Below are 280,401 nucleotides of genomic sequence, written 5' to 3'. Positions count from 1 at the left end.
GCACCTGAAGCACCTGCAGCAAACAGGCCAAGTGTGAGGACAAGGTGTAAACTGCTCTAGATCCTGCTGAGGCCGAGCCGGGTGTTCTCCCTCTCTGAGCAGCCTTCAAAGCCCACCAGCCCCTGCTCTCTTCCCAGGCACAAGGCAGCCAGCCTCTGCTTTTCCAGCCGAACAGCTCCTGAGTGCTTCCTCGCTGTTCCCAGGTGACTGGCAGCAGGGCTGGGCCAGCAATAATCTGTCCCTGCTACTCTCATTTCTCCCTCCTGTGCTGTCTGTAGGAGCTGCTGGCTCCCAGCAGTCTGGAGGATGCAGAGCAGCGGCGCCAGGCCCTTCCCACAGCAGCCACAAAACCTGGAGACCGGCTGGATTCTCCCCAGATCCCTCTGACAAGGTATTGTTCCCAGCGAGTCACCACGCCACAGGTCAAATAAAGCAGTTTATTTGGCATAGACTGAACTGCCACAGAAATTCCCGTGGAACGAAGCCTGGTTACACAAACTGAACGAGTGCAGTTATGAGTCTCAGTTACACCTAACGACTAAACAAGGTAAAAAAAGCACATTTCAGTCTCCCAGTCTGGTCCTTTCCATGCAGAGACACCGTGGCTCCCTGATGCGTTGCACCTTTCTTCTTGACAGAGATGTCAGCACAATTCCAGCTGTATTTTTCGCTTGCAAGGAATTTGGTTAGGAAATCCAAAGAGATTAATCCACAGACTGCCCTTCCCATGCTGTTTGTCCTTCCAGGAGCTCTGGGAGTCTGCTTTAAGGCTTTCAAGTCAGGTACATGACCTCGTGCATCCAATAGTTAAAATTCTGATAAATGTTGAGCGAGGAAGGAGGGGCTGAGCAAGCTTTTGCTGCATCACCCCCGAGCTCCCCCTGTGAGGCTTGCTCAAGCCTGGTTTAAATTCCACAAAAACAAAGATACAGACAATACCAGACTAAATTAAACAAACACAAATTATACTGATCAGAGTCACCGAGGCTGGCTGGGTTGACTAAGGAACACACAAATCTGCTCTGTAGTACGGAACAAAAGTGAGGTTTTACACTAGGAAACAGCATCTTGCAGATCATGCCAAAAAATGCCACTGTCTATGAAACCAGCAGAAAGCATTTCACAACATGCCATTAGAAATGCTTCAACAGCTAAAAAAGGTTTGATGAAACGAGGACTCTCCTAAGTTTATTCTTTATGATCCAGCAAAACACCAGCCATTTGTGTCAAAGAAAAATACTTTCAGCTCATTATTTCTGCATGACAGTGTCATGACCTAAGAGTTATTTACTCCAGTTATTCCCCATAAATATTCTGATTTTATTTACAGGTTTCTCTAGTCTTTTAGAGATCTCCTTGAAGTGTTTGCAAAGATGAAGCTGAAATTACCTTCTGTAGTGAATGAGGTAAATTAAAAAGTGTTTGCTCTACAATATCTACACCTGGTGCTTCACTTCACCTTGGTTTTTGTTTTAAAGACCAGGAGTGGCACCATTTGAGGTTAATCACCAGTCACTGTTACCTGTGGAGAAGTCATTTCAATACTAGAGAACTCCATTAAAAGACAAAAATCACACGTCCTGCTTCCAATACTGCTGATCCAATTGCAGCTGCCCACCCCTAAAGCACATTTTTCATGCTCTGTGGGATGTTCTGTACATTTTATCCATACACTGACTACTTCTTAAGCTTTGACACGGTGTCAGAACTGAAAAGCTTGACTTGATGTGGATGTCAAGTCAGGAGGAATTCAGTTTGGAATGACAGTGGCTGAAATGCTGAATGTGTGCAGGGCTGTTCTCCCCTCTGGCCCTTCCCAACTTGCGGCTGTCCTGAGTAAGGAGATGTCCCTGAGCCATCACGTGGGCCCACACAATTCCCTCTGTTAAATTATGGATCAGGGAGCCCGATGCCAACACAGCACCGAGCCACTCCCAGCTGTCACACACCTTTCCTGCTCTGCTCAAATGTCCTGGGAATTGCAGCCTCTCCTTCCTAGGCAGCAGATCTGGGCAGCTGAAGAGGCATTTCAGGAACAACCCCTTCCATTCCAACGTTTCTGAGCTGCTACTGCACCTGCCCGAGGAGTGCTCACATCAAAGCCAGCAGGGTCATGTGAGGTAGTAAAACCAGATGCTCTCCTGGAGTCAGTCTATTCTTAATGGTACCTCAAGAATTTGAATTAATGAGGAAGACAAAAGGAACCCACGCAACTCTTCAGTGGAGAAACGGAAAAAAATGCAGGTGACCGAGAAGTGATCAAAGCTTGGCTATGGAATATTGGTTTTTATCATTTTATTTTATCTTATCGTTTATTTCTGCTCCCAGCTGGGGCAGCAGCCATCCCCAAAGCACAGCAGCAGGAATGCTGCCCAGGCTCAGCTGTGGCTCCAGCTCCCCTCTGGAACAGCACAAATAAACCACACGTCATGCACAGTAGGATACGTGATGCTTTCATTCATTAAGGATGATGACCTGCCACAATTTCCACTTCGTGTCACAAGGCTTATCCCTAATTTATGAAAATAAAGCATATATGTTTTGTACATTTTTATATATATATGTATAAATATATATATAAAAAATACACACTGCCAGGCAACGTCACACACAGGCACACACACACACATGGATATTGTACACAGCCACCCAGGAGCAACAGGTCTGATATCAATATTCTACTTTGTGTACACACACCCTACGTCTAGGAAGTAAGAAAATCCCTTTTATGGCAATTCTGCAGGCAGAAAAATCAGTACAAAATACTTTGTTGTACAAAACTGCATTTTTTTTTACATCATCACCCAACACGGTAACACACTCCTCAGTAATGCACTACATCCCTATTGGGAAAAAGAATAATCAAATTTATACAATTGTAAAAAAAAAAAAAAAGCTGCTCTGCAACCTTCCTTTGCTAAAAGTTAGACATTACCCCATCCTAGCAGCAGATTAATAAATAAGGATTAAATAGTCTATTATACAAAGCCATACCCAATGGCAGATTTAAAACCAAACAGCTTTGCAGATACTTTCACTTCCTACACAAATCTTTGTTTTATTAAGAATAAGACTCAGTATAAAACAGGGCAACTGCCAGCACTAGATCTGTATCTACAGAATAAAAGGAAAATCCAAGGGAAGGGAAATATTTAACAGTTTATGGCACCTTTACTGCAGAACATTTTTCAAGGCTCTGTTTCCCTAGAACTAACGAGTAAAGGGCTCTTTATCTCAGCTTTTATTAAGCAAACTCGATATAACCAACCACACAGTGGCAAGAGACAGAACCAGCTGTTCCCAGCTGCAAAAATGGATTGATTCCCACCCTAAAAACCAACACAATTCCGGTGGCAAGACAAGAAAGGGCAAGTCGTGGTTGCTGGCTCTCCTGGGTCCCAGCGTGGCCAGTCCTCTGTTCTTTGGTGGGAGTGCTGCTCAGTAGCTGTTCTCGTGTCCAGCCAGGATGTAGAGGTTGCTGTGAGCTGTGGGGTTCTCTGTGGGCCTGCTCTCCAGCACCACCACCCTGCAAACAAACACAAACGGCAGCCACAGTCAGGGGCAGAAAACAGCTCCTGGTGCACCTCCTGAGGAGGAAGTCAGTGGTTCCAACGGATTGGAGATAGAGGTTCCCCCAAATATCTTGGGTGTTTCATCCTTTTACCAGTTCCCTCATTTTCCAGCATCATTTCTGATAAAAACACTGAAGGACAAGATACAATGGCAGGGTTGGAACTGGGTGATTTTTAAGGTCCCTTCCAACCCAATCCATTCTGTAACTCTCTGATCCCATCATCTGCAGCCCAAATATTTATCCCTCCTCCATCTTCTGATAAGCAACTTCAACAATCCCCTCCCTCCTAAATATTTATCACCTTGTGGGCTCAGAGGGATCACTCAACCCCATTTCTGCCTTTGTCCTGCTGCATCACGTTCCTGTGGGCCACTCTGGAAAATTATTCCCTCCCTGTCTTGGCACACTGATCAGTGCTGGACCTTGGCCATCAGCTGGTGTGGTTTGGCCCTTGACCTTCCCTCTCCCTCCCAAGTGCTGAGCATTTCTTTGCACCAGTTCCTGTTTTTAGGATTAAACTTGTTTCTGCTTTTTGTTTTTCCTCAAAGATTTTTCAAATGAACAACCTCTGTCCCTGATCCTCACCTCTGCACCTGAACAGTTCTAGAGTGATCCAAGGTAAAAAGGTGATTCCACATCTCACTGGAATGGCAGGAAAAAACTCCTGCTCTGTTTGTCCAGAGATGGAAAATACAAACCAAGGGTTTGGCAGTTCCAAGGGCAGATGAGGGAGCAGAGGATGGGGGATTGGAGAGCAGGAGGTGCTCAAGGCTCTGAGCCACCTGGTCTAGGAAGGTGGCCCTGCCCAGGGGTGGAACAAGATGAGCCTTAGGGTCCCTTCCAACCCAAACCACAGGGATCTGTGGCTGGAAGTGACTGCTGGGCTCATCCCTGGCTATTCCTGCATTTATCCCTCTGGCTGGCTCACACTCCACCAGTGAACGTGTCCAGCCTGGAGCAGCTTCTGCTCAGGCTGCAAACCTGGGGACAGGAAGGGATCAGCTGGATATTATGGATAATAATCCAAATAATTGGATCACCGTGACTGAAACCTGAGTGAGTTCTAGTTTGCTATTTCCAGACCAGCCAAGGCTGTTTTTAACTGAGTGCTGCCAAGATAATTCCCAGCTCACCAGGACAATCCAAGACCAGGAGCAAGCTTTTCCAAAGTGCACTGGGCACCCTGCAAGCCAAGGGCACCTCTCCTCTCCCCCTGGCACTCGGTGCCCACAGACAGAGCTGGGCTGGGCTGGAAGCCAGGCCCAGCTGGGAACTAGAAAAGCTGGTTTAAATAAAACAAAAGGTTTCTGTTTCTGCAGGGAGATTACCTGTCTGAGCCCAGCAGGCGGAAAACCCTGGTCTCATCCGATATCTCCTGGGTCACCTGCAGAAAAATGCAGATGTTCAGATCCATTTCAGCAGCAAAAGGGAATTTATTGGTCTGAGTTGGAAGGAAGGAAACATTCAGATGCAATTTAATGCAAAATACAGGATTGAAATGTATAAATTGATGTTGAGCATTGTGGAATGTGAGCATTTCCACTTGGGAAGCAGAGAGAGAAGCCGAAGGATCCAGTGGTAAATAAGGAACGGGAGGAATTAAACAGGAGAGGCTGGAGATCACTTACCTCATCTGATTTGAAGCTCTTGCCCTGCATGCCGTGTTTCCAGAAGGCCAGCACGCTGTCCTGAAGGCACACTGCAAAGGAGGGACACATCACAGCCCATTCCCTGCATCCTTGTGTTCCCAGTGCCTCTGGAGAACCCTCAGAAAGTGTAAAAACAAACACTGCCAACCAAAGCACTGCTGGAAATGACACATCACCTGAATTATTACTCCAAAACAGATGAAGGATGGAAAACGGGAGTTTTCCATTCAGGGACAGAGACAGCACAGAGCTGCCAGCTCTGAGTGATTTAATTCTGTGATTCTGAGAGTTTATTCCAGCAGAAATTCTTCTTTGACAGCTCCAATTCAAGTTTTAAAAAACTTCCTGTCCTAGTCTCAAGACAGCAGCTTGAGAATGACATTCAAATATTATTACCCTATTAAAAAAAGGGATGTGCTGTTACTTGAAATAAAACCTGAACTTTTAGAAGGCTAACACAGATTTATGTATTACTAAACTACTTTTTCCTACCCAAATTTTGTTCTCATTGCTATGGAAATGACCAGAAACCAGTCAGGCTTTCAACAGTGAGTTCTTAAACCCCCGAGAGACAGCAGAGCAGCAAATCACTCACCCACTGACTCGATGCAGAAATCAAAGCTCAGCTCAGAAGCCAACTTCTTGCTTGACTTCAGTTTCCCTTGTAAATTCACTATTTTCACAAATCCTCAAGAGAAAAGAGAAAAATCAGCATTAAAACCCACTGCTGAAAGGGATTTAAGTGTAAAACACAAATTTAATCTTTCAGACACAAAGAAATACCCAAATCTAACATGTACAGGTGAACCCAAGAGCATCCTTCTCTCAAAATAAATACAGGAAGCTTTTTACCACTTGGTGTGGTTTTAGACTGACAGGGGGATGCACTCATGAGGAGGGAAAGTGGAATCACAAAAGCCAGAATGAAATCCCACTTATCCAAATGATCTTCTTGGAAATATTACTACACAAATTAATAATGTAGGGAGGGGAAAAAAAATCGTGGTGGAAGTTTAAATCAACAACTGTGGCAACCCAAGTTTTGCACGAGGTGTAGGGAGTTATCCAAGAGAGTTTTGTGTTACTCACTGTCCAGGCAGACCAGGACAGTGTCTCTCTCCAGCTGTGTCACGTGAATGGCATCCAACTGCTGATTGCCTGGGGGAAAAACCAGATTATTTCATATTTATATCACATCAAGAGACTCTGCCCCTTCCTCAAGCTCTTTTCTCTGTGCTCTTTGTTACTCTGATTTTTTTGTTGTTGTTGTTATTATGATTTTTAAAGGCTCTAAGATCCCAGAATGTTCTGGGAGAAGCCCAAACCTCTCTGTTCAAAGCAGTTATTTAATAGGAAAACACAACTTTTACCGGATAAAACACATTTTATGCTATGGTTGAGCACAGCTTCCTCCACAGAGAGGCACCACAATAAACAAAAGGACTTTTAATTCCTAAAACCCCACTCTTTTCCCATAGATCCACATCTGGACAAATTATTGTAATGATAATAAACTTAATAGATTTAGTAGATTTTTCCCTAGTTTTTATTAATGAAGTTATTCCTACAGCTGGTAAAAAAATATTTAAAGGTAAAAATGTACATCCAACAAAGGAGAAAAGCAGCTGCAAAATATCAACCAGGTCTTAAAAATAACCCAAATCTGCTTTTTAAGAGCCAGCTGAAGATAAGAACCCTCCCCCAAGGGCTGGAGGATAGACAAGAATCCATTTCTGGGAGTTTTTATGCAGGAAAGGGGGGAAAGAGCAGGATCCCAGGAAACAGCAAGGAACCACAAAGGAGAACCCAACCAGCAGGCTCTGATTGGTGTTTAAGGAAATTTAGAAAATAAGAGGTGTCTTGTAAGGACAGTTTGTACTGATGTGGGCAGGTCAGCACAACAATCAGGGAATCAGGGAATAGCTGGGATTGGAAATTACCTTAAATCCCATCCCCTGCCATGGCAGGGACACCTCCCACTGTCCCAGGCTGCTCCAAGCCCCATCCAACTGGCTTTGGACACTGCCAGGGATGCAGGGGCAGCCACAGCTGCTCTGGGAATTCTATTCCAGCATTCTCCCACCCTCCCAGCCAGGAATTCCCAATTCCCAGTCTCCCACCCATCCCAATTCCCAATCTCCCACCCAGCCCTGCCCTCTGGCAGTGGGAGCCATTCCCTGTGTCCTGTCCCTCTGTCCCTTGTCCCCAATCCCTCTCCATCATTTCCAGGTCCTGACAATCTGGGATCAGCTCCATCTGCCTGGGGCAGAGGAGCTGCCAGGCCTGAAGGGCTCCCAGGGGGCTCCAAGGAAAGCACATCCAACATTCCCAGCCCAGGGCAGCGGGAAGGGCCTCACCTGCCCCGATCTCGGTGAACCACGAGGACGCCGAGTTGAGGTTGATTGTCTCAAAGTGCACGACCTGGCCGGGCTGGGCTCCCCTGGAGATGGCCACGCACACCATGGGGTACTCCTGCTCTGGGATCACCAGCATCTCAAACACGTGCAGGGGGCTGGGCAGGGGGAAGTCAAAGTGCTGCAGGAACAAAACAAAACAAAACCAAACCTCAGCAGGGCGCTGGGAACCCGCTTCGACCTCGAAATGGCTCTGCCACAACACGAGGTGAAGGAGTATCTGGGAGATGGTAGAATCGGTGACAAAGTTTCTCTATAAGCAAAGTAACAGGGGTAGCACCTGGTTTATTGTGAGGGCCTTGCTTGGAGCTGCTGGGCACAGCTAAAGCAGGCCAGGAGAGCAGGAACAGAGGGGGAAAGGAGAAGAGGAGAAAAAGAGAGGAGGGCAAAAGAGAAGAGGGGATAAGAGCAGGGAAAAGGGAAGAGGGGATAAGAGCAGGGAAAAGGGAAGAGGGGATAAGAGCAGGGAAAAGGGAAGAGGGAATAAGAGAAGGAGGTTCTGAATACTGTACAATAAATATCTTTCCAAGTTGAATAGTATGAGTTGGACCAACCAATCTAATACAAGATAACAACATTTACATACAGCCAATAGAACTGTCCCATTAGCTAAGGCAAGCAGAAGGGGATTGTTTAATCAAGGGAGCTGGCCCTCAGCTTGGCACATCATTATTCACTAGCTGATGGCCCTGTACCCCACACCCTAAATCTCAAAGTTGCTTTCATTTCTATCTCGCTTGTTGAACTCATAATCCCAGAATCTAAACCACCATATTTACAAGGCCTTTCTACTTCATCCTTCCCAACAACAAGGTATAAATATATATAAACATACAGAATTTGCACTGCTTTTGAGGCTGGGCAGAGGTGGATCACAGTCTGTTATTGCCAGTGCTGGCCTTGATCCAGCACTTTTATATTACTTCAATTACTTCAGTCACAAGATTTTCTGAGTCAAAATGTGTCCAGCCAGATTTTCAAGTGCTCACAAGCCACAAATGGCACCAGCCCGAGGTGGACTTTCCATCACAACCTCTGGAAAGGTTATTTCAACAACTGTACAATTATTGAACTAAACCAAAAGTAAATGCTTACCTTTATTAACATGAATTTCTGCATTGGCTCATACCACTGAAGCAGAACAATTCCAGACTGCAATGCACCACACAGGTACTTGTGGCCTGTGTATGGATTTCGTACTATATAAAATAAAAAACCCAGAAAACAGTAATTTTAAAGCTACTTGGAAAAAAAAAAAACAAACCAACCCTATCAGCTTGGAAAAAAACAAACAACCCAACAGCTATCTTTACAAATGAGTTAAGAAATAGCATTATAAAATTGTATCGTGGCATTATTAAGAAGGGACCTCAAAGCCCATCTTGTTCCATTGGTTTTCCACTTGTTGCCTTCTGGCTTCCCATTCCAACATCCACAGTGATTAGCATTGTGCCCCATTCCAGATAAATTCAATTACAGCTTTAATTAAGAACCAGTTGCATTCCTGGAGTCCCAGTTCAGAGGCTGAGGGGGGAGAAAAGCTGCAAGGCCTCTCCCTGGGGCTGTGGGAGCCAGGAGGGAGAGCTCAGGGTCAGGCTGGGACTGGAATAAAACAATTCCCAGGCAGGGAAGGTGGGATGCTCCTGGGGAGCTCTGATAGCTCCTGAAATCCATGAGGCAGGGTCTGGGGGTGGCTTTTGAAGCTCTGCTGGACACAGGAGCAGCCTGATTTCAGGGATTATTTGTAAATGTGGCTGTTGTGGGCACTTCAGGTGAGATAAACAGGATCTCTGAGTGTGCAGCTTTCTGCTCATTTTCAGGGGTGGAAAGGAACAATCTGCAGATGTGGCACTTGGGGATGTGGGTTAGTGCTGGGGGAACGGATGGATGATCTTAGAGGGCTTTTCCAGCCTTGGTAATTCCATGATTCTGATTTCACACAGCACCAGGGCCAGCACTGGAAAGGACAAACGTTGTGGAGGCAGCCCAAGCTGCAGATAAATCCACAACTTCCCAAGCTTTAACTCTTCCTGTGCCCTTCAAACTGCATTTTTGGCTCTGCCCTCCCCAGGCTGCCAGAGTTTTTATTCCTACTGATCCTCTCTTGGTGGAAAATATTCACGTTTTCCTCACTACAAGTTGGAAGTGGGTCACACCTTGAGCCAGGGTGACAAAGCAGAAAGGCTGTGTGGATGTGCCAGGGGTCTGGCAAGGGTTTAATCCAAATAAATCAATTAAGGTTTTAATCCAAATATCCCACCCATCCCTGCCCTCTGGCAGTGGGGAGCCATTCCCCCTTGTCCTGGCACTCCATCCCTTGTAAATAGTTTCTCTTTATCTTTCCTGTAGCTCCTTCAGGCACTGAAATGCCCCAATTAGGTCACTCTGGGACACCTCCAGGCTGAACTACCCCAATTCCCTCAGCCTTTTTTTACTGAACAAAGAACTCTTAAGTTTATTAAAAAGAAATGAGTTTCAGACATGCCACGTGCAGGGACAAAGGGCAAGGGAATAAATGGCAAAGCTGGATTTGTCTGCTCACCTATACAGCATTTGTGGCATCCTTTTGTGTCAGGGATCTTGGTTGTTAAGGCAAATTTCCTGGAATGACAATCACCAAAAAAAAGCATCAGCAACAGATGTCAGGGCCCTTCATGCACCAACTCAACAGCACCAACACAATTTATGGCTACTTTCACTTTAATAATTGTCTATAAGTGAAAGGTTTGTACCTTGGTAATATTTTGTCAGGAAATCTGTGGGTTTGAATGTGAGCAGCTAATCCTGTTTTTTTGGCTTGTTCAAACAACGCTATTAAATTATGGGAGTAGAGCTGGAATGTTTTCCCTGAAAGAGAGAAAGGCACAGTTGACATCTCAGCCACTCCTCCAGCACAGAACTGCAACGTTCAGCAAAATGCAAGAACAGAAAAATTACCTTCTACAAACAGGTGTCAGGTAGGTCAAGTCCAGATATGAAGAAAAATAAAACAAGATTAAAATAATAATGAGTATAGAGAAGATCAGAGCTCATTTCATTACAGTTCATTTCATGCAAACGTTTTTTAAAGGCTGTAATGATAAAACAACAATAAATTATATTTTCTTATTTTCTTACAGATATTTTTCTATAGATATTTTCTTAACTATAAACTAAGACAAGTGTTAGATAAATCCTGCATATGGAAAGGCACAGTCCCACCATCAGCCTCCATGGCACAGTGCCTCTGGAATGTTCTGTTCCAGGACAACTGATTGCTCAGGAATCAGTAAATCCAAGCAGAGGAACTGCTGGATCTGCAGTTGTTGAAAGCCACCTCGTTCTCCTTCAGAGGGACACTGGTTTTGTTTGAGGACCCCAGAAACTCAGAGTGGTCTGGGCTGGAAGGGACAGGAAATCCCACCCAGAGCCACCCCTGCCATGGCAGGGACACCTCCCACTGTCCCAGGGTGCTCCAAGCCCTGTCCAACCTGGCCCTGGGCACTGGCAGGGATCCAGGGGCAGCCACAGCTGCTCCAGGAATTCCAGCCCAGCCAGGAATTCCCAATTCCCAGTCTCCCATCCATCCCTGCCCTCTGGCAGTGGGAGCCATTCCCTGTGTCCTGTCCCTCCAGCCCTTGTCCCCAGTCCCTCTCCAGCTCTCCTGGAGCCCCTTCCGACCCTGCCAGGGGCTCTGAGCTCTCCCTGGAGCCTTCTCTTGTCCAGACCAACCAAATACATTGCATTCAAGGATAATTTAAAATGTTCCTGTTTATTTATAATTGTCATCATTTCCCTCCTTTACACCCACCTGACAGGGACATGAGGGTGTTGTTGATGACGTACAGCCAGGTGCACTTCCGAGGAAATAACTGGAAAAAAAAGGAAATAATTCCATTAACAGAAACATACAGAAATTTTAAACTGTGATTTTCTCTGCCTGTTCCACCTCCACCCCCATTCCTGCAGGGATCCACACTGGAGAAAATCCCATCTTCCTGTTTATTCCCTGTTTTGGACCCTTACTTAGCCCTGCACAGACAGACCAGGGAATATTGGAATAAGCCAGGCTGGATGAGGCTTGGAGCAGCCTGGGATAGTGGGAAGTGTCCCTGCCCATGGCAGGGGTGGAAATGGTGGATTTAAGCTCCCTTCCATCCCAAACCATTCCATGATTCTAGAACACTTTGTCCAGTGTGCCACTCCCACGTGCAAAGTAAGAAAATAGGTGTAGGAGAAAGTGTAGAAAGAAAAGATCCAACTGGTTGGACACAAACTCTGAGTATCTCCCAGCAATTTTCTGTTCAACAGAATAGCTTTGGGTTTATTCAGTGTTTCCACTGAAAAAGTACAAATGGAATAAAAATACCCTCCTGGAACTGGGAGATGTTAACCTTGGACAGACAGGAAGCACTCTGGAAGATGCAACCAGAATGAAAAGTTGGAGAAACAGTTCAGAATGTGCATTTGGAGGGGAGAAATCATCAAATGGCTCAAAGGAAATGTGGGAACAAGTGGTGTGGCAGAAGCCTGTGGGGTTTGGGGTGGTCACCCCTGACCTCTGCCAGCTGGGAATGCTCTCATGGAAAAGGAAACTCTGTTTGAAGTGCACTGAATGTTCTCCCTACCCACCACTGGCATTGCCAACCTTTCACTGGGACATAAAAAAGCCCAGAGAAGATTATTAGATGAAATAATTTAGGAAAACACAAAAGGAATGAGATTCCAAAAACATCCTGACTCTGGAACACCAGATTTAAGACCATGATTGCATGGAATGGCTTTGGAAAGGGTTAGAGAGCCCAGGAAAAGCTTTTTGGGGCTAACAACAGCAGCTGAATTAAATATTGAGGGTTTTGCATGCAAGGAGCTGCAATGTGCCATCTAGTGGGGATGAAATGGAGGGAGAGGGGGCAGGGAATTTTCTCCAAGGAAAATTGTCTTACACAAGCAGCAACTAAAAAACACAGGTAGGTCAGGGAAGAAATCATTTTCAGGTTTTCACTATTGGCTTTGATGGGAATCATTTAAGCCCCAGAGCCTGGTATCCACCTTCTCCCTCCAGTGCCAAACTTCACTGCTCCAATAATATCATCCCCAAATCTGTTGTGTGTGTTCAGCCCAGCAGAACTCACCTGCTCCATGGTGGCTTCGTGAAGTTCATTCAAATTCAGAGTGTAGATCCCCTCTTCTGTGCCAAAGATGATGTACTGATCTGAAAAATCAATGCAATGGGGTTATTCCCCTCCCACTTTGGGAGGTTTCAAATGCAAACCTAAAATAACTTCACAGATTTTCTTTCCCGAGCCCATCACCAAACCTAACACAATTTTACCTTTAGTATCTGGATGTATCCATGAAGTTGCACAATTAATCTTCAAAGGACAACCATCAAAGACTTTGGAGAAACAGGCTCCCATCTGAAAGACACCAAAACTGAAACCTGAACCAATTTTAGAGTGTGAGGAGTTGATTCCCTGGCCACTCACACACAGCTGAACACACACAGCCTTTCACACCTTTTCATTTCAATTTATGGACATTCAAAAATGCAGAGAGGGCTCAAAATGATATCAACAACTTCAGGTACCTACTGGGTAAGAACAATACACCCTGGAGGGATTTAAAATCCATGTGGATGTGGTACCTGGGGACATGGCTCAGTGGTGGCCTTTGCACTGCTGGGGGAATGGTTGGACTCAGTTACCTCAGAGGGCTTTTCCAATCTAAATTATTCTATCTCATATGAATATTGACTATTATTTATTGAATGTAAAAAACATATAGTATTGACTGCTTATAAAATGGCACATGAAGGAAAAACAGGCAAAACCCAAATCACTGTAACCTTTTCCCATTTCTCTTCCTAAGCAGGGGCTGCCACTGGAGATCACAACTCACAGAGCCATGGGAGCCTCCAACCCTTCACATCCAGACTGAACAGTGGTGGGAAGGTTTTAAAAAATAGAAACAAATATTGTGGATTCAGCACTGGAAAAGCAACTGGCTGTGAGATGCAGAAAATCCCACCCAAGTGAGTTGGTGCCTTATTCCAGCATAAACTTCCCACACCAGAGAGGTTTCCATAATTCCCAGTGCACATGGATTTCTTACCAGCACCTTCGGAGTGGGAGGCAAACCATTGATTGCTGGTTTCTGTGGGAAGAAACAAAGATTTTAAAGATTTTAAAACCCCTCCTGTGCATTGATCAGCTCAAGGACATGACAGTGACAGCAGCCCCAGAGTCCCCAAACCTACAGGGAAATCTCTCTTCTCCTTTTTCCGTGGCAGCTGAGGGATTTGTCCAGGTCCTTCTGCATTCTCCTCGATGTGTTTCAGCATCCCATTCCCATTGCCTGAAAAGGAGCCCAAACATGGTTTGCAGCTTATTTGCCACAGTGAAATAGAAAATTTCTTCTCCCCTGTGCTGAGCTGGAGTGGAGGAGTGAGCTCTGACATTCCACAGCCACATCTCAGGGAGCTGAACCCTTCCCAGCAGAGCTGCATGCTTCCCATTATCCAAACAATCCCTGGACAAATCCCACTGGGAATAAAGCTGTGGCAAGGTCCTCCCCACACACTCATTGTTTTTCTCCTGTTCCTGCAGGCAGGAACAGCAATGGGACTGACTGGCTGAGTGTCCTTGTTTTGGGAAGAACATTCCCAACATGAGGCAATGGCTCTAACAAGAACCACTCATGGAAAAGGGAACACTTCACCTCGTGATCAGCCTGTTTTAAAGTATAATCTACTGGGAGCAGGTGGCTCTGGAAGCAATTCCTTTTCCAAGGTGCAGGCAGCTTTAGGGCACTTACCCAGGTCGCTGTAGCGGGCTGTGAGCAGCCCAGGGCTGCTGATGCTGCTGGTCATGCCCATGGGGCAGGAATCTGCCTGGGGCCCACACACTGGGATGCTCTGTCTCCTGTGGGCTGCTGGGGCTCTGCTCTGGGGCTCTGGGAAGTGTTTTATTGTCTGGCATCTGTTGTCATCTGGGAGGTTTTCCTCGGGGTAACTGTTCATCCTGGGCTGCAAGGAACCAAAGAGGGGAATGGTTACTTGGGAACTGGGAGGAACTGGGAATGGCACCTGGGAAGAACAAGCTGAATTTAAGTCAGAGTGCTGCTACATTAAAATGGATCAGCCTTTGAAATGTGTGTGTGGTTTTGGGCACCACAATGTAAGACAAACAGCCTCTGGTGAGCAGGGACAGGACTGAAGGAATGGCTGGAGCTGTGTCAGGGAGGGTGAGCTGAAATCAGGAAAAGGTTTCTTCCCCCAGAGGGTGCTGGCACTGCCCAGGCTCCCCAGGGAATGGTGACATTCCCGAGGCTGCCAGAGCTCCAGGAGGGTTTGGACAGCGCTGCCAGGGATGCCCAGGGTGGGATTGTTGGGGTACAGAGACATGAGCTGGACTGGGTGATCCCTGTGGGTCGCTTCCAGCTCAGGAGATCTGTGGTTCTATGAAAATAAAACATCTGGCAGCAGAATAATTTCAGAGGTTCCTCTCTGATGGGGTATCACAGGCAGAATGCAGAACAAGAGGCCACCCCAGTCTGGCTACATCCCTTAAATCCCACATTTCTCACCTTGGGAGGCAGCGGGGGCGGCCCAGCTCGCTTTAGTGTCGATCTGCAATGAAAAGAGCAGCAGTCAAACAAACCCAGAACTCCCTGAGGACTGGAAATAAGATGAACCAGAGACACAGAAAGGCAGAGCAGAGCTTTGCACACACAGGGTTAAACCAGAAATGCAAGAGCAGGGGAGAAGCTCATTAATCTCGTTAGAAGTGTTGGTTTTTAATGAACTCCTGTTCTTTCATAAATACCAGTGTTACAGAGCAATCTGCAGGGAAGGATATTTGAATTTTGTAAAGCAGTATACATTCAGGGACTGGATCTCAGGCTGGAGGGACTTTAGACAAGGGCCTGGAGTGACAGAACAAGGGGGGATGGCTTTAAGCTGGAAAAGGGCAGATTTAGGTGGGATATTGGGAAGGAATTCTTGGCTGGGAGGGAGGTGAGGCCCTGGCACAGGGTGCCCAGAGCAGCTGTGGCTGCCCCTGGATCCCTGGCAGTGCCCAAGGCCAGGCTGGACAGGGCTTGGAGCAGCCTGGGACAGTGGAAGGTGTCTCTGCCCATGGCAGGGGTGGAACAAGACGATTTTTAATGTCCCTTCCAACCAAACCATTCTGTGATTCCAGTTGGCAGCCTTGCTTTTGGATCAGACAAACCCTCGGCCACCCGAGCTGGGCAGGATCATCTGCACCTCCTGTCACAGCCAGGCCTCGCTCACTGCCCATGGATCCATCACAAAAATCCGCTTTTCTGTCCTAGGCACTTGCACAGGGACTGAAAGGTAACTCAGGAAGGGGAGCAGGGGAGAAAGCAGAGCTTTGGGATTTCTCCTGAGGATCAGGAAGGAGCCAAGTGAGCGTCACGCTGGGAGAGCAGCCAGCCCTCAGTGAGTGGCAAAGCCTCCTGCAGCCTTTTGAGGGAAGAGATTTTGGAGCAGAGCAAGTGTACAGGAAGGAGATCCACTCACTCTTCAACATCTTCACTCCCATCGCCAAACTTTGTGAGCAGTCCCCTAAGGCAGAATGTTTATAAAATTAAGAGCTCAGCTCTGAGGTCGACACGTGCAACTCAACCCAGCCCTGATGTCACTGAGTTTCACAACAAGCAGCTCCCAGCCCTTTCCAAAACAAGTGATTCTCTGCTCTGAGCCCTTTCCCACTCTGTAAGGTCCTTTCCTTCTCCTTACCCCCTAAAAATCACTGGATCTCTCTTTCACACCATCAGCATTCATTTCCCTACCTGCCATTTTAAATATTGTTGAAATGTCTGACAAGAGTACAATATAAAAAGAGAAAAAAAAGAACAGAGGAAGTAACTGGGAGACAAATGGAGAAAAGCCTTTAAAGGGAAGCTTCCTTATTTATACATATAGACAAAAGACCCAGACTGTTTCCCACTACAGTGAGCATTTTTGTTTCAAAGCTACTCCAGGGATAAAAAAAGAAAAGAAAGAAATTGTGACTAGAGGATCAAAGCAGCACTGGAAATATAACCTTGGAGAAAAAAAAAACTGATAAAATTTTGCAAAATGCCAATTTTCAAGCTGTGTCTTTAAAGGGCAATGACCAGGAAAACCCAGCCAAAATTGGAATTATGTGAAATATCCCTGCAAGTCACTTCTGAGGGAAAGCAGCAGACAGTTGCCAACAGGAACTATTAAAAAATTTACAGGAGAAAAAAAATCTTTCTTTTTGAAAGGTTCTTGCTGCCCAGAGAAGTTGTGGCTGCCCCTGGATCCCTGCAAGTGTCCAAGACCAGGCTGGATGGGGCTTGGAACAACCTGGGATAGTGGAAGGTGTCCCTGCCCATGGCAGGGGGTGGAACTGGAAGGGCTTTAAGGCCCCTTCCAACCCAAATCTTTGTGGGATTCTATGAAAACCACCAATAAAAACCACCTCTATAATACAGGACATTTATACAAAAGTAATTTTAAAATGCTGCAGTGAGAAAACCAAGGGATCACTCCAATCACCAGGGACACATTCTGGTATTCCCCTTTCCAATAACTCCTAAATCAAAGATATCCCCCAGCATCCACTCTGCTAAAAGCCAAAGGGCTTGAAAAGCAAGGACCCCCAGCACACATCCTCTGTGCACATCCCAGGGATTACTCAGAACTGCTGGGACAGAGCAGTTATGCATTTCCTGTTTATCTTTCCAACTGGAAGTGGTTTCCAAGTGAGCAGCACGGATCCACCACCCAGGACTGCTGTCCCTGCCCTCCTTCCAAATGAATCCGTACCTATTTATTGATTTATAGCCCTGGGAATGTTTGCTGCAGCTTTAGCACAGCCTGCTACAGACAGAGCCAGGGGAACAGGATGGAATCCCTGAGTGCCTGTGCCAGGAGGAGCTCCCCTCCCTGCTCCTGGAGCCCACAGATTCCAGCTGTGTGCACAAAATCCAGCACTCCCAGCAAGGCTCCAATCCACAGCTCAGCCCAAACAAACCCAGGCCACAGGGAGGGCAGGGGAGAGCCAGAGCCCCCCAAAATTCACACCCAGAGCCCCTCAAAGTTCAGGCCCAGAGCTTCCCAAACTCCTGCTCCAACGAGACTGGGAGCAGGAAAACCAGGATGCTTAAAAAGGCTCAAATGCTGGCAATCTCCAGCAGCTTTCCAGGGGGCTGTAATGTCAGCTGACAGCTTATGCAAGACTTTTATCTGCAGAAAAAAAAGCCAGAGAAATTCACTGTCTGCTGCTGAGTTCCAAATAAAGATGGGAAACAGGCTCTTTGAGCTGAGCAATGATCTGAGCCCAGATATCAACTTCCCCTACATCTGAACCTCCACACTCCTGACTGCAAATCCAGGGATTGCCTTTAAAGGCACAATCCACTTTTTAGCAGCAAAAGGAAGGTACAGACCTAAAAATATGCAATCCTAACTTGGAGAGAGTTGTGCTCCTGTACTTCAGGCCTGCTTTATCCCAGAGAAACCAGCTATAAACACATCTTCCCCTAAAACATTTCACCCCAAAGCACTCCATGGCTGAGTTATAACCTACCCCCACAGCAGGAGGAGTGGTGCAGCATTACTGAGCTGGTAAAACTCAACATTCAGAACTGGTTTCTCCTTCCCTTTCTCGAGTTCAGGGCCGTGCACAGGCCTTGTCACAGGATGTCACAACCACAGGCACGGCTCAGAAGAGAAGTGTGAGGCCAGAGCAGGACCCTGAACTCAGCTCTGCTGCAGGAAATTCACTGTGGCTGTGTTATGTCACTGTTGTGGTCGTGTATTTACACTTCACTTACCACCTACAAACTTAAAACAAGCTACTGGTGGTGGTTAAAAGAGATTAAAAGTCACTCTCTGAGAGAACTGACCAAGGACTTGCAGAAGGAGGGCTGCACACTGGGTAACATCTCCTGAATTTATCAATATTAAAGTGGATCAGGGCTTATGGTTTGATTTTTTTAACATAACTCGTTTTTCTTTCGGTTTCATAGTAAGTCACAGAAATAAAAGCTGGTTTTATCTGTACTTACTTGTTGCTTCCATCAACAAAAGGATTCCAATGTGAAGCAAAGTCACTGCCAGCTGCCACAACCTGAAGATGCAGAAATTGTAATTTTATTTCCCTCCCATCAAACTAAAGTACCTTAAAGTACCCTATCCACCACACACAAAGAGGCCTGAGGGATTCCCCAGCCCTGCAGAACAATCCACAAGCAGCAAAATTAAATTCCAAAGAGAAAAACATCCTACAATCTATACAGCAATTATTGATAACCTATTTCCTTCTTCTTAAGAGTTAAAAGCAGCACCTGGAAATGGTGTAATGCCCAAATCAAGCAGCAGTAAGTAACAGGAAAACAAAAATTTATGGTGAAAAATCCAGTAAGGATCATTTAGGGAACTTTAAAAACAGTTTTCCAGCAAGTTCCTGAGTGTTGAACCACAAAATATTGAAGATACTGTGATTTTAATAAATAAAGGAAATCCCAAACTTGTCCTTACCATTTCATCCCGAGCTTCTGTTTCTTTCCGTAGAGGGGGCTCAAACTGCAGCTTATCAACTACAAAATACAATAATTCCCTAATTAATCACACAATCTGGCACTGGCATCCTTTCAGTGCTCACCACAGTGAAATGCAGGTAGGAGCAGATCTAAGATTGTGTGCACAACTCTGAATTTGCCTCTCAAATGAGCAGCACTTCACTATCGGCCTCATTGTGTGAGGGCTTGAATTTGCAAATATGGAACCCACAAGAAAGGCCAAAAGCAAATACCAAGTCACAAAAAGGTAACTATTTAACCACTTGTCACTTTGAAATGTGTGTGTAGAGAAAGGCTCCTCAAGAGTAAATTCCCCAGCGTGTGATGGTGCAAAGGAGCTGCCAGTGCTGGGGCTACCAAAGGCTTTTGATCAAACCTGGAGATAAAACCCCAAAACACAAATAATAAACCCCCAATACCCTCAGCACTCCAGCTTAGATCCACCTGAGCAGTTTATTAATGTTAATTTTAGTTTTGCGTGATTATTACGGAAGATTCACATGCTGATTCTCCAGGGTTTGCTTCCCAAATGGAAAGAGATTTTTGGGCAACGACGACACCAGAGGCAAATCCCTGCCAAAAAAACCTCCCAAAAAAAAGGGGACAGCAGGAGGGACTCACAGTTGATCTCGGATGCTGTCCTCTCTGCCCGGACATTCCTGTTGGTGGAGCGGATCGTGTGGCGGATGACGGAGTGAGGCTGCAGGGCGGGAGCAGAGGTGAGGCAGGAGCATCCAGAAACCAAACCAACAACTACAGGAGCATTTCAACTGCCAGCCTGAACAAAAAGCAGGGAGTAAAAGATGTTCTCACCTCAAAATCGTCATCGTCAACCTCGCCGTAGTGGGTGTGGTTCTCAGGGTTGTTGACCTTGTCCAGCAGCTCCACTGCTAAAGACCTCGAGAGCCCAGGCTGCCCCACAAAGCTGTGCTGTAAGCACAGGAAAAAACACAAAAAAAGAAGTTTTAACATGCAATTCCAGTAATAAACATCCAGTAGAACTCCTGATTTTCTTTTTGTGCTTTCTGGAGGTTGGGCTGTTATTTTAATGACTCCTTAATGCTGGGCTTTCTAACAACATAAATATGGAAACAACACGCTCTGGGCCATTTGTAAATTAAATTCGATTCAAACAAATAATTACAACTTGAACTTCATTTTTTACATCAGTAGTTCAGAGCTTGGGAAAGCAGAGATACAGCAAGAATTTCATGCTGAAATCTTTGGGAGTCATGAAATTCCAATTTCTACACAGCTCCAAGGCCGCCACTTGCAGGAAGGCCAAGGTTGAGAACATGAAGCCAATTTCTACAATTGGCCAAAAATGGTATAAAACTGTGGAAAATACTGAACAAAATCCACTTGCTAACAGCTGATCATTATGTTTTCCTTCAGATTTCACCACCTGAGCTATAAGGTTAAAGAAAATTGGTTTCCCTTTGGTTTCCTACTGCTCTGTTCCTCATTTTGAGGCAAAATATCCCTTGCAGAGGTCACCAAATGTCCCAAATCACTTACAGAGAGAAGTCTGTCTGCTGTCGGTCTCTTCTTTGGATTTTTTGTAAGTGCTATTTTGACAAAATTATGGAATGTTGCTGACCTTAAAGAAAAGGAGGGTTTATGTTGAATTTTTCAAGGCATTATTGATTTAAACACAGTTGCTAAGCATATTACAAGAGAATATTGTGCAGGTATCTCACCTCAGGTTTGAATAATTACATTTCCAAGTTAACAAAATAGTTAACAAACCCATTTGATTGATGGAAAACATTTTGGTACAGAAAATAAACCCAGAACAGCATCAGGAATTTCTTACAGGCTAAAGAAACCAGGAAAGGATGAAACCATTGCCTGTCCCAGTGACAGGGCAAGTGCCCCAGGACAGGAATTAAGGGGAAAGGATAAAGATTTTTTTTCTAGGACATACAAAGAGCACCAAAGAAGGGTCTCTTCTTCAATAATAATGAATTTTTTTCCCCTTTATCTATAAAATCATAGAATGGTTTGGGTTGGAGGAGACCTTAAGGATTGTGTAATTCCAATAAAATATGGATCAAAGGAAGGAGCTCCACCTACCATTTTGCTTTTTCCTTTAGCTTTGGCGGCTGAAAATTACTTTTTGACATTAAAAACAGAGCCCTAAAGGGAAAGAAAGAATAATGATATAATGTGGTAAAAAAAAAAAATTCATTCTAAAATCTAAATACTTTAACACTTTATGGTGAGACTCATACTGGTGAAACTGGATTGGAGTTTGCACTGAGTTAAAGGAGAGATATGGGGAATCTGTTGATTTTATCTTTAAATTAAATATTTTTAGTGCCATAATCCTGTTAAATATTAGAATATGGCTTTTCTAGTGGTTTCCAATCACTAGTAAATCTGCTCCTCATCAGATTCTTGATTCTGGAATCCCAGAATGGTTTGGGTTGGAAGGGACCTTAAATCCCAGCTGGTTCCAACCCCCTGCAATGGGCAGGGACACTTTCCACAAGCCAGGTGTCACCAAAAACGTAACAATTTCAAGATTCTGCTTACAATTCCCATTCCAAATGGAAATTTGGAAAACAAGATTACAGCACACTGATGCCTTAAAGCCAGACATGAAAACATTCAGTGCAGGAATCTTGATGTGAAGTTTCTCGTTCTGAGCTCCAGAGAAGCTTCCATGGAATCCTGCCAATTCCTGCTGGGATTTGGGATTTGGGGAGGGATTTGGGGAGGTGCTGGAGGCAGAGCAGGCCCCAGGGCACAAACCTCATGGGGTGCAGGTCGAACATGGGCGGCTGCAGCTCTGCCAGCTCGATGGCAGTGATGCCCACGGCCCAGATGTCGCACAGCTGGTTGTACCCCCCGTTCTTCTCCACCGCCGCCACCTCGGGGGCCATCCTGCCAAAACAACACCTCCCTTCAGTTCCTGCTCTCAAGGACAGTTACAGAACTGTGCACATACAAGAAGAATTAAAATAATTTAAAGAATTTAAAAGAATTAAATGAAATGTATAATTATTGGATGTCTGCGACAGCGATTTATAATTTAAAATAGCTCATATCTCCCCCAAGAAAGAAAGAAGCAGAGTGGAGGGAAATGAACAGGAGGAATACAAATATTTTTATGTCTAATGGAGTAAGTTAAGGATTTTATGTTCAGATTGGGTTTTGATCATTACAAAAATACCTTAGAAGTTTTTATTCATGTATACATAAAGCATTACACACTAATTTAAGCTATAAACTTACGAAGATTCAATTTGTTTCAATATCATTCTACAAAGTATGTATTTCAGGGATTTGTGGGTTTTTTTCACTAAAGCTCTGGAAATATCTTGGATCTAAGGAGAATTAATGTGAACTTTGTACGTTTTACACAGTGGCTATGATCTTTTAAAATGTCTGAACACAAACTAAAGGACACACAATAAATGTGCTGAATACAACATGAAAACAAGCAAAAAACACGACAAAAATGTCACATTAAAGAGCAAGGTAGGGACACAAAGTACTCCAAAGCTCCTTCTGGATCTAAATAAGCATCTTAGGAGAGGGGATGCATCTGGATCCCCTCTGGACACAAACCCCATTCCCAACAGGGCATCCCCTCTGAGACATCCTCAGGGAGCTCCCAGAGGTGTTTTGGGGGCTCTTGGGAACAACAGCAGGCTCAGCATTCCCAGGAAATGTGGGACAATCTCCCTGCCCTCAGCCCTCCCTCTCCAGGGCAGCAACAAATCCAAGCCTCTGTCTGGATGAAGCTGTTTGCCCAAAACCACCATCCCAGGCAGCTCCTCTGCATCCCAGTGATGCTTAAACCCAGCTGAATTTGCATATTAATCCAGCTCAAGATTTACAATGATTGTTTGCATATTAAATGCTGCCTCGTGCAGACATTAATCAGGAGGGATGATTAAAAGATAGTTTGAAAATCCTGTTTCCTTTTGGCACAGAAATCAGAACGGTGCTATTTTAGTCACTAAAAATATAAAACTGAGAAACTAAATAACCACTGGTATCCCCCCCAAAAAGGGAGAATATTCTGCAAAAGTAAATTTGGGAGAAACAATAACCCTGTCTCAAATATCAAGTGGTTTTTGTTACAGTAACAGATCAGCTCCAATCAGTGCTTCCCAGATTTTTACCCTCTGGGCATTTTACTTGGAAGAAGGGGAATTTATGCCATTTCTACAGACATATGTGTGTATTTGAGGATTTTTGGCATTAATATAGGCTCAGCTTTGCAGCACAGCAATCAAAAGTGGTTTCTTACCAGTAAGGGGTGCCAATAAAGGATTTCCTCTTTGCAATAGTGGCTGTTATTTTTGCTGCTACCCCAAAGTCAGCTGGAAAATAAAATCAAACCATCAGAACCTTAGAAATCACAGTTGAAGACCCCAATCTTCCTTTGTTATGAAAGAACCATCACGTGTCTCATCCAAATTAAAAATTCATTAAGGGAAACAGTTGCAGATTAATAATAGGATCACTACTATCTTCACTGACATGACTTCAAATCAAAGAGTTTTCTTTCTACACACAGCTCCTCTCTTAGATCATTTTTCCACCTCACAGAAACCAGAATTTGTGGATATTCACTTTAAGAGGAAAAACAGCATCCTGCCTTGGAAAAGGCACCTTCTGTGTGTTATCTATGGAGGAAAGAAAATCTGGGAGGCTTAAAGGCTGGGTGGCTGAATAATGAAATTATTTATCATTTCTTGACAGAATACAAAACTTCTCATATAACCTAGCCATGGATATATGCTTTGTCATCACCTTCTATCATCATCTATTGCCCCAAATAATAACAGAATAATTTGGGTTGGAAAAGACCTTTAAATCATGGATACACACTTTGTCATCACCTTCTGTCATCATCTATTGCCCCCAATAATCATGGAGTAATTTAGGTTGGAAAAAACCTTTAAATTATGGAGTTCACCACTGCCCCATGTCCCCAAGTGCCACATCCACAGGGCTCTTAAATCCATATTAAAAAATTCAGGAAACTCACCCAATTTAACATCTCCATGGTCTGTTAGTAGAATGTTTGCACCCTAAAACGAAATGAATTAAAAATCTGTGTCAGGAATCTTTCTCCTGCACTTGGAACTGTAAGATAAATTTCTCAAGGTTCCAAGTTACCTTTATATCTCTGTGCATTTTGCCCTTCATGTGTAAATAAGCGAGGCCCTGGAAATAAAAGACACAGTGAATTATTCTGCCATTTGTTCACATCCTACAAAGCTCAGTTCCATTTAATAAATTTAATTTTCTCAATGTATTTTATTTGGAAGTGGAGACATTTGAGATTTGCAGATAAGGGATGCTTCATCTTGTATTTCTTTGCTATCAGCAGCCACAAAACGAAAGAGAATTTTATTTATCTGGTTGCAGTATTTCACCCCCACACACCATTAAATTTCCCACCACAGGGTGGGCAGGCAGTTCAAAATTTAAGCAAATATTTGCACTATATCACACTAGAATTTCTTGTTCATTTTTATTTACAGTATGGAAAAGAACAAGTTACCCTGGTTAATTGCTTTCTGCTTGATTCCCAACAGAAATGCTGGAACTGAACTGATTTTCTGTATCTGCTTTATTTACATGGAATAAACACTTTGTTGTGCACCTGCAGAAGTACAGTACCTGTAGAGTTTCTCTGCACACATAAGCAATTTGCAGCTCTGACAGAGGTCCTGTTACTGGAAACAAAGATTCAAAAATTCAGTTTACAACATACAGCACATAAATAACATTGTGAAGCAGCCAGAAAGGGGCTTGTCCACGCCAAAGTTAAAGGCTGGTTTTACATGATCTGTATTGTGCACTGAGCTGAAAAGAGGGGTTTGTTTGCTTGTTTTACAGAAAGGCTTTCTGTAAAATAAAACCCAAACAGCAGCATCACAGAGGACAATACCCACAGTGAGAAGAAAACCTGTTTTCACAGAATCTAATTAATATTTTACGAGTGATCTTGTAGTGTTCTGTATTGTCAGGAAACTAAAAGTGACTTCTCCCAATATTTTAATATTAGAAATGGGAATGTTTCATAGCTGGGACTATCTAAGGGGCTTGGAATTGTTTTAAAGGATTTGTACTAAGTAGCTGAAAAATAAAGCAGAAAGAGCTCAGGCATCCAAAAACTCAGTGTTATCATTTAAAGGCAGAACAAGTCCCCAGCTGTTTTTCCAACAACTCCACAAAATTATTCTACAGCATCAACAACTCCAGATGAAACTTCAGGAAGGAAAATAATCCAAGAGTGAGATGCAATTCCACAGGGGCAGGAATAAGAGTAATTTTTCCCCTTTCAAGATCAAGCTTTGAGATTTCCCAATGACAACTGCTTCCTCACCCCATGCACAGTGTCCACATCCAAGTGTTCTGCCATAAAATGTCAAACATTAAATGTCAAATATTATGTCAATATTAAAATGTCAGTATTATAAATATTAAAAATGCTGCTCACCATATCTGGAAAGTGCTCTCCAAATCTACTGACTGCAGCTAAAAAACACTGTGTGTGCCCCCAAAATCCCCACAGGCAGTGCCAACTGTTCCCTGCAGGTTTATTATTTATTTCTCTTTTTGCAAAAAGCTTCCCAAAATTAAAAATGTGAAAATAAGTGCCCGAGTACCGTGGTAAATGTCCTGCAGGGATCCTCCACCACAGTATTCCATGCATATCCACAGCTTCTCACGGCTACCAAAACAAAATTAAAACACAGGCATCAGAACTCGATTGATCTGCATGCAGAGCAGAGTTAATCATCATTATTTAAATTATTTCATATTAGTCCTGATCACTCTCTGTTAAAAATACACATTCTGATACACGACCAGCAGTTATACTGTTATTAATACAAATTATCATGTTATTAATATAAATTCTCATGTTATCAATATAAATTTTCACCAATCAAAACAAAAGTTTTATGCCAAAGTCCCTGAGAAATATTTAAAGGTTATCACACAGAAAAGGTGGTGCTTTAACCCTCCAGTAAAACACCTGAGGTTTATCTCCTATCAGCAAAATTACATTAAATATCACACTAAACTCAGTGTTTAAATTCTTTAACTGAAATAACCTCATTATATCTAAAAAACTCTTCATGCCCTCCAAAATGGGGAATTAGAAATTCAACCATGTAATTCCAGTTGAGTCCATTTGGGCTGCAGGGATTATTTAAATACAGCCCTCCAAGAAACCTAAAGATGAAATCTCGTAGAGAAAAGGCCAAGCAGGCAAAGGGCAGATTTATATTTCCACAGAGCCAATTGATAACTGGCAGAGTTCCACAGAAATGGAGAATATTCCCTGATTTCCTGTGGAATATTTAATGGAAGGAGCAGTGAGCTGACACCACCTCGGTTCTGCCTGTGTTACACCAGAACTGTGAAAAATGTAATTACCAGCAGCTCCAATTTTTAACTCCCCAGCCATACCTTCATAGCCCAGACAACTATGATTAAATAAAATATCCATAGGCAATTCTGCTCTAGAGAAATAATGAGCTGCTTTTATATTAGAACTGATAAATGTGTGAGTAGGATTGGATATGTTGCAAGAGTCTCCAAGGGAAAAGTTTCTTTCTGTTCCTAGTGATAAAAATATTCCAGCCTTTTGGCCAGCAGAGAAAACAAAATATTAGTCACTTTTCTTTCTTAAAGCCAGTTGGGTTGGCTTGAAAAAAAAAACCAACCAAAAAACCAAGGGCAATTCAACGTCTGGAAGAAGATTTAGTGAGGACAGAAGGGCTAAACCAGACTGGGATTGTTTTAGGAAAGAACCAGCAGGAATGTTGATAGAAAAAGTGGGATTTACCTGAGATAACTCCCAAAATAGGCGACTATGTTGCAATGTTTGCATTCTTTAACCATATATATCTCTTGCTGTATCAGTGAGAAGTCATCTCCTGAAAAACAGGAAGCAGCCAGGGTTAATCAGGAACTGCTGAGCGTTCAGAGGGATGCTCAGAATTTGGGAGAACAAGCCAAGAGCTCTGGATCCCGGCCAGGCCCTTCCCAGCACACCAGCCCATCACCCTCAGCTGAATTCCTCCCTCTGTGCTTGTGTGAGGCACAAATATTTCTTGAACAGCAACAGAGCAGGACTGGCCTGGTGGCCTGAGAGAGATCCACGAGTTCAGAGGAATCCGGGAAAGCAGCACAGGGATCCAGGGAGGGACGGGAGGAAACTCAAAATTAACTTTGAATCTCCATCTCCATCCAGCTGCTCCCAGCAGCAGGCTCCCGACAGGAGTGAGGATTGCTGGCAGGCAATTGCAGAGCCCACATTCCAGAGGCTGGTTATTAGGAATATTTCATTCCCAAGGGAGCTGCATGGAGCATATGGGCCTGCACGCCCACGTGGCTGACTCAGAGCTGCCTCGTCACGAGGGGTTTGGGTGGTTGTGAACATTGGCACATCCTATATATCTTTTTTTTGGGGGGGAAAAAAGGATCTACTGAAAAATCCATAGTGAGCAGGGCATGTTTCTGCCACTTTAAGATTAAAAGGTTAATTTTTTATATAGTAAAAAAGCAATCATTTCAGAGATGCAATTTCTGTTTGTGTTTATACAGATAATAAATCTCCTTGAGAGAATTTCCAAGCAGAGAATGCTCTCCCCAGAATCCTGAACTCAAACCCTGCAGCTCTGGTTTCGTTATTTTCTATATTATTAACTTTTTTCATCCTTTGGCATGGAAGGACAAAAGGGAATGGCTTTAAGCTGAAGAAAGGGACATTTAGTGGGGATATAAGGAAGAAATTCTCAGCTCTGAGGGTGGGGATGCCCTGGAATAGAATTCCCAGAGAAGCTGTGGCTGCCCCTGGATCCCTGGCAGTGTCCAGGGCCAGGCTGGACGGGGCTTGGAGCAGCCTGGGACAGTGGAAAGTGTCCCTGCCATGGCAGGGGGAGGATTGCGAAGATCTTTAATGTCTCTTGCAGCCCAAATTATTCCGGGATGTTTATTTTTGTTTCAAGTCTCCCCAGTAAAATTCCCTCCTATATTAAAGTCAGGGATGTCCAGCCCAGAAAACATGAAGTGCTTTATCCTGCTCCCTTTAATTTAGATGATTTTGACAAGTCCAAGAGGACTCAAGCACTGCTGTAAATTGAATTCTTCATGTGTTTATTTAAGCAGCAGCACAGTTAATATTTTTTAATAACCTCTTTTATAATAGATGTTTATATTTGCTGAGCTTTGAGGCAGCTTCCCTGAGAACAGTGGTGCTGGCAAAAGAAGTACCAGTGTGTTATAAAAGAAATTATCACAACTTTTATGTCTCAGTGACTGCCAGGCTTTTATTTAAGAAAATAACTACGAAATCCAAAGGTAAAAAGGAACCCACTCACAAGAATCCACCCTGACTGATTTCAGTAAATCCTCAAGATCTTCTTGATGTTGAATTATATGGAGAAACACTTCACTGGGGCAGGAAAATAGTAGTAGAGAAGTTTCAAATGTCAAGAGGCTTTTTATAAACATCAGTAGTATTTTTTTAACCAATGAAAAAGAGAAAAGGCAACACAACTTCCATAAATTTAGCACAGATTTCACACTGGGCTTGGTTTAGGGGTTACCTTGCAGCTACAACTTTGCTTGGTTTCACACATCCTGCTCATAAATGATCACTGTGAGTGAAGGGTTCCTGAGTTTAGGGAAGCATGGAATGGTTTGGGCTGGAAGGGAACTTAAATCCCACCCAGTGCCACTCCTGCCATGGCAGGGACACCTCCCACTGTCCCAGGCTGCTCCAAGTCCCTCCAGCCTGGCCTTGGGCACTGCCAGGGATCCAGGGGCAGCCACAGCTGCTCTGGGAATTCTATTCCAGGGTCTCCCCACCCTCCCAGCCAGGAATTCCTTCCCAATATCCAACTTCAATCTACCCTCTCCCATTTTAAAGCCATTCCCCCTTGTCCTGTCCCTCCAGGCCCCTGTTCAAAGACCCTCTCATTCATTTTTGTAAGATTCTTTAATTCGAGCTTAAATCTCACAGATTCATTCCCCCCATTTCTCCAAGAAGGGAAATTGTTGAATTCTCACAGACAACTGCATCATTTTCAAAGTACTCAATTATTTTCAAGAAAGTCACACCTAAAGAAGGTGGAAAACAAAACCCTCCCACACCCCACACTGAAGAAATTCCACCTTTCTCCCACACCCGTTGTCCATGAGCTCAGAGGATCCAACGCCAAATCCCAGTGCCAGGGCAGCTCTAGGAACTGTGACTGATGGGGGAGAGGGGAAGGAATGCAGAGATTTGGGTAGAAAAGGACTGACAGTGAAAAGATAACAGCCTTAATGCACATGAAAGATGGCAGGGAAGCAGGGAAAAGGGATAATCTGTCTCCAGTTTTATAACAGGACAATTAGCAATGGGCTTAAATTGCCTTAACCTACATTCCTTGGACAGATGAAAAGGTTTTCCTACTGGAGGAACATCAGGGGGGAATCTGTGAGATTCCCAACAAGTTAAAAAAAAAAAAAAAAAGAAGAAAACACTCAACAAAAACCCACCAGGAATGACTTGAAATGATCCTGCCTGTAGTAGAGGGAGGCAGCAAAGATGATCTTGTGATTTGCCATTCATAAATGAAGAATTCATGCAGGAAATGAGGATTACTTATAGAGAAAGGAGGGAAAAAGGATTTGGAAGAGAACGAAGAAAGAAGACAGGGAGCTGATAGAGAAGTAGCAAACAGATGGAAAGAAGTAATCCATGAGAAAAGTTTGGCTAAAATATGGAGGGAATTATTCTGAAAGATGAGACATAGAGATAGGAGAGAAGATGTATAGTTGCTCAAGGATGACAAGAATGAATACAAAACAAATGAATTCAGAGTTTCCAGGCAGCTGGAGTATTGATCTTGGCAAGAGATGCTGGACTAGGGCAAAAATTAAATATCCTTGGATAGCAGGGAAAAAAACAGACAGAATTTGTAGAAAATACTTCACTGAGAGGGAGACAGCAAGATAAAAAGAATTAGACCAAATGTGACAAAATATCCACACAAAGAGATCTGTTTTATCTGTCAGGGATTTGATGGTGTGTAACAGGGAATTGGGAAAATGGGGGTTTGCCTGCTGACATGTTGGCAGTTTTGGGAACATCCATCAGGGAATGCTGCAATGCCCAGAGCAGGGACTGAGTCACTGCAGCCTCCTGTGCTGTGGAATTCCACCTCTGCAGGGAGGGACACGCAGGACACACCACGGCCCACAATGGAATATCCTCCTTGGATGGCACAAGGGGCTGCTTGTCCCCAGCTGGAGGGAGGGGACTGCAGGAACCCACAGCCCTGTGCTGGAGGGTGGCACCTCAGCCCACCCCAGAGGCTGAGCAAGGTAAGGGCCGGTAAATTCATGAGAAATCTGTGTTTAAATGGGAGATTATGGAGCAAACTGGTGGCACATCAACAGCTGTGAATTATTCCACTGGCACAGCTCACCTGAGTGGGAGCTGGGGGTGCTCACCTGGAGAGGAGAAGGCTCCAGGGAGAGCTCAGAGCCCCTGGCAGGGCCTGAAGAGGCTCCAGGAGAGCTGGAGAGGGACTGGGGACAAGGGCTGGAGGGACAGGACACAGGGAATGGCTCCCACTGCCAGAGGGCAGGGATGGATGGGAGACTGGGAACTGGGAATTCCTGGCTGTGAGGGTGGGGAGGCCCTGGCACAAGGTGCCCAGAGAAGCTGTGGCTGCCCCTGGATCCCTGGCAGTGCCCAAGACCAGGCTGGACAGGGCTTGGAGCCACGTGGACAAGTGGAAGATGTCCCTGCCCATGGCAGGGAATGGGATGAGCTTTAAGGTCCCTTCCAACCCAAACCACTCCATGATTCTGTGATTCTGTGCAGAGCTGGAATGCAGAGAGACCCTGCCCAGTTCTCCTGCATGGAGAGCACATTTAGCCTGGGTCCTACAGCATGGCAAGGCTCTGCTGGCTGCAGTGCCTCTCCCACAGCCCTGCTGGGTCTCTGGGCACTCCTGAGCCTGATGGGTTTCAGTCAAGTTTATTCCTGCACATATTTTCACGTGCTCCACTGCTCTGAGTGGTCCCATCCTGCAGGATGTCACTTGTCACTATCCCTGGGGAGAGCTGTGAATCCTTTTGCTGCCCAAAAGGCGACTTCCAGGGGGAGAAATTCCTCGGTTTTGTTTTAAATTGGTTTATTCTGCATCACTTCAGAGCTGCATCACGGGGCTGGTGCTGTGTGGGAGGAGAGGGAGGGACAGAGGGAGAAGTGATGGCCCTCAGAGACATCCCAGTGTCACCACAGGGTGGGACAGAGACACGTCTGAGGACCTTCAAGGTGCAGCACCCCTGTCCACTCCCTCACAGTCCCCACCACACTGATGGACATGGAGATGTGACTCCCAAACCTCTCGAGACAGCTTGACCTGGGATTTTTATTACTGTGACAAAGATTTGGGATTTTTAATAGTATAATTCACATTTGTAATTTAAAAATGAGATGCCATTTAACAACAAGATTGGAGGGCCACTTGTGAGGGACACTGAAGGACCAAGAGCAGGGTCACACCACTGCAGCCTCTGCTGGGACCATTCCTCAAACATTTATTTCAACAACCTGAGTTCCCAGACAAGGAGAGGAATCCCTATGGGAATGACAGCTGTCTGCCCCAGTCCACAAACTGCACAGCCAAGCAACATCCACAGCTCCCCTGCAGCTCTCCTGGAGCCCCTTCAGGCCCTGCCAGGGGCTCTGAGCTCTCCCTGGAGCCTTCTCCTCTCCAGGTGAGCACCCCCAGCTCTCCCAGCCTCTCATGTAGCTGAAGGTCTCTGCTGAGTTCCCAACATCCCTGTGCTCAACAGATCCCAGCCAGTCACTCCAAACCACTCTCCTGAACCTCAGGAAGGTGCAGGCTGTGCTGCTGAAAGGGATGGCTTTCCCAAAATGCAGGATCTTTCATCCTGTTTTATTCATATCTTCTGTGTAAGTTTTTTATACGCTGTTTTATCCAGACTGCTTTTCACAGGACTCATGGAAACCTGCAGTCTGACAGAAAGAATTTCAATTCCCCAAACTTGAAACTCCAGAAACCTGATTCCAAGCAGGAAGCAGCTATTTGGAAACAGTGATGTTTCCACCAGCAGATTTTCCTGCTGGGCATGGAGCTGCCAACTGCTAACCACTGATGGTCCTCATTATCTCTCTGCTGATACAAAATATTTCTGATGGTGATGTGCAGCCACCAGCTCCACAGCAAGGAGCCCACCAGAGTTTGGAGTGAGTGTTCCAACACCAGAACAATTTCCCTGAGGATTTTCTCTTCTTTATGAGTAGCCTCTCAGCATATAATTGATATTGCCCAGAGAAGCTGTGACTGCCCCTGGATCCCTGGAAGTGTCCAAGGCCAGGCTGGACAGGGCTTGGAGCATCCTGGGAGAGTGGGAGGTGTCCTTGCCCATGGCAGGGGGTGGATTCGGATCATCCTCAAAGTCTCTTCCAACCCCAACCATTCAGGGATTCTGGGATTCCTCTCTCTTAGCAGTTTCTTTTCTTCTCTCCTTGCCTAACCTACTCACTGTAGTACAGCTCAGTCTTTAATTTCCACTCTCCCTCTTCACTATTGCTATTTTTCCTTGATGTATTTTGGCAAGTGATGTGGTCTCCTAATTCACCCCAAATGTCACACTTTGCATTACTTTCCAACTCAAATGTGTGACTTTCCAGCTTCTTCCCTACTTGTAGCACTTCCTGCCCCCACCACAACCCCTTCTGTCGACTTTCCCCATCCCAGAAACTCTTCTAAGTGAAAACCTGAACTACCCGGATCCTGCTCTGGATCCACACATTTCTTAGGAAGAACAGTGGATTATAATTCATTATAAGGATGCAAAATAAAATCTGACCCCATTTCAACAAGTTGAATTAATTAAAATGCTGAGGACTCTGGATTCGAGTCCACGCTGCCTCTGCTTTGCTCTGTGTGGGCTTGAGCAGCTTTGGGGCTGTGGCAGCACCACGTGGGACTTGGAATGGGACACACAGACCACGTCCAGGCTTTGATGGCTCTGGAACCTCAGGCATTCATGATCCCAAACCCAACCAGGCTTCACAGCACAAGGCATGGAAGGTCTGTGTGGTAATGTGGAGTTATTTTCATATTTCTTCAACCCTGGGTGCTGCCAACAATGGTTTGAGCCCAGCAGGCTTAGTTTAAATCAGCCTCAGGCTTAGTTTGAATCAGCCTCAGGCTGGTTCTTCTCCATAGCTCATGTCATTCTTGGGGAATTTACTGTATGGAAAATGAGGCTGCCTTGCCTGAGTGCCCTGGGCTGACAGTGCAGCTCTGCAGAGGGGCCAGACCCTCCTGTGACCCTGACTCAGCCCTTGTGGAAAATCACCTTTGTGAGCTGAGCCACTCAGCACACACCTCGAGAAGCACATCTGGCTTGGAGTGCACCGAGCACAGCACTCACACCTCTGGGCGACTCTGCCTCCTACAGCTCCGTGTGCAATTTAAGATCCAACTTGAAATAGGTACCTGGCTATTTCTGGAATCTCCAGTGGAAAATGCAATCATTGGACCAAAAAAACCCCCAAAACCCAGTGAGATTCTTCTGTAACCTTGAAGAAAGTTCTGAATGCTACAGACAGCATTATTTATCATGACAGCAGTATTTAAAACAGACATTAGCATATTTAAAAATAATTTTTATGATATTCTCCTAGGGAGAAAGTTCTGTGGCTGAAAACTCCACTGGCAAATAGTTCCCTCTTTGTGTTGAGTCCCCTCTCGATTCATCTGCTAAACCCATAGAAGGAAGAGGCTTTAGTGTTTCAGACAGTTTTGGCTGCTATGCTGCTGAGTACAGTTGGATTAGTTTCTGAAATAGAATTGGCTCCCAAGTTATTTGAAGCATTTGTACTCAGGGAATGCTGGGAAATGTCATTAGCGTGCCATAATACTTTTGCCTAATGCTCTCCAAAGTCTATGCCAAAAAAAAAAAAAAAAAAAGGGAAAAACATTATTTTGACTCCAAGTGACTGTGGGAGCAAACCTAGAGAACTGCCCCAAATTCAGATAAATTAGTGACAGCAACCTCCGAAGCTGAGTTTGTTTTCATTGTCTGGAGAAGAGACAAAGGAGCTGCTGAAATAAAAGACAGATCCATGCTGGGATCTGTTTTCAGCTGGAGTCTCTTTGGGTACTCACTCACTACCTGCAGGAGATGAGGGAGGAACAGGAACAAAGCAGGAGTCACCCCTGCCATGCCAGCAATATCCTGAATTTCCTCCAATCCTGCCATTTCACTGAGTGCAGTTCCTTCAGCTTTCATTCAACACATTCCTCACCCCCTCCAGAGCACTCTCTGCTTCAGAGCCTTTTTTGCTTTTTGCTCCCAATTCCCATCTATGTATTAATCAAGTGTTGAGTTTGGAGCTCTTCTTTTTCCATCAGCTAATTAATTGCCATCGATGAGACACCTCCTCCTCCTCTCCAGAAGATGCTGTATGTAACTCCCAAACCTATTTCTCCACTGATTAACTTAGGGAATTTATTATTAATTTTGTTCCAGCTGTGCCCTATTGTGTGAGAGGAACTTGTGCTGGTGTTTGGAGGGGCTGCCCTTCCCAGGAAACCACCACAGGTAATTCCAACAGCTCCTGATCTGGTCCAGGAATTGACAGTGCCCTGCAATTTACAGTCTTCAACAACTACTCAAGCCCCTTAAAATTAGTCAGAAAATTGAGGAGTGTAGCAGCCAATCATTAATTTCTTTAAAAATCTGGAGTATTTCAAACATGAGAACTAAAAAGGAGTAAGTAAATAAATAAACACTGTGAATCCTCCTTAAAAACCAAACATCCTAAAAGATTCCAGCCAAGAGGCTGTGGGTGTACATGTGATGGATGGAGATCAGGTTGGCAACATTTAAAAGAAGATGGATTAAAAAACCAAAACAAACTAGAAAAAATTGCTTCCCTGTGGTGATCAGACCAATATAATTAAACACAAGACATGGTCATCAGTGCTAATTAAAATGGGGTTCTCAGAGGCCAGAGTCTTGCATTTATCACTGCAGTGTTTAAGCAGCACCAAGGAAAGGCAGAATCCTGCTCCTCCCTCAGTTAGAGCGACAGAGGATTCGGCCTCTGATTCACCTCAGCTTTCAAAACAGTTCTTCAAATTCAGAGTAAAACCACATTCACCTCATCTGGATTAGCTGCAGTGGCACAATGCTGGAGGAAGCCTCTCACCAAGGCAGCAGTGGGTTATTATTGTCCTTTTTCTGTCACTAAAGCATTGCTGTGCCTCAGCACAGACCTGCTGGGGTGAGTGGTTTGCTCTCCACAACCCCACTGCCCCAAACTCTGGCCACAGCATTTCAAACAGGGTTTGAGAAATTCCCACTGTGTTCCCACTGCCTAATTAACCTTATCACCTAACAAACCCAGGCCTGCTCTGCCTGAGCGGGCTGAGCAGTCACAGTCACCCAAGGGCAGTGGTTTTCACTTCTCCCTGAGTCTCTCCATGCTTTTTCTACGCTCACCCTTCAGATCTGTTTCTTTTTCTGCACAGAGCCAACCAGAAATAAAAATTAACCCTCTCCTCAGGACCTTCAGTCCTGGATGGTCTTTAAGTTCTCTTCCAACTCAAATACTCTGGGATTCTGTGACCCTTCCAGCATAAACCATTCTATGATTTCCACTCAGGACACAATTTCAGATTTCAATTCTCTGTGCAGGACTCAGATTAAACTCCAGCTCAGCAAATCTCCTGGGCAGCAAGGGAGATCCCCTGGGTCTCCTGCTTTTAGGAGGAGTGGCAGTAACTCCATGTGGAAGTGACAGTAGGAGCCATCCTCCCCCCTCAGCACAGCTTAAAGGAAAGATGACACATTGGAAAACTCTGATTTTCTCAGTGCACCTCTGGTGGGAGTTAGGATCATTGCCTGATCCCTTCCAGCTCCCACAGCCCACCAGCTCCTCACTGCCTCAGAGCTCCCAATTCACCATCTGTCCCTGATCTCCTCTTTGTACTAACAACAAGTCGTAATTGCAACATCTCTGCATGCAGCAATTGATCAGGCAGATAAGAACGAACACGGAAACAGTGAGCCTCACACAGCCAAGAGCAGTGGTACATCCTGCAGGGCTTCCTGTCATCTAACCATTGAAACTACAGAAAAAGAACCAAAAAACAACCCCAAACACTTCTTTTGTCTAGAACTTCACAGCGGGTGAAAATAAACACATGGAAAAAAATGAAAATATAATTCAAAAATACAGGAAAGAATGTAAAACTTACCAGGCTCTAATTTGATTATTTTTACAGCAGCCAGTTCTCCTGTGTGAAGATTTCTAGCCTGAAACAAGAGAGTTAAGATACATTTAATTGCAATTCAAAGACACCTCACAGTCTTACAGATTGTGCAAAAAATGTGATGTCGTCTGATATAAATACAATGCAAAGCTGAGACCAACATGAGTGAGGATAATCTGGGTTTGGAATCAGCACAGCACCAGCCTGGTTGGAATTGTGAAGTGTTCCTGGCAGTTCTTTTCCAGACTTTAAAACGTCTACCAGCAAATCACAGAATCAATGATGTTGGAAAAGCTCTCCAAGCTCATCCAGCCTGTGACTGTCACCACCTTGTCCCCAGCCCAGAGCACTGAGAGCCACATCCAGTTATTCCCTGGACACCTCCAGGATGGAGACTCCAAACCTCCCTGGGCAGCTCCTGCCAATACCTGACAACCCTTTCGAGGAAGAAATTCCTCCTCACGTCCAACCTGAACCTGGAAATGAGAGTTCATACCTCTCAAACACCATTTTTAAGGGAAGTTTCAGGCACTCAAGGATGCATGAAGGGCTCACCCATTTCATGGTGCTAAACCTCAGAGTGCTCCAAAAGTGGAACTGACAGGGGCAGGAGAGGCATTGCAGCCGCAGCAGGGCTGAGTCACAGCTCCCTGCAACAACTTCACTCTGAAACTCCTTCCCTGCTCCCCAAAATCCTCCTCCCCAGAAGAAGAGGCTCCAATTAAGCCTTTACAGAACTGTCCCCTCTGGATATGCTCCAAATTTCAACTGAGAATTCAGTGCTGGAAGAAGGCTTTATAGGAAGCTCAGATATAGAAAGTTTTAAGAGGGGTTTTCATGAACATTTTCTAGTAACTAAATCACTCAGGCACCATCATCAGAGCTAAACTATTATTGAGGACACACAACCTGATTTAATCAGGCATGGTGACTGATCATCCAAGAGTGACAGGAGTTTAATCCCAATTGTTTCATTCTTACCCTAACAAATACGCAGAGTCTTCTGAACAGCTGAAATCTGGTGAAGAGGTGGATCACAGAAAACAGAGGGAAAACTGGGTTAAGTTAAATCAATTTGGACTCAAATGAGGATGTAAAGGAAATTTGACCCTGTGAAGGGACTCATTGCAGAAAACTCTTCTCCTGTGCATGGACAAGTCTTAAAAACTGGAAAATCAAGAGCCTGAAGGATTAACCCTCAGTTTTATCAACACTTAGTCAAGCTTCAAAATAGGGAAAAGCTTTCCAACCAGGAAAACAAAACAAACCCAACCCAACCCAATGATTGTTGGCCCTGCAAAGTCCTGCAGTGCTAAGACATGAGATGGGTGTCACAACGCAGGCCAAGGACACAAATATGACTCAACTTCACCTCAGAGAGAACCTGAACAACTCTACAAAGCACCTAGACATCAGCAGACCAAATCACTGAGAGTCATCTGCAAACCACAAAGGAAACATTCACCACTTCTGAAAGCACCGTCCCACCCAGGTGTCTTTAGACCACAGCAAAATCTGTGGTGTCCTTCAAAATCTTGAAGGAGCAGGTGGAGCCCAGCAGGATACAGGATTAGGACTGCTCCTGTTACTCCAGTGTGACACAGGGGTGCTCCCAGCAGGGACACAAACTCTGCCTCAGTGAAGCCAGGGATGCTCCACTAGCCACACTTTTATCCAGGAGCAGCTCAGCTCTTCAGATAAAGTCGCCTGCACCGTTTCCAGAGTATCAGCTTCACTTCTGGAGCAAGAAAAGGATCATACTCCTCCCAAATATTCCTTTTCCATACAAGCAGTAAGTGCCACTGTCAAGCTGAAGCCTGAAGGAATGGATGGAGTCTGCCAAAGGTCTGCTTGGCTGGGATCTGAAGGTTCAGGCTGGGGATCACTGCAGTTCCTGGCTCTCAGCTCTGCCACACGACACAATTGCACTAAATCGTGTCCTGCTGCTTTCCAATATCACATTAAGCTCATATATACATGGACATGGCCTATTTTGGGTTTCAACCACCACATTTTGCCTGCTGGAACACACAAGTCCCCACTGGGTTGATATTTATGACCTGAACATATCAAGTTGTCTGAGCCACTGCGTTTTCTGGTCCCACAGCTTTCATCTTCCACCAGACACATTCTTGAGTTGATGACACCAAGACCACACGTGATCATTAACTCGTGTCATGCCAGAACCAGAGGCAAAATCCCAAGTATTCCCTGACCTTTAAAAATCCTTGTGTGGATGCTCACAGACAAGGAATGGGTTCAGATCTCCAGTCTAGACATTGGCATTGTGAGCAAATCACCCAAAACGCTTCCCAAGGGACGTCACCCGCCCGCAAATGTCACCAGAGGCTTTTGTTCCCTCCTGGTGGCTTGCAGCAGCTGTGCACAGGTACACACAGCTCCACCTTCCCCTCTGCCACCTGCCAGCTGCACACTCCATCAATAATGAATTACTGCTCTCATTAAAAATGCACCAAGGCGAGCGCTAAAAACTGGTTCTCCTTGTACACACCTAGATATGAAAACTGTCAGATCAGGATTCCTCAGATCACTTTGGGATGTGTTCGTTAAATAAATCCTCATTTCCCACGAGTCACTGCAGTCTGCAGCATTCTAATGTTTTTTAAAGAAAAGAACTGTGCAGTTACCAAGGAAGTCTCAGACAGGAAGGCACCACATCAATGTCGCTGGCTTTGTGAATCAAACCTGAAATTTGACTAGAAATAATATTTGACAAAAATATCAGTCCCTGATGTGAAAAATTAGTTAATGATCTATCAGTCTGTCTTATTCATGTACTTCTGCAGAGGGGGAACTACAGGCTAAGAAATTACAGTTCTTCAACTCATGTTATTTATGTTTTCTGAGCCCAACAGCAAAGTATCTGCCTCCTCCTCCTCCCTTGAAATTTCCTCTGTATTTCAAGACAATTTAAAATTAGCTGAGACCAGCCAGAGGCCAGGGAAGCTGCTACTTCATGCCAAGTAATCCAGACCTGTTCAATATCTCGTGAGCTATTACTGACAAAGAAAACAGTAATTTATATACATTTATCCCATTAGGATGACATAAAAATCATGAACCTTGATGATCTCTTCTGAAATCTAATACTTCAGTTTTAAGGAAGATAAAACTTATTAGATGTTTTATTGTCTTTAATTCTTCTGGCCTTGATCCTACAATATATAAGAAAGTCTCCTAAGAATTCATTTGACACTAAAGGCTGACAGACTCAGTGTTGGTGTCCACAGCTCCATCAGCAACGTGGTCCAGTCCCAATGACAGAAGTAGATCCCAAATTCCCAAGACATTTGCTGTAAGACTTTCTCCAAGAGGAAGACACAGCTCTTGCCCTTTTATTAGCATTGATCCTAATTTTATTTCATGAGACTCAAAACATGAAAATCACGTTCCCTACAGAATGAAAACTAAAACTACAGGATTTTGGCAGAAGGATTGCAAAGCTCCAACATGAGCCACGCAAGAACGGGATCAGAACAGGAATGTATTTGAATGACTTGAACCACAGCCAAATTTTATTTTGCTCAATGTCATTTACAGAGTTTATTTACTGAGAAAAGAAGAGTTTGGCAGCAGCCTTTTGGTCACCTCTTCAGCTGTCCCACATCCTGACAGAGGATGAATGACAGCATCCCACTGAGCACAGCTCTTCCAGAATATTTTAGCAGCTGAATACTAACACTGCAGAACATCACATGGAATCTGTGTTCAAAATAACACAAAACACAAAGTACAAACACAAGTACTCTTCCTTTTTTTTTTTTTTTTTTTGGATATCCCATTATGTCGTGACTGAGCACATCCCACCCAGCACTGTTAGTAGGACTATTTTGAGGAGCTGGGCGAGTTTTGTAATATTACACACAAAAAATCATTGGGTTTTCCCACTGAGACTTGACTTTCTTCCCAAAGAGCTGCTGTGGGACAATGGAAGCCGAGGTGAGCCCTGTGGCAATCCCCGTGTGCGACGCTTCCCACCGCACACCCAACACCACACCTGACAAAACACACTCTGGGGAGGACATTTTCTGTAGCCAACAACCAGAAATAACACAGAGAACTGGTTTCAGAACCAGTTATGCACTCTGCACTTGTGTTTTATTTGTTTTCAAGAGTACAAGCCAAACAGTTCCAGCCCAGGGGGTCCACAGTGCTGAGCCACGTGAGATGTCAGAAATGGGGGAGTCTTGGACATTTGAATCTGAGCTCAGTGTCCTCTTCCTGCCACTTTCTCCTAACCACCGAGGAAGAGAAAGGGAAAATTCATGCAGCAATATCCCTCTCACAGGCTCCAAATTAGTCTTTTCAATTTCCATGGTGAAATCCTCTCCTCTCCCCAGCGTCACTGTCTCATCTCCAGCCTTGGATCAACAGCCCCATTCAGCAGAGGAGCTGTTTGCTGGAGCGTGCCTTCATTTAATCGAATCATAATTGCAGCTCCCGTGGCAGCCCTCCCGTCCCTCCCCAGCTTATTCACCCCTTGCCAAGCTTCACTCACCACTGACCACGATCTGCTGCTGCCTCAAGTGCTGCCTGCTTGTCCCCAGACACTGAATATCCCTTCAAAAGGTACCTGACCTCCTGCCCTGGCAGTGAAAGGAGCTCCTCTGCTTTCCTGTTTCTGACCTCTTCCACTTTGTAACTCGTAACCTGCTCTGTGTGGTTTGGAAATTCCCATTGTGCTGCGTTTTTCTTTCCAGATCTCACAGCATCATCAAACAGACCCTTGAATTCACCTTCCTGCATCTGTGAAATCACATCTACCATGCCAAGAGCTCTCACCCAGCTGAAGTGACCCAAAGAAATGTCTCTCATTTTATGGGCTGCCCTAAAATCATGAAAACAGGGAATTCTTGGTGCATGGTGATCTGCTGTTCTAGAATTAGAATTATGTCCTAATACAGAAGTTTAAATAAATGTTCCCTAGTGGTTATTACAATTACTTCTACAATTTTGCTTACACTTGTGATTTGCATAAATCTGACAGATTTTAAAAATGTTTTGTAACTAGAGCTGGGAAAAACAAGTGTCTGCAACATACTCTTAATGACTCAAAAGGAGATTTTTGCTTTTCTCAAACATAATCCCTTTACCAGGTCAGTTTAACACCCCAAGTGTAGACCTGAGGATTCCTAAAATGTAAGTTGAAGCCAGAAAACAACTCAGAAAGCCCAGATTAACAGCAACAAGAGTTCACCTGCACTGTGTGAACTTCAAGTTGCCATCCTTCACAAGAGGACACCGCAGCTTTTGGCAGTGCTGTACATTAAGAAAGTACTTTTGTAAAAGAAACCAAACTCTCTGAAAGCTCTAAAAAACCACCCTTGAAAATCTGCAGGTTAATCCAAGCAGAGAGGCCAGAGCCAAGCTAGATCTGCTCAGAGCAGAGCCAAACCTTGGTGTTAGGATGGTGCCAAGGGGAAGAATCCCCTGTCCTGGCTCCAGCCAAAACCAGCAGCTTCCACAACTGCTCCCCAGTTCTGGAGTGAGTAGAATGTGTTGGTTCCTCTCCCAGGACCAGCAAACCCCACAAACACCCTCAGAAGACTCCCAATAATGGCATTCAATCCATGGATTCTACTCCCTATATGGTGCCAACCCCACACAGCTGCAGCTCTTGGTTTGGGGGTTTAACTCCTCATTTATAGGAAGACAAAATAAGCAAAATCAAACCAAAATTCCCCATAGCCCCATGCCAAGAAAACCTAAAGAGAGTATGAGATTGGGTAAGTCCCTCCTGCTTGGTGCTGAGAGTGTCTCTGTAAGAGATGCTGAACATTCTTTCACCTCTGAAGGTCTGTACAGGGATTAAAAATGTAAAAGGAACAAAGGAGGAAAGCTTAGAAAAACCCCCCAAACTGAACAACTCTGGCAAATGTTAATGCCAGTCTTACTGGACAGGCTGATTTATGCCAGAGAGAAATAAATATCACAAAATCACAAAACCCCAGAACGGTTTCAGTTGGAAGGAACCTTAAAGATTGTCCAGTTCCAGCCCCTGCCATGGGCAGGGACACCTTCCACCATCCCAGGTTACTCCAAGCCCCGTCCAACCTGGCCTTGGACACTTCCAGGGATCCAGGGGCAGCCACAGCTGCTCTGGGAGAACTGTCCCAGAGCCTCACAGGAACAATTCCTTCCCAATATCCCATCTAACCCTCCCTCTGGCAGTGGGAAGCCATTCCCTTTGTCCTGTCACTCCGGGCCCTTGCTCTACGTCTCTCCATCCTTTTTGTTGGCTCCTCCAGGTCCTGACAGGCCACAATTCAATCACCCCAATCCTCTCTTCTCCAGGCTGAACAACCCCAAATCTCTCTCAGATTTGGTGCTCCAGCTGTCCCTCCCCATGGGGACACTCCACTCCTCACTGCGGGTTTGCTCACACCTCTGGCAGAAGTCTGGCTCCTCTCTGCTGCTGGGAAAAGACACCCGAACACCAGGCCTCATTTTCAGGGCTGTTTTTCTTTTAGGAAGCAGAAAGATCCAGAGAAATTGTCCCCCCTGTAATCTTCCAGCTGTATTTTTGGAGATGGAGAGCAGTACCAGACTCCTTTATAGTGGAAGGCACAAAGGCTTTCAGAAACTATTTCCCAAACAGAGACTTTATAGATTCAAGACACTAAAAGAGAATTACAACCAGCAGTCACTGCTTTTTGGGACAAACCCAAAATGAAGATTGCCACGCTAATTTTACTAGTTTATTTATTTACTAGTTTATTCTGTAGCTATAACAGAGCCATCGCTTTGGATCTCTGAGCTGAATATTGCACAAGGACAAATATTGATTTTGTGGGCGCTCTCCAGATGGATACTGCCAGTCCTCAGAACACGCAGCAGCACGAGGCTGCCTGAAAAATTCCCAGCTGTCACTCCCTATTTCCACATTTACAGTTTCCCCTGCTGAGAGGACAGAACTCAGAATATGCACAAGTCCCAGCTTTTAAATAAATTCCACATTAAAACCTGAACCCCAGATCCACCACTGGCACTCCTGACCACAGCTATAATGCAAATAAGGCTTAAATGTATTTACTTTTGCTGGCAATGGGTGAAATTTATATTGTTTATCTCTGGCAGGGAAAATTGGGAGGAGGAGAACCTACCTTTCACTCAGAGACTTCTGACACTTTCTTACTCAAGGCCAATTAACTCAAGCAATAAGGGATTAACAGCTCATTAATGACGTGAGGCCAACTCCCTTTATTCTCCAAAAAACCACACCGGGGATTTGGATAAGCAGAGGGGTTTTACAGGTCTCAGTAGCCACTAAAACCATTTAATTCTCATCCCTGGTGATAATTATTGAAGGATAAAGACCTGGGGCAATAAAGATAACAATAATAAAGTAAAGATCAATGCACATCTTAACATTTATTTAGGGGGAGAAAAATAACAAAAGTCAGCTATGTGCTTCCAAGCAGAGGTTGGTTATTCTCCTATGAAATTTTCTTGGCAGACCATTCTTTGCAAAATATTTGGCATCATCTTTCTAAAACTGAAAAGCTAAAGCTAGAAACAGACCCTGACCACAAAGTACTATTTAGCAACTAATGCAGCACAAAAGATACAAACAAGAGGAAAAAAAACATTTAAAAAGGCCTCAGTTTTGACTAAGCTGGGGAAAAAAACCAAACCAGAAAAGAACCTTTTCAAATTACAACTGTGTGCATTACAGTGGTTTGAAAAGCTACTAGAAATAACTCGCTTTCCTGGGGAATAATAAACATTTTTGAACATAAGATCATGAAAATCAAAGAATGCCCATGGAGCTGCTGATATACTTAAAAATGAACAGATGCCCAACAGCTTTACAGGCCAGGATACAAAATAGGTAAAATATTTTAAAAAATACTTTCAAATGCATTAAACTACAAACCAAGATGGATTTTTAAAGGACTTAGTCTCTAGAAGGTAAGGAGAATAAATGTAAAAAACAGTTTTATTGTATTTCTATGTTGAATGCATAGACCATGACAGCAAAAAAAACCCCTCACAGTATGATGGAGTACAAGGCCAAGTAACATTAAAAGATTAAACATTTCATCAGCTGCAGGGGAATTTATTTATTCCTTAGAGATGAAAGAACTTAGAGATGTGACAACCAAAATATTTGAAAGAAAGTATCTGTGTCTTCTTTTCACTGACAAAAAAAAATTGGCTTTCTAGGCAGGGAGAAAACAAATTTCTGAAGGAAAAGATGGGTTGCTTTTTTACAATTAAAAACAGAAGAATTTAAGACCATCATTTTCTTCTTTACCAAAGAAAAAGGGTTTTTTACTGCTTTGTAAATATGAGGTAACACACAGTGAGGTGTGTCTCCTCAGAAAGGCAAAACAGAGGAGCCTCCACTGGCATTTTAAAAGGAAAAAAATAGAATTTTGAGATTGCAACTGTTATATCAAGCCCTCCAAACCAAAGGTAGAAATCTATATCAACTCCTTTTTCTCATCCTAATTTATCCAATAGAATCTGGAGAGATTCAGGTGGAAAATGTAGATTTAAGTAGAAAAATCTACCTCCAACAAAGCTGTTCAGTAATCACCACCTGAAAATTCCAGCTCCTCAGAGATGAACTCACAAGTACAAATTAAAAGGAACAAGCCATAAATTGCCTTGATGAAGAAAACAGGTTTTTTGCTCTTTATTGTTAAATAAACCAGTGACAAGAATAGAACTAATAAAGAAGTTGTGTAATTGAAGAAGTTAAAGGAAAATTAGCTGAAAATAGAAGATTCTTTTTTCTGTTCTACAATCAAGCTTTGGTTTGCATCTGGAGTGTATCAATTGTCACCTTTTTGGGGTGGGAGATGGGTAAGATCTGATGCTTTTTTCTGATACTGGGACAGCTGTTTCTACTAAAATAAACCCCAGCATTTATTTACAGTCTTCATTTTACAGTGAGGAAATAGTGATCAGCAGTATTTCTAATTGAGGAGAAAACTCCAAATCAGAACCTGGAATTCTGTTGGAATAAACAGAAATGACATTTCGGTAGGTTTTTAGTGAGGAAAATCTGAAGTTCTGAATGTGCTGGTACATGAGAAAGGTTACAGATAAAATATGTTTTGCACTTCTGCTGATGAAGTAAAGAGGAAATATGCTGCCATTTCATTACAGATGATCACTGAAAATCGTGCAAGTTATTTCATCCTCTCACACTTTATTTTTAGCCAGAACAGAGCAAAAAGTTGGTCTGATTTTTTTAAATTATTGTTTTCTTCATTTTAACCAATTAACCCATGTAAATGATGTCACCTTTTCAAGATGTCACACAAAAATAAGAATATTTTTCTACAATTTCATCTACAGTGATGAAGCACCAGTTTCACTTCAGTCACCTGATTTCAAGCACTTGGCCAGTGACTTCCTCACTTTACTTTGAAAGATGAACCAAAACTGTGCTGCTCAAGTAATACGTGTTATTACATAATTAGAATATTCTGGTAAATTGGGCTTGACGATTTAAGTGGAATTTTAAAAGAAGTATTTTGAAATGCTAACACGCTTGAGAACATTTTCCATTTTGCCTCATTGCTGTTGTCTGTATAGGTTTTATTTTCTTTACTGTGTTTCTATAGGGTTTTAAATTGGAGCCCATCCCTCCATCCCAGGCCGGACACTCGCACTGCTCCCATCTCCAAGGAATGCAATCCTGTCCCTGCAGCAGCTGTGTGCATTTTCCATGGAGCAGCCTCCGAGCCAGACACCGCTCAGGAATGTGCTCCAGAGAGCCAGAGGAAACCGTGGTACAGGCTCTGCACAGCCTGCCTGCTTCCCTGCTCCCACAACTCCCCCTCTGCTCCAAAAGCACAAAGCACACGGGGAAAGTTACTCCAAAAGTCCTGGAATGCTGTGGGAACACCCAAAGCCCACCTCGCTGCACCCCCCTGCTGTCACCTCCGCTGCAAGGGTGCTCCAAGCTCCATCCAGCCTGGCCCTGAACAGCTCCAGGGATGGGGAATTTCACAGAATGCTTCCATGGAGCCAAGCCACAGCCTGTCCTCCTCCTCCATCCCTTCTGGAGCTGCCTGCAGCCAGCACACTCAGTCCCTGCTCCAGACATCCCACTGCAGGATTTACACAAACCTCAACACCCACGGAATGAGGAAAAGGAAAAATCCACCTTCGTGTGCCCTTGATGGATCACGAAACCAAAAATCGAGATGTCTTCATCCATGCTCAGAAATCCCTTTGTCCTGTTTGATACTGTGAGCCAAATTTAAAAACTAGACTCTCAGGGACTGTTTGGCAAAGTTTGGAAGGCTCTGTGTTAAGCCAGAAGTTATTCCTACCTCTTCACAATTAACCAAGAAGCAGAGGATCAGAGCTCAACCAGGGCTTTAAATTTAATCACACACATGCCTGAGAAAACGAAATGGTTTTATCAGAAACTGCTCATGCTGGGGACTGTCTGGGGTCTGGGCTGTGAATATTTTCAAGGAACACATCAAATACTCTCCCCTTTACTCACTGTAGACCAAAATGATTCAAAATTTCAGCTGCTGTTGTTTCCCAACCCCTCATCAATAAAACAAAAATACTTGAAGCTGTTTCATCACTGAGAGCAATGAGCAATAACCCTAACCCTGCTTCCTGTCAAATTTTAATTCTTTTAGTTTTATCAAGGGAAAATACATCCAGAAAAGATGGTATGGCCCCACCTTGATTCTTTTTACCTACTGTGTTTACATCTCTGTGCCTGTACAAGAGACTTTACCACTTATCATCCCTTGGGATTAATGACTAAATCCCCCAAACATCTTTGGGAGCCTGATGTTTTAATTCAGCTCTGATCTTGCATGTCTGTACGTTAAACAGCAAGTTAAGGCAAACAGAACTCAATTCTTTATTGCCTCAACAGCAATGATCAGCAAAGAATAACACACACAGCTGAGAACAGGACAAAAATACAGCTTTTTGGGGTGAATTGTCACAAATACAACTTTTGGGGTGGACCACTCCATCAAATGTGAGAAGTTATGCCTTTAATGCTGCACAAGACAAAGCTACTCAAAAAAATCCCCAACCTTAGGAATTATTTCTTATCAATAAGACAACAGAGTCTCCCTGCAATGACCTCTTCACTCAGAACAAAAACAGCACTTGCCCTTCTGGAATGTCTCAAAATTCACATTTCAAACATGCTACAAATCCAGCTCTTTCACACTGAGCTGAAAATATGGTTCATTCAGCTTTCTTTTTTCAGACATTCCTTCTCCAGCCAAATCTTCCTCATCTCCATGAAAACATGAACCTCCTAGACGCTATATTCATGCAGAAGACACAAAAATACACTTGGGGGAGGAGTAATTCCAACGTGCCAAGATATTAAATCTGGCATTGAAGATGCCATTTTGGAGGATCAGTAAATGCAGCAGTTTTTGGACACTCAGGGTGTTCTGAGGGTATCCATGACTGTATTTGTATAATCTTTTTATTATCTTTAGGGGAATAGAAGTCAGTGGAAACACATAGAGCACACTTAGGATAAGGGATTAGGGAAAAATACTGGAAGAGGAAAATCCTGGAAGCAATTCTGTGCTCACCCTCTCATGTGCTCTTTCACTCAAAAGCTTCAAGGACATGGTCAAGCTGCAGCTTCTCTACACGGTGTTTTCCATCCATCACAGAAAAAGGTAAGTTTTGGCTTGCAGACACTATCTACTGTGCTGGATGAAAGTCATCACTCCAGCACTTGGGTGAAAGAATTTCGAAAGTTAAAGAGCAGGACAGAAACCTCTCTGTGGCAAACTCACAAATTTTTGTCCATCTGGGAAAGAAGAGTTTATCTAGCCTCCATATGTGATTTTTATTGGAAATCCAGAATGGATCTGGGACCAGCATAATTCTGCAAATCAAAGGTGGCTGTGTCCACCAAGTCTTGCTGAGTGCTCTTACTGCTAGAAATCCTTCAGAAGATGGCAAAGAACTCTTCTAGCTTCTCTGGAAAATTTAAAATTCAAAACTCTAATGAAATGGCAAGGTGGGAGAGAGTCACAGAATTCCAGAATGGTTTGGGTTGGAAGGGAATTTAACAATCAACTCATTTCACTCCCTGCCATGGGCAGGGACACCTTCCACTGTCCCAGGCTGCTCCAAACCTGTCCAACCTGGCCTTGGACACTTCCAGGGATCCAGGGACAGCCACAGCTTCTCTGGGCACCCTGTGCCAGGGCCTCCCCACCTCCCTAGCCAAGAATTTAATCCTAATATCCCATCTAACCCTGCCCTCTGTCAGTGTGAAGCCATTCCCTTTTATCTTATCACTCCATGTCCTTGTGAAAAGCCTTGGCAATCTCAACCACAGGGCATTGAGATTGCCTTGAGCTGAAGAACAACTTCATGAATATGGAGATGTCCCCGTTCTGCTGGGATCACCTTGGGCTGGTGCTGCCTCTCCTCTGCACTCCCCTGCAGGCAGGCAGGTGCCAAACACGGCTGAAGGTGGCAGGGAAGGTTGTTTTTCCAGCTGGAATGAGCACGGGCAGTTGCTGGTGTCAGCGGAACGCGCTGCCAAACCCCGTCACGGCCGTGCTGACAGGAAGAGCTGCTCCCTGTGACAGGGATGATCTGTGAGCTCCTACCACGCACCTCTCTGACAGAACTGGGGCTCAGCCACTCATCCCAGAAATCCTGGATGCTTCCCAGGTTTTCCAAATGCTGGCAATGAAAATGACTGTCGCATCTTCTGGCGGCAGAGAGGAAGGAGGTCCTGGCAGGGAAATGTTCTGATCTTTGATCTGCTCTTCCCTCTCGGGTCTCTGCTGTTGGAGGGGTGGCTGGCGTGTGACCTGCACTGTTTGCTTCCTCTTAATGGATATCTCACACTGAGAAGAAATTAGACTTTATTTTTAAGATTTTGGAGACTGCCTGCTCCTCAAAGTAAGAGACAGGGAGAAATATCATAGGGGAAACACTACTCCCACCACATAACTTTCCATTAACAGAAAACACAGAATTCCAGAATGGTTTGGGTTGGAAGGGACATTAAAGATCATCCAGTTCCATCCCTGCCATGGCAGGGACACCTTCCACTGTCCCAGGATGCTCCAAACTCCATCCAACCTGGCCTGGGACACTTCCAGGGATCCAGGGGCAGCCACAGCTTCTCTGGGCACCCTGTGCCAGGGCCTGCCCACCCTCACAGCCAGGAATTCCTTCTGTATATCCAACCCAAATTTTTCCTTCTTTCTTTGAACTCACTACTCCTTGTCCTGTTACTACAGTTCCTGATAAACAGAAACATGAGTGACAGGATGTAATATTTAAAGGCAAGCATCTTGGAACATCCCACATCAAAGACCAAATCCTTCATAAGAAAAACTATTGCAAATATTTCAAATGGAAACCCAAAGGTTTCACCTTCCACTGCTGAATAGCGTCACAGAAGGTGTCAATAAGCCATGAAGCATCTTAGTTCTCGAAACAGAAATCCTACTGACTGCATCCTAAAAGAAAGGCGTGCCATCCCCCAGAAGAGAAACTCTACAGCAATAAGAAAAAACTCAAGAGCTCTGGTTTGATGTCATTCCAAACACCATTCCCATGGAAAAAAAGAGCCCACAGAGTTCAGGCATGGCTACAGCAAACACTGCTGACCAGAGGGCTTTGATCTGCAGAGGAAGAGTGGAATCCCCCACATGACAGATGTTTTATGGTCATCTATATGTGGAAGCAATGTATATTCACCAGGGACAGAAGTGCTGAGTCAGGGATGGCCAAATCCAATTGGTCTGCAGCTGCCAAAACATATTTGTATCAAGTTGAGAATATGTGGTTAAAAGCTGTCACAGCCATAACTGTTCTCTGGTATCAAAAAAAAAGCTTTAAAACTCTGTTCCTAACCTGTTGACTTCAGCAGTAAAACACTTCAACTGATAAATTTTCATTATCTGAGAGATTAGACATTGAGAATTATTTTCTAAACATCAAATCCAGGTTCTCAACAACCTTTGGCTGCACTACGAATTAGAACCCAGAGCTCTGAGAACACGGCCATGACCACACAAGCAGGGTTGAAGCCTGATTCAAATGGGACAGTGTCACACATTTGTGGCAACCTTTAAAAGAAGAAAACACAAAGAAAGTAAAACAAATCTTTTTGTTGTTTGTTTTAAATTGCATTTGTGCAAAGAGTCTGTGTGCGCCACAATCCAATTTCATTCCTCGCTATTTTCCAGTAGCAAACAGTGGCAAAACACTGCAGGTTTCTCCTTCTAAGTTGATGCCTTTATTTGATGCAGGAGATTAAAAAGTAATGTTAATAATCTCAAGAGAAGAGAGACTGAGCAGGTGACTCCAGAAAGAATGAAATTTTCATGACATTCAATAAAAATGCGCCTCTTGTTTACAGGCAGCTTCTGCCATGAATTCGGTGCATTCCTTGTCCCTTGTGCTTACTTTTCAAGAAAGCCACTGTGGCACTGCTCACAATCCTGCTTGGAAAAGCCCAAACAAGCCAGCTTTAGAATTGCTGCACAAGGTCATGTTTGATCATCGGGGAGCACAGACATCCCGCTATTCATCACGGCCGGCCGAGGCTGCCGGGCCCGGCACATCCACGGGCTCCCAGCTCAGCTGCCAAACAACAGCCTTCAACAAGGATGGATTTACATCCATTTCCATCAACCACGCTTTTGTTCCCCTCTGCAGAAGCAAGGGTCAGCTCAAACTCTGTTTGGGGCACTTGGCATAGAAACACAAAACGCCGAGCTCTGGGAACGGTTTGGGTTGGGAGAGAACTTAAAGCTCGTCCCATTCCAGCCATGGCAGGAACACCTTCCACTATCCCAGACTGCTGCAAGCCTTGTCCAACCTGGCCTTGGACACTTGAATATTTCCCCTAAATCTCTCCACCAAACCTCTTCAGAGCCATTAACAAACACTCCACTAAAAAATTCCCTCAGGAAATCTCCAGGAGCAAACGATCCCCCGAATACAACTCCTGTTTTCCAAAGCCCCTTGAGGACACCGAGACCCACAATCACACACAAGTGATGACTGGATGTTCTGATGCAACCAAATTCCACAAGTTAAGCAAAACAGGCCAGTCTTGTGCCATTCCAAGTACTTCCAGAAAATACCACGGACTGCAGGAACGCGTGGTTATACAGCTGATGGTGGGACCTTGTTATCAAAGCAGCCTTAAACAAATCAGGACTACAAAGCCCTTCTGAAAAGCTGCAGGTTCACTCCCAGGTCATGCTGGTGTGAAAACCCATCCTGGGAAACATCTGACCACACTGGGAATTTACCTGGGATGGGATCTGACCAGCCACTTCCTACTGCTGGAGGTTCAGTTCCATTTACAGCCTCCAGCAGCTTTTTTTAATTTTCTGCGCCCAGACCCCAGTCAAATGTGTGTTTCTTCATTAACCACACACACCCCCCATCTATTTCAGCATGAAACAGATGCATTTCAGAATTTCTGAATGCAAACAGAACAAATTTATGTCATTTTTAGACACTGCTTCGAAATTTTCATTTTTATGACCACAGTGAGACCTTTCCAGGAAAGCCAGACTGGATTTGAGAGACACTGGGGACATAAAAATACTATTTTTAAAATACCATATTATTAAGTTCCAGTTCTCCTCTTTGTTATTACAACCTCTTTCACAAGTCAGTAATTCAAGATATCTTGGTGCAATGCTGTGAGGGATAAATTATTCTAATGGATCAGAACTGGTTTAATATTTATATCCTCTATTAAAAAGAAAAAAGCTTTCCCAGCACGGATGAGACAACTAACAAGTCATGATTGTAATGGAAATTACTTCCAAGACTGCTAGACCCAAACTTGGATCTATTTACACAGGCTGTGAATAGACAAGAGTTTATTTACAGATGATTTCTCCCCAGCCCTGAAATGCATTTTGGGGGAAAAAAAAGATATTAAAACAACATCAACAATCCAGCACTTAGGAGCAATCCTACAATCAACCATTGTGTGCCATGTGACAGACCAGAGAAATAAACCCCACAAACACTAAGAAAACACATCTCTGTTTAAAGTCACAAAAAGCAAAGTGGGCAGAGAATTTTGGAAAAGCCTTAAATATTCTTCTGTAACCTAATAGTGAAGGGAAATATTTGCTTAACCTCCACCTTCACCATCCAAAAAAGAGCCAATTACTCTAAAAGCTACCAAATGCCCCAAGAAGAATGTAAAGCATTAACCACCAGCACCAAAAAGCATCTGAGGAAGAGGCAGATGTCCCACAATCAGAGAGGCTGCCTGGCTCAGACATCCCAAAAACAACTGTGCTGGCGACGCTGGTGACTCATTATTGGTGAAGGAGCAGAGAAACCACTTGAAGAGGTGAGGGGAAAATTCCATTTTAATTTAAGAGCACTCTCTAGCAAACCCTTCCTGAGCTCTGCAACATAAAAACACTTGGATATTCACTAATAAATGCATTTTATAAACACTTATGACAGCCCTCAGCGAGCACAAGATGTGCCATCTGCACTGAGACTTACCAGGGACTAAGAAAAATAAAAGTACAATGTTTATACGTTAAGTCCTTTCAAGAAAAAAAAGGTTTACCTTACTTTTCAAATTATCATAACATCAATGACTTTAAAAAATAAGTTTGCTGTGCCTATTTGTCATAAGAGGCAGTGCCATCTGATTCAGTATTCCCTCGATACAGTTCCTGTTGCAGGCCTTTACAAAAACAAAGAGCAAACCAATGACCTAGAAACAAATGCAGCCTCTCCAACTACTTTAAACTCATTAACTTTATACTTGTTTCGGACTCATAACAACGCCTGAAACGGCTGCCAAAAACTTTGATTTCAATTTGCCAGGCTGCGCGAGGAGACAGTTTGGGTTTAATCCTTATCTGAAAGGGTTTCAGGAGCAGCAGGCGCATTTTTGCTAACCCAGAGAGCGGAGGAGGGGGCAGAGGGCTGTGGGTTTTTTGTTTAAAGGGGATGGATGTGTTTACACAGAGCCATGCATCCAACCCAGCTCCGGAAGCGGAAGCTGGATGACATGTCAGCACAGCTCTGCACTAATTACCAGGGTAATGAGAAGCAGAATAGTTCTTTTTCCACAAAGAGATGACACAAAAACACTTCCCTGCAACGCAACTAGTTATTTCTTGTCGTGCTGCCTGGTTATTTCTTGTCGTGCTGCCCTGCACTGGGCAGGCACACACAAACAAAGCAGCTCAAGGTATGCTCAGTTCCAGATTTATGACAGCTGAAATGTTCTTTTAAAGGATTTAGTGCTAGAATCCCTAGGAAAGGAGTTGACTGATCTGTGCACAGCACTGTAGGAGAAAAAAAAAAAAAAAAGAGGAAGGTAAATATGCACCACGAAAACTTTTAAAAATAACTCCCTCAGGTCATAAGTAACCATTTCAAAGGGGTGGTGGGAACAGGATCCATCTATAAAACTTCAATTTGAACATTAGCAAAGAGCCCTCCCCCAGCAGGAGCAATTACTGCTGCCTTTCATGTGGCACAGTAACACACCTTCCCTTGCACGCCTGGCTGTGTCAGGTCTATTTTAAACACACTCAACAGCACTACAGAGGAAAACATCCCACAGCCTCCTCCCCGTGCAGCTGAACACGCACATCGCCGAGCACAGGTTGAAAACTTCAGGGCTTTCTTTATAATTCACCCAGCCCTAAAAGCTGCTGGGCCTCCCTGAGGTATAAAGAACATCCCTGATGTATGAGGAACCTCCCTGATGTTTGAGGACAGGGCTCATAGGAGAACACACCACTGCCTGCATCTCCAGCCCCCCATGCCTGTGGTTGTGGTGATGCAAGCACCAATACGGAATTACAGAATCCCAGAATGGTTTGGAATGGCTTGGAGTGGACCTAAAAGATCACCCGGTTCCAACTCCCTGCCATGGACAGGGTCCCTCTTTGTGTGCACCATTCCAAGAGCATCTACTGGATGTGCTGCTCTAACTCTACCTCGTGCTGCAGCTCCGTTCCAGCTTCTGAAGAGCTTTAATCTGCTTCTGCCTTTCACGGGCTATTATTAACCTCGGGGATAAAGTGGCACCCTTTTAATCAGGTGCTTTAACTGGATGCGTTCTGCAAACAGGTACAGCCAAGAGATATCCTCTGCTTCCTCGGGCACTAACGGGGGAAGTACCGCCTCGATATTCACCAATTCAAACCTCCGAGAAGGCAGCGGTGAGAGAGAGCCTTCTCTGCTGCTGCAAGCACAGATCCCAGAATTGTTTGGGTTGGAAAGAACCTTAAAGATCTCATTCAGTCAAACCCCCTGCCATGGGCAGGGACACCTTCCACCAGCCCAGGTAGCTCCAAGCCCCGTCCAGCCTGGCCTTGGACACTTCCAGGGATCCAGGGGCAGCCAGAGCTCCTCTGGGCACCCTGTGCCAGGGCCTCCCCTCCCTCACGGTCAATCCCGTTCCACACAAGCGGGAACCCTCCGGCTCCGCCAGAGGCGCCCCCCCGCCGCTCACCTTGTACACGTCGCCGTAGGTGCCGCTCCCCACCCGCTGGATCAGCTCGTAGTCCTGCTGCGGGTTCCGCCTCAGGATATCCCCGCTGGCCCGCGCCGCGGGCTCCATGTCCAGCGCCGCGTCCCCGCCGGCCCGGGATGCTGCTAACGCGGCGGCCCCCGGCCCATGGCTCCTGCGGCGGCAACGGCGGCTCAGGGGGCTCCGGGCGGCCCAGACAAAGGCGGGCGGGCGGGCGGCCGCGCCCTCCGCGGCTCCCCGGGGCAACCAGGAAGCGCCGGGGCGGGCAGGGAGAGGAGCCGGGCGGGGAGGGAGCTCCGGTGCCGCCGGCGCTGCGGCCCGTCCGCCGGGGCGGCCAGGCCGGGCCGGCTCCTACCTGCGCGCCGCAGCCCTTTGTCCCGCCGGGGAGGGAGGGAGGGAGGGGGAGCGCCGCCGCCGCTGCCGCCTCCTCCTTTTCCTCCTCCTCCTCCTTCTCCTCCTCCTCTTTCTCCTTCCGCGGCCGAGCCGGGCCGGGTTCGCTCGGATCGGGACGGGACGGGCCGGCAGCGCCGCCGCAGCGCCCCGGCGCGGCCAACGCCGGCCCCGCTCCGAGCCCGGCCCCGAGCCCGGCCCAGCCCCGCTCCGGGCTCGGCCCCGCTCCGGGCTCGGCCTCGCTCCGGGAACCGCTGCCCTGGGGCTGTTACGGGGCGCTGCCCTGCCCGCGGCGCTGCGGCTGCCGCGTCCGGGGTTTACGGGATGCCAGAGTGGTTTGGGTTGGAAGGGAGCTTAAATCCCATCCTATTCCACCCCTGCCATGGCAGGGACACCTTCCACTATTCCAGGTCGCTCCAAGCCCCATCCAGCCTGGCGTGGGACATGTCCAGGGATCCAGGGGCAGCCACAGCTGCTCTGTGCCAGGGCCTCACACTCACCGCCAAGAGTTTCTTCCCAATATCCAGCTTAAATCTTCCTTTTCCCAGCTTAAAGCCATTCCCTGTGTCCTGTCCCTCCACCCCTTGTCCCCAGTCCATCTCCAGCTCTCCTGGAGCTCCTTCAGGCCCTGCCAGGGGCTCTGAGCTCTCCCTGGAGCCTTCTTCTCTCCAGGTGAGCACTCCCAGCTCTCCCAGCCTGGAGCAGAGGAGTTGCAGCCCTCGGAGCATCTTTGTGCCTCTTCTGACCCTGTTCCAATAAATCTTCATTGTGGAGGAGTAAATGCAGGGACAGGCAGGGCTTTGATCCTGTACTCTTGGTCTGAGGCAGGAAGAAAGCCCCAGTTTGGCTACACCACCTATATTCTGTATGTATTTATATCCATATATGTGCTTATACCAAACACCAGGCTGAGCTTTCCATCTTTCACACCACAGGCTGAGATACTTGCAGAGAGGCTCGAGAGGAGAAGGAAAAGGAGGAGGAGGAAGATGCAGGACTGATCTGGATTGCAGCCTTGCAGCCACATCATGTAATCCTTCTCATGGGCTAATCAGGTACTGTGACATTTTAGCTTTGTGGGCAGGCAGTGCAATGAAAGTCACACCAGAATTACCTCGGACTTGTTGGGACTCGTCTCCCTTGGCTCACTAAGTCAAAAAAAGCTGCTGTGAAACTGCAAAGTGGAAAGCATTTATAGCTGCCTTTCCCAATTATTTCCAGCAAAGCAGCTGAAATTCTAGGCAAAGCTCACGCATGGTCTCTGAAATTAACGCTGAACAATTTAAGAAGCCCAAAGGTGGGGATAGGGAGTAGAGGAATGCTGGAATTTGCAGTAGCACTCGCTGCCCGGAGAATCATTAGGGCCTGAAAGGAGGTGTGATTTTTCTAGGCGTAAAAACTACCACATACTCAGTGCAGGAAATACATCTGCAGAAGTTAGGTAGAAAAAATTCAAATGGATGCCAGATGTAGGAGCCTCTGGTGTCCAGCATTGGCTATTTCAGAACAGATTCTGCTGCTTTGGCAGCCACACAGCCCAAGCAGGTCCAAAATAGTCTAATGACAATGTAGCCAGGCACTGATCCTCGGTTTAAAATGGAGCCTGGGCTTTGAACTTGCTCTTACATTTAGAAATCCCACACGTAGTACCTGACAGAGTGCTGGGGATTGCACAAGATTTTCCTTCAAACCACAGGCTCCCTAGCAGAATTCATTAGGGTCTGTGGTGCTTCAGGTTAAACTCAAAGGCAATGCGTGCAGACTCCTGGGAATTGCATAGTGGCCTTTGGGTTTATTGGGATTTATTTATGGGCTCGTTTGGGCTGCAAAATGTAACCTGCCCCACCTCCCAGAAACAGGAGAGCTCAGGGCTGCTCACTTAAAGAGATTCCCATTTAATTTCCCCTTGTACTGTCCAAGCCTTCTGCATCCTGTACGTCCTTTCCAACATAAATACCCAAGTTTTCCTGAACCCCCAACAAATAAGAAACTATTTACCCTTCAGAGAGCTGTATTTCCTCAAGTGGTTTTTAACAAAGCAATTACCTCTCCCCTCATAAATCAGCTTCCTGTGCTCCCGATAGGGAGCTGTTTGTGTCCTTTTTCTTTCCCCTTCCTCAGCTGAAGGGTTCAGATGCTGCTTTTCACTCTGCTGACTTGCTGCTCCTGACGAGCCATTAGGTGACAGACAGAAAAAAGGACATCTAATTTTCCAGTGGCAGATGGTGCATTAAGGCTTGGCCTCCTAGAACATCTCTCAGATCCGAGGGGCTGCAATTCACTGCAAATCTGCTGTGTTTAGTCCTGGCTGGGTTAAGTTTCACTTCCCACCTGGAGGTGCAGTTTCTCATTCTGAGCTTTAATCCACCTTTCCCAGCCAGGTCTCAATCCCTGCTGGAAGCACATCTGGGATGTGTCCATAGATAAAGTAGCACTGGGACTGTTTTGTTACCATTTCATGATTAGGAGAATGGAGGAAACTGCCTGCAATTTTGCCAGGACAGGTTGAGGTTGGGTATTAGGGAAAAATTCTTCAGGGGAAGGGTGGTCAGGCATTGTTTGCCCAGGGCAGTGGTGGAGTCACCATCCCTGGACAGTTTTAAGACAGTGTGGATGTGGCACTTGGGGACAGTGATGACCAGTGCTGGGGTAAGGGTTGGGCACAATGGTCTTGGAGGGCTTTTCCAACCTTAATGATTTAATTAATGATTCTAATGAGTTGTGCAGAGTTTTCAGTGCAAGACATGCACCCTGGGCCCTGCCAGGCCCATGCCCCTGAGCACACACTGCGTTTTCCACCCCAGACCACGCTGCTTTTCTGGTCAAGCGTGTTCAGGAATGTGCTTTTATGCAGCATCTTCCATCTGAATGGGTCCCAGCCTCAAAAGGAATGTTAAGTGGTTTTACATAAGGCATTAGTGGGTTTGGAGAATGTGATCTGTTTGTGCTGTAGTCTGAGGAGGAAGAACAGCCATGGTTATTTTAATGAGGCACCAAGGTTCAGCAGGTAACGAGGGATGCAGAGCTGGAGAAATTTCTAACTGAACGGGATAATAAAGGTGGTTTTAAAAGCAGTGAAAATACTTCAGCCCTAGTTTTTTATCTGACATCTAAAATATCTTTAATTTTACACACTCTAACAAACTCACATGGAAGGCATTCATAACTGCTGCAGCACCTTCCTTATGATTTTTTAAAAGTTTTTTTAAGTAGTTTGTGTTTTTCGAGCTGGTTTCCTCCTCAGGGGAACACACACTTGCTTCACCCATGGCCACAAGTGAAGGGCCTGCAGTGGAGCCATTCCCAGGCTTTCTGTGGGCAGCTTTCCACCCCTGAGCCCAGCTCAGGATACAGAACCTCCTAAAGCTTCTTTAGGCATCACTTTGGCAGCTTTCAGTGCTGCTCATGCTGCTTCACCTGCTCTGCTATCAGAATCCAGAATAAGAGGGATAGGGAAGATTCTGTGGGATCCTGAATGGTTCCTCACTGCTGGAATGGCCCTTTGGGGGACAGTTGGGATGGCAGCAGATGTGGGCATGTGATGACAAGTACAAAAAATGCCTGGGAAAAAATAAAGAGCAGAAAGAGAAGTCCTGGCAGGATGGATGGAGGGAACACAGCCGAGGGCAGGAGAAGGAGGAGACAGCCAGGCCTTTTGGATGTTTCTTATGTCCAGCTTGGGAATTCACTTGCTCAAGAAAGCATCAGTCTGCTGTAGACTGAGAATCTCTCCAGGGGCTGTGCTGAGATGCTCTGGGAAGAGAGAAAAGAACTAAAGGGAGAGAAAAGCCTTTTGTCCCTTGCAGGAGCAGGAGGATTGAGCAAGCCACAGCTCAGCCCTGTGTGCAAGGATTTGTTTTTCACGGAAGGAAGAGGGGCACTGTGGCTATACATTTTGTTTGTGTCACCCCATTTACGTAGATGCATCTCAGGAGACTTTGCAGCTGATTGTGCTCTTTGCATTCAAAGGAAGGAAACCAGCTGGATGCCCTTCCCTCCCACCAGCACGCACTGGAGGGCAGAGGTGAGAGCAGACAGCAACTGCTCAGCACAAGGATGCAGGAAAATGTGGCCATTTCCATGAAAAACAGCATTAAAAAGGGAAATTCAGAGCACTGCCTGGAAACCCGCTGCTTCCCCCATTTCCAGGTGCACAAACCTGGCTGGAAGATTTTGCAAGTATCCTGCTGAATCACCCAGGCAGGTGGATTGGGCTGGTTCTGCCAAGAGGAGCTGGAAGCCTTTTCCTGGCTGAGGTGTATCTTCAGGGGGAAATCCTAGAAACAAACTTGGCACAAACAGATTTTGGCTCGGGCTCACTGAAGCCACGTTGCAAACAAAAAAAGAGGCTGGTGAGGAAGGATGTTTTCAATAGTGTCCATCTGCCTGTCAGTGCAGGAGAGAGGGGCAAATTAAAAACAGTATCAGAAATAGATGGGAAGTTTGGATGAGGAGAGCTCCTCTGCCTTGCTGACCTGTAAATTGTAGAATCATGGAATTACCCTGAGGATCATCAACTCCTGGCCCTGCACAGACAGCCCAACAACCCCACTCTGTGCTGAGAGCTCTCCTGGCAGCCTTGGGAACATGGCCATTCCCTGGGGAGCCCCACCACACTCCGGGAAAAGAACCTTTTCCTAATAAAGAGAAATAAGAGGATCACAGTCAGATGGTGCAAAGGCAGCCACCGAGGTAAAACCAGGCCTGGACTGATGATTCTTTATCTCCATGGGTTTTTTATTCTTAAGTAGCTCCTTTAGTTTAGGGAGCATCTTCCAGAAGGAAAAACCTCCACATTGATTGATTAAACAAGTCATTCAATTAACTGCTGAAATTCTGTCTCCTCCACAGTGAAATACCTCTGTGCAGCCCTGGTGTGCAGTCGTGTTTACAGAAGCAGCAAAGATAATTCCTTTGGCTGCAAAGCTCATGTAAATGTAGGCGGTCATAGCACAATTCGGGGTGAGAAATGGGAGCTGCAGGAATAGCAGGATTTCCTAAGCAACAAAGATCTGCTTCACTTAAAATATTCCAGGAAGGAAAAAAGCCAACAAAACAACAGAAAGATGTTAGGAAGGTTTGAGCTTCAGGACCGGGGAAAAAGCTGATTCCGTTTTATCCCTTTTTGGTATTTCCAAGGAATTGAGGCCTCCTAACCCTAGAATAAGGGTACAGAAATGAAACCTGGGATGAGGAATCCCTGCCAGGCAGTGTAACCACCAGGAAGACACCCCCTTGCAATACTCTTCAGACACATTTGACATCTAGATCCCTTTGACTTTCCCATGCAATTCAGCAGAAGCAGTGAAAGAGCAAAGCCTGAGACAGGCAGAAGTGATAATAAAAACTGCGAGGAGGAAACCAACACATCCCAGAACCTCGGATAACCACTGCAAGAACAGATCTGTCACCTGGGGGCTCAGGCAGCGCCTTCTCCAAGGAAAACTCGTGTGGATGGCAGCATTTCCCTCAGCAGCAAGTCCCAGCGAGCCCGTGGTGGCACCTGAGCAAGAGCAGAGCCTTGGCAGCGTCCCTTTGGCACCTCTTACATAAGCGTTGCACAACGCGCCCGATTTCTGTTTGCAAAGGGCCAGGGATATGAAAAGCAACTGGAAATGCTGCCTGGGTAAGTGGGACACTCGAATCAAGGTAAATTATGAAACAGCTCCTGCCAGTGGAATGCAGGATGGATTTAAATCCCGGGTTTCTCCGAGTTCTGGGACCTTTTCTGCACTGTAGCTTGTGGTGTTGAACACCAGCTGTGCTCTCCCTCTGTGGGGTATTTTCTCTTTTTGCCTTTCCTCCATTTAGCATTGTTTTTCTTCAAGAATCTTTCCAGTCCATGACCATTCAGCACATCAGCTCTTGGTGATCTGGCAACTTGGGCAGCAAGAATGTAAAGATGCTTCCTAAGAAGGGCTGTGTGCAGCTGGGAAAGTAAAGGAAGGATGAACTGGTGGACAGAAGGGATGGATGAAAATTAACAAATGCTGAGTCACTCTCTGGGAAAAACAATCACGCCCCTGACTTGGGATCATAGGAAATAATGCAGGAAAAGGCCTTGGGAGTTCATGCAGAGAATCCCCATGCACAGGATCAAACCTCTCCACTCCTCTTGCACCAGGAGACCACGTGCCATAATGGCAATAGAGAAGGAGAAAATGCCAGTAAATGGGGCAGTACAAGCTTGACCTTAGCAGCAATTCTCAAAGGGAATGAGGAAAACAGGACCTGAGCCCATCTCAGTTTAATTAGACTTTCAAATTAACAAATTTCCTTTTCCATCCTCTTTTTTTTTTCCTCTCCCCTGTCCATTTCCCAGCTGCTTTTCTTTTAATCTCCTCTTTCAACCTGAACCCCTCTGAGAGTGTCCAGTGTAAGAAACCCCTCCTAATAACACCTGTCTCTTCTCTGGAGCATTGAAGCAGCAACAGGCACATGCAATCTCAGGGATTATTTACAAAGAATCCTAAAGCAGCTTCTGCAGAGCCGAGGGAGCTCCTCGTGGTCACAGTGCCCGGCAGGGGTGGGCAGGATTCAGCTGTCTGCCACGTGAGAGAGCCAGCACTTCAGAGAGCCAAAATTATATGTTTCCTTCTGATGCTGTAAACACAGGGAAGAGGCCAACGGGAGGCAGTCACAGAGTGTTGGAGGAGGCACTCAGGAATTAAGTATCAGCATATCAATGGGAGCACAACAACACATGGCTTCGGTAGACATCAGATGCCTGGAACTGAAATTTGGTTCGTTTTTGAGTGTTCTTCCCGCTGTCAGGAATGAAGAGCAGATCCTGCTGGCTGCTGTGAATCCAACAAAGCTGCATGGCCACTGGCTTTCCCTGACTGCTCTGGGCCAGAGTGCAGAAATGATCAGCACTCCCCCAGAACCTCCTCTTGCAGATACAATCTGGGGCTCAGTTCCCTCCCCATCCTGCCCGGTTTTGTCCCTCTGGTGACCATCACGTTTGCAGTTTCATCAGCTGATCTCTGAGTGCTGTGCCACGTGTCTGCCCGAGAGCAGCACTGGGCTGTGCCTTCAGAGTCAGGTTGATTCCAGCAGCTTGTTGGCATCACAAGTGTGGGCAAACAGGACAAGTGTGTTCACTCCCATGCTGGTCCCCATGGAGTGGCTGGGAGTGGGGAAGCTCCCTGTGGAGCCCAGGAAAGCCAAACACAGCATGGGCTGCATGCCCAGCAGGGTGGGCAGGAGGTTCAGGGAGGGAATTATTTCCTTCTGTTTTTGTGACAGACCCCACCTGCAGAGCTGCCTTCAGCTCTGGGGCCCCCAACATGAGAAGGTTGTGGAGCTGCTGGAGAAGTCCTGACAAGGCCATGGAGATGCTCTGAGGGCTGGAGCTCCTCTGCTCCACTCTGGGTCTTCAGCTGGGGAAGAAAAGCATCCAGGGAGAGCTCAGAGCCCCTGCCAGGGCCTGAAGGGGCTCCAGGAGAGCTGGAGAGGGACTGGGGGCAAGGGATGGAGGGACAGGACACAGGGAATGGCTTCCACTGCCAGAGGGCAGGGATGGATGGGAGATTGGGAATTGGGAATTCTTGGCTATGAGGATGATGAGGCCCTGGCACAGGGTACCCAGAGAAGCTGTGGCTGCCCCTGGATCCCTGCAAGTGTTCCAGGCCAGGTTGGACAGAGCTTGGAGCAGCCTGGAATAGCGGAAGGTGTTCCTGCCCATGGCAGAGGGTGAAATTAAACGACCTTTAAGGTTCCTTCCAACCCAGAACCATTCTGGGATTCTATGTCATCAACTGTGCTGCACTTAAATCCTCTCCAGAGGTGTCCAAGCCCAGCCCTTACGCTGTACCTTTTGTGCCACGTCTGCTTGTGCACGCTGAGTGTCTCCTGCTGCCTGTGGATGCTGCCGGCACAGGCAGAACTGGGGGAGCAGGGCCTGGCTGCCCCCACCCCAGGGCAGGATCCGGGTGGTGATTTCTCACCCAAGTGTTCCCATGCACTCACACACGTCCTGCTTGTGCTTGGTCCCCTGGCCATGGCCCCTTTGTGGGTGGGTGCCCACAGGGGTGCTGGGTGCCCTGGACGAGCCAGGTGCCCTGCCCTGGGGTGGACATCCCCAGGGTGTGGGTGCCTACAAGTGTATCCAGTGCCCTCAGGTTTGGATACTCCAGGTGTGAGTGCCCCAATGATCCCAGTGCTCTGGCAGGAATAACCTGGATGTCGGAGCATCCTGTCTGCTGAGCCCCCATCCATACCCCCATGAATGCCCACCGTCGGTGGTGCCCCCGGGTTTGGATGCCCCGCACGATCCCAGTGCCCTGGCAGGGCTAACCTGGATGTTGGATCCTCCTCTCTGTGCGAACCCCCACCAATACCCCGCGGGTGGGTACTCAGCACCCACCGGGGTGTCGCTGGCCCGCCCGGCCGCGCTCACCCCGCGCAGCGCTGCCCGGGGCCGGCCCCGCGGGTGCCGTGGGCGGGTGCCCGGCGGGCCGGGCCGTGCCGGGCCGTGCCGCGGTGCCGCGCCGAGCGGCGGGCGGGGATGCTGCTGCTGCTGCCGCCGCCGGCTCCCCCGCCCGCCCCGCGCCGCCGCCGCAGCCCCGCCAGACGCAGCGCGGCTCGGAGCGCGCACAGAGCCTCCCGCACCGCCGCCATGGCCCGGAACCGCCGGGACAGGAGCAGCTGGGGTAGGGCGGCGGCGGCAGAACCGGGGGGGAGCGGGGGGAACGCGGACAATGCCGGGCCTGAGGCGGCCGCGGGCCGCGCCGGGGCGGGGCTGCGGCGGGAGGACGCGGGCGGGGGGCTCGGCCGGCCCGGGCGGGGCGGGCGCTGCCCGGTGCCGAGGGGACACACGGGTGTCTGGGACCCCTCCGCGCTATCCCTGAGGGGCCGGGGGTCCGCCCGTTCCCCGCCAGAGGGAGGGGAATCGGGGGTGCGGGATGGGGCGCCCCTCGTTCCGGGGCCTCCTGAGGGGAGGTGTCCCCGGCTCGGGCTGGTCACCGCCCTCACCTTGGCTGCAGCGAGACCCCCTGATTCACCTGGGGCCAGACAGCCCCGGCAGCTCCCTGGGGAGCCTTGGGGCTGCCCCGGCTCTCCTCCGGCTTGCCCTGACACCCCTTACGCTGGCCCTGCTGTCCCCTCAGCCCCTGAGAGGGGGACGTCACCTCAGCCACCGCCCCACCTCGGAGCAGGGATCCCGCTCACGCCACCTCACCGGGAGCGGGGATCCCGCTCACCCCACCCTCCACAAGGCCGCCCCTGGCTTGTCACCCCTCCAGAGGGTTTTCCCCGTTCGGGGAAGCTGTAGGGTTTAGTTGTCGAGTCACCCTCCAGCCAGGGCCCGTTTTAACCCCATCCCCTCACGGCCCCCGGTCCCGGAGGAGCCCTGCGGGGAGCGGAGCGGGGTGACGGGGAGGAAGTTCTGTGGTGTCTTCCTGCAAGGCTTCGCTTCCCTCCAGAGGATCCTCCGGCAGCGGCCGCTTCCCACTGGAGCCCAGGCTGCTCCCACAGGTGGGCTGCACCCAGCGAGGGGCTCCTCCAGCTCCAGCCTGCCTGTGATCTATCGCTTCACCCACTGCCACTGGGAACAGTTTCCCGCTGTTCCGTAGGAAATCAGGTTTTATCCAGCCATTTCCCGTTATTTGAGCAGAGTAATTTGCCGTTTCCTCGGGAGTCGTAATTCCGTGTGAGCTCACTCGCGGGTGCCGGCGGTATCCCGGCTCTTCAGGCAGAGCGGGTGAGCTGAGCTGCGATGTTTAGATACACAAATTACATTGTAATTTGTGTAGATGAGCGTAGGATTTCCCATGGCAATGATTAACAGGAGGCATGCCGGAGGAAGCGCTGGGATAACGGAGTGTCTGAGCCGGTGATGGGCTTTTTGGGATAGAGCAGGGAGAATATGGGCAAAGCTCATTTGATCGGTGCCGTGTGTGGCTGTGACTTAATGAAGGTCCTCGGGTAAACCGGAGGGAAAACTTGCCAGGGAATGTGGTGCCATTCTCAGCTTTGTCTGGCGGAGCGTGTGACAGACGTGTCAGCCCTGACTCCGTGCGTGTTGGGAATTGCACACACGTCCACACGTCGGGGCCTTCCCTGCACATCCTGAGAGCAGGAGGAGGGAATGCAAATGATGCCGGGTGGAAGAGGAGAAAGCCTCGTCCTGGGAAACACAGCCTGGGTCCAGCAGGGGAGTTGGGCACATCCCTCAGCCTGTGCTGCTCAGCCCTGTTCCTGGGAAATGTGATGTGTCACTGATGGGATGAACTCTTCCTCAGCTTCTCTGCGAGAATCTGGAAGCGTCCATGGATCCAAGTGGATCTCTGTGGGATCAGCTGCCTTCTGCTGCCACCCATCCACAGCTCAGAATCACTCCCTGTGTCCCATAGATGTTCACCTATTCCTAGAGGATTTCCTGGCTCTTTGCCAGGCTGGTTGGTGATGCGAGTAAGAAATTAAGAGAGTGAAATGCTTTCGTTTTTTATTAGGAAAGAAAAAGAAAGAGCTGCCTTTAATAAATTTATTTACTCTATTTATACAACAAAACCTCATTGCCTTGAAAGCTGTGTTTACATCCAGTGACTGCAGCATTGTGTGGTGACATCAGTCCGTGGGGTGACTATTCCACTGCTACATTTTTCAGCTGGCAAAGGAGGAGGCTCGGGCTTTTCCTGAAACTAAGGCAGAAAGGAGAAAGTCCTTGCTTTGTTCTAAAAATGGGCTTATGGGTCATTAAAAATATTAACGCTATTTTGAAACAGATCAAACTTTGCCCTAGTTACTCAGGCCTGGAAACAGGCAGCTGCTTACCGTAACCCTCCTTTGTTTCACAAAAATAATTTGCTTTTTGAAAGCTCACAGAGCAAATTAGGGTGAGTATATGGGATTGCCCCTGGTCATAGCTGGGTGGCTGTCACATCCCCGGGAGCTCATGTAGGGGTGTGTGATGCATCCAGAGCAGGATTTAGCCTTGGGCTAAAGGTCAGCATAAGGTTATGCCTCATTTAAGGCTCTTCCTGAATGTGCCAAGCGGTGCATAGACCTCACAACTGCTGCCAGTTGAATGGTTGAGGCAGCTGCAGGTGAAAAAAAAAAATCACAAATAATTTCTTGCTGTGAGTAGTGGACCCTGCTTTTCCCAAAATAAGGATTGTTAGTCCAAGTGCTGCTTAGCATGGTGAAGTCCACCCAGCTTATGGAGGTTTGTAATAGATTACACTGATTTTTGTCTGAAATTCTTTGTGCTTGGCACTTGCAGATGTTCAGGAGCCTGGTCCCTCTGATCCAGAGTGAGATCCCTGCTCCCAGTCTGTCCTTTTAACAGCACAGACTGGAACAAATCGTGTGAAGTCTCATGTTTCCCATCATGGCCAATTTTGTGTTGTAATTGGAATGACCCACCTATCAAGAACTCAGTTTTAAAGCCATAAAAGGGATTACAGAGGTTATAGATGCTTCTTGGTGAGGGTTTTCAAGCTGGACAGGGGATTTAGGAGAGCTCCTAAAGGGAGCCAGGAAAAGCCAAGAACTATTTTGAGAAGGGACTCCTCTCCAGTACAGGCCAGGGATCATCACTGCCACATCTTAGGCTGCACACAATGGGTTAAACTGAGAAGAAAACTGTGATTTGGGTAGGTTGTTTTTCATTTTAACCATGTTAACATCCTTTCTGTTTGTTGTTTGATTTCTGCCCTTTTATGATGGATTTTCAGTTCCCACTTCCTGGCATTTCTTTGTGACTCTGAATGCTGGGAACCTGACAAGTGAAAGCTGAGATGTTTCAGACAGAGGGGCCTTTACACAAAAAGCAAGAAATATTCACAATCAAATGACTGGCTTGTAAAAGAGAAAAGAAAATAAACTGCTGGGACTTGAAAGAAGAGACAAGTCAACATTGCAAGCTGAATGTGATTATAGAATCATGGAATGGACAGGGACACTTTCCAGTAGATCAGGTTGCTCCAAGTCCCATCCAACCTGGCCTGGAACACTTCCAGGGATCCAGGGGCAGCCACAGCTTCTCTGGGCACCCTGTGCCAGGGCCTGCCCACCCTCCCAGCCAGGAATTCCCAATTCCCAATCTCCCATCCGTCCCTGCCCTCTGGCAGTGGGAGCCATTCCCTGTGTCTGTCACTTCATGTCCTTATCCAAAGTCACTCTCCCGTGGTTGTTGTGCAGGCAGCAGCATTGTACAGGGAATTGGAAGAGCTGGGATCCACCAGATGAGCAGGAGCAAGAGCAGCCTGACTTTTTGGGGAAAAACCAGGATGGCCTGAGCCTGCCTTGGAGTGTTGCCCTTGTCCTGCCTCGTGTCGTGTCCGTGCCATGAGTGTCCCTGGCCTTGGCTGCCTCCCTGATTAATGGAGGTGGGAAGCAGCATGTGGCGTTGCTTGTGTCTTGCTGCATTTTCCCTGCTGAGCCCATGGGTGACAAACAGCACACTTAAATATTGTTTAGGGCCTGGGTGATGTTCAGAGGCAGCAGGCTTTATATCAGCTCCCCTGGACCACTGACTGGAACCTTCCCCAGCGGGGGAAGGAGGCTGGGGCAGGTATTGTCATGCTCTGCGAGGCACACGGCGTCCCACGGATCACTTCTGAAAGTTGCTTCACTCTAGAGAGCCCCCAGCTCCTCTGCTCCTGCCAGAAACGCTCCCATTTGCCATCAGTTCAGGAAAAATGAAGTGTTACAGCAGGAAAATAACTGAACACAGATCTCCCGAATTGGGGGGAGGCTCTGGAGAAGGGGCTGAGTTCTGCCAAGCCCATAAAGGATATTTAAAGCACTTTATATACATAAGCATTTTATGCAGAGTGTAATTGCCTTTCATGTTACATCCTAAAATTTCATGGCATGTTTACCAAACTTTATTTTCAGACAATTTTAGCAGCAAAAGGGTAAAAATAATTTCATGTCAGAAGAAACTGAATCCAGTACTGGTGGTGGAGATGAAGGAAAGCTATTGCTGACAGAACAGATGAAAGACCATGCAGAAAATGTGTGTGGGAAGGAAGTGGGAGTTGGGGAGATGTATCCCTGGAAGTGTCCAAGGCCAGGCTGGATGGGGCTTGGAGCAACCTGGGATAGAGGGAGGTGTCCCTGTCCTGGACAGGGTGGGGAATGAGATGTTCTTTAAGTTCCCTTCCAACCCAAACCATTCTGGGATTCTGTGTTGCCCTGGAGCGTGGCTTGGCTTAAATGTGGGAAAGGGAGCAGGCTCAGGGGTTGCACCTGACAGACAGACAATGGCTTTTTGCTGGTGCTTTTCCAGCAGTGGTCTCACTGTGGGAGGTGTCCACCTTGCCTCTGACTCAGCCATTCCTGCTGTGTGAGCTGTCATGGGCACAGACACGTAACTTTGACCTCAAACTTTGTGAAAAAATTCTACAAAACCCCCTCTGATTTGCTTCGTTCCCAAGGTAGTTGCCTGCCTGTGTCTCCAAAGCTCAGCCTGGGAATCTGACAGCAGTAGGAGCTGCTCTTGCTTCAGAGCCAGCTAAGCACTGGAGCTTCATGTAGTAGGTGTTGTAATTAAGAATTTCACATTGTACTTTGCCATTTGAGATGTTGTAAGAGGCAAGTTTGGGGGCCAGTTATCATCCAGTCTCTTGCTCCTGTCAGCAGTGGGAAGGTCCCAAACCACTCCTGCTATCAGCAGAATCATTCATCCCCTTTTTCCCTCTGCCAAAGGGAGAAGGGGCTGAGCTGGCCATGCTGGAGCTGAAGCTGCAGCCAGCTGGGTGACTCAGGGCTGGCAGGAAGAAGATGCACGCCACATCTCCACTGCTCCAAAAAAAGCAAAGGGTGAGGATGAAGCCTGGCAGCAGCAGCCACCCTGCTCAGCTCCCTGCTCCAGCCATCCCGGGGTGCAGAGTGGGGTCCCTGCCAGAATGTGGGAGTGCAGATTGGGTTGGCAGAGGTGTTAACACAGCTCTGAGCTGAGCTCCAGGAGTTTGCCCTGGCTTTGGAGAGGACAGCTTGGGATCCCAAAGGGAGTCTGCCACGTGTGGCCTTTTGCAGAATCACAGAGTCATTTAGGCTGGAAAGGACCTCTGAGATCATCAAGTCCCAAATACCACCTTGTTAACCACACCGTGGCTCTGAGTGCCACATCCAGACTTTCCTCAAGCACCTCCAGAGGTGGTCCCTCCACCACGTCCCTGAACAGTCCATTTCTATTTATCTGCCATTCTTGATTGTTGAATGACAGGGCTCCTTTTTCTTGACCTGTTTCTGATGCCCTGCAGCTCCAGGGTTGTCACTGATCCGTCATTTCCACAGATTCGTGGCAGTTGTGATTACATCCAGTCTGAGGAGGTGCAGATGATTTCCTAGTTGGGCACTGTAAGTTCTGGCTCTGCCTTCCCCTTCCTTGCTGCATTTCCCAGATCAGCAGCCCCAGGTGTCAGGGATAGCAGAGCAAGAGAGCCTGGCAGAGGTACACGTGTCACTTAGCAGGTCCCAGTGGTTCTGGTTAGTGGATGGGCAGCATTTGGTGCTTCCCCTGCTTGGATCTGGAGTCCTCTGGTTCTGTGGAGATGTCAAAAATCCCAGCAGAGGTGTGAGGAGAGTAGAGGGAAGGTTGTGTCTGTGAGACCAGCTGTGCCCTGGGTGCAGGAGATGCATGGAGAGACACTTATTTACAAGACCAGGTAGTACCAGGATAAGGGGAATGGCTTCCCACTGCTACAGGGCAGGGTTAGATGGGATATTGGGAAAAAAACCTTCCCTGTGAGGGTGGGGAGGCGCTGGCACAGGGTGCCCAGAGAAGCTGTGGTTGCCCCTGCATGCCTGGAAATATCCAAGGCCAGGTTGGAGCAGGCTTGGGACAGCCTGGGGTAGTGGAAGGTGTTATTTATGTAAGGGTTGAAACTGGATGAGCATTAAGATCCCTTCCAACCCGGTCTGGGATTCTGTGACACAGCAAGAGGTGGTGAATGTGTGTGTGTGGTTAAACCCAGCTTGGGAGGGTGCAGTGCAGGCAGGACTGCAGAGCAGGGGTGGCTGTAAGAAAGGGCTCTGCCCATCCAGGCTTCCCTGCCCACCCTCTGGAAGGCCCTGTCTCCCAGGAGCACCTCTGTCTAGACACCTTCTGGCAGCCCCTGCTGAGGGAATTTGCCAGCTCTCAGCTGGAAAGGGCAGGTTCAGCTCTCCGGGGTGCATCCTTTGTGCAAAACCAGGGCGGGTCATTGCTGGACAACGCCCTGCTCTGACTCTCAGTGCACATGCATCGCTTCCACGCTTCATTCCCCATTTTCCCCTTGGCTGGCTGGATCAGGTGCTGAGCTCTGTCTGGAGAGGAGGAGAGGATTCCTGCCCCTCCCAGCCTCCTCAGAGCCCTGCTGATCATCGCTGGCAGAGGGAGTTCAGCACAGCCACAGAGGGCAGGACTCGTGTGCCAGCAGCAGCCAGGCTGAACGTGCCCGGTGCACGGGAGATGCCTGGGGAGGGATGGCTGTGTTCCCCAGAGCTGCTGTGGAGGGCAGATAAGCTCCCTGCAAGCTGCAGCTCTCTGGACAGCGTCCAGAGGGATGGGGGCTGACTGCAAGCTCTGTTCAGGGCTTGGCTCATGCTGCTGTTGGTGGCAGTGTGATCTGTTTGGGATGGAAACTCCAGACAGGACCCACACAGATATCACTGCTGCTCCAACTGATCCCCTGGGAGCTGCTGATAAGCAGCCTGACACAGTGATACAGGCTACTCTGTTCCAAGGAAATAACGGCAAGTTCAAGCTTCCCATCAGACCTCGATTTTCTCTCGCTGGTTTGTTTTCCATGCAGTAACTTGGTGTGAATGCCCTCGGAATGGCAGCGCTGCCTGGCATTGGTGTTTTTGTGTGTGTGACATCTGAGCTGGGGTTGTTTTGCTTGGAGAAGAGAAAGCTCCAGAGGGACCTCACTGTGGCCTTCCAGTACTTGGAAGTGGTTTATAAAAAAAGAAAGTTACTTTGTACATGGACAGATAGTGATAGGGGAAATGAACTTAAACTAAAAAAGAAGAAATTAGATTAAATATGAAAAAAAATTCTTCCCTGTGAGAGTGGTGAGACCCTGGCAAAGGTTGCTCAGAGAAGCCCCTGGATCCCTGGAAGTGTCCAAGGCCAGGTTGGACAGGGTTTGGAGTACCCTGGGTGGAAGGTGTCCCTGCCCATGGCAGGGGGGTGGAACAAGATGGTTTTTGAGGTCCTTTCTAACCCAAACTATTTTGGGATTGTGATTTCAGTGGGGGAATTGGAGCCCAGGCTGTAGCCCCTGCTTTCCACAGGCAGTGCTTGGATAGCTGAGACTCCTGGGATCTGAGAGAGCCTGAGAGCAGGGCTGGCAAATTGGCTTCCTCAGGCTCTGGTCAGGCAGTGTTTGCACAGATGATGGGACGTGGCTGTGTTTCCTTCTCTGCAATGAAATGCATTTATTATTGTGCAGGCTCACTTGAGGACGAGGCCGATTCCTTAGTGGGACTCTGGGATGCAGTCAGCATTTCTGTGACCTGTTCTTCCATGGCGAAGGGAGAACAGGCTTCAGCAAGCACTCACCAAACATTGCATAATTAGTGGCGTGTAATTAACTCCTACAGAAGAATAAATTAAGTAAATTACATTAGCCATGTCTGTCAGTCTACACATAGGCACAATGTGAAATATGCTGTCTCAATTTAATTAATTTAGTCCAAAGCAAGTCTTAGACCAGTTAAAGAATTCTTTTCTTTTTTTATGCTGTCTGACAGTCCAGTAAGTACAAACGCAAATCCCGCTCTCCTTCCCCTTCCCACTTGGAATCGCCATATGGAAAAGAGACGTGGCTTCCACCCCGCTCCAGAGCCATGGAAATGAGCTGTTATGAAATGGGGAAAAGGAGCTGGAGCCTGACAATTTCTGAATGAGCAGCTGGAGAATTGACGTAATTGCAGGGCGCCGGAGAGAGCTGAGAGAAAGGAGGAGTCAGCTCAGAAAAGGAGTGAAAACAAGAGTGTGTTTAGGAGAGCTGAGCTCTCCTTCCTTTCCTTTTTGGCTGCGTGAGTTTTTGCCACTGCCAGGTACAGCTTCCTTCAAGGCAAATAATTCATTTATGGCCAGAAAGACCAGTTTAAATCAGTGATTTCTAGTAGTGTGCAGCCATTTTATAAAATAATCCCTGGCTCTGCAGTGTGGCAGATAATCTAATAAACAGAACCTGGAAGTTTCATCACATGGAAATATGAATATAAATATGAAAAAGATAGTTTTGCCTGCAGATGGCCTATGTGAAAGAAGCAGATAGGGATGACATTAGTTCAGAGACCTGCTTAATATAATCCCTCTTTCCTGCTGTCTCCAAGGAACTGGGGAATCAATGCATCCTGCTCGTAGTGCTTTGTGTTGTGCAGTCAGCCTGGTTTTCCTGGCGTTCAGGTGATGGAAACAAGGATGTCCCCTAGGAGAGCATGGCCACTTCTGTGTCTGGAGACATTCTCCCAAAATCTGTTAAAAGAATTACTCTCCTTCAGACTATGATGGTTTGAAGGGACAAAACAATCCCTCCTCCTCTGCACTGGTTGTTGGTTCAGCTGCTGGAAAGAGCACAGGCAGAGGAAGATGTGGAAGATCCCATCCAAGACCAGGAGAGGGGATCTGGTACCAGGGGTCCCATGGCAGGGGACTCTCCTCAGCCCCTGTCCCAGGGCTTGGATCTTGGCCAGGACTGGGAGGTCCATTCAGTTCTCTGATCCAGGGGCATCCGAGGATTTGTGCCCATCTTGGTACCCATTGCTAGTGCAGGATAGGTAAAACATAAATCATGGAATCCCAGAGCAGTTTGGGTTGGAAGGGACCTCAAAGTTCATCCAGTCCCACCCCTGCTGTGGGCAGGGACACCTTCCACCATCCCAGGGTGCTCCAAGCCTTGTCCATTGTGGCCTTGGGCACTTCCAGGGATCCAGGGGCAGCCACAGCTCCTCTGGGCACCCTGGGACAGGGCCTGCCCACCCTCCCAGCCAGGAATTCCCAATTCCCAATCTCCCATCCAGCCCTGCCCTCTGGCAGTGGGAGCCATTCCCTGTGTCCTGTCCCTCCAGCCCTTGTCCCCAGTCCCTCTCCAGCTCTCCTGGAGCCCCTCCAGGCCCTGCCAGGGGCTCTGAGCTCTCCCTGGAGCCTTCTCCTCTCCAGGGGAACATTCCCAGCTCTACCAGTCTGGCTCCAGAGCAGAGGGGCTCCAGCCAAAGTGCTGGTCCCACTTCCCTCTGTCTCTGTGCCTGGAGGTGGGATTTGTCTGGTCTGGGAAGGTGGCACAGCTGTTGCACCCTAATGGCTGAGTTAGAGTCATAAATATTTGAATTTAATTTGATTTACAAATCTTTTCCTGCCCCCGCCGTGACTCACATCCTATCCAAGGATCTCTCCACTGTCCTTTCTGTGCAGCTGGAAGAAGAAAATAGAAATAGGACTTGGATTAGCTGAGCAAGGCTTTGGGAAACACCACAAGACTGGAGGCATTTCCTATCCTTTATATGGCCCTTGCAGCTTGGCAGAGCTTACAAAGAGCTCTGTGGGCCTTTGGCACCTGGCTGTCCTTACCTGCTGGGGGTGCCTCAGTGCTGGAAAAGGTGTTTGGTGTGTGCCTGCTCTCAGACACCCTCATCTGGCAATGTGTGCCTGGATCCTGACTCTGTGGATTTGAAATGGGAAGGATTTTTCCTTTCCTGGAGGCCCCTAAGCAGTGACAGAGGGCAGGGGCTGGTGCTCGGAGGGGTTTTAGTGCTGCAGTCTGGTGGAGAATCTCGTTTTTCACAGCATTTGGGACTTTTGTTTAGCTAGAAAACCTCCAAGCAATGGAAAGAAAAGATCTTTGTCTTTCAGCTGTGAGCAAAGAAAGCTCATAGTATATGTCCAAGAGCCACCAGAAATCCCCTGGCAACCAGGCTTAATGATCCTGGTACTTCCTTACGGGATCTTAGGAAATCACAAAAGTGCTGCTGTTATTTAAAATATGGAGTTACTGCTGGAGGCTTCTTTATAGAGAGGCCCGGAATGGGCAAATCCTATTCTTCTTGATATTTATAACTTCACTTTTTAGCATGTGCACACACAGTCCTTGTGCTTTGAAACAGCTCAAAACTGGGTCCCCAAGGTCAGGGGCTGAAACAGAGACTGAGGAGGTTTAGCCTGAGGCAGAACTTGGGGAAGTTACAGCCCGAGCCAGCAAACTGGGAAGTTTTTGTTGGAATGTGGGGGGAACTTTCCATCTCACGCTCCTTTCCCTGCTGGCAAGGAGGTTTCGCGTGGCTGGAGGTGAGCTGGCTGGCACATTAATCACCTTCTGCATCTTTTCCCTCTGCTGGAAAGTTTGGAAAGACCAGGAAAGGAAAATTACTGGAGCCGGCCTGTTCTTCCCAAATCCCAGGGCTGCTGGTCTTAAAATGCATCCAGGCCCTGTGAGACTCTCCTGTGGGATCCCTCCAGAGCAGCAGCTCCACAGGGAACTTTGCCATTTCCAAGTGGGAAAGGGGGCAGTGCTTGTGCTTTGTGTGTGCTTTCCACCTGGGAGCAGAGAAGTGGCTTTTATCAGGATGGGCTTGTGTCTGCATGGCCTGATTCCTGCTGGGAGTGTCCTGGGGGATGCTGATGATGAGGCTTGATGGCAGGAACAGCAGATTACACTTGCAGCATCAGCTCAGGCTGCAGCTGGAGCAGGAATTTATTGCTACAGGAACAGCAGTGGCACAGGATACACAAAGGCAGCATCTTTTGATAGAGATATGAGATCCTTGGACACCTCAGCTGGAGAGCTGCTTCTGGTTTTGAGCCAGCCTTCAGGAAGGACCTGGTGGGCAGTGTCCAGAGGAGAGCAGATCCCAGTTAATGTGGTAGAGGGGACGATGAGAAGGCTTGGGCTTCACTTTTCCAGCTGAGAAAGGGCCAAGGGAGGTGGTATGGCAGGCAGTGTTCATGCAGGAATTTGCAGGGATCTCCTTTCCGCGTAGGATAAAATCTAACTGATGCATTTTGCCAAGGGTGACTGCAGCAGGGAATGCTCTGCCTGTGTGGAGCACAGATGACCCCAAAGAAGCAAGGAGTCTCCTTTGGGGTGTCTGAGGGCAGGTGCAGCAGATCTGCTCTGGGTGATGCCGTTTTGGGGTGGATATTTGAGGTTTTGGATCTCTCACTGCCCTGTCCAGCCCCGCTGTCTCTGACTCCTCTCTGTGCAGGGAAAGGCACCAAACCCCTCTGGTTTTCCCTGTTCTCACAGGTAGTTTTGCAGACAGGACGTACGAGTGGAGCTCCGAGGAGGAGGAGTCCGTGAGGAAGGCGGGGCCAGTGCAGGTCCTCATTGTCAAAGATGATCACTCCTTCGAGCTGGACGAAGCCGCCCTGAACCGCATCCTCCTCTCCGAGGCTGTCAGAGACAAGGAGGTCGTGGCTGTGTCCGTGGCTGGAGCTTTTAGGAAAGGAAAGTCATTCCTGATGGACTTCATGCTGCGCTACATGTACAACAAGGTAAGGCTGCAGCTCAGGGGGCCCCTCCCAGGGCGTGGTGTCCTCCTTGCTCCCGTGTGCTGCTCCGGGGTGAGCTGGGCAGGACTTGGTGCTTTAGGAATGCTCAAGCCTCTCCTGAGTGCAGGCTTCACAAAATAAAACAGAGCAGATGCTTCCCCAGGCAGAAGCTTCTGGTGGACTCTTGACTTTGGAGCAGGAATGTTCACATCTGCTGCCCTGAATCACAGAATTATTTAGGCTGGAAAATCCCTCTAAGGTCATTGAATCCAGCTGCTAACCCAGCATCACCTTATTCACCACAAAACCATATCCTCAGATGTCATATCCGTGTCTTTTGAACACTTCCATGGATGGGGACTCCACCACTGCCCAGGGCAGCCTGTTCCAATGTATCACCACCCTTCCAGTGAAAACAATTTCCTAATATCCAACCCAAACCTGCCCTGGTGTAACTTCAGATTGTTTCCTCTTTTCCTGCTGCTTGTTCTCCGGGAGCAGAGCCCGATTCCCACCTGGCTGTCCCCTCCTGTCAGGAGCTGTGCAGAGCCTCAAGGTTCCCCCTGAGCCTCCTTTTCTCCAGGCTGAGCCCCTTCCCAGCTCCCTCAGCCTCTCCTGGTGCTCCAGACCCTTCCCCAGCTGTTCCCTTCTCTGGACACGCTTCAGTCCCTCCATGTCTTTGTTGTGAGGAGCCCAAAACTGATCCCAGGATTGGAGGTGCCTGGACAGTAAAAGGAAGGAAAGACCTCCCTTATGGGGTTCTTAACCTCTTGCTCTTTTTGACACCTCCAGCAACTCCTTCTGTTCCTCCCTGCAGGAAGCAGTGGACTGGGTTGGGGATTACAACGAGCCTCTGACTGGTTTCTCCTGGAGGGGCGGCTCCGAGCGGGAGACGACCGGGATTCAGATATGGAGCGAGGTTTTCCTGGTGGACAAGCCCGATGGCACCAAGGTGTGTGTGTGTCCCTGTTCCTCTTCCAGCTTTTGAGACTCTCCTGCCTTGTCTTGGGTGGCTGTGCAAGTTTGGGGGAGGTTTTTAATACCGTGTCTCTATTTTAGAACGGATGGATTTAACAAAGTGAGATGATGTGATGTCCAAGTGTCCCTGATGTGTTCTCTAAGTGTCCTTCAACTCTGGGCATCCCAGAGTTTATTTCTGTACTATTCCTAGAAATCTTGAATCTCATATCTTTACAAACTACTTCTCTTCCCTAGAGCAGAAGTTTCAAAGTGGAGTTTCTTCATTCAGAGTTGTCACAGTGGATTTGGAGCATCCTGCAAATTCAGCTGATAGCCAGGAATATTTGTATTTATCTGCACTTCAATGCAGAGCCTGGCACCCAAGTGACACTGAGTCATTCAGGCTGTGATTCCTAACACTGCCTGAGTGTGTTTGGGTTGGAGAGGTGCAATTTGTGTTTGGTTTCTGGTGGCAGAGCCTCCTCTGCACTGCCAGCAGATGTCTGAGGAACAGAGCAGGTCCCTCACTGCCTTGCAGAGCGTTAATTTTGCTGCCTGCTGGAGCCACCCTGCTGTCAGGAGTGGCTGGGGATGAGCTTTTCCTTGTCCCCCACCAGTGCAGAGGCTGAGGCAGAGGCAGTGAGACCCCAGCACGGTGCCTGAGCTGCCATCCCCCGTGGCACACGAGGGTGGCAGTGGTGACAGGAGCTCTGTGCCCCGCAGGTCGCGGTGCTGCTGATGGACACGCAAGGCACCTTCGACAGCCAGTCCACCCTGAGGGACTCTGCCACCGTGTTTGCCCTCAGCACCATGATCAGCTCCATCCAGGTAAGAAACCTCTGGGCTGGAGGAGGTCAGTCCCCAGGAATTACAGAGCCTGTCAGGGCTTCCCTTCCTACCACTTGAATGTGGGACCTTGCCCGTGTCCCCATGGGGATGTTGTAAGCTTTAGCCACACCAATCATGTGTTAACCCCAAGGACAGGCTGTTCTCAGTGATCTGAAGTTGATTTTTTGTTTAAATGCAGGTTTATAACTTGTCCCAGAATGTGCAGGAGGATGATCTGCAGCACTTGCAGGTAAGAGGAGCTTTGGGGTAACCTAACTGTGGCTGTTTACAAGGGCCTGGAGTGACAGGACCACAGGAATGGCTCCCACTCCTGGAGGGCAGGGTTAGATGGAATATTAAGAAGGAATTTCTGCCTGTAAGGCCCTGGCATAGGTTTCCCAGAGAGGCTGTGGCTGCCTCATCCCTGGAAGTGTCCAAGGCCAGCTTGGATGAGGGTTGAAGCAACCTTGGATAGGGAAAGGTGTCCCTGTCCATGGCAGGGGTGGGATTTCAGGTCCCTCCCAACCCAAACCATCCTGGGATTTGATTCTGTGACTGAATTGTCAGCCTGGATGTTGCCATCTGCTGCTGGCTCAGTACAGGTGACCCTCTAAGGGTGATTCCAGCCCTAACTGTTGGAGACAAGCAGCTAATGGGATTTTTTGTGGCACAGGTGTCCTGCCCATTTCCTGGAATTACCTCCTGCTTTCTCTTCTGTTCAGCTCATTGATTGATTGATTAATTAGGTAGGTTTTTCCAGGAGCTTAAGGAAAGGAAAGAAAAGCAAAAGTCCAGCTGAAAAAAATCAGCATTTGAAGACTTCTGAATTATCTCAGTCCATACATATTATTAACAATAACACTTCTTTAACACTGAATTTATTCAGTGTAGCTCTGATCTTTCCGTTTGGATTTCAAGCCATGACTGTTTAACAAGTTGACCCATTTTTAGGCATCTGTGAAACACATTATTGTGCCTTCAGTTAGAAATTAGAGTGCAGAGAGACTGGAGAGTCTTCAAATCTTGCTGCTAGGCTGATTTTAGAGTCTTTGCACAGCAGGGGTTTGCAGGGAAAGCGCTTACTCCTGAATTCATTTCCGCTCCTTCCTGGAGTGTTTAGAGGGAGCAGGGCTCCAGCAGCCCCCTGGAGCACGAGAGGTTTCTGGCTGGTATGAAACCAGCAGCAAGCAGCTGATCTGAGCCATTTTCCACAGATTTGGCAGCCAAAAGCTCCAGGCTGGGATCCCTCACATGAGAGCTCAGCAGGGTGATGGTTCCCTGACAGCTCCCTGTGCCTCTGGGATGAGAGCTGGGAGCCCAGAGCTGCTTTGTGTCCAGCTCTGCACATGGTGCTGGTTGTCCCCACTCATAAATGTCCCTTATGCTTCAGAGAATTGTAGAATTCCCTCCAGGGACCTATGGAGATTGTGGAATCCAGCTCCTGGCCCTGCTCAGACCCCCCAGCAATCCCACCCTGGGCATCCCTGGAGCGCTGTCCAAACCCTCCTAGAGCTCTGGCAGGTTTGGGAATGTCACCATTCCCTGGGCAGTGCCAGCACCCTCTGGGGGAAGAACCTTTCCCTGAGATCCAGCCTGACCCTCCCTGGCACAGCTCCAGCCATTCCCTGGGTGCTGTCCCTGTCCCAGGGCGCAGAGCTCGGTGCTGGTGCCCGTGTCCCACAGTGCCAAACCGTGCTGTTCTTTCCTTCTTGCAGCTTTTCACCGAGTACGGCCGGCTGGCCATGGAGGAGACCTTCCAGAAGCCTTTCCAGGTGAGTGCAGGGATCGCGGCCGCGGGTTTGTCCCGGAGCCCGCTGGCTTCACCACGAGGTGTCACTGCAGTTTGCAGCCCGGGAGGAGATGGGGCTGCCTGGGGATCGGCTCGGCTGCTCCGAGGAAGAAGGGCTTTGTGCTTCCTTGCTTCCAAATACATCCAACATCCCTCTTTTTTCCTCTCTCAACCCTTGCCATCCCAACAAGCTCTGCCCTGTCCTGCCAGGCTTGGAAAGCAGCTGGCTTTGCAGCAGGTTTGTCACTCTCTGTAGTCAGGAGCTCTGCCCAGCCTTTGTTCTGAGAGGTTTGAACTCACCTGCCCTGGAAATCCCTCCCTGCTCCTGGCAAATGAAAGGATAAGGATTAGCAGAGCTGTGGGAAAACCCAGTGTAAGTGGGGTTTTAACTTCAAGTAAGGGACATCTGTTCGTCCTTCTGCTCCCCAACCTGGGAAAAGCTGGTGTTAAAAAAAGGGAGAGCATTGGGCATCCACAGTAGGTGAGCTTGGTTCCTGTTTTTAAAGACACAGGAGTGTTGGATTAGGTTGGATGAGGGTTTGTGAACTTCCTAAAGGAAAAACCAGCAGAGAACAAAGCATGCTGTAAAAATCCAAAGAGTAATTGCGAATGAGTTACAGCTATTTTACATTTGCTTTCCCACATAGAAAGAGAATTTGTTGTCCTGGGAGGACTAAGGGGTTTAAAACGTGTGTGTGGCCAGGAAATGGAAATAGAATTAAAAGCTTAAAAATACAACAAATGGACAATTTGAGATTTTTAAGGTGTGTTGGATTCTGCCGTGGGCTGGTGACTGATAAATTGTAAAACTACAAATATTTATAGTAAAAATACATGACAGGCAAGAGCTTGAAGAACATTGTAACATGGTACAGCAAAAAGCCAGACGTTAAATAAATATTCCTGCTCCTTATTTTAAAACTGTGGGGATAATGTAGCCAAATATTCCAGTGAAACTGAGATACTTCCTACTCCATCAGTGAAAAAGAGGCTGTGAGGGGGAACTTAAACATGCTTAAATCATTAGGGCTGGATAATGGGCTCTGATTGTCCCAAACACTGTAATTGCTGTTGAGTCACAGTTTGTGGATGGTGAGTCTTGTCAAACAATCCCATTATCAAGTTTTGAAAGACCACGAGTTGGGTTGATAAAGGTAACTCTTGCCATGATCCATCGCTTTCTGTCAGCCTTATCTCTCCAGGATGCTGATTAAAAGCAAATGAAGTCAGCATTGTCTGGTTTAATCCATTGTTAATGGATTAAAAACTCATTAACTGTTAGATGCCAGAGCTCGCTGAACTAATTGTAACAGGGAATCATCATCTTTCAGAAGTGTTTCCTTGGGATTCCCCCAGGCTCTCTCTGATTCAAAGTCATCTTCATTAATGATCAGGGGAAATTATCAAAGGATGCTGGGAGCCCTTGTGGGTGTGACAAATGTGGCAGAAGGGTCAGTGGTGCTGTGGCCAGGTGAGAAATGATCTCCTGTCCACATCCAGCGTGGGCTGGTTCCTGCAGAATGTGTTTTTAAATGTGAGAGTGTTGATTAGAAAGCAGGAGAAGCGAGGGTGGGGAGGCTCTGGCAGAGTTTTCTGAGAAGCTGTGGCTTCCCCATCCCTGGAAGCCAGGTTGGACAGGGCTTGGAGCAGCCTGGGACAGTGGGAGGTGTCCCTGTCCATGGCAGGGGTGGCACTGGATGGGATTTAAGGTCCCTTCCAATCCAAACCATCCTGGGATTCTCCAAGTGTGATGGTGAATAAACTGCAGTGGCACTGATGCTGCTGGGAGGGAAGTGAGACTTTTCCCTTTGTCCTTCTCCCAATTTCCCTTTGTCTCCCTCCTCTCCTCACTCTGAGGAGCCCTCACCAGAGGCTGGCCCTGAACATGGGGCCTTCACAAAGGCAGTAAACACAGCCTCCCTGGAACAATTCTATTTCAGAAAAAAAACCCTAATTCCCGATTCAAGGCGTGCATGATGTGTTTGTGGAAAAGTCCTAAACATGGCCATGTCTCTTCAGCATCTCGTGGTGTTTGAGAACAGCATGTCCTGAACCAGCTCACTGGGTGCACTCACTGTGGCTTCTCCTGCAGTTCAAAAAGGCCAGCTCACTGTTCTCTCCTTTTTTATTTTTTTAAACTTTTCCTGATGTTTTATGAAAGAGAAATAGCAGGAATATTTCCCCTCCCTCCATTGGATTTTTGTTCTAAACATAGATAAATTGTAGGGAAATTCCAATGAAATGTGTTCCACTTGCTGATCTGCTTATCCATGTGCATGAGAGGAACCCTGGCACCTCTGCCAGACCCTCCTGGGCTTTGGCATTGAGGACCTCCCCCTCCAAACCCTTTATTTCCTACATGGAATGTTGGTCCCTTGTACAGATGAGGCAGTGGAGACCTGATTTTTTTCTGAAAACTTTTTTTTATTTTTAAAGATTCAAAGTTGACCGTTCTGGTATTTATTTATTTATTGCCCAGGAACTTTGAATGCCTCAATAAAGATTACCAAAGCCAATGATTTCTTATTCACCCTCATTCCTCTGCATCTGCTTCTCATTAAAAGTCTGTCTGGAAGGCTGCCCAGTGAAAAAGGCAGAAAAAATGAGCCTGTAGAATTCCCATAGGATGGAACTAAATGTGGCTGGAGTTAGGGAGCTTGCTGCCTTTTGTCCTGGTTAGCAACAATCTCTTGTCTTGGGCACTTCAGATGATTGATGTTGTTCTCCCAGCCTGGGACTCAAACTGGTGCAGCAATTTGGGGGGTGCTCCCCCTTTTCCTGGTGGGACAGTGGAGTGGTCTCAATCCCTGCACACAGGGACCTCTAATTTCCACCAGGAAAGGTGGGAGATGCTGCTGGAGCTGGGGAAAGACCCAGGGAAATGAAATGAAGGTGAGGGTGCAGAGGGTGTTCAGCCTGTGGGCTCTGAGCAGCAGGGAAGCACTGACCCCACTCTTTTGTGTTTTCCAGTCCCTTATATTCCTTGTGCGTGACTGGAGCTTCCCTTATGAGTTTTCCTATGGATCTGATGGTGGTGCAAGATTTTTGGAGAAGAGGCTGAAGGTATGTTTGGCCTGCTCTTGGTTCTTGAGCAGCCTTGGCTACTGGAAGTGTCCCTGTGGAACTGGATGATCTTTAAGGTCCTTTCCAGCCCCCTCCTCTCTGTGATTCCATGATTTTCCCGTTGAGCCTCAGCACTGGGTATCAGGTGTGAGCTGCAGGGCTGGTTATGGTCACACTCAGTGCCTTAAAATCCCAGAGGAGGCATTAGGGGAGGGTGAATTTCCTTGCCATGTTCAGGCTCCTGGCCCAGCCCAGCTCCCTGGGACTCTGGAGAGTGGGCAGCAATGGGAGTCAGCAGATTCCCAAGAGATTGGGATTGATGCTTTGGTAATTAGGGAGTTGTACAATAAAAATGATGGGCAAGGGCTGTTTGGGATCAGTCAGGAGATGCATGGGTGATCTGGTAGTGGAGAGACCTAATTAAATGTGAGACAAGGAATGCCCCAGTGGGAAATCCCAAATGTTTTTGTATTCCAGTCATCCATGGACTTGTGCATTTTGCAGCTGATAATAACATGCTGCAGGGCATGTGGTCAGAGATACTCCAGTTCCTTCTCTTTGTCCTCATGCCTATGGAATCCTCTGTGCTCCTTTCCCCCACTGTAAACAGCCACAGTGTGGAGTATCCTGTGCTCCTGCCAGCTTTATCCCAGTGTTCCTGGCAGAAGGAAACTCACTGACCCCAAACTGGGGGAAGCAGATGGGCAGCACCGAGCTGTTCTCTCTGGTGACCACTGACAGAACCTGAGGGAACAGCTGGAACAGCAGGGGAGGTTTAGGTTGGATTTCAGGAAAGGTTCTTCCCCCAGAGGGTGCTGGCACTGCCCAGGCTCCCCAGGGAATGGTGACATTCCCAAACCTGCCAGAGCTCCAGGAGGGTTTGGACAGCGCTGCCAGGGATGCCCAGGGTGGGATTGCTGGGGGTCTGTGCAGGGCCAGGATTGGGATTCCACGATCCCTGAGGATCCCTCAGCTCAGGGAATTCTGTGCTTCGTTGTCTCCACAGGTGTCAGGCAACCAGCACGAGGAGCTGCAGAATGTCAGGAAGCACATCCATTCCTGCTTCACCAAAATCTCCTGCTTCCTCCTACCTCACCCCGGCCTCAAGGTTGCCACCAACCCCAATTTCGATGGAAAACTGAAAGGTACAAAGGCAAAGCTCTGGTTTCTACCCTGATTCTTTAGAAGCCCTGGCAGACTGTCCTGCTTGTTCCTGAAACCCCCATAAGTATTTTCCATGAAAAAACTTGTGGGACAGGAGTTGGATCCTCTTCCCAGTGACGTTCACACCCCCATGTGCTTCTTCCCCGTGCAGCAGACAGATGTGGAGGGAGAAGAGGTGTGGGAGGCTGGCAAGGCGTGAGAGCTGCTGGCAGTACCCAGGACACTGACAGGAAAACTGGGAAGGGCAGGGATGAGACTGGATGTTTATGGACGTGGTGTTAACCTGCAGTAAATTCCTGTCCTCACCTGCACAGGCAGAGCCTGCTCGCTGCAAGGCTGCTGCTTGTGGTGGGTGAAAGGCTGTTCCACAAGCTCTCAGAACGTTATTTCACTTTGAAAAGCTTTCCAGGGAATATTTAATCTGACTCACTTATCTGATCAGTGGTTTCCCTACAGGCCAGGCTTGGTTCAGCAGGTTAAAAAAGGGAGAAGGAGAAAAGAGAAAAGAGCTGTGGTGAGATTCTCCACCCTGGAAGGAGCCACGTGCTGGGGATATTTTTAGATGTTTGTTGTGAACTCCTCACCAGCGTAGCTGGTTCCAGGCTGCTGCATTCTTAGCAATAAAGTGGACCATTAGCTACTTAAAATAAATCAGCAGGCAAAGATGTGAGTCTTCTGGTTTTGTCTGGCTCAGACTTGTTCTCCTGGCAAACTCCATGCTAAGCAGGAGGGACAGCGAGGCAGCAGGAGGGAGGTGTGCTGTGGAAACTGAGCTGATCCCTGGAGCTCCCCCTTAATCTCAGGTGCTGAGGAGCATGGAACAAGTGCTGTGTGCAGACAGGACCTGTCAGCAGCTTCTTGTCACAATTTTCACGATTTTCTTTTTGCCTCAGAGCTGTACTCAGCTTTTTGTGCTCTGATGGAAGAAAATCCCTCCCCTGATGGAAGGGGGATCTTCCCTGCTTTCTGTACCTTCTGAATTCCTGGCTGTTGCATTATTTTTTTCTGCCTTCAGTCCTATCCAGTTTAATTTAATAGAAACACCAGAAATCCCACCCTGAGCATCCCTGAGAGCTTTGTCCAGCTCCTCCTGGAGCTCTGGGCAGCCTTGGGGCCGTGCCCATTCCCTGTGGAGCCTGTTCCTTCCACCCTCTGGGGGAAGAACCTTCCCTGGCAGGGGATTGGAACATGATGAGCTTTAATGTCCCTTCAACCCAAACCATTCTGGGACTCTGTGATGCCTCTTTTTCTTTTATTTTTCCAGAAATAGACGATGAGTTCATCAAGAACCTGAAGATTTTGATTCCTTGGCTTCTTAGTCCTGAGAACCTGGACGTTAAGGAGATCAATGGAAACCATATCACCTGCCGAGGCCTTGTGGAGTATTTTAAGGTGTTTATTTAGAGAAAGTGGCTTTATTCCTCTGTGTAATTTTGCTGTACCTAAAGGGGAAAGCAGCAGCAGCACTGACAGCCCTGACTCACTGCAGCACAGGGCAAGCACCTCATGGCCGTGTGTTTGACCACACAGCAACCCCAAAAGTGGGAGGAGCTGTTTTCCTTCCCTGGAGAATTGAGGGCTAGAGGGGGATAAGCTGAGGGCTGTATTCCAGTTGCCTTTGGAAAAAGCTTATTTTTGTTGTCATGGCTACTGGGACATTTCCATGCGAGACGTTGGTGAGTAATTGTCACCACCTACTCTGCAGGGCTACCTTGGCTCCTGCTCCTTCAGGGAAGGACAGAGGTAGGTGCAGATCCTCTGGGAGGGATACTGGGAGTGAGGAGGAGGAGGAGGGAAAGCCTCCAGGGCTGACCCAGTCCAAGGAGTGGCATTTTCTGACCAAAGCCACCTTGTGCTGGCACATCCTCCTCTCCCCTGCGTCTGAACCCTGTCTGGAGCTGGGTGGGGGTGGCTGCTGTTGCTCCTGCGTGCTGCATTCCACATGATTTCCCTTTTCCCCGTGCTTTTCCAGGCCTACATAAAGATCTACCAAGGGGAGGAGTTGCCACACCCCAAGTCGATGCTGCAGGTACGTTTTGAGTGGGAGCTGTGGGAGTTCCTGCACTGGAATTGCCAGGAATTCCTAGGAATTGGCAGAGGTGTGCAGCACAGTGGCTCTGCTGGGACTTTATTCCAAATGCCTCAGTGTGAGCACCCAAGGAGCAGCACTTGGGGAAGTGTTTGGCATCAGGAGCCTGATGTGGCTGAGGAATCCCACCTGGGAGGGACTGTGGGGAATTTCTGGCTGCACACAGCACCAGCCAGCTCGGCTGGAATGGTTCCCTGCAGGTGAATGACATCCTTGGGGCCACACAGGGAGGGGACACGTGGGAAGTGGCTGCTGGAGCCAGCCAGCCTTGCTGGAGGTTGCAGCTGGAGCTGTTTACTTGTGGCTGAGCCTTTTATCTCTTTCCTTGCTGGTTCCCACAGCTGAAGCCAAAGTTTTCGTAGCTCTGGCTTGGAGGGTAGGAATCCTCTCTTCATGCAAGAGATGTGTAAATATGGGATGAGCTGATTTGGAGGCTGGGAGAGCCCCTTGGCTAATTCTGGGTGTCACACACATGTCCTGCCTGTGTCCACGTGTGGCCCTGCACTTGCACAGCTTAACCCCGTCCTTCTGCACCTAAATTTTGTGCCCCTTTTGCCCTCACAGGCCACAGCAGAAGCCAACAATTTAGCAGCAGTTGCCACTGCCAAAGACACCTACAGCAAGAGGATGGAAGAGGTGGGTGGTGCTGAGCGTGTCCCTTCCTGCCCCTTCCTGTCCCTTCTTGTCTCCTGGCTCTCCTGTCACACATTCATGGAATCCCTGCCATGGTTTGGGTGGGAAGGGACCTTAAAGCTCATCCTGTTCCATCCCAGGCTGCTCCAAGCCCTGTCCAGCCTGGCCTTGGACACTGCCAGGGATCCAGGGGCAGCCACAGCTGCTCTGGGCACCCTGTGCCAGGGCCTGCCCACCCTCCCAGCCAGGAATTCCTTCCCAAACCCTAACCCCTAATCCCTAACCCTAATTTCAGATTTCCCTGTGTTAGGAGTGATGTTTCAGGGATGATTTCACTGTATCAGGAGTGATTTCACCACGTCAGGAGTGATTTCCCTGCATCAGGAATGATTTCCCTATGTCAGCAGTGCCATTTCAGGGATGATTTCCCTGTTTCAGCAGTGATTTCCTTGTTTCAGGAGGGATGTTTCAGGATTGATTTCTGTGTATAAGGAGTGACATTTCAAGGATGATTTCTCTGTGTCAGGAGTGCCATTTCAGGGTGATTTCCCTGTTTCAGGAGTGATTTCCCTGCGTCAGGAATGATTTCCCTTTGTCAGGAGTGACATTTCTGGGATGATTTCCCTGTTTCAGCAGTGATTTCCTTGTTTCAGGAGGGATGTTTCAGGATTGATTTCTGTGTATAAGGAGTGCCATTTCAGGGTGATTTCCCTGTTTCAGGAGTGATTTCCCTGCGTCAGGAATGATTTCCCTGTGTCAGGAGTGATTTTTTTTTGTGTCAGGGGTGATTTCCCTGTGTCAGAAGTGATGTTTCACTCAGGAGTGATTTCCATGTAAAAGGAGTGATGTTTTCAGGATGATTTCCCTGTGTTGGGAGTGACATTTCTGGGATGATTTCCCTGTTTCAGGAATGATTTCCCTGAGTCAGGACTGATTTCCCTGTGTCAGCAGTGCCATTTTAGGGGTGATTTCCCCGTTTCAGGAGTGATTTTACTGTGTCAGCAGTGATGTTTCATTCAGGAGTGATTTCCACGTAAAAGGAGTAACATTTCCAGGGATTATTTCCCTGCATCAGGGGTGATTTCCCTGTGTCAGCAGTGACATTTCAGGAGTGATTTCACTGTTTTAGGAGTGATGTTTCAGGAGTGATTTCCCTGTGTTAGCAGTGATGTTCCAGGGATGATTTCCCTTCCTCAGGGATGATTCCCCCATGCCAGCAGTGCCATTCCAGGGATGATTCCCCTTTGTCAGGAATGATTTCCCTGTGCCAGCAGTGACACTCCAGGGATGATTTCCGTTTGTCAGGAATGATTTCCCTGTGATAACAGTGACACTCCAGGGATGATTTCCCTTTGTCAGGGATGATTTCCCTGTGCCAGCAGTGACATTTCAGGAGTGATTTCACTGTTTTAGGAGTGATGTTTCAGGAGTGATTTCCCTGTGTCAGCAGTGACATTTCAGACATGATTCCCCTGTGATAGCAGTGACACTCCAGGGATGATTCCCCTGTGTCAGCAGTGCCATTCCAGGGATAATATCCCTTTGTCAGGAATGATTTCCCTGTGCCAGCAGTGCCACTCCAGGGATGATATCCCTTTGCCACAGATGATTCCCTGTGCCAGCTGTGACACTCCAGGGATGATTCCCCTTTGTCAGGAATGATTTCCCTGTGCCAGCAGGGACACTCCAGGGATGATTCCCCTGTGTCAGGGATGCTTCCCCCGTGCCAGCAGTGCCACTCCAGGGATGATATCCCTTTGCCATAGATGATTCCCTGTGCCAGCAGTGACACTCCAGGGATGATATCCCTTTGCCATAGATGATTCCCTGTGCCAGCAGTGACACTCCAGGGATGATTTCCCTTTGCCATAGGTGATTCCCTGTGCCAGCAGGGACACTCCAGGGATGATTCCCCTGTGTCAGGGATGCTTCCCCCGTGCCAGCAGTGACACTCCAGGGATGATTTCCCTTTGTCACAGATGATTCCCCTGTGCCAGCAATGCCACTCCAGGGATGATTTCCCTTTGTCACAGATGATTCCCCTGTGCCAGCAGTGACACTCCAGGGATGATTTCCCTTTGCCACAGATGATTCCCTGTGCCAGCAGTGACACTCCAGGGATGATTCCCCTGTATCAGGGATGCTTCCCCCGTGCCAGCAGTGTCACTCCAGCAGTGCTGTCCCCGTGTCCCCCCAGGTGTGCGGAGGGGACAAACCCTTCCTGGCCCCCAGCGACCTGCAGGCCAAGCACGCGGAGCTGCGGGACGAGGCCGTGCGGCTCTTCCGCGGCGTCAAGAAGATGGGAGGGGAGGAGTTCAGCCGGCGCTACCTGCAGCAGCTGGAGGCCGAGATCGACGAGCTCTACATCCAGTACATCAAGCACAACGACAGCAAGAACATCTTCCACGCCGCCCGCACGCCGGCCACGCTCTTCGTCGTCATCTTCATCACCTACGTGCTGGCCGGCGTCACCGGCTTCATTGGCTTGGACATCATAGCCAGCCTGTGCAACATGATTCTGGGCTTGACACTTATCACACTCTGTACCTGGGCTTATATCAGATACTCTGGGGAGTACAGAGAACTGGGAGCTGTAATAGACCAAGTGGCTGCAGCCTTGTGGGACCAGGTAGGATAAAGAGCTTTTGGTTTCGAAGCGGCGCGCACAGAGCGCTCTGCCTGCACCCTGCTGGGGTTTTTTTTGAGCATTGAGTTTCCTGGGGGTTTTCCTCCCCCTTTGAGATGGTTTTGGTTTTTAGGGTTGTTAGAGCCAGCTGCTTGTGCTGTCATCAGTGCAGGGACACCTTTGCGGTGTTAATTGAAGCTTTAATCCATCCCTTAGACCTTCCACACGGGGAGAGGAGGGGCAGAGGAGTTGTTTGCAGATCAGGCTGTGGTAAGGGGGAGCTCACGGGGCTGCCCTGTGGCTGCAGCACAGGCAGGGTGAGCAAGGCTGGAGCTGTGTCCCTGAGCCTCCAGTTCTGTCCAGTGTGGAAAACAAGCTGTGTAGATCCGAGAAAACTCCCAGCCAGCTCTTCTGTTCTGCCTTTTCCTTGTCTTACCCATCAGCAGATGGGAGTTTGTGGAGCTTTGTGGGAATGGGCAGCTCAGCCAGGGATGCCCTGGGGGGGACCCTGGTGTGTGTGTGCCTGCTGTGTGCGTGGCTGTGGCTGTTCAAGAGGAGCTGCCATTGCTCTCCCCTGGTTCAGGGCAGAGTTTTTGGCTCTCCCAGCTCTGCCAGAGGTCGAGGCCAGCTCTTGGCTCTGCCTGTTTCGGCACCAGACCCTGATTTCTCACTGCAGAAAGGGGAAGGCCCAGCCCACACAGACTCCCCCTGACCCCTGCACCCACCCAGGGGTGCAGTCCCTGTGCCCAGAGAGCCAAAAGGGCTGCAGTGCCCTCCTGCTCTTCCCACAGCAGAGCTGCACGAGCTCATCCCTCAGGAGCCATCCCAGCTCTGATTTCTGGCAGGAAGGGCCCTTCTCCTTCCCTGCTTCTCCTCCACCAGCGAGGTTTTCATGGAGAGCAAGCCCATTTCCCTGCTTCCCTGTGCTGCTGCAGCTGCACATGCAGCTCTGGGGGAAATAAAGGCAGCATTTACTGATGTTCCTTCAGCCCAGAGCTGAGCAGTGGTGCTGCTCTGCAGAGAGGTGTCCCGGGTGGGTTCATCCCTGTCCCCAGCACCTGGGCAGCCCCAGGAAAGCCCCTGCAGTGGCTCCTTGCCCAGGGACATTCCCCAGGAGCCTTTGGGATGTGCTGGAATGTTTAGGCCCATCCCAGTGGGAGTTCAGCAAGGACAGGACACAGCAGTGGGAGGCCAGAGGTGCTGCCCACTTGCACCGTGTCCAGCTGGGGAAAACAAAGAGGGTAAAGGGCTTGGAGCCGTTCCTGCCTTCCACAGGCCCCCGTGGCTTTCCAAGCAGAGGGAAGGTTCTCCCAGGAAGCAGCTGTGGCACAGGGGAGGAGCTGGGCTGGGTGGCTCTGCCCACCACGAGCCAGCAGCTCTGTCCCATGGCAGTGGGACCAGTGCAGGAGGGATGGATGGAGCAGGGAGGGCTCCTGCAAGAGGGAACAGTTTGGGATGTGTCCCCCTGGGAACAGCCAGGGCTGAGCTCCCATGGACACTGAGATCCACAGAGGTGTTTCTTTCTCTTTCTGTCTCCCCTTTCCCAATGCCTCTCCCAGGGAAGCACAAACGAGGTAAGTGGCTCTTGTTGTCCGCATGCTGCCGGGGCCAGCCGGGCCCTGGCTCCTGGGAAAAGCATCCTGGCCCCAAAAGCACATTTGGGGTGGAGGAGGGGAGTCACGAGGGCTCTGGGCAGCAGCTGCTGGCTCTGGCTGCTCCCTGGGGTCCAGATGCCTGGGGAGGGGTGTGGGTGTGGGCACTGCGCTCCGGGCGCTGCAGGAGCCAACTGGGAGAGAGATCCGGGTGGGGAATGTCAGGATACCACGGGATTTTCATCTTCCTCCCATCAGTTCTGTCTGGGCCTTTTCCTGTTGTGCCAGGAGGTCAAACCCAAACCCCAGAGTGTTTTGGAGCACCAACTGTGCAGGCAGGGAGAGCCGAGGAGCTCCCATGCCTGGCCAGGCCTCTCCGTGCTGCTGGAATTGCTGTGGGTGTTGTTTTTTGGGAAAACCACCCCGTATTGGATTAAGCTGAGTGCAGAGCCCAGGAGGCACAGTTCAACCCCCAGCATCTTCCTGGGCAGCACGTGGAATACAATCCTGCTCTCCCAGCTTGCAGGGGAGCTGCTCCAAGGGGAAATAGTCCCTGTAGAGGCCTCCAGGAGCAGGAAAACCTGGGTGAGAGAGGGGAATTCTGCCCCACTCAGGTGAGACCCCACCTGCAGAGCTGCCTCCAGCCCTGGGGTGCAGCATCAGAAGGACGTGGAGCTGCTGGAACAGGTCCAGAGGAGCCACAGAGCTGCTCCAAGGGCTGGAGCCCCTCTGCTGTGGAGCCAGGCTGGGAAAGCTGGGAATATTCCCCTGGAGAGGAGAAGGCTCCAGGGAGAGCTCAGAGCCCCTGGCAGGGCCTGAAGGGGCTCCAGGAGAGCTGGAGAGGGACTGGGGACAAGGGCTGGGGGGACAGGACACAGGGAATGGCTCCCACTGCCAGAGGGCAGGGATGGATGGGAGATTGGGAATTGAGAATTCCTGGCTGTGAGGGTGGGGAGGCACAGGGTGCCCAGAGCAGCTGTGGCTGCCCCTGGATCCCTGGAAGTGTCCAAGGCCAGGCTGGACAGGGCTTGGAGCAGCCTGGGATAGGGAAATGTGTCCCTGCTTATTGCAGAGGGGTTGGAACTAACTGGATTTTGGGGGTCCCTTCCAAGCCAATCCATTCTGGAATTCTGATTTATGGCCACAGCCAGAGCAGCTCTTGGTGTGCAGCTCCCTGTGCTCTCCCTCCCAGCACTGCAGGATCCCAGTGTGAGCTTCTGGAATGTTCCTTGGGCAAAGCCTCACCAGGGTCTGATTAAAGCAAAAAAAAGAAAAATTTCCTGCACATGGGCATTATTTATTCCAGCTCTGTATCCAAATGCCTCCCCAGCCTGGCCCAGGTGTGGCACGAGACATTTCCATGTTTTCCTGTGTCACCAAAGCCCCCAGCTCCAGCTGGCAGTGCCACCTCCTGAGCCACTGAGTTCTGTGGGGAGTCCCTTCAGAAGAAATTCCAGCTGTTAAAAACCCTCCCCTCCCTCATCCCTCCCAGCAGCCAGGGACTCCCTTTGGTACCTCAGGGATACCAAGGAGCAGAACACAGGATTTGCTGTGGATGAGGCATTGAACAAACCCTGTCCTGTAAAAATCAGCTCTGTGGGACTGGTCTGGCATCACAAACCCCTCTAAAACAGCACAAAATGCAGCAGGGTCATCTCGATGGGGCTTGAAGGTGAATTTTCAAGGAAGAAAAGCAGAGAAGCTGTGTGAAGTCTCCTCCACTGTGTTCCCAAACAATCCCAAAACACCACTTCTGTTCCCAAAAGCCCATTTGGGATGCGATCAGCACCCTGTTGGACATCCCTAGAGGCTTCTCATCCCTCACCCTCCTCCTCCTCGCTGCCCCTTCAGCCTCTCCTGCTTCATTCAGCCCCTGAGCACACAAGGAACTCATCACCCTGTCAGTAGTGGCTCCCTGCTGCTCAGGAGCCTCTTCCCACCCCTTCCAGAGCTGATCCTGGCTTGCCAGCGGCCCCCAGCAGGGACTGGTGGGGTTTGGGTTGGTTTTTTCCTCAAGTTCATTTGAAATGGGAATGTCAGAGCTGTGTCACACCGAGTCCTCTGCAGCCAGAGCCGTGTCCTGGCACCTCCTGTGCCATTTACTGTGGGACAAAGGTGGGAGGAGGCAGGGAGGGACACGAGGGCTGTTCCTGCCTTGGTTTGGAAGGACAAATGTCTGCTGAGGAAGGCAGGAGCCTCCCTTAACTGGAAAATGTAACACCTCCCCCAAGAATTATTGTAATTTTGAATTAAGGGGCTCTCAGGCAAAGATATGGGAGTAGGAATGAAATAATAGTAATATTATAATATTACTAAAATATAATATATTTTTAGTATCTTATATAAATATGGAGAGATATAAATATTATATATAAATATAATATATATTTAGTACATTATATTAGTAAAATATAATATAATATTAGTAAAATAAATAGTAAAATAATGAAATGCAGTAGTACAAAAAAAAAAAACCCACTGACAGAGACAGAATACAGCCTCTAACGCCCTGTTGGTCAGGGTGTTTGTAGCACTCTAATTAAATCATGGCTGCACTCCTGCAGGGCAGCTGTGGCTCTGTGGGAGCAGAGATGATCCTGTAGAAGGGTCCAGTGGTGTGAGATGGGTCTGGTGTTCCTCTGGGAATGCAGAGCACACAGGCTGTGCTGGGCTCTGAATGCCAGGGTTTATCCAGGTGGGAATGCAGAGCACACAGGCTGTGCTGGGCTCTGAATGCCAGGGTTTATCCATTGGGAATGCAGAGCACACAGGCTGTGCTGGGCTCTGAATGCCAGGGTTTATCCAGGTGGGAATGCAGAGCACACAGGCTGTGCTGGGCTCTGAATGCCAGGGTTTATCCAGGTGGGAATGCAGAGCACACAGGCTGTGCTGGGCTCTGAATGCCAGGATTTATCCAGGTGGGAATGCAGAGCACACAGGCTGTGCTGGGCTCTGAATGCCAGGGTTTATCCAGGTGGGAATGCAGAGCACACAGGCTGTGCTGGGCTCTGGATCCCAGGGTTTATCCAGGTGGGAATGCAGAGCACACAGGCTGTGCTGGGCTCTGAATGCCAGGGTTTATCCAGGTGGGAATGCAGTGCACACAGGCTGTGCTGGGCTCTGAATCCCAGGGTTTATCCAGGTGGGAATGCCGGGCTCCTCCCCTGGGTGCAGCATCTCCCATGGATGATGGAATTGGATCAGCCCTGCAGGGAGCCTCGATGGCCCCTGGACAGCAGAGATCCCCCGGAGGGAGGATGGGTCCTGGAAGGGATAAAGAGCCCTGCCCCAGCTGGGTTTAACAGGATCACTGCTGGTCACATCCTGCACTGCAGCCTCAGGCACTCACCTGTCTCCCCGAGGGATCAGACCCCGGTCCCTGCCCTGTGGCTGCTGTGCCTCAGCTCCGTGTGGGAAGCGCAGCCCCTCAGCTGCTCCCGCTGGTTCTGAGTCTGACCCAGCTCCAAGACAAACGGAAAATTATAAAATCAGAAAAAATCCGCATCATCTGCAGAAAAAATGATGGGGACAGTGACCCATCCACCCCCAGCCCTCGGGCTGAGGCAATTACAGAGCTGCCTGGAGGGGAAAAGCAAACGCTGAGGCTACAGGAATCAAAACCCTGTGTGTGAAACATGCAGGGAAAAACACCCCCAAACGCCTCAAATGCTAATTTAATACAGCTCAGGGGGGATGAGGTGCTTGAAAAATTGGAATTGTAGAGTCACAGAATATCCTGAGCTGGAAGGGACCCCCAAGGATCAGAGTCCAGTTCCTGGCCCTACACAGACCCCCAACAATCCCACCCTGGCAGCGCTGTCCAAACCCTCCTGGAGCTGTGGCAGCCTTGGGAATGTCACCATTCCCTGGGGAGCCTGGGCAGTGCCAGCACCCTCTGGGGGAGGAACCTTTCCCTGATTTCCACCTGCACCTCCCTTGGCACAGCTTCAGCCCTGCCCTCAGGTCCTAAACCCGTGAGCTGGAGCCCTTTGTGTGTTGGACACTTGACCCAACTTCGATGGTGCACAGAACACGCAGAGGCCGCGTGGGCTGGGATGGATGAGGATTCCCTGGGATCGGGATTCCCTGGGTTTGGGATTCCCCGGGATCGGGATTTCCTGGGATCGGGATTCTCTGGGTTTGGGATTCCCCGGGATCGGGATTCCCTGGGATCGGGATTCCCTGGGTTTGGGATTCCCCGGGATCGGGATTTCCTGGGATCGGGATTCTCTGGGTTTGGGATTTCCTGGGTTTGGGATTCCCCAGGTTTGGGATTCCCTGGGATCGGGATTCCCCAGGTTTGGGATTCCCCGGGATCGGGATTCCCTGGCTTTGGGATTCCCCGGGTTCGGGATTCCCGGGTGCGGGCAGGGCTGCCCGGTGACCGTGTGTGTCTCTCCGCAGGCCTTGTACAAGCTGTACAGCGCGGCGGCCACCCACAGACACCTGTACCAGCACGCCTTCCCCGCGCCGCGGGCCGAGCCCGCCGAGGCCGCCGACAGGAAGGCGCTGTAGGGAGGAACGAGGATCCCGCGGCCCCGGCGCGTTCCAGCCGGGCACGGACGGCTCCTCTGGGATCGCCACCCTCTCCCCGCGTCCGTCCCCGACCCCGCCGGAGCAGGGGGAGCGGTCCCGGCGGGCAGGGCCAGCATGGATGTGCCCTGTCCCTGTGTACATACGGCACTGCCGCAGCCCAGAGCTTTGGTCTGTCATAGCCAGCGACTCCCAGCTCATTTATGAAGCCTTATTTCCCCCTTCTTAACTAGGCACCACTGAGGAAACGATAATCCACGTGATACCGCAACTGAAAAGGCCGAAGCTTATCCAAAAGCCAATTTATTTCAGGTACTTGAAGAAGTTATAACATGTAACCACGTTTTTTTCCCTTCGTTTAACTGTTTAATTATGTAAACATAATTAAAATGTATTAACTTGCTTTATCAGACACTGTAAGGGCACTTCTGCTAATGGTCTGTTAAAGGGCGCTGTGAGGAACGCGGCCGATTCTGTTTGTCTGCACAAAGTGTCACTTTGTAGCTGTGCTGGAGGAAGTCTCACTGTATTTCTGTACATATTTATCCATGATAGCGCCTAGGACGTGTGGTACCGTTCTATTCTTTTATTGTCAGGACTATTAAAGTTTGCTTTTGGTTCCTAAGAAGTTGGTTCTATGGGGAAATGTTATTTATTATCTGGGCAAGAGCTTCTCCTCTGGGGTTTTTTACATGTTTGGTTTGATTTGGGATTTCAGGGCTGGTGTTTTGAGGGTCAGCTCTGATTATCTCAAACACATTTGGGGTTTTACTGCTGGTTAGAACAGTTTATTTGCTGTTCTAAAAGGCCACAGATCAGTCACACAAACCCTTCGTTCATCGAACAAAGTGATTTTTATTGAATTAATAGGATTTACAAGAAATGTACTTTTTTGACTGCAGTGTTTATTGCACTGAAAAGAACCCATAAATAACATATCAGGACAATTAATGAACCAAATGGAATTATTGGAAAGGGTAACTGGACAATTACAAATTTTCCCCAAATGAGGAGCTTTAAGACAAAAGCTCTTTAAAAAAACACAACCAGTAATTGCTGTCACATCCCTGATTTTCCCCGTGGGGTGGCACAGCGGGTCAGGCAGTGCTACTGCCTTTCCACTGGGGCGGGTCAGGTTTTGGGAAATGGAGGATCACAACCACTCTGCTTAGAGATCCCGGTCTTTAGGAAGGGACAAGTGTTGCCCCTCTGAGTAATCTGGGTGAAAATGAGGAGTAAGTCAGGAGTAGTAATTAGCTAAAGTAAAAAATAAGGCAACTCAGGCTTCACTTGGGCGAAGCGCTCGGATCCAAGGGTGAAATCAGCTCCAGTGGCTGCGCGGGCCCGGGGCTGGTTCTGTACATTAAAGCTGTAAACAAAGAGCAGGGCTCCCAGGAGAGGGACCCCAATCCCGAGGGAAACCCTGCACGAGGCAGCTGCATCTGGACAACGTTTGGAAGCCAGGACGAGACAGTGGCATCTATCGCCCTTAAAAAATCCCCAGGCAGCTTTTAACCCTGCAGCTGACCGGCAGGAGAGCGATCGGGGATCAGGCACCGATCGAACCGCTGCTTTCTCGGGACAACAAACCACCCCCGGCACGGAAAAAAAGGTTAACAAACAATCTCCACTTTTCTTTATAAACAACACATAATACATGTAGAAAAATACTCGAGAGGATAATAACCAAGGTGCAACGTCAACGGAAATGAGCTGCCTTTCCCCCAGCGGCGCCGCCCCCGGGCGCGGTCAGTAGTTGTGGGCGTGCTGCTGCGCGTAGCGCTGCTGCCGCTGCTGCCGCTGCTCCAGCTCGGCCAGCAGCGCCTGCCGGAACGCCTCGTAGAGCTTCACGATGCGCTCCAGCTCCTTCATGAACAGCAGCTTCAGCATGCCCTGGTACGTGTCCAGGTCGGCCAGCTGGAACAGCTCCCACTTCAGGATGTGGTCGTACCTGGGAACAGCGGGGGTTTATTAGCACTGCCTTGCTCCAGGCTGGGTTTTAGCAATTGGAAGGAGTTCGTTTTATGGGATTGACCCCAAAACCCAGGAGATGTGTTTGGGAATCACAGGGAAATGGACAATCCATCCTAGCACACCAGAGAACCCCGGGAATGCAGGAGATCCCTGAGTGAGCAGAATAAACCAGCACAGGAAAACAGCTGGGAGAGCTGGGAATGTTCCCCTGGAGAGGAGAAGGCTCCAGGGAGAGCTCAGAGCCCCTGGCAGGGCCTGAAGGGGCTCCAGGAGAGCTGGAGAGGGACTGGGGACAAGGGCTGGAGGGACAGGACACAGGGAATGGCTCCCACTGCCAGAGGGCAGGGCTGGATGGGAGATTGGGAATTGGGAATTCCTGACTGGAAAGGTGAGGAAACCCTGGAATGGAATTGCCAGAGCAGCTGTGGCTGCCCCTGGATCCCTGGCAGTGCCCAAGGCCAGGCTGGACAGGGCTTGGAGCAGCCTGGGATAGGGAAATGTGTCCCTGCTTATTGCAGAGGGGTTGGAACTAACTGGACTTTGGGGGTCCCTTCCAAGCCAATCCATTCTGGGATTCTGATTTATGGCCACAGCCAGAGCAGCTCCTGCCCAGCTCCCTGTGCTCTCCCTCCCAGCACTGCAGGATCCCGGTGTGAATTGTTCCCTGGTTGGGCTGGAATTCCCAGAGCAGCTGTGGCTGCCCTGGACCCCTGGCAGTGCCCAAGGCCAGGCCTTGGAGCACCCTGGGACAGTGGGAGGTGTCACCGTGGCAGGGGGGGTTAAAGTCCCACACCAAACCATTCTGGGATTCCATGGAAAAGTGTTTTGGAAGCACTGAGCAGCAATTCCATTCCCACCACACCTGGAATATTTACTGTAAAACATGTTACAATCAGACTAACACAGCAAAAGGAATTATTTTCAGAAAATGGGACAGTGCTGGCCTTCCCTCCCAATCCAGCTGTAACGAGTGCTCTTGGCTGCTGAACCTCTCCAATTAACCCCTCTGGGTTAATTAGCAGCAATCACCTACAATAAACATTTCATGCAAACCCTGATGTGGTTCCACCCTCACTGCCATACCGTCCTTTCCTCTCTTCACTCGCACAATCCACCCCCAAGCTGATCTCCTCAGCCTGGAAACTGCTCTGGTTATCCCAGAACAGGAGAAACTCCTGGAATAACGGAGTTGTTTGATGCAGGGGAGGCACAGGGGAAGATGGATTCACCTGAGTGGTGGCTGAGGCTGAAACATCAGTGAATTTCTGGAAATAAACTGCATTCCCCACTGAAGGGGAATTCCAGAGGCATCAGAGAAGCACCACGACTTCCAGAGATGCTCTGAGGAATTTTAAGAATTTCATAAAACTTATCACAGCTTCTGTAAACTTCCTAAAGAACTTCTGTATTAAAGTTATCCCTAATCCTGACAGGGCTGCACTGCTAAAATCATTTTTCTCCCCAAAAAAGGAGAAATAACAGATTGCAGCTGTTTGGAGTTCACATGGACACCACCTTTCCCTTTCTCCTTTCCACTCACCAGGAATCTCCCCACCCTCACAGGAATATAAGTAAATAAATATAAATCTCTATAAATAGAGATTATTTTGGTTAACACGTACTGGACTCTTTGTCAGGCTTGTTCTAACCCTAATTCTTCTGCCCTAGAGGAATTTGTTCTAACAGAATCTAATATTCTTTATTTTCCCCATAATTATCTACTCTCAACAAAAACAACTGGGCTTTACAGCTAAACTGATTTACAGTGCCAGGGGTAAGGAACAAATCATGACAAAATAAAACAATTTTCAGTGCAAAACTGTGCTGATAATTAAAAATTAAAATACTTGTCTCAGCCTACTTGACATAAAGAAATCCCTGATGAATTAATTTGTCTTATGTTTGTTTCTCAAGTTTCAAGAAAATATCCAAAATACTCCACACAACACAGAGGGTGAACTATTTAAATTCACACTGTCTGGATGTGAATTTTCCTAAACAAAGGAATGCAGCCAAACCCTGGAAGTATTTCTAGGAAACAAATCCTACAGGCTACAGGAACTAAGTGTGGAGGGATTTTAGGGCAATTGAAATCTTTATGGGCTGCTGGCAAACCCAGCAGGCACAAGAAGTAATAAAACTCACTCAAATTGTAGTTACTTGGAGCAGGTAATAAAAGAAGGGATTTTTTTTTTAGTGGAAGTCACTGAACACCACAGCTTGAATTTGCAGTTACAGACTGACCTCGCTGCTGTAAAACTGAGTTTCTCCACATTGTCCTTATGAATAGCACATGATTTAATCATTATTAAACCAGATTTTGGATTTTTAATGCTTTCTATTCAGTGTTACTGTTCTGCAGAGCTGCACCCCTTAAAAATCTCATTTCCTTATGCTGACTCAAACCCTTTTTTGGAGGAGACCCCCTGTTCCTGTAGCAGTTTTATTTTTGACAAAATGACTTTTTGTTACCCCTTAGTTTTTAATTTAATTTCTTGAACAGAAATATAGAAATAGAGATGTCAGCCAGTATTTGGCCTAAAGGAGCTGGAAAGGGACTCTGGACAAGGGATGGAGGGAAGGACAAAGGGAATGGCTTTAAGCTGGAAAAAGGTGAATGTATGTTGGATATTAGGAAGAAATTGTTCTCTGTGAGGGTGGGGAGGCCCTGGCACAGGGTGTCCAGAGCAGCTGTGGCTGCCCCTGGATCCCTGGAAGTGCCCAAGGCCAGGTTGGACAGGGCTTGGAGCAACCTGGGATAGTGAAAGGTGTCCCTGCCATGGCAGGGGGTTGGAACTGGATGATTTTTAAGTTCCTTCCAACCCAAATCATCTCATGATTCTATGACTCAAAACTCTTAAAAGGTGAAGGAAAAGCTGTGCTGTTTGAAAAGAAATAAAAGAGACATGAGGAAGTTCCACCCTAAAAATGTTTCACATATTTTCTGAGCACGTGGTACCACTCTTGTAAACACTCTGAAAGCAAAACACATCCCTCACTCTCTGACAGAGCTTTGTGCCAGTTGTGTGAGCTGCAAGAAGTGAGCACTGCAGGTAATGCCTGAAAGAAAGCAGGTTAACGTGACAAACATTTGCTACAACTCCCTCATGCTGCCAGCCTGAAACCCAATGAGTGTGAGCGGTGGAAACTCAATTTTAGGTTGTTCCCAGTGTGAAATGCAGCAAAGCAGAGTCTCACTTGACAGGAGCCCTGGCGTAGACCTGCAGCCAGTCGGGGATGTCGGCGCTGTGGTAGGGGTTGGCAGGCACCAGCAGGGCCTGGCTGCGCTCCGGGGGCTGCGCCTGGTACGACACGGGCGGCGGCTGATCGTAGCGGGGCACGCTGCAGGGGACAGGGACAGAAGGGTCACCTCCAGCACGCTGCCACCGTGTCACAGTCCCCTGTGGGAATGGTTTCTGCCCCCTCAGGGACCCCTAGAGCTCGTGCCATGTAGTTTGACCCTTCCTTCCCTTTCTGAGCCCATTGGCTGGGTGCCAACTTGCCCCACCCTCACAAGAGCTGAGAAAAGCCCCTGTCCCCCTGTGCATGCCCTCCTTCCCCCTGGAGACCACCTGGAATAAACATCTTACTGCAGCTAAGGGTGAGAGCCTCTTTGGAGTCCTATTTCCTGTCTTTTGATATATTCCTCCAGGGCCTGAGAAGGACTGAGTTATCTTAGACCCCTGAAGGTAATAAAAGGAGGATTTATTATCACCACCAGTCACTGCTCAGCCCTGCACACACACCCAGCACTGCCAGGGCACCCTCCCGTGGGTGGCCTGCCCTGAGCACCGTGCTGCTGCTGCTGTGGTGAATTCACCTCAGCCCCACTCAGCAGAGCACAGCAAAGCACTGCTGCTGTTTTTAGAACTCTTTAAAAGTATTGGTTTATGGAATTCACCATTTAACATGTCAGAACAGATGTGTTCAGGCAGCAGCTGATCAGTTACTCCATGTAAAAACATCCCCATACATTTATCTTCTGTGCCACAAGCTCAAGGACTTTCCCTTCCTGGCTATCAGCAGAACAGACTGAGCAGCAGGAATTAACAATTAACAGTTGCACTTGATGCATATTGACAATTAACTGCTAGATTTGGTGTGTATGAACAATTAACATTGGATTTGGTGTGTATTAATTTCATTTTGCTCTGAAATTATGAGTAGCTGCAATACCCATTTTCATTCCAGACAAGACTTAATTCATGTTTCAGATGCTCAGAGCATCTCCAGGCATGCCAGATCAAGTTTCCTTTCAGTTTGCAGCTCAATTCTGTTCTCAGCAGCTTTGCTGTTTCACTGACAGCAGCAGAGCTGCTTGGTTTGATGTAGCAGCAACATCCTGCTCCTAAACTTCAGAAACACGAGACAAAACCCAAACTTCTAAAAATCCCACTGAGCACCGGCAAAGCTGAAAATAAGATTATTTCTGCCTGCTGTATTTGCTGCAAAGGCAAATAAAACCACAAGGGCAGGGGGAGCAGGGCTGGGAGGCTGACCTGGGCGCACAGGGGTGCTTGTACTGAGCCCTCTTGTTGATGTGATCCACGTAGTAAACGCCGAACTCGGCGGACTCGACGCGCTCCCAGCCCGGCGGGAGCCCCTCGCGCTCCAGGGGGTGGCTCCAGTGCGTGGTGTTGGTGTTGTGATCGATGTAGTATTTCCTTCCTCGGATAGTCCAGTCCACTGACCAGCCAGGGGGAAGAGGTAAATCTTCACAACTATGATTGGTTAAGTTCCCTAAAGATGTAGCAGCAACTCTCCCGATGCCTGCAAACAAAGGGAGAGAGGGGTTCAGGGAAAGATTTCCAGAAATTGTCATTTCTGTTAATAAATTCTTATGGCTGCTTCATTTATCAACAACAACAACAAAGCAACCCACAGCTCTGTTTCAGGTTCAAGTCAGAAATTCAAACTCTCCAGAAAAATCCCTGAGTCCCAACAAAGCTTTTCAGGTAAACCAGGCACAGGAGGAGGGAGAACAAGAGAGGAGGGACAAGCAGGGTTGGGGTCCAAGAGCTGGCAGGAATCAGCTGAGGATTAAATTCCCACTTTTCCCTGGAAACAGCACATTTGGGATTTATCCAGTGCTATATCTAAGAGCCTGCTCTCCAGCACTCTGAAATGTGTGATTTGTTGTACAGAGTTTTTACAAACTAGCAGCTGGATGGAGAGATGCCTGCAGGAGCAGCTCCTGCCCCGTCCCTGCCCAGGGGTGAAATAAAAGATGGGTAAGTACAGAAAACTCATAAAGAAACACCCCCAAAACACCCAACCACAAAAACCCAGTGACATAATCAGGAATTCTGCAGGGTTTTTTTCATCCTTGGGAATTCTCTACTTTCTGGATGTGCTGGGCTAAATTCATTTCCCATTATAAAATTCATTTTAAGGAGTTCTCTCCAGTCTCTCACAGTTCTACAGTTAAACCCTATCTAGTTTCAATGAAAATTCCAATTTTCATCCCACAGCCAAATGCTGTTCAATCCCATTCTCCCCAGAGGTTGTGTGTTACTGTTTCCCACAGGCAGCTGAAGGGCTTTGGGAGCCACTTTTCCCACTTTTTTGGAAGTCAGAAATCACCCCCTACACATTTACTAACAGGAATATACTCCCTCCTCCTTTTTTTCAGGAGTAACATTTTCATGTGGTTGTTTTTTGAAAGAGGGGAAAGCAGAGTCTCTCTCATCCAGAATGACAGCCTGAAACCTGGGTGAGCTATACCCTAACAAAATGTAATAATAATTGAAAATAAAATTCCAGGAAGGCTCCAAAACAACTGGATAAATAAAAAAGAAGTTAAACCCCCCTCACAAACATCCTCCTGAGTACTGCTCTACAAAACTTTGTGCTCATCCAGGAATCTTTTTGCAGCCTTGGCATGTTCTGAATTGTTTGGCCTTAAAGGATTTCCTCTTGTGTCAGTACTTACCTATTTGTCAGGATTATAAAGGGAAGTGATGCCTGTGTCCATCTTTAATTGGGATTGAACAGCCTAGACCTTAATTCCAGAGAAAAGGAACATTCTGGAGGCTTCCTGACCTCTGGCAGGGCTGGGGTAGGAAAGCTGCTTCAGCCATCATGCCACTGATAAATACCAACATTTCACCTCCTTGGAAATGCTGTGCTTGGGCTAAAATCCAGGATTTTCCCAGCTAACTGAACCTCTGGGATGTGATTCCATGGAGGTATAAATAGTGACTCTTAAATCACCACTGCCGGCAGATCTGAAACTTGACCAGGGAGGAAAAAAAAATCTGGATTTTTCTGTTTACTGTTAAAACCTGCACATCCCTGTATTTTTCTTACAGTTCCTCCTCCTTAAATTCTGGCTTCAAATCCACAGATATTTGTTTTTACTAAAGCTAAAGGTTAATGTTTCCCAACACTTGGAAGAGGTGCCATCCTCTGCACTCAAGTTCTCCTGACACGTGGATTCTCCCAGTGCCAGCTTATTTTTCACTTCCAAGATGCAAAGAACAAAAAATAACACCAGATCACAAACATTTTATCCATTCCTTTTGCCATTTTGATTTCATATATGAAGAAGCAGAGCCAAACCATTAAAATAAACTTGTACAGGTCTAGAAATTACCAGTTTTGAACAATATTCCATGGACATGAAATCAAAGGCCAGACTTATAAACTGATGGTTGTAACTATAATTTTTCCCTTATATCACAGATTATATTGGAATATTCTCTGTGCTGGAAGTTTCAGGATGTTGATATTCATAGGGCCTTAAAGCCATCAACAAGTGTGGCCTGAAAATCAATAATTAGTACAATTTAGACATTTTTCCCCTATAAATTTATTTTTAGAGATCAAAAGAAATTGTCTGTTGGTTTGCTGATAAACCTCAGATGTTCCTTTGTGGGATGATGGACACACACATAAGAGGAAAAGCTCCTCCTGTAGTTTTGAACAGTAAGAGAAGAGGAAAATTAACTTTTATATATATATATTTATATATATATATACACGCCCCTGTAATTTCAACAATAAGACCAAACTTACTTGGAAGAGTAAATTCCTGTGTGATCTTTTCCAAAGTATAACCCAAAGAAGAAAATCCCAAGGCAGTCCAAATTCATTAACTGCCTTTTCCATGGCAAACTGCCAGGAATGACATCCCCTGTTAAAATTCCAGGTAAAGTCTGAGCCCTAAAGCATTTTCACAGCAGCCCAAAGCTCCACACAGGATTTTCCTGCAAGCACCAGGGATATTCCCTGGGTTAGATTTAAGTATCCCAAATAGAAAAGCTGAACAGATTTTATACAAAGATCTGGTGTAAAACCTGGGATTTTGCTGGGATGGAGGATGTGACCCCTACCACAAGATAAACTGAACATGTTCACTGTAACTCTCAGGGTTTTCTTGCTCACACACTCTTTTAGCTGCAACAAGACAAAAATTCTCATTCTTCCTGCTTTCCCAAGAAACAGAGTTGCTTAAATTATCCACTTTTTCCAAATGTCAACAATTAATTTAAATTTAGGCTTTTGTAAAATCTTTTTAAAAGGTCTCTTTTGAGCTTGTCAAGCCTCATCTGGTAATTCTGGTTATAATGATATAATTAATATCATATCATATCTAATGGGGTATTTTTTGGTTCAGCTGTGGCTTTTAAGGAATATCAATATTGATATCCAGGCTTCAATTTTCTTTCCATTTCTACAATACAGTGTCTTCAATGTAAGGTCTTGAATTATCAATTTTAACTTGGAGCAGCACATTCCAGTGCACTTTATCAATGCAAAAAAGTTCCTTCTCTTCAAAATCTTAATAAAGTCACAAGTGTGAACCATCTGTAGTGTGTTCTTCACTCAAGAAGTTGTCTTTGGGAAGGAACAAAGGAACTGGAAATTGTGCCAGCCCAGTAAAAGGTTTTTTTCTGAGGGAACCCTGCCTGGAAAGAAGTCCAAACCCTTTGGAGCAAAGACTTCCAGGCCAGCAAAGGGCAGGTAGGAAGGACAGCAGAGAAAAAAGGGCAGCACAAAAACCATCAACAGCCTAAAGGGAAAAGAACAAAACCAGAGGAGAAAGTCCCACTCGGGTAGAAAATGCAGAGAAATTCCAGAGCCCAGGAACTCCCCACAAGTGAGTTCACCCAAACTTCCAAGTGCTGAAGAACAAATGTCACAAAGCAGTGTTTGTCTTTAATTAGCCCAATTGTCCTGAGTGCCTTTTTTCAGGATGCCAAAATCCTCTCCCTTCCCCTCATCAGAGCAGGGTGAAGAGCAGGAAGAGAAGACGAACAGACTGCTTCATTTTAAAGGAGTAAGTAATGATAAAATAACAAAAACTTGCAATAACCCTCCTGTTTAGCCAGGTCTGCCAGTCCCAGGCCTTCCTACCCCACTCCTGAACATCTGAAGGAACTTCCTGAGCACAAGCACCTCTTTTGTTGGTGGGAATGGGGCGTTCCAAGTAAGCACAAATTCACAAATAGGAAATGACAGGAAGAACTCTGAGAGCGTCAAGAATTATGCTGCAAAATTCCTGCAAAATCAGCACAAAAGGAGAAAAGAGCAGGAACTGCCAGTTGTTTAAAAACGAGAGAAGTGTACACACAGGAAAATAAAAATGCAGCCATTTCAGCTCTAAACGGGTTTCATGTCATAATTTGTATTTATTTTGCTCTTACATTAAACAAGTTAGCAATTTTTCAGGGGTACAACTTAACAGACGAACCAGAAGCCCACAGGAATCTCTGTTAAATTGTTTTTTTTTCTCCTGTGACATCCCAGTGACCTCATGACAATCCACCACCAGCAAGTGCCTTTACAGAGTTGATTTCAAGCTCAGCAATTTTCATAGACACAGAAGAATGGTTCAGCTTACCGCTCACACAGGTACAAATAACTCTGAGGTCTTGGTTACAAGTTAGTTCCAATCTACACTGTAGGTATAACTTCAACCACAGACCTCCCCAAAACTTTAACCTAGAAGAGAGGAAAGAGATGGCGAGGAAAGACAGGTAAAGTCTCTTAGAATTAAAAGTTTGAAAAGGACACTAATAATAATAATAATAAAAAAATAAAAAAAAAAAATAAGAAATGCCACGGAGGTAGCTAAACGTACAAAATTAGGAGGTGTCTCAACTGAAAATACTGGTCAGGAAAATCAGCAGCACTGAATTGCTAATTACAAACAAACTGAATGGAAATATGGAAAGGAGGAGATGGTAGAAGTGAATCACAATGAGAGAGAAAACGTGACTTGAAGGAGAAATGCCCATGGAAGGACATGGCAATGCTAAAACACCAACTGCTGGAAAACCACAGGACTGCCTAAAGACTCGGCTGAACGCTCTGAAGCCTCGATAAGAACATGTTTGCAACTTCTCTCCGAATTACAAAGAGGAGAATCTCGGTTCTGAATGAAAGGTGAAGTTCACAGGCACCTCCTCACTTCCAGACTGCTCCCAAAAATCCTCTCAGTGTGACCACCACGAACATCACCAGAGCAGGAACACCTCGTGTTCTCCAGGAGCATTTCCCTGGGAATCCACCCAAAACGCACCAGAACTGAGCAAGGGCACCTTGGGGAGGGTGGGACAGCAGGGAGAGGGGAAAGGCAGCATTTACAAACTCCAGCTAAACTCCAGCCCTTTCATTTGGAACTGCAGGCAATTCTCGGTGAGGAGAAACAACAATGGAGATGAGTACAGAAAAGTCATTTAGACAAAGACAGTGAAAACAACAGGCTCTGGAAATGCAAGAAAAAGAAACAAGGAATTACAGAGAGGTTTGGCTAACTCAAAGGAAACACTGAAGGTGTGAAGGCGATGGATGGTTCAAATAAAAAGAAGCTTAATGGTGCAATGAAGGAAGTAACAAAATCTAAATTTTTCTTATTTTGGGCGACATAATTCTTTAAGAAAAAGGAAAAGAGGACTTTAGGAGTTCATATGGAGATGAAAACAAATGGAGGAAAGGGAAAGCACTGGCAGCTGAAAGGCTCCCCTTTGTCTCTCCCTAGAGTGCATGACATTAAATACTCACCCATCACAAAACCTGGGCAGGATTTGTTCCAAATATGAAATGTTCGAGTGTGAGAGTGAATTACCAAACCAAGCAAACAGGAGCAGCTCCTTTATGATTTCCAGGGCTCAGGGGGCACAGGTCAACAAACAGCAGGAAAAAAGATCTATTTAGGGAGATGTTGCTACAATTTATTACAAAATATGGCTGTGGAGCTCCTTTTGAAAATCTGATATATGAAACTCCACTTCCAAGCTCCCATTTCTGGGAATCTCCTCAGCAGACACAGCTACTGTGTAATTCTGAAGGGTAAACTGATGGATTGGTTTGGGAAATCCTCTCTTCCCTAAAATACCCCAGCACACACTCCCTGTGCTTGTTACCTGGACCAAGTAAATGTTTAATGACTGTTGGATGAGCAGCAGCTGGCAGAGATGCAGGGTTTGCACACAAAATCCAGGCAGATCAGATATATTAACATTTAGAAAAATAAAGGAGCATTGAAGTAGCAGGTCTTAAACCCCAGTATTTCAGAATTTCAGGGCTGGCATTTCCATTTTTCATGGAAGTGTTTCTGTGGTGAAGAAAGCACAAAGCACTGACAGCTTCTAATCCCACACGAGGTCAGCAGCATTAAAAGCTGATGTTCCTCCTGGCAGATTTCTTTTTTTAGAGAGGAGATTTATTTTATCAGATACCAATTTGTTTACAGATTACAAGTAACAATGTATTTTGTACTGAAGGTACAGAATTTACAGGTTAGAAATGTTTGTTTCAAGCTCCTCCTTAGACATAGTTTTAGTAATATTAAATACAGAGTCAAATATTTCAGAAAAGTAATATTTAATGGATTCCTCTTTCTTATGCTGGTTTGTTTTAGGAAACAAAGGCAAGTTCCAGAGAAACTGAGGGGGGACTAGGCATATTTACCAACAATTTTAAAAGCTAAAAGAAAGGAGTCAAGGATTACCAAGTCAATTGCAACACTAATTGGACGCCCATTTGCTAATTACGCAAAGCAGTCATTCCTCTCTTCGACTATTTGTAAGGAATTATTTTAATTATTGAGGTCAAATCTAAATAATGAAATTAAATAATGAGATAATAATAATAATAATAATGCAATGTTGCAATTTAGAGCTGTTGGTTATTCTCTACATCATGAAAATAAAGATGTCCCCTAATGAATAAAATTCCTTGCTAGCCAGCAACTGATGTGTAGAGGAGATGTACATATGTCTGGCATTAAAAATCCCAAAAGTTGTTTGACCTCACTCCATTAATTCAAGAAAATAATCCCGGTTTAAGCCTATTTTTCCTTTCTGGATATGTGTGAACAAACTCTCCGTTGTAATTACCCAAATCCCAGAAACGCCGTGAAAAAGCAGCTCTGCCCTACCCACCCAAAACCAACCAGGAGCCCTTACCTGAAGCGTGCCTGCCATGATTCTGGGACATCCTCTGGAAAAGGTCGCTGTTGTGTTCATAATACCTGTAGTCGTCGTGCAGGCGCTCGCCGAGCTGCCGCCTCCTCTGCGCCTCGTAGAAATGCTCGTAGTAGTAGCCGCGGGCTCCGGCATCGCCGTTCTCCAGCGCGGGGCCGGCCTCGGGCAGGAAGGGCTGCGAGGAGGAGCCGAACTCCCGGGGCACCTCGGCCAGGCTCCGGGCCAGGTAGGAAGGCGCGGACAGTCTGTGGCTTTCTCGCCTCAGGATCTCGTGGGGCGGCCTCTGCACCGGAGCTCGGAGGAAGCTCTGGTTCCTGGAGACGATGCCATCGCCGCCGGGGCCGTAGGCGGAGGCCGCGGGGTCGGGAGGGCAGATATCAGTTCGTCTGGGGATGGTCGGGCCGTGGCGGATGAAGGAAGGCATCAGATCTGACAGAGAGCACGGAGGAGAATAAAAACTCTGCACCATCGGAGATTTACACACTAAGACTGAGTAAATTCACGTGCAGAACCCACTCTAACGCTGTGCAAATGTGATGGTAACGCTGCAGGGTGTGCTGGTGCGGCACAAACCAGCACAGCCCGCACGGGCAGCGCAGGACACAGCAGCTCTGCCAGCGAAACTGCAGCTGCGAGGAACAAACCAACCCCAAACCCATCAAAAAAACCACACAAGAAGAAAAGAAACCCAAACCACCCACACTGTGCCGTGGCTGTATCAGTCAGAGTTCGTATATCTCTGTGAGAAGGGTTAAGAAAATCCAAAAATCCACATATCGTGGCTACTGCTTCTTTGGGAACATTGTCCTTACAAACTGGGAATGACAAGATGTTAATGCTCACGGGAATCCAAGACAGAAACAGAATTCACACTGCCCCCACTAATCCCAAAGTCACAAAGTTCAGCCAGAAAAACGCTGTCACTCTATACACATGAAGTTCTCAAATTATCATGGAGGTATTTCACTTTCTCCTTTTAGAATTTCACTGCCTTCCTCCAGTAAGTGAAACATTCCTCCTCTCCCTACTTTTACTTTCAACATGATATAAATACGTAGTTTCCCTCCAGGTAAATCAACAGAGATGATGATTTCCATTTAGAATGAGGTTATTCCTATTATTCATTACTTTTTATTAATAAACTCTTACGACTTACGGTTCAAATGTGGTGCACCCCAGAAGAGGTCAGCAACAAATTTATTTATTTATTACTGTGCAAACAAACCCATTTCAGTCCGGAGTTGCCTTCAAAGACCAACATAACCAAACAAACTTTAAGTGTGTATTTGTGGCGTTGTTTCCAGCCCCAGGAGCACAGGGCTGCGGCATCAGAGCCGCGGGAAGATCCGCGCTCCATCCCAGGTGACCTCACCAGGCTGAGTCACGGGCAGGACCTGGAGCATTCGCTGCCGCAGGGATTTTATGCAACTGCCTGGCGGGACAGTTATCTCATTCCACAGCGCCCACATCGGGAAAAGAACCGCTCTGCAAAGAGCGGGGTCCCAGATCCCCGGAGCCGCTGAAGGGTCCGGGCTGGAAGGGGCCCCGAAGCTCGCCCTGCTCCACCCGTGCCGCAGAGACACCTTCCACTATCCCAGGCTGTTCCAAGCCCCATCCAACCTCACCCTGCGATCTCCTCGGTTCATTTAAAAACAATGCAGACGGCCTGAACCCCGGCCTGCTCAAACTGAGGAACCGGGGACCGAGAAAATCGTAAAACCCACAAAACCCACCAAGTTCGGGCACGCTGAGCACCCGGCGGACCAACGCGTGCAGGGCTCGCTTTGAAACTCGGGCTTCCTTTCAGTTTTAACTTCTCTCCGGCATCTCCCAGGGCTCGTAACAGGATCAAACCCGCATTTACAGGGAGAAATAACCCCCACAGGGGTAACTCCCCCTCACACCCCTCACCCCACCAAGGCCGCGCCGCTCCCGGGCCCGCCGGACCCGCACTGGCCGCACACAAAGGCCTCGGACCGGCCCCCCGCAGCCCCGCGCCGGCGTCCCCCGCTGCCCCCGACACTCACTCCGCAGCAGCGGGCTCGTCTCCTTCTTCACGTACTTCCCCTGCACCTCGCCCGGCTTGGAGAGCTCCGTCCGCGTCTTCTTCCGCGACAGCATCCCACCTCCCGGCCCGCCGCCACCGCCCGCATGCCCGGCGCCGCTCCCCGCTCCGAAGGGAGGCGGAGGGGGGTCCGGCCGCCCCCGGGGGCCGGGCCGGGACCAGGAGCGGGGTTGGGGTGGGGATCGGGCTGGGGCCGGGGGTCGCTGAGGGGACGCGGCGGGCGCGCGGGGTGTTGTGGGAAGGCGGCGCCGCCGCCCTCCGGGCCGGCCGCGGGGCAGCGCAGGGGAGGGGGCGCCGCCACAGCGCCCCCGCGCGGCGGGGAGGGCGCGGCCCCTCACGGAGCGGCGGGAACGGAGGAAGGGGAACGGCAGAAATCCCGGGATGGCAGAAATCCTGGGATAACAGAAATCCTGGGATGGCAGAAATCCTGGGATAACAGAAATCCTGGGATAACAGAAATCCCGGGATGGCAGAAATCCTGGGATGGCAGAAATCCTGGGATAACAGAAATCCTGGGATGGCAGAAATCCTGGAGTGTCAGGAGCCTCGGGATGACAGAAATCCCGGAGTGTCAGAAATCGTGGAGTGTCAGAAAGCCCGAGATGGCAGAAATCCTGGGAAGGCATAAATCCCGGAATGACAGAAAGACCAGAAGAACAGAAATCTCGGGATGACAGAAAGCCCAGAATTGACAGAAAGCCCAGAGAAACAGAACTCCTGGGATGACAGAAACCCCGGGATGGCAGAAATCCTGGAATGGCAGAAATCCTGGAGTGTTAGAAAGCCCAGAAGAACAGAAAGCCCAGAGAAACAGAACTCCTGGAAGAACAGAAAGCCCAGAATGACAGAAATCCTGGAGTGACAGAATCACAGGCTCGTTGAGGCTGGAAAACATCTCCGAGGTCACTGAGTCCCAGCTGTGCCCGATGCCCGCCCTGTCCCCAGCCCAGAGCACTCAGGGCCACCTCCAGGAATTCCTTGGACACCTCCAGGGATGGGCACTCCAAACCTCCCTGGGCAGCCCCTGACAACCCTTTCCATGGAGAAATTTCCCCCAATATCTCATTTAAACCTCCCCCTGCACAGCTTGAGGTCGTCTCTTGTCCCTATTCCCTGGGAGCAGAGCCCGACCCCCCCGGCTGTCCCCTCCTGTCAGGAGCTGTGCAGAGCCACAGGGTCCCCCTGAGCCTCCTTTGCTCCAGGCTGAGCCCCTTCCCAGCTCCCTCAGCCTCTCCTGGGGCTCCAGACCCTTCCCCAGCTCTGTTCCTTTCCCTGGACACACTCCAGCCCCTCAATGTCCTGTCGTGAGGGGCCCAGAACTTGGCTGAGCAGGGGGGGATGGACCAGAGGCCCACTGTGGTCCCCTCCAGCCTTTCCCATTCCGTGACTCTGGAAAAGGCTTGGAACAAGCACTCCACACTTCCCCTACACAGGTGAGGAGTAGGGGATGAAACTTCAGTTGAAAATAAGTCAAGTTCACTACCTGTCACTTTTTTACACTTCAACTCCATACTTTTATAATGGAAGAAACTACTTTTTCAGGGCTGTCAAGCCATCCTTTTTATTATTGTGTATGCCTTTGATAAATGTGCAGATACTATCGGAAGCATTTACAAAATCCATGGGGAGACAGGATCCCTGGAAATGTCCAAGGCCAGGTTGGATGGGGCTTGGAACAACCTGGGATAGTGGAAGGTGTCCCTGCCCATGGCAGGGGTGAGATTGGATGCACTTTAGGCCCCTCCCAACCCAAATTATTCTATGATTTTCATGCTGGATAAAAAACAAAAGACACAAATATGCATCATACATTAATGTATTTTTTAATGCTCATTATAAATAATGTGTCAGTTGCTTCATCTCTCAGTTTTACATGATGTTCTAAGGACAATATATAACCCATGAACAAAACAAACACAACAGAAAAAAATATATATACATTTGTTTTCCTTTATACAGAAATTTGTCATGAAATGACACCGAACAGGAGAATGAACAGGTAAGTGATGGAAAACCTGAGTGACAGGGATGGCATTTGCTGGAATTAAACAAAAGGATTTTACTCTTGATCAATCCAGACTGTTCCCCCCTGCTGTCCCTAACACATAATCTGGCTAAAATCAAATATGCTAAAATCCTTCTTCTTTCCCCCATCAGAATTCAAACAACTCAATTTTCCTTGTATTTAAAGTACTTCTTGGGGCACATGCCCCAATATAGACTTTTAAATCATTCTAAATTGACAAGCAGCACTTCAACTGCATGAATTTTGTACACCTGTATTTAACTTGGGGTCTGTCCCCTTCCAAAACCCCCATCCTGAAATGCCTATGTGCCTTTATTTTCACAGTGATTCGTAAAGTAAGAGTTGAAAACATTTAAAACACCTTCTGGTAATGAAGTAGTTCAGATCTGACGTGGCAGGACCTGTTGCAGGAACAAGGCCTAAAAGTTCAGTGATTTTTGACTGCAATAATAATATTAAATACTTTGGTTTTCGCCTATTCTGCATAGGAGACACATTCATGCACAAAACACCCCGAATGCTTAATAAATTATGTGTTTCTATGCTTATTTTCAGTAGCCTGGACTTTGTAGAACAGCTGCTTCTCTTCTGAGCTGACACAATGAGTTAAGGAGCAGCGTGGCACCTGTCTGGAAGCAGCTCTGCCTTTCCCTTTGGGAAGGGATTGTCCTGAATTGTCCTGTGGCAACCGAGCCACTACAGTACTGGAAGGCAAAAGGCACTTCTGAGAATTAATTCACACCAATCTTCCAGTGAAACTGGGAGTTTTGCCTCAAAAGTATTTACTAACAGGACGTTTTCCTCCTCCTCTCTTCTGTAGTTTGTTTTTTTCCTTTTTTTTTTTTAAGTTTAGTGAAAAAGAAGTAGAGCAAGGTAGGCTAGGAGAGAAAGGGAAAAGCCAAAAGTCCCTTTTCCCTATTTCTGCTTCTCCCTTTTTGGTGCTGTGCTCTAGCAATGTCTGTGTTTGGTTTACAAAAGCCTGGTAACTACCAGGAGATTAAAAGAATTAGTTAAGTAGTCCAGCTTTTAAATTGAGCAACATGAAAGTAATTGCACAATAATTGAAGTGAAATATTCATTCCTTCCTTTTTGACTTTGGTCACAGACACAAGTAAATCAAGGTCAAGATATGAAGTAGACTTAAAATGTACTGGACTGTTGCCATGAGTTTTTCTTGGTTTTGCTGAGCGTTCATATTAAAGGAAAAGTTCGTACCTTCTCACACTCTTTTAATGTAAACATCAGCTATGTTCTATAAACATAGCCATTGTTTTTACATTCTCTGCTGGACAAACAAGACTGTGTGACAGTCCCCTCCACCAATGTGATGTAGAGGTGGGATTTCCTTCCTCCAATCCACAGGCCTCATAGTAAAAGTATAAAAGTAGGTTTTTGTAAATAAACCGGGTCTTCTGCCCTGCTGCTGTTGTTGCACCCAGATCTGTGTCTCCAGCCTGTTTTCCTGGTTAGGCCTCCACGGTGATACTGGACCATAATATTTTTTCCAAATTCCTTATTTCTTTTGTTTCCTGGAATTATTTTGGAACTTAGCTAATTTCCACAGCATGGGTTTAGGGTGTGCTCAGTTCCCAATTTGCCAAGTCAGCCCTGGTACCCACACAGAGATTAAAATGTAACTCACACCACTTGGTGATAAACAGTAAAAGTAACAAGAAATCACTACTTCAGCTTTTTAAACCTCAGATTTCTATCAATTTGACATTTCCATATTTTTGCAGCCTCTGAAAAATCTGTAAATCCTTCCATTTGGGATGGCTTGGAGAAATCTCCACTACATGCATTTAGAAGAGCACAGCAGTGAAATAACTCATGAGGACTCCAACATGATGTTCTTCCATGATTCCATTTCCACTTTGTTGCCTGCACAAAGCAATGGAAGAGGAAAAGGAGGAGGGAAAGGAGGAGGGAAAGGAGGAGGGAAAGGAGGAGGGAAAGGAGGAGGGAAAGGAGGAGGGAAAGGAGGAGGGAAAGGAGGAGGGAAAGGAGGAGGGAAAGGAGGAGGGAAAGGAGGAGGGAAAGGAGGAGGGAAAGGAGGAGGGAAAGGAGGAGGGAAAGGAGGAGGGAAAGGAGGAGGGAAAGGAGGAGGAAAAGGAGGAGGAAAAGGAGGAGGAAAAGGAGGAGGAAAAGGTCACCTCCTGTGCCTAGTTCAGTCCACAAACCCTCCAAAATTGATAAGTAACCCCAGAGACACGGGGAATATCCTCTCAGCCACATCAGTACACAGCAAAACTCATTTTCCACAGGTTCCTCCACAGCTTGCAGGCAGTGTTACCCCAGCCTCTGGAGGGCTTTTGGCTCATGACAGAATTATCAGCTTGCCAGTGGTCTCTGAGACAAAATACCTCTTCCTCCCCCTCCTCAATCACGTGTACTTTAAGGAGGTCCAGTTTCAAGTATTCCAGCACAGCCCCTGTCCCCAGTTTGACTCAGAGTGTTAAATTGTGTCTTACTGGTCCGAGGGAGGCAGGGCAGGTTAGCACACACACCTTTGGGCAGGCAGGCTCTTACCCAGCTGCTTCTCTGTCAAACCCCTCTGTCTTGAAGGTGTTCCCAAAAAAATTGCATTTCTCCTGTGATCCAGGGGGAGGCACCACCTCCCATCCCAAACATCCTCTGCAAGTTGAGTAAGGAGCACCGAGGAAATACCCACCCAATCCAATTTGGTTTATCCTGCTTCCCCTAAGGTGTGTTTATCTCCCTCTGCTGACATTAATACCCACATTTATAGGTGAAGGAAGCCGATTTAGGCTGTTATTCCCTGAGTTCTTCATAATTACACTGAATGCATTTCTTCACGACAAATTACAGATTCTGCACTAGGATTAACACAAAAGACAAGACTTTTCCAGCTGATTCCTCAGGTCAGAGCAAATGCTGCATTCCTGGCAAAGCTCCGTGTTCCTGAGGATTCCAACAACAGGATCCCACTGACAAAATCATCCAAGTGCCCCCTCTTCATTCCTCTGCCAGCTGATTAATAAATACACTGCACTGCTTTACTGAATTTACACATCATAGAAACAAAACTCCCGTCTTTGCTTCTGTTGAGTGACTCTTCCTTGGTTTAACTTATTTCCATATACAAACACAGTAAGGCCTCTACAATTCAGAGTTGTCTGGCAGCACAGCTTTAAAAAAAAAGAAAAAAGAAATAACAGTCTTTATTTGCGAGCTGGGAAATTTCTTCAGATGAAATACTGTCACACTTAGTTGGAGGCAGTAGTCTAGTTCTGTATTTTAAATACACCTCCTTCTTTCTGAGCTCTGCAGAGAAACAGCCATCAAGACAACCCAGAAGCCTAATGAGTAATTGCTTTAGAGAAACCAGAATCAGTTTACAGGGCACAGCCCAAAGCAGCAAAGTCTTGCCTTCAGTAACATTTCTATTGTTGAAGACTGACCCATCAGCATTTCTAGGTTTGGAGCATGAAGTATTTTAGAAAGCTGAAAATATTGTGAAGTTTTCAGTTTGACAATCTGAGTTTGCGTTAGGCCTTTGCTTCAATCTAGATGATCCCATACAGGAAATTTAGGATTTGGATTTTAAATAGAAGCCAAACATCAAAATAACTCAACCTATAAAAACAGAAGTTTGGGGTTTTTTTACATAGTGATGATTACTTTTAGGCAAAACTTCGCAGAAAATCAGCTTGGGAACCAACAGAATTCTCCTTTGGCAGTGTCCAGTTTGGGAACTGGCTCTGTGCTCTCTGGGGAGGCATTTGTAACTAAAACTCATTCAGTAAAAAAAGGCAACGCAGTGAGAAGCTGAAATATTCCCATTCCAGTAAAGTGCGCGGGGCTGTGACACAGAGCAGCTCTGCTATGACCTGATCTCTGGTGCTGGGCTGAAGGAGGGGGAGGCCAAGTTCTTCACGATCCTGTTGAGGTTGGCAATCTTCTCCTCCAGTAAATAATTTTTTCTCTCTGCAGTTTTCTGCCGCTGCTCCGTCACCTCCAGAGCCTTCAGCAGCTGCGCGTTCTCCACGTAGAGATCCTTGACCATCACGTCTGCCTTCGTGTTCTTGGAGAGCTGGGTTGGGAATGGGACACAGGCACTCAGCAAATGACAGATAAAAACTCCAGAGGAGGCTCTGGGAAGTAGGTGAATGTGTTAATTGTATCTTCAAATATCAAAGGAAAACCCCATTCCTCTCGTTTTTAATCTAAACCCACGGTCTTGAGAGATGCTGTGAATATTTTGAGACTGGAAAGGTTTTTTTAAGGAGATGGGGTAGATAACAGAGAGTTTTTCAAATTAACCTTGTCAGGTGAGTTCTGCTTTACAGCATTTATCCTCTAAGGATAAATTTAGTGCACAAGAGAATCAACAAGCCCAGTGATCCCACAGATATACTGCCAAAAACTCCAAAACCACATCAAACAAAGGATGTATTTGGGGCAGGAGGCCTCAAAGAATCAATGCTTGATTTTCCCTTCAGGAAATTATTTTTTCTCCTTTTCTAAGCAACCTTTCCAGTTAGCATCCTCAGCTGAAAGTTGATTTTTGTTTCTTGATTTAGGAAATCAATGAATAGTGGATTCAGCCTCCAATTTGGAGCTTTATGAAGTTTTGGGCAAATATGCTGTAGCTGAGCTCAAAGGCATTAAATAAAACCTCTTTTAACTTTATCCTGAACAACAGCTTGGCAGCTTTTGCCTACTTAGGGGTTTACAGAAGGAACGGGGAAGGTTTGAGAAGTTCAAGAACACTTACTTGTTCTTTCAGCTGATTTACTTTATCTTGGAGAAGCCTCTTCACAAGCCTTAATTTCTGCTCCACATCCATCATCCGCTCTTCCATCATTTTTAGAAGCTGCTCATGACCCCCCTGGAAAGCAACATTTATGTGAAAATCAGTTAAAAATCAGTTCCCAGTCACCAGTCTATTTTGTTTTTCCAGATTATGATCAGGAAAATAGCTGGCCTTCCACAATTCAGTCTGGTTTAGAGGCAACTAAATTAATAAATCCTTAATTGAAGCAAAATATTATGGCAACACTTCAAGGACACTCTCAGCACTGAACTGGTTTTCCAAGCAAGTTGCACCTGGAATTACCAAATCAAGGAAAAATGATATAAAATTCTAAGTTCTGCCTTGTCTGTAACAGAGCTGGGTAATTTCTTTTTCTTGTTCTTTGGTGGTGCAAAATTTGTGATGAATGTGGGAAACAAAATGCCACTGTAATGGTTTTAGAATAAAAATAAGGTGATGTTTGACAATATAACTCTCCCTTGCCAGAGACCCCATAAAACTGAGTCATATGCAAAAGAAGAGGGATTCCAAACGTCATTTTTTTACATCTTTTTAGATTAGTTTTCATAACCCTAAACTGGTTTTCTTCTTTTTCTTCAGCGAGGTGAGAATGTAACTAAAAGCATCATAATTCTGTGTCATGAGACTGTTACACCACCACCTGAAGGAAAATTTCCCAAATAAATAAGAAACATCAGGAATTACAAAAGAATTTGTTTGGATTTAGGAACTTTAGACACTGACTGCAGGAAAATTGAGACTTTATTTTAATGCCAGTTTGTTACTCAAATTCTAGGCAGTCATTTGAGGAGATAAACTTGGAGAAAGCACCAGCCCAAAATAAAAAACCTTCCAACCCAAACCCATCCCACCTGTGGAGGAGGATAAATGAAAATCTACTTCAGGTAGGGAGTTCCTCATCTAAAACCCTACAAAATGATCCCTTGGGGGGGGTTGATTTAAGCTCACTCAACATTTTATTTGCTGTAGCATCAGAAACTCAAATCTGTGTATGAGGTTATGTGATAATTCATTTTTATGAAAAAGCATTTCCATTTTTATGAAAAAGCTTACATTAGAATCACATAGAAAACAGGTTTACAGTGTGGGTGGAGCAGGTATTTTGCTGAATTAATGGAATTTAATTCAAATTCAAAACCCTGGAACTCACTATTCCACTTTCCATCGGTTGCAGGAGCTTTGAGTGAATAGTTAGGTGGAAAAGAAGAATTAGAGAGGTCTCAATACCTGTGATCCCTGGGGTTTTTTGCCTTAAATGTTCTCATTTCACATTATTTCATGTTAAATGGGAGAAGTCAGCTCAGGCAGCAGCTTTAAGGTCATTAAATATAGGAGAAAAAAAAGATCTGTACAAGCAAACAGCTGAAATGGTTCATGGCTCCAACCAGAAATGTCACAGGCCTTAAAGACGTGTTTTGCTGAACTATTAAAGTATTAAAATCCTCATTTAATCGAGTAGTTTGAGACAAAATAAAAGCTATAGAATTTTATCCAATAAACAATAACTTTGCCTTTTTACTTTATGGCCACAGCAGTAGAAGATCCCTCACTTTCTTAAATTTTCAGGCTAAAGAAAAACTGATTTTCTGTACTCTAGTACATCCCCACCACAAATCTTTCCCAGAAGTCCTGATATAACAATGTTCATTATCAAAGATAAATATTTTGTCTAAAACTTGTTCAATCTTGAATTGGAAATTATTGATTTCTATGAAGACAAGAGACATTATGCTTAAAAAAGGATTTTATTTTTCATTTACATCAAAAAAAGTCATCTTTCCCTGTTAAAAAGTTTATACATCTTATACAAAAATGCAGTATAAATACCCCAGATTTTCTTCAAATCTCATATAAAATTAGTACCATTTGAGAAAAATAGGCTCTTTCCCATACTGAACAACTGCACATTTTAAATAACATAAATAAAACCCATTTGTAACAAATTAAAAAAAGCTTCAGGAAGCTCCTGAGCTTTCACAAAATAGCTTCTAGACAAATAAATAAGAAAATAACACTGCGGAAACTTTTTTTTTGCTGTTTTTTTGCGACAAAAAAGGAGGAAAAAAAAAAAAAAAAAAAAAAGAATTTGATCCTCAAGTTTCTCAGCTTATGCCAGTTCTGTGTTTTTGTGTGTTTATCATGGAAAAGGAAGGGGATCAAAAGCAGCCAGAGGTGTCAGAGGTGCCCGATCCTCCGGTAGGAATCTGCATGCACTGCTCGCTGCTCCGGTAGCAAGGCCTAGAGAAAGAAGGGAAGTGGGAATACTTCACCCTGATATCCAGGATTTTCTTCACAACAAGTACACTTCAAGCAAAAAATAATCACCAACACGAGCAAAGCAAGCAACACAGGACACACACACAAAAAAATACACACACACAAAGAGAAAAAACATGCAGAGTATTTTATATTTTCTATCTGTCAATGGGAGTATTAGCACTACACGTACATTTTCTACATCTAAGGACTCTCATCCATGGTTTTTAAAAGATCAGTGGCAGTGATTAAGTTAGCAAAGTTTTTTAGAGGAAATTCTCCTATCTCTCTCTATAAAAATCTCATTTATAGCACAAAAATCTCATATAATAGATATAAAATCTCACAGATTGCCCAGCATTTGGGAAAAACGTAGCCAAACTGGCCTTCCTTGGAAAGCTTTGAATTTCTATCTCAAACCTTGTTGTTCTTCCCTCAGAGTGAACAAGCAGCTGGTCAGAGGTGATATGAAATTTGAAATAAAGAGCTGTACAAAGAGGGAATTGAGCACCTCCTATTAATCAGTGCTAGACAAACTCTGGGAAATATTGTTTAATTAACAGGCTCCCAAATTTAGTTATTGAAAAAAGGATATGAGGTAATCACAGCACTGGACACAACAGGAACAGTCACTGGGTGTTCAGAGGAGTCCAGACAGGTTAACACAGTTGAAACAGCTCAGGAGTTATAATTTAATTTAGTAAAATTTAAACATGTAACAGCAGCCTTTGGATGAAAATAACTCAGGACTGACTGTAAAATGAATTAAAAACCACAGACAACCAGGATCAAAAAGGAATAAAAACTGCAAAGCAGGATAAACACAAAATAATTCCAATAATAAAAAAAAAAGAGGGATAACTTTGGATACCTCATAGGATCTAAGAAAGCTGCAAAATGCAAAGCAGCAGCAGAACTAAATTATTCACTTTACACAGAAAGCATGAAGATAACCTGACCTTGTACTCACTGGTGAAAGGATGATGGAGAGGGATTAGGATGGAAGTTTTCAGGGTGCTAAAGGGGACATTAAAAGGGACATGAGCTCAACTAAATGTTAAACCCCAAAAAATCAGGATGGCAAAGAAAAATCAACAGAGATTCAAGCAGGAGGTGCTTGCAAGAAGCAGCAAAGTGGAGACAAACAAACCTGGCTTTGTTTATAATTGCAGTTTTTAATAATAATTTGGGAAGTTATGTGGTAAAAAAGGGGTGTTACCAGAATATCCACTCATTTTAAGGAAAAAAAAGAAAAAAATGGAAAGGATTAAGTGCATTAGTGCATTGACAGCAAATATTTACAAAGCCTCTCTAAGTATTTTTAAATTCCCAACGCTTTTCCAGGAAATATAGGAACAATTCACATCTAGAACTGCAAGTTCCAGGATGTGACTCGTTTGCAGATTGTTCCAAAATCTAAATTACAAAGTCCTAATGCAATGCCAGCACATTCATTTGCAGCTGCCACTGCTGCAATATGGCTTTGATTGATTTTTAAATTAAACTGCACATTTTGCTCCCCATGGTGTGGGACCAAGTACATCAGCCTGTGGTGATGCACTCCTGAAAAGGAACCTTACAATCAATTTATTTCTACTTAACCTGAAATTATTTGTTTTTATTTTTACATTTTTATAAGAAGCATTTTGGTTTTATGCCTTTCTTTAAAAAGAAAATTATTCCAAGTTTTGGACACTTTAAAGACTGGTTACTGCCTATACTCCCTCCATAATACCTTTTTTCTAGAAAATCTATTATCATATTCAGAGATTTTTGAGCTTCACAAGTCTTGGTCTTATTATTTTAAGGTATTATTTTAAAGTATAACTGCAATCAAATTTAAAATATAAGAGGGGTGTTTTTTCCCTCCTATCAGATGAATAAATGGTAATAGTATTTTATCTAATTTATTTATCTAATCTCAGTATAAATCTAAATAAATATCTAATCTAAAACAGATAAAATACTCAAGGTACATTTAGGTTACTTAGAGCTTTACCTTTTCTCATAAGATAGAGCTGTAGTATTATTTTTAGACTTTATTTGGTCTGAGCCAAAGCTTTAGAGATTTAGAGATCCAATTACTTTTTGAAGAAAAGGATCATTTGGCAATTTTTCTATGGCAGATGCAAACATTTCTATGGTCTGTAATTCAGTTTTACAAGGTAAAAAATGAATACAAAAAGTGGCTCTGCCCAGCGTGGGCAGTGGGTGAATTCATCTTCCCTGGAATTGGTTTTCCCTCAGAACTGCCAGTGTTGAAGTTTCTCTACAACAGTTGACAGTGCCTTGTCTCATGGCCAAATCAGCAAGATTGGCCTTAAAAAAATGATTAATTTGTGAATTTGTGTCCTGCTCTGCTACAGCAAAAGTGGCAGCAACAGCCCAAACGAGGATTTCATGTGATGGATGCCAGTGCAGTGTCTGGCGTGGTGCATTCCAAAAATAACAGCTCCAGACACAGTCATCAGGTAAAGAAACAAAGAAAAGCCCCTATCAACACTCACTGCACGTGGAGCAGAGGGAGAAAAGCCACTTAAATGTTGATGGCAGTGGTTTGATCTCAAAAAACCAAAAAATAATGAAGAGGACTGCAGCATGAAGCTCTGCCTCAGGCTAACCATGCCAAACAGCATTTTTTGCACATCTCCTCGCTGGCGTGAAGTTGAATTTTCGAACTGGCATAAACAGAGAACGGATCTCACCAGAATAAAAAAAAAAAACAAACCAACCCAAGCCAACCAAAGCAAATATTTTAAAACCTCTCCCTTTCAGAGGTGGGGAGCCTTACCTGCTGCATGTTTGTCCCCGAGGGTCTGCTCTCCAGCTCTTCCTGGAGGCGCTGACTCCTCCTCTCCGCCTGGAGCAGCTGCTGGTGGAGCTGCAGGAATTGTTCCCTGGGCACCGTGGCACAGCCTTGCTGCTGGGAGCTCTGGCTACGCATCCCCCCGGACTGGAGCATCTGGGGAAGGAAAATCCCAAATGGATTGGAAGGAAAATCCCAAATCCCAGCCATCAGCACCTGCTCCCTGTGCCAGGGGCGCTCCGGGAGCAGCTTGCTTTGGGATTTCTGATTTTTCAAGAGAAACACGCCCAGGCTCAGGGGTAGAAGGTGAACAGGCAACTTTTTCCCAATGGAAAAAAAAAAAAAGATGGAATTTCACACAAAGGAAGCTGGGTTTTGATTCATCGTTTCAGGCCTTAATCATAAGAGGCACTGAATTTTTGATGAATTCCTATCAAAGTTTAGTTGGCGAGCTTTAAGTAACAATAATTTCCCAATTCAAGGGGAAGGCTGAAGTTGTGCTGATTATTAATTCTGCTGATTATTTCTAGTCCTTGGGATGGAGAGGGAACATTTATCTCTGATACTACGTTCAGAATTCAGTATTTATCACCCCACAGACATTCCCTAATATTCACTCCTAACTGTGGAGATATTAAGAGCTAAGACAGTCACGTGAAAAAATTTCACATTTTTCCAGACTAAAGCAAAACCCAGGTAAGTAACTCACAGCTGGAAGAGTTAATTATACTTAAAAGCACCAGAACTGGACATTAAAACTCCCTGATGGTTCAGATAAACTCATTTGCAGCTGGAATTTGTGTAGCATTAATAATTTCTTCCCATAAAGGTCCTGTTGCCTTAAAACCATTACTCTGTTCCCTTAGGAAAAGCTGTATAAGATTACCTTGGTGACTTGAATTTTCCTTTCACCATTGATTTTCATTTTCCTTTCACAATTGATTTTAATTCCCTTTCACAACTGGCAAAATCATCAATTTGGATAATATTTCAGTTACTGACTTCACCTCTAACTGTAAATATTTTTCACAATAGTGCAGCTCTTCTGGCCCTGGTACCATCCCTATCTCTCCTGGTCCAGGTAAACAGATAATACGTTTATAAATACTTCAAAATAAAACTCTTTGTACTTCTTAAAGCTATTTAGAGGTTCTCTTTGTCTGTAAAGGAGCTGTTCTTTTCCTGACAATATAAACAGTGAAAATAATGAGCTTTTGGTGAAATTTCTTTCAGGGTTCCTGCCATGTTGTGAAGCACACGTGTAACTAATGAGGAAACAGTCAATTAGTGTTAACAGCATCTTAAATACTAATGAAACAGCAATGAAAACAACATAGCCCTGCTGTACTCATTTGTGGAAGAAAATGGAACAACCACGAGCTTGCTAAACTATCAGGATGATGCCAAGGGGGAGCAGAAATTAATTAATTTAAGGAAACATTGGACAGTCTGGTGGAAAAGCATGCAGGCACCAGAGGTAAATATGCAAACACCTTCAAGCCTCACAGTCAATGGGGTAGCAGGAAGCCACTTTTCATTCTCTCCCTTCCAATTTTAATTCTTTTGGAAGCAATGGGGAGATTTCTCTCCATTTTCATGGCAACCCCCTTAGGAACACGCAGCTCCGTGGGATACAGAACCACACTGCACAAAGAACTGTCCAAAACTGACACTGAAATGAAGAGTGGCTTCTTTACTTAAGAGATGCATGGAACAAAAAGAAAAGAAATCCATAGAAAAAAAAATAAAGGAATGTTTTCTCCATGCTATGGGGGTACATTAAAAATTATTGCTCTACCTTCGCACACTATTTCAGAGAGAGAACTGCCCCCTTCCACTGAGTTCTAGCCAGGTTAGCCATGGACAAAAGGAGAACAGGCACAAAAGAGAGAGTTAGAAGTCACAAATCACTGAGTGAATGTTGTACACCCCTGCTGGGAAAGGGTTACCAGGAGGAACAAAACCCTGCGTGTTTGAAATGCACATTTCAGGAGAAAACACAATCCCAGGCTCGGTGTTTATGGGTTTAAGTGTTTGGCATTTTCCCAAAGCTTAATTAAGGCTATATAAATAAATTCACAGGGAAGATAAACAGCCTTTTCATTAACTCGTCAAAATCTCGTACTTCCTAATTAGGTTTTTACAGTTTTATTACTAATTAGAGTAGATTTTCAGCCTAATGGCTCCCATTTGATGAAAAACATGAAGCCATTTAAAAAGTGTTATAGAAGCCTCATCTAAAAGATGCTCTGACTTATGGAACAAGTCAAAATCGTAGTTTTTAAATTTTTTTTTTTAATATTACATTTTAAACTCAAATCCAGGGCATCAAATTCAGGCAAGACTACTGAGAGAGAACTTGGAGGTCTGGGTTCAGTGTGACCTTATAGGACACACTAAACACAATTAAGTTGCCCATTCCTATAACCAAAGACTCCTAAATTTTGATATCCAGCATGATGCATCTCCAGCAGAACTTGTACAGCAGCTTTTGGAGCAATCTCCACTGAAGTTTTCACTTGTGACTTTAAATTAACTGTAAGCTGTGTACATTGACATTTTATCATGATTTAGATAATACTAAGCTTAAATTCAAATTATTCACAGAGGAAATAAGAGCAGGTTTCTACATTAAGAGCAACATTACACAAATATCAGGAAATTTGAGGTGACACGTTTAGGAAGGAAGAGAGAAGTGTCAGCCTTGCCTCAAGCACAGAAACAAATTTCTTTGCTATTTGATTTTTTACCTGAAGCTGTATTTGAATTATGACTATTAAGAGAACAGAGTGTTTGCCACACAACTTGGTCATGAAATATGAGGTTAAACATCAAGAGAGGTTAATTCTTCTGGTTTCCATTAGTTTTTTTTCTCTGTTGCTACACATCCATAAGTTGTTTTGAAATAAAATAAATTCAGTATAATAGTGATAAAGGCCCACAGTCACCACTGATTGAAAAGTACCTCCATTAACTGATCATCCAGCTTGACTTGCTTTTTTCTTAGCCCTTCGTTTTCCGAGCTGGTTTCCAGTTCACGTTCAAGAGAATTCATCTGACTGATCTATCAGAGACAAGAAGTTCCCTTAGAAAAGCAGCAATTTCTCATTTTATCTGGTTTTCCCCCCTCAGGAACCACTGAATACCAAAGACAACTCAAGTCTAAAAATCAGGAGTATTTGGACAAGGGCTTTGCTGCAAGAGCTGTCTCACAGCAGATGCACAGAGCCCTGTCAGCTCCTTCAGACACAGATTTGTGAGAGGCAAAGAGCACAAAATTCAGAGTAGAAGAAGAAAGTCCCAGCTTCTCCCTTGAGCTTCTGAGAGGTGGAAAGTACTGCCCTGATCTGTGTGTTTACCACCCAGAACTCACCTTCCTGTTTGCAGATGACAACTCCTTCTGAAGCTGTTCACACTCCCTCTTCAAGCTCAGCTTCTCCTGCTCTATGGCTTTGACAATCCCTGACTGGCTTTGATGCTTTTGGTGCTTCAGGGAAAGGATTGTGGATTCCAGCTGGCGGATCTGAGGAGATCAGAGCCAATGTGAAAAGATGTTCCAGATAATTCCACTTCATCTAAAACACCAGCTCGTTTTGGACTCACAGGATGGTTTAGGTTGGAAAGGACCTTAAATCCCATCCCATCCCACCCCCTGACACACAGGGACACCTTCCACTATCCCAGGCTGCTCTGAGTCCTGTCCAACCTGGCCTTGGACATTTCCAGGGACTGAGGGGCAGCCACAGCTTCTCTGGGCAACCCTGGGGTATTTCTGACACATTTGCTTTGGTATCTTGGCCTTCCTTCCCTTCATCCTCCCCATAATCCCCTTAATACTGCAAGCCAAGAAATTGCACAAGGAGAACGTTAGGAATATTAAGAATCTTTCTGAAGCTGGACTGAAATCTTGGACAAGAATTACAAGGATTGTCTTTTAAGAGAAGAGAAATATCCTGAGAGTGTTGTGGAGTCTCATTCTCTGGAGATATTCAAAACCTGCCTGGACTGTGATCTGTACAAACTGAGCGACCTCAGAGCTCCCAAGCCCAGCCCTGCTGTGACTGCCAGGTTACCTTTTCCCTGGAGTGAGCCAGCTCTGTCCTAGTGCTCTGCACTTCCCTCTGCAGCCTCTCGTTGTCCTGCCTGAGCAGCCTCTGCTCCTGCTCCTGCTCCAGCTCATCCCAGTGGATCTGGCCCCGCTGGTCCTGCAGCCCTGAGGGAGGCAGTGCCCCTTCCAGAACCCGGTTCTTAAGACAGACAGAATTGCAGGGTTAGGCCTTCAACAAAGAAGCAGACATTTGCTCTATTCAGGTGGGTTTGAGGTGGATTTTCAGTAAGTGCAGGCTCCAAAGTTGCAGCATTCCCATCTCCCTCCCAGCCCACTCACTGTTTTCCCATAAGAAATCCAATGTGCAAATCCCAAATGCTTCCCTCGACTAAAATCATGGATAATGGCTGTGTGCACAGAGTTCAGCAACACAAGAAAAGCAATTTATGCTCTCTTTAGAGCCAAATAGAACTCAGTATTATATATTATGCACTAATAGCTGTAATTTAGCTCCTCTTGTACCATTCTGAAACAGCCTCTTTTCCACGTGGACATTAAATATTCCTTAATTACATGGCAAACAAGCCAAATTAGTAACTGAATTCATAATAGCAATCCCAAGACCGCTGTGTACAACCTCCTTCAGTTACAAATCCTCATTAGTGAGAGGCTGGTATAATTCTGTACCTTTCAAACCCATTTTGCACTGAAAATTAGATCCCCTGTCAATGACTAGTTTAATTTTTATAGCTGATAGGTGTAAATTAATACATTGTCCACAGATTTGGGGGTTTTACTGACAAAAGATTTCTTTTAGGGAAGAATGGCGATGGACTGATCATTGCCTATCAACAGTTAAAATACAGTTTTTAAAAATCAGATTCAAACCTGCACATTATATCCAATATATAATAATTCCAGCTACCTGCTGAGATCCCTGAAGCCCTTTACCTTGTCACTGGTGCTCTGCAGCTGTTTGTGCAATGCCACCACCTCTTGTTTCAGAGTTTCCTTCTCCTGCTGTGTCACCTGCAGGTCGGATTTCAGCCGGGACATTTGGAGGTTGGTGCTCTGCAGAGTTTCACTGAGGCTCTGAACCTGGAAAGAGCAGGAACCCAGCTTGGCTTTTGCTGGACCAGGATGCCCTGTGTGGATCAGGTATCCCGGGTATTTAGGGTCTCTGATGGAGGGAGTGAAGTTAAAATGCTGATTTCCCACATGGAAAATGTTAAATTGAGTTTATTGCTCTCTACAGCTCCCAGGCAGGAACGTGGAGCTGAGGGGTTCAGGCTCTGCTGCCAGGGAACAAGGGACAGGATGAGGGAACAGCCTCAAGGTGTGTCAGAGGAGGTTTAGATTGGATATTAGGGAAAATTTCCTCATGGAAAGGGTTTTTGAGCATTGGCACAGCTGCCCAGGGCAGTGGTGCAGTCCCCATCCCTGAAAGGATTTAAAAGCCCAGTGGATGTGGGACCTGGGGACACTGGTCAGTGGTGGCCTTGGTAGTGCTGGGGGAATGGTTGGATTTGATCTTAGAGGGGTTTTCTATCCTTAAAACTCTCTGATTCCTAATGAATTTCCCACTTTCTGTTCCAACCTCGCAGCCACTCACTTTGAACAGTCACAATGCTGCATTCACCAGAAACATCCTCCAGCCCTGAGCATTTACTGTGATATGCTGGAAAGAAGCCTTCCCTTGAATTATTTATTCTTCCTGGCAGCCCGTGGCCAAGGAGAAACTCCAGGAATGCTCAGCCAAGCAGGGAACCACCTGATCCCATCCCTGCTAGGGAAGGGTGAGCCTGCACCAGGACAGAGGAGCAACAGCAGAGTCTCTGCAGCATTTTGGGAATAACCAGGCAGAGGGAATTGGCAAAACCCACTTGGCTGTAGAGAGAAAAATCCCTCATTGTGTTTAACAAGTTTCCTTTCATGCTTTAAGAACATTTTAACTTTGAAAGCCCCTTGAAGGAGCCATCCTCAGCTGCACGGCCTCAGAAGGAGGCTTTAATGAGGAAAAGCACTACCAGAGATGATCAAAATGCTTTTATCCAGGGTTATAGTATAAATCAGTGTCTCCTACCTTGTCCTGGGAGAGGCTGAGCTGTGCTTTCAGTGCCTGACTCTGCTGCTCCCAGGATTTCTGCTCCTGCTTCAAGCTGCTGACTGCACTCTCCAAGCAGCTGACTTGAGCAACCTGCAGTGAGATTACATCAGGAATCCTCACTCAGGAATTCTGGTTTTGACTCAGTTTGACTTCAAGGGTTACCCTAGAGGGAGTTAAAGCTAAGGAAGGAAAATGCAGGAAAGCAAAAAGCCCCTCAGCTCTCTGAATTTCCACACAATGGGATTATTATTTACAGTGTGCAGATTGCTCTGCTGAAGTTCAGAGTTACAGTAGGTTAGAGATGCAATAAAAGGCCAAGAACACTGTCTTCCTTGTCCTGCTGCAGTATTTATAGCCAGACCTCTCTTCCTTGCAATGTTTGGAATTTTCTACATAATCAAATTACAGTAAAGCTGTGCTGCAAAATTCAATTCCTCTCTAAGACCAGCTAGGAAAAAAAAAAATCCAGGCAGTGGCAATTAAGCTTTTATCTGGCTTGAGAGTGAGGGAAATAACATCCAGAGAAGTTTTACAGGTTATGGTGACACAGATAATGATACAGGAATTTTAACATCCCTTTAGAGGATGTGATGATGTGGATCTGCAGTCTTTTCTCACCTTATCAATACATCTGTTCAGTTCCTCACTCAGGGCTTCTTTCTCTTCCTGCAGCTTCTCATTTCTAGTGGTTAAACTTGAAACTTCATTTTGAAGGTCGGCGAGATCAGGACATCTGGGCAGCTGTGGGAAACAAACCCCTCACAGTTGCATTTCTGTGCCCTCGCAGAAATCATGGTTTGGTTGGAAGGGACCTTTAAAAGTCATCAAATTCCAATCCCTCTGGAACAAGCAGGGACACCTCCCACTATCCCAGGTTGCTCCAAGCTGTCCTTGGACACTTTCATAAATTCTTGGAGCAGCCTGTGCCAGGGCCTCAGCACCCTCACAGGGAAGGAATTTTTCCACAATATCCCATTGAAAACACCGGGTGTTAAAACACACAGAGGGAAAAACACTGCACTGCTGATTTCCAATCCTTTTCCCAACTGACCCAGTGCTTTATCCCTGCCTTTCCTCATTCCATCTCCTGCCTGTAATTACACTCCAGCCACAATCCACTCGTTTCTGAATAGGCCTCAGCTGCTTTTGCTTCTTAAGACCATTATCTGCCCTGAGCACTGGGTGCCTCAACTGAGTGTTTTACACTCTGCAGAAAATGACTTTGTGGAGCCCTCATCAGGGAACTGACTCATTTGAAGCCTTCATTATCTGTGTTTATTAGCATATATTTACAGCCAGTTGAACTGTGCTTGTACAGGAGATAACTGAGCTCTCCAGGAAATTATTTTCAGATGTTGTGAGACTCTGATAGCTCCAGATGGGTTTAGCAACAGGAATTCCCCCTGACAGGACATGCTGGAAGAGCTCACTCCTTACATGGAGCTAAAATGGGTTATCTCCAGTTACACAGGGAAATGTTCTCCTGTGGATCCCATTTGCCCTGTCTATTCCTTAATTAGAGCTTTAAATCTTTATCTTGACCAAAGCTTCTCTTTGTAGATCCACTGCTCCCAAAAATATTCTGGCAAAGTCTAAGTGAACCCAACCTTATTCGAAAAATTGTGCCTTGCACCTGGAAACTGTTTCAAGAGGAGTTACACTCCCTCACTTTTATGAACTTTCTTTAAAGAAATTAATACTTCCACCTCTTAATTTTCATCCATTAAGAGATGGTGAAAATAAATCTGATGGCACTCAAATAGAATCCCAGAAGGGTTTGGGTTGGAAGGGACCTTTAAAGGTCATCAAGTTCCAATCTCTCTGGAATAAGCAGGGACAGCTCCCACTATCCCAGGCTGCTCCAAGCCCCATCCAACCTGGCCTTGGGCACTGCCAGGGATCCAGGGACAGCCACAGCTCCTCTGGGCAATAGAAGGCCATACCTGTTTTGTCTTCTCCAGCTCCTGCTTGAGGATGTGGTTCTCCTGCTCCAGCAGATGAGCTTGAACCTTCATTTTTGACACCTCCATCTCCAAAGACGACACCATATTTGATGACTGCAAAAAATAAAAGGCTCAGATTTCAATTCAGGAGACTCACAGAGCACCAGAGTTTAAGCAGAGGATGCTGCAGCCACTGGACAGAGCTGAGATAGCACTGGATGAACAGCAGCCATGCTGGAAAGTGCAGGGAAATATTTGGCATCACTAAGCTGTGTTTTCAAGACAAACCTGCACATTTTCCCCTCCTGGCTTTTGGCTACTGTTCTGTTTGAGCCAGCACTTAGCAAAGCTCAGCTTTGAAATCCCAGGACAGGGATGCCAATTCCAAAGCCCTGAAGTCCAACTGTCCCACCAAATCCTGTACCTCTATTTTGGAGTTTTCCAGTTCCTCTTTCAGCAGCAGCCTCTCCTTTTCCCATTCTTCCAGGGTACACTTCCCCTCTTCCCTTTCCTTTTGCTCGAGCACCCTTGCCAGCTGCTGATTGAGATCCTGCACATCTGCTTGTGTTTTGGAGTTCCTCTGGCTGAGTTCTGTGTTTTCAGAGTCCAGCTGTTGGTTCCTGGTCTTCAGATCTGCCACCTGAGCAGGGACAGCAGGGAGTTCACACCGGGAGTGAGGTTTTGGGGTCGGGGAGTGAGGTTTTGGGGTCGGGGAGTGAGGTTTTGGGGTCGGGGAGTGAGGTTTTGGGGTCGGGGAGTGAGATTTTGGGGTCGGGGAGTGAGATTTTGGGGTCGGGGAGTGAGATTTTGGGGTCGGGGAGTGAGATTTTGGGGTCGGGGAGTGAGATTTTGGGGTCGGGGAGTGAGATTTTGGGGTCGGGCAGTGAGATTTTGGGGTCGGGCAGTGAGATTTTGGGGTCGGGCAGTGAGATTTTGGGGTCGGGCAGTGAGATTTTGGGGTCGGGCAGTGAGATTTTGGGGTCGGGCAGTGAGATTTTGGGGTCGGGCAGTGAGATTTTGGGGTCGGGCAGTGAGATTTTGGGGTCGGGCAGTGAGATTTTGGGGTCGGGCAGTGAGATTTTGGGGTCGGGCAGTGAGATTTTGGGGTCGGGCAGTGAGATTTTGGGGTCGGGCAGTGAGATTTTGGGGTCGGGCAGTGAGATTTTGGGGTCGGGGAGTGAGATTTTGGGGTCGGGGAGTGAGATTTTGGGGTCGGGGAGTGAGATTTTGGGGTCGGGGAGTGAGATTTTGGGGTCGGGGAGTGAGATTTTGGGGTCGGGGAGTGAGATTTTGGGGTCGGGGAGTGAGATTTTGGGGTCGGGGAGTGAGATTTTGGGGTCGGGGAGTGAGATTTTGGGGTCGGGGAGTGAGATTTTGGGGTCGGGGAGTGAGATTTTGGGGTCGGGGAGTGAGATTTTGGGGTCGGGGAGTGAGATTTTGGGGTCGGGGAGTGAGATTTTGGGGTCGGGGAGTGAGATTTTGGGGTCGGGGAGTGAGATTTTGGGGTCGGGGAGTGAGATTTTGGGGTCGGGGAGTGAGATTTTGGGGTCGGGGAGTGAGATTTTGGGGTCGGGGAGTGAGATTTTGGGGTCGGGGAGTGAGATTTTGGGGTCGGGGAGTGAGATTTTGGGGTTGGGGAGTGAGATTTTGGGGTTGGGGAGTGAGATTTTGGGGTTGGGGAGTGAGATTTTGGGGTTGGGGAGTGAGATTTTGGGGTATCTCCTTTCTATTAAGGTTATTAAAGATCTGACAAGTCTCACTCTGACAGTGACTCCAAACAATTAATTTGTCATAATGTATAACATAAATGTTATAACAAATGTCATAACATTTGCCTTAATTAGACCAGTCACATCAGTCCCCCACCACAGCACCCTTTGCCATGCTGGTGTGGATTTTGAGGGTTATCCTAATAGATCATTCTGAGCAAGTATCTTCCTAAGCAATACCAAGATGAGGTGGATGTAAAAGGTAATTAATGCTTCTGTTTCACCCGTTCTAACAAGCCACCCCTAAAATAAAAGTAGCAGCCACAGGGATACAACTGGCAGCATTCCTAGACCAAGCCAGCTGGGAAATGAGGTTGAATCACAATCTCTATTTCCCATGGGCTACTGCAGAGCATTGCAAAAAAATTACAAAACAAAAGATTTAAACTTTGTATTTCTACGAAATAAACTTTCCAAGCTGACTGTGCAAAGTGCTCTGTCAATCCTGTAAGATGGACAATTGCAGCCTTTGTCTTATGAGCAAGCCTTATGAGGTCAAGCAAGCCTCAAATCAGTCCCAGAGAGGCAATAAAAGAGTTACAAAATGTTTAAATTTATAAAATGTTCATTTTCTGCTGCCTCTGTGACTATCCAAGGAACAGCTTTGATGCAGTGATGATTTCTGCAGAGAAGGTTTTGGGCTCAGCCACACACCTGCTTTTTCAGGTTGTCAACCATCTTCTGCACAGCCACTTTCTCCTTCCTCACAGCCTCTATCTTCTGCCTGTAGAAAAAGGAAAGCTCATTAACACTAAAATAAATTTTCAATATACACAACTGCAAGATTTCACATGAGGGCATCACCTCAAGTTGTGCCAAGGGAGGTTTGGAATATTAGGGAAGATTTCTTCACTGTCCAGAGCAGTGGTGGAGTCCCCATCCCTGGAGGGATTTCAAAGCCATGTGGATGTGGCACTTGGGGACAGGGGTCAGTGGTGGCCTTGGCAGTGCTGGGTTAATGGCTGGACTTGATGATCTTGAAGGTCTTTTCCAACCTTAATGATTCCAAAAACGAGCTGGTTTTTTTAACACCACCAGAAATGCTAACTGTGGATATTTATTTATTGCTCAGCATCCCCGTTCCGCATGAGCTTGGCAAGAGCTCAGCCTCTCAAGGTGCCCCAAGCAGGTCCTTCCTAGAGGGGAAGAATAATCCCAGGATCAGGGATGGTTCTGCACTTGCCAAAGACCCAGCCACTGGAATAATCTGTCAGATGAGCCTCTCCCTGCCTTTGCTGAAGCACAAATAATTGCATCAGGTCAGCTCCTGCTTACTGGGTCACCTCAGTCCCTGCAGCTAAACCCCTGCCTGGCTCTGGGGGTGGGCAGGACAAGCTGGGGCAGGGAAAAGGATGAAGAATAACCTGTCAACCAGCTGGATTTCCAACAGCACCACGAAATAACCCTATTTTGGATTTGTACAGCACCTAACGCACAAAAGAGCTTGGAGAGAAGGCACAAATCCATTGTGGCTGAGCCACAGAGACAGCCTGAAGGCATCACAGGGTACATTTCCCAAGGAATTCTCACCTCATTTCTTCCCTGGATCCATTCAGCTCCCTCAGTTTCAGGCTGGAAGCGCTCCCCTCCTCATTTAATAAAGTCACTTCGTTTTTCAGGACAGCGTTCTCCTCCCGGAGCTTCTCGGCCTCACACCTGTGGCAGAGACAGGAGACAAGTGAGAACAGATCCTGTAGGACACCTGGAGAGGGGAAAGCATCCCACAAGTCAGAGCTACCTGTAATGCTTCAAAAACAAAGCCACAGTTGCCTTATTTTATGTATAAATGGTGTATTTATATTTTATGTGAATTTGGCAGGAGCGCTCCCTGCGGTTTGTTCAAAAAATCCCAAAATTTCACAACAAACTTTAAAAAAAACCCCTGGGCTTCTAGGGCATGTTTTTGAGCAGCTCAAGTGAGTTAAAATCTAAAGTTTCACACTAATATTCTACATGTCTTTCAGTCCTTAAGCTACAAATACCAACTGAACACCACAATATGCAGATTGCCAGGAGAGTGAGCTGTTTCCCCAAGTGGAATTCAGAATTCTGGGAACAGCACAGTTGGAAAATGTCCTTTCTGTCCTCGGGAGACTGCACAGAAATAACTTAGCCATGGTGGGACACCTGAAAGAACAATTTCCTGCAGGAAGCTGGTGCTGAACAATAATTAAGCCACTTGTAGCCACTTTATCACAAAAAAAAAGAAGAAATCCTTGCTGGAATACAGCAGTTAAAAACAAGTAGGTAAAACCTATGATGAATATAATATAATGATTTTATAACTGTATTTACCATATCACACTCCTGAGGGGTTCCTAACTGGGGAAAAAAAAAAGCCCCTATAATTCTCTAGTATTAACTTAAATAGTGAGAAAAATAGAAGCACTTTTAGCATTGCAAATTGCCATAATTCTGCAGCATTCACCGAGGAAGAACAGGAGCAATTTTAGCCTTGTGAGCAGCATTCAGCTCTAGAAGGGAATGAACTGAGTGAGGTGAATATTAGTAAAAGCTACGAAGCGCTCTGGAAGTGTTACCATGGATTTTGGACAATGGAAACACAACGGGTTTGTGCTGGAGGACACACGGTGACGGTGACATCCACAGACAGGACAGCTGGCAGGTGCTTCCTGCTTAGGTGGCGGGCACAGAGAGGAGTAAGTCACACACACGGATTTATTCCAGTGGTCTTTATCCACGACTAGAGGAGTTAGGAGTCCACGGCACTGTTTGCTACTCAGAGTTAAACCAGAGTTAAACTACGGTGGTTAAGGGAGCAGCCAAGGCAGCGCTGGGTTAGTGCTAAGGCCGCGCTACGTTACCTCAGCAGGTCAACCTTCTGCTGCAGCTCAGTGCACGTGCTCTGCAGGCCCTGGGTCACTGCCTTCCTCTCCTCTGGGGGACCCAGGGCTTCCTCCTTCTCCTGGGGCTGGGCTCCCTCATTCCTGCTCTTCCCACTGTGGCTTTGGGAATTCTTGTCCTGCTGTGCTGTAAACGCACTGGGATGTTCTTGCAGCTTCCCGCCTCTCGTGTCGCTGGGCATATCTGTGTTTCCATGAGCATCTTGTTCTTGGACATCTTCCGATTCTTTAACATCTTCCAACTCTTTGACTTCCATGAGGAATTTGGTGTTTTCCTCTTCAAACTTTATGCTTTCCACCTCACTTTCTTCTCGCTCACAATGAAGCCTTCTCAGCCTACGCAGGTTGTCTTCCAGCACTTCATTTTTCTCAATTAACTGCATCACTTCAGCTTTCAGATCCTCATTTTCTACCTGAATTTCTTCTTGTAGCGACAGAAGTTCAGCCTGTGCCATGGATCTGTCTTCCAGCTCTTCCATCTTTTTCCAAAGCTGAGCTATTACGCTCTTCAGGTCACCATCTGCTTCCCCAGGAGTGTGATCCAGCAGGAGAGAGTCTTCGCTCAGTTCTTCAGCCCTCTCCAGCTCCACCTGCGTCTTTAAAGCATCAGAAACAAACCCTTTATTTTTGGGAGCTGTTCTGTGATTTAGCAGATGAACCTTCTGCCGTTTGACATCGTTGCGTAGTGGTTTTGGCCTGGGAACTTTCTCCAGGTCTCTCTTTTTCGGCAGCACAGGCACCCAAGAAAGGTTCTTGTCACAATCCTGGTTGCCATCAGCATCCAGAGCTGCTTGACTTCCCTGGATCCAACACTCCTGTGCCTCAGGGTGGCCGCCAGCTCTGCCTTTCACACATCCCTCCTCCAAATCCCAATCCATCTCCGACATTTCTTCCAGGTCTGTAGTATCAGCCTCCAGAGGGGGGAGGACACTGCAATCTGCCCCCATGGCTACATCTTGATAATCACTGGGCAACCCTTCCAAACTGGGATCCAGTTCCTCTGCTTCTGAGCCAGAGTGGGAGCAGCTGGGAGGCTGCAGGAGCTCCTGCTCTGCTGCTTCCAGCCGGTGCTGCAGCCTCAGGATCTGGGCAGCCATCCTGACATTCTCCTTCACTGCCTGCTCATGCACCTTCTGCAGGTTTTGGAGAACATCCCCGTCATCTCCCAGAGGAGCTGCACCAGGAAAAGCAGCGATTTGGCTCTTGGCTTTTGCATACTCACTCTCCAGGACCCTGTAATGGCTCTGCAGGGCAGAAAAGCTCCGTGTTTCCCACTGCAGTTTCTGGATTTTCCTGCAGAGGTCTGAGATTTCCAAACCCATCTCAGCCTTTTCTGTCTCTGCTCTTTCACAAATGTCTCTGTTTAAACTCTCCAAAGCAAGGAGTTTGGAATTGAGCTCTTCTTTCTCTCGCTTATACTCACTGTCCAGTCTCTCCAGCTTTTCCCTAACCAGTTTCCCATTTTGCTCCACTGTGGATATATATTCATCTTTCTCCTTTAGCTCTTTCTTGTGGTCATTTTGGAGTTGGCTTATTCTCTCATTCATCTTTTCCTCTTGCTCCTGGGCAGCATTCCTCAGCTCTCGCAGCTCCTTCTCCAGCTGCTCCCTCTCACACACCAGCTTGTTCACCTCCTCCTTGAAATTTTTCTCCAGGAGATCCCTCTCCTGGGTGAGGGCAGAAGAAACAGCCCTCTCACTTGCCAAGCTTTCCTTCAGCTGCTCGTGGGCTTCAGCCACCTCCTGAGCAATTTCATCCCTTTCAAACTCCCACTGGGATTTCTCCTCTCTTTGCTGCTCAGCAAGTTCCTGCAGCTCCCGTTGGTAGCGTCCTTCCAGACTCTGGAGGGTTTCCTCATATTTATTCACAAGTGTTTGTGTGTCCACAGAAAACTGAGTTTGTGCATGAGATGCTCTTCTGTTATACTCACTTGCCATTTTTTTCCTAGACATGGTTAACATAAGATATTACTAAACTACCTCAGAGATTAAAGTGGCTCTTTAGGCTGAATAAAACAAGTTAGAAATTTACTTTTTTTTTTTTCCTACTGATTATTGGATGAGTGTTTCTGGGAGTTGTAAGTTAAATTCAAGACAATTTGGTAAAACTTCACAAAGAAAAGCTGCCTTGGAAAAGTGCAACAACTCAGGAAATAGCCTCAGAAAAGATTTCATGTGCAAGATGTGCCCTTCAGCTCCTGTGCTCAGATTTTAGGGGGGCAGATGCTCTCACCCCCATCACCCCAGGGTGGCTTCAGTTCCTTTTGACACTCCATGCTGGCTAAAAGCACTTCCCAGCCACTCCTTCCTTCTACAGCAAAGAACTCTGAAAACCCACAGTTTTATAAAAGGACCAAGCAGGGATTTGTGGAGCACAGGGATCCCGAACAGAGCTCGAGTTAATCATGCCTGGTTATGCTTTAACACTACTGTAGCCTCTGGGCGAGCTAAAAATGAATCTGAACACCTGCTTGAGAAAGGTCAGAAGAGAAAAAACCCTGGAGAGCAGCCCAGTGCTGTGGGACAGAGCAGGAACAGCACTGGACACCTGGAATTCCCCATCAGGGAGGTGTTCCTGCACTAGGTTTGCCCCGGTCACCACGCTCCAGCGGTGACACTCACCTTTCCTCCTCCAGCTCCTGCTTGTGCTTCCTCAGCAGCTCCTCCTGGAGCTCCTCCTTCTCCAGGGCGTGCACCTCTGCCAGCCTCTTCACCTGCTCCTGGAAGCCACGTTCCAGCTCCCCCTTCTCCTCCTGCAGGCTCTGCACCAGAGCTCTCATCTTCTCTTCCACCCAGGCACTCTTTTGGATCAGCTCCTCCCGTTCTTGCCTGAACTCCTCGTTCACCTGCTCCAGCCTGGCCCTGACATCATCCTCATGCTCCTGCCTCAACAGTTCCTGCAGATTGGCTTTCTCCTCATCGAAATGCATCTGCAATTTGTTTTTCTCCTCGTTGTATTTACACTCGAGCTTTTCCTGCTGCTCCCTGAGCGCTGCTGCCTCTCCCTGCAGCTCTATTTGATTTTTAAGGCCAGTGATCTGCTTTTCCATGATATTCATCTCCTCAGCATACTTCTGCCTCATATCCTCTTGCTCCTTTTCCCACTGGGCTTTTGTCTCATCCAGCTGCTTTTCATAATGGCTCACCTACAGAAGGGAAAAACAGGATGGATTTGTTCCTTTTCCACAGAATGTTCTACGGGGATGCTTTCCTCAATATTCCCATCTAGTTCTATGTATTCATTCCAATGAATATTTTGATTTACACTTCAGGACCTTATATTAATTTCCCTGGAAAGAATGTGTAAGTGCCCAGCTTTATTTCTTACTGGGATCATACAATCCCAGACTGGTTTGGGTGGGAAGGGATCTTCAAGACCACCTCATTCCAACACTTACTGTGTCCTCAAGCTCCTGTTTGAGGTGATGCAGATCCCTGTGGTGTTGCTCCTTCATCTGCTCAATGGCCATTTCTGCCTCTATGCTCATATTTAATGGGTTGCAGTCTTCTGAACCAAGTCCTTTAGAAATAGGAATCAAATAATAATTTATGTAACTATGAAAACATAAATTATACAATGCATAAATATATACAATTCTCCACAGAATTACTTCATCGATTTAAATTTGTTTAGCAGCTCGAGCTCCCATCACAAACACAGCCAAGTAACTGCAAACATCAATTTCAGCTTTAACTTTGGTTCAGCAGTCACAGCCCAGATTAACATTAAACACCAAATCAGAGGTGGTGACCAATCCCACTGGGAAGGTTTCCATGGAATGACCTCTAGGATGTTGTAAACCCCTGCAGCACAGATCTCAGTCCTACAGGAGGGATGTTTCTACCTTGGTCAGGCTCAATCCTGCTGTTGCCGTGACTCTTCATGTCCATGTCGAGCTCTCCAAACAGGGAATTTCTCAGGGAAGGCCTGAGCACTTTGCCCTGGGCACGGTACTCCTGCAGCTCCGAGTGCAGCTCATCGATCTGGTCCTGCAGCTCCTGGCAGGGAAGGGAGAAAAAAGCTGAGTGAGAAGGAGCCAAGGCTGCTGAATATCGACCCAGAGCCACCACAGGACATTCAGGGGGGAATTACAGCAGAGAAAGACTTGTCAGTAACCCACAGTGCCACAGGCACCCTCCTATCAGCCAAATACAGCTTCCCACTGCCAGAGGGCAGGGATGGATGGGATCCTGGGAAGCAATTCCTGGCTGGGAGGGTCGGCAGGCCCTGGCACAGGGTGCCCAGAGAAGCTGTGGATCCCTGGAAGTGTCCAAGGCCAGGCTGGACAGGGCTTGGAGCACCCTGGGATAGTTGAAGTTATCCCTGCCCATGGCAAGAGGTGGAACAAGGTTGTTTTTAAGGTCCCTTCCAATCCAAACCATTCTGAGATTCTCTGATGATTCTACAATACCAAACTCTCAAAGCTGAAGGTGTAGCATGCTCCAGGAGCTTTCTCTTTATTCTTTTTTCCTGTGACCTTTTATTAAAAAGCAGCTTTAGTAACATGCTCAAACAGTTGGGAAATGCCTCCTCAAATACCATCTCCTTGAAAAATCAGATCAGAAGCAAAAGATCAAATTAGGAAAGAGATCCCCTCATTACTGCATTTACCATCTGGTCCCTCCTCCTGCCTGCCAGCAGAACATCCCCAGGGTTTGTGCCAAGAGCTGTGCACTCCACCCCAGGAACAGCAGTTATTGAGGAAAACAACTCCCTGAATGTGCAAACACAGAATCCTGCAGGTCTGAGAGGCCCAGCAAGTGAACCCTGAGTACTGATTTATATCCGCCATCCTCAAAAATAGAAAAATCAGCTGCATATGGAGAAGTATCGATTCAACTCCTATTTCTGAACAATTTTTGCTTTTAAACTGCAGCCTCCTAAGAGAGCTGCCGTGGTGTTTCCAATCCAGCAGTCTTTTGCAAAGGCAGCCCTTTATTGAATGGAAAGGATCCTGCAGAACAGATCACAGAATCACAGAATGGTTTGGGTTGGAAGGGATTTAAAGCAAATCTTCCACTATCCCAGGTTGCTCCAAGCCCTGTCCAACCTGGCCTTGGGCACTTCCAGGGATCCAGGGGCAGCCTCAGCTTCTCTGGACAACAGATGAGCTGATACCTCTGCAGATATCAGAAAGCAGATGTGAAAACAGAAAACCTGCAGGCTCACCTTGAAGTCTTTTAAGTACACAAGATGGAGGAGAAAGCAAACTTTGTATTCTCAGGTTTATCTAAAACAAACATTTCTGGTCTGAACACCAGCAAAATGTGGATGTGTCTTATTTATCCTCTAAGTTCCTGCAATTCTGAATTCACAGGGCTCCATGGACTCCCTCGCAGCCCACCCTGGGGGCTCCTCACCCTCTCAGCTCAGCCAGCTGATTCTGTGGGAAGACTTTCCAACCCTCCTTGTGCTGCTGTTTGCAGTGAATGTGGCACTTGGGGACGTGCTTAGTGCAGGGATGGCAGTGCTGGGGGAATGGCTGGACTCGATTTGAGAGGGATTTTCCACCCTAAATGGTTCTGTGGTGCTCCTGTGGACACAGGAGGAGGTCTCAGCCCCACTTACCCTGCACTGCTGCTCGTACTCGCTCCTCATCTGGGCCAGCCTCTCCTCCTGCAGGAAAAACTCCGCGCTGGTGGGATCCAGGTCACCAAACTGGAAGACAGGAATGGAACATCCCATTTTCCACCCAGCCAGCAGCCCTGCTCAGGTCAGCATGGATGCCATTCCAAGCAGTTCTGCAGCCTGCACTCCTTCCCCACGCTGGATTTTTATTTTAAAGAAAGAAACTCCACTTTCTTCCTAGCAGGGAATGAGTAACTTCCCCAAAAAACCTGTCTGACATCTAGCACAGCTCTTGTACTCATTCTGATTCCAGATCACAGCTTTCTACTTCAGCATATGCACAACTCAGTGTGGTCAACAATCCTAAACTTTAAAGACTTTAAAGAAGGCTGAAATTCCCAATATATGGACCTTAGGCTACAGCTGCACAAACTTAAACATCTTTGGAGAAACTGATATTCTGAAAAGTTTAATGTAACACAGCCATGAACTTTGAATTTCACCTAATCCCAGCACTGATGCCATGAAAAACCTCACTCCTCCTGCACCATCTTCCCTGGAAAGGACCTGCAAGTTGGGCCCATCCAAAACTCTGTGCTGGGGGAAAAAAAAATCCTTGCAGATCTGCAGGATGATTGCTTCACTCTAAGGCTCCGTGTTTTAATTAGACTAAAACCCCATACAAACAACTAACCCCCCCCCACATAACTAACAAAACCCCCCCATAACTAACAAAACCCCCCCTATAACTAACTAAACCCCCCCCATATAACTAACTAAACCCCCCCTATAACTAACTAAACCCCCCCTATAACTAACTAAACCCCCCCTATAACTAACTAAACCCCCCCCTATAACTAACTAAACCCCCCCCATAACTAACTAAACCCCCCCCATAACTAACTAAACCCCCCCCATAACTAACTAAACCCCCCCTATAACTAACTAAACCCCCCCCATAACTAAACCCCCCCCATAACTAACTAAACCCCCCCCATAACTAACTAAACCCCCCCCATAACTAACTAAACCCCCCCCATAACTAACTAAACCCCCCCCATAACTAACTAAACCCCCCCTATAACTAACTAAAACCCCCCCCATAACTAACTAAACCCCCCCATAACTAACTAAACCCCCCCTATAACTAACTAAAAAACCCCCCCTATAACTAACTAAAACAAAACCCCTATAACTAACTAAAACAAAACCCCCTATAACTAACTAAAACAAAACCCCCTATAACTAACTAAAACAAAACCCCCTATAACCAACTAAAAACACCCCCCTATAACCAACTAAAAACACCCCCCGCATAACCAACTAAAAACACCCCCCGCATAACCAACTAAAACCCCCCCGCATAACCAACCAAAACCCCCCCGCATAACCAACCAAAACCCCCCCGCATAACCAACCAAAAACCCCCACATAACCAACCAAAAACCCCCCACATAACCAACCAAAAACCCCCCACATAACCAACCAAAACCCCCCCACATAACCAACTAAAAACCCCCCACATAACCAACTAAAAACCCCCCACATAACCAACTAAAACCCCCCCCACATAACTAACTAAAAACCCCAGCTAAGGTGGAGTATCTGTATTTTCCTTAGGTGGAAGGCAGTCCATATCACCCAGCCTGTGCCTGGATAATCTGGACAGGCCCCCCCAAAGCCTCTGGATATCAGTTCGACTGGCAGAAACTTCAAAGTGATTTAATTCTGAGCCCCCACTGGAAAAGGAGGATTTACCTTCTCAGCCAGGACGTTTTCCAAGTTCCTCTGCAGTTTGCTGGCCACACTCTCACACTCAGCCAGTTTTTCTCCCGTTTCCACCAGCTCGTTTTCCAGGCGGCTGTTCTCCTGGACCAAACAAAAAAAAGCCCACAACAGCCTCAGAACTTGGAGGAGGAAAAACCAGCATGTGTGAACTCCTCAAAATAAGGGTAACTCCCAGTCAAACCAGAGCATGACACTATTGCAAGCTTCAGAAAAGGTGACAGGAATTATCAATCCATCCACACACAACCCACTCCTGCCACAGCAAGTGTGAATGTTGATAAATTATCAAAAGGCTTAACAGCAAATTTGCTTTGGGTGGTTTTGTTTGCTTTTAAAAGAGTATTTTAAACTTGGTCAAGATGTTTCATCTCCTGGCTTGACAGCTCATCTGAGAGCCGTGCACACACACACTCTGCACTTGATGGCTAATTGTTCAATATGGTTAAGGGTGAGCTTTGGTACTTTCATATACTTTGAGGCAGTCTGGAGCTGGTTTTAAAACTTTTAAGTTAATATTTACTTTTATTTAGAGACGTAAGAGCAAACAGTAACAAACATTTCTAAGTGACAAATCTCTGCAGCAGAGATCTGAACTGGAGATTAGGAATCCATGGAAGAACCCATCAAGGTGTCCCAAACACCAATTCCCATGGACATGCCTTGCTGCTTAAATGATTTTTGGCCAGCTAAACCTAGCCCAGAGCTCATCCTTCCAGCAGGGACCACACTGCAGGAGTCACTCCCCCTGCCAGGGTGTCCCTGCTTTTTGGGGACAATCCTGGCTGTGTTTAGTCCCTGTTACCTTCAGGGCCAGGGCCAGGCGGTCCCGCATGTAATTCTCATCCGTTTTCAGCTTCTCAATCTCCTGCTCCAGCTCCAGCCTCTGCTTGTTGGCCTGCTGCAGGATCTGCTCCCGCTCCCTGCGGAGCTCGTTCTTCAGAGCGGCGATTCTCTCCTTGTACTCCTCGTCCAGCTTCCTGCCAGGGGACAGGGGCTCGTCAGGTGACATACTGGGCTGCTGGGGGTGACACCAGGTGTCCCCCAGCCCCTGCAATGCCAGGAGGGGACAGGGACTCTCCAGGTGCCCTACCTGAGGTTGTACTCGTTGCGGCGCTCGATGGCGGCGTGGTGATCGTCCACCTCTGAGGCCATCAGGGATTTCAGCTTCTCGGCCTTCTCCAGGTCCGAGCGCAGCTTCTCCTTCTCCCTGGCCACTTGGTCAAACCTCTCCCTGGGCAGAGCAGAGCCAGCCTGGATTAGGCCAGTCCTCACTGCTTCCCCCCGAAAAGGGGATTTGGAACATCAGAGAAGCAGCTTGGGAAGATCTCCAAGGGTCTCATCAACTGTATTTAGTCACTGGATTTGAACCTGCACCCAAACAGCTCTGGACATGTCGTGGTGTCCCCACAGATCCTGAGACCCCCACACTCGAGACCCTCAGCTGTGCTCCAGTTCAAATCCTGAAATGGTTTGGGTTGGATGGGACCTTCAAGACCATCTCATTCCCACCCCTGCCATGGCAGGGACACCTTCCACCATCCCAGGCTGCTCCAAGCCCTGTCCATCCTGGCCTTGGACACTGCCAGGGATCCAGGGACAGCCACAGCTTCTCTGTGCCAGGGTGTCCACACCCTCCCAGCCAAGAATCCCTTCCCAGTCTCCCATCCATCCCTGCCCTCTGGCAGTGGGAGCCATTCCCTGTGTCCTGTCCCTCCAGCCCTTGTCCCCAGCCCCTCTCCAGCTCTCCTGGAGCCCCTTCAGGCCCTGCCAGGGGCTCTGAGCTCTCCCTGGAGCCCTTTTTTTTGACAGAGAACCCTGCACAGTGAGTCCAGCACCAAGTCAAACTGTATTGACTTTCAAAGGAAAAAAAATTGGGATTTAGAGTAGGTTCGTGCCTCACCTCCACATCTGTCACATGGCAGAACCTCTGCAATGCCCCAGATCAGTCTGGATTAAAGGTAAACTGATAAACTCCACCAGCCTCTGCCCTGAGCTGTGCATTCCAAGGCCATCAGTGACCACTGTGGACAGCAGTGACCATTCCCAGACTGGGAACAGCCTGCTGCTTCCATTTTTTAAATTTTTCAACCCCATTTTCCTGCAATCCTTGGAGGTTTGAGTGTTTTTCCCAGGCAAAACCAGACAGCTGGAACTTTCTGAGCACCCCATCAGCGAACTGCGCCTTCCAGCGCCCCTGGGAGCAGCAGCACCCCTGAGCTGGGCCGAGCAGAGAGGGGAGCAGCCCCTGCAGCCCCCCAGGACTCACATCCAGTGCCTGATCTCGGTTTTGAAGCTGGCCAGGGCTGCCTGGTGCACGCCGTTCTTGGTGATGAGCAGCTCGTTCTCCAGCGCCAGCGTCAGCTCCGCCAGGCTCACCTTCCCGTCCAGGCTGAAGTCCAGAGCCTGTGGGAACAAGAGAGGGATGAGCTCCCTGCAGGAGCCTGGAGAGGCCTGAGCAGGGATTGACAGGATGGAACCAGGCAGGCTCAGAAGAGATCTGGGCTGGCTAATTAATGTGTCACTAACACCCCCAGGGCAATGAACCAGACGTCTCTGCCACCTCCCTACAACTCAGAGCTGCTGCTGGCTGTGGGGATGGGAATTGTCCTGGCTGTGCTGCAAGGCCAGCAGGAAATGAAGCCCAGCCTGATGGGATGCACAATTCCCTGCAGGATCGAACGAGACCGGACTTTGCAGGGATCAGCTGGTTGGGGATGCTCGTGTTAAACAAAAGCAGCTCCTGCAACAGAGGCAACACAGGAGCAGCTCCACAGGAAGGATTTGATGGTGAGGATTCCACCTCTTGGAAAGCAAGCTAGCAGCAGCAGCTGCCTGGAATTTTGTAAAATCCCAGGATGGTTTGGGTTGGAAGGGACATTAAAGCTCATCCAGTCCCACTCCCTGCCATGGCAGGGACACCTCCCACTATCCCAGGCTGCTCCAAGCCTTGAAGAAAGGCCTTTTCTTTCCCTGGAAGTGTTCAAAACCCATATGGATGTGGCACTTGGGGATGGGGTTTAGTGGTGAGCAAGGGCTTAGTTGACAGCTGGACTTTTCCAACTTTTAAATTATTCAATCTAACCCTGCAGGAGCACAAAGAAAAGCACTTGTGGTGGGGCTGAAACACAGCAGGCACTGGAGAAACCACCCCAGTGACACCAGCACAAAGCAATTTTCCAGTGGAAAACAACAAAGTGAAGGTGGACAAACAGATCTGGTGAAGGAGGTCCCATCTTCTCAAACAATGCAAGGTTACGAGTGGGTTTTAAACCCTGAGTAATGGCAGAGGTTACTCCAGCCTGGCTGTTCTCTATCCACTTGGATATTTAAAAGCCAGGAGAATCACAGTCATCATCGTTGGGAATCCAGTGAAGGTCACATGAAATCATCTCCTCCCATCCACAGCTTCTAAAGAGATGGACAGGGATGGATTTGTTCATCCCTGATTTCATCCCCATCACCCTTTAATGGAACACTGAGGACTGGGCAGGGTTTCAAGTGCTGTCCTCCACCTCAGCACAGGCAATAATTCAGGCCACCCCAACGCTGAGAGGTTTGCAGGTGCAGCTATTCAGGGAGGGAAAGGAATTAAATTACTTCCTAACAAATGTAGGTGACCTCTTCAAGCTATGCTGGAAATCAGGGTGTATTTTTATCATCAGCTTCTTGTTCTCTGGGATGCACCATGAAGAAAATGATTGGAAATTTCCCAGAAGTCTTGCCACTAGCACTGGGAATTTTTATAGAATTATAGAATGGTTTGGAACAGATCTCAGTGATCATCCAGTTCCACCCCGCTGCCATGGGCAGGGACACCCCTTCCACTAATCCAGATTGTTCCAAGCCCTGTCCAACCTGGCCTTGAACACTTCCAGGGATGGAGCAACCACTGCCTCTCCATGGGAAGCTTTAAAAGGGGAAAAAACAGCGACTTTAGAAAGGAAAAAAAACAACTCAGCATCCAACACAGACAGAAAAAAAAATACACATAACTGGGGGTGAGATGCAGCTGGGGGTTACCTTGAGGATCTCCTGGCTGTTCTCTATGCCCTCCTGGTGCCAGCAGTCCAGGACCCCCTCCACGCAGCCGTAGCCCATGCCATCATCCAGGCTGGAGAAGAGGGAGAAGCCGATGGTGCTGGGCATGGCCGAGGGCGTGGCGGTGCGCCGGCCGCTCTCGTCGAAGGACTGCGAGAGAGGGCGAGGGTGTGACAGGGCATGGGCAGTGCCCACGCTGCTAAACCCCATCCAGCAATGGAATTTCCCTAGCACTGCTCCAGAGATTAAGGATTAAGCTCTGCTTTTCCTCGCTGCCAAGCAAAAGGAACCCGGCGGGAGCGTCGCTGCTGACCTCACGGCACCGGGGCACAGGCAGGCACTGGGGATTTAAAATAAATCCGAGGAGGAGCAGCTTTGCAGAGCTGGCCTCGATGCTCCAGAAGGGGTTTCCTCTGTTCATTTTTGGTTTGGAATGTCACTTTCCCTAAAACAGCTGCAGGGAGCACTTGTAGAGTGGTTTGGGTAGAGCCCTCAGCTTCCAGGCAGAGACAGAGAGCAGATTTCAAACTCTCTCTCAGAAAAAAAAGCAAAAATTGGAGTAGAAATGTGGGACCTGCCTGTCCCCAGCCTATCCCAGGCAGTGCTTCCCCCTGCACCCAGTTTATACTGGATGCCCCATCCTGGAAGTGTTCCAGGCGAGGCTGGATGGACCTTGGAGCAACCTGGGATAGTGGAAGATGCCCCTGCCCACGGCAGGGGGTTGGAACAAGCTCTAATGTCCCTTCCAACACAAACCACCCTGGAACTCTGCAAGGCTCCACCAGGTACTCACTGCACTCCCCAGGCTGCCAGAGCCCTCTCCAAGCCACAACACTTCCAAGGGGAGTCCCCTTTCCCACAAGGGAATTCTGTGTTTTATTTCCCCAAATGAGAGTTTCCTGACTGAGAATTTGAAATCTGCTTTCGGAGCAGGGTGTGCAGCAGCTCACTGCCACCACGGGGCAGGGGACCCTCACAGCTGCCCCTGCAGGGACAAGCACTGAGGGAGAGGAGGGACAGGCTGGGTGGGAATTGTTCAGGAATTCTCCTGCTCCTTTTTCCCCAGGATTCCCCTCTCATTTCCTCACCTGGATGGAGAGGTGTCGTTTCAGCTGCCGGTAAGGGGTGGATGCTGAAGGTGTCAGAGATTTCCCATTTCTCAACAGGCCATAAAAGAAGTCCTCTATGCTCATGGTCCCATCTTGCTCCAGGTTATGGAGCACCTCTTCAAGCACCTGCAAGGTGACAGAAATCAAATAAAAGGCCAAAAAAAAATCTGGCACACAGAAAACATCCTATTCCCAAGGCTTCAAAAAGAGCAAAGCAAAAGATACCTGCTACATCAGCCTAACACATTTCCAAATTCTCCATGTGGAAAATTACAGGCACACATACAGCATGAAGAAAAGCTCCTGGACATCTTGGAGCTGCTGTTCAATGAGGCAGCAGGAAAATAAAAACCCACTCATTTCTTTTTGCTCCTGAGACAGTGTGACCTCAGGAACTCAGCTCAAGGTACTGAGACAGATGCCAAACCCGGGGCAGCCTGAAGTGACCGGGCAAAAAAAAAACCAAAAAAACAACCCTAAGACACTGCAAGGTTATCATAAATCTGGTTTATGCTTCAGGGCATGCTGCTTTCTCAAAAGTAGGACTGGAGATGTTCAGATTAGTCCCTCACTATTTCTTTGTCTACAGTTTATCTTTTCCATTTTCTGCCTTAATACCCTGAAAACATTCCATTGTGGATGCTGCACAGGAATACCTGCTCAGGAACATGTTTTATGGAGGAAATTGTTACAAGCCATGTTATCTTAAGATGCAAAAAATCTGACTTTTTAATAAAACTAAATCCTAAGTTGACAAGAGCCTGTATTATTATTTTTTTTTTTTGCTAAGGATTTCATTTTCTCGTGGGCTCTTGCTGCAGGACAGAAACAGCCCCCAAGCCTTCACAAAGTCAAAAGCAACCAGCTATGAATATTTAACCCCTCTTTTCTGTCCAGCTAGAAGATTCCTAGGATTAAGGAGACATGCTTGGAATCCAAGCCATGCTTTTACATTCCAGTTCACTCCGTGATTGCATGAGGAGACACGCACGCCACGCTCCAGGCCGGCAGCTGCCTTCTCCTGGAGCAGCCCGATGCTTTGGGACCAAAAACCTCGCTGGAAAACCAGCAGCTGGAGCTGGAAACTCCTTCCCAAGCATCCACCTGTGCTGGTGGTGAGTCCCAGGAGGGATTTGGGGGCGCAGGCAGGGGCAGTGGTGGGATGTGGTCGCTCACCTCGCCGGCCGCCGCGTGCAGCCCGTACTGCTCGCAGATGGACACCAGCTTCTTCCTGTTCAGGTGGCCATCCCTGGTGATCCCCAGGTGCTCACACACCTCCTGCAGCTTCTCCTCGATCCAGTCTGGGCTGGGTGAGGCACCAGGGGAGGCGTTCAGGTCGTCCGGGTTCCAGAATCGCAGCTGCCCTGGAAAGGGGGGAGATGCTCCGGTGTGAGACTGCTCCTCTGGAGGGAGGAGCAGAAGATCTGGGGGCTCTGCACCCCCCAGGGCAGAGCTCCTTCCTGGCTCTGCAGACCCCAAGGGATCATTGGAGTTCATCCTACTCAGAGCACACTCTGGATTTTAGGATTTGGGCGCTGGCCCCAGCAGTGTCAGACTCTAGCAGAAGGTTCTGCTCAGAATTTCACTCATGTGTGTCTTCACCTGAGGGGACGGAGCCTCGTGTCCACAGAATCATGGAATTGTGGAGGTTGGAAAAAAACCTCTAAGACCATTGGAGTCCAGCTGCTCCCCTGCATGGCCAAGGCCACCACTGCCCCATGTCCCCAAGTGCCACCTCCACACAGCTTTTAATCCCTCCAGGGATGGGGACTCCAAGTGCCTGACCTGCAGCTGGGACTGTGGCCAGGGGGATCTTTGGGAATGTGGATGAGTCTGGTGGCCAGGGAGGGGCAGCTCTGCTGCCACAGATGGGAAGGGGACCCCTCCTCCTCTGGGCAGTGATGGGATGAAGGCAGCTGCAAGGCCACCTCCTGGAGCTGGAAAAGCAGCCTCAGGAGAAAAAAGCTGACCCCTTTGGATGGGAAAGGGGTTAGAGAGCAGCTGAAATATGGAAGAGGTGTTGATGTAATTAAAAGGAAATTTTTTGATGATGGAGATGGTAAAACACTGGCACAGCTCACCCAGAGGAATTTCCCATCCCTGGAAGTGTCCAAGGCCAGGTTAGACAGGACTTGGAGTAACCTGGGATAGTGGAAAGTGCTGGGACTGGATGAGCTTTAAGGTCCCTTCCAAACCATTCCAGGGTTTTATAATTCTGTGACAATTAGGGAACGTGTAATGACTGGTCCCTGCTGACATCTACTGCCCACCAGGCTCCACTACAGCCAGAGCCCCCCGGGGCAGGAGTGGGGACCAGGACAGAGGTCAGGGAGAGCAGGGACACCCACAGCAGGATGGAGAGGGCAGAGGGGGTACAGCACAAGACCTGCCCTGCCTGAGCTTTCATCCCCAGCCAGGCTGGGATGCTCCACACAGCCAGAGCCCCCTCCACGTGCTCCCCTGACCCCTCTCCAAAGCTGAAATGAGAACGAGCACATCCAGGGCTGCTCTCTGCTCTTACCCTCGGCCTCGTACTCCTCGCTGCCTCGCGTCTTCCAGTGCTGGGGAGAAAACAAAAGGTTCCTGAGTTATTACTGCTGCAAGATATCCCCTGGATGAAGGAACCTCTGGGATCAGCATCCAAACCAGGCTCTCATCTCCCTGCAGCCTGGGCTGGGCATCCAGGGCCCTTTGATCCTGCCTTGTTCTGGCTCTCCATGGGGAGAACCCACAGAGATGCCCAAAGCCCCATAAACGACCCAGGAGAGGGGACAGATCAGAGCCTGGCAGGGAGCTGGGGAGAGAGGAGGAGGTTTGCCCCCCGAGCAAACCATGCTGCTTTTCTTTGAGGTATTGATGGTGGAGGGGATGGGGATGCAGGGAACACCATGGGCTGCACAGAGCTGGGCTATCCTTTCCATCCAGCACTTTATTTTCTCCTATTTCCCCCCACACCGAGCCAAGCCAAATTCAAAACTCCTCCACTAAGTGCAGCTCTGTATCAGGAGAGAGCTATGCTGTCAACAAGCCTTTTACTGAGCTTAACAAAGCAAAAAAAAACAACACACTTTGGTGGTCTTAAACCATCCTGCTCCCTCTGGCAGCATCCCATCAGCTCAGGCAGCACCAGGAGCAAAAGTCCAGCATTTAAGGTGATTTCCTCATGTCCTACACGTTGTCTCAGCCCTGCCACCCTTGTAGCAGCCCAGGGTATTTACCCCCACGTGATGCTCCACCACATCAGCTCCTGCTTTGGCAGTGGCAGATGTTGCCTCTGCAGTGGTGCAAGTGGACACTTCTGCCTGCACGTGACTGATGGATTTGGAGTCAAAGTCACCCGGGACATAAAGAGGCTCTAAACCATCACAGAAAAGTTCAATACGTCTCATTCAGATTACAGCTAAAAGCCATTAATCTACAACGTTACCATGGAAACTGGATTAAGCCACTGGACTTTTTTTAGCTCTGCTGCTGCTCCCGTTTCAGCTGCCGGACCAGGCAAGGGCCCCTCGCTGCCACAGCATCACAATGTCCCACGAGGGACAAAATGCAGGAGCTGAGGCAACAGGTGCCATTAAACCCCATCCCTGGAGGTTCCTTACAAAGAGAATGGCAAAACCCTGGCACAGGGTGCCCAGAGAAGCTGTGGCTGCCCCTGGATCCCTGCAAGTGTCCCAGGCCAGGCTGGACAGGGCTTGGAGCACCCTGGGATAGTGGAAGGTGTCCCTGCCATGGCAGGGGGTGGGACTGGATGGGCTTTGGGGTCCCTTCCAGTGCAAACCACTCCAGGATTCTGTGAAATTGCCATCTGAAAATGCAGAGAACAGGCCAGCTTGGGTGCCAGAGGTATCACCCTGCAGCCACCCATCCTCGTCCTTGGGGACAGCTGGGACACTGAGGGGAACCTGGCAGTGATGCTCAGAGGGCAGATCCTCTGTGTCTGAGCCTTTTTGCATAAGCAACACATACACTTTCATACAGAACCAGATTAATTCAGCACCAGACCCTCACTTCAAGCACTTTCAGCAAAACCACACAAGCTGCTGCTGTCCCATCCCTGCAAGTGCTCACAGCCAGGTTGGACAGGGCTTGGAGCAACCTGGGACAGTGGAAGGAATCCCTGTCCATGGCAGGGGGAGGAATGGGATGAGCTTTAAGCTCCCCTTCCAACCCAAACCATTCTGGGATTCTCTGAAACCACCACAACTCCATCAACACCAACAACCTGAACAAAGCCAGGGCGTTTTGGGGCTGCCAACCCCCCGAAGCGACCCCGGGGCACTCGCGTGACCTCCCCTCCCTCCCTTTGTGCGCCGAGGGCTCGGGGTCGGGGGGACAAAGAGGGGCTGGGACATCCCAGTGTCAGGCACTCATTGTCCCCCAGCCCTGGCAGGGCTACAGCTGGCCCCGGGTCACAGGCCCGGGGATCCCAGGAATGCTGCTGCTGCGGGAGGCGCGTGCTGGGCCGGCCCGGGAGCAGATGGCCGCGGCTCTGAATGCTGCGGGGCCAGGCGAGCATCTGCAGCCTCTGCCTGGGACGAGGCAGCAGCCACCTCTCCCCCCTGCCATCTGCTCTGCCAGACAGACCTTTGTTCTCCCCAGAATATATTGCTAATTAAAATGACGGTCAGGAGCGCGCACCGAGCGGTGCTGGTGGGTCCCGTTCTTGCCGGAGCCGCACGGCAGCTCCCCGGGCTGGGCAGCCCAAACAGGAACCCCAAAAAAGCTGTCAGATCCCCACACCTGTCTTTGCCAGGTGCCTTCAGCTCCAAAGCACCAGTCACACCAGTAACATGCTTTTTCTGGGAGCAGGCACTATCCTGAGTTCCTAGAAAAGGCGCATTACTGAAAGTGAAAATATTTTTCACCAATCCCGGCTTTCCTGGACAGTCCCATCTTGGGAGTCTCACATCAAGGATCCAAAAGCAGGAATTTCAACCTGAGCCTCCCAGAACATTTTGCTCCAATGCCAGGCCATGCTGGAAACAATTCTATGCAGGAGCAAGCACACAGCATAGGAGCAAGTCGCTCCAGCAGGTGCTGAAGGGACAGAACTGAGATGTGCCAGCGGACTCCAAAATCTCAAGGCCAGGTTGGATAGGGCTTGGAGCAACCTGGACTAGTGGAAACTGTCCCTGCCCACGGTAGAAGGTTGGGATGAGATGGGCTTTAGGGTCCTTTCCAACCCAAACCATTCTGGGATTCCATGACCCTGCAAGTAGGAGGGACCTCTCCCAGAGCAGAGCCAGCAGCTGGGCAAGGGGAGGTGATGGATGCTCCCCAGTGAGGTCTGGAGGTCAGCATCCACAGGGACAAGCTCCTGCAGGTCAGAGGGACCCTCAGGATCACCCCCCTACTCACAGCAGGGTCAGTGCCCCATCCAGACCCAGCTGCTCATTCCTTTATCCAACAGCACCCAAAAAAACCCCTGGGGATGGAGGTCAGGGAGCCTCCCCGGGCAGCCCGTCCCCAAGCAGCCTTCCAGCCTCTCCTCGTGTTCACCAGGGCAGGGAGGGAGGGAGGGAGGGAAACCTCTCAGGCAGAGCCTGAGCCCTTTTAATTGGCACTGCTTGGGAGCAGGCAGCAATTAAGCCCCGCTGCCCCAGTTCCCAGGGCAGGGCCAGCCTAGGCCGGGGCAGGCTTGCGGAACGGCAGCGCCGTGTTTGCACACACCACAGAGAGAACTGGGCACAGGCTGCTCCCCGGCCAAATCCCAGGGGATCAGAGCATCAGGAGCCTCCTGCACTCCCCCCTGGGACCCCTCAGCACCTTCCAGCAAGTCATTCCCATGAGGATCTGCTTTGGAGACCGAGACAGCAATGCTGATAAAGCAGGGATTTCACAAGTTTAGCCTGGTTTTTTCACTCAGTTGCAAAGGAATTAAACACCACACCAGCCCGAAAGGTGCAACAAGCATTCCCAGCAGGAGACTGGTCCAGCCCCCACGGCACAGCGTGGTTACACACCAGCTGGTTAATTAACTGACCTTGTTAATAGACTGCCCTTTTACACCTCTGTGACAGCTAAGACCGAGGGGTAAGATTAGAGTAGCCTCTTCCACCAAGGCCATCACTTCCCTGGGGAGTGTGGGCGGATTCACATCGATTTCAAGGTCAGGGCAGCCCATGTGGCCAACACCAGGGGATGGATGAGCATCCCTGTGGCACCCAGCAAAGGTCACCAGGAGCAGGGAAAAGCAGCTGGGTGTGGTGGGAAAGCTTTTCTTTGAGGTGTTGGGTTGGGGTTTTTTAAATCCTTTTTAAGCTCAGCTGCATAGGAATAACACTGAAACCATGGAAATTGGAAACTCCTGCCTTGCTTGCAGGGTTGGGTGCTCCCCTACAAGTGGCTGCAGAGGCTCCCAACTCCAAGTGAAGGCACGAGACAGAGGAAGGAGAAAGCAGCAGTGCTTCTCCTTCCCAGTGGAAAAACTCCCACCACATGCTCCTGAATCAACAATACTTGGCACAGCAGGGCAGGCTGGAAGCAGCCCAGCTCTGGGGAAACGCTGCTGTGGCTGTGCTCTAACACACAGCACCAACCCCAACCACTCAGCTCCTCCAGCTTTCCTGTCTGGGGAAGCAAGGGGAGATCCTGGGACTGAAAGCACTGGCACAAAGAGAGCCATGAACCCAGGAATGTGGATTCTTTGAGCAATTAGATGCCACTGTCCCAAAGCAGCTGCTGGCTCTGTCACCCACCGCCCCTTGTCCCCATCCCTCCTGCCAGAGCCACGGGCGGGTTTTGGCAGCTGCACTAATGGATGTGGACGTGCTCCGTCTGCTCCCAGCCCACACCTCGTTAGCCACAGAGGCAGAGGCTCAGCCCTTGCTTAATTGCTGGCCCACACTCCAGCCAGGAGCCAGCGACGTCAGCCCCGGCTCCTTCCCCGCTTCCCACGGCGCACGGAGCGAGGGAGGCGGTGCCTGCCATGGCTGATCCCCAAGGACAGGCAGGGAGGGCGGCCAGCAAAGCCACTGGGACATCCCAACCCCTGTGGATGTGGGGAGCAGCCGTGCCCAGAGGTGACAAGGCCACCCCAACACCCATCCTAAGGACAGGCAGGGAGAGCAGCCAATGCCTTTACTGGGAAGGCTCCAAACACATCCCAAGGCCCTGTGGATGTGGGGAGCAGCCCCGCCAGAGGTGACAGGGCCACCCCACAGCCGTCCCTCCCTGCTCACCTCCTGGCTGGCAGCGATGTGTGCGGGATGTGGCTCCTCGCTCAGCGGCTCGATGACCGTCACCTCGGCAAAGTCCTCCACAGACTCCTGGAACTCCGGCAGGGAACGGCGCCCGTAGCGTTTGCCGCCTTTGATGTACTTGGGCTGTGCCTCCGGGGAGGAATCTGGGGAGTCCAAGCACAAAACACATCAGGGATGGGATTTTTTGGGCTCTCTCAGAGGAATTTTGGGCGCCCAGCTGCCGCCACCATTCCTGGTGGGCAGGGAATTCCAGCGGCGGCTCCGTGCCTGGATCATCGCTCCCCCCACCCTGCCTCTGGGTCTGGGGGTTAGAACTGGTGCTGCTCCCTGCCAAAAAAAGCTCTCACAAAGTGGAATCTTCCTCTTCCTCGCCCTTCCCCAACTCCCAGATCAAGTTAACAGGATGGGGGGAGGGAAAATCCCCTCATCCTTGCCAGGAGCCATGGATGGAAAGTCCATTAGGCCTCTCCTCCTTGCACTAATCTCCATTAGCAGCACCAGGCAGGTTTAATTAGGGACAGAGTTGCACAGAGGCAGCTCAAGTCTCCAGATCCTGCAGACACCTGGGCGGCCGCCGCTGCTTTCCGTGGGTTTCAATTTCAGCTCCATTAAAATGCCCAAAGAACCGGGCAAGAGGAAAAAAATTGGGCAAGTTTGGAGTCTCTGGAGGGGCCGACAGGAGCAGCTGATCCAGGCGACAGCGGGGCAGGTCCCAGCCTGTGCTGAGCAGCCACAGCCAACTGCAGGATCTAAATAACCCTTTGGAGTCGTCGTCTAATTACAGGGGCTCCACATTCCCCGGCTCCAGCTTCCCCCAGCAAGCTCCTGCCTTTGGGGACTGAATTATCCGGGAGCACTCGCAGGCGAGGATCAAAACAAAAAATAAATAAGCACGTTTTGGGCTGTTTTCAGTGAGAATCCTCCGATGTCTGGAGCAGGGGGCAAATTAAACGAAGGACCAAATTAACCAGGGATTCAATTAGGGGAAGGCTCCGTGCCACCCTTTGTTTCAGTGTTTGCTAACCTGACTGCTGAAACCCCCCCAGGACTCCATCATCTTTTATTTTCTCCGCCACTCGCGGTGGCAAGAGCAGCAGCTTTTGAAAATTTTATTTGCAGAGGGCTCCGATATAAAAGAAATGCAGGAGTGCAATACTAATAAGGCCCAGGGAAGCTGTTCCACCACTGACAAAGGATACACGGAAAGCAGTGGGTCTCCAAACCCCCCTACCCAAACGCCTCCTCGGATAATATTCCTTTAGATATGGAAGAAAAGGCTTCGAGCTTGTTAGAGGGAGGAAAAAAAAAATATTCCACAACTTAGCTATGCAATGAATTATAAAATACACAGGCTGAGGAGCGCTTTGATTCCCCAGCCTTGCGCTCCATCCAGGCAGCTCCAGGGAACAAACCCGGCGCCCGTGTTTGAACAAGGCCATCCTAACAAGATTTGCTGCAGCTGGGCCTCAGCACATGAAAGTTGGGCGATGGAGTGCACCGATAGAAAAATCAGGAGGAGACAGGCTGATTAAGGAAGAGCCCCAGAACAAAAGCAAACCTTATCACTCCTATTAAAGCCCGCCCGGTGGTGAACAATCTCCATCCAGCAGCTCCCTCTGAAATGCTAATATTTGTGGCTACTCATTCACCCAGTTATTTTCTCCCCTCCCCTGCACACGAGAGGGCTGGGGGCTTTGTTTTCCTTCAGAAATCATTTTTATTATTCCCAAGACAGAGCCGTACCTCCATCTGTCTTTGGAGAGATGGAGGAGGGGGGAGAAGCTGGGATTCAGCAATATTGAAGCTGCTACAGCTAAATTTCCTTCTGGATTTCCCAAAGAATCCTGTTTCCAACCCTGCCACACTGATGGTGCTTACCCACTGCTGCAGCTGGAAATTCAGTGGGCCAGTGGAAGGTGCTCCTGCTCGTGGCAGGGGGGTGGAATGGGATGGTTTTCAAAGTCCCCTCCAACCCACACCGCTCTGTGACACTCTAAAACACAAGTGCCACCACGCTGTGCCCCCTGCAAGCACGGGAATGGCAACAACACCAGCATCTCCTCATTTCTGTGTTTTCAGCACTTGCAGCTGATCTCTCTCTTCTCCTTGCTCTGAGCACCACGGGTGAGCTTGTTTGCCTTTTGTAATTAAAAAGCTGCCAAGCTCCAGAACATCCCCGGGAGGGAAAGGTGACCCTTCACAGCTTGAGGAGAACAAAGTTGGCTCCAACTTCCAAACCAGCTGTGCCTGAGCCCAGCTGCTGAGGGGATCCCAGCCCAGGCACCCTGAATTCCCATTTCCAGAGCTGGGGGGCTTTTGTTAACACTGGGTTATTAACAGCTCTTCCCTTATCCTATCCTGCAGCCCCATCCCTGGAAGCACAAATTCCTCTTCTTTCCACCATCACCTCTCACCCAGGTGGGCACTGACACCTCCCACACCTGGAGCATCCTCTAACCTCTCCCTCTCCTGCTTTCCCAACCCCTGGTACAGCAGCTGGTGCCTTTGATGTTCCCACCATTCCCAATGTTTAGGGAATGCTGAGCACACACACAAAAAGCCAAAAGCAGCCATCCATGCTTCCTGAATGCAGGAAATTCACTGAGGAGCTGAACAGGTTCTCATTCCCAGCCAAAACTGAGGAGGAAGGGTTAGAGAATCATCAAGGCTGGAAAAGACCTCCGAGGTCACCAAGTCCAACCTTAGATGGAAAGAGCTGCTCAGCCCACATGTGCCTTCAATGTACAGCAGGAGCATGAAGGAGGTGTCAGACCAAGCCTTTCACTGAAGGAGGTGCCCATGAGACAGCCCTGTGAGATATTTATCCCCCAAAATGCCAAATACCCCCCCCTGAACAGAAGAGAGGATGCTCTGGTACCCACTCCTCCCCCCAAGGGCAAGGTGAGATGCTGCTGCTCAGACTCCCACTATTGTGTGGCTGACAAATCACCAAGAAAGGGTGGAAAAAAGAGAAAAAATAAAATAGGTTGTGCCCTCCCTGCCTCCTACAGCCCTCGGCAAAGCGTGGGCTTAGTAAAACCCACTCCAGAGCTGGTGCCTAATTAGACACTGGGGTCTGATCTGCCCCCCTGAACTGCCCCCAGGCTGGGGGCAAGGGGAGGGGGCTCTCGCCTTCCTGCCCACTGCCCAGAGGGTCTGTGGCCCTCAAAGTGCCCCCTGAAATGAAATAACCCCCCCAGATCTGCATTTCATGAGACCCCCCTGATTTTAGCGCTGCAGACTCAATTCCCTCTCCCTCTCCCCCCGTCCATCCCGGCAGTGAAATGTCTCCGTGGCTGCAGATTTACACTTGATTTTCTGCCTTTCTGCGCCAGATAAGTCATTTCAAAATCCTGCTCTGTCCTCAGATGGGGAGGGAGGGGGGCTCCCCTTCCCTGGGCCCGGCATCAAAGCCCTGCAGCACAGACAAAAGGGGGTTTAGAGCAGCAGGACCCTCAGCCCGCAATCCCCGCGCTGCGAGGTGAAATTCATCTCTCTGCTGCTTAAGATTGGGAAGGGAGGGACGTTCCAAGTGCTGGGCAAAGCACATGGCAGCCAGGATCTGCTAAATCCTAATCCCCTGAGGCACCAGGTACGTCTGAACTCCTCCAAGTCCTATTTCATAATTCAGGCACAGCAGTGGAGGAAGAGAGGAGTCGTGGCTGGGTCACCACAATCCAAAATCCACGGGTTTGGACTCAAAAATACCCTGTGGCATCACCCACCCCTGTCTGGGCTGTGACACTGGTTTTATCCCCACCTGAACAACCTTTCCCCCATGGATGAGGCTCTTCCAAAGGGCATCATCCCCACCAGCTCCTTTGGGGAGGGCATTTGTGTTGTCTCCAGAAGGAGAAGGAAAAAACCAGGGAGGGAAAATCCCAAACCCCCTCGTGACTACAGGGATGATGGCGTCAAACTGCTCTTTAATTTCTCCTGGGTGTTCCTGTAATCCTGCACTCCACCCCAGTAATCCCTCCCTAGCCCAGCTTCCACGCACTTTTGATTTGCTATAATGGGGAGAAAAAAAGCCTGATTTTTTTTTCCCCCCCTAGTCACCCACACAACTGGTTTTTTTGTCTTTCTTTCCTTTCCTCACCCTTAAATCTATTTTATTGTCCCCAAGCTCCTCCCCACCACTGCTGCAGTGACCCACGGACAAAGAGCAGCGGTGGCAGCAGCACCCAGCACGGTCCCATGGGTCTCAAGAGCTAAAATAGTGATTATTTTAAATAGTGATTATTTTAAACCACATCCAAGCCTTTCTCTGCTTTCCCTGGAATCCCCCCATCCCTCTTCCCAGCAGAGGCAGGCTTTGCTCGGCCAGCTGATGCTCTGGTTCACAGCTGGGTCTGTGTCCCCACACTGACACCCTCCAGGGGACAGAGCTGATGGCAGCAGCTCTGGAACTCTGCCTGCCTCGGTTTCCAGGGCTGCTTCCCAGGCAAAGCGCCTGCAGCACCATCCTCCCTGCCAGTCTCGCCTTTGCAAAGGGAATTCAGCCTCCTTGCCAAGAAAAAAAATAATATATAAATATATCAGCTGCTCTCTGCAAGCCGGAGCGCTTCTCCCACCTGCCGCTTCCTCCCGAAATGAGGAAACCCCCTCAGCTGCTTCTGCAGGAACTGCAGCACTTGTGGTTCCTTGTCCCCAGCCCCTGGCTCCTGCTGTGACCCCACAGTCCTGTCACAGAATCAGCCTGGCTGGAAGGGACCTTGAAAATCACCTCCTTCCATGGCAGGGACACCTCTCACCATCCCAGGCTGCTCCCAGCCCTGTCCAGCCTGGCCTTGGGCACTGCCAGGGATCCAGGGGCAGCCACAGCTTCCCTGGGCACCCTGTGCCAGAGCCTGCCCACCCTCACAGCCAGGAATTCCCAATTCCCAATATCCCATCTATCTTCCCCACCCTCCCAGCCAGGAATTCCCTCCCAATCCATCCCTGTCCCCTGGCAGTTCAAAGCCATTTCCCCTGTGCTGTCACTCCAGGCCCTGGTGAATAATCCCTTTTTCCCTGTTTGTTTTTGGCTCCCTTCAGGTGCTGGAAAGGGCTGGAAGGGGCTCCCAAAGCTGCTCTCCTCCAGCCTGGGGAGCCCCAATTCCCTGAGCCTTTCCTCACAGCAGAGGGCCTGCATCCCTCTGTGCCTGTGTCCCTCCTGTCACCTCCCTGTGCCAAACCCTCCCCCTGAGCTGGGAGCATCCGTGGGGACAAGGAGGTGGCATCCCCTTGGCTGTGTCACACAGACTGTCTGGGGCTGCAGCACAAAGCCAGGAGCCCTCCAGTGACCTTCCCATCACCCAAATCCCTGGATAAAACCATCACAGCCACTTCCTTCCACAGCAAACTTCCCAGATGCTGCAAACAGCCTTAAAATCTCTGCTTCTCCCCCCGACCCCCCCGCCACAATCCCCCCCAAATTAAATTTTCATTTAAATGATACGATTTAGAGCTCTTAACTCAATTTTTCCCAAGCCTGGGGCGGGCTGGAACACCAGCATTTCCACACTCCCTGACAGTTTGACACCAGCAGCACAAAGCAGCTTGTTCTCCAAATCTCCAGTTTGATCTAAATTAAAAGAAGCAGAGACTTTGGCGTTAACCAACCTGTCAAAATGCATTAAAAATAAAATGCCTCCCAGGCCTGCCTGGCTCTGGCTCCCTACCTGTACCCCACACCCTTTGATTTCCTGCCATTCCAACCCCAGCTGACAAGGAGTGTCCCCAAGGAGAGCTCTCCAGCTTCGCTTGTCATTTCCCCCACGATAACCCCAAATTTCGCCATTTCTGGAGGATTTATTTACATTTCAATCAAGCTGGAGCCTCTCAGCCATATGATACCCCAATAAATGCAGAATGCTGGATTAGTTCTGCCTCGCTGGGGCTTTGCCTCCTGCTCTGTGCCAGCTCCTTCCCAAGGGGCTGGGGAGGGATGCTCCCCCCTGAGCACCCACCGACCCGCACTTGGAAATTCCATTAAGGAATGCCGGGTGCAGGAGCTGCCATCAGCCCTCTCAAAGCACTAAAGAGCTTTGGAAATGAGAGGTGGAAAATCAAAATAACCCATCAATCACACCTCTCCAAGCCTGTGGTTTTTGCAGCCTATTTAAAGGGGAAAGTTGTAATTTTGCTGGCAGGCTGCTCTCTCCGGAGTGGGATGCTCCAGCTGAGATTGATGCTCCAGGAGAGGAAACCTGGAGAATTCCCTCTCCCCCTTTGCTAAGCTGTTTTCTCCTTGGGGGGATTTTGCTCCCCTGCTGCTCCAAAGACAGGATTAGGGATTTACATACAGGTGTGACACCAGCTGGAGCTGCAGGGGCTCAGCCCCCACCACGGCCCCACAGCTCCCAGTGCTCCCAGTCCCTGGTGCACGGGAGGGGGAAAACATTGAAGCTGAAGCCAGATTTCCTGCCAAGGAAAGCCTGAAAAGCCCCATTTTCCAGGCACACTGAAACAAAGCAAGGAAAAAGCAGGACACTGAGGACTCACAGCACTGCCCCATCCCTGGAAGTGTCCAAGGCCAGTTGGACAGGGCTTGGAGCAGCCTGGGATAGCAGAAGGTTGGGGTTTCATGGCACATGGGGTCCCTTCCCACTCAAACCATCCTGGAATTCTCTGACCAGCCCCAGCCTGGTTTCTCAGGGGCTTCACTTGTTCAGGAACACCTCTGGAGCAGCCTGACTGTCTCCTGGGGGAACTACAGAGAATTTTCCTGCACCCCGCTCATCTCAGACACAAGGAAACAGAATGGACTTGAAAAAACACAAAAACCAACACCAGCCCCAGCTGGGAAAAAGCAAATGGCTGGAAATCAGCCTGGCCACAACTCCCTGCTCCTAAAGCATCTCTGGCCACCAGGAGTGGTGTGGGATAGAGAGACCTGAGCCCATGGCACAGCCCTGAGACATCCTGAGCGTGTGAAGTGTCTGCTCACAGCCATCCTGTGCCTCTCTGGGCATTTAGATCCTGGGAATGGGACAGAAACACCCAATGGCTCTGAAAACACCTCCCTTTTCTCCCAGGATCAGCCTTTGCTGCTTGGATGGCAGCACCTAAAAAGCCCTTTCTCCTCTAAGTTCTTCTGTGAGAGCCACCCACAGCTGCTTTGCCAATGGAAATGTATTATTTTAGGTAATGTCAGTATTTACCTGGCTCTTGGAAGTGCTCTTCATTTGACAGGGTTCTGGATAAGATGAGGATAAGTGCTTCTTTAAACTGATCAAAGTGGACCTGTGGGGGAAAAAAAAAGGAAGAAAAGAGGAAATCAGGTGGTGCAGGGAGTTAAATGTGAGGCAAATAATCCAGTAGGAAGTGGGAATCACTCAGATCAGCACCCCTGTGCTGGCAAGGGGCACGAAGGAACCCTGGAGAAGTGACAGCAGGGGACAGGGAGACACAGCCAGCACCTCTGGGCACGTGGGAAGAATCATTGCTACCACAGAAGGACCCAAAGGCACAGGTTTCATGCACTGGTTGGGTTTTTCCAGAGCAAGAAGCCAAAATAGCATGTCCAAACCAGCAGGGAGCATCTCCATCACTTGAGGTGGCCTGGCCAGGGTCAGTGGCTCCTACAATGAGACCACTCCTGGTCAGGGATGAATAATCCATTGTGGAAATGCTCCACTGCCCTAATTAAGCTTCAAAAACCACTTCCCAATGTGACTGGCAGAAAAATTCCTCCCTTTCCAGGGCAGCCCTGCCCCAGCTCCTGTAGTTCTGTAAGGGCTGAACGAGGAATACCAAGCCTGGAGTGTAGCTGAGAAAATACAAAACAGAATAAAAAAATAAAATAAAAAATAGAGACATGATCCTGCCACTGAGAGGAGGTTTTTTTTCCCTCCTTTTTTTTCCATCTGTGCCTTCCTGGAAAGCCTCCTGCCTGGCAGCCAGGAACAGGCACAAAGAGGCTGCAGCATCCTCCCAGGGAATGTCAGCAATTCCAGCCGTGGGGGACACGCAGAGCCAGGGACAGCTGGAGAAGCTATTTGACATGGGTCAGCGGCCAGGCAGAGCTGGCTGCTACCATTTCTTTTGGCTAAATAAATCTGAGGAGAATTTTTAGCGTGGAACAAAAGATTTTGTATTTAAAGAAACCCAGTGAGGCTGCTCTGGCTGGCAGAGGGATTTTCCTGCTGCTTGGGGAGGCACAAGCAGCAAAGTTCAAGGCTGAAGTTCTCCAGCCTGTTTTTGGGAGGTCAGGAAAGCTCAAAAAATTCCCAATGAGCTCCCTGGTAGGGAGGGGACACAGGTGAGCCATGGAGGTAACAGGGGAGCACCTCATGCCACTGCTCAGGCAGTGCCAATCACCCCTGAGGCTTTCAACAACTTTAAATGTGTTTTTAAACACAATTAAAAAATATGTTCAGCAGAGAAGCTCATCAGGAATGCCTTCATCTGAATACTAATTGCTGCCATCCTTTTCCAGACACTGGGGCACTTCAAAAAGGACAGTTTACAGAGATAGCAGAATTTCCCCCATTAAAAAAACCCAACAAAAACCTTGACATTTAGAACTAAATGAGGATGAATAAAAGATGAGGGTGTTCAAATTACAGGTTCCCTCCCCACGGGATCCTCTCAGGACGTGAACTGTGACAACAGACAGAGCCAATCCCCTGGATGGGTGCTGGGGCTGGGATCTCACAAGCAGCAAGAAAACAAGATCCACTTTGCATCCCTGATGGATTTAAATAAAGCCAAAGCACCTGGGCAGGTGTGCAGCACCACTGACATCACTGCCCTGCATAACGAGCCCCAGGACTCCTGTCTGCACTGAGGAGGAGGAGGAAGGAGGAAGAGCTGAGCCCTCGTTCAGCTGCACAAGGACAGATTGGGATTTTCCCATGGCCACGACATCCAAAGGAGCCTGTGGAGGATCGGGCTGTGGAGCAGGACGTGGCCACCCTCCTGTGCAGGATTTCAAATGCAAATCAGCAGGACAGGCACAGGGGCTTCCCCAGGGCCCTCCTCACTGGGCAGGTGGAGTCCCAGCTGGCAGAGGGGGAGATGTTTCCTCAGGATGGGCCAGAGGTTTCTCCTAACACCAGATAACCAGCAAAACCAGTCTGTGGTGCATGTTTGACCTTGGATGTGGTGTCTGCATGCAGAGAGGGCACAGAGAGTGAGAGAAACACTGATAAAATTAGAGCTGGGCTCCAGCACAAGGCAGGCAGGGCAGCCACGGGACAGCAAAGCCACAGACGCTGCAGAAATCCTCCTGGGAGGGTGGGGAGGCCCTGGCACAGCTTCCCCTGGATCCCTGGAAGTGTCCAAGGTCAGGCTGGATGGGCTTGGAGCAACCTGGGATAGTGGAAGGTGTCCCTTGCCCATGGCAGGGGTGGAACTGGATGGGCTTCAAGGTCCCTTCCAACCACACCACTCTGATTCTGAGTTTTGGTATTTTGCTCATTTGTGTGTCTGCTCACGGGGCCCCCTCAGCATTTTGGGGCTGGTCCCAAGCAGCCAGGAGGCAATGGGGGTGTGGGAGGTGACACACAGCGTGCTGCCATGCCCACCCAGGGCTGGGGACAGCACACACGCCCCTGCACACCCCACAGCCAGGAGGATTCTCCCAGAACACCAAAATCAGGGGCAAACAGGACAAATACAGCAGCAGAGAGGCACGGCTAGCCCGGCACAGCCTCCCCAACCAGGGACCAGCCAAAGCTGGGGCTGCCCCGGCTCCCCCGAGAGCTCCCATGGCTGATGGGCGCCAGGCAGAGCTGTGTGCCCGTGCCAAGGCTCCTGCCAAGGCTCCTGCCAAGGCTCCTGCTGCTCCCCACAGCACCTGGCACAGCCAGGACAGGCAGCACCAGCAGCTCCTCCAGCCCCTGCCCTCCATCCCGAGGGCCAGCCCCATTCCCAAGGCGAATTCCCTTCCAGGCACAAGGTCGCAGAGGGAAATGGCTGTGAGGGAGATGCAGAATGAGAATATCCTGATCCACAGGGATTGTGCAATCCAACTCCTGGCCCTGCACAGACCCCCAACAATCCCACCCTGGGCATCCCTGTCCAAACACTCCTGGAGCTCTGGCAGGTTTGGGAATGTCACCATTCCCTGGGGAGCCTGGGCAGAACCCTCTGGGGGAAGAACCTTTCCTGAAATCCAACCTAAACCTCTCCCAACACAGCTCCAGCCCTTCCTTCAGGTCCTAACAAGCCAATCTCTCACAGTGACATCAGAGCAGGGCAGCCTTGGCCCCAAGCCCCCACGTGGGCCATGGAAAGCCCCACGGAGCATTAAGGGGAACAGCAGGCACAAGGGTTGTGCAAGAGGTCACAGCCAAACCCGTGGCACTGCAGGGAGCTGCAGTGAGGCCCAGGCACGCTGCCCTTGCTGCAGGCTGGGAATGCAGTGGTGCAGGTGAAACCCGAGCTCCCATCCCTGCCCAAGGACAGCACCAAGGACAGGCCCTGCACAGCACCCAGAGGTGCCTGATTTCACAGAATCCCAGAAGGATTTGGGATGGAAAGGACCTTAAAGTTCATCTCATCCCAGCCCTGCCATGGCAGGGACACCTCCCACTGTCCCAGGTCACTCCAAGCCCCATCCAAGCTGGCCTTGGGCACTCCCAGGGACAGGGACTGACTGCCAGGGCTCACCCCCATCCCTGCACATCCCAGGCCACGGGCACTGTCCCCAAGACACCTCCAGTTTGCTGCTAATTAAAGGGCACAGAGAGGGCAGACAGACAGGCACAGGCACACCCATCCCCTCACTCCTGCCATCAAGAGAAAAGGGAAAACTTCCTGAGGAATGGCAGGACAGGGAGCATCACCTCTGCACACAGTGCGTGAGGAAAACAGTTCCACAGGGGTCTGCCTGTGCCACGAGGATTTACAGCCCCACACCAGACCATCACAGGGCAGGCAGCACTTCCAGCCCCTCTGCAGACACCAGCTCAGCTCCCAGTCCCTGCCCAGGGCAGGGGGTTGGGATGAGGTGATCTTCGAGATCCCCTTCCAACCCAAACCATTCCACAATTCTGTGATCCCAGAGCTCTCATCCCTGGAGCAGAGCCCCCGGCACAAAGGCGGGCACGTGGCCCCCGTGGAGTTGCCCCGAGCAGACAAAACCTTCCCCCTCCGCCCCCCTCGCCGGTGCCCTGCCATAAATCCCTGGAAGTGCAGGCAAACAAAGGCTGGGACCATCTGCAGCGAGGGGCTGCAGGGGCAGGTGCAACAAGTCTGTGCTCAGGGAGCAACGTGTTTGCTGCTGCTCTCCCCACGGCATCCTAGGAAACCCCGAGGATCCGAGGGCCATTAAATCTGGGCACTGCTGCTGCTAACGAGCACAGACCAGAGGACAAAGATTGTCCTGAGGCTCCAGGCTGGGAGGGAGAACCATCCCCAGAGACAAAGGGAGGAATGGAATAGAATGGGATGCATCCTGGCAGGGATGGAGCTCCAGGCTGGATGGGGTGACCTGGCACTCGGGGTGCTTTGGCAGGGGGGTTTGGGTGCCCTGAGCAGCTGGGACAGCCACATCTGCCCTTCCTTTCTCTCTATGCCCCCATCCCACAATTGGCAAAGCCAGGTTGGATAGAACAAGGGGAAATGGCTTTAAGCTGAAGGAAAATAGATTTAAATTCAATATTTGGAAGGAATTCTTGGCTTTGCGGGTGGGCAGGCCCTGGCACAGGGTGCCCAGAGCAGCTGTGGCTGCCCCTGGATCCCTGGCAGTGTCCAAGGCCAGGCTGGACGGGGCTTGGAGCATCCTGGGATAGTGGAAGGTGTCCCTGCCCATGGAAGGGGGTTGGAACTGGATGATCTTTAAGGTTCTTCCAACCCAAACCATTCCACGATTCTTTGATAACAGCACCTGAGTGCTGGACACTCAAGATGACAGAGAAAGTCCTTGGTGCTCCAGCAAATGCCACACTGAAACTCCAAAGGTCAACAACCTCTGCCTGGATCCATCCCTGCCCCAGCTCCACTCACTGCCAGAAGAAGAGCTGCAGCCCCAGGGCAGGCGAGGAAGAGGAGGAAAAAGGGAAAATCCCTTTGTTCGTTAAAGGAATTATTTGGTTTGTGAAAACCACAGTTTGATCCGAAAGGGGAGTCGGGATGGCTGCTCGTCTGTGGAGAGCCCTGGCTGCCCTGTTCCACATTTTTCTGATTTTAATGAGCAGTGATGGGATTTCAGGGTGATTTCCAGGGAAGGATCTAATGCACTCTGAGCACGGCGCGCCAGCAAAGACGTAATGCAGAACAACACAAGGACATCCACGCTGAACTGGAGATCCCCCCAAGGGCAAGCAGCTTCTGCTCAGTGCCCCGGCATTTAACCCCATAAAGGGACAACCACAACTGAAAAAATGGCTTTGGGAAGCCCCCAACACCAGGCAACGTGGACAAGGGTGGCTCAGACAGTGATGCCTGAGTGGGACAATGCTCCCGACCTCAGAGAAGCATGCGTGACTGCACACAGCCCCGCCGGTCTAACTGCAGCTTAAGCCAGAGTAAATCACAGGCTCAAGCCCTGGATTTAGGTCCTTGTCCCACCCCAAGTGGCTCAGAGTTTGTGCAAGCACCTGGTGAGCTGGTCTGGGGAGGTGACCCAGGCCAGCAGCACAAGGACAGCCAGGACCTGGCACTTGCCCTGGCCTTGGACACTGGGAAAGCACAGCAGGGCACAGGGCTCAGCCTGCAGTGGTGGTTCCTGAGCCTCAGACCCGTCCAGACAGGGCAGACAGAGCAGTTCCCTCCCTGCTGTCACCAGTTCTGCTCTTGGAAGTTGCCCTGTGCCCACCCTGCTGACCGAACCAGACCCCACGAGCCCACCAGAAGCCCAGGAATGCTGATGTACACAAATCACAGACACCAGCCTCTTCCCAAGGCCACTCCATGCACACAGGCACCGCCTGGCCCCCCAGCCCCCTCCATCTCCCCACATCCTTACCCTGCCTAGGAGGTTTCCTTGCAGGAGGGTCTGCTGCAGTGCTGGGGCCACCTCCTCCAGGTGCAGCATGTGGCAGAGGTCAGTGAGCTCCTCCTGGCCCAGGGAGCCCGTGCCCGTGCTGTCAAAGCTGTCAAAGAGCTCCTTGAGGCGAGCTTCATACTGGTCCTGCTCAGCTTCATCCATCCCATAGCCTGCCACGCTCACCTGCGGGGAGACACGGGGCAGGTGACCACTGGTGGCTCCTGGGGACAGCAGGAGAGCCCAAGGGCTGGCACAGCAGCTGCCCATGAGGCTGTTTGGGGCCGTGCTGGGTGGCATTAAGCGCTCCACTGCTGCTCCAGCCTCTCCCATCCCACTGGGGGAAGAAGTCACAGAGCAGAAAGACCGAGGGGGAAAAGCCTGCAGAGCCAAACCCTCAGGAGGGGACAGCCCAGGTGGCTGGGCCAGCCCCATGTGGCATGTCCCTGTCCCTGTGTGCCACCCCAGGCTGGCTCCAGGAGCGGCTCCTTTGGAGCTGAGGTGCTGCAGGGGAAAATTGCTCCCTTGAGCTCACCCGGGTGTCGCAGGTGATGCTTTGGTGAGAAGATAAACAACCCAACAGGAGCTCAGCAGCCAAGTGTGGGGCTCTGCCTGAGGAGGGGAGGGCAGGGCACCCCGACCCAAACCCCTCAGGACAGCCAGCCACCATGAGGGCCACGCATCCCCTGCACCAAAGACAGGATCATGGAATGCTTTAGGCTGGGAAAAAACCCCAAGATCAAGCCCAGCCGCCAAGCACTCCTGAGCTGCTCCCCCTCAGGTGTTTCTGAAGGCAGAGAAGGGTTTGACAGGCAGCAAACCCAGAGCAGAGCAGACCCCAGCATGGGGACAGCCAAAATCTGTCTGGTGTCCTGTACCAGGCACACAAAGCCCAGGCCCAGTTTGTCTCAGGTCTTCAACTTCCCCTCCAAGTCAAGTTTTCACCCCTCTCATCCATTGCTAACAGAGGATCACAGCCCCAGGAGCTGCTCTGGCACGGGAGTAGAGGAAAATTTCCCCTCTGACATGAAGGAGTTGGCTGGATCTGTTTGTCCAGCCTGGCCCAGGGCTCCTGGCTGGCTTTGGGTGGCAGCAGTGTCACCCAGTGCCACGACACAGCCTCAGTGTGGCTGTGCCACCACCCTGGGGGCACCACAGGCACTGTCACCATCCATGGATGACAATGGGCACTGACCTGGTGTCCCTGGACCCAACTGGGCATCCCGGGATGCCTGGCCAGCCTCATCCATGACCCCACACCAGCCATGGCAATTCTGCTTTTGTGGCAGCTGCAGGTTGTGTCAGCCACATTTCCCAAACCAGGGGGTCCCACCCAAGCCCCCTGTCATGGAGCAGTGCCCTCTGCTCCTCACAGGCTTCCTGTGGCTCCCAGTGCCACCAGCAGCACCCCTGGACACCCCAGAACAAGCAGAGCTGCTCCAGTCACAGCCCAATCCCACAGCCCTGCCCAGCACAGCCCAAGAGCCAGGGAATCTCCAGGGCAGGCACTGCAGCAGCCGTGCCCCTCATTTCTGTGGCTGCAGGAGCAGATGCCAAGGCAGAGCAGCCTCTGGATCCCACCTCTGCTGAGGGATGCAGGGCTGGTGGCAGGGACAGGGCCCACGGGACAGGGACAGCCCAGCCAGGCTGTCCCTCCTCCTGCACTCCACGGGCAAGGAACGGCCATGGACACTCCAGGGAGTGGACACAATCCCTCCACCTGAGCCTCACACACTCCCTGTCCCATTTTTTTCCCCAAATCCCTCTTGAGCTGATTTCCCACAGCACCCAGGCACTGTGAGGAGGAGGGAGGGCACAGACACATTCGACCTGGGGCACAGAGGAGGAGGCAGCACCCAAAAACTCAGGTGGAAGGCAGGAGAAAGGCAATAAACTCATTTTCTATCCCCACAGCAGCATCCCCATTTCCCACCTGCACCCACAGGGCTGACAGTGGCTGGATCCTGGTGTGAGGGAACCCTGCCTGCACATTCCAGCAGCCCCAAAACTCACAGCCAAGCCTCCAGCAAAGATGACTCCAACCCAAAGAGCTTCCCAAGCGTTTCTGAGCCTCTTATCTTCAGCTGAGCCACCTCTTCCCCCATAAGAGATGTCTCCAGCACCTGACCCTACTGCTACACTGCCAGAACCAGTTTCCCCAGTTAGTGCAGAGAGCTAAATGCCACCTCCCAACATATCCCCGAGCATCCCTGAGAGGAATCACCCCTCTCAGTGCCACAACAGCAGCAGAGAGCACAAAAACTCACCCTGGGCAAGTCCAGCATTGGGGGACCCCATAAAACCAGCAGGAAAAACACAACCCCTAAAGGAAAGGAGCACCAGGGCTGCACCTGCCCTGCATCCCAGGTGAGTTTTTGGCCAGGGCACTGTGGCAGCCTCACACATCCCCACGCCGAGGGCCAGGCAGAGCTCAGGGGGGCACAGGCAGCCCTGCACAGCCTGGGGAAGGGGTTTGGTGCTTTGGGGGCCAGGGCTGGGTCCCTACCTGCAGTCAGCGGGCGCAGGGAGCTGCCGGCAGCGCGGCGAGCCCGCGATCCTGCACAACCTCCATCTTAGGCAGGCGGCTCCGGCACGCAGCAAGGTGACCCAAGATGCCTCCTCCCGCCTGAATTATTCAGCGGCGCCTCCACCGAGGGGGGAAAAAAAGCCACCCGAGCCTCCTACCTGAGGAGCTGGCGAGCTGGCATGGCCCGGCAGCCAGGATAATGAGGGCAGAGCCCTGAGCACAGCCACCTCCGGCAGCGCTGCCAGGGAAGGGGACACGGCAGAGGCACACAAAGCCCGAATTAAAGGGCAGCCTTTCATCCCTGCTCCAGATGGGCCAGCAGCTGAGATGCAGCAGGGCGGGCGGGATAATGGGGGCAGCAGCTGAGCGGGGGCTCCCCAGACCCTGAGCATCACTTTGTTCAGATTTATTGCGTCATTGAGTCCCCCAGAATGACCAGCTCGAGAAGTGCAGCTTTAGGAGAATAACCTAAATAACCACCAGGTTATTCCTCCTTTCTGTTCTCCTTATGACCAGCCCGGGGAAGCAGAGCGCTCTGGGATGATGAGAAGAGGAAGTTTTCAGCGGCATTTCTTTCCTGCCTTTAAATCCACCCCCTCCTGAGAGCCAGATAACCTTCACAACACAATGTAGGGGCCTGCCAGGACTAAACCCTCAGCTAAATTTAACTCGAACAATATAGGCTTAAATAGCAATTACCGCTTCGCATATGAAGGGCCCAGAATCAATATCAACTTTAGCCTGGAGCTAATGAAGACACAGATTACCTGGTCAATCAATGGCATCAGCAAGCAAAACCACCACAATTAGCACAATTACCTTCTATTTTGAGGGGGGAGGGTTGTGTTTGTAAACAGTATGAATTGTAGAATCCCAGAAATACTTGAGTTGGAAAGGACCTTAAAGGCCACTCCATGGCAACCCCATGGGCAGGGACACCTTCCACTAGACCAACACAAAATCACATTTGCTGCTGCACAAGAGGGAGATTTTGGGGATGCTCTGCCTGGATGCCCCCATGGGCTGCATCACTAACCAGGGCTGTGGGTACCTTGCTCTTATTCCCAACCTGCCCTGCGTGAAAGTCATCAGCTCCAAGGGACAGGAGCTGGCTTTTGCTGCTACTCTTGATTGCCTCGACTCTAATGAGGGCCTGGTAATTAGCAGTAATTACCCAGCAGGGCAGCATCCTGTGGCCACCTCCAAAACACAAGCCCCTGCTCCATGGGATGTCAGTGCTCTGGAGTGTCCCCTGTGCTGGAGAGCACGGCCACACTCGGGCACTTTAAAGCAGCTTTGCCTTCCCACTGCACCCGTGACAACTGGAGTGATGTGAACAGAGCTGGCAAAGCCCAGCAGGACCCCAGATTTTAATGCTGGGGTTTATATGAGATGCCCAGCAGCCACCAAAACCAGCCCACGGAGCCCTTGCTGGAAAGGCAGAGCGGAGGGTGGCTCACACTCATTATCTCCTGCCCCTAATGAACCATCTCATCCATCACAGCTGCAGCTCTGCTGAATCACAGAATTCCCTGAGCTGGAGGGACCCACAGGGATCGTGGACTCCAGATCCTGTCCCTGCACAGACCCCCAACAATCCCACCCTGAGCATCCCTGGCAGTGCTGTCCAAGCACTCCTGGAGCTCTGGCAGGTTTGGGAATGTCACCATTCCCTGGGGAGCCTGGGCAGTGCCAGCACCCTCTGGGGGAAGAACCTTTCCTGAAATCCAACCTAACCTCCCCCCAACACAGCTCCAGCCCTTCCCTGGGTCCTGTCACTGGTCACCAGAGAGAAGAGCAGGGTGTCCTGTCCCTGCATCCACCCCAAAATTGGGGCAATTCCCAGCTCAGCCCACGCTGCAACACCCCGTCCCCCCTTGGAGCAGCAGCCCCACAAAGGCTCACACCGAGAAACCCAAGAGAAAGGGAACAACAAAACCCAGAAGGACAATGAAGCACCTAAACCTCAGTAAATCACTTGACAGCACGCCCCGCTCTCCAAGGGTCACCGCCGGAGTCAGCCTTACAGCTGGCGGTCCCTCCTCCCCATTGACCACGCTCGTAATTCTCCTTGCACCTCAATGCCACCTCTCCCCCTGCACCCCAAAAACACCCCCAGACCCTCCAAAGTTGGCAGAGAGCGGCGATCCTGTTAACCAAGCTCCACTCCAGATTAGCAAAGCAGCGCCGGCGTATAAAAGCACTATAAATTTATGTAAAGAGCTTCAAAAGCAGCGCAGCGGTTTGAATATTCACGCCAGGCCGGTATTTGCATTGTAATAGGGCTTTTCACTCCCGGCCTTCCCTCCATAAGGAAAAACAAAGCGCCCATCTGGTTTGATTTTGCAAATCGGGCTGGAGTCGCTCCGCAGCAACTCGGGGAGCCCCGGGTGCGATAAAGCCCGAGGTGGAGGCACAAAGCTGATTATTTCCGATTATTTCGGAGGTAAACAAAGCGAGCCGGTCATTTACCCACGGAAATGCGGGATGGGGTAATTCCCGCGGAGCTGCGCGGCCCCGCTGGAGCCGGGCTCTGCTGAATCACGGCGAGAGCGCCGGCGCCTTCCCCAGCCCCGTTTTGGGGAGCGCAGGAGGAAGAGGAGCAGGAGACACCCAAACTGTCGCCCACCCAGCCAGCAAAATCCCAGCACCCGAACCTCCCGGGCTGGGGATTTTGGCTTTCCCGGCTCACAGCCGCGGCTCCATCCCGACAGGGATGTTCCCAGGGAGTCGGGCCCGCGGTTGGTGACCAGACAGCAGATGCCGTCTGCCACCCTGGTGACGGCGAGAGCTCTGCCGATGACAAAACAACTGCTGTTGTTAATTCCTCCAGCCACAGCCGGGGCTCAGCCCGGGGAGAGTGGTCCAGACCGCGCTCGCAGCGCTTGGAGCATCTCTCCGGGAACAGGGACGCGCGCCGGGATGGGGCGCCCTTGGCAGGAGGGCGAGCGGCACCGGGACCTGCCACCCCTGGGACCTCTGCCACCAGCCCTAAGGGCACCCGGGGGGCTCTGGCACCCCCTCACAGACACCCCTGAAACCGCCACCGCACCCTCTGGCTGGGCTTCCCTATCCCCATCACCCCCTCTTCCAGCATCCCCCCCTTCTCTCCAGCGTCCCATTCCTCCCCCTTTCCCTCGGGCATCCCCCCCGCCCTCCCGAGCCCCTTCCCCAGGCACCCACCTCGCCGCTGCGCCCCTTCCCCCGGCCCGTCCCGGCGCCCCGCACACGCGGCCGCCCCGCCGGGAAGGGACGGGAAGGGGCGGGCTGCGCCCGGCACCGCCCGCGGAGGAGGGACCGGGCCGGGCAGCGCTTCCCCCGCGCCCGGGGCTCGGCGATGCCCCTGCCCCTTCCCACCGCCCCTTCCCGCAGCCGCCCCCGCGCCCGTCCCGGCCTCACCGGCTGCCGGTGCCCGCGGGCGCGGCGGGGCTGGCGGAGCGCTCGGAGCGTTGCGGGGCCGGGGGAGGCGCCGCGTTCAAATAGGGCCGCGTTTATTGGGCCGAGGCTCGGGGGCGGCCCCGGCAGCGCGGGACTGCCCCGGGGCGGGGGGACCGGCGGCCTTTGTGCGGCACCGCCCGGGAACGCCCCCCGGCACGGCGGGCGGCTACGAGGGTGTGCGGGGATGTCCCGCACCCCCGGGGCACCGGTGTGTCCCCGCTGTTCTGTACCCGCGTGGCATCGCCCCAGCTTCCCGCTGTTATGTCCCCCCAGGGTGGCATCACCCCAGCTGCCCTCTGTCCTGCACCTCAGGACAGTGTAACCCTCGGTCCCCAATGTCCCGGTCCCCAGGGTGGCATCATCTCGGTTCCCATCCTCCTGCATCCCAGGGGACATCATCACATCTCCCTACTGTTCTGCACCCCCGGGTGGCATCAGCCCAGCGCCCTCCTGTCCTGTCCCCCAGGGTGGCACCACCATGGGCCCCACCTCAGGGTGGCATCACCCAGCTCTTCAATGTCCCATCCCCCCAAGTGGCACCATCACAGTTCCTGTCATCGCACGCCTCAAGGTGGCATCACTCCAGCTCCCAACTGTCCCGTCCCCCAGGGTGACATCACCTGAGTTCCCATCATTCTGCACCCCGCGGGGACATCACCCTGGCGCCCTGCCCTGCCCTCCAGGGTGCCATCACCTCCTCACCGTCCTGTCCCCCAGATGCCATCACCCCAACTGCCCACTGTGCTGCACCCCAGGGTGGCATCACCCCAGCTCCCCAGCATCCTGTCCCCCAGGGTGACAACACCTTGGTCCTCATCGTCCCCCAAGCCAAGTGGACACCACTGAGCCCTTGCTGTCCTATACCCCAAGGTGGCATCACCCTGGCCTGTCCCCCGGGGTGGCATCACCCCAGCTCCATACCGTCCTGCACCCCAGGGGACACGGCCCTGCAGCTCCCTCACTGTCCCAAAAAAACAATGACACGTCACCTGGGCTGTCCCACGCCTGAAGGTCACAGCAAAATGTCGCTGTCCCCCACCCTGGGGACATGGCACCCCGGCTCTCTGCTATTCCAGGGTACCATGTCACCCACTGTCCCCTGCCCTGGGGACATGGCACCCGAGCTCCCTGCCATCCCTGGGCCTGGGGAACATCCCGAGTCTCCTTGTGTCACCGTGACACAGGATGGCTGCAGTGCCCCTGGCATCCACCCTTTCCCCACCCCAGCACCCGCGGTCACCCTGCACTGTCCCACCCGTGCCCTTCACTCGCTTTGGGGGGTCACAAAAGCAGGGACCCCCCTGTGCCGCAGGAGCCAGCCCGCAGGGGAGCCCTGGGGCGGGGACACACGAGCCACAGGCACCAGCAGAACCCCAACCCTCACTGAAAGCTCGGCAGTCCCGCCTGGAAGCCGGAGCCACCGCCCGCCCACGCTCCTGCTCAGCCGCGGGAAGCCGGCGGTCCCTGGGGCTTGTGGATTCTCTGATGGCTAATAAGGGCTTCCACCCACGCTGCAATCCGCTCTCGAGCAATTGCTGGGTTGTTTTTGGTGAAAAGGCCAGGGGCGAGATGACATTTTAGCCTTCCCTTTTTCAAGGCGGCTCTGGTCTGCGCGTTCAAGAAATTTCCTGGGGAGGAGCGAGGGGAACACAAAAGCCTCACACAGGGAGTTGCACAAACCTCGCTCAGATCGTAAACTGGGCTTAAAACCCCACAGCAGAGCCACGGGTGGGTTTGCCACACCACACAAGGACATCTGGGACATGTGAGGTAACGGCGTAAAGAGCTTCAAAAGTATTGTAATAAAATATTGTAATAAAATATTTAGAGGTAGCTCTGCTGCGCGTTACCTGGCACGTCACTGCCGCCTGGCCCAGGGGCAGCGCTGTGGCTGTGGGACACGGCACAGTGTCCCCAGCAGCCAGCAAAGCCTTGCCCGGGGCTGTGGCCGTGTCCCTGCGGTGACAGAAGCAAGGCAGGGTGACTCCAAAGAGAAGGGGCCCTTGGCGAGAGGTTTTGCCGGACAGATGTCAGCAGCCGTGGCTTTGTGCTGGCCAAGGGCTTTTTGTCTCGGTTTTTAACATTTGCCATTTTTCTCCGCCGCTTTCTTCTGCTCTGACACTTGCTGAGGGTTTTCCTTTCTTTCTTTCCTTTCTCCCTCTCTTTCCCCATTTGCTTTTCCATCCCCGGTTCAAACACTTTTTCTCCGCGCATTATGCTGAAGTTGGAACCATCTGGTGCTTTGTTCTGTTGCGAGCCCGGCGAGTGCCAGGACCTTTATCCCCCTCACCCTCCTCCTCCTCGCCGGTGCCTCGCTAATCCAAGCGACAGCCCCGAAAAATCCCCCCCTGTCCCCCGACAAAGCCGCTGGTCACACGCGTGCCTGGGGTGGGCGATGGGGACAGGCAGCACGCTCCGTGTCCCCGTGTCCCCATCCCACAGGGATGCGCAGCCCCCGCCTCAGCAGCGCTGGTAATCATCCCACCGCAAATTCCTGACTCATTTTTAGGACCAGCTGTCAGCAGAGGCATCCTGATTTCATTTTCCCCTGGTTTTCCCACAGGAGAAAATCGTGTTTCCAGGGAGTCACGGAGCCGTGCCAGACACGGGGCCCGCCAGCCTATTTTTGGAGCCCTCTTCCCAGCGAGCAGCTGCGCTCCAGGATGGCATTTGCAGCGAGCTCGGCGGAAGGAAAGCTCGGCTCAACCAACCCACGCTGTCACAAAAATCGGGACACGTGGGAAACACCGGGATTGCCGGACATCAGCCGCCGATGGATCCGCGGCGGGCTCGGGGCTGGCACAGAGCCACCCAAAATCGGGGGCAGCGGCTGCGCAGGCAGGGGGTGACCCCTGTGCGAGGCCGTGGGTGCCCGGCTCCTGCAGAAACACCCTCCCGCCTTGGCTCTGGCTGCTCCGTCACGCTTTCCTTCCCATTTTCCCTGAACAATGGGGTGCTTTGTTCTGGGGAGAGGGAAAGTCCGGCTGCCGCACGGGGAGCGGGCTGGGGGGAGCTGGGAGCTGCTCCTGCATTCCTGGGGTCTTTCCAGCTGTGCCGTGGTGGGCACGGGAACCCCTCACCCCGGCCAGGACAGGGGGAAGAGGGCCATAAAATAGCAAAAACAAAACAAAACAAAAAATCGGAAAAAAAAAAAAGGAAAAAAAAAAGGGAAAAAAAAGGAAAAAAAAAAGCGCCATGAAATCATCAACAAAACATAAACAAAGGGAAAATGGAAAAGACGCTGTAGGAAAAAAAAAAAAACCAACAGCTGGAAGGAACCTCCCCATCTCCCAGCTGGTGCCGGTAGAAGTTTGGAATGACCTAAGCCCAAACTTTGCTATTTTTTGCACCGAACAAAGGCGAGCCCCGCTCAGCCGCAGCGGCACCGCCGCTCCTCGGCCGCGGCTCGCTGCTGCCATCCCCCGTCCGGCTCCCTCCGCACTCCCAGCGCCGCCTCTCCGGCCTGATCCTGCCCATTCCCTTGGAGGATTTTCCCTCCAGCCCAGGGAACCCTCGTGTTTGCCGCGTTTGCTGTGCCGGCTCTGTGGCAAGAAATATTTGTGTGGTTGCTCCGTGCTGGTGGGCACTCTGCACTTCCCCAGCTCCGTGCCAGCCCCTGCCAGCCCTCAGGAGCTCCAGGCCCCTCTGGCACCTTGCCCATCCCTGGAGTTGCTGGGGATCCCCTCTCCCGTTCATCTCCATGAGAATTCACTGCCAAGCCGCAGCCCCAGCACTCAGTGGGAGTGGGGGAAATTTGGAGGTGGAAGGAAAAGCTCCTGCCTGTGAAACCAGCTGGGTCTGTTGGTCATTTCCCCCCCTGTGCTGCCCCTGAGGCATGGGAAGAGCAGCTCGGGGCTGGCTTGTGCCACCTTATTGCAACAGCTGCTGATGAGGATCACAAAGACACCGGCCCACAGCCCCGGTTTGACTGGACCTGTTTGTCTTGGGATTTGCATTTTGCTGGTGAAGTAGGATTAGATAAGATATTGGGAAAGAATTGTTCCCTGGGAGGGTGGGCAGGCCCTGGCACAGGATGCCCAGAGGAGCTGTGGCTGCCCCTGGATCCCTGGAAGTGTCCAAGGCCAGGCTGGACAGGGCTTGGAGCAGCCTGGACTAGTGGAAGGTGTCCCTGCACATGTCCCTGACGATGGGATGGGATGATTTTCAAGGCCCCTTTAACCCAAACCATTCCGGAATTCCACGATTCCAACTCAGGAAAAGCAGCCCAGGTGTTACTTTGGAGGGCAGATGGATAAAAGCAGCTCCAGGTGCCAGCCTGGGTGGCTGCTCCTCTGGGAAGAGGTTTGTCCCCAGCCCACCCACAGCTGACCCGTGGGAGTCCCTGCTGTGGGACAGGTGAGGTGACGCAAGGGACACCCAGCCGTGGCTGCCTTCCAGCAGCACATCCTCCTGCGCCTGGCAGGCCTTCCCAGGGAATTCTGCTGAAACAGGGATCTTCCTTTCCCGGTGGGAAGTTCTGTCCTGGGAAGGCCCAGCTGACTCATGCTGACAGAGCTGCAGGTGGGAGGAGAGGCAGCAGCACCTTTCCACCCTTCCTGCTCAGTCCTAGGGGCACCAGGTTTAGTGTTAAATCACTTTTAAAATGAGTTTTATTTTTTTAACCCGGCAGCTTTCCCTCTGTGCTCCTTGGCAAGGCTGTTTTCCCTGGTGTGTCCTTATTGCTGGCCCATGCTCCCCCTGGTCTCTCCTGGGGGACAGGGGACCGCAGATTTTCTAGGGTCCCCTCTGAACCCACCCAGCCTTGGGTCACAGGGGGCTGCAGATCTTCTGGGCTCCCTGGAGAACGGGGGGACCGCAGATTTTTTGGGCTTCCCATAAACCTGCCCATCCCTGGGAGACAGAGGGCTACAGATCTCATGAGGCCCCTGGGGGACAGGGGACTGCCACCCTGATGGCATCCCTCTAGAGGCGGCCAGCCCTTGGGGACAAGGGGGTGCAGCCCTGCCAGAGCCCCCCTGGGTCCCACCGGCTCTGGGGGACAGAGGCTGCAGCCCCTGGCGCGGGCGGTGACACCGGGGGTGGCCCTGTCCCTGTCCCCGAGGCGCGGATGGGCGTGGTCGGGGGCGTGGCCTGGTGACAGCGAGAGGGGCCGTGCCTGGGCGTGGCCTGGTGGCGTGGGCGTGGCCGGTGTCACCGGAGTGTCCCCGTGACGTGGGCGTGTCCCCAGGGTGGGCGTGGCCTGTCGGCGCTGTCGGGCGCACAGCGATGCGGCGTCGCGGCGGGGACGGCGACAGCGGCGACAGCGGCGGCAGCGGCGACATTGGCCGGGCGGCGGGCAGGCCCGGCGCGGTCCACCAGGGGCGGTGAGTACCCGCCACCGCGGGGACATCGCTGCGGGGACATCGCCGCGGGGACATCGCCGTGCTCCCCCCCGGCCGTGTCCCCTGTCGCGTCTCATGCGCTCTCCCCCGTGCCGTGGCCGTGCTGGGGCTGTCACCCCGTGCTCCTGTGTCCCCACGCCGTGGCCTGGTCACTCTGCTGGGGCCGTGACCCCGTGTCTGTCCCCGGTGCCATGGCCGTGCCACCCTGTCCCTGGCGCCAGCCCATCCTGTGGCGCTGTCCCCGGATCATCTTGCCATGGCGGTGACTCCATACTGTGGCCGTGTCCCCATGTCACCCTGCCACCGCCGTGACCCGCGCAGTGGCCACGTCCCTATGTCACCCTGCCGTGGCCACGACCCTGTCCTGTGGCTGTGTCCCCCGCGCCCCGGTGCCGCGCTGTCCCTTGTCCCCCTGCTGTCTCCTTTGGCCACCGCGCCCCGGTGCTGCGCTGTCCCTTGTCGCCCCGCTGTCCCCTTTGGCCACCGTGCCCCGGTGCTGCGCTGTCCCTTGTCGCCCCGCTGTCCCCTTTGGCCACCGCGCCAGCTGTCGGAGGTGCCGTGCTCACCTGCGGCAGGTGTTGTGCAAGGGCCGGGCTGAGTGAGCGGCGCTTGAGCGCTGGGTGCGGACCGAGAGCAGCTCCTGCCAATTCCCTGCGGCCTCTCCAGGGCATTCCTGACCCGTTCCGTTGCTGCCCCTTGGCCCTGGGGGATAACTGGGATTTCAGGAGGATTTGCAGCCGTCCCAGGAAGGGTGCCCGTTCCTGGGGACCGCTGCCATCAGCCCTTGTGCAATCCTTCCTTAGGGCCTTGCAGCATTCCCAGGGCAGGGAATGCCCCGGTGCTTTCTGCGGGAGCGATGCTGGCCCTGCTCGTGTGCTGGCAGGGGCTGAGCTGAGCCTGGCTCCCCTCACAAACCTCTGCCCTCGATCCCCCATGCCCAGACTGCTTTCCCCATCACCATTAGCCCACGAGGGATGCTGATGCTGGGAAAGCTGCAGCTCCTGGCTCTCCTTTCCCTCTGGGGGGCTGGGGCTGTGTGTGGCTGCTGCAGAGAGCAGCTGGATGTGGCCCCCAGGCCTTCTGAGCAGGAGCTGGTGCTGGTGGCACTGGAGGACATCACTCCCAAGCCCTTCCCCACCTTCCCCCTTGTCCCCGGAGTATTGCAGAAGCCTTAATGCCAGGCTTGGGGCCACGTTTGTGACTCTGGGACTTGGGGTGTTGCCTCAGAGTATCGGTGTCTCCTTATTGCCGGTTTGACTTGCAGCTCCTGGCCCTGGCACGTTCCCTGCCCTTCCTGCCTCCCGGCACCCTGTGGGAGGGCGTGGGGGGCCGAATCAGGGCTCCTGTCACCCTGTGTCACCGTGGGGCTGCTCCGACACCCTGAGTGCACCCCCAAAGCCAAGCACAACACTGGTGTGGGGATCCAGTTCCCACTCCAGAGGGATTGGGATCAGCCTCAGGCCCTTGTAGGAAAAAGCCCTGTCCACCCCTCAGGGCTGGGATTAGGAAGGGGAGCCCTGCTCTGCTGCACCCCAAATCCCTCGGGATGGGAGGGGATGTGCTGACAACTGCCTCCCTCGCAGGCCCCAGCGCTCGTGGCTGCCATGGCTGCGCACCCTCCTCCTGGCCCCGCTCCTCACCTACGTCTCCGTGCCCTTCCTCATCCGCCTCTTCCCCAGCGTGCTCACCAAATTTGTCTACCTGAACTTCCGTGAGTATCCCGGGGCTGTCCCGAGCAGGAGAGCCCCCACAGGGATTCAGCTGGCTGCTGCAGACCCCCCAAAACGGGGTGGGACCGTGCCAGGGTGGCACCAGGACAGCGCTCATCCGGCTCCTGCCGTGCCATGGGCTTACAGAGGAGGCACGGAGGGAGCTCTCCCCGTGTTTTGCAAGCTCTAATAACGCTCTGCTGCCGGCCCTGTTTACAGCCTGCAGTCCCAACACGCCCGGGCACGCTCAGCATCAGCGGAGCTGGAATCAGGGTGGGAGGAGAGGCAGTGGAGGGCTGAGCTCGCCTGCCTCAGCACGGCCCTTGATCATTTCAAACACATACCCCGCTGATTTGGAGAGAATTGTGTAAAAGCAGCTGGGTAGGAGGATTCTGGGTGATGGCTGTGATTTCTCCATCAGTGGCCTTCCCCTTCTTTGCGGACTTTCGGCGGCCGGAGCTGCTGGTGAACAACACCATCAGCCTGTACCTCACCACTGAGCCGGGCGTCACGGTGGGCATCTGGTGAGCACAATGTCCCCAGCCCCCCGTGGGGGACAGCAGTGTCCAGGTGGAGCCCCGGGTGACCCCGCTGTCCCCGCAGGCACACGGTGCCGGCCAGCAGAGGGGCTGAGGCACAGGGCAAGGACCAGCGCTGGTACGAGGAGGCTCTTGCTGATGCTCACCCCGTGATCATCTACCTGCACGGCAATGGGGGCACCAGGTGAGCTCCTGAGCTGCTGCTGCAGGGCCAGCACCAGGGCAGGGGGGCTGCTCCGAGGTGAGGAGCAACAAACTCGATGCAGCAGCCAGCAGTGCAGTGGGGCCGGGGCTGCTGGAGTGGTCTCTGAGCCCAGCAGTCAAGGAAAATCCCTGTAAAACAAAGAGAAAAGTCAAAATCCACCCATCCCACAGTACCAGCTCGTCCCTGCTGGGAGAAGGTCACCCTGGTTCCTCTGCTGCTCTGGTGCTGGAGGGGAGGGGCCCTTGGGGTCTCCCCGAGCTCTAACCCCGTTTTCCCCATCAGGGCTGCGAGTCACCGTGTCCAGTTCTTGAAGGTAAGTGGAGGCCTTGGTGGGGACACTGGGACCTACTGGCTCTGGGGACCCCAGAGAGACCCTGTGCAGAGGGAACGGGCCGTGCTGGGGGTCCTGGGGTGCACCCCCTGCCAGGACATGACTCGGTGCTGCTCCGACAGACGATGGGCGCTGGTGACTTCCACATCCTGGCTCTCGACTACAGAGGTAAAGCTGTTCCCCTGCCTCTTGCTGGGTGTTCCCCCTCTTGGGGCCTGTCCCCACCAGGGTTGTGACATCGAGCTGTGTCCCCCACAGGCTATGGGGACTCCACTGGACACCCCTCAGAGAGCGGCTTCACCACAGATGTCCTGGCACTCTATGACTGGGCGAAAGCACGGAGTGGGAACAGCAGCATCCTCTTCTGGGGACATTCCCTGGGGACAGGGTGGGTGCAGGGGGCGGGATGGGGGCACACCAGAGCCCACCCTGTGCCCTGTGACACTGCTGCCAGACTGGTGCCACCTGGGGACGGACCAAGGGCTTGGAGCAGCTCCTTGGTAGAGACCCCTGCAAAGCCAAACGCAGCCAACAAGGGGAGATCTGAAGGGGGCTGTTCATCCCCCCTTTGGTGCTCCCACTCACTGTCACCTCTCCTGTCACAGGATTGCCACCAACGCAGCGAGGAAACTGCAGGAGGAGCGAGGTAAGGGCCAGCATGGATGGGTTGTCCCCATGGATGGGGCTGCAGAGGAGATGAGCCCTCCCCATCCTCCCTACTGGCATGAGGGACATCTTGGCCCCACTGCTGCCTGGGAGGGGAGTGTGGCAGCAGCCTGGCAGCGGGGCCAGCCCCTCAAAGCCATGCCCACTCCCACCTCACTCTGCCCTCAGGGGTCCAGGTTGATGCCGTGGTCCTGGAGTCTCCCTACACCAACATCCGAGACGCGGGCGCCAACATCCCCATCACCAAGGTGGGTCTGGGGGCTCTGCCTGTGGGGTCCCCCAGCAGTGACAGGAGGGGGCTCAGCCCATGGGGTCCCAGTTGGTGACAGGCTCTGCCTGTAGGGTCCCCCACTAGTGTCAGCCCCAGCTTCCTGCATCTCCCCCATCGCAGTTGAATCCTATTCCCAAACTCTCTCCCTGCCAGATCTACCGGCAGTTCCCGGGTTTCGAGTACCTCATCCTGGACTCCATGGCTCGGGCAGGAATGTTCTTCCGCAGTGATGAGAAGTGAGTTCCTGGTGGGAAGGGCAGAGCTGACCCCAGGGAATGCTGTGGGAATGATGCCAGGACCACCTGGCTGAGGAGAGGTGTCAGTCACCCCATTGAAATCCCTGCGCTCCTGTGTTTACCCAGCTTACTCATACTTCAGAAGTGACTTTTTATTTGCCTAATGTCGGGTATCAGTTTGATTATTGAGCAAAGTCCACAAGCCACCATCCTCTTTTTGGCACCCCTGTTCCTTGTAGCACACAGAGCTTGCCCCAAATCTGTTTGATTTATGGGTGCTTTTGAAACCTGCTATAATTGGGGTTTAAGGTCATTAGGGTGCTTGGTGCTGCCATACCAGGGCAAGCAGGATGGGCATCACCCCGGTGGGCATGAGGATGGCTCTGAGGGGCAGTGCTGGGGGTCAGGGTGCTATGGGAATTTTGACAGGGATTGGGGAGGCTCCTGGGGGTCTGTTGGCTCCGGGCAGAGTCCTCAGGGCTGTGCTTGCTGCCTGCAGCGTGAAGGTGCTGGGCTGCCCCCTCCTCATCCTGCACGCAGAAGATGATGGAGTCCTGCCTCCGAAGCTGGGACGCCAGGTGGGCACTGCCACCCGGGCTTTGAGCCCTGCTCTGGAGGGCTGGAGTGGCCGGAGAGGGGATGGCCACGCACCAGGAGGGGTTTGGGGTGCCCTGCTCGTGCAGTAACCGCGCTCCCGCCCCGTGGCAGCTCTATGAGACAGCACGCGAAGCCTACAAGGACAAATCCAAGGTGAAGTTCATTACCTTCCCCAAAAAGCTGGGCTTGGGCCACGACTTTATCTCCTTCAACCCGGAGCTGCCTGCCCTGGTGAAGTAAGTGCTGCTCCACAGAAACGGGGGGGCACAGGATGAGCCTTGGCCTCCCCTTCCACTGGAGCTTTCTGTCCTGCTGCAAGCTCAGAGCTGCCTGCCCCATGCTCCTTCCCCTCCCTATGGTGTTTGCTGGCATCACTTTCTAAACTGCAATTGCTCCCCACTGCCCTGAGCCTGTCCTCGGCCTGGGTGGCTTGAGGAGGTGGCTCTGGGGACAGCAGCTCCTCTTTGCCCTGGGTGCAGAGATGCTCCAAGCCCAGCTCAGCCTCGCATGCAGGGATCCCAAATCAGGCTCTGACGCAGTACAGGAGGGTCAGTAACACAGTGTAAGATTTATTACATCTTGTTGCAGAGACTTCTTAAACATGAAGTGAAGCCAGTTGCTGCCTGCACTGATCCCATGCTCCCTCAAATCCACTCCAGGACCCCCCCATGGCACTGAACTTACTGCTGTAAGTAATAAAAAACTACTAAGAAACTTTTAAGTCACCCTCTGCCTCCAGGATGCTGCATGTTACTCAAGGGATGGAGACACTGATGTGGTCTGGGCCACCAGAGCCATGACTGGGAGCATCCCACGGGACACTGGTGGGAGTACATGGGCCTGGCACTGCCCTATCCTTCTTCAGCAGCACCTGTGAGGGCCCAGACAGCTGTGTCCAGCTGTGCTGCCCACCCCACCTCTGCCCAGCCCTCTCCCTGCATGAGCATTGCTGGAAGCAAGCCCAGCCCTAACTTCAGCAAACAGCCCCCTTCGCACTCCGACTTCCTTTATTTTTAGCACCTAATGCAAGCAACAGGGCGACGTGCTTTCGCTTTCCACAGGGACACTTCGTTATAAAAACCCCTCCCCGTCTGCCCACCCCTAGGGAAAGCCAGCAGCAGCAGCAGCAAACACAGAGACTCAGACAGCAGAGAATTTTACAGCGCGCACGCTCGCGTCCCCCGGCCCCGGCCCCTACGCCGCCGTGCCGTTGGGGGTCTTGTCCTGCCCCGCGTCCCGGGGCTCGTTGGGCGGCGGGATCTTCAGGTCCGAGGGCTCCACGTGCCAGATGTCCCGGGCGTACTCCTTGATGGTGCGGTCGCTGGAGAACTTGCCGGCCGCTGCGATGTTCCTGATCACCATCTTGGTCCAGGCCTTGGAGTTCTGCAAGGAGGGAGGGGTGGGATCGAGCCTAAGGCTGGCTCCTGGACAGGGATCCCCCCTCTCTGAGCAGGTCCCTTCTCTGGGATGGGATGTGGTGTCCCAGCTCCCTGCCCAGCCCCGCGCTGGCACTCACCAGGTACAGCTCGCTGACCTTCTCCTGGCACTTGACGTACGCCTCGTAGTCTGCAAAGACTTTAAACCTGTGGCAGCAAAGGAGGGAGGGGTAAAGTGCAGGAGAAATAGGAATGCAGGCTGCCTGATCCACTGTTACACCCCAGACCCTAAAATCCAGGGGTTAAACTTTAGGTTTCTTTTCTCTTTTTTTTTTGGTGCAAAGGAGAATTCCCCACCAGAGAGTCTCAAGAGGTGAAAATCACACAAAAGTTTACTTGCAGAAATAGAGCAAATTAAGGAAACTTTGGCAAAAAGAGTAAATAGAACACTGAAATCAATGTAAAACCACTTATCATAGTATTACTTAGCATTAATTTAGTATTAAGCATTGATTTAGAATTTGCTTAGCCTGTTTAACTGGGAAACCTTTAAAACCTTAAGGTGTTACATTACTCATAAAGCTTCATGAAAGGATTAAGAGAAGGAGAGAGGAGGAAAGATGGAAAGGGTACAGAAAGACCTCACAGCTACCATCCCCTGGGTTCCAGCGTGGGTGAGGCAGAAACTCCAAGATGTCAGGGCAGGACAATGGCTTCAAGAAAGCCCTCAGCCCCTTTTATACCTCTAGCCTTCATGGGCCCGCCCCTAGGCGGGGCTCCTGGCCGCTCGACCAATCAGAGGCTGGCTAGTACTGCTCCTGTGATTGATTGGCAGACTGGCCAATCAGAGGCTCGCTTAGCATTGATTGACAGCTCTGCCAGGCTGAGGGGTCTGGGAACTGCCTCAGCAGAGAGCCAGGCCTAACCCCAACCCCACACACACAGCGGGGTCCCAGAAACCCGAAAAATGGCTCAAGACATCGATCTAATCCCATCTCTGACAGGCGTCCTCCAACACAAAGCCCTCGGTCAAATTTCCCCTCCCCAAACCTTGTTGGTAGAGAACCCTGGATGCTCCGGGAGGGAAATGTAGGGAAAGCATTTCTCCAATCCCAAAGCCCACAGCTGAGCAGTGCTCTGGCCAGGAAAGCCCTTGAGATGCCTGAAATCATCTGGAAGGGCTGTTCACCCAAAGGCATTAACGGGACAATGGCCATCCATGGAGAGTCCGTGCCTGAGGAGCATCATCCATCTCCAACGTGGTCCCAGTCCCTGATGTGGCCAGGGGAGAGACCCAGCCCAGGGGGTGCATGGTACCCTAGGACCTCACCTGTCGTGGTGGAAGAGCATGTTGACCACGTCACTGAAGAGGTTGGGTTCTTTTGGGGAGAAGAAGCCACTTTTAATCTGGTCAACAGCCTGTTTCAGCTCGGGGAGCTGGTCATAGTAGAGCTGGGCATTGTACCTGGAGGGAAGGAGGCTGTAAAATGGTGCTGTCCCAGCTACCTGAGGTGGCAGCCCTGTGGCATGTCCAGCCCTCACCCTTTCCTGTCCAGCTCTGTGACATCCTCCACTCTCATGCCAAAAATGAACAGGTTTTCCTCTCCAGCCTCCTCGGCCATCTCCACGTTGGCTCCATCCATGGTGCCGATGGTCAGAGCCCCGTTCAGCATGAACTTCATGTTGCCCGTCCCCGAGGCCTCGGTGCCCGCTGTGGAGATCTGCTCCGACAGGTCGGTCGCAGGGATCACTGCCAACAAAACACACGGACACGAGGGGCTCGTGCTGACCAGCTTGGGTTTGTTTCCTGCTGAAGGACCATGGTGGGAGCCATGGGATGGAGGGACACCCCCTCCCCACAGCGTGTCCCACCCAGGGTACCTTTCTCTGCCAGGGACACCCTGTAGTTCTCCAGGAAGATGACCTTCAGCTTGCTGCCCACCATGGGGTCGTTGTTCACCACCTGAGCCACGGCGTTAATGAGCTTGATGATCATTTTAGCCATGTGGTATCCCGGGGCAGCCTGGGAGAAAAGCCACAGGTGAGCCAGGAGGGCTGGTGCCAGGGGCTCCAATGTGTCCAGGGAATAACCTGTTCATCCCTGCTCCCATCACCTTATCCAACATGTGTTACACCACATTTTTGGGGGCTTCCATGACCACAAACATCAGATGGTTGTCCAAGCCCTGCCCAAACCTGCTTGGGTTGAAGCACCAGTGCTACTCCAGTGCTTCTTGGACAACTTCATGGACGCAACACCATGGAATCATGGAATTGTTTAAGTTGGAAAAGCCCTCTAAGATCATCCAATCCAACTGTTCCCCCTGCACTGCCAAGGTCACCACTGACCCATGTCCCCAAGTGCCACATCCACGTGGCTTTTAAGTTCCTCCAGGAATGAGGACTCCACCACTGGCCTGAGTAGCTCTTCTAATGCCCAACCATCATTTTGATGAAGAAATTTTTCTCAATATCCCATCTAAACCTCCCTTGGCGCAGCTTGAGGCCATTTCTTCTGTCATGTCCTTTGTTCCCTGGGAGAAGAGACCGACCCCTGCCAGCTGCACCCTCCTGTCAGGGAGTTGCAGAGATGTGGCCCCATGAGACACCCACATCTCCCAGGACACTCCCAAGGACTTCCTCCAAAATCTCCAGAACTCCTGACCCAACTTACCTTTCCTCCAATGATCACTGTCCTTGGCACAAACAGCTTTGCAGGATCCCTCCTGATTCCTGCAGAGAACAGCAGCGTTACTGTGGGAAATGGGGCACAGGGGTGCTGGTGCAGCCCTGGGGCCCCCTGTCCCCTCGGGGCGTGGTGGCTTACGGTTGTACATGGTGATGATGTGCAGGCAGTTCATCAGCTGCCGCTTGTACTCGTGGATCCTCTTCACGTGCACGTCGAACATGGAGGAAGGGTTGATCTTCACCTTGTACTCCTTCTCCAGGTACAGCGCGAACTTCACCTTGTTCTCCTGGGCCAGGGCAGGGAGCACGTCAGCCCCCAGGCGCCATCAGCCCCCGCTCTCTGCTCCCCCTGCCCGTGCCCCTCACCTGCTTCACTTTGGCCACCTCCCGGATGAAGAGGTCGTCGTCCACAAACTCGTGCAGCTTGGTCAGCTGGCTCAGGTCCCGCACGTAGTCTTCCCCGATTTTCTGCAACAGGAGCAAGGGCACAATGCTGATGGTGGGATGGTTTGGGATGGAAGAGATCTGGAACACCATCCCCCTGCTGTGGGCTGAGACACCTTCCATAAGACCTGACTGCTCCAAGCCCTGTCCAACCTGGCCTGGAACACTTCAAGGGATCGAGGGGCAGCCACAGCTTCTCTGGGCACCCTGTGCCAGGGCCTCACCACCTTCACAGGGAAGATTTTTTTCCCAATATCCCATCTAACTCTGTCCTCTGTCAGTTTACATCCATTCCTCCTTCTCCTGTCCAAAGTTCCTCTCCAGCTCTCCTGGAGCCTCTTCAGGCACTTGGAAGGGGCTCTGAGCTTTTCCTGGAGCCTTCCCCAGGCTGAACAGTCCTAGCCTGGCTCCAGAGCAGAGGCGCTCCAGCCATTGGAGCACCTCCACGGTCTCGTCTGGACTCTCCAGCAGCTCCACATCCCCCCGATGTCGGAAACCCCAGGGCTGAAGGCAGCTCTGCAGGTGAGGTCTCACCTGAGCGGAGCAGAGGGGCAGAATCCCCTCCCTTGACCCTCAACTCCACAACCACCCAGCAGATGCAGATGGCTGAGGCTGTCCCGGCACCCTGGGCCCAGCGGGGCAGGGGCAGTGCCCTGGCACACTTCCCCTGCGCCGGTACCTCTGCGATGAGCTCCGCCAGCCCCGGGTTGCAGAGCAGGAGCCAGCGCCGCGGTGTGATCCCGTTGGTCTTGTTCTGGAACTTCTCCGGCTCCAGCGCCGCAAAGTCCTCGAATCTGCGAGGGCCGGGATGGCACAGCTCCAGCTCCAGCCTCGCCCTGCTGGCACCACCACCCCTCCCCAGGCGAGGGTGACCCGCCACCGCCTCCCTGCCCTCGCTCACACTTGAGTCTTGACGATCTCGGAGTGGATCTTGGCCACGCCGTTGACGGCGTGGGAGCCCACGATGCAGAGATGGGCCATGTTGATCCTCTTGGTGTCCCCCTCCTCGATCAGGGACATCCTCCGCAGCCGGTCCACGTCGTTAGGGAACAGGGCCGCGATGTGCTGCCGGTGGAGCCAGAGAGGTGGTGAGGAGAGGTGGTGGCACTGAGGGATGTCCCACCCCATGGCTTACGAGGAAGGGCCAGATGTCCCCAGTGCATTTGACAGCAGCCAGGGCGGTGGCTTTTACTCTGTTGTGGTGCTGCAAACTCCCTCCACAGGGTGCCCTTTCCCAGCACGGATGGCTCTGGATAGAAGGACCCCACAAGCTGCCACACAGAGGGTTTGGGGACACACACTTGGCCAGTGAGGCCATTTTGGAAAAATCCTTGTACTGCCAGACCAAACCATGATCTCTTCTGCACTCCCAGCATCATCCTTCCCAGGATGAATTCAGCATTTAGGAAGCAAAGAAATGCTGGCTCTCAAGTCCAGTCCCTCAAGCAACGGGTGAAGCCTCTCAAGAGTCACTAACTGCAGGATGGCAATGTGCTGGTGGGAAAGGGCTTCCCTACACATCCACTTCCCAAAACAGCAGCTGGAATCCCCCAGCCACACACCAAACACCCTCAGTTTGTCCATGCCCCTCATCCTGACGGTACATCCCTGTCCCCTCTCTGGAGCAGGCTCCCAGGCACTCACATCCAGGTGTCTCTGGTTGATCTCGTAGATGATCTGCAGGTGCCTGGGGAGCAGCTTCTCCACCAGGTCCACGGGCCAGCGCTCCAGGGCCTCGGGAAGCACCGTGTGGTTGGTGTAGGCAAAAGTCCTTTTGGTGATGTCCCAGGCCTGGGAGGGAAGAGCCAGCGCTCAGTCACACCTCAGAGTGCCAGAACCCACCCACAGTCCTCCCAGCAGCACAGCCCAGCCAGCTCCTCCCAGTCCAGACCAGCTAAACCCAGCCTGACTGCTCCACGTCATTCCCAGCAGCCACAAAATTGGCTCCTCCACCATGGGCAGGTGGGTGCACGTGGAGGAGACTAGGTGGAGTGTTCCTACCTTATCCCATGGCAGCTTCTCGATGTCCACAAAAATCCTCATCAGCTCAGGGATGGCCATGGCGGGGTGTGTGTCGTTGAGCTGGATGGCAACCTGGGAGAGCAGGGTGGCACGTGGGGACACAGAGGGGACACTGGGAACACCACGGGGGGCCCACAAACATCTGCATCACCTGGGAGGTGTTGGAACAAGCTCCAAGGCAGAGGTCAGAGCAGCCCTGGCTCGTACCTGGTCCGGGAAGGAATCAAACACGGTGCGGACGCTGTCCGTGCTCCCGAATTTGGACGCTTTGAAGCGGCGGATGATGTCCTGGAGGGTGGCAGCCACCACAAAGTACTCCTGCTTCAGCCTCAGCTCCTTGCCTTCGAAGAACTGTGGGCAGAGGAGCAGGGAACTGCAGGATTCCCACAGGATTCACTGCACTTCCCAGGGGAAGGCTTTCCCAGGGTGTGACCCCTCCATGCTTCCCCCAGCATCAGTTGCAATCCCAAGCTTTTCTTGCTTCCCAGATTCCAGCACAAGGGTTGGGGATGTGCTGGTACAAACAGGTTAAATCCCAGCTGAGCATTGTCAAAACCTGTTCAAACCAAAAGTGGTTTGAACTTTTTGGCTGCAAGGAAAGGTACCAGGACAATGGGAAGGGAAGCCATAGGAGCTGTTTCCAAGACAAGGATTTAACTGCAATTAATGCAGCAAAAAACATCAAGCTGCTGGTCTGCAAAGGAAAAGCTGCAGGAGACAACCTCACTGCTGGAGCTGCAGTGCCCCCAGCTCTCCTCACCAGCTGGGAAGGCTGGAGGAGGATTAAATGAGAAAAACACCATCAGCAACTGCCTCAAACAGGCTGCAGAGCAAGGAGAGCTTCCTTTTTTTTTTTTTTTTTTTTTTTTTTCCCCTCCTGCTCCACAGCTTGGTTTGTGGCTAGGGAAGGGTTGTGCGTCCCACAACACCTCTGTGCCAGCTTGGCAAGAACTCCACCTCTTCCACCTCTGGCAAGAACTCCCAGAGCAAGAGGGCTGGGGTGCAAAGGGCAATTTGAGGCACAACCTCTGGTCCCAGGGTTGCAAAGGGCCACCAGGGTAACACCAGCAGCGTTCAGCAGTTTGTCTTCACGTTACATTCTGAGACTCAAAGAACTTTTCTGCAGCAGGGCCTGCTCATCCCCCCTCGCTCCAGGCAAAGCTCAGGGGAACAGACTCATCCTGGTGAGAGGCAGCAACTCTCATCCAAGCACTACAGGCAGCTTGAAACACAACTAAAAACATCTCTGCAGCATCCTGGAGTGAGAGGCTGCTCCCCTTCCCCCTCCCACCGGGCACTCTTTATCCACCCCTGAAGCAGCGGCTCCCTCAATCACCACGACTCACGTTGTCGTTGGGGTAGAGCACCCGGGAGATGTTCTCCGCCAGGTTCCTGTCCAGCACGGCCTGGATGTAGTCCCCGACGTTGACTGGGGAGGAGCAGAGGGGTGAGGCGGGCGTGGGGCCCCCCCAGCTCCCCCCAGCCCGCCCAGCCCCACTCACAGTCACGCAGGTTGAAGTCGTTGGGGGCGCGGGCTGACCACAGGCGCATGGTGTTGACGGTGTTGTTCATGTAGCCGGGCACGGGCGTGTCGTAGGGCAGTGCCAGCACCACCTGTGACATCCCCAGGGCAGCTGGAATTGAGCTGCCATCCCCCCCTGCTCCCCCTGGAGCCCTCCCATCCCACAGAGCCTCCTGCTCAGGGCTGAGCTCAGGGTGGGGTCCCTGCACGGGGTTGCATGGGTGGGATGTCCTTGGTATCCCAACCTCTGGCTCTGACTGCTGGCTGGCGTTTGCCAGAAGTGCTCAGGGCACAGAGAGGGGCTTGTAAAGGTCAGGAGCAGCTTAATTAAGGTTTAATTTAGAGCTGCACATAGTAAACAGATCTGCTGGAGCTGCTTTTGGTATTTCATAGAAGCCCAGAATGGCTTGGGTTGGGAGGGACCTTAAAGCCCATCTCATTCCAACCCCCTGGCATGGGCAGGGACACCTCTCCCTACACCAAATTCCTCCAAGCTCCATCCAACCCGGCCTTGGACACTTCCAGGGATGGAGATCTTTGCTGCAGATGTGGAGCAGCCAAATCTGTCCTCATCCCTGTGTCCATCTCCTCCCCAGTTCGCCCACCACTGCCTTCCCCATCGCAGCCCAACCTGCCCGGCAGAGATCCTGCAGGCCTCACCCCTGGGGTGCAGCCAGCCAGGGAAAGCCCCCAAATGACGGGACAAGGGACGTTCCTGTCGCCAGCCCTTACCTGGGTGTCGATCCACTTGGCCCCAGAGGCAGAGTGCTCCACGTGGCCGTAGAAGTGCACGGGCAGCATGTACTCGGGCCGGGCCTTCTCCCAGGGGTTCCCGTGCCGGAGCCAGTCATCGGCTTCTTCCACCTGCCAGAGGGGCCCAGAGCAGTGACAGGGTCACCCAGCCCCGGGGATCTCCCCACATGCAGGATGGTGGAGCAGGAGGGCTGGGAAAAGCTCTCGTGGCAAAGGGGAGGGTGCTCTGTCTGCCCTAAACCTGGATTTTGGCACCGCAGGGTGAGCCTGGAGGCACCACCCTGAACTCTGGGGTGTCTGTGCCTTCCATGAGGATGGGGACAAACCCAAGGTTTCTCTTAGTGCACTGCTAATGTTGCATTTCCAAACCAGCCTCTTCCAGCCCTGCTCCATCCTCACCTGCTCCAGGCAGCCACGGAACAGCTCATGGGGTGGCCCTGAGCAGGGCATGCTGAGGACGGGGACAGGGGATGGATGCTGTGAGCTTGCACTGCTTTAAGAAGTTAGATTTGTTCACAAAAATATCTGCTAGATTTTAAATATCACAGCAGCAGCAGCCTCCGAGCTGAGGGGAAGTGTCTGTACACCCCAATCTGAGGGGGAGGAGGTGAAGGTGGGGTTCCAGCTGTGCCAGGGGACAGTGGGGACCACACATCTCCATCCCTACCTGCCACCCATCGCGGATCTTCTGGTTGAAGATGCCGTACTCGTAGCGGATGCCGTAGCCGTAGGCTGCCAGCCCCAGCGTGGCCATGGAGTCCAGGAAGCAGGCTGCCCAGGAGAGAGGAGAGCAGTGAGCTGGGCCCTCCCTGGAGCCCTGGGACATGGATCCTTCTCCCTGGGACAGCCACAAGCCCCACAGGGACAGAAGCTGGGACCAGCAGCCACCCAGCACCTTGCTGTGTGCTGGAAAGGCTGGAGCAATAACACCTCAGGATAATAAGCCTCAGGATAATAACCTGAGGATAATAACCTGAGGATAATAACCTCAGGATTAGGTACTTCCCACAGTGGGTGTAAAGCCCTCGGGGATGTGCCCACCCCCTGGGGGGCTCACTCACCTGCCAGCCTGCCCAGACCCCCGTTGCCCAGCCCAGCATCCTCCTCGATTTCCTCCAGCTCTTCCATGTCCAGCCCGAGCTACAGATGAGGAAAAGGAGAGGGGCTGGAGACTGTCAGGGTGCCCAGCCCCACAGAGGGGAGGCATTGTTGGCACACACTCCCTTGCAGGTGGGCTCCAGGAGGGCTGGAAAGGCACCCAATTCCACAGGACCCACCTCTTCAGGTGGGACGCTGTGATTTGAACCCACAGCAGCTGCTCTCCCCCTCAGCTGTGCCTCTGTGTCATGGCAGGGGCCATCTCCTCTGTTCAAAGTCACCCTCCCAGGCTTTACAAGGGATATTCACACCCTTGACCTCGCCATGGGCAAGATCTGGGGGTGGGGGGCACCAAACTGTAACCAGGGTGCTTCCCTTGGGGTTCCAGACACTTCCAAGGGCTCTAAGAGCTTATTCCCAGGCCTGCTCCCTCTCTCCATGGCTGCAGTCCTGCAGGGGCAGGCACCAGGTTCCTGTTCCCCCAGCACCCCTGTCCCTTGAGGCAGCCACCCAGGTGGAATATTCCTGCACCCCCAGCACCCCAATCCCCTGGGACAGGATCCAAATGCCGTGTTCCTGCTCCCTCAGCACCTCCATCCTCTGGAGCAGCCACCCAGGTGCTCTTCCTCCCAACTGCAGGCATCTACACCCCTTTTCCAGGGAAATTTGAATTTCCCAGCCCAGGATGCTGTAGGAGGAAGTGTTTTTGCCTATGCAAAACTCCTTGGGGAGCTCAGGTGGAGACCTTTCATCCACTGGTCACAGCAAGTGGGAATAAAAAATTTAACCCCCCACCCAAAAAATAAGTTCCTTTCCTATGAAGTGTTTGCACAAAAGCTGTTCCTGCTCTTGTGCAACCACCCTGGCCACATCTGATGACGCTGAACACAAGAGGTGACAGGGTGGGGACAAAAGGAGCCACCCAAAACCCTTCGATAACCCCAGTGCCACCTGGTGCCAGCACCCAGCTGGGCTTAATTCAAGGTTTTATTCCTCCCTGCCACTGATCGTGGATATGAACAGCCTCATCCACAGAACCACCAGTTTCCTTCCAGGACACAGGATCCTGCTAAATTCCCCAGAACACAGCATCCAGGCTGGGCAGCTCCAGGCCTTTCTGGAGCAGCTTTTATTCCCTAAGTCATCCCCTGTGGCTCAGGGAGCAGCTTGCAGCCAGTGCAGTAAAACATTGACATTCCCAGGAGATGGAAACTGTGGATCCCCCCCCAGGCCAGTCCTCACCCCTCGTGGGATGCTCACCTGGTAGACGGCCTCGTCACAGGCATTCTGCAGCCCCAGGTTAATCATCGTGTTCTGCAGTGTCCGCCCCATGTAGAACTCCAGGGAGAGGTAATAAATCCTCTGGAAGAGAAAACCACCCCGTGGTCACCTTCCCCGGGGCTGGAGGAGGCTCCCCTGGACTCCAGAAGCTGCTGTTGGGTGATATCTCAAAAACAAACAGGAAAAAAACCCAGCTCTCAACAGAGCAGGGTGGTTTGCACCAGCAATTTCATCCTTCCTGGGTAACCCTGCAGCCTCTGCCCTGCTCCCCTGCTCTCTCCCAGGCCGGGAAGAGGCTGTTTCACCTGGACAAGCCCCGTGGCCCTGTCCCAGGGTGGGGACAGCTCCAGGATGGTCACCCCACGCACGCCAGTGGCAGCACTAAGTTCAACTTTAAGAGGCGCCGTTTCCTGATGTCACTCCGGGCTGCAAAGCCACCGGAAAACCGAGCCGGGCCCAGGGGACATGGGGCTTCCTCTGCTGTCCCCTGGCAGCAGGGGACACCGCCGCTGACACTCGGCTTGTGTAAGCCGAGCCCGGCGTCAGCACCGGCAGGTTTTAAGGAAGGATTTAGGCTGGGGGAAGTCGCTGACTCGACAGGTTTCCCCAGGACCTGCGCGGGGTCGGGCAGGGAAGGGAGGTGGGATAGAATTCCTGGAGTCCCGAAATGGTTTGGGTTGGGAGGGACCACAGAGATGGGCTCGTTCCAACGCTCCTGCCACGGGCAGGGTGTGCTGGGCAGGATCCACTGGGATTTACTGGTTTGACTCCGGCGGAGCTGGGAGCTCCAGGCAGGCAGCGCCCAGCTCACCTCGGCTGGACGGGAGAGCCCCAACCCCAAACCCTGCACGGGGCTCCTTTTTCTCAGCCCTGCACAACACGGGGGAGTGCTGAGCTACGGCGGCTGGCACGGCCCCAGCGAGGTGTTGGCAGGGAGCAAATTGATGCCGACAGGGACATCCAGGTGTCAGGAGGGGGATTAGGGCTTAATCCCCCCGCGGCAGCGCCCGCAGCAAGGCAGCGGGACGGGCAGCGGCACAGCAGCTCCTGCACAAACCGGATCTCTCACGCTCCGCATCGCTCGTGTGGAACAAGACCTGCTTGCGGTTGGTTTCGGGTGCCTTTAAGCCTTTCCAATAATTCCCCCGGGAAGGCTTTGGAGTTGGTTTTGGTAGACGGCACCCACGCCGGCGCCGCGGGACAACAAACGGCGTTCCCATGCCCTGCACCCCGCCGCCGGCCAAGCCGCGCTCTGTTTGTTTTGCAAAGCAAAGGACAGTGGCCTCGCTTGGTAAAGTCCAGTCCCTCCTCTCGGAAAAGTTACCGGAACAGCCATAAACCCGTGAAAAACCGAGCCCCGCCAACCCCTCTATCCCAGCGCGGAGAGAGGGTTCGCATCCACGGGGTTCCCATGGTTCCCACCCCAGCCACACGCCAGGACCCACCGGGGGGGTTCCCGGCACCCCGCCCTGCCCGGAGGCGGCTCCCCCCAGTTCCCAGCGCTCCCACCTTGGGATCCTTCTCGTAGTAGTACTGCTGGGTGCGGATCCAGCGCCCCACCAGGTGGTCCCGCACGGTGTGGGCCAGGGCGAAGTAGTAATCGCGTGGGGTGGCCACATTGCGGTCCTTGACCAGGGTGAAGTGCAGGTGCCGGTTGAAGCCCCGCTTCAGCTCGGCCACGCTCTCTGCGCCCACGATGCCGCGGATGCTGATCTGCTTCCGCCGCTCCTGGTCCGACAGCGGCCGCGACATCGCGGCGGGGCTGCGGGGACACGGGGAGGGGGCACTCGGACACACGGGCTGGGCTCCGGCGCCGCGTTCCGCCTCCGCCCCGCGCTGGCACCGCCCCGGCAGGGGACGGGACGGGGACCGCGATGGGGACGGGCCCCGCCAAGGGCCGCCCACGAGTGGGGCGGGAGCGGCGGCCGCCACCGGGGGGGCAAACGGGGGACCCCGGGGATGGAGGGAGGGGGGTGCAAAGAGGGAATCCCGGGGATGGACGGAGGGGGGTGCAAAAGGAGGACCCCGGGGATGGAGAGAGGGGGTTGCAAAGGGGGGAATCCCGGGGATGGACGGAGGGGGCACTCCAGGAAAGTGGCCGGGGAGCGTCCCGGGGACCGCCCCTTGGCTGGGTCTCAGAGGGGTGTGCAAAGGGGGGACCCCGACGGTCACAGAGGAGCGTGCGAAGGGAGGGGGACCCCGGGTATGGAGAGAGGGGTGTGCAGAAGACAGGCAAAACTCGCAGGGGCACAGAGGGGTCTGCAAAGGGGTGAGGGAGGGGGAATCCTGGGGGTCACAGAGGGATGCGCAAAAGGAGGACCGTGGGGGGCACGGGGGAGTGTGCAAAGGGGATGTCCCGGGCGGGTGCAGAGGAGGGGGCGCGGTGCCGGGGCAGAGCCGGAGCCCCCCGAGCGGAGCGGGGCTGTGCAGGACCTGCCACCGCCACCCTGCGCTTCCCCAGCAGCGACCGCCCCTGGCAGGGACCGCCCCGGCGCGGCCCCGCCCGCGGGGCTGCCTCCCTTGGAGCACGTACGAGGAAGGTGCTGCCCGCCGGGCCCGGAGGGAAAACACGGAGGAAGAAAGTGTCGTGATGTGTCTCCGCCGTGGCACGATCTACCCTCGTGTCTCGGCCTCCCCCCGTGTCGCGGTCCCATCCCTGTGTCACGGCCCTTCCGTGCCCGCCTGCCCCCCGCCCTCCCCCGCAGCATTTCCCGGCCCCCTCCCTTTCCCCATGTCTCCTCACTGTTCTCTGCCTGCCCGCAATCCCTCTGGGAATGGCGTGGGATCCCTTCCCAGGTGCCTCCCGCACCGTGGCTGCCCGCAGTGCCCTGCCCTGCCCGCAGGACCCTGCCCTGCCTCCGGTTCCTCCCAAGGGCAAAAAAATCCGATATGAGCTTCCAACGCAACTTTCTCCTCCCCCTCCGCCTTATCCTCCTTTTCCTCCTCCTCCTCCAGGCACGGCCCCGCAGCTTTCCAGGCTGTGTTTTCCCTGTCCTGGGCTCATCCCCAGCAGGAAGGGCAGCAAGACAAGGAAACGGGATTCTGCCCCTCTGCCCTGCTCAGGTGAGACCCCACCTGCAGTGCTGCATCGAGCCCTGGGGTCCAACATCAGAAGGGTGTGGAGCCGCGGGAGTGAGTGCAGGGGAGGCCATGGAGATGCTCCAAGAGCTGGAGACACTCTGCTCTGGAGCTGAGGCTGGCAGAGAGCAGGCTCCAGGGAGACCTTATAGCCCCTGCCAGGGTCTAAAGGGCCTCCAGGAGAGCTGGAGAGGGACTGGGGACAAAGATCTGGAGGGACAGGATGGGGAACTGGCTCCCCAGTGCCAGAGGGCAGCATTAGATTAGATTAGATCCATGCACAGGCTTCCACCCAGAGAGTAACAGAATCACGGAATCATGGCATGATTTGGGTTGGAAAGGAGCCTAAAGATCATCCAGTTCCACCCCAGCCATGGGCAGGGACACCTTTCACTATCCCAGGCTGCTCCAAGCCCTGTCCAGCCTGGCCTTGGGCACTGCCAGGGATCCAGGGACAGCCACAGCTTCTCTGTGCACCCTGTGCCAGGGCCTCACAGGGAGGAATTTCTTCCCAATACCTCATCTAAATCTCTCCTCTGTCAGTGTAAAACCATTCCCCCTTGTCCCATTGCCACAGATGCTCTGGCCCTGGGCTGTTTCCTGTGCTGTACATGACTTACAGGCTGGTTTTACATGCTGCAGGGAAGATGCAGTTTCCTGTATCTCCGGTGTTCTGGGCACATTCCCACTCTGGAAGGAACAAGCATCCTTCTGAGATGCACTTCATGCATTAGCATTTTCTTCTTTAGCCCTGGACTCAAGCCCGTGATGAGCTCAGAGGCTGCACATTGAGAACCTCTTCTGAGTCACTCTGGGAAAACAGAGCGGGCTCTGATCTCCCAGCAGCGAGTCCTTCTCACGGCCCTGGGAGAACTGTCCATGCTGTTCCCTTGGAAATGGCTCCCCCTCCACTGATCCCTCAGCATTTTGCCTCTATTTCATCTCCCTGGGGAGACGGTGCTCTGTATCCTTGGTCATTCCTCCCTCCTTCCAGGGATGGGGCAGCCACAGCTTCTCTGGGCTCCCCGTGCCAGGGCCTCTCCACCCTCCCAGCCAAGAATTCCCTCTTCACGTGGCTTCCATGGCCCCCTCCCTCCCGCTGATTGAGCTGTGTCCGTTCTCTGCTGTCCCTGCATAGTGAGGGGTGTGCACAGGGGCGATGAGACGGGACGTGAAGCACAGAGGCACTCGGGAAGCTCTGCCTTCTCTGGTAAAAGTCCTTTATTAGAACGGCAAACATGACACTTGTCGTCAGTACAGCGGCTGTGTGCAGCTACCATCGCGCAACGGGGGGACGACGTCGTACAATCACTGGGACTCTAAGAAGCACCATGAACACCCTAAAGAACGGGGGATGACGGCTGAGAGGAGCCCCGGGTGAGCCGGCCACGGGGGCTCCTCAGGGATCCACCAAGGAGCTGCCCCGGCGTTGTCCCGCAACACGGCTCTCCGGCGGCTGGGAGGAACTCCCTGCTGGGAGTCAACGAGATAGCACCCATCCAATAAATTAGGAAAAACCTAATGCTAGAGCAACAAGGGAGTGAACGGGGCTGTCCTAGAGGAGGGCACGCCGGGAGGGAATGGGCTATTTACACTTGTCTTTCTGCCGGGCCGGCGCTCCCGTCGTGTCCCGCCGGAGCTGGGAACGCCGGCACGCGGCCGATCCCGCTGCCCGCCCCGGCTCCACGGGGACCGCCAGGCCAAGCCGGGGACATGGCACCGTTCCTCTCCTGCCTCTGAATTACCAGAAAGTCAAGCAGGGGATGGAGGCCGACGGGAACTGCTGCCGGCAGCAGGCGCGGATTCCTGAGTGCGTGGCAGGGCTGTGGCCAGCTCTCCTTCCTCCCCATCCCATCCCCACCCCCGGGCTCTCTGTCAGACCCTCGCTGCAGAATGAATTCTCCGGTGATTGGAAGGACACTATCAGTTGAATTTAAGGCTAGGCTTTATATGGCAACTATAAAAAAATAAACGCTAATCTCCGAAGAGCCGGGCGAGGGCTCTCCGGTCTATGGCTGTGGCGCACGTGCTGGCACCGAGGTGTGGGGGCCCTGGAGAGCCCCCCATGGGCTTTCAGCCCACGACCAAGGGCCTGCCAGCACCCGGAGCACCTGGGGACAGGACGGCCACCCCCTGCCCCGCAGAGGCGCCCCAGGGGGACACGGCACAGAGCGGGGTGTTTTGGTAAGGACATGGAGACTGACTGGTAATCCAGGACCCACCTCTACACATGACCGAGGGTGCTCTGCAAGAAAGGCCACAGGGCAAAGAAAGAATCCTGCAAAGTAACCAGGCTGGCGTGGGCGGAAGCGTTCCCGTGCTGGGGTCCCTCCGGCCGGCCCCACGGGAGGGGAAAGTGAGACAGAACTGGCCCCCCCCCCAAAAAAAAACCCCAACTCAAATCAGGAAAACCAAACCTAAAAGCAGACACAGGAGAAGAGCTCAGGCTACCTAGGTACTTCATCAGCCAAAGAGAGCTAAAGAGCGAAGCGCACACACACAGGACAGCGCGGAGGCCGGGCAGCGGAGGCGGTCCAGAGCCAGGACCTTCCTTCCTGAGCCGCTTCCCATCTCCGGCCACAGGCTGGGCAGGGCCCCGGTGGCCCAGCAGGGACCCGGTGGCCCGGCAGGGACCCGGCCCTGTCCTGCAGGAGGGAACGGGCTGGCTCCTCTCATCCCCAGAAGAGGCAGCCGGCTCCGGGAGCGTCCTCAGGGCATGGCCGAGCGCGAAGCGTAGAACTCGGGCACCGGCAGCCCGGTGTGCAGCGTCACCTGCAGGGAGAGACACGGGGCTCAGCTGTGTCCCAGTGTGCCTGCTGGGACAGCTCGTGGCATGGCAGCTGGCACATTGTCCCCAGAGAGGGCGGGAGGAGCACAGGGGACAGGCAGGATGTGACTGGAGATCCCCAGAAGTGTGGCAGCGGCTCCATCTGGCTTGTTCCTCACTTTTCTGTGCTGCTGGAGTGAACTGGGACTGCTGGCACCAAGGCCCAAATACTCCCAGCTGGCTGTGTAGAAATCCCACAGCTTCCAGTGAGGTGGGACATGGCAGGAGCTGGGTCTTTGTGCAGGTGAGATGGACAGGAGGGGATGGGAGGGGCTGAAGGACAGTGAAGACATTGCAGGAGATCTTGGAGAAGCCCCTGAGCTGAGTGGGGATGGGGACAGAGAGGGGACAGGGACAGTGGAGGGGATGTGGCTGATTGCTGGTGGGGAGGCTGGGCAGCATCAGGATGTTGGGACAGGGCCATGCTCACACAGGCACTGCTGAAATTCAGTTCCCTCCACAAATGCTTGCGTTTGGGAGGAGAGCACAATTTCTCTTTTTATTGCAGCAGCAGCACTTCCCCCTTCAGACACAGGTTTAAAGAAAACTGTCTAAAACACAGTGATTTCCCTCCTAATTAGAGTTGTTTTCAAATAGGCATATACCTCTGAAGAAGCATAATCAATGGCTTGGCTTAATTAGCAGCCTTTTATCAGCATTCCACGGGATTTCTGTGCTGTCAGGGGATTTAGGCTCCGCCTTGCCCAGGGAACTCACAAAGCCAAGGGGCTCCAGAAGTGCCTTGTCCCTCATGGCTGTGTAGAGGACTGAGGCAGGAGTTAAACCCAGCACACAGCAGGATGTTTTTACCACACCAAATTAATACAGCACCTCTAAACCCAGCACAGACAACACGGGCTTCATTAGTGTTTCCTAATTAAACATTTCCCAGCCCTTCTCCAAGCCAGGCAGACTCCCCTGCCAGTGAGGCCCTTGGGGTGGGACACTTTGGCAAGAATGCTCCCAAAGTTTGGGATGGTCCCTTTGTCCCAGTGCTGCTGGAAAATTGTCGCTGCCTTGGTGACAGCACAGTAAGCCCTGGATCCTGATGGAAACAGCAGAACGTGTCCTAATCCACATTTAGAGAGGCCACTTGGTGCCTCTGCCCTTACACAGAGGTGATCATGAAATCCTAGAATGCTTTGGGTTGGAAGTGACCTCAAGGATCATCTCATTCCACCCCTGCCATGGGCAGGGACACCTCCCACCATTCCAGGGTGCTCCAAGCCCTGTCCAACCTGGCCCTGGGCACTGCCAGGGATCCAGGGGCAGCCACAGCTTCTCTGGGCACCCTGTGCCAAGGCCTCCCTAGCCTCACAGGGAAGAATTCCTTCCCAATATCCCATCTCTTCCTGCCCTCTGGCAGTGGGAAGCCATTGCCCTTATCCTGCCACTCCAGACTCTTCCAAAATCCCTCTCCAGCTTTGACACCCACTGTAGAAGACCCCAAACTGCTCGACACCCCAAGGTGATCCATGACGTGCAGTGTGTCCTTGGGTGTGCCTGGGCACTTGTGCAGGGTTGGAGGTGCAGGCAGTGGCAGGGGGGATGTGCCAAGGCCAGGCTGTGGAGGATTCCCTGGGACAGAGGACAGCAGGGATGTGATCAGTGAGAAGAGAAATGCAAGATGGAAATACCGGATTGGCTCAGGGTGCCACCGCTTGGGGATGTTCAGGAGAGCTGAGAGCTTGGGAAAGAGGCAGAGAAGAGGGGTTTGAAATGTCCCAGAGGAAAACAGGCTTTGAAAGGTGCCCTTGTCCCTGGTGATGATCCCATCCAGGACCTGGGAGCGCTGCAGGAGCTGGTGAGGCTCTTGTGAAAGAGCATCACAAAACAGAGTTATGAAACCCCACCCCAAGGAGGGCTGGAGAACCCTGGTGCTTCAGCAGCCCTGGGGAGGAACCTGGAGTGAGGAGTGAGGCTACAAGGGAGGTCTGTCCTGATTCTGGAGACTCATAGGTGGTTTAGGGTGCAAGTTTAGCTCCTTCCAAGCCACCCTTGCTGCTCAAGAACCCTCCTGCTACTGAGCAGCAACTACTGCAGGGACAGCAGCACGAGGGGTGTTGGAACCCTGGGCACTGAGAATTTTAGGCTTTCTGTGCTAACAGGCACTGACCCTCAAGAGAACACTGCATTTGACCTGAGGCCATGGAAAAGGCTTCCAAAATTCAGTGACAGCACTGGGACTGTGGGTGTGGAGTTTGGATAGAAGTGTGTGATATCACAGGGTGCAAAACTTAGAATTTAAGGGTTTAGTATATAGCAATATATATAAAGCAAGATGGAGTAAAGATTTAGGGCATGGGCTGAGTTCTTCTTTCACCTTCTCCTCTATGGGTCTGGGTGGTGTTTTGTAACTGGGTGAAAAAAGCTGCATTGCGGGCCATGGATGGTTGGTTACTGGGTTAAAAGTAAAAATAATTTAGGTGTCATCTCACAACTGGACAATTTGTGCTTAAAAGGCTTTGTACAGAGATAGAGACAGAGCCATTTTTCACCTTGTTAGCCAGAGCTCACAGCTTGTGAGACTGTAACACAGATAAGAATTAATAAACATCTGAGCACGAACATGAACTGCATTGCTCGAGTGTTAATCCTGGCTCTAACAGGAGAAAAGATAAAAAACCCACAGAGGGGGAGAGTGACAGCAAGGCCACCCTTTCCTCCTTCTGGGAATGTCCCACCCCGCTGCAGAGAGCCCGACCCAGCCCGTACCTGCACGTTCCTGTTGAGGCTGACGGCGGGGAAAAAGAGCCCCTCCAGGTTCTCGAAGGCCACGGGCCCTTGCTGGTCCTCGTTGATGGAGAACGTCAGAGTCCTCCTGGTCAGGTCCAGCAGCACTCCCACCGTGGCACCTTTCGTGATCCCGCCCTCGGTTCTGAGGGAAAAAAAGGGGAAAAATCCCAAAACCAAGTGAAAACAATAAAAGTGAACGGGATGGCGAGAAGTGCAGGAAAGCAGGACAAAGCTTGCCCAGTTAATTCTCACTGAAATCACAAGGCTTCATTCCCTCTCCTGAAAGGAAATTTTTCCTTTCAGGAGAGGGAATGAAATCTCAAAATCAGAGGACCAATTCTAACAAATACTCTGGAAAGGAGATATGATCAAAAAAAAAATGCAATTGAAGAAAAGCAGAAATTTGGAAATGGAGTGACTACAACCAAATCGACTGAGATGAAATGAGGGGCAGTGAAAAGGATCAAATCTTGCCAAAATTATTGCAATTAAAATCCTGCAATCAGGGAAGAAAGGTAAATAAAGAGACAGAAGAGGAATTTGAGGAAATGAAATGCTAAAAAAAGAGGAAAAATTCCAAAACCAAGTGAAGACAATAGAAGTCAATGGGATGACAAGACATGTAGGGAACTGGACTGAAGCTTGCCCAATTAATCCTCACTGGAATGGCAAGACAGGAGAAGAAACTGAGGAAATGAAACGAGAAGGGCAGTGGCTCAGTGTCCCCTGTGCTCCTGGCTCAGGCCATGGACTGAGGATGCTGAACACCACAGCTCACCCAGGAGCCAGACCATGACCTGCTCCCATCCCAGCCATGCTCATCATTCCCTGGAACCTCCTCCTCTACCCTCCCATGGAGCTGCTCTCCTCCTGCCATGAAGTCCCCAAGGGAAAGAGCAGCCACAGCCACACAGCCATGGGGGAAAGCTCGTGGAATTGCTGAGCAGAGCCACAGCACCCACACCAAAAGCTGCTGATCCAGCAGGGAACAGCCCTGAGGGCTGCAGGAAGGGGACCCCAGGCTCTCCCCAGGCAAAGTGGGACACGAGGAGAAGCTGTGGCACAGGGATCAAGGCAAATGTTGCTGCAGCAGTTGCAAGGACTTGGCTTTTACTGAGAAGGGGATGCCAACAGGAAGAGTCAGCATGGATAGAGTGGTGGCAGGCAGGGAAGGAACACTGGAACAAAGCAGCACCAAGCAGGCAGGACCTGACCCCCACTTGGGGAAGGGCACATCCTCCAACAGAGGCAGACAAGTGTCACCCTCCCCGTGGACACCTGCAGGTGCCACTGCCAAAGCCACAGGCTCTTCCTTGGGCTGTGGTGTCCAGGAGGAACCACATTTCCACACCCGAGCAGGTGTTTCTATGTAAGGGAAACAGTTTCAGCTTACCTTGGAACATGTAAGGAAGTTAAACTAGAATTTTCCACGCCTTTCTCATTGTAACCGGCTCAGTGCCAGCACAGAGGCACTGACTGGGCCTTGGAAGTGCACCTCAAAGCCTGGTGCCAAGGTGGCAAAATTGGGCAAGGTGACGAATGAAAGCCTACCTAAACAATCAAGCACTAAAGGAACAGCACAGAGCTGCTCTAGGCTTTTGTGGACTGCCTCAGCCAGTGTGAGAGTGTTTTCTACACCGTGTTCAGCTTGTATTTCTTTGTTCTAAAACGTTTATCACTTTTGTCATTATTAAAACCTTTTATTTTACAGAGCACGTCCAGACAAGTCATCTCGCTATTATTAAGCCATTTCTGGACCCTGGGAGATGTCAGAAGCCCCAACCCACCCGTCCCAGCCCGCCTACCTGTTGGTGTGGGAGTTGTTGTGCATGAACCAGCTGCGGTTGTTGTCCACGTACATGGCCCAGGCCTTGTCATCCTTGCCCAGCATGGCATCCTTGAGCACGTCGACGCGAGCCACGCCGAAGGCCGGGTCGGGGTGGTTGTCGTAGCGGTCGATGGACAGCTCCCAGTAGTGCAGCCCTTTGGAGAAGCCCGTTTTGCCCAGCACCACCCTGTCGTCGTAGCTGTTGCAGGTGACAGTCAGGTTGTCGTTGGAGAAGATGATGTCGGCGTGGGCAGAGGCGGGGTCGAAGGAAAACCAAGCGACTGGAACACACAAACGACGCGGGGTTAGCGCGGCGGGGACGCGCCGGAGCCGCGCGGAGCCACACGGACGGGGCATGCTGCATGCAGGACACGGAGATTCCACCACCGAGGGACAACTTCCACCACTGAGGGACACCTTCCACCACTGAGGGACACCTTCCACCACCGAGGGATGCTCTGAGCTCCTGAGGCTGCAGCCGCCAGTGTGCCTGAGGTTTTACGGCCGGCACTTGGAGGAGGAGTTTCGCTCTTGCTTCTCCACGGCTCCCACTGTCTCGGCTCGTGAGCCTGCAGGATCCTCAAGGCCTCCTAAAATCTGGCCCTGGCAGGAGACGTGATCCTCACCAGGTCTCCAAGCTCAAACAGAATTATGGAATCATGGAGTGGTTTGGGTTGGAAGGGATCTTAAAGCCCATCTTGTTCCAACCCCTGCCATGGCAGGGACACCGTCCAGCCTGGCCTGGAACGTAACTTACTCTCAGGACCAAGTGTTACTTATTTGTAGAGTCAGGTCAGTGTGGGAAGGAGACTGAAGATCAGCAGATAAACTCTGTGCGTGTATTTAAGGGCCATTTTTGAGAACCAAAAGCACACACAAAGGTCTTCATTTACACAGATGCCACATCACACCAAGAAACCTCCCTGCCAAGCAACGAGCCACACCTAAGACAAGAACTCATGGGAAGGCTGGAAAATGCCCCAAACCCTCCACGATTCCGTAGGGCTGCTGGTTTAAGTGCACAGGACTCGGTTACGGAAAATCTGACAGACACAGTGTCACGTCCTCGACAAGACAGGGGGACGGGGGTTCATTCACAAGCCACCAGCCCAGTTCCCCAGGTGGTTTCCTCCGGCTGAAAACGTGAACTGACACATCCACAAAACACTCTGACGGCTTGAAAAATAAAAACACTCGGGTGAGACGGATTCAGTGGTTTATTGGAACGTTTCACAGGACAGCTCTCCCATGCACGCGGCCGCCCCGCGCTCCCCGAGCCGCGCACGGGGGTGCCGTACCTGCCACCATTTTTTTAATGTCAACTGTGGTCATTCCCAGGGACAGGCATGCGGGAGAGAAAACAGCACGTCAGGTTGGGTAGGGAAAAGAAGGAGAAAGCATTCCTGCTTGTCTGTGGCTCCAGCCAGAGCATGGATCTGTCGGCGTTTTGGACAAGGGTGGAGCGGGAGGCGCGAGGATGGGCTGGGGCTGTGAGAGGGGTGTGGGTGAGGAGGGAATCCCACAGGGCTGCAGGCTTCTCCCGGGGGATGAGCAGGATTGGCCCTGCAGACAGGCTGAAGAGGACAGGCAAGCAGCAGCCACCTTGCTTTAATTAGCTGCAGAGGGGCTAATTGCATCCATGGCATTTGGCCCATGTTCAAGTGCAATGAGCAGGAATGTGTACTGAGAATCATGGAATGGTTTGGGTTGGAAGGGGCATTAAAGCTCATCCTGTTCCACCCACTACCATGGAAAGGGACACCTTTCCCTAGCCCAGGTTGCTCCAAGCTGGCCTGGAACACTTCCAGGGATTCAGGGGCAGCCACAGCTTCTCTGGGCACCCTGTGCCAGGGCCTCACCACCTTAAAAACCAACATTTCTTCCTAATATCCAACCTAACCTTGCCCTCTTTTAGTTTAAAAGAGGAGGGGAGCAGAAGGATCAGTTCTTAATTACAGGGCCACCTCCAGAGCACTGACCTCAGGCTTCTCTTTAAAACCATACAGGCTAAAACCAAAATGCCTTTACATCATCCAGCAATCATAACTCCTCCAAATTTGCCTCCTGCCCAGGGCAGTGGTGGAGTTCCCCTTCTTGGAGGGATTTAAAAGCCCTGTGGATGTGGCACCTGGGGACAGAGGTCAGTGGTGGCCTTGGCAGTGCTGGGGAATGGTTGGACTCCACGAACTTAGAGGGCTTTTCCAACCTCAACAATTCCATGATTCTGTCACATCCCAGAGTGCTCTGCAAGCAGGGTACGTGCAAGAAAGGCTGCTCAGTCGCCAAAGGAAAGATAAAAAAGCAAAAAGAATGAAGCAACACGCAGTAGGTGCCAGTTAATTGTAATTAAGATACTTGCCTAATTGGGAGTAAGGCGATCCTTGTGTGTCAAAATTGCATCCTATAAAGAGATACTACATTTCACACATCACAGCTAAGGAACAACAACCTCCTGACAAACACTCGTGAGCATTTCATTGTTAATTAAGCATCCAGCAGCCACGGGAGGCCTGATTCATTAAAAGCCAGAGGGCACGGAGAGGGGTGACAAACACAGCCAGGGAGTTTGAGTGTGGACTGTATAAGGTCTGACTGCTCAGGATGCCAAATTATCCTGCTTTTCTCCAGAAGAGAGGCAGGAAATTTTAGTCTTGGTGGAATATCTTGGCTGTTTGGTAAAGATTCTCTAAACTGACTGAAAAATCACTCGATGAAGGACAGGGATTGAGGAAAAGGCAGCTCCTGGTGGGTGTGAGGTCTGGGGGGGAGTGGAGCTGGAAAGGGGATTCCTGGGGGCTGGCACCTGCCTCAGACCCCTGCTAGCCCCAAAGGGCTGTAGCTTCATCAGCTGCACGGGCAGGATGTGTCGGGGTGCCCTTCATGCTCCAGTGCCTCACTGCTGGCTGTCAGCACCTCATGGGAGCCAGGGATCATCCAGGAGCTTGTCCTGATTTGGAAGCTTGTCTTGACCTAGGGGCTTGTTCTGATCCAGGAGCTTGTCCTGATTCAAGAGTTTTTCCTGATCTAGGGGCTTGTCCTGATCCAGGAGCTTGTCTTGACCTAGGGGCTTGTCCTGATCCAGGAGCTTGTCCTGACCTAGGGGATTGTCCTGATCCAGGAGCTTGTCCTGACCTAGGGGATTGTCCTGATCCAGGAGCTTGTCCTGATCTAGGAACTTGTCCTGCCCTAGGGGCTTGTCCTGATCCAGGAGCTTGTCCTGACCTGGGGGCTTGTCCTGATCCAGGAGCTTTTTCCTGACCTAGGGGCTTGTCCTGATCCAGGAGCTTGTCCTTACCTAAGGGCTTGTCCTGATCCAGGAGCTTTTTCCTGACCTAAGGGTTTGTCCTGATCCAGGAGCATGTCCCGATTCAAGAGTTTTTCCTGCCCTAGGGGCTTGTCCTCACCAGGAGGAGAGGCCAGCACAAAGCCCTGTGCTGGCACTGCATGGCACAGCACTCACGGAGGGTGCTGGATTTCAGGGCCACCCCTGTCCAGCTCTGTGCCTGGTTTTCCCCTCCTGCCCTGGGTGTTGGTGGGACAGCACCTGGCTGTGGTTGTGCTCCGTGCTGTGCCCAGAGGCTCCTCCTGAGGCTGCTTTAATGAATCCTGCCCCGTGTCCCGACTCCGACACCGCTTTTCCAGGCCTCTACGCATTGCTGCGCTCCAAGCTCTCGTGAGGGACACACAGACCCTGTTTTGGCCTTCAGGACCCCGTTTTTCCCTGTGCCCCCACCCCAGAGTGGGGCTGCAGAAGGTCCACGGTGCACACAGAGGCATCGCTCACGGCCAGCACGGAGGGGTCCCGGCACACCGGACACAAAGGAAGGAACGTCCGTAACACAACAGCGTTGGAAGCCACCAGCTCACAGCAGCACGATGAGAAATCAAACATGGAAAGCACAAAGAAAAGAAAGTTTGCAGGGTCCTCCCCCCGGTTACTGTGGCAAGGGTCATGCTGCAGCATTCCTCATTCCGTGTTATGGGATGGAAGTCAAACAATCGGGGGCCCCCATTCTTCCAGGGCTTACACCGGAGAAAGCCGGGAATTAACGCCTTTGGAGTGGTGTGAATCCAGAGCGGTGGAAGAATCAGGGCCCAGGATCTTTAGCGACAGAAGATGTGCAAAGATTGGTTAGAAAACAGCTCTGAGAGACCCCTGTGCCTGTGGCTCCTGGCTGACTGCCCAAATCCATCCCTCACTCTGCCTGTCCTGCCTACATCCCCCCATAGCACACGGATCCGAAGGAAGCGCTCGTGTGGGGCTGCCAGGAGAGAGAGGCATCACTGCAGTGGTGTCCTCTGCTCTGCAGGAAACAGCTTTGGGATGATCACATCTGGGTTTGGAAAAGCTGAGCCCAGTGCTCAAAGCTGAGCAGAAGAGAGCCCACGTCTCCAGGCCCTAAGTCGGGCTGGGAGCTGGAATCACAGAATCCCAAACTGGTTTGGGTTGGAGGGGACACAAATCACCCCAGGGACACCTTCCACTGTCCCAGGCTGTTCCAAGCCCTGTCCAGCCTGGCCTGGGACACTTCCAAAGATGCGGAGTCCACAGTCTCTCAGGGCAGCAAGCCAGACATTGGCAGCATCCAGACTTGCTTCTTAAGAATGGTCCAGATTTAATCAACCAAACTAATTTCACAGACCAAATCTCCCAGGGGAGGCTGCGTTCCCTGGTTGTATTAAGAAAGGAAAGCATGGGGATATTCCCACAGGTTTCACTCAGGGAATATCTTTTCTGATTGTCCCTTGACAGGAACTCAACACAAACTAGAAATGAGGAATCTTCCAGAGGAAAGTGTCCCCGCCCATACCAGGAGGTTGGAAGTGGATGAGCTTTAAGGTCCCTCCTAACCCAAACCATTCAGGGATTCGTGATCACCAAAGGGTTCAGCCTTGCCAAGAGCAGCACCCAGGTAAGGAATTACTGTGCTGCTCCATCACCCCACACCTGACACTGGCACAGCTCAAACCCCAGGAGAGCCACGCCGCTGACCCCCCTCGGCGGCAGGAGCAGGCCCCTGACAAACAGAAGGAATTCCCCAGATCCGCATGTCATGGGAAAAACAAACACAACGGAACAGCACGAACAGAGAGTTTGGAGATGCCCAGAAGCACAGACCAAGAGGCAATGCCAGAGGCGCTCAGCTCACCGGCTGAATTCAGGGACTGTAAGGAAGAATGCAAGCTCAGCTGGTGGGCCGAAGATCTTAGCTCAAAGTAGGATCTCCCCGAGAAGCTGGGTTGTAGATTAAGGGTGGAGGAGAAAGGACTCATTCTACGAAGCTGCGATCTTTCCAAAGGCACTGGGAAAGGGAGGGTCTGCTCTTCTGACTGCGTGTCTAAACGTAAGATCAATGCAAACTACGGATCAGAACCGGGCCCTGCGCCCCAGCAGCATCCCAGGGGCAGGAATGGTGCTGGGCAGCCCAGCGAGACCCCTCAGGGCAGCCTGGCAGCAAGGAAAACACCGTCATCCTCCCAAGTGTCCCCGTGCCAGCGTGACAAATTCAACTGGCTTGCCTGTGAAGGGAGGGTCCTGCACCTCTTCACAGCAAGGCACCTAAAAAAATTCACAGGTTACCATGCACACGGCCCGTCGCGCTTTCACACATCCCAAACCTTTCTGTGCACGACAATCAGGGTGGGAAACTCAGCTGGTGACGCTTTGCAGGGCTGTGCTAAGCTCTAGCACCCTAAGAACCACCAAGCACCCACCTTACTCAGGGGCTGTTCGGGAGGTTGTGTTCCTGGTATCCCTTTGAACCTGTCAAAACACATCTGAGCCTTACAGCAAGAATTTAACTCGTGGGATTCACAGCAAAAAGGTCAGAGCAGAGGGAACCTCTTGGGTCACTGGTTTCTGTTCCCTACTACCACAGCCACCTCCTGAAATTTCTTCCCTAACCTTTTCCAGGATTATATTACCATGAAAATGTGCAATCCACCATCCACACACTCACACTGTATCCCCCAGCCTTCCCAGCTCTGCAGTGACTATGGACTGAGCTGGGAATTGTGTTAAAGCAGATTAAAAAGGGAACATTTCTTTGTGTGGTGGGTTGTAACTTCTGCAACTCGCTGCTGCTGCTGCTGCTGCGGCCGAGGCTGTGGAAGCAAAGGGCGTCAGTGGGGTCAGAGCAGATAAATTATTGCACAACAGTCAATAAACAGAGCTCAGAGTTAGGGAGGAGCAGCTTCTAACCCTACCAAGAGTGAGGGGAACTACTACCACGAGTAGCTGTGCTCATGACTCTCCCTAAGTAGCCCCTGTAGCTGTTCCCTCTTGGGTCGTTCACCCTTTCCAAAAGCTGCCAGGTAAAAAGCCCTGGTTGCTGCTCAGGGTCACTCCAGGCATAGGCAGGGATTTAAAGGTGGGCTCCAGATGAGGAGCTGGGTTTGGAGGGAAAGGTTCTGGTGCTCAGCTTGGCTGGGGAAGGGAGGTGGAAGCTCTGTGCCTGGAGAGAAGCCTGGGAGGCACCGCTGAGCTCCATTTCTCCATCTGGAGTGAGCTGGTCCTTCATCCTGACATCCAGCTGGACAGAACATGGAAAATCTCAGCAGGAGACTGGCCAGAGGCCGGGAAATCTGCTGGATGAGGGAAAACCAGGAGAGCCAGGGCTGCCCAGCTCAGGGAGGAGCAGAAGGAAGAGGCTGGGAGAGACCCCAGGTCTCTCAGGGGTCAGGACAGCCAAGCAGGGCTGCCACCAGCCAAGCTTTGGGACATGTCTGTGCCTTGGGTCACCTTGGAAACTTTCTTCCAGACTCACTTCCCAGCCCACTGCTGAGCTGCATTCAGGTGCTGCAGAAACAGAGGTTAAGGCAGAGCCTTGGAGCCTTTGGCTAAGCTGTGACAGAGGAAGGGACACTCCCAGGGATTGTGTGGAACAGCCCAAAATCAGCTCAGCAGGTGAAGGGTTCTAGGGAAGGACCTTCAACCCTTGGCTGTGCTGGTGACAGGGATCTTCATCCCTGGGAAGCCCCAGCACAGGGGAAGGGCTCTGGAGCACAGACCTTCTCCCACCTTGTCCTGCTGGTGGCACCAAGAACCAGCTTTGAAGAGTGACCTGCCACAGTTTCCTTTGGGATGAGCAGAAGGTGCCTCTCACCACGGGCTGGGAAGATGTTCCTGCTGTAAACTCGTGTGTGTGCAGCCTTCCCGTGGGATTTTCCACCAGTGCTGCCTGTGGCTGTTTGGCTGGGCAGGACCACAGAGCCCCAGAAACATCCCCTCCTTCTCATCCTTGTTCTCTTCTGCTGAGGCCCCACAAGACCTTTTGCTCCCCACTACCCTGTGCTCACAGGAAGCAGAAGAAAGGCTTCAGTTCCCTTCCACAGGCTGCAGATGAAGATTTCATGGGCCAGGACTACAAACCAGCTCTTAAATAGCAGAATTCCTCACAACCACTTCCAGCAAGACAGCCACGTTCGGGGCGATGTTCTCTTCCCATCCAGCCTGTTCCTTCTTTTGTCCTCTCTTCCCACACAACCACTTTGCAGGAAGCTGCGGAGCTTGGCTGAAGGGAAAAGCTAAGCCTACTTCAGACAAAATAGCTCTTAAAAAGGCCTGAAGCTGCTGTAAAAGCCAGGAATAAAAGCCTAACCGAGGGCTGTGATGTGCGAGGCAGCTCCATTCATCGAGTCATCGGATATCCGGGAGCTGCACACACAGATGTGATTTATTTCCCTTTGAATCCAAAAAGCTCAGGCGGCGTCTAAGAGCACAAAATGCTCCAGGCCCGTTTGACTTTTTCTCCCTCTTTCTTTCGTGCTGGAATAACAAATGCAGAAGCTCATTCAAGTGAAAAGGCTGAATGAATACAGCCAAGGAGTGTGGAACTTCTCCTTGGTGGCACAGACCAAGCACCAGCCCCAAGCACGGCCCTGCTGGGACCACAGGCAGATATTTTCTCCCAGATTCCTTCGTATTTTGGAGCTGGGCTTGAGCTTGGCTCAAGGTGAGAACACCTCTGAGAGGAAATCAAAGGTGGGAGGATCGTAGTGGGGACCCTGCGGACTCCTGAATGGGACAACTTAAATCCCAACTGGTTTTGATGAGGAAATTGTGCCTCAAATGTGTTGTGTGAGGCACAAATGAGATGAGAAGTCAAAGTTCTGCTGTCTCCTGCTGAGGCTGGAGTGGGAGCTGTTGGCCTTCAGGCTCTGGGAGCAGTCCTGGCCAGCCTGGCAGGGGGCTGGATCCAGCTTTTCCCATCCCTGGAACTCCAGAGAAACTTCTGCAGCTTCTTTGCTGCTGGTGCTCAGTTTGCAAAGAGGCACTGATGTGTCTCTGACAGATGTGCCAAAGGCCTCTGTGCTGTGACCTCCCTGCCTCTTCTCTCAGAAGTTTGTCACACTTTGCTGTCTGCTCTACTTGCATCAATCCCGTTCCTTGCTGACCTGCCCAGGCTTCCAAACCTGCCCTTTCCAAACTGCAATGGTGATCTCCTGCAGGCAGCAAGAGAAACACTCCGCATAGCCTTGCTCTGCTTTTGTCTTCTGGTTTGTTTTTCAGCAAAAATCCCATTTTTCTCCTTGCTTAAAGCCCCCAGGGCTGCTCTGTGGCAGGAGAGCTCTCACCTTCCTTCCACCCCAGCAGCAGCCCCACGAGCTGTGTGTGCTCCCTTCTGATCCCAGCTGCCAGCCAGCTGGATGCTGCTGGGAAAAATCCTCACACAGCTTGCAAAAGAGAGATTTTCATCTGGGAGCAAGGAAAAGGGATTCCAGCAAGCGTGGAAAGCTCCCCAGGAAGGGTTTTGTGCCTGGCTGTGGGGCAGCAGACGTGCCTGTGGGGGCTGATCCCTTCCTCCACAGCTGCAGCTCCTGACTCCCACCTCGGAGCCAGCCCTGCCACTCTCCACCTGCACATCAGGAATAAACCAATTTTCCACAATGGATTAAGTGCCTGGTGTGACAAATGTGCTTAAAGCCAGGCGGGGAGATCCCCCTGCAGCCTGCAAGGGAGTGTTTAAGATTCTGAGTGCCGTGGGGGCGATGCACACAATGCCGTGGGGCTCCTGCACATCCCTGGCTCTGGAAGGACACCCAGGACACCCAGGACACCCAGACTGCTCCGTGCTCCCTCTGCTCCCTCTGCTCCCTGTCCTGTCCTGCCAGGACTCAGCCCTGTGGTTATGGCGTGAGGGTTACAGCCCTCAGGAGCAATGCTGGCAGTGTTTGGCTTTAACTGGGACCAGTGAACACATCCGAGCTTCCCTTTTGTGTCACATCGTCCCAAATCTCAACACCTCTCCCTGTGCCTCCCCAAAGAACATCCTCTGCAAAGGAAAAGGGTGAGAGAGAGGGAAATTCTGGCCCTGCTGGAGGCTCCTGACACAACCTTCCCCCTCTGGTCAGTGCTGGTGTTCCTGCAGGGGCTACTCAGGGAGGGCCAGAGGAGCTGAGCTGGGCTGTCCTGAGCCGTGTCCGAGCCGGGGTTGCTGCCATTCCTTACCCTCGGAAGTCTGCAGGACCAGGGTCTTGCTGTAGGGGCTGACTCCTGACTTGTTGAAGGCCTTGACCCGGGCGCTGTAGGTGCTGTTGAAGTGCAGCCCATCCACCGTGCACATGGTCTCCTTGCCCACGTACACCTCCTGCAAGGCAACGCCTCCTGTCAGAGCCATCCCGGGAACGGCAGCGCTGGGAACCGGCCCCAGGGCTGGGCAGGCACGGGATCCCCCTGCTCTGATCCCTGGGGCAGCGCTGGGAACCGGCCCCGGGGCTGGGCAGGCACGGGATCGCCCTGCTCTGATCCCTGGGGCAGCGCTGGGAACCGGCCCCGGGGCTGGGCAGGCACGGGATCGCCCTGCTCTGATCCCTGGGGCAACGCTGGGAACCGGCCCCGGGGCTGGGCGGGCACGGGATCCCCCTGCTCTGATCCCTGGGGCAACGCTGGGAACCGGCCCCGGGGCTGGGCGGGCACGGGATCCCCCTGCTCTGCTCCCTGGGGCAGCGCTGGGAACCGGCCCCGGGGCTGGGCAGGCACGGGATCCCCCTGCTCCGCTCCCTGGGGCAGCGCTGGGCACGGCTCAGGTTGAGCAAAAGGGGGTTTGGGCCTTGGGCTGCAGCACGGGCAGGAGGTGAGGGGGGCTCTGCCCCTCTGCTCTGCCCCTCTGAGCTCCCACCCGGAGCTCTGCCCCCAGCTCTGGAGCTCCAACATCAGGAGGACCTGGAGCTGCTGGAGCGAGTCCAGAGGAGGTCCTGGAGCTGCTCCGGAGCCAGGCTGGGAGAGCTGGGAATGTTCCCCTGGAGAGGAGAAGGCTCCAGGGAGAGCTCAGAGCCCCTGCAGGGCCTGGAGGGGCTCCAGGAGAGCTGGAGAGGGACTGGGGACAAGGGCTGGAGGGACAGGACACAGGGAATGGCTCCCACTGCCACAGGGCAGGGATGGATGGGAGATTGGGAAGGAATATTATCAGCAGCAAGCACTGACCTTGTTCTCCCCACACCCAGCCTGCTGCTCCCTTCCCTTCAGGTCCCACCCACATCACCTCTCCTTTGCCTCAGTTTTGCTCTGGCTGCTGCCTGCCTGAGCTCCTTGTGGATAAATTCAGAGTGCAATGGGCTCTCAGTGGATGTGAACACTCCAGGATAATTATCGGCATGTCGGATCAGAGAAAAATCATATTTTAATTGTGTAATTACAGCAATTTAAAAGCCCTCAGGCCTTAAACACCTCTGCTTGCTGGCAGCTGGCAAACCACGAGGCTTTCATGGCAATTAGTATACCTTGCATGAAATATTCAGCAACCCAAAAATGTGGAGCTTCATGGAACCATGGAATGGTTTGGGTTGGAAGGGATCCCAAAGATCATCTTACTCCAACCCCCTGCCAAGGGCAGGGACCTTCCACTATCCCAGGTTGCTCCAAACCCTGTCCAGCCTGGCCTTGGACACTTCCAGGGATCCAGGAACAGCCTGGGTAACAAAAGCTTCAAACTTGTTGAGTTTCCAAGCCAACCTGGCCACTGGAAAAGGAATTTGCATCCCCTCAAACCACCCTGTACCCCAAAACCCCACAGCTTGCCTGCACCATCCGCTTCCCTGAGCACCCCAGCAGGGAAGACTTGAAAATAAAAGCATGAGGACAAATTTCTGTGGTCCCCTGATGGCAGAGAATCACTGGAGGCAGAGCATCCCCTTCCCACAGGGCTGGCTCCAGCACGTACCCTGAACTGGCCGCCGTTGCCGTCGTCCAGCTCCAGGATGTATCCTTCCACCTGCACCGTGGACAGGGGCGGCTGCTTCCAGGACAGGGTGGCACTGTTGTTGTGGGTGCAGCACTCCTCCAGCTGCAGGATCGGCGGGGCCGGCACTGGGGAGGACACTAATCACCAATTAGTCCAATTAGTGCAACCCCGGGGGATGCTGCCTCGGTGGGAAGGCAGTTCAAGGGGTAAGGGGGGAAGCAGAAAGGATTGTTCTCCCACCAAGCTCCATAAAATTCTTCTCCCTCCCACCAGCCTGGTCAAGCCTTTCTGCTTTATTGTCATTTTCTAATTAATTTTGGAGAATTATGGCAGCACAATGTGTCTGTTTTGAGCTGCCTGGGCCTTTCATGCAGCCAGTCCCAAACCTGGGACATTCCCCACAGGTTCTGCAGAACCCTGGGTCTGGATTTACCTACAGCCCTGCTTTTCCATTCAATAAACTCACTGCAACAAAACTGGGGGGCTGAGTACCCCCTTTGGCTCCCAGCAGCTGCACAGGGGACAGAAAGGACAGGGGACAGAAAGGACTGCCAGGGTTTTTTCTGCTGGGCTTGGGCACCTCCACGTGTGTCCCACAGCCCACTCCTGCTGTGAAAAGCACGGGAGAGTGACAGCTTGACAGGGAGATGTCCCCTGACACATCCCTCAAGAGAGCTGCTCGTCCACCCTCCTCATCCTTACTGCCCAAAGAGCCAGTGGAAGCAGGCATGGAGAACCCAGACAGGATGGGGAGGAGCCATGGCTGGACTTGGGAAAAAGCTGGATCTGCTGGCAGAGGCTCAGCACTCACCCCCTGCGACTCCTGCACCTCCTGGGCTGGATCGTCCAGGCTGGCAGTGGGGTGGGATCCTTGCACCTACTGCTCCCTGCTCTTTACTGAGGCCTCAGGTGTTGCCCTCCCTCCCCTGGTGCTGTGACACAGATTTGGGATCCAAACCCAGGCTCCTGCAAAACCAACAACTGATTTCCACAACGAGGGTGAGCTGGGAGGAGGAGGAGGAGGAGGAGGGATTTCGTAAGAGGAGGGTGGGCGGCTGAACCAGCAGCAGATTTGCTCTTATTAATTAAAAATAACCCTCTGGGCTGAATTGCAGAAGGGAGGGCAGGAACACAGGGATGTGAAGCAGCAATCCAGCCCTTCCTGGGTTTGCTCTCCAAAAATATTCCTGACATTTCAAATTAACAGCTAACGAAGAGCAAGCACGGGCAGCTCCTCACTGCTGCCAGCACCAGCGGGGCCATCAGCTGAGGATGCTCCTTGTGGGGACAGAGGAAGAGTGTGGCCAGCATCCTTCCTGTCCCTGGCCACTGAGACACCCTGGTGTGTGCAGACAGCTCCCGGGCCAGGAATTCCAGGGAGTTCCAGGAATTCTGTGATGGGAATGAAGAGCAGTGCCAGACCTGTGGCTGGTGGCTCTTGGTGGAGGCAGCTGAAGGTGCAGCCCACGTTCAGTGTCCTCCTGAGCGTCCCTGGGTCACAGCCCCTCTGCACCTGTGTCAGCTTCCCTGGGCTTCACAAACCCCAAATCCCTCACGGGCTGCAGCAGCCCTTGGTGGGACAGGAGAAGGAGCACAGAGGGAATGGGGAACAGGGAGGAAATTAAAGCCAAAATGATGATTTAAACCAAGACTGAGGTGAGGAGAGGGAGGGCAGAGCCCAAGCTAAGTGACCTGGCTCTGTGTTTGGAGGGACATCTGGTCTGTGACAGATGCTGCTGAGCACTTAACGAGCATGGGGATGTGAGAAGAGGTTTGGGAAAAGCCTTGTGCTGCTCTCAAAAGAGAGACCTGCAGAGCACTTTTCAATGCACTAATAACTTTGTCAGAGCAGTTCTTAATGCACTAATAACTTTTAAATGCACTAGGAGTGCTTTTCCAGGCAAAGCCAAGTTCCTGGCACCCTTCTCTGGCTCACAGATACCCAGGGATCCAAGAGAGAAAGGCAGATGGTCAGCCCAGGGATGCAAAACACACAGCAATGGGCACAGCTCTGGGTTTGGGGTGCCCAGTCTTGCTGGGAGATGAGAAACTCTCCTTTTCTGCCCTTTCCTTGGGATGAGCTGCACGGAGAACTCCCAGCAGGAGCGGAGCTGAGCTGTGGGGAGGCACTGGAAAGATCCTTACCTTTCATCTGGACGAAGTCGAGCTGGTGGATGGACTGCAGCAGGGGGGCGTTGTCCAGGTTCAGGTCGAAGTCCGTGGTCATGCGGGGGGTGAGCGTCCCCTTCCCCCACTGATCCTCGGTCATGTGCACCCTCCTGATGAGAGCATCCGAGATCTGCAGGGATTCACAGCCTCAGCTCAGTGGGGACACGTCCCAGGCCCCGTCCCCACCCTGCTCTCCCCCTCTCTCTGATGTCCTGAATTTTTCCCTTCCCTGTGTCCCAGCCCCTGCGCTGCCCAAGGCAGCTCTGAGCTCACACTCAGGCTCACTCAGCTCTCTGCACACAGCAGGGACACAAAACAAATCCTTCTCCTGCTGCACACCAAGGACAGCTGGGACAAGTGTTCAGCCCAAAGCACAAACAAGGGGGGCTGAGGGAGGAACAAGAAGGATGGGACTGCATCACCTGGGGCTGCAATGGGACAGTGAAACCCCAAAGTGCAAATGGACCAAAACTTATCAAAGTGTGAGACCTCGGGACCGTTTGTCCATTTTGTGTCCATTTTGGGTCCATTTTGTGTCCATTTTGTGTCCGTTTTGTGCCCATTTTGGGTCCACCTTGGGTGCAGCCCTGGCCAGGCTCTTGTCCTGCCCAAGGTGTGTCCTTCAAGGCATTTTAATAAATCTCTGCTTTATTCTCCAGCTCTGTGCAGTCTCTGTTCCAGCTCAGCCTTCCCAAGGGATCACCTCTGCCTCCCTGCTGAAGGCTGGGATGTCACACGTGGTTTCCAGCATCACTCCTCACTGCAGGCTCGGCTGGAACAGGGAACCCCAGAGTGCTGGGTGCTATTTAATGGCAGGGTTTAGTGCCAAGGGGAGCCCAGGAATGAGTGGTGGGATGCAGCTCCCCAGGGCTGTCTGTTGGTCTCTCAGTGGAGAGCCACAAGCTCATTGTGATCCCTGCTCCAGAGATGCATCCCTGCTGCAACCCTCTGCTCCAGAAACGTCCCTGCCCTGATCAGAGGCACATCCTGGATTTTGTGGGGCCATCGTCCCCGGGGAGGAGGGGAGGATGTGCTGCATCCCCCGGGCTCACCTGCAGGAAGCCGCTGGGGTCGTTCTCCTTGATGACCTCCAGGCAGTATTCCATCAGCCCCGTGGTCTGCCGCAGCTTCACCGTGCAGTGCGAGATCTGGTCCCGCACCACCTGCAGGGCACAGGACAGCGGGGTCACAGGGACTGTAGGGGACAGGGACAGCAGGGAACAGGACAGCGGGGTCACAGGGACAGCAGGGGACAGGGACAGCAGGGAACAGGACAGCGGGGTCACAGGGACTGCAGGGGACAGGGACAGCAGGGAACAGGACAGCAGGGACACAGGGACAGCAGGGAACAGGACAGCGGGGTCACACGGACAGCAGGGAACAGGACAGCGGGGTCACAGGGACTGCAGGGGACAGGGACAGCGGGGTCACAGGGACAGCAGGGACACAGGGACAGCAGGGACACAGGGACTGCAGGGTCACAGGGACTGCAGGGAACAGGGACAGGCAGGGCTGGCCAAGACTCACACACTTGTCTTGGGTTGCAACATGTAACCAAAAATGTGTATTCCATTTGCCACCTGTTGAAACTGGTTGGGAGAGGAGTTTTCTTTATCTCTTGTATAACCCACTCCTCATAACCCCAGGGGGGTGGGTGTCTGCTGTCAATGTGCAGCTGTTAAACCCAGCTGGGGCAGGGCTCTTTATCCCTTCCAGGACCCATCCTCCCTCCAGGGGATCTCTGCTGTCCAGGGGCCATCGAGGCTCCCTGCAGGGCTGATCCAATTCCATCATCCATGGGAGATGCTGCACCCAGGGGAGGAGCCCGGCATTCCCACCTGGATAAACCCTGGGATCCAGAGCCCAGCACAGCCTGTGTGCTCTGCATTCCCACCTGGATAAACCCTGGCATTCAGAGCCCAGCACAGCCTGTGTGCTCTGCATTCCCACCTGGATAAACCCTGGCATTCAGAGCCCAGCACAGCCTGTGTGCTCTGCATTCCCATCTGGATAAACCCTGGCATTCAGAGCCCAGCACAGCCTGTGTGCTCTGCATTCCCACCTGGATAAACCCTGGCATTCAGAGCCCAGCACAGCCTGTGTGCTCTGCATTCCCACCTGGATAAACCCTGGCATTCAGAGCCCAGCACAGCCTGTGTGCTCTGCATTCCCAGAGGAACACCAGCCCCATCTCACCCCACGGCACCTCCAGAGGAAACTGCCCCTGCTCCAGGATCATCTCTGCTCCCACAGAGCCACAGCTGCCCTGCAGGAGGGCTGGGATGGGCTGACCCACAGGGTGCCAGGTCGTGTTCTGACTGTCAGTATTTTTAGGATTTTTTTTGTTTGCTTTTTTTTTTGGTATTTTGTATTTGTATTTTGTAACATTCCTAACAAAGAACTGTCATTCCTATTCCCATATCTTTGCCTGAAAGCCCCTTAATTTCAAAATTATAATAATATAGAGGGAGAGGATTTACATTCTCCATTCCAAGGGCAGCTCCAGCTTTCCCTGGCAGACACCTGTCTTTCCAAACCAGATCTCCAGATCTTTCAAAACCTGGTGAACAACATAGAATCGCAGAAAGTCTTGAAGGTCCCTTCCAACCCAAACTAATCTTGTTCCACTCCCTGCTCAGGTACCTCCTGTTCCCCACCTTCCACTATCTCAGGTTCCTCCCAGCCCCGTCCTACCTGGCCCTGGACACTTCCAGGGATGGGGAGCCCACAATCTCTGTGGGCAACCTGTTCTAGCAAGCCTTGTTTAGCCCAAAATCATTAACACACATAATTATTCCAAGCAGGAGAGCAGCTCCATGCCCTACCTTTAATTAAGCCAGCTTCCAAACATCAGCTTGAGAGCTCCATGCAAAGCAAATGCCAACTTCCATGGATCCAGAGCTGCCCTGTGCAGCCTTGGGATGCAGCCAGGTTACGGGGCTGGCTCTGGGGCAGCTGCACTCCGCAGTCCTGGGTGAGGAGTGACCCTGGCAGTGCCCTTTCCCAGAGGAATGAACACACCACCTCCCCCAGCCTCATCCCTGGGGATCTGCTTGAGATGCTCATCAGCTGAAGGGACTGCACAATTCCCTTGTTTTCTCCGCTGAGCTCCGAGGGAGGGAAGTTCCAGGGAGAGGGGATAAATAAATAAACCCAAGCTCTGCCTGGGGCTGCCCAGGCTCCACATTAAGGCACCTCCTGCACTCACAGCTCCTTCCCCAAGGGATCACATTCCAGCATCCCTGCAGAGAAGCACAAGTGTGTGTGGTTCACTGGTGCTTGAGGGCTCTGCTGGCCTTCCCTGGAGCACAGCAAGGAGGCAAGTTCAGCCTAGAATTTATTTGAAAGCTGGCTGGTCCTTCACACTGAATCCTGCAGGTCCTGGGTTTCTGCTGGCAGAGCAGCTCAGGAAGAGAGATTTTATTCTCAGACGAACATGCTCAAGCACTCATGGAAGATTTTGTATTCCCTACTCCTGGAAGAGCTTTAAAAAGCTGTATAAAGTTCTCCACTAGCACTGAACAAAGCTGTGCAGCTCCATGGAGTGTTACAGCCAGGATGAGCTGTGAGGATGAGCTCTGCAGCTGCAGCAGGATGGGAAAAGCTGCAATAAACAGGGATGAACATTCCTGGGAGCTCAGTGCCTGCTGCTCCACAGGCTCAGCAGTGCTGGGATGCTCTCTGAGCTGGAGAGCACCTCCTCCTGCCAGCACCCCTCCAGCATTCCTGTAAGGAAGCACATCAGGCTCCCGTGGTGAAGGGACCTGGGCTTCGAGGGGAGGTGACTCCTGCCGGGCAATCAATGCCATCATGTGTTGGCTAATTAAAATTTAATCACCTCTACTTAATCACCTAGCAGGAAGAAAAGAATTACCAGTCTGGCAGCTTAGGAGCACAGATTCATTCCGGTTGGGAAAAGCCCTCCAAGGACACCCAGGCCAACTGTTCCCTCAGCACTGCCAAAGCCACCACTGAGCCGTGTCCCCAGGTGCCACATCCACATGGATTTTAAATCCCTCCAGGCATGGAGACTCCTGAGCAGCCTGTGCCGGGGCTGGACACCCCTTTCCATGAAGAAGTTTTCCCTAATATCCAATCTAAACCTTTCCTGGTGTACCTTGAGGCCGTTTCCTTCCATCCCATCCCTTGTTCCCTGGGAGCCTTGGGGACAACATCACTGCTGGTGTGAAATGCCATGAAACGCTCTCCAGAACAGCTCCAGATTTTTAGGGAGCAGCCATTCCTTGCTGCTCTCAGCAATCCCAGCCTGGTGCTCCCAGGATGTGGCAGAGGGAGGCTGGAGCAAGCCCGGGAGCCGGGGAGGGCGTGCAGCCAGAGCACCCCGTGTGCAGGGAGGACAAGGCAGCAGAGGGAGCTCCCATATTGCTCCTCCGGACCAGGACATTGTCCAGAGGCTTGTGGAGATGCTGGATGGCTCTGAGATGGAGCTTTTGAGCAGCAGGACCTGCACACACGCTGGTTTGGGCCCCAAGCACTGCTGTTGTTGGAGTGGGGAGTTCACTGAGTGCCAGTTTCTAATACCTGAGTGCACTGGAACAGCTCTGCTGGGGTGGATCACAGAATTCCAGATGGTTTGGGTTGGAAGGGATCTTTAAAAGCCATTCAATCCCATCCCCTGCCATGGCAGGGACACCTCCCACTGTCCCAGGCTGCTCCAAGCCCTGTCCAGCCTGGCCTTGGACATTTCCAGGGATCCAGGGGCAGCCACAGCTGCTCTGGGCACCCTGTGCCAGGGCCTGCCCACCCTCCCAGCCAGGAATTCCTTCCCAATATCCCATCCATCCCTGCCCTCTGGCAGTGGGAAGCCATTCCCCTTGTCCTGGCACTTCACCCTTTGTCCAAAGTCCCTCTGCAGCTCTCCTGGAGCCCCTTCAGGTCCTGTAAGGATAAAGTAGAGCCAACAGCTGCTCCTGGAGATCCCACTCCTACACTGACCTTCCTGAAAGAGGGCAAGCCCCTGGATTTCCTTTCCCAGCAGGGATGCTCAGTCCTCAGGGCAGGATCCAGCAGGTGCAGGGGGGGTGCAGAGCAGCCTCTTGGCTTCGTGTGACCCCTCCTGCTCAGAGAGAGGGCTCAGGAGCAGGCTGCTCCTGGAAGGGTTTTTGCCTGTGTGGGTGTTGTGTCTCCCAGCTGCACACATGAGATAAATCCCCTCTGTGGGGTCCAACCCTGGTGTCAGAGCACATCCTGACTGTACCAACCACGCCAGAGGCAGGTTTTGCATTCCCTGCCTGCAGATTGGCAAGCAGGGATCCCACCCGGCACGCCTGGAAAAGCCACGTCCCCTCCTCACGTGAGACCCCTCCGTGGGGAAATGCACGTGCCACGGGGAAGGCAGCAATGATAGGATTGCTCCAACAATCTTCTTATCTTCTTTGCAGCCTTAAATCTCTGTCTGGTTTGCCCAGGATAATGAATTTGTGAACCTCTCCCTGCCGGAGCTGATGCTTTCCAAGGATTTCCAGCAGCATTGCCATCTGCTCCCTCCAGCCAGGCACCAGCTCCAGCAAAAGGCATTTGCTGGGTGAAGACATCATAAAAGCTTTTCTCTTTTTCTAGAAAGATGGTCAAAGACCAGAAAAAAAAGAGGCTGTGGAGTCTCCAACATTAGAGACACTCCAAACTCACAGGGAGTGAGTTCCAGGTGACTCCAAAGCTGCAGCTCTGTCGCAGCCCTTCTCTAACTCTGATCCCTCAGGGATCCAGCATCATCCTCCTGCAGAACCAGGGCATAGAACAGCACTTTAATTTCAGCATCTCTACAGCAAGAAAGCCAACAGCTGCCTTCACCAGCACCAAACTGCTTTTAAGGCAAAAAGAGGGGTTTTTGGTTGGGATCTAATGGGGCTTCGTGGCTTTAAAGGAGAAATGGGATGCACACAAGAGAGAAAGATTCCATCAATCACTGTGATTAGTAAAATTAAAGGTTTGGGAAGTAAGACATAAACATCTCTCACACATTTGAAGGCCTGGTCTAAACCCAGTGTGGTCAGTAAAGTCAAAATATCGTCCATGCAGCCTTAAGCCACTTGAATCCTGGGATCCTTAAGCCACAGAATCCTGGGATTCTACTGATGGATGAGGGATTTCCACTCCCTGGGAGCCCCTGTCACCCCAGTAATGCAGAGTTTGTTGATGGAGAGAGCTGGAAGGGAAACCTGGGAGTTCCTCAAGCCTTGGACTCGTGCAAGAGCCTGTGCTGAGGGGCAGCCTTGGGGGGACATGAAGGACTCACAGGATGCAGCAGATTCCCAGGAAAACCTGGCACATCCACATGGGTTTTGGACACATCCAGGGATGGTGATCCCACTGCTGGCCAGGACAGCCCTTTCCATGAAGAAATTTTTCCCTCATACCCAATCTAAATCTCCCCTGACACAACTTGAGGCTGTTTCCCTTCATCTGGGAACAGAGCAGAGACCAACCCCAGCCTGGCTCTCCAGTGGCTTGTGAAAAATCCCTTGGAGGGATTTGGGAAGCTCCATACATTTTGATTGTGGTCATTTTTACCAAATACCGTTTTTTCCACCCTTTAAGTGCTAAATAAGGCAACAGCCAGAACCTGGCTGCTAATTCCAGCCTATAAAAAGGGGTTTTTGTGCACTCCCAGCAGTTCACCACGACCTTAAAATAGGAAATTCTTTCAAGAGCTTTTCTTCCCTGAGATGACATTAACTATAATTTACATTTTAAATTTAATTTTAATACAGCTCCTAGAAGGCAGTAACATCTCTGCTCAGCTCTGCTTAAGTATCTTCCTCCCTTTTTTTAGCACTTGGGTGGATAACAGGTCTCAAGGCAGTGCCTGGGATGAGTCCTGCTGGGAATGTCCCACGGAGGACACGGATCCTCCTCACCCCGGGTCACCCTGGGGAGGGAAGGTGTTGTCCTGGGAGCTGCACACCCAGATGGGGAAAACCCCAGATGGAAAAACAGCCAGGACAGACCCTGGCAGGGTTGGAGTGCGCTGGATCCCACAGCCAGAGCCTTTTCCAGGTGGTGTTTCCATGGTGACTCTGGAGAGGAGGCTCAGGCTGGAGCTGGGAACAGCAGAGCTGCTGTGCTGGCAGCACCAGGAACCTGATCCAGCAGGGAACACCGAGTTCCCCTGGAAAATCCCGACTGCAGCCTCGCAGAAGGAGCAGCATTTCACCTCTGGAGATCCAGTGCCGTGCACAGAAACCCTTGCTGAGTGTTTCCTGTGTCATCTGCTCTCCAGGGAAACGTGGCAAATGCTGTCTGCCCGAAAAGCCAAAGCAGCCTGGAGAAACCATGGAGCAAAGACATCCCACGGCCTGAAGGCTGGAAAAGGACTGGAATGCTGCTGAGAGCTTCAGGAGGTGCACCCACAGCTCTGTGTGTGTGTGTGGTGGGCTGAGGAGAGATTTCCTCCTGGGATACACTCCAGGGAAGCCTCTGTGTCCTTTGCACAAACCTGCCCGTGCTGGAGGACATCATCCCTCGGGAAAAACCCCAGTGCTCCTCTGAAAACCAGGACCAGCAATGAGAGGGACAGGCAGGGAGCAGGAGCAGGCAGCTGGCCCCAGTGCTGCTCTGTTTTTTAAAGCCCAGGGTGTCAGTCTGGAACCCGGCCGCAGTGGGATTCAGGAAGGGGGGAAGGCAGCGAGCTGTCCCTTCCAAGCTGTGTCCTCACAAGGCTCTCCCTGCTCTGGAGCAATTAGTGCTGGCCCGGAGTCAGGCCTGGATTTGTGCCTGCCTCCACGGGATGTGTGTCAGGACAAAGCAGGGCAGCCCCAGAGCCCAGCCGGGCCCGGGGCAGCCACGCAGAGATGGGAATGGGCTGGGAACTGGGGCCTTGTCCTGAGAGGTGCCTGTGGCCCTGTGCCAGGGGCTGGCTCTGTCCCTCTGTCACCCTGTGCCTCTCCTCCTCCCTCCCACCCTGCCAGGATGGCCAACATCCCACTGGGCAGGAGCAGCCCACCGACAGAGCCAGGACACTGCGGCTGGCAGAGCCACCAGCTGGGACCTCAAAGGGCTCCCTGGCACTGCCAGGGCTCTCTGTGACCACTCATCCCCTCGGGTGAGATGCTCCAGGACAGGCCTGAAGGCTCTGGACAGGCCTCCTGTGGGAAAGGGTGAAGTTCCCAGCATGAATCAGCAGCCAAAAGTGTCCTGTGCTGATGTGAACATCACCCAGGACAAGACCCACAGTCCTGCTGATGTCCCAAGTTTTATTTTCCCTGTGTCCCAGTCCCTGCTCTGCCCAGGGCAGCTCTGAGCTCACACTCAGGCTCACTCAGCTCTCTGCACACAGCAGGGACACAAAACAAATCCTTCTCCTGCTGCACACCAAGGACAGCTGGGACAAGTGTTCAGCCCCAAAGCACAAACAAGGGGGGGCTGAGGGAGGAACAAGAAGGATGGGACTGCATCACCTGGGGCTGCAATGGGACAGTGAAACCCCAAAGTGCAAATGGACCAGAACTTATCAAAGTGTGAGACCTCGGGGCCATTTGTCCATTTTGTGTCCATTTTGTGTCCACCTTGGGTGTAGCCCTGGCCAGGCTCTTGTCCTGCCCAAGGTGTGTCCTTCAAGGCATTTCAATAAATCTCTGCTTTATTCTCCAGCTCTGCCCAGTCTCTGTTCTAGCTCAGCCCTCCCAAGGCATCACTGCAGGACTCACCCTGGTCACAATTCCACAGAAAGCACAGGCAGGAGGTGACCTCTTGCTTATTTACAGATGGAAATGGGCCCAGGCTCATCTCAGAGTGAGTGTAAATCACTGCAGCTTTTATTCCATTCCAGTGGGAAGTTTAGATTAGAAATGAGGAAGGAATTCCTGGCTGGGAGGGTGGGCAGGCCCTGGCACAGGGTGCCCAGAGCAGCTGTGGCTGCCCCTGGATCCCTGGCAGTGCCCAAGGCCAGGCTGGACAGGGCTTGGAGCAGCCTGGGACAGTGGGAGATGTCCCTGGCATGGCAGGGGTGGCCCTGGGTGGGATTTAAGGTCCTTCCCAAGCCAAACCATTCCATGATTCTGATTCCAACTGGATGAGCTGAGGTGCCACAGCTGCCAGGGCACCACAGAGCCCCTCCTGCCCTTCCCACGGCACGTGGAGCTGCAGGAGCTCCAGGGAGGGAGGCTCCAGGGCTAAATCAGGAGTGCAGCCACAAACCCAGGGGCTGTTTCTTGTTTTGAGCACCAGGCCTGGCCGATGACAAAGCCCAGCTGATAATAAGGGTGGGGTGGAGGCCACAGGAAAGGAGCAGGCAGTGGGATGCAGATCCATGGATAGGACAGGATGAAGCAGTGGGATGCAGATCCATGGACAGGACAGGATGAAGCAGTGGGATGCAGATCCATGGACAGGACAGGATGAAGCAGTGGGATGCAGATCCATGGATAGGACAGGATGAAGCAGTGGGATGCAGATCCATGGATGGGACAGGATGAAGCAGTGGGATGCAGATCCATGGATAGGACAGGATGAAGCAGTGGGATGCAGATCCATGGATGGGACAGGAACAAGCAGTGGGATGCAGATCCATGGATGGGACAGGATGAAGCAGTGGGATGCAGATCCATGGATGGGACAGGATGAAGCAGTGGGATGCAGATCCATGGATAGGACAGGATGAAGCAGTGGGATGCAGATCCATGGACAGGACAGGAGCAGGCAGTTGGATGCAGATCCATGGACAGGACAGGAACAAGCAGTGGGATGCAGATCCACTCCTCCAGCCAAAGGCCTCTGAGGGTTGTGCTGAGCAGGGAATTTGCTTTGTGCTGCCTGGCTTTGTAAGAGTTTAATTAACCATGGCCTGCAGGGGACGAGGGAAAGGAGCCCACCAGGCACTGGGGGTCCCCTCTGTGCCGTGCCTGTCTGGGGCTGTGCTCTGCTGCTGGCAATGAGCTCTGATGGTGGGCTCGGCCCCACAAAGCTGCCATTGTCCCTCTCCCCGTGGAAAGGCCCTCGTGCTGCCCGTGGTCTGCATGCAGAGAGGACTGGTGGCCTTCACCCTCGTTTCAGGCAGGTCCAGGAATCCCTCTGGCAGCCTCCTGGGTGGCCCAAAGCAAGGTGAGGACACACAGAAGGCAGGACACTGAAATGACCTGGGGAGAGGGACCCTGGAATGACAAATGTGGGTGTGACACCCCTCAGCTGGACTCCACCACTGATGGCCAGGGTGCAACCCCCTGGTCCAACAGTTCTGGGCATGGCTGTGCCCATTCCACTGCTCCCAGGGGAGATCTGATCCTTGGCTTCCCTTCTCAGCCCCACATCAGCTGGAATGACGTAGTGTGGTGAGGTGGGAATGACACAAACCAGGAGCCCACTCCCACAGCTCCCCCTGAGCTGCACCTCTGCTTCCCAACACCAAAAATCTCCGTGCCACCACCACCCTGAGGCCACCAAAGCAGAGAACTCAGAGCCAGTCCTGCTCCTGGTGACAGCTCGTGACCCCAAGTGGCTCAGGACTTCAGCAGAAGTTACAAGCACTCAGCACCCTGCAGGATCATTCCAGAAGCTTGGGAGCAACATGGGACACGAACAAAGCCATCTTCCATGCTGTACACGTGGTTCTGCTGACCCAAGGACTAGAAATGAACCAAATAATTCAGTGGGAGCCACCTGGAGGAAGCAGCACTTTGTCAGGGATGTGCTGGGAGTGGGTTGGGCATCTCAAGCTGGAATTCACATGGAAAAGAAGCGGCTTTGCAGTGACCTCCCCCAAAAAAACAGCATCCCAGTCCTCATTCCCACCCAGTGCCAGCCCTGCTGGCAGCTCTCTGAGCAGCCAGGCTCACCTTCAGCTTGTGCTCGTGCTCCTTGTTGACCCGGGACAGCAGCTGGGCTTTCCTCCTGTTGAGGGCGTCGATGAGGGCGTCACACTGGGCCACCAGGCAGGCCTCGAACTCCACACTGTTCTCCTGTGGGGCACACAGGGGGTCACAGCCCAGGGAACGCCCCCAGTCCAGCTGGGAACTGGATTTTCCTTTTTAATGGTGCCACACGGGCCGGTTTGGCACCACTGCCACCCACGAGCCCTCAGCGTGGGATGGGGGATCCCTGTGGCCTTGGGTGGTGGAAATGTGCTGGTGGCAGGTGAGGAACAGGTTTGGATCCACCCAAGGCAGGGATGGGAAGGGCTCAGGACTCTGCTGTTCCTTCCAGGAGCAGCAGTTTTGGGGAGGGGACAGGGGGGTAATATGGAAAATGAGGCGTGGGCTCCTCTGGGAGAGCACCCACCACACCAAGCTTGGGAAGAGGGACAGAGGATGGCTCACCCTGCTGGGAAGGGGCAGCTCCTCACCGTGGAGACTCATACCTGGATTTGCTGCACCATGTTGCGGAGCTGGACCAGGAATTCCTTTGCCTCCTTGGCTCTGTCTGACAAACCATTCAGGGCCTGGGAAAGCTGGCTCTGCAGGGGAAGCAAAGAGCAAGGTCATGGCCAGGACTCATCCATCCCCTGGGCTGTGTGGGGTTTGGGCTGGGGAAGGGCTGCAGCCCAGCACTGCCCCCAGCATCCCACCAAGCCGTGCCTGGGTGCAGGGAGAGGGAAAACCCTCAGCTCGGATCCCCTGGCTTTGGGAAGCAGATATTCCATGTCCTCCTCCTCCACAGGCTTCCCTGGCTGGTCAGGGACATGCCACATCCACCCTGGGTCTCACAGAGAGCCATTTGCTCCCTCTCCCCTGGATCTGTGTGCTCCAGGGAATCACCAAAATTTCTGCAGGATCTGACCCATGTCTGCTGGGAACGCAGGTCAGGACACCTGAGTCATCCTGAAAAACACCCAAACCCTCCTGGAAGTGAAGGGAAAGCTCTTCCTGCAAACCACTGGCTGCTCCCCCTCCCTTTTGAACAATCCCACAGGCCTGGCCCGTGCTGGGCTGAGCAGCAGAAGGTGGTAATAACAATCATTATGTTCATCAAATGCTTTTTCCTCAGGAATCTTCCCCATCTCCCCCTTCTGCCGTGATTCCAGCAGCCTGGGGATTATCTCAAGAGCCAGGCAAAATCACCCTCAGCAATTTTCCCCTGGGAGAGATTTTGCCTCTTTTGTGGGCTGCAAACACCCCGTGGGTTTTAAGGGGTTTTTTTTGGGGTGATCTTTCTTTGTGGCAGACACAGAAGGGAGCTGGGAAGGTGGCTGATGTCCCCAAATCTCCCAAAATCTACCGTGTCCATCCTGCCAGGGATCAGGATGTGGGCACTGGGCTGGCATCCCTTCCCAGCAGATGCCAGTGTGGGAGATGGGAAGTGAGATGGGAGAGGGGGAGCAGGGCTCTGCTGGGCTGAAATCAAGAACAAAACCCAGCACTGCCACCGAGGAGAGCCGTGGCAACCCTTGAATGGCCCAGAAAATGATGGCCCAGAAAATGACCCGGCTGCTGCTTTCCCCGGGAGATGTTAATCTCCCCCGAGTGGTTCCTGCATTTCCTCTGTCATTTATCAGTGCCCCGGTCGTTAGGACGTGGAGCTAATCAGCGAATGCATCTCTAATAAAAACGGGATTGCAGAGTCAGCTCAGCGGGTCCCCCCATCCTCCTCCCTCCCCCAGCCAAGGTCAGAGCCCTGCAGGGACAACCCAGCCCTGCCTCTTCCCAAGCCTCCATCACCCTCCTGGATTTGGGAAGATGCCCCAAGCCCAGCAAGGTGTTTTGCTGAGAGCTGTGTTGCTGCAGGGCCCCGGTCCCTGATAACACAGGCAATTAATGGGAAAAATCAGCAGGGGTTGGTTGTGTTTACAAGCCCCTCATTAAAATTGCAGCATGTTGGATTGGTTTTTTTTTTTTTCTCCTTTAAAGTCTTTAGAAGGCTCTTAGTTTTTTTTCTCCTTCCATTAACATGCATTTCATAAAGGGTATCTTTAGATCAACATAATTCTTTGAGGCTTTCCTGATGGGAAAGCTTTTTAGACGTGGGCTTAAAATTTCGTGAGAGCTTTGTGTGTGTTGTCCGTGGAAGTTCCTTCACCCCAGGCGCCCCCAGGCTCGCAGCACCACGATGTTAATTGTTGGAGCAGCAAGCTCAGAGCCCCCACAAAAGGATGGTCCATCAGAGCATCCCTGCCTGTGTCTCACTGCAGCCCTTTCTCAGCTCAGCCCTTCCCTCTGCTCCACATATTCCTGATGCCTCCAGTGCAGGCGAGTGAGGGGCATCAGAGACACTCCAAAAGTGTGATTTTCCCATCATTTTAAGGCCAGTTCCTACCCGTGGGTGGGCACTGGACACAGGAGCTCCAAGGTTTGGCTTTCACCAGCAGGAGCTCCCAGCTCCAGGATGGGGCACTCATGCTGGGGCTCTCCCAGAATGGAAACCATTCCCTGTGTCCTGTCCCTCCAGCCCTTGTCCCCAGCCCCTCTCCAGCTCTCCTGGAGCCCCTCCAGGCCCTGGAGCCCTCCAGAATAGCTGTTCACATTTCTGACACGGGCTGGAAGGATTTCCCCTCTCATCCCCACCCGGAATGCTGCACTCTGCATCTCCGTGTGACAACAAAACCACTGTGGCTTTTTGGGGTGGGGAGCCCTGCTGTGGGGACACCATCCACAGGATCATCCATCCATCCCTGCAGTGGAGCTGAGCCCAGCCCTCAACCAGCACAGGCAGGGAAATTAATGAGTGTGGAATGAAGAAAAATCCCATTTACCGGCGCCTTAAAACCCAGGGAATGTATTCTTTGAGGAAAGCTGCCCTCTTTTCGTTCCAAGGCAGTAAGAAGAGACCTCTGTGATTCACATTAGCATTAATGGGAGCTAAGCATTTAAATCTCTCTGTCCCCCGAGCACTTAGGAGAGAATCTGTCCTCTCTTTGTGCGCTCTAATAGCTCCATAACCCTCCTCCTTCCCAGGCACGGCTGACAAAGGGATTTCTGTCACTCTCAGATTCTCCTTGGCCCAGCACAGGGATGAGAGCAGCCGGTGCAGAAGGCTGAGGGCTCAGGAGAGCTGAGCAGGCTCCAAGAAACAGAGAAAAGCATCATTTAATCTCAGCATCGTCAGAACTGCTCTGGTTTTCCTGCTGTACAGCCCAGCTGGCAGTGATGGAGCTCATCCACGCCGACGTGGAGGTGAGGAGGGAGCTGGGTTTGTTATTTTGGGGGCCCTGGGTGCTGGAGGGGTGACAGCTCCATCTGGGACACCAGGAAAGCCTCAAGTCCACTGGTGCTGGGATGAGGAACTCGGTCCCATTTCAAAGCCCAGCTTGTTTGCAGGCTCTGGCACCAGGCAGGATCATAAAATCACAGAATTGTTAAAGTTGGAAAAAGCCCTTGGAGATCATCGAATCCAACTGTTCCCCACCACTGAGCCGTGTCCCCAAGTGCCACATCCATGTGGATTTTACATCCCTCCAGGGATGGGGACTCCAGCACTGCCCTGGGCAGCTCTGCCAGGGCTGGACAATCCTTTCCATGAAGAAATTTTCCCTAACATCCAATCCAAACCTCCCCTGGCCCAGCCTGAGGCTGTTCCCTCTCCTCCTGTCCCTGTTCCTGGAGCAGAGCCCGACCCCCCCGGCTGTCCCCTCCTGGCAGGGACTGTGCAGAGCCACAGGGTCCCCCTGAGCCTCCTTTGCTCCAGGCTGAGCCCCTTCCCAGCTCCCTCAGGAATTCTCCAGCCCTTTCCCAGCTCCCTCAGCCTCTCCTGGGGCTCCAGACCCTTCCCCAGCCCTGTTCCCTTCCCTGGACACACTCCAGCCCCTCAATGTCCTGTCATGAGGGACCCAGAGCTGTCCCCAGGGCTGGAGGTGCCTCAGCAGAGCCAGCACAGGGGACAGTCCCTGCTCTCTCCTGTGGCCACACCGTGGCTGGTACAAGCCAGGTGCCCGTGGCCTCTCTGCCCACCTGAGCTCACGTTCAGCTGCTGTCAACCAACATCAAACTCACCAAAACTCATCCCAAAAGAGCTCCTGGCATCACACCAAGGCCCAGCACCTGCTCTGACACCACTGCAAGCAGCCCCTGCTTCTTCTCTCCTTCCAACCAAGTCACCTCCCAGCCAGTTCTCCCACTGGAGCATCCACATGGAAGGAGGAGAGGAGAGGAATGGCATGGCAGGGAAAGGAGCTGTTCCAGCTGTTCTGCTCCTGCCTCCAAAGGATGAGGAGCTGTCACAGATGCTGGAGTTGAACTCATGCAAGTCTTTGTTTTAATTAAAGCACAGGACCTGCAGCCTATGAATCCTGAGGCCAGCCCTCTGTACGTGATGCCTGACTAATTAAAATGGGATGTTTAATTAAAACTTGCATTCAGTCAGGAAGTTGATGAAGCTAAACTGCTGCTTAATTGGCTTTTGGCTCCAGTCACGAGTGCCTGACTTTGGGATTCAAGGCTGCCTCTGGAAAGAAACCAGGAGCTGCAGCCTGGGCTGGATCTGCCCCTTGAGACGTGAGGGGTCAGATAGTCCCTGTATCCTGCAGGGGCTGGTCCCTGTGTCCTGGGATCCTGCAGGGGCTGGTCCCTGTGTCCTGGGATCCTGCAGGGGCTGGTCCCTGTGTCCTGGGATCCTGCAGGGGCTGGTCCTTGTGTCCTGGGATCCTGCAGGGGCTGGTCCCTGTGTCCTGGGATCCTGCAGGGGCTGGTCCTTGTGTCCTGGGATCCTGCAGGGGCTGGTCCCTGTGTCCTGGGATCCTGCAGGGGCTGGTCCCTGTGTCCTGGGATCCTGCAGGGGCCTGGCCTTGGACACTTCCAGGGATCCAGGGACAGCCACAGCTGCTCTGGCAATTCCAGCCCAGCCAGGAATTCCCAATTCCCAGTCTCCCATCCACCTCTGCCCTCTGGCAGTGGAAGCCATTCCCTGTGTCCTGTCCCTCCAGCCCTTGTCCCCAGTCCCTCTCCAGCTCAGGTTAGATGGGACTTGGAGCAACCTTGACTAGGTGGAGAGATGGTCCTGATGGTCCATCCCTTCCAACCTAAGCCATTCCTTCATTCTGAGGTCTCAGCTGCAAATATCTGTAACTCTGAGCCAGAGCAGGAGACAGGAACAGGCCATGGATCTGAATTATCCCTCTTCCAACACTGCACCATTCTGCTGCTGAGCACTGGATGTGGCTCCAGCTCAGGCTTTCCTGGTTTTCCACAGGAAGATGTGCTCCCAGCCTGCCAGGAAGCTGCAAATCAAGCAACAGAGGGAAGAGCCCACGCTTGTCATCAGAAGGACACACACGGAGCCAGGTTTGTGAGCTGAGCTGCTGGGTGCACACTGTACAGATAATTACCCAATACAGCCTCACCCCTGGTGAGACACAGCTCTATCCAATAAGGATGAGTGAGATGAAAGAAGGGGTGAACTGGTGAGGGGAGGATCTGCATGGAGGAACCTTGAGGAGCATGGAGGAGGGACTTATAAAACAGGATCCTGAGGAGAGAGAATCACAGCTCTGAGGTTAGTCTGGGTCTTCAGGTAGAGCCTCTTGTTGGAGCCTGCAGTCACAGTCTGGCTGAGTAAAAGCTGCAGTCAGAGGCTGCAAATCAACCCCTGCAGAGCCTGCACACCAATCCCTGCAGAGCCTGCACACCAATCCCTGCACACCAATCCCTGCACAGCCTGCACACCAGTCCCTGCACACCAATCCCTGCACAGCCTGCACACCAGTCCCTGCACACCAATCCCTGCACACCAATCCCTGCACACCAGTCCCTGCACACCAATCCCTGCACACCAATCCCTGCACAGCCTGCACACCAATTCCTGCACACCAATCCCTGCAGTCACAGCCTGCACACCAGTCCCTGCACACCAATCCCTGCACACCAATCCCTGCACACCAATCCCTGCAGAACCTGCACACCAATCCCTGCAGTCACAGCCTGCACACCAATCCCTGCACACCAATCCCTGCAGAACCTGCACACCAATCCCTGCACACCAATCCCTGCAGAGCCTGCACACCAATCCCTGCACACCAATCCCTGCAGAGCCTGCACACCAATCCCTGCACACCAATCCCTGCAGAGCCTGCACACCAATCCCTGCACACCAATCCCTGCAGAGCCTGCACACCAATCCCTGCACACCAATCCCTGCACACCAATCCCTGCACACCAATCCCTGCAGAGCCTGCACACCAATCCCTGCACACCAATCCCTGCACACCAATCCCTGCACACCAATCCCTGCAGAGCCTGCACACCAATCCCTGCACACCAATCCCTGCAGAGCCTGCACACCAATCCCTGCACACCAATCCCTGCACACCAATCCCTGCACACCAATCCCTGCACACCAATCCCTGCAGAGCCTGCACACCAATCCCTGCACACCAATCCCTGCACACCAATCCCTGCACACCAATCCCTGCAGAGCCTGCACACCAATCCCTGCACACCAATCCCTGCACACCAATCCCTGCAGAGCCTGCACACCAATCCCTGCACACCAATCCCTGCAGAACCTGCACACCAATCCCTGCACACCAATCCCTGCACACCAATCCCTGCACACCAATCCCTGCAGTCACACCCTGCACACCAATCCCTGCAGAGCCTGCACACCAATCCCTGCACACCAATCCCTGCACACCAATCCCTGCAGTCACACCTTGCACACCAATCCCTGCACACCAATCCCTGCACACCAATCCCTGCGCACCAATCCCTGCACACCAATCCCTGCGCACCAATCCCTGCACACCAATCCCTGCACACCAATCCCTGCACACCAATCCCTGCACACCAATCCCTGCACACCAATCCCTGCACACCAATCCCTGCAGAGCCTGCACACCAATCCCTGCAGTCAGAAGCTGCAAGGGAAACCCACAGCAGGAGCTTGCTGCAACCAGAGTCAGTGAGTATTTGGAGTTAAGTTGGCAAAGCTGTGAAGAGGAATAAACCAGGACCCTCTTCATGCTGTGCTTAACAAGAAGTCTGTGCCTTGGCTCATTTCTATCCTCTAATAACAGGGCTGCTGTAGCACATTTCTGGGCTCAAGGCCCGTGTCTGTGGGATTTTTTACCTCCTCAGGGTGCCCCAAACTCCCTGTGAGGTGCTGCTGGCAACACCCAGGCAGAGCTGAGCCCCAGGCCCGGTGTGCTGTCCCTGGGGTGCACAGATGGCCCCGGCCTGGCTTTGTTCAGCCACACACAAGGGCACTGTATTCCCTCAGCAGGCAGAACTGATTCAAAAGCTCTAGCCTGGAAATAAAACAAGGATAGATTCTTTTCAAGCGTGACTTTACTAAAACCCTTTCAGTGCCTCCCATGTGGGATCCCCTGGGCAGGCACAGTGCTCTGCCTGCTCCCAGCCTTGCTGCGGGCCGTGCTGGATTCCTGCTGGGTTTAGTGTTTTATTTAGCCTTGTCACGGTGACAATCCTGCAGCAGTGGCAGTGTCTGGCATCCATCTGTACTTGCCTAGCCCAGCTGGCTGCCCAGAGCCCCTCATCCTACACCCTGACCAGCCCCCAGGTTTGGGGGTGCTTCCTGAAAGGAGACTTAAAAATGTTTTTAGAATTATTTGGTCGCCAAGCCCTGCACTGGGGACGTTGCTGGAAGCGGGAGAATTAGGATGAAAACCACCAATTCTTCTCCTGGCACGGATTCTAAGGCACATAATAGATATGTCAGAGCTGTGAAAGAACAAGTGTGGCCTGCAGACCTCCTGCCAGGAGCCGTGTGGATGAGGGCCTGGCTGGAATGCCTGGGATGCTGCAGGGACAGGTCACACATGCTGAAATGGAACAGCAAAGCGTTTTGTTCCTGCTGTGAATCCTTGTGCTCACTTGAACCTGCTTTTCCCTGCCTCCCAGGCCAGGCCAGCTGGTGCTCTGCAGGCCTGCAGTGACTCCTCAGCGGGATTTGGGAGAAGCCTGGGTGAGGAGAATCCCCAAATTCCAGCATCCCTGCTCCTTGATCCCATTTCTTTGAGGGGCAAACCAGGCATGCAAAACTCCCCCTGCAGAAGTCACAAACCCAGGTGGCCTGAGAGGTGACAACCTTCCAAAGCCATGGAGACACCAGATGAAGATTCCATCAGAGCTGTAGTGACCTTCCACACCTCAAGCTGTGGGATCAGCCTCGGTTTAGCTCATCCCCTGGAAAAGGGCTGCTGCTCTGGGATGATTCCTTGCAACCTGATGAATCCTAGAATCATGAAAGGTTGGAGGAGACCTCCAAGATCATCCAGTCCAACCTCCCAGGTTGGCTGAAGCTGACCAAGGCCAGTTTTGCCCTCAGGGACACTCAGTGTGGGTCACTGATGTGACTTTCTTGGCTGTCCCTGAACAAATACCAGAGTTATGGAATGTCCTGGGCTGCTCCTGACTGTGAGGATGTATTAAAAGATTCTCTGTCCTTGCTTTGATACGGGATCTAGTCTTTGCTTTGATTTTTAGGGAGAAGAAATGTAAGCACCTTGCAACAGCCCTTTGATTTTGTCCAATTAATTCCTGGTTTGCTTCATTAACGATCAACAGAAAATGATCTTAGCTCTTCCCTGCCAACACCTGACACGGGTCCCTTTGAAAGCACAGACAGAACTGCAGGATCTATTACAGGGATGCTGAGAAAAACTCAGCCAGGAGCTGCTGCTCTCCCACAGGCACAGAGGGGGGCAAACAAGGTGAGGAGAGAAACTAAAAATTCCAAATATCAGTTTGTTAAGTGAGCTGGTGATGAGGTTCAGTCTCCACGTTGTAGGAGAGACAATTTGGTTGTGTCCCTGAGAGGAAGTGCTGCAGCCCTGCATGCAGACATCAAGGGGGGAAAACCAGGGCAAGAGAATTCCAAATCCATGCTGAGCCTGGCATTTTTGGGGATCTGAGCCCTGGTGAGAAGACCCCAAACTTTGCTAAGGGCTGGTCCTTGTGATCTGGGATCCTGCAGGGGCCAGGCCTTGGGCACTTTCAGGGATCCAGGGGCAGCCACAGCTGCTCTGGGCACCCTGTGCCAGGGCCTGCCCACCCTCCCAGCCAGGAATTCCTTCCCAAAATCCCATCCACTCTGGCAGTGGGAGCCATTCCCTGTGTCCTGTCCCTCCAGCCCTTGTCCCCAGTCCCTCTCCAGCTCTCCTGGAGCCCCTTCAGGCCCTGCCAGGGGCTCTGAGCTCTCCCTGCAGCCTTCTCCTCTCCAGGTGAGCACCCCCAGCTCTCCCAGCCTGGCTCCAGAGCAGAGGGGCTCTGCTGGAATTCTGGGAGGCTGCTCCAGCCCTTGGAGCAGCTCCATGGCTCCTCTGGGCTCACTCCAGCAGCTCCAAATCCTTCTGATCCATTTTCCTCTTCAGCCTCCTCCACTGCCCCTTATTTAATTCCAAACCTCCTGCAGAGGCAGCTCCTTCCCTGCTGTGCCCTGGGATGTCCCTGGAGATGACTGACTGGGGATTTTTGTGTGAGCCACCCCACTGACCCAGTGGCCACCTGAGCCACAGGTGACCTGAGCAGCTCTGGGAAAACAAAGGGAGCCCCTGGAGCTGACCCTGGAGCTCAGGACACCAGCTGAGTCTTTAATACCCATTCCCTTCTGTCTGCTGCACCGTGGTGAGGGGAATCCAGGGCTCTGAGGCTCAGGAGTGAAGGGAAAATGCCACAAGGAGCAGGGATCAGCTGTGGGGGGGATTAGCTGCTAAGCAGCCTGCTCAGGAAATGCAGCTCTGGCTCCATTAAGGGCCTTTCTCTCCAATTAAGGCTCTGCAATGAATTTGTTGCTTCTTAAGAACAACAGGAATGCTCCTTCCGTGGCTGCCTGAGATGGGGAGATCTTCCTGCACGAGCCAGTTCCTTCTGACCTCCTCCAGAGCTCTGAACTCTGCTTCCTGAGGCTGCTTATAGCTGGATCCATTGCCTTGATTAGCTGGCACTAATGAGCAATATCACTCCTGATATTTGCTGTGCACTGACCTCCTCAACAGCGCTGCAGCAGCCCAGTGGGGAACTCCATAATCCTCCCTGGACTTCTGGATGCTTGTTCAGGGCTGGTTCTCTGTTGGCAAGGGGAGCAGAAGGAGAGCAGCTCTGGGCAAGGTGCACCTCACTTTCCAGGGTGCCAGGAAGCCAAATTCCTGCAGGGTCCCTTCAGCACAGAGTCTTCTCCTGGGTGTTTGTCTGTAACGTGTCCTGCCCTTCATCACCCCCAGGGAAAGGAAATCTGCCAGGATGTGCCTGATTGCAGCAGGCAGCCCCAGTGATGTCAGAATCCCAAATGGTTTGGGCAGGGACATCTTTAACTATCCCAGGCTGCTCCAAGCCCTGTCCAGCCTGGCCTTGGACACTCCAGGGATGCAGGGGCAACCACAGCTGCTCTGGGCACCCTGTGCCAGGGCCTCACCATCATTACAGGGATTAATTCCTTCCCAATATCCAATCTAAACCTACTCTCTGTGTGAATCCATCCCCCCCTGTCCTATCACTCCATGCCCTAATAAAAAATCCCCTCTCCGCATTTCTTGTTGCTCCCTTCAGGAGGTGACAGCTACTCTCCCCTCATTTCTGACCAGGAAAAGACCTTTCACAGCCAGTCTTGACCCCAAAATTCTCTCATCTCAAGCAGGAAGCCTCAGTGGTGCCACTCCAGAGCAGCCCATCCCTGGGGAGCTGCATCCAGGCCAGTTCTGTGCTGATGGACCTGTGGAGTGAGCACCGTGTCCTGCCCTGCTCCCACCCACAGATTTCTGCCACCACCCCTTCTCCAAAGGATCCCTGAGCAGGACTGGGCGCTCCACCCTTCCCCTCTGTGCTTCTCCTCTCTTGGCAGGAGGGCACGGAGAGCTCTCAGCAGGCTGCACAGCTTCCCAGCCCCTCTCTTGTTCCTGGATCTCTTTGGATGGATTCTGCTCTGCTCGTTTCTCCTCCCTGCCCCTGTTCCAGCTGCAGCTGGAAGTGGGAGCCTGGTGGGGATGTCCCACACAGAGGAGCATCCCAGTGCAGAGGGATGTCCCAGCCAGGAGGGAAATGGGCTCCAAGCTCCAGCAGGTGGGAGCCCAAGGGGAGGAGGGCAGGGTCCCATGGAACAGCCCCCACAGGGCTGCCCTTCACCAGGCAGGGGTTTGCTCCCTCTGGGGGCTGGGAACAGCAAAGAGTGCCCAGAGAAGCTGTGGCTGCCCCTGGATCCCTGGCAGTGCCCAAGGCCAGGCTGGACAGGGCTTGGAGCACCCTGGGATAGTTAAAAATGTCCCTGCCATGAAGAGAAGACTGGAATGAGATGGGCTTGAAGATCCCTTCCAACCCAAACCATCCTGTGTTTCTTGCTATGAATTCCACAAATGCAGGAGGAGTGGTGTGCAGGGTGGTGTGTCCTCAGCTCCTCTGCAGTGGAGGGTAGGGGCAGCCCTGTGTTTATCCTGCCTGTAGAGACCTCCAGCCAAGAACCTGCCCAGGGATGTGGCTGGGGGTGCAGATCCAGGGGAGCTCCCAGCACCTCCAGCTGCTCAGGACACTGAGCCCCACGAGGAGGGAGCTGCAGGACAGCTGTGACTTGTCCCCAGAGAAGCTGTGGCTGCCCCTGGATCCCTGGCAGTGTCCAAGGCCAGGCTGGACAGGGCTTGGAGCAGGCTGGGACAGTGGAATGTGTCCATGCCATGGCAGGGGTTGGAATGAGATGAGCTTGAAGACCCCTTCCAACTGAAATCATTCTGTTTCTTGCTATGAGTTCCCACCAGTTTTAGAATTTAGAGACAAATATATATATATACATATATACATATATATTTAGAGACAGAGCAGTCTCTGTCCATGACAAACACCAAAGCAGGCTTCCACACTGAGCCGTGGCCAAGCATCTCAGCTCTTCCTAAGGATTCCCACAACATGAAAAATAGGGTGTAAAACACTGATGGTGTCATGGCCATCCTTAATTATATCCTGGAGGCAGCAAACCCCTCTCTCCTCCTCAGCAACCTGCTGTCATCTCCCAGAAAACCACTGCTCCACTTGACCTCCCTTCTGCTCCAGGCCTGAGGAATGCCAGGGGGTTTGAGTTCATCCAGAACAAAATGAGCTCCTCAGGGATTGCTGTGAAATGCTCCTGTTTATGCAGAACAAACGAGCACTGGGGGAACGACTGACAGAAAAGGTCAAGAGGCTTTAAACCACTTCCAGCCTAAACCACTTCCAGTCAATGCTAGGGAATGGGCTTTTCTTGGGCTGCGATGAGAGATGTAACCAAAAATGTGTATTCTATCACCATCTGCTGAAACCAGCTGGGGAGGAGTTTTCTTTATCTCTTGTGTAACCCACTCCTCATAACTCCAGGGGGGTGTCTGCTGTGAATGGGCAGCTCTTAAACCCAGCTGGGGCAGGGCTCTTTATCCCTTCCAGGACCCATCCTCCCTCCAGGGGATCTCTGCTGTCCAGGGGCCATCGAGGCTCCCTGCAGGGCTGATCCAATTCCATCATCCATGGGAGATGCTGCACCCAGGGGAGGAGCCCAGAATTCCCACCTGGATAAACCCTGGGATCCAGAGCCCAGCACAGCCTGTGTGCACTGCATTCCCACCTGGATAAACCCTGGCATTCAGAGCCCAGCACAGCCTGTGTGCACTGCATTCCCAATGGATAAACCCTGGCATTCAGAGCCCAGCACAGCCTGTGTGCTCTGCATTCCCACCTGGATAAACCCTGGGATCCAGAGCCCAGCACAGCCTGTGTGCTCTGCATTCCCACCTGGATAAACCCTGGGATCCAGAGCCCAGCACAGCCTGTGTGCACTGCATTCCCACCTGGATAAACCCTGGCATTCAGAGCCCAGCACAGCCTGTGTGCTCTGCATTCCCACCTGGATAAACCCTGGCATTCAGAGCCCAGCACAGCCTGTGTGCTCTGCATTCCCACCTGGATAAACCCTGGCATTCAGAGCCCAGCACAGCCTGTGTGCTCTGCATTCCCACCTGGATAAACCCTGGCATTCAGAGCCCAGCACAGCCTGTGTGCTCTGCATTCCCACCTGGATAAACCCTGGCATTCAGAGCCCAGCACAGCCTGTGTGCTCTGCATTCCCAGAGGAACACCAGCCCCATCTCACCCCAGGGCACCTCCAGAGGAAACTGCCCCTGCTCCAGGATCATCTCTGCTCCCACAGAGCCACAGCTGCACTGCAGGAGGGCTGGGCTGCTCCCAACACCTTGACCAACAGGGTTGTATTTCATTTGTATTCTGACTCTGGCAGGGTTTTCTATTTGTTTGCTACTACATTTTTATTTTAATATTCCTATTAAAGAACTGTCATTCCTATTCCCGTATCTTTGCCTCAAAGTCCCTTAATTTCAAAATTACAATAATTCAGAGGGAGGGGCTTTACATTTTCCATTCCAAGGGCAGCTCCAGCTTTCCCTGGCAGACACATGTCTTTCCAAACCAAGTCCTGCTGCATTTGAAGGACACAAACCACTGCTGCAGCTTTTCACTCAAAAAATCTGGAGGACGTTCCTGTAAGGGATGAGGGAAGTCCCAGCAGCAAACACTGTCTCCTTAGACACAGTTCTTCTCCATGGTGGATGGAAAAAACATGGAAGCAAAGACTTGGGTTATGATCTCACAGGTCATGATCTGTGTCCTGTACAGAATAAAGGTGCTGTGGATAGAACAAGGCCATGAAGTTTTCAGGGGATGGGCACGCCCAGATTTTGGGGTAGAATTAGCACAGGAATACAGAGATATGGTCACCACTGCATGTGAGCACCAAGCATCTTCCCCTCCCTCTCCACCCAGGCACTGCCCAACACCAGGGATGTGCACACTGCAGATCTGGTGCTTTCTGCCTCAGAATTCCGCTCCATCTGCCTCCAATCCCATTAGTGCCTCCCCACTCCAGCGCTTACTCACACTTCAGCTCTCCCATCCCATTACTGCATTAAGTCTTTAAATCTGATTACATTGTTTGGAGTTAAAATTAAACCTGATTAACTGCATAAACAATGATTTTTTTCCCCAGTCCTGGCCCTGACCCAGGGCTGAGGGCCCTGTGGGGCGATTCCTGCTCCTGCAGGGAGTGTATTGACCACCCTTTTGTCTTGTCCTACAGCCTTTAATTACCATCTGGCTGCTGGAGCCAGGCTCAGGCATGAACAGCCTTGACAGCTCGCCAGCATCTTGACTTTGCTCTGACATTTAATTGCCTAGAAATGCAAATTGTATTGGATTCTCCAGTTCTGAGCAGGCACTGAGGCAGTAAGGGAAAGGAACACATCCCATGGCTCTGAGTGGTGACCATGGAGGTTGGGAGAGCTGGGGTGTCCAGGCTGGAGAAGGCTCTGGGAGAGCTCAGAGCCCCTGCCAGGGCTAAAGGGAGAGGGATTTGAGACAAGGGCTGGAGGGACAGGATGGAGGAATGGATTTAAGCTAGAAGAGGGAAGTTTTAGAACGGATATTAAGGAGAAATTCTTCCCTGTGAGGGTGGGCAGGCCCTGGCACAGGTGCCCAGAGCAGCTGTGGCTGCCCCTGGATCCCTGGCAGTGCCCAAGGCCGGGCTGGACAGGGCTTGGAGCAGCCTGGGACAGTGGAAGGTGTCCCTGCCATGGCAGGGGTGGGATGAGATGGGCTTTAAGGTCCCTTCCAACCCAAACGTTCTTAGATTCCACAATCCTATAAAGTACCACCACAGAGGGCAGCTCAGGGAAGCCCCTTCCTGCTGAGCCTGTCCCTGATGTGGCACCCAGGAGGTCTGGAACCCACCCCTGCTCTGCCACAGGTGACCAGGGTGACCCTGGGCACCTCTCCCAGTGCCAGTTCTGGGGCAGTGGGGTGGACACTCCGTCTCAGGAGCCCCCACCTGCTTCCCACCAAGGCACAAGTCCACCTTCCAGGCAGCAGGAGCAGGTCCTGGTGTCCTGGCTGTCACCAGGCAGGTCCCACAGCCACAGCAGCCCCGTGCAGGATGTCCCTGCCCATCCCAACCACGATCCCAGCCCGGCCCCTGAGCAGCAGCTCCTCATTTCACAGCCCTCTGCCTCTTTGGCTGCTGCCCAGAACTGGGATTTGACACAATTTCCTCATGGATTTAGCTCCGGGGAGGTTTGCAGAGGCGCAGATGGGAGATGGCATCTCCTTCCCCTTGGCTGTGGACACACAGAACTTCCCTTGGTCAGGAGGGAGCACAAATATCCTCCAGCACCCCCACAAAGGGGCTTTGCACTCATCTCCTGATGAATCCTCAGCGCTGCAGCCTCCAAGGATGGGCTGCTGTACCCAAAAACTTGTCTGCCTTTCCCGAGGGAAGGGCCCAAACAAAAGGTCTCTCCTCTCCCACTCAGATCTTACTTTGGACACATCCAAAGTCCTACAAAAGTACAAAATGTGGATTTCTCTGTGTGTTCCTTTGGGCTGCTTCTCTTAACCACGTGCCACTGTGAAAAGCAGCCTGGGGTGTGAAGTGAAACAGCACCAGCATGGAAGGGAGGGAGCAGATGACTTTTAAGGTCACTTCTAACCCAAACCATTCCATGGATTTATAATTACAGCCTGCATTTGGTCATTTCCATCCTTGGCTCCAATCTGACTCCAATCAGCCTCGGGCCATCTTTCCCATTCCTGATGGGACACTGGCTGATCCCTGTTGAAGGAGATGATGTCTGGGGTCATTAGCACTCATTCACTGCTATTCAATTTGCCCATATTCCAAAATTCCCAATCCCAAAGTGGGAAAAGGGAGAATTTAACCACATTTCCACTGCTAGGACTGAAGTGCCAAACTTGTGGCTGCACCCATGGAAACACAAAGCCTCCACCAGCCTGCCTGAGGCTTGAAGACCCCCCAATCCCCTCTCCAGCCTCCTCTCCTCCTCCCAGTGCACGCCCAGCTTGCTGCTTTTCCCTGAGGTCTCATTTTGCAGCTGCTCTCCACCACGGTTTGCAGTCACCCCATCCCTGGGTGCCCCACAGCACCACCACCCTCCAGCTGAGGCTGGCATGAATTTTCCCAACACTCAGGGCAGCTCACAGCACCTTTTTGGGGTGGTTTTCGTGCTCTCCTTTGAGCCCTTCCATCGACTTGGCCAAACAAATCCCTGCACGCCACCACCATCAGGAAAATCCATCTCCACTGACCTGACCTCCAAGTACACAGCAGGCCCCTCCCTCTGTCTGACACGTTTTTAGGAGGATGTGGGCTCCCCTAAAATCCTCCTTGGTGTCTCACTCAGCATTGCTCCCGGCCGGTGCTTTAAAGCTGGTGAGCACCTGATGAGCACAAAAGTGACACAGTGAAACCTCCTGAGATGTTCTGTGTAACCAGCACGCCCAGAGCCATCAGCAAAACCCATCTCAGGGACCTGAGCACTCCCAGCAGCTTCCCTGAGCTCCCCCTCACCTCTCCAGGAAACAGCAGCTCTGCCCATCAGACCTACCCACCTGCTCAGCCACTGCAATATCCCTGCTCTGCTCATCAGCGACGGGACTGCAGCTAATTAGCACTAATTTGATGCTTTCTGCTTTTAATAAGATTGCTGGACAGCAACAGGAAGGAGGAGGAAAATATGGATCACCTGGTCTTTCTGCTTCATTTCTTCCCCCTCCAACAGGATGGGAAATGCTCCCTGGAGAGCATCACTTTGGATTTGTGCTTTCAGCCAGGAGCCTCTGGAAGATTCCAGGCAGCCTGAAAGATGTGGAGCTCCCAGAAGCAGAGCTGACAGCACACAGGGAATGGCTTTCACTGCCAGAGGGCAGGGATGGGTGGGAGATTGGGAATTCCTGGCTGGGAGGGTGGGCAGGCCCTGGCACAGGGTGCCCAGAGCAGCTGTGGCTGCCCCTGGATCCCTGGCAGTGCCCATGGCTGGGCTGGACAGGGCTTGGAGCAGCCTGGATAGTTAAAGAGGTCCCTGCCCATGGCAGGGTGGGACTGGATGGGATTTGAGGTCCCTTCCAACCCAAATCACTCTGGAAAACTCCTTCAGTTACTGCAGCTGCTTCTGGGCAGAAGGCTGCACCTGAGCTCTCAGAGGTCCCTCCTAATCTCAAGTTTTTTATGACCAATGCTGTGTGACTTAAAAAAAAAATACAAAAAAAGAGCTTTTGTCCACCAGGATCATCTTTTCCAGAGCAGAGCTGCTCCCACATTGTCACCCTCTGTGGTTTCATGGTGGGGACAAAGCAGAGCAGGGCCACTGCCAGACCCCGTGGGCTTCACACGGCCCTGCAAGAGACCAAAGGGAAGGCCCAAGGACCAGGATTTCACATTTCCTTCAAGGCAGAGCTTCAGAAATCCTTCCCATCACCATGGAGACCGGAGCACTGGGAATGCAGCACTCAGCACAGCCGGATTGGGTGGATGCTGCCAGGAAAGCACACCTGGGAGGCTCAGAGCTCACCTCACACACAGGAAAGCACAGGAAAAACGCAGGAACTCAGCTTTTCTTCCCTGTTAACTCCTTCCAGGGCTCTGGATGCAAGCCTCCCGGGTTGGAAAGGGCTAGATTTGGGATTAATCCCAAAATGTGACAGCAACCAGACTGCATTTGGTGCTGCAGATCCCAAAAAAAGCCAGTCTGGATTACAGAGACTCCAAACCATGGAGAGAGCTGGATTTACAGAGATGGGAAAGCATCTCATTCCCAGACTGGGAAATAAACACAATTCCTGCCTGAGACAGGGAGCAGAGTGGGCACAGCAGGAATTTCACAGGGCCCTTTTCCTCCTCTGGAAGTGGCCACCAGGAAAACAAACCCAAGCTCTCTCTGGAAATCCTCCTCCCTCGAGCTCAAATGTTTGGAAGTGGCCTCTTGGGAGCCCACACTAAGATTCCCAAGGAAAAAAAACCCCAGAGAGAGGCACTGAGTGATAAAAACATTGGAGGCAGCAGGAGACTGGGAATGGTGTAGGGAAAGGAGGAGGAGAGGCAGGGAAACCACTGCCCTCCATGATTATGAGAAGGTTGTAGATCCATTAATAAAAAAGGAAGAAGAATAAATCAATAACCCTTGGAAGAGCTGAGATAATGACTGCCTTTAAAAAAATTAATCTTTCATAAGAAGGGACGGCTGGCTAATTAGGAAGTAATGAAGAACTTGTCAGTGTTTCTACAAAGAAGGAGGAGTGAGGGGTTCTGTGCCCACAACTGGAGGGAATGTGAGGCACTGGAGCACAGCAATACATCCTGGTGGCACCAGGGAAGCCAGTGATGGACTCTGAATCACTCAGGATTATTTATGGAGAAGTGAAGAATCCAGGAAATACCAGGGGATGGGAGCTGGGGGATAATTCACATTTATTTCAGTAATAGGTTTGGGTTTTTTGTTTTTAGGGGAAAGTGCTTTCAAGGAAAAAAAAAAAAAAGAAAGAAAAACCAGGCTAAGGAGAAAAGGAGCCACAGATACAGGTCTAAAACAACATGGTGCTGAGGATGCCAAGGCCACCACATGTCCCCAAGTGCCACATCCACATGGATTTTAAATCCCTCCAGGGATGGGGACTCCACCACTGCCTCGGGCAGCTGTGCCAGGGCTGGACAACCCTTTTTGGGAAAAAAATTTCTCCTAATACCCAGCCTAAACCTCTCCTGGTGCAACTTGAGGCCGTTTCCTCTTGTCCCCTCTGTGGGATGTCCTCCCCACAGAGCTGGAGGCAGACCTGGCCCAGCAGGATTAGCCCAGTGAGCTTGAGCTCATTAGCCCCGATTTTTAATTAGCTCGCAGGTGGCCAGCCTGAGTGTCCCTGCCACGACCCACTGGACTGACAACACAGAGGCACAGGACAAGCCTGGATTTGTCCCGTGGATGTCCTTTGTCCTGTCTGTCCCCCCCTTGTGCCTTCTCCTCCAGGCTGGGAGCACTGGCACTGCCAGGAGGCTCTGCTGGCTCCTCACAGGAGTCAAGGACACAGGGCCTGCACACAAATGCACAGAGAACCAGGGCTTTCAATAGAACCCTAAATTGTGAAGTTTGGGCTTTTTCCAGTGGCTTTTTCTTTTTTTTTCCTTGGCTTTCCCAAGGCAAGCCTGAGTCACAGGAGTGCCAGGGCCTGCTCCCTTCCCTTGAAGGCTTTGCTTTATTTAAATACGTTTCCATTTAAACTTAGAACCCGCTCTGAATACAGAAAGGAAGAGGAGCTCACTAAGCAAAGCCTGCCCAGGCCTGCCCTTCCCATCTTTCTCTCAAGCCCAGGGCAGGGGCTCCCAGCAAAGCAACAAAAGCATTCCCTGCACATGGAGCAGCACCAGGAGCCGACAGCTCCGTGGGCATCCCCAATGTGCAAAGCCACCAAGGAGGGACCTGGGTGCCCTAAAAATGCCTTGGACACTTCCAGGGACAGCCACAGCTTCTCTGGGCACCCTGTGCCAGAGCCTCACCACCCTCCCAGCCAGAAATTCCTTCCCAATATCCCATCTAAATTGCCTTTTTTCCAGTTTGAAGCCATTCCCTGTGTCCTGTCCCTCCAGCCCTTGTCCCCAGTCCCTCTGCAGCTCTCCTGGAGCCCCTACAGGCCCTGGAAGGAGCTCTGAGGTTTCTCTGAAGCCTTCTCCTCTCCAGGGGAATATTCCCAGCTCTCCCAGCCTGGCTCCAGAGCAGAGGGGCTCCAGCCCTTGGATTATCCCTATATCCCATCTAGGGCCAGGAATGTCTCATGTATCCAATTCCAGACCATAATATCAGCCACTCACAAAACAGGCATCAAAAATAATCATCCCTAAACCAGCCCTGCCTCAGAATAAACCACCAGGACCACCTGCCTGTAAAACATTCCCCCTCAGGAAGAGGTTGGTTGGTGCATTTATGCACATGCAAAGTGGTGAAGGCAGCGAGCTGTTACATAAAGCGTTACATAAATCACCTACCAACCACACAGAAACGCTCAGAGTCAAACCCCACCAGGCTCCTGCTGAAGGAATCAATCACTTGGAGGTAGCACAGATATTCCTGACATCCAGGAGAAATGGAGGAGGCAGAATCAGGCCTTAAATCCACGCTGGACACACATTTGTGACATTACTTGCACTCAGAGATCTCCTGGCTCCTTCAAACTGTATCTGCAAATCAACTTGGAGCCCCTCAAACCATGCAAACTGTTTAAATCAAATGGCTGCAATAAAATAAATACTGATTTCATTAACGTTTTGCCAAGGTTAAAAGCTTCTCCCAGAGATGGAGATGAGGCACAAACCTCTGCTCAGGATCCCTGTGAAGCACATTTAGGACCAGGTCATGTTTTATGGTGGAGTTTGAATCAAGCTCAGCCCCCCTGAACTCCACATGCAGCTCTCACCAGCTGGTGGTGTTGGCCCCACTTTCCTGTATTTAATTTAATTTAATTCAGGTGTAGTTTGAGGCATGTACAAGGAAAGTGGATTTTTCCTGGGCTCAGGAGCCCTGCTGGGCTGTGACCTCCTCAGGAAGGGCTGCATAAACACAAACCCCACTGTAGGTTTTAGGTTACACTTATTTTCTTGTTTGCAACACATTCCCTGAGAGGGAGCTGAGCCATGACCTACCTGACGTTAACTCTGAATAAATCAGAGAATCACGGAATGGTTTGGATTGGAAGGGGCCTTGAAGGTCATCTCCTGCCACCCCCTGCCATGGCAGGGACACCTTCCACTGTCCCAGGCTGCTCCAAGCCCTGCCCAGCCTGGCCTTGGACACTTCCAGGGATCCAGGGGCAGCCACAGCTTCTCTGTTCCAGTGCCTCACCACCCTCCCAATAAATAATTTCCTCCTTAAATCCAGGTTGAATCAATCCTCTTTCAGTTTAAAACCCTCACCCTGGGCCCTGTTCCCCAGTCTGTCCCTCCCTCCCTGGCCACTGTCGGGTTTGTGAAGCCCCAGGCTCTGGGAGCTGATTCTGAGTGTGTAATTCCCCATTCCCAGCTCTGCTGAAGCCAAATAAATCCCTGGCATATGGCAGGAAGGGCTTTGATCCCACCACACACAGCCCGCTGCAGTCGTGACATAAATTATTCCTTGACTTCCCTCTGGATGCATCACAAGATGAACCGAGGTGCCAAATGCTGAGTGCACAAGGTCCCCGGGAGACAATCTGTGCTAATTGCCACAAATGACCTTGTGCAGCATCACCCTCCTGTCACTGCCTCTGCCAAGCTGCAAGGCCATCCCAGGGATTCCAAGAGCCCCATAAACGCATCCCAATTTCCCCTCCCAGCTGAAGAAACATCCCTCAACAGCAGGAGGTGTTCCCCCAGCTCAGAGCTCATGTTTGAGGCCACCTTCCACTAGACCAGCTTGCTCCAACCCCTGTTCAACACAGTTTGGAAGAAACTGAACAAAATATCTTTGCCCCTGAAGCCTCTCCGGGTGCTGGAGCCCTGCGAGGTGGGGATGGAGAATGCTGAGAGTGGTTGGATCCCACTTCCTTGCCCTTTTCTCTCTCCCACCTTTCCACCCTGCAGCAGGTTCCCTCAGGCTTCCCACCATGAGGAGACATCCCAGAGAATCCCAGAACCACGGAGGCTGGAAAAGATCTTCCAGCCCATCCAGTCCCAGCTGTGCTCCATCCCCACCCTGTCCCCAGCCCAGTGCCACCTCCAGAAATTCCTTGGACGCCTCCAGGGATGGGCACTCCAAACCTCCCTGGGCACTTCCAAGGCCTGAGCTCCCTTTCCATGGGGAAATTCCTGCTGCTGTCAAACCTGAGCCTCCCCTGGCACAACCAGAAGCTGTTTCCCCTTGTCCTGTCCCTGTCCCTGGCAGCAGAGCCTGACCCCCCCAGCTGTCCCCTCCTGTCAGGAGCTGTGCAGAGCCACAAGGTCCCCCTGATCCTCCTTCTCTCCTCTGGCACCTCCCCACCATTCCCAGCTCATCCAGGAATCACATCCCAGGCCAGCCAGCCACATCTGGCACGATCAAATAGCACAGCATGGCAACAGGCAGTGGTCAGCTGGCAACCTGGCAGAGACGTGGGCAGAGCACCTGCCAGCCAGGAATGGGGAACAGATCCTCCCTGGAGCAGCCTGGGGCCTGTCCTTCCCCGTGTGACAGCCTGGCACCACGGCAGGAGATCAGTGCAGAGCCCAAGCCACAGATGGACGCAGGGCTGGCTCATCTGGCCACAGCTCCAGGAGCACAGCACTGCCCACCCCAGCAAGTGACCTCCCTGCCCCAGCCTGGGCTGCCATCTGTCCCCAGCAGGGCAGGGGGAGGGTGCAGCATCCACTGCCACAGGACAACATTTAAAATGTTAAAAAAGAAAATTTAAAAAATCCTATATTCATAAATTTTAACTGCTGTGCTCCGGGGGAGGTGAGAAATCATCTCAGAGGTGAGAAACTGTGTCTAAGCTCTCGCTCTGATTCACCAAGGTGTGGGCTGCTGGCGGCACAGACCTCAGCAAATGCCCTCTGAGGCTCTCATTTCCTGGGAACAAAATGTCAGCAGGGAAGAGGTGTTGGTGCAGGACGGATCCAGCACAGACTCAGCCACGCCTGGGCTGTGTGGGCTCCGTGTGACAGCGTGACAGGAGCCACCAGGGCTGCTCCTCTGGGGGAGCAGCAATGGCACAGGACACAGGAGCTGGCTGGGGAGCAGGAATGGCACAAGGAGCTGGCTGGGGAGCAGGAATGGCACAAGGAGCTGGCTGGGGAGCAGGAATGGCACAAGGAGCTGGCTGAGGAGCAGGAATGGCACAAGGAGCTGGCTGAGGAGCAGGAATGGCACAGGACACAGGAGCTGGCTGGGGAGCAGGAATGGCACAAGGAGCTGGCTGAGGAGCAGGAATGGCACAGGACACAGGAGCTGGCTGGGGAGCAGGAATGGCACAGGACACAGGAGCTGGCTGGGGAGCAGGAATGGCACAGGACACAGGAGCTGGCTGGGGAGCAGGAATGGCACAGGACACAGGGAGCTGGCTGGGGAGCAGGAATGGCACAGGACACAGGGAGCTGGCTGGGGAGCAGGAATGGCACAGGACACAGGAGCTGGCTGGGGAGCAGGAATGGCACAGGACACAGGGAGCTGGCTGGGGAGCAGGAATGGCACAGGACACAGGAGCTGGCTGGGGAGCAGGAATGGCACAAGGAGCTGGCTGGGGAGCAGGAATGGCACAGGACACGGGGAGCAGGCTGAATTACAAAGGAGCACCAAGGAATCAACATGGGGACAATCAGAGGCGATGTCACTGCTCCCCCAGACAGCAGGGCTGAGGCTTTAGCGTGTTTGCCACGGGAGGTGAAGCTTGTTTTACACTTCTGCCCTGTACCCTGCCCAAGAATGAGTGCTGTGTTCCCAGGGAATGGTGGCATCTGTCACGGAGCCCAGGGACACCAGCAGCCCTCAGTTAACCTCGTTAATCCAGCGCCACTTGCACACCCAGGGCTCTCCCCAATTTATCATCTCAGACGTCCCAATGTGAGAAAGCATTTAAGTCATGCCCTCAAATCTCTGTGACTTCCATCTGAGCCTGAGCAAGGATGGAAGTGCTCTCCCAGGGAGGGAGGGAGGCTGAGGCTCCCATTGTGTCCTTGATGGGATTTCACCCAGCCCTTGTGTTTGGAAATTCCCAGTTCATCTCCATGTGCTCCATTATGAATTCCCATCATGACTGCTGCTGGGCTGGAGGAAGGGCACTGGTGTAAACACACATTTCCTGGGAGAGGACAGACAGGGGGGTTGTGCAATTATTTGCCCAGGAGGACGAAGCAAATCCTTGGCAGGGAGAACTGATCTCCAGCCCACCCTTCCCTTTCCAGCATCCTCAGGGAAATGCTGCCACAATTCCTTCCCCTGCCAGCACCTTCCCACTCCTGCCCTGCTCCAGCCTGAAGGGAACAGAGGCTCTGCCCCAAAGCAGAGCCTGTGTCTCAAAATCAATAAATGTGCCTCGTTAGGAACAATCCATTTCAAAGCTTGACACAACCCCCCTTCTCCAAGCTTTACGTCCCCTGACAGAGAGACCACAGCGTAGAACCAGAGAAACCTGCTTGGAATGGGGGATCAAACCAGAGCCCTGAGTTTGCCTCTGCAGACAGAAAGGTCCTTCCCAAGCAGGAATCCCACAGGCACAGCAGAGCCCCAAGGTCAGAGACCCTGGGAATCACAGAATCCCAGCACGGTTGGGGTTGAAAGGGACCTTGAATCCCATCTTGTTCCACCTCCTGCCATGGGCAAGGACATATTCCCCTAGACCAGGCTGCTCCAAGCCCCGTCCAACCTGGCCTGGAACACTTCCAGGGAAAGGCAGCAGGGAGAAGAAAAATGGTGAAGTTAACAGAAGCAGTGAATTAATACATCTTGACTCGAGGGGCACTGGTTATCTGGGAAAACAGAGGGATTTCAGCAGGGAAAACCCCAAGGGCTGCAGGTGGGAAGCAGTTGCACAGCCCAGGCTGTCAGGAGTGATGCTGTGGCTGCACTGTGCACCCTCCAGCTGAAGGCAAGGCCATAACCCATCACTGATTCACACACCCCAATCCTGCCACAGGGAACAGCAACAAGCAGGGAACTGACCACGAGAGGCCAAGAAAACACAGGATTTAGTGCAAGGGTTCAAAGGACAAAAACAAAAATAAAAAAAGCGCAATCACCGGTTGAAAGATGCTCCACATTTTCAGGGTATAAATGATTTTATTTCCCGGGTATTTCGGCTTTACACCAAGCAGGAAGCAGCAGCCCCAGGCTGGGATCTCCACAGGAGATCTCCTGGGGTTTCCAGGAGGCACTGGAAGGCACAGCCGTGATCTTCCACTCCAGTGGCTCCGTGCTGCTGCATCTGCTCCGTAGGGCAGAGCTCCCTCCATCCCGCTCCCCCCGGGAATGGCAACTGCTGCTCCAGCCCCTGCACTCCAGGCAACATCCCTGCATGCCTTATTAACATCCAATTCCCAGCTTTTTTTTTTTTTTTTTTTGATTTTCTTTTTTTAAACCCATCAACTCCTATAAGGTTAGTAGAGGGGAAAGGGTAATTAATGCTGATGGGAAATCCCTCAACTGCCAGATCCCTCCCAGGGCAATTTCTGCTGCTGCAGAACTGAGAGGGCTCCTGTTAACACCCCTCTATTTCTGTGACACGGGGAATTTAATGGCTAATTAAATACAAAAACGTGGCTCAAACCTCAGCCCATGCTGTGCCTGCGGTGTTTGAGGCTGGCATCACCCTCACAGCCACCCCTGTGCCCTCCCCTGTTGCTCAGGAAAATTTCAAACTGAACTCGGGTTTTATATTTTCTGCCCAGAAATTCTGCCCTGATCAGAGCCTCTGCTGAGCTTTTCCAGCCAGCTCCAGGTCAGGCTGTCCCCAAAGCTGCATCCCATTCTGAAGAAAAAAATCTGAGCTGGTTCAGACTGCAAACAACATTTTCCTTTCAATAGGAAAGGTGAATTCTCTGACCTGCTGCTCTCAGCTCTGGTCTCCTCCTGCATTAATCAGGGAGGTGCCACTGGAATGGGTGGGAGCTGGGCTTTGTTTCTATTTTTTCTGTCTCCCAGTTAACCCATAAATTTCCTATTTATGACCACCTGGTGGGACCCTCAGCCACCCCTCAGTGCTGGTCCCAGACCCCAAACCACCCTGCCCTTTCCAGCCACAACTGGATGGTCCGTGGGGATTTGAGAAACTCACCCTGAGAGCTTTTACTCCTTCCAGTAATTCCACACCAGTTCTGCCTCTCCTTCCAGGGCATTACCTGAGCCAGGGTCACCAGAGATTTACACCCCCAGCTCTCTCTGCCTTATGTGCTTGCTGTAAATAGAAATTTATCCAATTCATCCCAGCAGGACGAGCTGAATGAACAGGGAATGAGCTGGCTTATTTATAAGCCAATTTAACAGGTAAAATGCCTCGTCCTAAGAACAAACAAAACAAGGACCAAGGCTGTCAAAAGAGCTGCTTTGAGAGCTGTTATGTTTCAGCCAAGATTTTCTTTAATTATTCCTTCATACAGCTGGGAAGGGCAATGCAATTTGAAGGCACTCTGAACTAAATGAGTATGTGTGAATAACACGAGTTAATCAAAGGCTGCTCAAACTTCCTTCAAAGTTCAGGAAAGGGAAATATCTCCCAGTGGTGTGTGTTGGATTGCTAGAAAGTGCACAGCAGGAGTCCAAAAAGGAATTTGTGGTCATATGGGAAGAGGTTGTGGCAAGAGGAGAAAACAGGGAGTGCTTGGATGGGAGATTGGGAAGAAATTCTTGGCTGTGAGGAAGGTGAGGCCCTGGCACAGAGAAGCTGTGGCTGCCCCTGGATCCCTGGAAGTGTCCCAGGTGAGGCTGGACGGGGCTTGGAGCAGCCTGGGACAGTGGAAGATGTCCCTGCCATGGCAGGGGTTGGAATGAGATGATCCTGAAGGTCCCTTCCAACCCAACCCAATTTGGGATTCTGTGACACCAAGCACAGTTTTCCCTTTAAAAGCCTAAATTTCTGGGTGCTGGATCACTTAGAAGAGCAGGAATGAGCAGAATAGCCCCAAAGCCCCTTGAGAACATTTTCCCGACAAAGATCCACCCTACAGCAATGTCAGCTCCTCGACAGCATCCTGTGAAACCTGCTGAATAAACAGCAAAGCCTTTGCACACTCTCAAGTCATTTATTTAACACCATGCACAGTGTTTGCTTCCTAATTCCCCTGTTTTTCCAGGCTAGGGATGTGGTGACAGGGAAATCTCTGGGTATGGACACTGCTGGAATTCCCTTGAGAGAGAGACAAGAATCAATCCCTGGGCTGATTTCCCCATCTCAGCTGGGGCGCTCCTGACCTGCACCACAGCAAGAGCAGCAAGATCCAGACAGGAGGGTCCTTCATTCATCAGGTGCCAGGAGGAGAAAAAAGGATGTGAGAGAATGGAAAAGGTTTGGTATTCTCAGAGTGCAGGAACCCTGTGGATGATGGTGGATCCCAGCAGAGCTCAGTCTGCTTCTGAGGTGCCTCAGAGCCTGAGGCAGATGGTGCAGCACAGCACTGCCCTGTCAGACCCGGGTATTTTGGGACAGAAAATCATGGAGTGGTTTAGGTTTGGAGGAACCTCAAAGCCCACCTCATTCCACCCCTGCCATGGCAGGGACACCTCCCACTGTCCCAGGCTGCTCCAAGCCCTGGCCTTGGACACTTCCAGGGATCCAGGGGCAGCCACAGCTTCTCTGTGCCAGGGCCTCACCTCCCTTCCAGGAAAGATATTTTTTCCTCATATCTCATCTAAACTTCCCACTGGAATGGAATAAAAGCTGCAGTGATTTACACTCACTCTGAGATGAGCCTGGGCCCATTTCCATCTGCAAATAACTCAGAGGTCACCTCCTGCCTCCTGGGCTCCAAGAACCCCTGGGAGAACTCGCTGCACCACATTACCTTTGATTAACAGGGGATCTGGGGTTGCTGCTTACTCCACTGAGTGAGTGCAAGGCAAAGAGCCACCTGACAGAAAGCTTTTATCCAAATAAATTAACAGGAGAAGGCGGCATCACCTCTGGATTCTGGGCAGGCACAGGCTGCTGTGAATCACAGGATCATTTAGGCTGGAAAAGACTTTTAAATCATTAAGTCCTCATGTCCCCAAGTGCCACACCCACACAGCTTTTACATCCCTCCAGGGATGGGAACTCCAGCACCCCCTGGGAAGCTTTTTCCAATGCCTAACTACCCTTTCCATGAAGAAATTTTCTCAAATATCCAACCTGAACCTCCTCTGGAGCAACCTGAGATGGTTTCCCCTTGTCCTGTCCCTGTTCCCTGGGAGCAGAGCCCGACCCCCCCGGCTGTCCCCTCCTGTCAGGAGCTGTGCAGAGCCACAAGGTCCCCCTGAGCCTCCTTTGCTCCAGGCTCAGCCCCTTTCCAGCTCCCTCAGCCTCTCCTCTTCAGATTTCTGCTCCAGATCCTGACATTTCTTTGCTTTTTGTGACTTCAAAGCCTCCCAGCCTGTTTGCCACCCCCTGGATTTGGCCACAGAGGAATGGAGGACGTGGGAAGGCATTGCTGGAGCAGTAGAGGATGGATCCTGCTGCTGCAGATGGAAAAAGGGGGCTGGGATTCAGCTTGGGATTCCCAGGCTTGGGAAACAGCAGAGGGGAACAATTAAGGATTCTCCCTGCTTCTCTTGAAACAGCAAATATTTTACTTTCTTGGTCATACAGCAACTCCCTGGATACTTCCCCAGGCGCTGGGGGCTCCAGGAATTCCCATTCCCACCAGAGCAGCACATTCCCAGTGTCCAAACCTCCCCTCCAGAGTTCCTCTGGCAGCCAGCACAGAGCCCAGGCCAAGGGAGCCAAGGAAAAATCCTCTCTGCTCATCCCTGCCTTGGCTCTGGGCACAAACGGAGGGGCCCTTGCAGTGTTTCCCACCCCTGGCTCCCCCTGATGCCCAAACCAGCTGGAACGAAGTCCCAGTGTGTGATTTTTGGTTTTTATTAGGAATCACCTGCATCCTTCATTCCATCAGTGCTGGGGCAGCAGGAGCTGAGCCCCAGGTGACACCTGTGCTAAGGAGGTGTCACCTCTGCCTGCTGGCCATCCCTGCTGACCCCACACGGCATGGGATGGAAATTCCCAGGGCTGAGCTCTGCTGCAATCTCCAGGGATTTGCAGTCCTAGGACAGTTTGTGTCTTCAGCCTGGGCAATCCCATCCCAGGCAGTTAAATCCCATGGGAGATTAAAATGGAGAGCACTGTTTACTTTCCATAAAGCTGAGATTTGTTTCTGCTTCTCTCCAGGAGGACCTGGACACTCTGCCTGCCCTCCTCAAGGAGAGAGTGTCCCAGCTCAGAGTCCTGCTTTAAACCCTGGAATCATTTAAGTTGGAAAAGCCCTTTCAGACCACTGAGTCCAACCCTTCCCCAGCTCTGCCAAGGCCACCACCAATCCCTGATGTCCCCAAGTGCCACCTCCACAGGGCTTTTAAACCCCTCCAGGGACGGGGACTCCACCTCACTCCTCACAGGACTTGTGCTCCAGAGCCTTCACCAGCTCTGCTGCCCTTCCTTGGATGCAGAGAGCAGAAGGAACGTGGATGAGAGTGGAGAGAAGAGGCAAAGCCCCAGCCCAGAGCAGAGGGAGGCTTCCTCCTGCACTGCCCAAAACCAGCAGAAGCTTTTCACCGTGGGACCCCGACCTCTTCAGCTTCTTCCCAGGGCATGGCAAATCCAGGCTCACCTTTGCTGCAGTTGGGATATGGATGGCAAAGACAAAAGCAGCCTCTGGCAGGCATGTCCCACCCCCAGGGAGGTGTCCAGCCATGAGGTGACAAATGCCAGGGACTCAAGAGCAGGGTCAGGTGCAAGAATGATGGGTAAGAACTCAGTACTTGAGGGTCAGGCAGGAATAACTGCTTTGCATCGCTGTCTCTCCATTTCCCAACCCAGAACACTTTCATACCTGCTTAAAAATCTTAGAATCCACAAACTTCTGTGAGATCTTTTTAACCTGTGCCAGCAACAGCAAAATGATTTTAAGACCGAGTTTGATCAGCTGGCTGGGATTTCAGGGCTGTGGGCGACAGCAGAGATCCCTGGGGATCCCTCCCAGCCCGTTTGCATTTGTCCACACGGATCCATCCATCCATCCATGTATCCCCCTATCCATAAGAACACATCCCCAAGCTGCTGAGCCTGCACTCTCCACACACTTCCAGCAGAAAACGAGAGGGGCTCGGATGTGTGAGGAATAAATGATTCAGCTCCATCTTGTGCTCCTGCTCCTGGCATGCCAAGCAGCATCCCAGCCTGTCAGGATAAAAACCCAGACAGCTGCAATATCTGTGCAAAACTGGGACAATTCAGATTAAAAACTCATTTCCCTCTACTTTCTCTGAATATTTACCCCGCTCCCAACAACTGAAAGGGAAGACAGGGAGAGAGAGGATTTGCCACAGTCTGTGTCCAGCTTGGAAATCCCAGCCCCTGAATGACAATTGATTGTGCCTCAGCAGCGATTATTTTCAACCATCACCCCGGAGAACCTCAGGGAGGACAGGGAAAAGTGGGGCAGCCCTCGAAGAGGGCTGGGAAAAGCCCTTTGGGTTTGGTTCCAAGGGGAGCTGCACTTCCCAGGGATTGATTGCCCTGGGCCTGGCAATCACCTACTGAGGCGTGAAGGCTGCTGCTCTCAGGAACAGCAGCTCATCCAGGCACCCCGGGCTCAGCACAGGCTGTGGGGACAACCAAAGCCTCCCCGGGTCAGGAGGGAAGAGCATCCCAAAGAATATTCACACCACGAGGTGCTGGAATGGTGCAAGAGAATTCAGGGGCTGGCTGATGGGTGTAAATTAAAAGTGGGTTGATTTGGATGGGAGATTGGGAAGGAATTCCTGGCTGGGAGGGTGGTGAGAGGCTGGCACAGGGTGCCCAGAGAAGCTGTGGCTGCCCCTGATCTCTGGAAGTGTCCAAGGCCAGGCTGGATGGGGCTTGGAGCAGCCTGGGACAGTGGGAGGTGTCCCTGCAAATGGCAGGAGGTGGAACTGGAAGGGATTGAAGGCTCCTTCCAACCCAAACCATTCCATGATTCCCTCCTGTGAGCTGTAGGTATCATCACACTGCTCATCACAGAGAAAAGATCCAGCAAAAAGGGACTGTCAGCCTTCCAGCAAATCTGCCCACTGCCAAGGGCCTGTGCTCTCAAAAAATGACACCACCAGACACTTTTGCAAGAGGATCACAACCCCAAGTACACAGGTGGTTTGGTTCCCAATGCCCAGTCCCAACCAGGATCAAGCCTGGAAATCGTGGGTATTGATTTTATATTTAATCTTTTTTTAAATTTTTTTTAAATTATTTTTATTTTTTTGGCAACAAAAATCAAGGTAAATAGGCTTTTCCCTTGATTTTGCTGGATGGCCTCTCAAGGAGCAATCTGAGCTCTGGCTTTGAAATCACTCCTTCAATTATTCCTTAACACCACATTTAACTCCACAGGTTCTTCCCCTCCCTAAAAAGCAAACTAACACCAAGTAATACCAGTGAACCCCTGCAGGAACACAGCTCTCTCCAGGCAGGTGAAACTTCACTGTCCAATTTCCAAAACTCTGAGAGCAACTGCATGAAAATCATCCCCTGAAATAATGCTACAGCTCCTCATCTGTCAGCTGCATCAGTGAGACAGCGCGTGGCTAAAGCGCTCCCCTGGGAAAAGGGATTGGAAGGAAAAGCTGAAGTTTATCCTATTCCAACCCCACTGCCATGGGCAGACACCTCCCACTAGCCCAGGCTGCTCCAAGCCCTTCCCAGCCTGGCCTGAGCAGTAAAGGCATTCCTCCCTCAGGTTCAGGTGGAATTCCCTGTGTTCCAAACGCTGCCTGTTGCTCCTCACCACAAGAGCCTGGCTCCATCCTCTGCCCCCCGTGCTCCCGTGGGCAGGTCCCTGTGCCATCCTGGGCATCCCGCAGCACTGGATGTTCCTGCGGGCTGCCAGCAGCTCTGGGATCAGGGACTGCACCCCGGGGATGGGGACAAGGGCACCAAACCGCTCTGGCACATCTCTGCCAGAACTCTGGAAATCCAGAGAGGAGCTGCTCCTGCTCCCAGCTGGAGGGGGGCAGGAAAAGCCCCTTCCAGCAGCAACAGGCACCACCAAATCCTTCTCCCCACAGCATAACGTGGTCACCCCCCTTTTTGGGGCATGGTGACAAGTGACAGCGTGTCCCTGCATGCACCACTGAGCCAGTTCGGGGTGCATAGCTGCAGCCCAGAGAAATGCGTTCTGCACGGGCCACACAACCTGCCCGAGCATCCCGAGACATTCCTGGAAAGCAATCCAGCCCAGGCCCTTCCCCTGCGGGGTCACAGCCTCCCCCAGCTCCTTGTCACAGGCACCCGATTTCCCGGAGCAGGGGCCGATTATGCCGATGTTCATCCAGGGACACATGCCCATCCCCTTGTGCCCTGTCCGCCCGCCTCCCAGTCACTTCTGCCCCAGTTCTTTCGGTCACTGCTGCGAGGAGCGAGGCAGGGAGAGAGGGAGGGGGGTTGAGGGATGGATGGAGCTGATGCTGGCCACATCCCTGCCTCCAGCACGGACGCGTGCGGCAGCGAGTACGCTGGGGAGCAGCTGATCAGCATGCAGGGACAGCTCCTGGCTGCCCGCTGCCACCCCCTCCCTCCTCCTCCTCCTCCTCCTCCTCCTCCCGGTGACTCCGTGTGCGGCTGCAGGTGGCTCCCCACGGCTCCCCGCTCCCACGGCGGATCTCACGCTCCCTCCTCTCCCCAAACCATCGCTCCCTGTTGCTTTCCCAGATCCGCGGCGCAATGTCCCCGATCCACCCCCGGGCCCTGCCAGCTCCCTCGCTGGGACCTCGGCTTGCGGGGTCCGGCTGGCAGGGCTGGATTTGGGGACCCACGGGGAGCATCATCTCCTCTCAGACAACACGGAATGGGAGAGGATGGCTGCTCCCACCCTGCCCGCTGGGGACCACGGAACGCGTGGGGACAAGGCTGGGGCTGGCGGCAGAAACCGGGGCTCACCTTGTGGAGCTTCCACATGGCTCCCAGCGCCTTGACCTCGTGGCTGGAGTGCTTGCCCTCCTCCAGGCACTGGTAGCACACGGGGCTCTTGCACTGCACGCAGTACATGCTGTGGTTCTCCAGCTCGTGGTCGGTGCAGGTGGAGATCTTGCGGGGGCTCAGGCGGCGGCTGACGCGGCCCTGCGCCGGCGGCACCAGGCGGTGCTTGGCCAGCGGTCCCCGCGGCGGGTGGCACCGCAGGCGGCACGGGTCGCAGTAGAACACGTCGCACTGCTCGCACATCACGGCCGCCTCCTTGGGCGCCTTCTCGCAGAGCTGGCACCGCAGGGCCGCCGCCCTGCCCTGCTGGTAGCGGTCGATGACGCCCTCGAGCAGGCGGTTGCGGGGGAAGCCGCGCAGCCCGCGCTCGTCCAGCACCAGGCTGCGGTGGCACTGCGGGCAGGTCAGGCACGCGTTGCGCGGCGGCGGCGGCGGCGCCAGCGCGGCCGGGGGCGGCGGCGCGGCCGGCGGGAACACGCGAACCCCGTTCGGGGACTTCTGGCACGGCGTGGTGGGAGCGCTGGCGAAGCCCCCGTAGGAGCCGTAGCCGCTGTCCGCCTCGCTGTACAGGCTCATCTTGTCCAGGTCCAGGTAGTCATAGTCGGAGACGGCCGAGCCCGAGGCGCGGCGGCTCTGCGGAGACTCTGAGTCCGGCGTCTGCACCAGGATGTTGCGGGCGCACGCCTGGCACAGGTTGTGCGAGCAGGGCAGGATGATGGGCTCCCGGTAAAAGGAGCCGCACACCGGGCATTTCAGCTCCTCTTCCATCTCTTCCATAAGGGAGGGAAGGAGGGCGGCGGCGCGGCTCCGGCGGCCGCGGCAGGAGCCCGAGGAGCGACCCGCACCGCACCGCGCCTCGGCGCCGACTGCCGCCCGCCCGCCGCCCGCCGCCGCGCGCGCCGCCGGGCCCCGCCCCCCACCCCACCATTGGCCCTCCCGCCGGCGCGGGGGTGCGCTGCGCGCTGCGATTGGCTGAGCCGCCTGTCAGTCATCCCGCCCGCCCGGCGGCGCCGCTGCGGGAGCCGCGCTCGGGGCTGCGGCGGCGCTGCGGGGTCGGCGCGGGGAGAGCGCCGGGAGAGCGCGGGGAGAGCGCCTGTCCCTGCCCTGTCCCTGCCCTGTCCCGGCCCTGCCCCGGTTCTGCACCCTGCTCTGCCCCCTGTTCTTCCCTTCCCCGGCTCCCGGGACGCGGCACCGCAGCCCCGCGCTTCCCGCCCGCCGTGCCCGCAGCATCCCCTCCCCGGGATCCAGGGCGCTCCTGCGGTTTCCCCTCTGGCCGCACAAGGTGACTCTGGCAGTGCAAGGGATCTGCTGACGGATGCGGCCGTGAGGGCGTAGTTGTAGTCATTAGTTTGGCCGCACGTGTGCGATAAAGGCATCCCGATGATGCTGCGGCTCTCCGGGGATGGCAGCGGAGCGGTGCCGGGGAGGGGATGCCCGGCGTGGGGAGCGGACGCGGTCCCTGAGCCTGGGACGCCCCCGTGGGGACACGCTCCGCCACTGGAGAGCGGGGACAGCGGCCCCGAGGGGCTCCCGTGGCTTTGCCTCTCAGCCCTGCTCGCTCTGAAGGTCGGCTGAGGTCCTCGACTCTCCTGGCAACAGAGCGGGTCCTGTTCAGCCAATGGAAAATGGGATCGCTTGGGATGCCTCTGGATGATCGCTCATCTCCTTCTCTCTGTGCACGCAGCTGGGGCTTCCTGCAGGTGCAGATGCTCTGTGCTGCCCGTGATGGCTTCGGGCTGTGTCCAGCTCTGGGGCCCAAATGTCAGGAGGACCTGGAGCTGCCGGAGAGAGTCCAGAGGAGGCCATGGAGCTGCTCCAAGGGCTGGAACCAGGCTGGGAGAGCTGGGAATGTTCGCCTGGAGAAAAGAAGGCTCCAGGGAGAGCTCAAAGCCCCTGCCAGGTCCTGAAGGGGCTGCAGGAAAGCTGGAGAGGGACTGGGGACAAGGCATGGAGGGACAGGGATTTAAGCTAAAAGAGGGAAGATTTAGAGCAGATATTAGGGAGAAGTTCTTCCCTGTGAGGGTGGGGAGGCCCTGGCACAGGGTGGCCAGAGCAGCTGTGGCTGCCCCTGGATCCCTGGAAGTGTTCCAGGCCGGGTTGGATGGGGTTTGGAGCAGCCTGGGACAGTGGAAGGTGTCCCTGCCCATGGCACCCTCTTCCTTGGTGGGGAGATGTCAGAAATACTGGGGGCACCCCAGGCTGTGAGTCCCCTACTTGACAGTAACACTGAGGGCTCCTTCCCCACTCCAGTGGGTCCATGCAGGTCCCTGAATCCAGCTGGGATTCAGGGAGCAGGTGCAATTCCAAGCTCCCACACTGATATTTAGGCAGGGGGGAAGCCCAAATAGCCCAGGTGCCCAAGGAAGGCACCACCATTTCTCAGCCTGACAAGGAAGGACAAGTGATAAGGAGAAAAGGATTTCCTGAGTGCTTCTCTTTTCCACTCTGGTGTGCTTTGTTCTTCCCTTTCTGCTTCCTCAGGCTCCTGCTGGCTCCGTATCGACTGTGGCTTCCCCTGCACTCTGCTGAACATTCCTCATTTGCTCCCTGTTGGTGTCTCTGCTCAGAGCTGGTCATTTTTTTCCCCTGCTCTCCCTCCTGGAGCTGCCCTTTTGCCGAAGTGAAACCATCATTCCTCGTTTGCCCCTTGTTTCCCGTGGCCATTTTTCACCCTGGCAGGTCTGGGATTGCCGTTTCTGCTGGAGTGATCCTGCTGATCATGGAAATGGCACAGCCAGTGCCTTTGGAAGCAACCCCTGGTCATAAACACTGAGCTGTTTTCCTCTTGGCCCTGCAGCCTGAGCCCTCAGCGAGTGCTGCTGGCACTCTGGCGGTGTTTTATTTACGACTGTCACACTTGTCACTGCCCCCAGAGCTACACAGACCTGCAATAATTACCTGACCTGCAGCATTCGTTTGTCTGACGTGGCTGGGCTCAGCTAAAGGGTGGAGGAATTTTATTCTCAGCTGGCTCCTGCTTTTCTCCTGTGGCTCTCACCAGGAGCCTTACCTTCACCCAGAATCGTGGAATCACTGAGGCTGGAAAAAGTCTTTGGGATCATCAGGTCCAACCTTGATCCCCACCTTGTCACCCAGCCCAGAGCACTGAGTGCCACGTCCAGTCATTCCTTGGTCACCTCCAGGGAGGGGACTCCAAACCACCTCTGGCAGTCCCTTCTAATGCTTGACTACCCTTTCCATGATGAAAATTTTCCTGGATTTTCCTGCTGTAGAAGCAGCTCCATGTCCTGCTGTTGGTGCACCTCCTGTTGTAACCAGCCTCTGCTCTGGAGAGTGTGGAAGCCACCGCTGGGCTGAGATAAATTAAAGTCATTTAGACCCTGTAAGTGCTGTTGGATCCTCTTGGTGAATCATAATAAATATCTGAGCTGGGCTAGAGCTCATAAATAAAAGAGAGAAATGAACCAAGACAACAACTCTGCAGTCTCTTTATTCCTCCCACACCCAGAACACCTTGAGGAGATAAATCAGAGAGTGGACAAGGGCTCAGAGCTCCTCAGAGGAGAGGGTTGGGAGCACCAGAACCTTTCCAGAGGTGCTCCCACACTGCTGGAGAGGCCTCAGGTGTCTGATGCGAGCAGATCTTCCACTGCCATGTGGCAAACCTGCCTCAGGCCCCGGGAATGTGCTTCCTCTTGTCCTGGAGGTACCACGTGTGGTGCCCTGTCCCTGCACAGGATCTCTGCTGCCCCTGGAGAACCCAATGTGCTGGAACACTCTCCCTGTGCCCCCTGGGAACACCTCAGCAAAGGCAGCCAGAGCTCGGAGTTGCCTTTCTGTGACTCCAAGGCACTGGGAGCTCATCATTCATCCTGTCACCAACCAATGCACCCTCCTCCTCCTCCTCCATCATTTTGAAGGGATGAGCTCTTGGTTGACAGGAGGAATCCTTGTTTGTGAGTCCCTGCGTGCACGACCTTGGAATCGCATCCCTGTGCTCACCCTGCTTCCTCAGGTCATCCAGAGCTTTCAGCACATCCTGATTTCCCTGTCTGGGGGCAGCTCCTGGCAGCAGGACAGTGCTGAGGTCACTCTCCTCTCTGGTGCCAAGACCATCGGCAGGAATGCTGGCACCGTGCCTGGAAAGGTTCCAGGGCTCCCAGAGTTCCGGCAGGAGCTGCCTCCCAGAGCAGCTTCCAGAGCTTCTCACTGGTGACATCATTTGCTCCAAGCACCATTTCAGGAGCTCAGAAAGTTGGAAACCCTTCCCATTTGTTTCCTGCAAGGAAAAGTGCCAGATTTTTGTGGATTATTGATTTCACTGAATGCAGGTGGCATTCATCCATTTAATCTCAGTGCCACGAACATGAAGGATCCAGGAAATGCTTTCAGACCTTCCAGTTTTTGAGCATTTTGAACATTTTGATGCCCAGTTCTCCAGTTTACCCAGGACGGGTTCCTTCCCATCCCTCCGAGCTGGTGCAGGCTGAAGGCAATGCCAGCTCTGCTGCCTCACTGCTGGCAGGGAACTGCAGCTTCCTGGGAGAGTGGTGAGGTTTCCTGGGGTTAGACGGATTATGGAAGTTAAAGGAAAGCTTCCCAATGGCAAAACACTCAGAATTTTTCCTGTTGTGTAGGAGGCAGACAAAGAGGCTCAGCACAAGGAGGATGTGGAGCTGCTGGAGTGGGTCCAGAGGAGCCACAGAGCTGCTCCAAGGGCTGGAGCCCCTCTGGAGCCAGGCTGGGAGAGCTGGGGGTGCTCACCTGGAGAGGAGAAGGCTCCAGGGAGAGCTCAGAGCCCCTGGCAGGGCCTGAAGGGGCTCCAGAAGAGCTGGAGAGGGACTGGGGACAAGGGCTGGAGGGACAGGACAAGGGGCAATGGATGTAAACTGTGTTAGAGTGTTAGATGGGAGGTTGGGAAGGAATTCCTGGCTGGGAGGGTGGTGAGAACCTGGCACAGGGTGTCCAGAGCAGCTGTGGCTGCCCCTGGATCCCTGGAAGTGTCCAAGGCCAGGTTGGACAGGGCTTGGAGCAGCCTGGGATAGTGGAAGGTGTCCCTGCCATGGCAGGGGGTGGAACAAGATGATCTTTAAGATCCCTTCCAACCCAAACCATTCCATGATTCAGGATCTCTCTGCTTCCCCCTCTCTCTTCCCCAACAACAACACTCAGGGCTTGTTTGGCTGATGAGCAACACCAGCAAAGTTGTTCATCACCACCCACACGGAGTGGGTGTGAAACAAGCCCTGGTTCAAAACTGCTCCAGCCCTTCCCAGGAACCTGTGGAGGTGTCCAAGGCTGCTGCTTGCTCTGGCACAGGGAGCCTGGATCCTGAGAAACACTAATGGCAACATTAATTGTGTGACTGATTGCAATATTTAATGACTTTTTCCTCTATCAGACTTCAGTTACAATTGCTGAGGGTAAACCCCCAGGTGTCAGAGGAGGTTGTTCTTCCCTGAGGAATTCCAGCTGTGACCATGGGCATTGGCAGGGGATAATGCTTCCCAGAAACACCTCCTGGAAATCACTGCTGAAAATAAGGTGGCAAAATTGCTCCATCAAGTACAAGCCAGGTTGGCGGGATGCCAGGATCTGGGGATGTCTGACTGCAAGAGGAGAAGTTAAAACTCAAACGATGCCTCAGAGTGAGATGTACTGAAAAAAAAATCTGTAAATCTCAATGTGCTGCTTACTTTCAAGGGTGACATCATTTATTTTTAAGTTATCATTTTTTCTTACTCCCAGGAGCTGGTGGAAAATTTCTGATTTTTATCAGAACAGAGCAGAAACCATTGCTAATACACAGCAAGAGCAGAGCTTCGAGTCTAAATTGTGATGCTCCTTTGACCAGCCTGCCCACTTACTCATCCCCTCTGGGATTAATGCCCCACTTCTCCTGCTTGTGACTCATTTTGGAGAACAGCAACATTAAACTCATCCCACCAGAAAAATCTGTCCTTCCTCCCACAGCCAGTTTGTCTCCATCCTCCCTTCCCTGCTGCCCAAAGACTCAGCTGGAACATTTGGTGGTTCAGATGTGCTGAAGGTGGGACATTCCCTGTGTCTTCAGCACTGAAAAAGAAGCTTTGTCCAAAATTTATTGGCTTCTCAAACAACTCAAAGCTTGTTTGACCTGCCCTGGAAATGTCCAAGGTCAGGTTGGACCGGGTTTGGAGCACCCTGGGATAGTGGGAGGTGTCCCTGTCCATGGCAGGGTTTGGAATGAGATGAGCTCGAAGGTCCCTTCCAACCCAAACCATTCTGGAATTCTCTGATATTCCCATTTTCAGACAATTTCTGCTCCCTTTGAGCATCTCATTCAAAATGATCTCCTAAACTCTGCAGTACAGACATCTCTTAAAGTAAAATCTAGATTATAAAGTTTTAAATTCTGAACTCCAAATTGTATCTAAATATAACAATAAAACTGGATCTGCTGAGGAGTGCCTGCAGTCACCCAGGTGTTAGAGAGGCCTCCAGGAGCAGCTTTCCCATTAATTGATGGAGTGGGATATTTTCTTTCCAAGCCTTCCTCCACTCCTCGCAGCCTCTTGCTGAGAACTTTGGGGGAAAGCAGCTGAAAACTTTTTTGGATGTATCAAGTGGGAGGCTCAAATCTAATGTATGGCTGAGTCTGGTGCAGATTTCTTCTCGCTGCCATGGCAACCAAACCAACTAAAAATAAGAAGCATTCCCACAAATGTCAAAACACTCCATGCTTCCGTGACGTATGGAGGATCTGACCTGGAATCTGTAATCATTATGTAACGGTGTTTAACATTCCTGTAATTACAGGGGGAAATTGTCTCCAGGTTAGGCGTTTTGCATAACTTTGGGAGTCAATCTGCTCCCCTGCCTTCTTGGGGATTTATGGTGGGAATGAGCTGGAGGTGCCTGGATCAGCTGTTTAACACCTGCTGTGGTTGTGTGTGAAGTGAGACTCATGAGACTGGTGCCAGTGTCCATCTGCTGGAAATAACCACGGAAGAAACCACTAAAACCCAAACCCTGGACTGCTGGAAGAGCTGCCTGTGGCAGCTCTGTGTGAGCGTGGAGAGCCAGCCTGGAGCGAGGGCACCCCAGGAGGGTTTTAGGGGCTCCCTCCCGCATGTGCAGGTGCTGCTGGAGGGGGCAGCCCTGGCTGGTGCCTCTGTCCAAGGGCTCTTCCTAAATCAGAGAGCTGAAATCAGTCAGGGGCTTGGGGAGGCAGCCTTGGAGGCTTGCCCAGGTGTGGGTATCTTCATGGTGGATGTGTGATGGTAGCTGGGATGAACTGGATGGGATGATCCCCATGGGATGAGTTTTGCTGTTGCTCCAAGTGGCCTTCAGGGGATACCCAGGCTCCAGGACACTCCCCCTGCAGCAGAGCCTTCACCAGAGGCTGGGAACGCCCTGCCGAGGTCAGCTGAAGGTGCCACCATTCGTCATGGTGAGCTTCATGGAGTCCTGGAATGCCAGAATGGTTTGGGTTGGAAGGGACCTTCAAGACCATCCAGTCCCCAACCACTGCCCTTCCAGCAGCCCAGGCTGCTCCAAACCCCAGCCAGCCTGGCCTGGGCTTCCTGCTGCTCGTGCCACTGTGATTTCCCTTCCAGGATCTCCAGCATGGGAAGAGGATTCTCACCAGAAAGGAAAAAAAGGGTGAAGAGAGGATCAGGAAAGGAAGGGTGAAGAGAAGGTCAGGTGCTGTGAGAGATATCCCTCTCCCCGGGATCCCCAGCCTCAGATCCCAGGTCTGGTGGCCAAATGTGAGGTCCTGGCAGACAAAAGCTGACCTGACCTGAACCACAGTGGTGGCCAGAGGCAATGACAGCGTCAACCCTTCCACATGGATCTGCTCACGGAGCCAACAGCTCCTAGACTGGAGGCCGTGGGAAGTGCAGCAGCAGGGACACCCCTCCCAAACCCCACAGCTGCCCCTTTGGCCTGACAGACCTCCAGGCCTTGGGATTCTGCCAGGGGAATGGCACCTGCCAGTCCCCTGAGGCAGGGATCAAACCCTCTCCAAGAAAAACAAACTTTCCCTTTTGTTTCCTGACTGCCTTTGCTGTGCTGGAGCTGGGGCAGCTCCCCAGCCTGAGCCTCCTCAAGGAGATGAGGGAAAAGCAAGGTCTGGACCATGGAAAGAGGAAAATGTGGACACCAGGACATCAGTGCTCCGTGGGATTTGCCAGACACTTTACTGAAGACTCTTGTTCTTCCTCCCTGCTTTTGGCTTTGATTTTTTGGAAAGAAACTCTAAAGCAAAGCAAAAAGGGCATAATTACTATGGAGACTTCACTCACAACCATTCCATTTGGAAAGGCTGCTAAACTCCAGGAAAATGAAAGGTCTGTGGACTTCTTTGCCCAGAGAAGCTGTGGCTGCCCCTGGATCCCTGGAAGTGTCCAAGGCCAGGTTGGATGGGGCTTGGAGCAGCCTGGGATGGTGGAAGGTGTCCCTGCCATGGCAGAGGGTGGGATGAGATGAACTTTAAGGTCCCTTCCAACCCAAACCATTCTCTGTAATTCCATGGATTTGTGTCTTCTGGGAACAGAGAGGGGTGTGGGGAACAGGACTGGAAAAGTAAACCTAAAAAAGAAAATGGAGGGAATTAAAATGAGTCAGTCTAGTCCTTGTAGACCTTGGAAAAGTCCAGGGAAGGAACAGATCCACTTTGATGGGCTCTTTCAATCACTGGATGTCCAGGGTCAGGGGTGAGGCACAAGCAATTGGGAAAGAACAAGGAAACACTGCAGCATTTCTATCTGTAAAAAAAAAAAAAAAGAATTTTTTTGAGTGTCAGGGCTGTGGCAGTGCCTCCACCTGATCCAGACATCCCACAAGGCTCTAAAGGGCTTTTTTCCTCCCTGAGGGTGAGTGACAAACTAGTAATGCTGCACCCGCCTTCCTCCTCCTCCTCCTCCCACGACTGCTCTGCATCCATCCATCATCCATCCCTGTGCCAACACACCTCCCTCTTCTCCCAGGAGCTTCCACCAGGTCTGTGTTGGCACTGAGATCATCTTGGCTTTTTGTTTTGTTGGAGATTCCTTCTCCCATACTTTAGACTTGGGTATTTTTTTTTTTTTCCTTTCTTGTTTTCATCTTTTCTTTAAATTTTTTCTCCCTGCTGTCATGGCAACCTGGATGGATTCTGGTCACGGCTGTGGCCTCCCTGGCTGCAGATGGCCACAGGGACATCGATCAACAAGTGACACAGCTCCCTGGGGTCTGGCAGAGCTGGGAATGTCCCTGCAGGCAGGGATTGTGCTGGATCCCCGGCAAAGAGCAGAGCTCACCCTCCCAGGATGTGCTCCCTTCTGCCTAAGGATGTTCCAGGACTGGGTGCTGGGAAGCTTTGAGGGGGTTATTTTGGGCACCTGGGATGGCAGGAATTCGGTCTGTGTGCCAGGATTTATAGAATCACAAAATCATGGAGGGGTTTGGGTTGGAAGGGACCTTAAAGCTCATCCAGTGCCATGGGCAGGGACATCTTCCACCATCCCAGGGTGCTCCAAGCCCCGTCCAACCTGGCCTTGGACACTGCCAGTGATGCAGGGGCAGCCACAGCTTCTCTGGGCACCCTGTGCCAGGGCCTCCCCACCCTCACAGCCAGGAATTCCTTCCCAATCTCCCATCCATTCTTCCCTCTAGCAGTGGGAAGCCATTTCACTGTGTCCTGTCCCTCCAGCCCTTGTCCCCAGTGCCTCTCCAGGCACTTTGGTGGGAGATGGGTGCTGCTCCAGGAGCAGCCCTGGTGCTCCCCGGTGAGCTGTGCCCTCGCTCAGAGGTGCTGCTGCAGCTGGACGGAGGAGGAAAGGTGGGAATCTGCACACTGCTCCCCTCTGAGCTCACAGGTGACTTCCTCTCTCATTCCCTCCTCATCATCACCAGCAGCTCCCTCCAGTCTCCCTGGAAAGCAATCCATGGCCATTCCCACCCTGCTCAGCCTGTTGGGTGCCAGTTCTGGGCAGCTTTACTCAGGGATGGGGAGGTGCCACTGCTTGAATTTAGCAAATCTCTCACGAGTCCTCACCCATGGACTTGTCCACTGCCCCTGCAGCTTTTCTTTCTCTCTCAGAAGGGGCTGATCTGGCCTGAACTTTTCCAAGAAGACAGGTAGGACACCTGGCATGGGAAATGCCAGCCCTGCTGCCTGGACCTGGGGGCTGCCTTAAGCCACAGATAAAGGTCTCTTAGTGAGAGAGATGTTTTGTCCCCCCCTTATTCTGCTTCTCAATTCTTATGACCCAATTTAATATTCCCTGTTGATGTAAGTGATTTTCAGTGGAAATGGACCTTCAGCTCGAAGTTTATTTGCATTTTAATAAATCTTCTTTGACAGAGAGCACCCTTCTCTATTCATCCCCCACAAAGGAGGAGTGAATTGAAAATTATGCAGGAACTTAATTCAGCTGAAAGGAAATTGCAAGCTCCGACTTGGCTGCAAGGAGAAATCTGAGAGATCAAATGATCCCATCTGCAATGGGCATCAAAACGAGCAGCAGCTGCCGATGTGAGGCTGAACAAGGGGAGGGATTTTGGGAAGGATGCTCTGGAATGGGAGCAGTGTCCATTTAAGGACACAGGGGTGGCCTTGGGTGGTGGGCCCTGGGCTGGGAGTGTCCCCAGCAGTGAACACAAAGGGAATGAGTGGTCTCACAAGAGTGTCACTTCTCCAAGTGACCTCTGGTGGCTCAGGGACTTTGATCTGAGTTGAGCTGAATACTTGAGAACCCCGCGGGGGCTCTGGTGGGATGCGGTCAGGGCTGGGGAAGGGACGGGATGGAGCAGAAAGGTGGGAGCACAGCAGGATTGTCCTCCTGTTGTGCCGCAGGGCCCGCTGCACACCCCTTCCACCAGAGCATCCCGCTTTTCCAGAGGGGTGTGCAGGCAGGAGCAGCACATTCCCAGCTCCCTTTCTCTCCCAACCCTCCTCGGCGGCTGCCGCAGCTCCATCTGTGCCCGGGGGCGGGGGATTGCTGGAGGAGGAGCAGGAGGTGGGCAGGAGAAATTACCGAGGCGAAGGCAGGCAGAGAATAGGATCCCAGCGCCCGAGATCTCCTCCATTGTCTTCTCTGTCGCTGAGCTCGGGAAAATTTAGCAGCACCCGAGCGGAGCGAAGCCGGCTCTGCCTTGAGCGCTTGGAAACAGGAGGCCAAAGCTCCCTATTTATATTTTAGATCTGCTCGGCAGCTGCTTCCCTGAACGCTGGCACCGACAGGGGCTGAGGGGCTCTGCGGAGGTGGATTCCACACCTGGGCCCAGAGGAGTTAAATATCAGGGAGTCATGGAATGGTTGGGATTGGAAGGGACCTTAAATCCCATCCAGTTCCAGCCCCTGCCATGGCAGGGACACCTTCCACTATCCCAGGCTGCTCCAAGCCCTGTCCAGCCTGGCCTTGGGCACTGCCAGGGATCCAGGGGCAGCCACAGATGCTCTGGGCACCCTGTGCCAGAGCCTCCCCACCCTCCCAGCCAGGAATTCCCAATTCCCAATCTCCCACCCATCCCTGCCCTCTGGCAGTGGGAGCCATTCCCTGTGTCCTGTCCCTCCAGCCCTTGTCCCCAGTCCCTCTCCAGCTCTCCTGGAGCCCCTTCAGGCCCTGGCAGGGGCTCTGAGCTCTCCCTGGAGCCTTCTCCTCTCCAGATAAAGATTCCCAGCTCTCCCAGCCTGGCTCCAGAGCAGAGGAAATCCAGCTCTCAGAGTATTTTTGTGTATATCTCCAGTGATAATGACAGAGGAGGTCTGTGCTGGTCCTACGCTGGTTTGCCAACCTCCTGCCCAGTCACACAGTGCTGGAGGCAGTGCCAGGCTGGCTGTGTCACCTCACTGGCACAGGGTGCCCAGAGCAGCTGTGGCTGCCCCTGGATCCCTGGAAGTGTCCAAGGCCAGGCTGGACAGGGCTTGGAGCAGCCTGGGATGGTGGAAGGTGTCCCTGCCATGGCAGGGGGTGGGATGGGATGGGCTTTAAGGTCTCTTCCAGCCCAAACCACTCCATGATTCCAAAAACCACCCAAACCTATGAAGAAGAAGGAAGAAGAAGGTGAAGAAAAAAGACTTAAACAATGCCCAAAGTCCTCCATCTTGCCCCACATATATTACTATATACTAAAACCTTAACTCTAGATTTTTTCACCCTGTGAGGTCACACAATACTATTCAAATCACACACCCACAACCCCGGTGCCATCACTCAATTTCGGAAGCCTGTTCCAAGTCAGATGTAGTGCCTGCCTGAGGGTCAGTGCTCCTCAGCACAGAAAGCCTGGAATTCTCCTCCTCCAGGGTTCCAAGACGTCCCTCTGTGCTCTCCAGGACTGGAGGTGGCTGTCAGGCACGTCCCCGTGCCACGCTCTTGGTCTCCCTCCCTGTGAGCAGGACCCATCTCTCTCCTCACAAATCCTCTCCTGGGGCATGGAATACCCTGAACACTGAAGTGTGAGGAAGATTAAGACAGAAAAATGAGTATTATTATGGCTGGGAGGAAAATACCAGCGGAGAGAGGAGGGGAAGGAATGAATCATTTTTGACAGATGTCCTCACACTGCAAATGCTGCCTGGCTGTAGAAAAAATTCCTATAAGCTAAGGGGAGCCTCACTGTTTATCTAAACAGAGCAAAAATGGAGCAGCTTTCATAGAATCCCAAAATGGTTTGGAAGGGACCTTAAAATCCACAGTTCTAGCCCCTGCCATGGGCATGGACACTTTCCCTTTCCCAGGTTGCTCCGCGCCCTGTCCAACCTGGCCTTGGACACTTCCAGGGATCCAGGGGCAGCCACAGCTTCTCTGGGCAATGTTTGTTACATCCCATGCTTCATGCAGAGGATTTATGGTTTTGAAAAGACCTCATAAGTTACCCTCATTTTAGGGTAAGTCTGTATTTTGAAAATCTTTTCCAAGGTCTGGCAAGGGACACCGAGCTCTGCCTGAAATGGCTTCAATCACCTGTACACTGGCTTTCAAAACAGGCCATTAATTCAGTTCTTTAAGATGTCCCTTTAGCCCTGAGAAGCCCTGGTGAGGAACTTCTGTCCTGGTGCTCATTACAGCTGTGCTTCTGCCTTTGTGCAGCAAAAAAAGCTGTTCGAGGACTGAATACAATTCCTTAACTCCCAATTAACAGTTGTCATTATCTACCCCTCAGATAAATAACCAGCTGGAGCACGGCACAACCTTACAAGGTGCCCTGACTCACAGGAAATAATAAACAGTAAAGAAAAACCTTTATCCAAGTAAGGAATAAACAAGACATTTGCCTTTTCAAAGAGTATGACTCTGGAGGTAAGAAAGCTCTTCCACACAACAATTCCCAGGCATCACTGACTCATTGTATTTATAGGAGAAATTGCTTTTCATGGCAAAATTTCAAGCAGCCCCAGGAAACTTTAATCTCCAGGCAGAGGAATAAGTCAGAGGCCCCACTGGTGGTGGTTTTAATTCTTAAAAACCACTTTTTTTGCACTTCCTCGGGTTGCCAACCTCAGCCTTCATCCGAGGCAGCTCAGCTGATCCCTTCTCAACAATGCTTTCAAAAGGATGTGGTGATGGGGAAGGGGAAGGGGCCCAGCAGCAGGTGCCGCCTCCAGGGACGCTCTGGAAGGGCAGGAGGGAAAGCCAGAGCCAGGCTGAAGCCACAGGTGGCTCTGTCAACGCTCCCGAGGATTTTATAAGTGAAGGGAAACTCTCGGGGAGCAGAGGCTCCTTCTCCATCTCTGCAGGGGCAAACAGCTCAAACCTCAGAGGTTACAGACACCAGGAGGGGGCTCCTTCCTCTGACACAGAGCAGCGAGGCCGTGCGCTGCTCCGGCTCTCCCGGGCTGCCCGCATCCCTCCGGGCACGGGGAGCAGGGACACGGAGCCGCCAGGGGCTGGGGATGTTGCGTAAGGAGCCGCATTCCCGAAGATGCGCTCCCGAACCGCGACAGATAAAAATATCCGGGCGGTACGTGTTGCTCTGACTAAAGCGCTGCTAAAATAGGAGAGTGCGCAAATCCCGTTTTAGCTGCTCCTTGCGAGCCTCCTGCCTCTCCTCCCGCATGGCACAGCCACGGGGGGTTGTGTCTCACACCCCCTGTCGTCGTGGATGTGGTCCCTTGAGTGTCACCTGTGTCCAGGTGGGTGCTTTTCCTGCTGGGATGTTGCTTTGTGCTCCCTGGGGTAGTGGAAGGAGCGAGGTTAAGATGTGGTTTTGCTCAAGTTCAGGGTTTGGCTGTGAAAGGGTTTTTAGGGGCTCCTGGGCTTGGGGAAAACTGGATGGGCCATTTCTGCATGTGCCGGTCACGGTCCCCTGGCTCTGGTGAAAAGTTCCCTTGTGAAATGTTCTAATAAAATCCCTTTTTAATGATGCCTTTCTGTTTGAAATCCCATCCTCCAGGTCTGCAGCTGTCTGATCTGGCCATGAGACAAATTCTGCTGTCTCTGCCTGTAGAATCATGGAATGGTTGGGATTGGAAGGGACCTTAAATCCCATCCAGTTCCAGCCCCTGCCATGGCAGGGACACCTTCCACTATCCCAGGCTGCTCCAAGCTCCATCCAGCCTGGCCTTGGGCACTGCCAGGGATCCAGGGGCAGCCACAGCTGCTCTGGGCACCCTGTGCCAGGGTCTCACCTCCCTCCCAGCCAGGAATTCCCAATTCCCAATGTCCCGTCCATCCCTGCCCTCTGGCAGTGGGAGCCATTCCCTGTGTCCTGTCCCTCCAGCCCTTGTCCCCAGTCCCTCTCCAGCTCTCCTGGAGCCCCGTCAGGCCCTGCCAGGGGCTCTGAGCTCTCCCTGGAGCCTTCTCCTCTCCAGGTGACCACCCCCAGCTCTCCCAGCCTGGCTCCAGAGCAGAGGGGCTCCGGCCCTCTGATGATTTTTGTGGTCTCCCCTGGAGCCCATCAGATGGGATGAAGAACCCAAACTCCCAAAGCAGAGCCTCCCACCACCCACACAAGCTCTGTCACTCCTCAGTAACCTACTCTGCCATCATTCCCTGCCAGCTTCCAGGGCCATGTGAACGCAGTGTCCCCCTGGGAGGACGTTGGCACCAAGCCCATTGTCCTCCTGATTGCAGCTCCACACAGAACAGAGCAGGGAAGGAACCAGGAGGGACCTGGGGTTCCAGAGCTGGGAGCTGCTGGGTGTCCCAGGATCTGCAGGATGTGGGAGCTCCCCAGGATCTTTCCTTTTGGGAGGGGACACCGGCACCAGGAGGAGACTGGGGGAGAGGCAGCTGCCTGGGAAGGGGGCTTCTGCTCCATCCTGAGCTCAGGGATGTGCTCCTGATGCCTCTTCCTCATTTGGGATCAGCACAAACCTGGTGCCAGCCCAGGCCTGAACACCTGGAGTTGCTTTTCTCTCTTTTTGAGCAGGTAACTCCTCAGGGCACTCAGCCACCACCATTTGTGGCTCCCCATGGCCACAAACCCCCCTGCACAGAGGGCTTTGGAGCAAAGCTGCTTCCCAAGGCTGCAGCAGGGCCCTGAGGAGCCTCAGAGCTGCTGGAAATGCAGTTGCTGGCAGAGTCCCAGTGACACTCCTGTAATGCCTTGGATACTTCAGCTCCAAACCAGGGAATTCCAGACAGCTGATTGTGAGCAACATGAGCCAGTGCTGGAGAGGAACCTGTCAGGAGGATGGAAAAGAACTGGGCAGTGACCATGATCCCTTTTCTTTCTGATGAGCCTCCTTGAAGAGAATAAGGTGAGAGGTGACAGCACAGCTCCTGCCAGCCTGCCAGGTCAGAGAAGCACAGAATATCCTGAGGGAATATCCTAAAGGACCCTCAAAGATCATGGAGTCCAGCTCCTGTTCCTGCTCAGACCCCCCAACAATCCCACCCTGGGCATCCCTGGCAGTGCTGCCCAAAGGCTCCTGGAGCTCTGGCAGCCTTGGGAATGTTACCATTCCCTGGGGAGCCTGGGCAGGAGGGACATTCCCTAAAATCCAACCTGAACTTCCCCTGGTACAGCCATTCCCTCAGGAGTCAGGGAAGGGTCTGTGCTCTGGCCTGGGGATGACCCACCTTGCCAGGCAGCTCAGCTATACAGGAAAAGAAATTATTAATCCTTTTGTACCCCTCAGGAAATGTCTGTCCCCCCATCCTTCTGCTGACAACAACAAATCCTGCACGCATTGATAATGGCTTATTAAAATGCACTGGGAGCTGCCACTGCAGGCAGCTAAAATAGAGGCTGCTCAGGATGCTAAGCCAAATAATTTAAGTTATTCATGTCTGTGATCATGTAAACAAACTGTCAGACATCCAGATGCAGGCAGAAATATCCATGGACAGTAACAGAGACAGGGCTCGGCACATATTCATTGACTAATCTGATTGTGTGAATAAATTAAGTGGAAGTGTTACAAATGTATTCCCTGGGCCCGTGTTCTGCTGGATTAAGATGTGATAATTTGGTATCCTGGGTCACTGAGCAAACAGAGACGTGTCTTGGTGATCAATTGAACCAAAGCTGGGTGGACACAGCCCCTTCTTTTCAAATCCATGGGTCCAAGTGTGGGGTAACATCCTGTGGGGAGCCAGGAGAAGTGTTAGGGAAACAGAGTATGGAAACAGAGTATGCAAAAATAAGGGGTTGTGTAGAATTGACATGTGAGCTCTGGAAGATCTGCCAGATCTGTGAAGAATTGTCTCTCAGATGTTCCAAGGGCTGGAGCCCCTCTGGAGCCAGGCTGGGAGAGCTGGGGGTGCTCACCTGGAGAGGAGAAGGCTCCAGGGAGAGCTCAGAGCCCCTGGCAGGGCCTGAAGGGGCTCCAGGAGAGCTGGAGAGGGATTGGGGACAAGGGCTGGAGGGACAGGACACAGGGAATGGCTCCCACTGCCAGAAGACAGGAATGGATGGGTGATTGGGAAAGAATTCCTGGCTGTGGGGGTGGTGATGCCCTAGCACAGGGTACCCAGAGCATCTGTGGCTGCCCCTGGATCCCTGGCAGTGTCCATCTGTCACTGGGATCTGTCACAGCTCTGGAGAGATGTCCAGGAGAGACGGTGGCTGTGTCTGATGTGTCAGGGCACCCACAGGCTCCTGCAGCACCAGAATAAGGACACAGCAGCTCCATTTTGCTCCTGCTCATTGTCAAAACTGGGTTTGGACAGCCCCACATCCCATCTAAAGCACTAAAATCTCCCGGGCTGCACTTTTCCAGGGCTGGCCTTGCTTCCCACTGGTGCTGCTTCCACAGGAGTGAGCCTGGCTCAGCCCCAGCTCCAGAGGGACACAGGCCTTCACTGCACTGGGTTGGACATGGAATAAAATGTCTGTGTGCTCCGGTGCCACCGGGTTTGGGAAGCTCCTGCCAGCCATGTCCAGGGTGTTGGCTCTTCCCGCTGGCCTCTGGCCATGGGGACACAAGGGGAGGGGGACAGTGATCCCAGAGCTGGGATGGGAACCAGCATCGAGCTCTCTGCTGCCTCCCTGGGAACTGGGATCGGCTCTGGGTTGGAAAAGTGGTCTCAGAAGATCGAGTCCAACCCTTATTCCAGCACTGCCCAGGTCATCACTAAACCACGTCCCCAAGTGCCACATCCACACAGCTTTTAAATCCCTCCCACCACTCTAGGCTGGACAACCCTTTCCATGAAGAAATTTCCCCTAATATACAACAGAAAACCTCTCCTGGTGCAACTTGAGGCCATTTCCTCTCGTGCTATGTATTTCTCTTCACCAGTCCCAAATCCAACCAGCACCTTCATTTCCAATGGCATTTTGTCTTTGTGTGGCCTACTGGCATTGCTGGAAGGATTTCTGTCACAACCAACCAGAAAGGCAATCTCAGGATTGCAGCTGCATTTTCCTTTTCACTTGGGCTTTGGAATTTGTTCTGTGAGTTTTTTTAAAGCCTGACATTTCCCTATGTGACTAAAGAACCTGAAAAACAAAAGGGGGAGGAGATGGCACAGGCAGAAATGTGCTGTTGATCAAGCCACGGTGACAAAGTCCTGCTGAAGCCCCAGCTGGAATTGTGGTTGTTCCAAGAGTGACCTAAAATTGCCTTCACCTCTTTTCAACCAGTCAAGAGCAGATTTTTGGCACGAGATCTTCAAAATGAGGAAGCTCAGAGGAGCTCAGCTCTGATCCCGCCTGTGCTGCTGGCACACACCTTTGGTACCCATCCTTCCCCTGCTCCTTCTCGCACCATTCCCTGCTGTGGGCTGGAGATCTCTGCACTCCCAGCACGGGGCACAGCCAGCCCTTCCCTGAGCAGCTCTCCAGGCACAGATGGGGAGTGCCTGTCACTCAGCCAGGATGGGAGGGCACGCTGTGCCCGGGAATGCCATCACAGCTGGGACATGCTCCTGGAAGTCCCCTGTCCACTTTAGAGCCTTTCCCCCACCCCCTTTTTGGAGCAGCAGCAGAACATTTGGAGCCAGTGGCCTCCTGAACCTCTCACACACCAGCTCTTCCTCTCCTGACTTGGCTTTCCACCACAGGGATCCACGAGCCAGAGCTGCCACTCACTGCCACTCGTCTCATCTCCAAAAGCACAAGGACAATCAGCATAATGAC

The 280,401-nt window shown here is 51.4% G+C and overlaps 7 protein-coding genes and 1 long non-coding RNA gene across 23 annotated transcripts; 3 read left to right on the top strand and 5 right to left on the bottom strand.

Annotated features, from left to right (window-relative positions):
- Positions 1 to 423: 423 nt before the first annotated feature.
- MAP4K5 (mitogen-activated protein kinase kinase kinase kinase 5) lies at positions 424 to 55,347 on the bottom strand. The gene is made up of 32 exons (XM_063399732.1): positions 54,969 to 55,347; positions 36,476 to 36,533; positions 27,016 to 27,106; positions 25,829 to 25,893; positions 24,837 to 24,892; positions 24,330 to 24,377; positions 24,199 to 24,241; positions 23,455 to 23,527; positions 21,948 to 22,079; positions 21,267 to 21,329; positions 20,709 to 20,790; positions 20,004 to 20,120; positions 19,812 to 19,890; positions 19,150 to 19,208; positions 18,678 to 18,739; positions 15,204 to 15,246; positions 14,433 to 14,643; positions 13,876 to 13,973; positions 13,731 to 13,772; positions 12,952 to 13,036; positions 12,752 to 12,831; positions 11,428 to 11,488; positions 10,575 to 10,577; positions 10,370 to 10,484; positions 10,180 to 10,238; positions 8,733 to 8,836; positions 7,581 to 7,758; positions 6,313 to 6,381; positions 5,819 to 5,911; positions 5,203 to 5,273; positions 4,903 to 4,958; positions 424 to 3,526 (listed from the first exon to the last, which is right to left on the bottom strand). Exons 1-32 carry the CDS (start codon positions 55,074 to 55,076, stop codon positions 3,439 to 3,441), a joined length of 2,592 nt encoding a protein of 863 aa, XP_063255802.1. The 5' UTR covers positions 55,077 to 55,347; the 3' UTR covers positions 424 to 3,438.
- An 8,244-nt stretch (positions 55,348 to 63,591) lies between these two features.
- On the top strand, positions 63,592 to 95,712 carry ATL1 (atlastin GTPase 1). The gene is made up of 13 exons (XM_063399724.1): positions 63,592 to 64,030; positions 75,563 to 75,810; positions 76,625 to 76,759; positions 77,491 to 77,595; positions 77,795 to 77,845; positions 79,311 to 79,367; positions 82,355 to 82,447; positions 83,454 to 83,592; positions 84,876 to 85,003; positions 85,584 to 85,640; positions 86,265 to 86,336; positions 88,531 to 88,962; positions 94,956 to 95,712. The coding sequence occupies exons 1-13, from the start codon at positions 63,607 to 63,609 to the stop codon at positions 95,064 to 95,066; spliced, it is 2,052 nt and encodes a 683-aa protein (XP_063255794.1). The 5' UTR covers positions 63,592 to 63,606; the 3' UTR covers positions 95,067 to 95,712.
- Positions 95,713 to 95,919: 207 nt separating this feature from the next.
- SAV1 (salvador family WW domain containing protein 1) lies at positions 95,920 to 110,804 on the bottom strand. The gene is made up of 5 exons (XM_063399726.1): positions 110,518 to 110,804; positions 108,473 to 108,919; positions 101,558 to 101,828; positions 100,257 to 100,400; positions 95,920 to 97,035 (listed from the first exon to the last, which is right to left on the bottom strand). Exons 1-5 carry the CDS (start codon positions 110,609 to 110,611, stop codon positions 96,834 to 96,836), a joined length of 1,158 nt encoding a protein of 385 aa, XP_063255796.1. The 5' UTR covers positions 110,612 to 110,804; the 3' UTR covers positions 95,920 to 96,833.
- Positions 110,805 to 112,361: 1,557 nt separating this feature from the next.
- NIN (ninein) lies at positions 112,362 to 173,923 on the bottom strand. Of its 8 annotated transcripts, none has more exons than XM_063399717.1 (30): positions 173,723 to 173,923; positions 167,779 to 167,982; positions 162,026 to 162,107; positions 154,860 to 155,023; positions 150,197 to 150,236; positions 148,852 to 149,039; positions 147,655 to 147,801; positions 146,549 to 146,716; positions 144,795 to 144,931; positions 143,619 to 143,759; positions 143,331 to 143,505; positions 142,499 to 142,609; positions 140,741 to 140,830; positions 139,017 to 139,170; positions 138,570 to 138,691; positions 137,794 to 138,317; positions 135,134 to 137,116; positions 133,839 to 133,964; positions 132,963 to 133,032; positions 130,964 to 131,179; positions 130,540 to 130,653; positions 129,215 to 129,337; positions 128,573 to 128,686; positions 127,441 to 127,587; positions 126,515 to 126,688; positions 125,815 to 125,964; positions 125,407 to 125,505; positions 122,427 to 122,597; positions 117,320 to 117,433; positions 112,362 to 116,635 (listed from the first exon to the last, which is right to left on the bottom strand). In XM_063399717.1, the coding sequence occupies exons 2-30, from the start codon at positions 167,959 to 167,961 to the stop codon at positions 116,426 to 116,428; spliced, it is 6,237 nt and encodes a 2,078-aa protein (XP_063255787.1). In that variant the 5' UTR covers positions 167,962 to 167,982; positions 173,723 to 173,923; the 3' UTR covers positions 112,362 to 116,425. The 8 variants fall into 8 exon arrangements, with proteins under 8 accessions (XP_063255787.1, XP_063255786.1, XP_063255788.1 ...); XM_063399716.1 differs by lacking the exon at positions 173,723 to 173,923 and adding an exon at positions 173,507 to 173,691; XM_063399718.1 differs by lacking the exon at positions 173,723 to 173,923 and adding an exon at positions 170,303 to 172,370.
- Positions 173,924 to 178,780: 4,857 nt separating this feature from the next.
- Positions 178,781 to 184,378, top strand: ABHD12B (abhydrolase domain containing 12B). Its single transcript, XM_063399714.1, has 13 exons — positions 178,781 to 179,085; positions 180,687 to 180,814; positions 181,234 to 181,336; positions 181,416 to 181,535; positions 181,839 to 181,869; positions 182,010 to 182,055; positions 182,146 to 182,275; positions 182,493 to 182,533; positions 182,722 to 182,801; positions 182,978 to 183,060; positions 183,560 to 183,638; positions 183,769 to 183,893; positions 184,246 to 184,378. The coding sequence occupies exons 1-13, from the start codon at positions 178,988 to 178,990 to the stop codon at positions 184,265 to 184,267; spliced, it is 1,086 nt and encodes a 361-aa protein (XP_063255784.1). The 5' UTR covers positions 178,781 to 178,987; the 3' UTR covers positions 184,268 to 184,378.
- Positions 184,207 to 197,720, bottom strand: PYGL (glycogen phosphorylase L). The gene is made up of 21 exons (XM_063399703.1): positions 197,585 to 197,720; positions 196,351 to 196,603; positions 194,821 to 194,922; positions 193,524 to 193,602; positions 193,130 to 193,233; positions 192,442 to 192,573; positions 191,690 to 191,801; positions 191,534 to 191,616; positions 190,395 to 190,538; positions 190,167 to 190,259; positions 189,810 to 189,956; positions 189,067 to 189,230; positions 188,845 to 188,959; positions 188,088 to 188,189; positions 187,861 to 188,008; positions 187,708 to 187,766; positions 186,915 to 187,056; positions 186,576 to 186,783; positions 186,364 to 186,498; positions 185,174 to 185,240; positions 184,207 to 185,040 (listed from the first exon to the last, which is right to left on the bottom strand). The coding sequence occupies exons 2-21, from the start codon at positions 196,591 to 196,593 to the stop codon at positions 184,852 to 184,854; spliced, it is 2,568 nt and encodes an 855-aa protein (XP_063255773.1). The 5' UTR covers positions 196,594 to 196,603; positions 197,585 to 197,720; the 3' UTR covers positions 184,207 to 184,851.
- A 49-nt stretch (positions 197,721 to 197,769) lies between these two features.
- LOC134551744 (uncharacterized) lies at positions 197,770 to 199,441 on the top strand. Its single transcript, XR_010080672.1, has 2 exons — positions 197,770 to 197,904; positions 199,062 to 199,441. It is a non-coding gene; the product is annotated as an uncharacterized LOC134551744 (long non-coding RNA).
- A 151-nt stretch (positions 199,442 to 199,592) lies between these two features.
- TRIM9 (tripartite motif containing 9) lies at positions 199,593 to 262,840 on the bottom strand. 9 transcript variants are annotated; one of them, XM_063399705.1, is made up of 13 exons: positions 261,904 to 262,840; positions 229,974 to 230,069; positions 229,453 to 229,575; positions 219,715 to 219,825; positions 218,639 to 218,792; positions 216,473 to 216,618; positions 214,762 to 214,900; positions 210,461 to 210,649; positions 207,670 to 207,711; positions 206,609 to 206,632; positions 205,288 to 205,591; positions 203,462 to 203,624; positions 199,593 to 200,691 (listed from the first exon to the last, which is right to left on the bottom strand). In XM_063399705.1, exons 1-13 carry the CDS (start codon positions 262,717 to 262,719, stop codon positions 200,629 to 200,631), a joined length of 2,370 nt encoding a protein of 789 aa, XP_063255775.1. In that variant the 5' UTR covers positions 262,720 to 262,840; the 3' UTR covers positions 199,593 to 200,628. The 9 variants fall into 9 exon arrangements, with proteins under 9 accessions (XP_063255775.1, XP_063255774.1, XP_063255777.1 ...); XM_063399704.1 differs by having other exon boundaries at positions 216,473 to 216,630; positions 261,904 to 262,839; XM_063399707.1 differs by lacking the exon at positions 206,609 to 206,632 and having other exon boundaries at positions 216,473 to 216,630; positions 261,904 to 262,839.
- Positions 262,841 to 280,401: the final 17,561 nt, after the last annotated feature.

This window comes from Prinia subflava, chromosome 5 (assembly GCF_021018805.1).
Source record: "Prinia subflava isolate CZ2003 ecotype Zambia chromosome 5, Cam_Psub_1.2, whole genome shotgun sequence".
In the NCBI taxonomy this organism is placed as follows: domain Eukaryota; kingdom Metazoa; phylum Chordata; class Aves; order Passeriformes; family Cisticolidae; genus Prinia; species Prinia subflava.
The sequence above is the reverse complement of the archived record's forward strand: the minus strand, read 5'-3'. Positions and strand labels throughout refer to the sequence as shown.

Coding starts and splice junctions, on each gene's coding strand:
- PYGL (XM_063399703.1), bottom strand. CDS start 196,593: ATGTCGCGGCCGCTGTCGGACCAGGAGCGGCGGAAGCAGATCAGCATC. Junction 191,802..192,441: donor CCAAGTGGATCGACACCCAG/GTAAGGGCTGGC, acceptor GGGATGTCACAG/GTGGTGCTGGCACTGCCCTA. Junction 188,190..188,844: donor TGGCGGAGCTCATCGCAGAG/GTACCGGCGCAG, acceptor CTCCTGTTGCAG/AAAATCGGGGAAGACTACGT.
- ATL1 (XM_063399724.1), top strand. CDS start 63,607: ATGCCCACCGTCGGTGGTGCCCCCGGGTTTGGATGCCCCGCACGATCC. Junction 75,811..76,624: donor TGCGCTACATGTACAACAAG/GTAAGGCTGCAG, acceptor TCCTCCCTGCAG/GAAGCAGTGGACTGGGTTGG. Junction 76,760..77,490: donor ACAAGCCCGATGGCACCAAG/GTGTGTGTGTGT, acceptor TGTGCCCCGCAG/GTCGCGGTGCTGCTGATGGA.
- ABHD12B (XM_063399714.1), top strand. CDS start 178,988: ATGCGGCGTCGCGGCGGGGACGGCGACAGCGGCGACAGCGGCGGCAGC. Junction 179,086..180,686: donor GGCGCGGTCCACCAGGGGCG/GTGAGTACCCGC, acceptor CCTCCCTCGCAG/GCCCCAGCGCTCGTGGCTGC. Junction 183,639..183,768: donor CTCCGAAGCTGGGACGCCAG/GTGGGCACTGCC, acceptor GCCCCGTGGCAG/CTCTATGAGACAGCACGCGA.
- MAP4K5 (XM_063399732.1), bottom strand. CDS start 55,076: ATGGAGCCCGCGGCGCGGGCCAGCGGGGATATCCTGAGGCGGAACCCG. Junction 23,528..24,198: donor CCATGGAGATGTTAAATTGG/GTGAGTTTCCTG, acceptor TTTATTTTCCAG/CTGACTTTGGGGTAGCAGCA. Junction 13,974..14,432: donor AGCCCGCTACAGCGACCTGG/GTAAGTGCCCTA, acceptor GCTCCTTTTCAG/GCAATGGGAATGGGATGCTG.
- SAV1 (XM_063399726.1), bottom strand. CDS start 110,611: ATGCTGTCGCGGAAGAAGACGCGGACGGAGCTCTCCAAGCCGGGCGAG. Junction 100,401..101,557: donor AAGCACCCCTGTGCGCCCAG/GTCAGCCTCCCA, acceptor TGTCCCCTGCAG/CGTGCCCCGCTACGATCAGC. Junction 97,036..100,256: donor TACGCCAGGGCTCCTGTCAA/GTGAGACTCTGC, acceptor CGCTGTTCCCAG/GTACGACCACATCCTGAAGT.
- TRIM9 (XM_063399704.1), bottom strand. CDS start 262,719: ATGGAAGAGATGGAAGAGGAGCTGAAATGCCCGGTGTGCGGCTCCTTT. Junction 207,712..210,460: donor ACAGTCCCTGAATTCAGCCG/GTGAGCTGAGCG, acceptor ATCTCTTTATAG/GATGCAATTTTGACACACAA. Junction 205,592..206,608: donor CATTAAAAAAATGGTGGCAG/GTACGGCACCCC, acceptor TGTGTGTTCCAG/TCGCTTGGTTTTCCTTCGAC.
- NIN (XM_063399717.1), bottom strand. CDS start 167,961: ATGGATGAAGCTGAGCAGGACCAGTATGAAGCTCGCCTCAAGGAGCTC. Junction 155,024..162,025: donor AGAGCACTTCCAAGAGCCAG/GTAAATACTGAC, acceptor TGGACTCCCCAG/ATTCCTCCCCGGAGGCACAG. Junction 138,692..139,016: donor CAGGATTGAGCCTGACCAAG/GTAGAAACATCC, acceptor CTATTTCTAAAG/GACTTGGTTCAGAAGACTGC.